Genomic DNA, 288,358 nt, shown 5'->3' on the forward strand with positions numbered 1-288,358 from the left:
TCTGATTCACATCGGATCTCCTCTCATGCACCAAGATTTGCAGTGCTTCGTCTTCGTAGCTTGGGGTGCTCCCTCTTTGTGGCTTGGCCCTCCAGCCAGGTCACTATAGTTTCCCCCTTCCAGGGTATCAAAGTATCACCGGACTATCTGTCTCAAGCAGCTTTCCATTCTACTGCCCAGACTGTGCCACTTCCCCAGTGGCTAGTAGGAGAATGTGGGCCCACCCACTACTCTGGATACCAGCTAAGGGATCCTACAACTAAGGTCTGCTCTGTCCCAAAACTTGCTGCTATTTTCCTGGGCTGCTTCCTACTCTGTCTCTATTAGTTTGCCTTATCCTCCACCCTTCTGGGTAAACCCTTCCCTCAGGGCCAGGCTCCCAGGGCTTCTACTCTTTCCTCCTTTCCCTCCCTAAGCCCACAGAATAACTGCAGTCTTCCACACTGCAGCCCCCTCCTATCCTCACTGCCTGACCCTATACCAGCCCTGCCCGCTCCTGCCCAGCTGGGCTCCATCCTCAGTCAGTGCTTGCCTATCAAGCCTGTCTCTCCTTCAGGGTGTGGCCCATCCTCTTACCTAACTCCTTCTGAGCCACCTTAACCCTTTCTAGGCTAGTGTAAGGCAAATGCCCTGCCACACACCCATATATGTATGTGATACACTCATTGTCTTTGATAATGCTACACTTAACATAAACTGCATTACAGTACATCAGATCCTGCTCACCTTACAGACAGTCAGTCCCATTGGGACTACTTACATTCGCAAAACCGGTAGGATTTGGCCCTGTGTGGACTTTTGTGATGGCCTTACTTGCTGCTGGCATAATACATGCCCACTTAGGACCTAACCCTACGTTCTGTTCACATGCACTTCAAATATACGCTCAAGGCAATGAGAGTCTGAGATGCACAGGGAAGGTAACAGGCTTTAACTTATCAGGTAAAAATGAGATGGATAGCTTAAGAACATTCTCCCATCCTGGAGAAGTCTTATAGAATATAATAGAAAATGATAAACATTTTATAAAATGTTTGGAATATCATGTGGACTTGAATAGAGAGTTCCCTATGATAGAATTCTATAAGATTATTCTCTGTTAAAACCCCCGAGGTTCAGCTCTTCCGCTGGCTTACTCAACAAAGATCCACCCATTTCAGTGTGGGGCTCTGCTGATCTAGATCAATTGAGGATGTGGCCCAGAATTTTTAGTAGAATTTCTATAGATCTGTTAATTTCTATATGAACCAGTGGTCCCCAAACTGTGCGGCATGCTCCCCTCTAGCAGGGCATAGAGGAACATTTTGGGGGCACGCAGTGGGGCCTGACCCAGCCCGCACAGGGGGAAAAGGAAGGAGTGCCCCCTAGCTCAGTTCTAGCCCCAGTCACAGCTCCATTCCACCTCCTGCTCTGTCCCATCCCAGCTCTGCCCAGGTTCCCTCTCTGCCCCCAAGCCAGCTCAGCCTCTAGCCCTGGTTCCGCCCTGAGCTCCATCTTCTGCTCCAGTTCCTCTGCTGAACCAACTGTGCAGTAATGGGGGTGGGGGTGTTGAGATAGATTCCATTACTGATAAGGGGGGGTGACAGGAAAATTTGGGACACCAGTGGTATAACCCCATCAGTTGCATTTCCATTAAATTCCATAAGGCCAAGTTTTTCATAAGTGATGAATGATTTTAGATGCTGTCATTTATGGGTGGCCAACCTGAGACACCTTAAAGAGGCCTGATTTTCAGACAGTGGATACTCAGTGTTTCATGAAAATCATGTGACTTTAAAGTATCTGAAGCTGGGTACCCAAAATTACTAGTCACACTTGAAAATCCTGGCCTGAATCTTTTCCATAAGGGACAGCAATCTGCCTTATAAAACTGCCATATAAGAAACTCCCTAACTATTCAGATCCATAACAAGTGCATTTTGAAATCTTTTTTGACTCACTATCTTATTTTGAATTAAGTTTTCCTGCAGCTACTTGAGTAACAAGAGGACAGAGGTCTAGTCCTATGTGAATTGCTTGTTTACTTTGGAGTGGAGATGACATTGGAGAACTTTCCCAGCAATGACTCTCATATCATGTTTCCCTCAAAAGTGCAAAGAGCACAACTGTCTGAAAGAATTCTGTCTCTTACAGAAATTTGACATACTTAAAGTATGGGATCATCAGCTGTCCCATGAAATAAGCTATCCCTGATTTGTAACTATTACTTTTTTTTTTTCAAGTTTTATAAAGTTCAGAATGAAAGATGACATCTAGATTGTAGTGGCTGTGAATGAAATTCCATTGGGCCAAATTCAGATCCTGGGATAAACAAGTGTAACTCCATTAAAGAGTAGAAATAAATGTAGTATGGAGTATTTGAGCCAGTTAGACTTCGATTAGTAACTGCGAAAACAGCTAAAACCAAAGGGGCACATTCAGCCCTGAAGCCACTGGACTAAAATATCACTTTCAGAAAGGCATCCAGTGTTGATGTGAAGACTCAAAGAGAACAAGAATCCATCACTTCCCTGGATGGGTTGTTCCAATTGTTAATCACCTTGACTGTTAAAAATGTGCATGTTATTTCCAATTTGAATTTGTCCAGCTTCAGCTTCAAGCCATTGGTTCTTAATATATAATGAAGCTAGTGTTTCTAATCCTTGAATTGTAGATGTTTCCCAGCAAATTCAGCTCTGATGATTGCTTAACAGCAAAGTCATTTATTCCTGGAGGTTTACACATGAAATGAGCAATAGCTGCTACCTTGAGCCTGCTGCTCCTAGGCCTGGGTTTCCTGATGGGAAACAAAGGATCATTATGTGCTCAGTAAAGCAGAGGCCAAAAACATGATCACCCTGAAACCATTTAATTATAAAGGTGACATAGAAAGATAAAAAAATGTTTCTGCCTTTTTGTTTGATTTCTTTACCGTATATAAAGACCTGAGTGCTGGGAGAAAGCGTTTAGGGGGAAGGAAGAAATTGCTATTTTATATTAGAAATATTGGGTCTTATCTCTTCTGTTTCAACAGGAGAATTCTGTAGACACCTAGTGGATTTAGAACCTACAAGAAGCTGAAGACCCAACAAATGAGAGGGAAAGGGGAAAAAGAGGGAGGAATGATTTTAGATAGATAGATAGATAGATAGATAGATAGATAGATAGATAGATAGATAGATAGATAGATAGATAGATAGATGCAGGGGAATCATGTATAACAGTACTTGTTGGCCATTATGGCTGCAAATCTGAGGACACCCACAATACTGGTGTGGGCTGGCACCAAGAAGTGAATTTAAAAAAAAAAATTATTGCTAGGACAATTTATATTCTTCTAGCAATAGGAGATACACAGCATTTTTGAAATCAAGAAATAAAAGGACAAACTGAAAGCTGAGTTAACCGTGATTCATGAAATAAATCTGCAGAGCAGCCCAGCATTTCTGATGCAACTAACAATGAAAAATGGTAGTCACAAAATAATTTCGTACACACTTTCCACAAGAGCTGCAAGTTAAAGTGTCCAGAGCTAGAGACAAAATTTTTCATTGTTTCCTAGAGGCTTTGATGTTCACTTAACTCTCAGAACACTCCTTGTTATGGAAGACTCAGACCACCACCAGTCATCAGTAATTTGGGCCAAATTCTTCCCTCAGCCAAGTTTGACTCAGTTTAGTAGATGCAGTGCTGGCAATTCAGCACCAGTTCCTGACTTAAGCGGTGCAGCCCAGATATACAGCAGTCCAGGATCTGGCCCAGAATATCCAGCTCTGCATTTATTGAGTCATTTCCTTTATAAGATAAGGCGCCACAGTGACAGTGATTTTTAAGCACAGTTTCCACCTGACTCCAATGGGGAATTTGGTTAAGTACACAGGAATTGCCATATTATTTATTGCCCTTCACTGGCTCCCCCTTCTGCACTGCATCCAATATAAACGTCTTGGGTGAAATTTAGGACCCACTGAAGTCTTCGGCAAAACTCCCATTGACTTCAGTGATGGCAGAATTTCACCTATTGTCGTCACCATTAGGGCCTTTCACAGTTAGCTCCTCCCTAGTTACCCACATCTGCTCCTCTCCACCAACAGTACCAGTCTCAATAGCCCATTTGTCCACTTCTCCCACGGATGTCTTCGTGCCTTCGCCCTCCCCTGTTTATTTGATAAAGCCATTCTCCTGTCCCTGTTAAGACCCACTTCATAGAGATTTCTGATACCAATTATATTGATGTCTCATTCAGAATTAATTGACTCAAAAACATCTAGCAGTTCCCATAAGGGATTGAGGTAACTATTACATGTTTCACTCATTTTTCCATTTGTTTGTTGTACACCCACTTGTCAAGTCTGTCTTAAATTAGATTGTAAGCTCTTTAGAGCCGTGACTGCCTCATTTATTATGAGAAAGGGTAAACAAGAGTTTAAAATCAATGGCACGCTATGGCCAGAAGCCACTAACTTTTATAACTTTCTGCATGCCACTGTCTGGGTAGTGGGTCACTTTCATAACTTCATGGAGAATCACAGTAATTTTGAGTTAGTCCGGACTTTCAGTAGCAAACTGATTGAGCAAGTGTCACCCCCTCACTGAATCCATCAGACACCACTAAATAAGGCTGTTCCCTGCTTAACTGCTGAAGAAACAAGCAGCCTTGAAAACGGAAAAGCAAAAGAGCTGAAGTTGCATCTAGTAAATGATATGTGGGGCCCAGAATACATTCTCTGTTTAAGGAGGAAATGACAGCCTAAGTGATATGGGAAAGTTTGTAGATCAGCAGCTGGATCTTTCCTCTTTATTCTGGGACAGAAACAATTCATCATAAACAATAACATCCTTCTGGCCAGATGAAAAGCAGGAATCTTAATCTGCATGCAAAAGTAGAATGTGTCTATACTGAACAAAACTGGGAGCCGTCGGTCAGGAACAGGGTAATGCGTGCAGCAGGCAGGACCGCTGTTTCTCACAACTCTGCTCCAACCTATGATGCTTTAACTCAGAGATAAAAACCCTCTTCATTTTCTTTCTAGCCTTCAAGTCATGAGATGATTTTTTTTCATGCTTCTGTTCCCCAGACTCAAGGTCCCTTAATTGTCCTTCATTCTTGGGTCTGGGTTCTCTGGTCCAGTCTAGCTGCGCTCAGTCCAAGACTAGCCCCTGGTTTAAAGTAGAGTAGCCTCAGGGCTGCTGTACTTTATGCCAGCTGCCCGTAGTCCACAGAGACGATTCTGGCAGTCAGGGATCACCAGGCCATAGGAACACCCATTCAGCAGGAGTATAAGGTGGGTGAGCGATACAGATGTTGCTGCAGTGGCTCAACACCACGTGGGGATTCTCTTAGGCGGGGGAATCCTCAAAGGTACAGTTAAGTCAAGTTTACAGCTGTTATGTGCCAGTGGAGCAGTGCAAAATAGCCAGGCTCACATATTAACTGGGTCCATTGTGTTTGGGGAGCAGTCTTTGGTTTATATTGTGTGTTTCTTTTACCTCTGCGTGACTTTGTTTATTATTAACCCTTAGAATACTGACATTTTCCAAGCTAGTTTCACATTACTACATAGGAAACCAAACTTATAAAATGTGTGATGGGTGTGATATAAAAGGCATATTTCAAGAATCTGGAATGGCCACATTCATAGGCACCGACTTCCTCAGGCCTTGTCTACACTACCAAGTTTTGTCGCCAGACTGCTGTTTGTCGATCCAAACAGTCAGTGCATACACACTGTGAGGTGACTTTTGTCTGGGAGAATGCCTGGTTTTGGCAACAAAATACATCCACTTTCATGAGAGATTAATGTCTTTTCCCTCTACGTTTTTGTTGACAAAGTGCAAGTGTAGACACCACGTTTCATTTCATCGCTTTAATTGGCCTCCAGGAGATGTCCCACAATGCCCATCCTGACCGTTCTGATCAGCAGTTTGAACTCCACTGCCCTGCAGCCAGGTAAACAGCCATCCACCCCTCCCTCTTAGAAGCCCTGAGAATTTTTGAAATTCCATTTCCTGTTTGCTCGGTGTGGAGAGTTCTCATTGCATCTTCCCAGGTGACCATGGTGGATTATCTCAGCAAACGCTCTCCCGCTTGGACCACTGCAGAGCTATTGGCTCTGCTCATTAGATGGGGAGAGGACGCTGTGCAGTCCCAGCTGTCCTTGAGCTGCAGGAATTGGGATATCTACAGGTAGATTTTGAAAGGCTTGTGTGAAAAGGGCTATGATCGGGACATGCTGCAGTACAGAGCGAAGATAAAGGAGCTGAGGAAGGTGTACCATAAGGCGAGGGAGGCAAACCGTCGCTCCGGTGCTGCACCTAAGACCTGCCGGTTCTACAAGGAGCTGGATGCTATCCTCAGTGGTGACTCCACATCCATCTCCTAGAGCCCTGGAGGGCATGGAAGGGGCGGAAAGAGGACCAAACCTGGAGGACTAAGTTATTGATGAAGAAGTGGAGTTAGATGGGGAGATGCATCTCCCAGTGGGGTCGCCCCGTGGAGCAGGCAGCCAGGAACTGTTTTTCACTCTGGAGGTGTCTAGCCAGTCTCAGGAGTCGCTCTTTGGTTAGCAAGAAGCAGGAGATGAGACTCCTGGTAAGAGACTGTGGCTTGTATAGTGGGAGGTGGGTTCAGGGCATAGAAATGTGGGAGGCTGGCTTTGTTTCTTTGTGCTGGACTTTTCCCTGTGCAGCTAATCAGTATGGCACTGATGATGCACACTGAGATCTCACGGGAATCCTTCAGAGAGATCTCCAGGAAAGTTTCTGGAGGCATTGAGCAAGCCTCTGCCAAAGGTTCTGTGGCAGAGCAGCTTTGTTCCTTCCCCCATTGTAGGAAACTTTCCCGTGCCATTTAGCAATCACTTGTACAGGGACCAAAGTGCCACACAGGCGAGCAGCATAAGGAGCAGGGCAGAAGCCACAAGCATGGAGTAGATGTACCTTCATTTCCCTGCTTACCCTGAGCAGTGAGATATCTGCTAGAATTAACCCCACCTGTGGAAAAGTGTGGGAGAATATTAGAATTTGTTCCCTAGAATGCTGCTCCACAACCCTTGCAAAGAGTGTGTGCTCTTTTCCTCATGTGGAGCACACACAAACCCCACCAACACTCACAATTCTTTGGATGTTCGCAGAGATGTGTGCCTGGCTACCGTCAGTGAGAAAGTGATGACAATGTTGCAAAAGGTGTATTTAACTGAAATGTTTCTATGCTGAATTTAACAACCCCATTTCTGTGCATTGTCCCCTGTGCTTCACCAGATGTGGCCTTCAGGAACATCTCACGCACCCCACTCGAGCGTCTCCACCAGATAAGAAGGCACCCAAAATGCAGTAAAGAAGACATGTTCTGGAAGGTCTTGCTGTGCTCCAATGCAGAAAAAAGGGAATGAAAGGAGTGCTGGGAAGCTGAACGGCAGGACAGAAAAGAGAACCATGCATTTGCGAAGGATGCTACTGAGCAGATACTAAAAATTATGGAAGAGCAAACTCAGAGGCTGAAAGCCTTAATCATGCCGCAGACTGAGCAGATCAGTGCTCAACCTCCACTGCAGCACCTTCAGAACTCTTTTCCATGCCCCCACTCCCAAAAAAACACTCCACCCGCACATTCCTGTCCACCTTCCGGCACTTCTCAGCTCCCACTCTACTCCACTCCCTCGGACAACTTTCATAATGATAGCTGGACCTACACACAGCTGTGAAAGTCTGCCTTTCCCTGGTTCCTCCTTTCCCACCAAGCATCTGTGTGTTTGCGTGTGCTGGGTTTTGTGCAATAAAAGCAAAGTTTCACAATACTAAATCATCTTTATTTTGTTTCTACAAGGTGAGATGGCAGACACCGCCAATACATGCACAGGCATTGTAATCACTTTATTATAGGAATATAAGGCCCCAAATATCACCATTGCCCCCTAGGAAAACTATATGGCATGTAACATTGAAGCAACTCACACAGAGATATATGTTACTAGTGGTCATTGTCAAAGTGCTGCCTCAAAGCCTCCCTGATTCGAATAGCCCCCCTCTGGGCTCCTCTGACAGCCCTGGTATCTGGCTGCTCAAAATCAGTGGCCAAGGTTGCGCCACCCCTGAGCAAAACTTTCACCCTTAGCTTCACAGAGATTATGCAGTGTACGGCACACAGCTATGACCATAGGAATATTATCCTCAGTGAGGTCCAATCTGCCACAAAAGGCATTGCCAGCGCGCCTTTAATCTGCCAAAGGCACATTTAACTGTCATCTGGCACCTACTGACCCTGGGTTGAACTGCTGTCCAGGTGTCCCATGTGAGGGTTCATGAGCCACGGCTGTAAGGGGTACAGAGGGTCCCCCAGGATCACTATGGGCATTTCAACACCCCCCACTGTAATCTTCTGGCTAGGAAAGTCCCCCCTTGCAGCTTTCTATACAGGCTGGTGTTCCTGAAGATGCATGCATCATGCACCTTCCGAGACCACCCCATGGTGATGTCAGTGAAACGCCCACTGTGATCCACAAGCATCTGCAACATCATGGAGAAGTACCCCTTCCTATTGAAGTACTCCGTCGCAAGATGGTCTGGTGCCAAAATTGGAATATGTGTGCCATCTATCACCCCTCCATAGGTATGGAAACCTATTTCTGCAAAGACATCCACTATTTCATGCACAATGGTTGACTTCCCCACTCCAAATTGATTCGCAGCTGACTGGTAGCATGTCTGGAATTGCCACCTTCCACACAGCAATTGCCACATGCTTCTCCACCAGAGGGCAGCTCTCATTCTGGTGTCCTTGCGCCGCAGGTCTGGGGTGAGCTCCGCGCATAGCTCCAGGAAGGTGGCTTTCTGCATTTAAAAGTTCTGTAGCCACTGCTCATCATCCCACACACGTGCATGACGATACAATCCCACCATTCAGTGCTTGTTTCACGAGCCCAAAAGTGATGATCTACCCTATGCACCTGCTCTGTGAATGCCAAAAGCAATCTAAAGTTGCTCCTATCCATATCATGCGGAATGTTGGGTGCCTACGAGTCTTCTTCAGTTAAGAACTTCACAATTAACTCCACTGCCATCTGCGATGTCTTCATGACAGTTAACAGAGCAAAGGAGAGCAGTGCAGGATCCATCCCTTCTCACAAAGATGTCAGGGTACACAGCAAAAAAGGGCCATTGAAAAAACACCCCAAAAGAAAGCCAGAAGCCTATGGAGCGCTGGGTCAGAAAGCAATGCACCATGGGACATTTGGCACTGTCCCAAGATGTGCCACGATCTACTCCGTCATCCCACAACACCTAGCAAGAGGACTGTGGGACAGTGCTATGTCAACTTTTGGGTATTGACATCACTTTTGTGGACACAGATTGGTAGTGTAAATATGGCCTCAGTTCCAGGGGGGTGCTCAACCCCTGCTCTGCCTCAGGCCCCACGTCACCTCTTCCTGCCCTGTTCCACTCCTTCCCCCATCTCTCCCTGCCCCTTTTTCTCTCCCTCCATCCAGCACCTCCTGCACGCCGCTAAACAGCTAATCTCTGCGGGAGATGCTGGGAGGGAGAGGGGAGGTGCCAATCTGCGGGGTTGCTGGTGAATGTTGAGCATCCCTATTTTTTCCCATGGGTGCTCCAGCCTATGGCCTCATTACTCATGAATGCTTTTGTAAGGGAATGGAGAATGAAACCCAGTAACTTAAAGGAACGATATTATTTTCCTTGTTCTAATCTAATTCCTCGCTCACTGTCAGAAGAAAGTGACTCTTTCTGTGATTTTTTACCATTAGTGCATGACTTCCTCTCCTCTCCCAAGCTACTGGCCCAAAAGCCATTTATTCTGGGTTTCTGAGGGGTTGGATTGGGGGGTGGGTTGGTTCATTCTTTGTAAACAAATGCTTCCTCAACTAAATTTACCTTGTTTGCCTAAGTTTCACATGTGTATTTAATTTTGTCCCAGCAGAGGAACATGGTAATAACTAAAGAATTTTGAAGTTTTGGAAATGAGATGGTGAAAACAAGCGGCTGTCATGATGTAAATTGCTAGACAAACACGTCTAGTACAGAAGAAACACATGAGCTATCAATGTCTAGAAATCCAGCTGGCCAGAACTAAACTGCTGTTTTCTAAACACACAGTTGTTAAACTTTTCACATGCTGCAGTTTAATTTATCCTGAAGCCGTACAGTGCTATTTTGCCCCTGAAGTGAAATGAACGGAGGAAAGATTAATTCCAAAGTGTTTGCCAAATGCTACGTCAGAAGTTGTCTTTTTTTAAATGACAAAGAATGAATCACATGTTTAGTTGTTACAGATTTTTTGAAAAATCTCAGAATCTTACAATAGAGTGGGAAACAATGACCCCATGTGGTACAGTGGTGCAATCTAGCAGTTACACATTCAATCGGTAATTCTAACATTATGTTCTAGCTCCCTTTTTATTTCCAGAAAAAAAACTACCGTTGTAGTCCGACCTCTGATTCACCCTGCTTTGTTGAGCAAGACACTCAACCTCTCTACTTTAGTCTCTCAATCTGGAGTAATAACGTGTATGTACCTCACAAGAGTATTGTGTCTATTATAGGGTGACCAGACAGCAAATGTGAAAAATCGGGACGGAGGTGAGGGATAATAGGAGCCTATACAAGAAAAAGATCAAAAAATCGGGACTGTCTCTATAAAATCAGGACATCTGGTCACCCTAGTCTATTAGATCAGTGGTTCTCACCAGGGATACACGTACTCCTGGGTGTATGCAGATGTCTTCCAGGAGGAACATGAACTCATCTAGATATTTACAAAAGGCTACATAAAAAGCACTAGCGATGTCAATACAAACTAAAATTTCATACAGGCAATGACTTGTTAATACTGTTCTATATCATACACTGAAATGTAAGTACAATATTTATATTCCAATTGATTTATTATTTTATAATTATATGGTAAAAATGAGAAAGCAATTTTTCAATAAGTGTCCTGTGACACTTTTGTACTTTTATGTCTGATTTTTGTAAACAAGTAGTTTTTAAGTGAGGTGAAATTTGAGGTACGCAAGAGAAATCAGACTCCTGAAAGGGGTACAGTAGTCTGAAAAGGCTGAGAGCACTATATTAGATTATAGGCCAGATCTTCAACTGGCATAAATCGGTATGGCTCTATTGAAATTAATGGAGCCACACTAATTTGCATCAGTTGAGGTTCTGGCTCTGTACCTTTACGTCTGCCTCTCTGTGCTAAGTATTATTATGGAAGTCGTTGCTTTTATTTTATTTTTTATTTTTATTTTTTTTGCATTAAATGTGAAACACTCCCCAGGCACAAGACTCAGTTCTCCATGTTATAGGTATGGGTGGTGCACTTGAACAAATTTTACCAGAGAAAAGCAAAGTACTGGGAATATCTAGCCTGCTTCTGCAAGGTGCCTATATCCTCAATTCCCACAGCATTCACTGGCAGTGGAGGGTGCTCAGCTTCTCATAGGACGCTCTCAGTTTCACGCATTGCTATGAATGAAGTTTTGCTTTACTTTCTGATTTGACAAATAAGTCAAAGTTACTTTATGTCAGATGTTTCTAACACAATAGGCAAGTAGAAGTACTTGCCACTTGACCCCCCAGGAGCTCACAGAAAAACCAATCAGATAAGGCCCGGATAGAACATACTGCGTATCAACAATGGAGAATTAGTTTATAGGACATGAATTAATACTTTTAAACAATTAGGAGTCCTTTGCTAGATACAGTGGTAAACATTCTTTTCCTCAGTTATTGGCACCAGTTTTTTCATCACCTTTGTTGGCATTGAACCAAACTGGTGTCTACCCGTACCTCATAAATTAATCCCTTCCATCCTTTGTCATTCAAGATTATTAAGTTCCCAGTGGTTTTTAAAATGTGTTGCTCTTGCCACTGCTCTCTGCTCTGTTGAGTTGACCAGTAATTGTCAGCAATGAATTGCAGCAAGAACGGAGGCAGGGGATATTTATTAAAAGAGAACACTGATAAATTCCCAGTGGTGCACAGCACTGGAGGAAGACTTTTTAAAACCAAATTAGGCAATTTTGTACAGTTGGCATAAAGACACTGCCATCAATTTTCCTGTATCAGGTTTCTATAGGAAAGCTGTGACCTTGACAATCAATCCCTGAAGGCTGGAGGCACAGGCACTGACTTTTGTTTTTGCCAGTGGATGCTCCTGTCTGCCCTCCACCGCTGGGCCTCAGGGAGAAGAAGCTGAGCGGGAGTGGCGCCTCAGGATGGAGCCTGGGGGAAGAGGTGGAATGTAGCCAGGATCTCAAGCAGGCATTTCCCTACACCACCACCACCACCCCTAAGTTCCCCCCCTCCCCAGTTTTGTGAACTAATTACACGCAGTGTTGCCAATTTAGTGATTGTTTGAGAAAAGTATAATAGATTTTAAAAGTATAAACAGAGACTAGCTTCCTTAGACAGCTGTTGTTTTTTATGACAATGTCAATACATTCATTTCAGTGATGTTGGCCAACCTAATAATTTCAAATTATGATTTGTAAGCAAAGTCTAAATGAGCTGTCCCTGAAAGGTAGTGATAAAGCTAGGGGGAAAGGCTTCAGGACCAGATTGTATTTACATTCACACTTAATCTACCTAGGTATCCAGCAAACAGAGCTGTGTTGCCAAGTGATAGATTTTGGCTGGGGTTGGGTTACTAATCATTTGAATGCGAGCGGGAGGGAGGAGGGAGCAATGAAATGTTGTTATTCTTAGTCGATGAGTAAAGGGCAGTAGAATTGTATTTAGCCTGTGCTGATTGAGGGCATCGAGAGAGGGTGGGGACACGTGTTTTGCTTGATCGTCTGCCTGAATCACAAGTACTATTTGACCTGCCCCTCTTCACTGTTTAAAGACAGAGCTGATTAGGCTCCATATATAATCTTTTGTTTTGTTAAGTGACCACTACAGCTGAAATCACCAATAATCAGGTCTAAGTGCTCAGACCTGCTGTGGGACAGCGTTTCTGAGGAAGAGATGGCCCAGCCTGCACTAGCAGTAAGGTTCCCCCACAGACAGCTCAGCTGAAATCACTCAGAGCTGGGTGGAACCTCAAGAGACCAACTAGCAGAGGTCACAGTGGCAGGTGGCAGCAGAAGGTGATGGCACAAGGCCATTGGCAACAGAGCGATGAAGTGAACGGTGGCACAATGAACAATGGTGGCCAGAGCAAACAGTGAGCAGCTGTTAAGAATGCTGGAGACACAACACAGTTCGTGCCAATAAACATGGCTGTGGCATCATAGTTTCTATTTAAGCAAGAGATACCACACACTACAAACTGGAGGCCAATGTTAAGTGCATTGTCACTTGTTCATCTTGAAGTTGAACCCTGATTCCGAACAAGACCAGCAAATGCTCACTATCTTTCTGCAAGAAACTCAACTGACTGGCTAAAACCATATGGTACAACAGTGAAAGACTCAACAGTTGAAAAAGGGAAGAACTTTCTCACTACAGTCAAAAAATTTGCATACATGGCTGATGAATTGTCATAGTATAATTCCCAGTTCTGAACCTTAGCGTCCAAAATATGAGTACTAGCATGAATTCCCCTAAGCTTAATTATCAGCTTAAATCCTGTAGTGCTGCCACCAATCAGGACTTAGAGTAGAGTGCCTGATAAACTCTGGTCTCCCCCAAAACCTTCCCTGGGGACCCCCAAGACCCAAATTCCTTGAGTCTCACAACAAAGGGGAGTAAACCATTTCCCTTCCCCCTCCTTCCTCCCCTCCAGGTGTTCCCTCCCTGGGCTCCTGGAGAGATATATAGATTCAAGCTCCGTGAATCTAAACAAAGGGATTCCCCCTTCTCCTTTCTTCCTCTCAGATCTTTCCCGCCCTGGGTACACTAGGAGATCACCGTGATTCAAACTCCTTGAATCACAACACAGAGAAATCAGGTGGGTTCCCCCCCCTTTGTCTCCCCCTCCCTTCTCCTTCCCTGTTAAGTACAGACTCAATTCCCTTGAGCCTCAACAAGGGGAAAAATCAGACAGGTCTTAAAAATAAAACTTTCAATAAAAGAAAAAAAAGAATAAAGAAAATCACTGTAAATTCAAGATGGAATATTACAGGGTCTGTCAGCTTCTAGAAACTGGAGAAAAAACCTCCTCCAGCAGAAATACAATTTAAAATACTTCCAGCCAAATACACATTAGACCTCTACCAGCCAGATACACATTTGCAAATAAAGAAAAACAAATAAAAAGACTATATCGCCTTTCTGCTTCCTCTGCTGGCGCCTGAAGCCGGCCCTGGGCAGGACAGAGGCGCACTGTCCCTGCCCCGAGCACCAGCTTCACACTCCCATTGGCTGGTGCCTGCAAGTGAGAGCCATGCAGAGCCACTTGTGCTCCTCCACCTAGGAGCCGGACCTGCTGCTGGCTGCTTCTGGGGGGCAGCACAGTCCGCAGTGCCAGGACAGGCAGGAAGCCTGCCTTAGCAACGCTACTGTGCTGCTGACTGGGAGCTGAGCGAGGTAAGCCTGTGCCCCAATCCTCTGCCCAGCCCTGAGCCCCTCCCACACCGCAAACCCCTCATCCCCAGCTCCATTGGGTTGTGGGCATCAACAATTTTCTTCAACTGGGTCGCCAGAAAAAAAGTTTGTAAACCACTGCCATATTGTTTCCATCACATATGTCATCTAATATTAAATTGTGAGATTCTGTCTTGTCTTTTTATTTGTACCGTAAAGTGCCTCATAAACCTGAATACTGGGCAAATCATAATGATCAGATGCAGACACCTCACACCACTTCTCTACAAATAATTTTAAATGTGTTCATAGTTAATCCCAAAATTCATCTCTAGTAGTTTCAAACTCACAGGCAACTGGATAACTCTCTCTTCTACTTAGTATTCATGTACACCTTTCAGAAGTGGTGTGCTGAGTCTCCATTTATTCACTCTAATTTAAGGTTTCGCGTGCCAGTCATACATTTTAACATTTTTAGAAGGTTTTAGGTCTCTTTCTATCAGTCTACAATATATAATCAAACTATTGTTGTATGTAAAGTAAATAAGGATTTTAAAATGTTTAAGAAGCTTCCTTTAAAATTAAATTAAAATGCAGAGCCCCCTGGACTGGTGGCCAGCACCCGGGCACTGTGAGTGCCACTGAAAATCAGCTCACGTGCCACCTTCGGCACGTATGCCATAGGTTGCCTACCCCTGATGTAGAACACATTTTGGCACAGCATTTCCTGTATAAAGCAACAAAGAGTCTTGTGCTCCAATATGTCAGATAGTCTATAAGGTGCCACAGGACTCTGTCGCTTTTTACAGATCAAGACTAACACGGCTACCCCTCTGATACTATTTCAAGTATGTCAGCCTTCCTTTTCAAAGTATTAATGCCATAATACCTTTTTTGCTCACCAGATGGCACCAATGGCATACTGATAAGTACAGGAAAGAGGAGGCGATCTGGTACAGGGTCATTTTTGTCAGCTTTGAGCTGCATTGCATGGGGTCAGATGAGAGGAGCTAATTATCACTCAGACAAGGTAGGTGAGGCAATATATTTTATTAGTTCAACTTCTGTTGATGAGAGAGACAAGCTTTCGACCTTATACAGAGCTCTTCTTCTTCTTAATATCCTGGGGCTCACGCAGCTACAATGCTGCTTCTCACACTGTAAGCACGAATCCATTAGTCCCAACTTTGATTACACCTTTGTAACTACTATTAGACAATGACCCCCTCATTATGTTGCTTTCTATTCATGTGTCCAGCTCAGAGCATAGGGAACATGGCCAGTGGAAGCTCCTCTTGCTGTAGCTCAGCTATAACTCAGCTGCTCTCAGAACCAGTCTCCTCATTAGCAAGGGGAAGCAGACAAGTGAAACAAATCAATTATTCTGTGTACGCCAGGACTGCCTAGAAGTACCAGTCAGGTTCAGAGCCTCATTGTGCTGGATGCTGTACAAACATGCAATAAAATAAAGTCCCTACCCCCAAAACATGTATAATCTAAGCAAAGACAAGACACATAGAGGAGAGTAGGGGGAAGACAAGAAGTGATAGTAAGAGAAACATAAGGTTACATACATACTTAGCTAAGATCCTACTGACCCTGCAAAGATTTATGCATCAGAGTAGTCCCGCTTACTTCAGAAGTTAGGTTAAGGCCCTTGATGAGGCTTAGGGTTCGGGCTGGTTAGTTGATGCTGGGCTAGGCTTAGGGATGCTTCAAATCAATGAGACCATTCACAAAAAGTAAAGTGAGGCACATACATCATTATTTTCCTGATCATCACCTATGTGTGCAGCTTCTGTCAAAAGTTACTGACTGCACAACGTGACATAAGGTTCATGGTCAACTCGTGTTGCATTCCGTGACAACACAACACAATACAATGGTCCTGATGCTGCAGTCCTTACTCTGGTAAAACTCCCAAAACTTAGAGAGAGGTTTGGGGGTTTTTGTCATTTTTTTTTCCTTAAGAAAGGACAGTAGGGTCAAATCCCAAATCTTCGCAATATGATCATCAGAATCTGGATCAAACTCCATTCTGAACGGGGGAGTAGTGTGTAGAGGGGGACTGTTAAATCCATAGGAATGCTGTGAGGAATCTGAATAACTACTTGTCAAGTGAGAACTTTGGGGTTAGCTCCTTTTAAATCAGGTTTGAAACCCTTTTCATTTTAGATACTCTTTACAGTAACATATTGAGTGTGGTTCTTAGCCTTCTATATGTTTTTTATAGCAAGCTGTCTCAGGTGTCTGGGGGATGAGCTGCTGGATATATACAGAAAATATCTGAAGGTCTGAGTCGTGTGCAGTTTTTATTAGGTTTAATTTTGGGATTACCACATTGTTCTCGAGTAGTAAAGTCATGAGTGCGTTATGCAGATCGTCTCAAATTAGGCCTTTAGACCACATCAGCATGGATTTTGCTTAAGATGCATATTTTAAACAAAAAAAGTTATACATTTTCTGTACTTTAAGAGAAAGTCATTGGAGTGTCTAAAAATCAAAAGGGATGCACACAGGAAATGGAAGGAGGGGCATCTCACTTAGGCCTGGTCTACACTAAGTCGTTAGAGCAACATTCCCTGCATTGCGTCGAATTTATAATGTGCTACAGAGCCCATCCCACCAAGGCTTTTAAAATCGACACCTGTACGCCACCTCAACAAGAGGAGTAGTGCTAGATTCAACCTTCCCAGGTCGAATTAGGGGTATTGTAGACACAGCACAGTGTATTTTGACTTGTTTGGGAGGTGTCCCAAAGTGCTCCAGTGTGTCTGCTCTGGACAGCACTTTCAACTCCACTGCACTTCAGCCAGGTAAACAGGAAAAGCCCCGGGAACTTTTGAATTTAATTTCCTGTTTGATCAGCGTGGAGCTCACCATGACAGCTGACCATGGCTGTCCAGGAATGCAAACATGCTCCAGCATGGAGTGTACAGGAGACACCAGATCTGATTGCTATGTTGGGAAAACAGTCTGTGCAGGCAGAGCACTGAACCAGCGGAAGAAATGCTGATATCTATGCCAAAAATCGCACAGGGCATGGGGGAAAAAGGCTACACCAGGGACATACAGCAGTGCCTTGTGAAAATAAAGGAGCTCAGGCAAGTGTACCAAAAGACCAGGGAGGCAAATAATTGCTTTGGTGCTGAGCCACAGACATGCTGCTTCTATGAGCAGCTGCATGCGATTCTAGGTGGGGACCCCACCAGTACCCCCAACACTGTCCATGGATACCTCCCAGGGGATCCAGGTGGCCACGGGCAACAACGAGGAAGACATTGTTGATGAGGAAGAGTAGGAGGAGGATAATGTGCAGCAGGCAAGCAGAGGATCCAGTCTCCCTGACAGCCAGGACTTTTTCCTAACTCTGGAGCCAAACCCCTCCCAGGATCCACTGGTGATGGCGGGAAAGGCACCTCTGGTGAGTGCACACTTGTAATAACACTACAGGGGTTAAATGTAATTGTGGTTACTGTTTAATTTGAGGTAAACAATTGGAATACAGTGGCAGGCAGTGCAGCCATGCAATGGGTGCTCCCCAGAAAAGCCTGTTTATGTGCCAAGAGTTTCCACAGTAAAAAAATTTCCCTGGGTGTGCCCTCATCTTGCCTACTCCTTCGTGTGTGCTTACTATGCCTGCATGCAAACCGAAATCTGCTGCCCAGCACTCTGCCATGTGTTGTACCTTACTGGCAGGCTCTTCTTTTAAAACACAAAATTTGGCTGAGTACCTCAGGGAATGTATTTACTGCTGTGAATTGTTTCATTCATTGCAACAGTTAACCTTTTGTTTTCAACAATGTATGCTTTTTCTTGCAACTGCTTCTCTGGGTGCTTCCTCCACACCAGCACAAGGACTGTCCCAGATTAGAAGGTGAAAAAAAGCAGACAAGGGAAGACGTCTTGTTCTATGATTTGATGCATTCCTTCGAGGCTAACAGGGTCCATGTCCATGCATGGACACTCATACTCTCAGAGAGCATGTGTATCGACCAGGAAGGCAGGAAAGCAAGCAGGGAACAAAAGTGTAACATGCAAGACGAGATGTTGTGGCTTATGAAGGAGCAAAGAGACATATTGAGGCATCTGGCTGAGGGGCAGGAAAGGCAGCTAGACCGTAGAGTCCCGCTGAAGGTACTGAAGGAATTAGCTGAAGAAATCTCAGGGCCACTGGCAATAATATTTACAAACTCATGGATGACAGGAAAGGTTCTTGAAGGATGGAGAAGGGCTAATGTAGTGCCCATCTTTAAAAGGGGGGAAAGGAGGAGCCGGGGAACTATAGACCAGTCAACCAGACTTCAGTACCTGGGAAGCTGTTAGAGCAATGTATTAAACATTCAGTTTGCAAATACCTGGAGGATGAAGGAGTAATCACTAGCAGCCAGCATGGATTTACCAAGAACAAATCATGCCAAAGTAGCTTGATTTCTTTTTTGACGGGGTAACTGATTTGGTGGATAGAGGGAATGTGGTAGACATAATATACCAGAACTTCAGCAAGGTTTTTGACACAGTCCCACATGACATTCTGATGACATTCTGATAAGTAAGCTGGAGAAATGCAGGCTCAGTGGAACTACAGTTAAGTAGATACATAATTGGTTAAACAACCACAAACAAAGAGTAACTATTAATGGAATGATGTCAGATTGGAGGGAGGTTTCAAGTGGGGTTCCACAGGGATCAGTGTTGTTTAACATCTTTATTAATTACTTGGATATAGGAACAGAGAGCATACTGATCAAGCAGTTTTTCAAAGGGACGCTATTAAGGGCCCAAAAGCAAGTTATTCCGATGGTTAGGAAAGATAGAAAATGTGGCAAAAGATCACCTTGGCTTACCCTTGAGATCTTGCGTGACCTACAAAATAAAAAGGCATCATATAAAAAAATGGAAACTAGGTCAGATCACGAAGGATGAATATAGGAAAATAACACAGGAATGCAGAGGCAAGATTAGAAAAGCAAAGGCACAAAATGAACTCAAACTAGCTATGGGAATAAAGGGAAACAAGAAGACTTTTTATCAATACATTAGAAGCAAGAGGAAGACTAAGGACAGGGTAGGCCCACTGCTCAATGAGGAGGGAGTAACAGTAACGGGAGACTTGGAAATGGCAGAGATACTTAATGACTTCCTTGTTTCGGTCTTCACTGAGAAGTCTGAAGGAATGTCTAGTATAGTGAATGCTTACGGGAAGAGGGTAGGTTTAGAAGAGAAAATAAAAAAAGAGCAAGTAAAAAATCACTTAGAAAAGTTAGATGCCTGCAAGTCACCAGGGCCTGATGAAATGCATCCTAGAATACTCAAGGAGTTAATGGAAGAGGTATCTGAGCCTCTAGCTATTATCTTTGGGAAATCATGGGAGACGGGGGAGATTCCAGAAGACTGGAAGGGGGCAAATATAGTGCCCATCTATAAAAAGGGAAATAAAAACAACCCAGGAAACTACAGACCAGTTAGTTTAACTTCTGTGCCAGGGAAGATAATGGAGCAGGTAATTAAAGAAATCATCTGCAAACACTTGGAAGGTGGTAAGGTGATAGGGAATAGCCAGCATGGATTTGTAAAGAACAAATCGTGTCAAACTAATCTGATAGCGTTCTTTGATAGGATAACGAGCCTTGTGGATAAGGGAGAAGCGGTGGATGTGATATACCTAGACTTTAGTAAGGCATTTGATACAGTCTTGCATGATATTCTTATAGATAAGCTAGGAAAGTACAATTTAGATGGGGCTACTATAAGGTGGGTGCATAACTGGCTGGATAACCGTACTCAGAGAGTAGTTGTTAATGGCTCCCAATCCTGCTGGAAATGTATAACAAGTGGGGTTCCGCAGGGGTCTGTTTTGGGACCGGTTCTGTTCAATATCTTCATCAACGATTTAGATGTTGGCATAGAAAGTACGCTTATTAAGTTTGCAGACGATACCAAACTGGGAGGGATTGCAACTGCTTTGGAGGACAGGGTCAAAATTCAAAATGATCTGGACAAGTTGGAGAAATGGTCTGAGGTAAACAGGATGAAGTTCAATAAAGATAAATGCAAAGTGCTCCACTTAGGAAGGAACAATCAGTTTCACACATACAGAATGGGAAGAGACTGTCTAGGAAGGAGTATGGCAGAAAGAGATCTAGGGGTCATAGTGGACCACAAGCTTAATATGAGTCAACACTGTGATACTGTTGCAAAAAAAGCAAACATGATTCTGGGATGCATTAACAGGTGTGTTGTAAACAAGACACGAGAAGTCATTCTTCCGCTTTACTCTGCACTGGTTAGGCCTCAACTGGAGTATTGTGTCCAGTTCTGGGCACCGCATTTCAAGAAAGATGTGGAGAAATTGGAGAGGGTCCAGAGAAGAGCAACAAGAATGATTAAAGGTCTTGAGAACATGACCTATGAAGGAAGGCTGAAGGAATTGGGTTTGTTTAGTTTGGAAAAGAGAAGACTGAGAGGGGACATGATAGCAGTTTTCAGGTATCTAAAAGAGTGTCATCAGGAGGAGGGAGAAAACTTGTTCACCTTGGCCTCCAATGATAGAACAAGAAGCAATGGGCTTAAACTGAAGCAAGGGAGATTTAGGTTGGACATTAGGAAAAAGTTCCTAACTGTCAGGGTAGTTAACACTGGAATAGATTGCCTAGGGAAGTTGTGGAATCTCCATCGCTGGAGATATTTAAGAGTAAGTTAGATAAATGTCTATCAGGGATGGTCTAGACAGTATTTGGTCCTGCCATGAGGGCAGGGGACTGGACTCGATGACCTCTCGAGGTCCCTTCCAGTCCTAGAGTCTATGAGTCTATGAGCTTGAAGATGACACAAAGGTAGGGGGATTGCCAATACTGTGGAGGATAGGGCTAAAATTCAGAAGGATCTTGATAAATTGGAGAACTAGGCTGTAGACAACAAAATGAAATTCAGCAAAGACAAATGTGAAGTGCTACACTTAGAGAAGAAAAATGCATAAATACAGAATGGGGGGAAACTGGCATGGCAGCAGCACTGCTGAGAAGGATCTGGGAGTTGTGGTGGATCACAACCTCAACACGAGTCAGCAATGCGATGTTGTTGCTAAAAAAGCAAATACAATTTTAGGTTGCATTAACAGAGGTATAGTATGCAAGTCACTGGAAGTGTCAGTACCATTCTACTTGGTGCTGGTTAGGCCTCAGCTAGGGTAGGCCTCAGCGTCCAGTTTTGGTCATTAATGTATACAAAAGATGTAGATAAACTGGAAAGGATCCAGAGGCAAGTGACGAAGATGATCAAAGGGATGGAATGCAAGTCATATGAGCAAAGGCTGAAGGAACTGGATATGTTTAATTTGGAAAAGAGGAGATTAAGGGGGGATATGATAGCAGTCTTCAGATACTTGAAAGGCTGCCATGAAAAAGATGGAGAAAAGTTATTCTTTTTTGCCACAGAGGGGAGGACAAGAGGCAGTGTGTTCAAACTACAGGACAATGGAACAGACTGCCTGGGGAGTTCGTGGAAGCTTCTTCACTGGAGTTTTTCAAAAGGAGGCTGGATAGCCACCTGTCTTGGATGGTTTAGACACAACAAATCCTGCATCTGGACAGGGGGTTAAACTGGATGGCCCTTGCTGTGCTGTCCAACCCTATGGTTCTATGACTAACTTAGGCCATGTCTACATCTAAAATTTTGCAGCGCTGGTTGTTACAGCTGTATTAGTACAGCTGTATAGGGCCAGCGCTGCAGAGTGGCCACACTTACAGCAACCAGCGCTGCAAGTGGTGTTAGATGTGGCCACACTGCAGCGCTGTTGGGCGGCTTCAAGGGGGGTTCCGGGACCGAGAGAGCAAACCGGGAAAGGAAACCAACTTCGCCGCGGTTTGCTCTCTCGGTCCCGGAGCCAGCCAGCAAACCGCAGGGAAGGAGACCTGCTTGCTCGGGGTTCCGGGACCGAGAGAGCAAACCGGGAACGCCGCGGTTTGCTCTCTCGGTCCCGGAGCCAGCCAGCAAACCGCAGGGAAGGAGACCTGCTTGCTCGGGGTTCCGGGACCGAGAGAGCAAACCGGGAACGCCGCGGTTTGCTCTCTCGGTCCCGGAGCCAGCCAGCAAACCGCGGGGAAGGAGACCTGCTTGCTCGGGGTTCCGGGACCGAGAGAGCAAACCGGGAACGCCGCGGTTTGCTCTCTCGGTCCCGGAGCCAGCCAGCAAACCGCGGGGAAGGAGACCTGCTTGCTCGGGGTTCCGGGACCGAGAGAGCAAACCGCGGCGTTCCCGGTTTGCTCTCTCGGTCCCGGAACCCCGAGCAAGCAGGTCTCCTTCCCCGCGGTTTGCTGGCTGGCTCCGGGACCGAGAGAGCAAACCGCGGCGTTCCCGGTTTGCTCTCTCGGTCCCGGAACCCCGAGCAAGCAGGTCTCCTTCCCTGCGGTTTGCTGGGTGGCTCCGGGACCGAGAGAGCAAACCGGGAAAGGAAACCAGCTTGATTACCAGAGGCTTCCTCCTTCCACGGAGGTCAAGAAAAGCGCTGGTAACTGTCTACATTGGATTACCAGCGCTGGATCACCAGCACTGGATCCTCTACACCCGAGACAAAACGGGAGTACGGCCAGCACTGCAAACAGGGAGTTGCAGCGCTGGTGGTGCCCTGCAGATGTGTACACCTTCAAAGTTGCAGCGCTGTAACTCCCTCACCAGCGCTGCAACTTTCTGATGTAGACAAGCCCTTAGTATATACACAAGTACACCATTAGAAATTGGCCTCAGAACATTTGTAAAGCTGCACTGAGGAGACCTGATCCCAGTTGCTTTCTTCAGCTTTGTGGTATTGATCACATATTGTGGTTGATGCTTTTCTAGTTTTCATCAGCCTCTTGTATTTTGTCAGTTGATAGTGCCTGTTAAAGACTGTCATTATCTCATTTTTAGGCACAAACTTCTGTTTTTCTTACATTTAACTTTGTAACATGTTTATTAATTGTCCTGTCAAAACTCTCTGTGATATTAAGCTTTTCTCCTTTTTCATCCTATTTTCCTTATTTTAATATCTTAATTTTGAGTTTAATTTTATCTATTGTTGAATGAGTTTTCCCCTCCCTTAGGAAGTTCTCACACTACCGGGTTTGGTGACAGGCTTATTCAGAGGTGCTGAGCATATGCAGCTCCCACTGACTTCTCTTGTAGTTGTGTATGCTCACCACTCCTGAAAATCCGACTTCAGATGTCTCAAATTGGGTAGCCAAAATGACAGAAACACTGTCAGTGGCCATCTTCAACATTTTTGGTTAAATGACTTGCTCCCCATCAAATAGCAAGACTAGGGCCGAGCTCAAGATAAAATCCAGCACTCCCGATTCACAGTTCACTTTCTTAATTACAGGCTTTGTCGTTTGTAGTTTCCTGCATTGTCCATTACAGACGTTCCAACTTCTGCAGCAAATGAGGCCACTTGCAGAGCAAGGAGCTCGACTCACCAACACACAACCCATTTCTGGAGGTCCCAAGTGAAATCTGAACCCTCCAAAACCCAGCAAAATCAGAGGGGGAGAAAAAGTTTTACTCTGATTTTTTTCCAAAATCAGCAGTTTCCAAAAGGAGCAAATTCAGAACTGTTTGTGCTTTAAACCAGTGGCTCTCAACCTTTCCAGACTTCTGTATCCCTTTCAGGAGTCTGCTTTGTCTTGCGTACCCCAAGTTGCACTTCACTTAAAAATGATTTGCTTGCAAAATCAGACATAAAAATACAAGTGTCACAGCACACTATTATTGAAATATTGCCTACTTTATTTTTACCATATAATTATAAAATAAATCAATTAGAATATAAATATTGTACTTCCATTTCAGTGTATAGTATATTGAGCAGTATAAACAAGTCATTGTCTGTATGACATTTTGGTTTGTACTGACTTTGCTGGTGCTTTTTATGTAGCCTGTTGTAAAACTGGGCAAATATCTAGATAAGTTGATGTACTCCTTGGAAGACCTCTCTGTGATCCTGGGCTACGTGTACTCTGGTTGAGAATCACTGCTTTAAATTGATTGCCCTTTGGTATTTAAAATGGGGGAACAATCATAACTGAATTTTATTACTGGACAACTGAAAAACATGGAATAGGAACTGCCATACTGGATCAGACCCAAGGTCCCCATCTAGTCCAGTATCCTGTCTCTGACAGTGCCCAGCACCAGATGCCTTAGAGGAAGGTGTAAGAACCCCATAGCGGGCAGAGGTGGTGCCCTAAAGCATCAATAATTAATCAATCTAAGCCAACTTGGGAAAGATTTGTCATGAGAATCTACAACCCCCCTCTCCCTTTTCTTGTCTTGAATTTGCTGACTGCAGGAGTCACCCTGAGCAGCTGATTCTCAGATGACCTAGGATGGGTCCCGTTGTGCCAGGCTCTGCCCAGAGGGATCAGGCTGGGGATGGGAGGAGCATCTTTTCTACTGAGTGTGAGAGAGCAATTTGTGCCAGGCTAAACAGAGGGGCGAGGGGCCATCTCTCACTCTCTATAAGGGGGAAGGAGCTGCCCGTCCACTATCCTGTACCAGTTACACCCTGTGCCGAGGCCACCGGGGCACCTCTAGCCCCATGACCTACCATGCCAGCTGGGCCTCTCTCCTCTTTCTCCCCTTCCCAGCAGTTCTGCCCCAACCTCTTGCTCCTCAATATTTTCCCCCTAAAGTTATCAAATCTCCTTCCAAATGTAGGTTTTTCTTGCTTTCCTCGTTTTCTCCTGCAATCCTGTTTGAGGTTTTTTTCTTCTTTTCTTTCTTCTTTTTTCCTTCACTCGTCCTCCCTCTTTCCCATTTCCTGGGCGAGCTCTTTCCTTCCCCCAAACCTCCTCTCTTCCTCTAGGGACACCCCACCTCTCCCTTCGCCCTGTCCGCCTTCCCTAGTTTTCTCCTTCCCCCCGTCCTGCTTTCCTTGTCTCACCTGCCTGCCCCCGTGCTGCCCCCATCCCTTCAGTTCCCCAGGCGCCTGATTTATTTAAACCAGGCCTCCCCCTCCTGGGCTCCTCTCCTGCCCCAGCTCTCCGCTCGCTTGCCCCCAGCAGCTCCACATCCCTTGCTCCCCCCGTGCCCCAGCCAGCTCCCTAGGCGGGGGCAGACTCCCCTGCAGGGGGCAGCAGAGGGCAGGCCGCGCATGTTGCCCCCGCGCCTATCGGAGCCCGTGGGCAGGCGCTGGGGAGGGCGGAGCCGCCGGGAGCCCGGTGTGTCCGCACCTGAGCGGCTCCCGCCCCGCACTAAGAGCCGAGGGCGGCCGGAGTCCGGAATGGAGCAGGCGCGCGGGAGCAGGCGCCCCGCTCCGCACTAACTTTGGGCGCCCGGTACCGAGCGCTGGGGGAGCGAGACTCGGCTCAAGCCGCCATGCAGCCAGCGGCTGCCGCCCGCGGGGACTCCGGGCCCGGGCCGGGCGAGCCCAGCGGGCGAGCTCCGTGCGCCTCGGCCGGGCAAGAGCAGCAGGAGCCGCCCCGGCTCCTCCAGGAGCTCGGCGCCTTCGTGGCGCGGGCGCTGTTCTGCCTCGCCCCGGTGTACCTGGCCGGCTCCCTGGGGCTGAGCACCAGCTGGGTGCTGGCGGGCTTGGTGCTGTGGATGTGGTGGCGGTGGAACCGGCGCGGGAAGCGATCCCGGCTCTCGGCGGCGTTCGGGCTGCTCGCGGAGGAGGAGAAGGAGGCGACACACCAGGGCGTCGCTTTCCAGCACCTGCCTGCGTGGGTGAGTGCGGGTCAGGCCGGGAGCGGCTGGGTTGTGCGCTGGCGAGTCGAGCTCCTCGCTCTGCGAACGGCCAGTGTCGCCTTCGCAGGCTGCAGGGGAACCCCGGGGCAGCGCAGCTCCTGCATGTTGGAAATCTGGCTTCAAATGACACACCTCGGCCCCCTCTCTGTAGCTTGAGTGGCATTTCTCTCATGGGGGCTTGGATCTTGTAGTAGGGCCCAGGTTTGGGGAAGAGGGGCGGTATCTCTGTTGGGGAAACTTCTTGGATAATACTTGTCAGTTTTCTCATTCTAAAATACTTGGGGAATCTCTTGGGGCTGGGATAAGTCAGTTCTGCCAGGGAAGTCAGCTGTGAGCCAGATGTGATGGAGCTCCACCAGAAGCAGGGCCATCCTGGCCATCTTATTGTACCTCGGACTTGTAAAACTAAGTCGTGTACCCTGACACAGTTCTCTGCTGCCCATGGTTTTGCCTGACTCTGAAATAGAGACACCATTATCCTGACATACAGTCAGTTGGAGGTACTATATCTGCCCTTAAGCCTTCCTGAGAATTTCTACAGCTTTACAATTCTATTTCTCCCTATTAAAATGTTTTTCTGCTTTGTTGTGGGAAAGACCCACATAAACAGCTGCTTAAGCTAACTATATACAGAGGAAACAGCAAAACTGGCTATGCACATGTACTCTGAAATGTACAACATAAATTTCTTTTCTTTCTCTCAAGTCTTTCAACTTCAGCAATTGTTACTTATAACCATAGTAAGGAAAACACTTTCAGATGTTAGTGTGACTTCAGTTGCTGATGTCCCATTACCCTGAACTACATCTGCCCGATAGAAAGGGCTTCCTAATGCACGATCTGTCCCAAGTAACTTAATTGTTCTCAAATTCCTTTTTATAAAATGAGAAGCTGTTGTAAAACTTGTGGCCTGTAAAGTGTAACTCGTGCAACAGTTTGGGGGATAGCAACGAAAACAATTAGTTCCCACATGAAGGTATTGACAGCGTGTGTCTAGTTCTTTCTCTGGAAAGTACTCCCTGTCATTAGATCATATGGTGGCATATGGCTTTGCCTTTATGCATCTATTCAACTTATTTACATATGGTGGTGTTTGCTACAAAAGGAGTGGTGTAGGTAAATTACATCAGACTTCTTGATAAAGAGTGCTGCTATTTTGAGGCCCTTGTAAATGTCAGGTGTTACCTTTGCTTGCTTGCAACACATGGGAAAATAAGCATTAATGCTGGATCTGTTCATTCAGATACTCTCCTGCTTGCTTAAATAAGCTGGAATATGTACCCGGATATTGAGTTGTGAGAGGTGAAATAAAGGCAACAGTAGCTTCTTAAGCCAGAAAAAAATCTTATTTACATTACTATATAATGTGAATACTAATCTGAAAGCTGTAATTTTAGTGAAAGTCTCTCTCTCTCTCAGATATATGTAACAGGTAGGGGATGATGCCTTTCCCTCTTTCTTCTCTCCACCCCCTCCCCTTGTGAACCCTGTTTCAAATGTACACTTTCGAAATAGCTGGGATGCATTGTGTTAAGTATTTTTCCTCCAGTCTCAGTGATCTATTTCAGAATCTTGCTCATCCAAAAAATAATATATTTCCTATTCTCTGCTACTATTAACCTCCAGTCCCCATAAAGGTAATAACTTCCGCATTTATAACATGTTTAACAAACTGACGCTGTCAAGTTACAACTTAACTAATACAGAAATCTGTTTGTAGTTTACCAATTTCTAAATTATTCAACTTGAAATGCTATAAATCTAAATGTACTCCTAACTGTGTGTGTGTTTGGTGGCTCATTCTCTGTAAGGTCTCTCTTTGGATAATGACAACTGATTAGTCAATTTTTCTTATAGTCAGCATTACTTTCTGACTTAGCCAGATACTGTTATGTTTGCTTACACATGCGGCAGGGGAATGTTTTGTCCTTTAGAAAATAAACTGTTTCCATTTCTATTCAAAAAGAATAAATAAATGGAGGCATTTCCACTGGTAGAAACATGTAGCAAACTGTCATACAAAGGCTACATTTTGGGCTGTAAATTGACCTGGCAATGGCCCAAATCCTGGAAGGCTCTGGTGGCCTTCAATGTGCATTGCCTTTAGTGGGTGAGGAAAGTGCTTAGCACCTCACAGAACTGAGTCCAGTGTTTTTTAAATAAAACTAATGCTTCTGCCCTACAAGGATTCTCTGCCTCTTTTTTAATGCTGGCGCCAGCATTACATTTGTAGGTGGGATTTCTGATTTACTGTGGAGCCTTTGCCAATATGACTACAGTAACTCCTCACTTAAGGTCCTTCCACTTAACTTCGTTTCAAAGTTATATTGCTGCTCAGTTAGGGAACATGCTCATTTATAACATCATTTGTTGCCTGCTCTGTCCACTGCTTGTAAAAATTCTGTGGAAGAGCAGTGACTTTACAAGGGAGCATTGCACAAGTTCCTCTTCTCCACCTCCTTCCCGTCCCTCCCAACTTAGGACTTTCGGAGGGGGGGAAGGGCAGGGATGCAGTGTGCTGTGGAGAGGAGATGGAGTGGGGGTGGGAAGAGGTGGGCCTGGAGTGGAGCAGGGATGGGAAGAGGTGGGCCTGGAGCATTCCCAGCAAAGTTGGTGCCCATTTTTTCTCTGGGGAAGCTGCTGTTGCTGTGAAGGTGCTCCTAGTGTCCCTGCCTGCAGCGGGCTGTGCCTGTGTGGGGTAAGCTAGGGGCACTTCCAAACCACAGTACAGTGCAGTACTGTACAGTGTATAATGCCTTTTGTCTGCCCCCAACAAATTTCCTTGGAACCTAACCCACCACATTTAAATTAAATCTTATGGGAAAATTGGATTTGTTCAACATCGTTTCACTTCAAGTTGTAGTTATGTTCCTAAAAATGCAATGTTAAGTGAGGAGTCACTGTACAACTTGAAAGATTAATCAATGCATTGTTGCCAACTATTGCTACTTGATCATGAGTCTCAGGATGTTTGGTGTGTCTTCAAGTCCCAGCTGATGGAATCAAGAGAGTTGCAATTCCTTGAGAATATCATTTTGTAAGAGGGTTCAGTTTAGATAACTCAGCTCAGTTGGTGTTTATTAATCGGATTAGCATAATACAGAAGGGGTCAGTACTTCACCCAAATGGGGGAAACAGGTTTGCAGCTCTTCTCTATTCCAAAATTATAAACTCACTACTTCTACTCTTTTTTTATGCTCAACTTGTTTACAATACATAGAAAACTCCCCAGATGTTACCTCATTAACACAAACCCTTTAATCCCTTTTCTTACATCATTTCATAACTTGTTTTCAGGGTACCAAGGCATCTGCACCAATTATTCCTAATAATTTCTTTGGGCATAGGTACATATACCAATTATCCTTGCAACCTGTTTATATTTGGTATCATTTCTAAAAGGTTTTGCATACAGAAACAATGGAAGTTGTACAGTTTACCTGCTTTATGCACTGAAACATGGCATAAGTGAAAAGCATGGTGGGAATCTAATTCATAGTTACACAAATTACTGTAAGTGTGGGGAATACTAAACATTCTAAAAATATATGAGATTGGTTAACAGACCTAACAATGTGGTATTCTTTTACATAAGTTTCTAGTTTCCATGGTTGTGGAGAAAAGCCTGAAAATATAAGCAAGTGAGCCCTAAAAGCTCCTCAGCTAGAAGGTAAAGAGAGAACACAAGTTGTTGGGAGGTGGGGGGGGTTGTTGTTCTCTGTGTTATGGTTGTATATGGTGGTTTCTGTGTTTTTTTCCTTTTAAGGCTTAACTCATGATTTTTGAATGGTTGGGATTGACAATTCTGATAGGTTAAAAACAGAACTTCCTTGTCAAATGATGCTAGTTTATTATTGGTTTTTTAATCTTAGTTCCCTGCATCTACTTACATTTCACCTTCCTTTCTCCTGCTGTCTCTGGTCTGTTTCTCTTCCATATATGTGGTTTTTATTCAGCCTTCTAATCTTTGTTCAGTTTTACATTCTAGACTTAGTTTCTAGTTTGCTTTCTAAACTTCAGTTTGCCTCACTTTCCAGCTTTTTCTTTTGTCCATTTTTCTCCTTTTTTTTTCCTGTCCAACTGTTCCCTAGCTATATTTCTCCTCTCCTCTGTGCCACTCATCTTTGCTTAGTTCTCTTTAGATTTGTCTTTCTGGTTATTAGACCATGTTTTCAAAGTTCTTCTTAGACCCTTCCTCCCAAGGTTTTTGAAAGCCTTCAGATAGGAACAGCTCTATTAAGGTGTATCTTTACCATAATCTCCCTCTCTTCCCACATTTGAAAGTGGGAGTGTGAATGAGACTCAAATTGTGAGAAGCTAGGGTTGCAGGAATAATTGAATTACACTTGTCATAGTATCTTTCCCCAATCTGAACCTTAGAGTCCAAAAGTTGGGGTACTAGCATGAATTCCTCTAAGCTTAATTACCTGCTTAGATCTGATAAGCTGCCACCAATCAGGAATTCCAGTGCCTGATACACTCTGGTCCCCTCAAAACCTTCCCTGGGGACCCCAAGACCCAAATTCCTTGAGTCTTACAACACAGGGGAATAAACCATTTCCCTCCCCTTCTCCTCCCCTCCAGATGTTCCCTCCCTGGGCTCCTGGAGAGATATACAGTTTCAAGCTCCGTGAATCTAAAACAAAGGGATTCCGCCTTTCTCCCTCCTTGTTAAGTACAGACTCAATTCCCTTGAGCCTCAACAAGGGGAAAAAAATCAGACAGGTCTTAAAAGCAAAACTTTTAATAAAAGAATAAAGAAAATCACTGTAAATTCAAGATGGAATATTACAGGGTCTGTCAGCTTCTAGAAACTGGAGAAAAAAACCTCCTCCAGCAGAAATATAATTTAAAATACTTCCAGCCAAATACACATTAGACTTCTATCAGCCAGATACACATTTGCAAATAAAGAAAACCAATTGAAAAGACTAAACCGCCTTTCTACGTGCACTTACTACTTGAATAGAAAATTAGAGCCTGTGGTACGTCCAGTCACTCTCAGATCCCAGAGAGAGAACAAAGCCAAACCCAAAAAACACAAACAAAGGCTTCCCTCCACTGAGATTTGAAAGTATCTTGTCTCCTGATTGGTCCCCTGGTCAGGTGTTTGGTTCCCTGTTTGTTAACCCTTTACAGGTAAAAGAGACATTAACCCTTAACTATCTATTTATGACAACATTATTACGGTGTAAATTCTATTCAAGACCTTGAATGTGAAACTGCAGTGCTGGCCTAGGTGTGCTCTGTAATGGGCCTCCCTTGGCTGAGAACAATATTTCATTCTGATAAGCTCGGAAAGATCAGATGAGGAAGCCCTGCTAATTTACAGGGCTAAAGGGAAAGAAAATCATGGCATGTAATTAGTTCCATTAACCAGCAACAATCAGCAGGACACTGGACTAATCAACAATAGAAAAGTATCCTACATTCAGATGTGGCTCACACTTAGCATTGTAAGAGCTCTTGAACCTAAATATGTATCTGCTTTGAGAGCTGACCTATAATGGACCAACCTAAAAGATTCCTAGATTGTAAAAATGGCTCTGAGCTGTGAATTTTGACTCTGGAGTCCATTCACCTGCTTTGACTCTGGGGGTCAGTTCACTCTGGAGTCAGACCTAGGGTTTGAGAGTTTTTGTGGTGTCAGGTTCTGGCTTTAGTCCATCTCTGAGAATACAGTTTGTTTATAAATTGACCTTTGATATAGTAGGAAATGTAGAGTGACTTTAAAGTTACTCTTTAGCCTATAGCCTATCCTTGTGCATGTGCACAAGTTGTTTACAAAGAGTAGTTTTCAGTTGCAAAATTGAAAATGGTCTTTGAAAATAGCCCTTCCCAGCTCTCAATGTACTGAGGCTCAAATTTGGGATGTAGACCCAAAATGCCAGACATAAAAGATAGTATAGTGCAGGAGGCTTCAAACAATTGTTTTGTTTAAAGTGACATCAACTGAAATCTAGTTAATGCTACTCCTGCTGATTTCAATAGTTTACAACCACATATTCCTGTATTTTAAGAGATTTTTATCTCCTTTTCCTCTGTGTGAATGAACACACACATTGTGGGCACTTTTTTTTTTTAATGCAGAGAAAATAGGGAAACTGACTTTGCAAAATGTTTAATTTCACTCTGGTCCCCATGTTGATCAGCTGTCATCATGGCATACAGGCAACAATGTTCAAATACACTCACTAAGTCTCATGCTTATATAAAACTACATATAATCTAACTAGGGGAATTCCTTGCATCGCATTATTGGGTGTACAGTGTAATGCCTTTTTAAAGGCCTATTGGCAACTCCTTATTAAGGCAAAATTGCCCTTAAAATCAAAGTGGTTTTGCCTCCTGTGTATAGTGCTGGTTGTGTACCACTTGCTGAAATCCATATTCCTAGGGAACCCTACAGGCAAACACTTGTGTAATATTTGAACAGATCACTTTATCATTTCAGACATGTCAGAATCTCTGTTTTGTAATCATGGCCACAGGTGTAGCCAGCTGCTGGGGAAGGAGTGGATGTGAAAAAACTGTATATAGTCTTTTCACTTAATAATTAGCACTTGCCAAGTATTTTTTAATCTTTAAAGCTCTTTTCAAACACTTGCTAGTACTTTCAGCATTCCTGATACGTTGGCAAGTGCCATCCCTATTTTATAGATGGGGAAACTGACTTTGACAATTTAAATACTATGTAGGCCATCTAATTCTGGTATGGCACTGAGCTTGTGAGTTCCTGGATGCTAATCGTGGGTTTACACCTCTAAGATTTGGTAAAAGGAATGTCTTGTTATATGCCTCTTTTTCTCCATCTGTGCAATGCATGTGATGCTGTTACACTGTCAGAACCTGCTGCCATTGAAGTCACTTGGAGTTTTGAACTGAGTTAATTAGGGGACAGTATTTAGCCTGGACACTGTACTCTGCTGTGAGAAAATGGGAAAAGACATGTTCTTCTGCTTGCAGCTACTGCAGGATCCAGGTGTAGTTAAGATCTCTGTTCTTTAAATTAGAGATTTTCATGGGATTCAAGTTGTTTTTTAGCCTTCAGTGATATTGGTGGCGTGGGGCAATGGCCTCTTGAAATCTTTGTAAATGTAGTTTTAAACTTTTTCTTGTAAAAGGCTGTGGCTGCAACCCAATGTGATACATGAGCTCAGCTGGGGGGAAGGATGAAAGATTTTTTTTTAATTGTAACTTTGAAAACATGTTTCATATTAAGAAACCTAATAAAACTGCACTTCTGTGTTAACAGGAGAATTCTACCTTCAGCCTTGCCCCACAGTGCATCTGAGGTATGCACCAATAGCCTGCTAATCAGTTTATTTTAGGTATTTGTATGACTTCAATAACATCTGAGCACCTCACACTCTTTAATGCAGGGGTCAGCAACCTTTCAGAAGTGGTGTGAGAGTCTTCATTTATTCACTCTGATTTAAGGTTTCATGTGCCAGTAATACATTTTAATATTTTTTTAGAAGGTCTCTTTCTATAAGTCTGTAATATATAACAAACTATTGTTCTATGTAAAGTAAATAATGTTTTTAAAATGTTTAAGAAGGGTCATTTAAAATTAAATGCAGATCTTGTCAATTTAGTGTGATCCTTGCCCTTGCTTTTCCTTGCTGAGTTTTCCAATGTCTGGCACATATTTGAATACTTTAAGCTGCACACAGGCTTCTGAGTGATCAGTGACCAGCTCCGAGAGAGACAGAGAACAGATTTCATGTGTAAAAATATCTGTTCACACAGGTGTATATGGATCCAAATGCTGAAAGCATTGCAAATGCAATTTTCTTCAAACAGTTAAATTTCACTGGCAGGGACATCCAGCAGGTCAGAATAGAGGCCTCATGATCTTTCTTGGTAGCTTCAAGTGCACTCCGTAGATCTCCGAACTTTGATGCCCACAATTCTGAGGTTGTTAATTGAATAAACTGCATTTCAAAATCTTCAACACCCATTCATTGAAATACAGACAAATCCAAGTTGCTTTCGTTGAACTCTTCAGGCTTAATTAGAAAAGAAAGCATCAGGCCAAATTGCTGGGAATCTTGAAAGTGTGAAATCTGTAGAAAATTCTGATTCCAGTTCCTGCATGTGCATTCTAATCTCAATGTCAAATGCAGTGCACTGTTCCAGGTGGCATGATGGTGATGTAAGCAGCAAGTCAGGACTTAAACATTGTTCCAGTGTCACTGTACTGGGATATTTTTAAGGTGGCGGTGCTGAGCTGCACCCCCTCTTGCAGGACCAACCCCAACTATGTCATCAGAACTTGGTATGTAATTGACAGTGGCTGAATATCCATCCTTGTCCAGGAGATTCAGTTCAAGGTATGCTGCTGGTTTTTGGAAGAACCTGGTTTAATTCTACCCATTGCTTCTACAGATTGATAACTAGACACCTGCCTTCACTAGCAAAATTAACAAAGATTTATTTGTGAGACAGGCCTATCCTGCAACATGGTACAGAAACTCTCAATAGCTTGCACGAGTAGAATTAAAGTAACCTGACCACTACCTTGTACCCAGGGCTTCTGTTCTTCGGGGTTTATTAATTTAATTTTTGGTGGGAGGGGTATTTTCAGCAATTTTTTAGTTATGTAGGTATCAAGGTTTTTCAGGGCCTCCTCTTTCATAGTATAATGAAAAGATTTCACATCCCAACATTCTTATATAACTAGGATTGTCTTTAATTTTTATTATGAGTATAAAAATGAAGTACTTGTTGTTGTTAAGCTCTGTATCCTTGTTAATGAGCCCCTGGTTTAGCATTGAGTGCATTTGTTCCCTAGAGTGCTCCAATGTAATATTGTTTCAAACAGTACATCAAGATCGTAGCCTTGGTATACCTTAGTGCTCATGTGGGGCCTTGCAGGGCAGGCACCTCTTCCCTTTCTTTACCACATCTACTTCTGTTTTGTGTCACGCTCCCTAGAGGGGCTTCAACCTATTCTTCTTCCTTTTGGGTGCTCTACTCCCATTTTCCTCCTTCTCTGCAGGTAGAGTTTTGCAGCATCCCATTTGAGTGGTGAGAGCTGCTGAGGGAGTTGGCCGTGCTTGCTGGGCAGCCACTGGAGCTGCTGTCTTCACTGCAGCAAGTGTTAATTTAAGAGTTGATTGCATGATGATGACATGGTTTGGTTGCAGCTAAAAACTGTCCCACTGCCTGTGTGGAAACAGTCATAAACTTCTTCCCTGGCAATCCCTGGGCTTAGCAGAGTGAGATGCCTGGAAAAGTGATCCCAGTAAAACTAGTTCACTGTTTGCCATGGCTGTGTGCCTCCACTTCACCACAACCTCAGGACTTGTGCTCAGCACTGCATGGCCATACTGAAGAACTAATGCTCATGTTTCATAATACTGTTGTTTAATTCATTCTGTGAGAACAACTGGCATGCTCAGAAAGCAATCAGAAGCAAGGAACATCTCAGGAGAATCTGTAAAGCACAGCGAGAGAATAAGTGCAGTGAGAGTGAATGGCAAAATATGTGTGAAGGCCACTGCTAAAGCTCTGGTGGCAAGGGGTGAGGGGAACCAGACTTCTAGTGCAGAAATATGTTAACTTGCTTTCTTGAATATCTTGCTTATAGCATCTGAAGTCCACTGGCTCTTCTGGGTTCACTTGAAATGTGGGATATTTGTGATGTCCCACAGCAGTGCATTTTGGAGCATCGCTAGTCAATGCAAAGTATCTGCTCTAGAGAGAGCATCACTAGTGAAGGCAGAAGTATTTCAGAGGCTGTAAATGCCTTCCTTTTTGAAAACTGACATAGATTTCTGGCCAAGCCTGTAGTGAGAACACACATTTCTCTGCTCACCCAAGTTTCTCTTTTTGCTGATTTCCTTGGGTTTGGTGAGAGTGGTGTCTTGCCATCCCATATGAATGGCACTCTGTAAATCTTGGGAAGTTCAATGTTCTGTTGTCTGTATGACAGCCTGATATTGGTGGCTGTATGCATTTGAATGGTAATGAGATGACAGACTGCATAATATCTTGTTAGTCTCTTTGGCAAACCACTTTTTGATCATCTTCCCTAAGAGTGAGTGGTTTTTGGTGGCAGTTGGGAGTGGGGGAAGGGGGAGGGTAGAATAGAGACTTGAATTACATATGTGTTAGTATGCTTGTGAGTATTCAGAATGGAAACTAAAATGATGAGAAGCCAACCTAATTGTGTCAAATGAACTACATTTGTCTAAGCCATTCTCTGTTCTCCAATGGGACACGCTCCGCAATGGGGTACTATATGTTCAATTGGCGAGGCATTTCCTTTTCAGGCCGTATGTGTATGGGATATGAGAAGGATTGACACATGGGCTAAAACTCTCTGAGCTGATAAGCTAAAAAAGACCAGACCAGTCTTTTTAGGTTGAGAGGCAAGCCTTGTTCATCTATACTGTAGCTGGTGTTTCCATGCTTTGTAATACTAGCTTTGTGCCTGTCTTGTCCTGTCGACTAGTTGAATTCATTTGTAATTATTACATGTTCTGTGGTTCTTTCACTTTATTTTTTCATGTATTCTATGCAAACAGGTTTTCTTTCTATTAAAGATAACTGTAATTGGCTTTAGAGTGGGATGCTGTCTGTTTCCTGCAGGGAAGAAAATTGCCTCCACCTTTTTAAAGAAGGTGGCAGCAGAAATATGGGAATGGCTTGGCTACTTTGTCAAGGGAAAAATAGGTTTGACATGCTGTCCTCTTCTTCCCCTCCCCCAGTATATCACTGTACCCACCCTGAATGGTGCTGAGGGGAGGCGGTATAAGATGCAGGCCTGAGAGCTGAACACCTGACAGACTTTGTTTAAAAGGAGATTTTAAACTAAGGGTTTCCTGTTTGTCCCTAACCTTCTAACACGGCTTATTCTTGGTGAATTTCCATTAAACTTGACTGTTATAAATGCTGACTTCTGAAGAAGGTTATGAGAGAAAATGCTGCAAGGGAGTTTTTGCATAAATCCAGGCTACTCAATAGACTTCTCATTTGTGGTTTGTTTTTTTTTTACTGCCTGAGTTAGTCAGGTAGCATCTTTAAAGCTCTGAGGCATGGATATTAAAGAGTGTAAAAATGTATGTTTTTGTACTTGTGTGACTGGGATCCCAGGGGCCCACACCAAGACTACTTAATTAGGGCAAACTGCAAAGAGTGGATCAGAAAATCCCCAAAGCTGGTGGTCATTCCAGTACTTAGATCCACCAAGCTAGCCTCAAACAGCATCTATAATACCTTATTGATTACTCAGGAGCCAAAACACAGTTCATTTAAAGTAACCCAGCCTTAGGCCTCCACCCAGACAACCAAGTCAAATATGAGAATTACTGAAAATCTTCACCATAGAAGAAAGTTCTACCAATCCCAAAGGATCAGACACATTACCTCCCAGATACACGCTTACAGCCAATTCTGATTAACTAAACTAAAATTTATTTTAAAAAGATCTCAGAACAGATTTGTAGTAGAGATGGTGAACTCTGTAGTTGCAAAGAGTTCTTTCAGTATTGGTCCATAGTTTATAGTCCAATGTTCATATTCATGGTGATCCAGATGGGACTGGAGATCTCAAGCTTCCCCTGCATAAAGCATTAAGCAGATCTTACATAAAAAGGATCAGAACTCAAGACACCTTTATATAGTTCCAGGCCTTCTCTTGACAGCTCAGAGTCCTTAAGTGAACAATAGGCAATCATGGAGACTTTGAAGTAGACCTATTTCCTAAGCATCACCAGTAATTAGCTACAGGAAGTAACACAAAGCAATTGCTGTTTTCCACCATTCACAGGTGATTTGCTGTACATTTCAAAGAGATTAATACAGTGATTAGCACTATTTTTACTGTTCATTTAAATGTTACGCTCTTCTTTTGATCTCTGAATTAATAGAATGCAGCGTAGACAGGAACCCTTTGGTTACATTGTAACTCTAACAATGTGTGTGGTTTTGTTTTTGTTTTGTTCGGGGGGGGGGAAGGGAGTGTCTACGTCTATAATCTAAAATGTCCCTAGAGGTTGAATTTGGGTCACTTATCCTGCAGGATGCTTAACCCATTCTGGCCATGTGTCACAATTTGCAATTTTTCAAATAGTTTATCGTTCCCACCATGGCAATGGGCTGATTCAGACATTTACTTTGTGGTTTGTGAATGGAACTGAGTTTTCTCTGTCTCTCAATATACTGTGGCCCTGCTCTGATCACAACTAGTTTACACTTTGTGGGATAGCTGAGTGGTTTGAGCATTGGCCTGCTAAATCCTTGAGGAGACCACTTAGGGATCTGGGGCAAAAATCAGTACTTGGTCGTGCTAGTGAAGGCGGGGGGCTGGACTCAATGACCCTTCAAGGTCCCTTCCAGTTCTGGGAGATTGGTATATCTCCAATTATTTATGGGGGGAGAGGGATAGCTGAGTGGTTTATGCATTGGCCTGCTAAACCCAGGGTTGTGAGTTCAATCCTTGAGGGGGCCATTTAGGAAACGGGGGTAAAAATCTGGGGATTGGTCCTGCTTTGAGCAGGGGGTTGGACTAGATGACCTCCTGAGGTCCCTTCCAACCCTATGATTCTATGAGTTCCTCAGTTTCCCATTGCATAATGAAGAGGGGAAAGGGAACTCTTTGCTAATGCTGCTTTATTGTTGGTGCTATGGAATTTTCACATTAATCATGTAAGTGGGCCCAGAGGCTATGTGGTATGTATAAAGAAGCCTAGAAATGTAGGGCTGGAAAAGACCTTGAGAAGTCAAGTCCAACCCCCTGCACCAAGGCAGAACCAGGTAAATCTATTCTAGCCCATCCTCGACAGGTTTCGTCAAACCTGTTTTTAAAAACCACCCAGTTTTTTTCAGGGTGGATTGATTTGTCTGTCATTTAAATCAAGTAGAAAAGCCTTGACTTCAATCTATTTTTAATCAACTTTTCCGTTTGTACTTGTTTTCTCAAGAAGGGTGCATTCTCATTAGTTGTAAATCAACATATTTTAATAGTTATATCAGCCAAATAGAGCTTTTTACATTAGATTTGGTACCCTTTTTTTGGCTATCTAGGAGGGTACACAGGGGTGTGCGTGCGCGCGCGTGTGTGTGTGTGTGTGTGTATATATATGCAATTATGTAGCTTAATATTTTCAGAATTGTATATTTTAGTATGTTAGAAAATGGTGAATGATATATTGCTTATTAGATTTGTATTAACCTTCATTAAATTCCATTTACCATTCTAAACACACAGCATATACAATGTTTTATTAAATCTTAAATGTGTTTGCATAAGCTCTTAACATTTTATATTAAATTGAGATTAAATTTTCCACAGGTTTATTTTTAAAAAGATTTAATTTTTTTAAAAAATTAATTTATTTTCCCAAAATCATGTGGTTTTGTTTGTTTTTAATCCATCCTGGGGTTTTGGTTTGTGTGGTGTTTGTTGTTTTTTGGACCTTGCCTCATGTCACTTTTGTAGCTCTCCTCTTGTGTCCAGTTCTGGACTTACTGGAGTCAATACTCCTGCTAGGCATCACCAGTACCAAGTAGAGCATGACTCTTCTCTCCCATGTTTTACATCTGAAACTCCTGCTAATACACCCCAGAATTAGTCTTTTTTTGCCACTGCACCATGTTGTTGACTTGTATTCAATTTGTGATCCCTATAACCTCAGATTCTTTTCAACAGTACTAATATCTAGCCAGTTAATCCCCATCTTGTATTTGTGCATTTGGGGTTTTTGCTTAAGTGTAGTACTTTGCACTTGTCTTTATTGCATTTCATCTTGTTGATTTCAAACCAATTCTCCAATTTGTCGAAGTTGTTTTGAATTCATGTCACTTCAGAAGCAACAATGTAATAAGACACATGGGACACTGTGGTGATGGACTGCATGCCTCCAAACCTGAGCTCTGTTTCCACATCCCAGCAGCTCTTGCATAAAGCTGCATAGTTATGTGTAATGTGCGATGTAATCACTTTATTTTTCTTTGCCACTAGGTCCACTTCCCTGATGTGGAACGGGTGGAATGGCTGAACAAGGTGAGAGGGTGTTAATGGAGCTGTATCTGAAAATGTTTTTAGTGGCATGCCTCTGCTCTGCTCTGATTCAGTCTGAGTTGAGTGCTTGTCTTCTTAAAAAGGGCTGTGCCTTCTCTCCTGGCAAACATGACTCCAGAATGCTTATTGAATATAAAGAAAACCCTCCTTAAAACTCAGCCTTCCTTTAACCCCTGCACTATGGCTGCTGCTTTAAAATCTAAATACTAGGAACTAACATGCTTGTGTACTAGTAATTCATCTCGTGATCTTCCCTGCCCCTACTGCACACCCGCCCCCACCCCCCCTTACATTGTCACCCTTTATTGTTGTCTCATCAAGTCTGAATTTCCAGCTCTTATGAGAGGAGAACTGTCATGTTTGTTTGTTGCGTTAATAGGAACACATAGAAATAGAACAAGGCTAAAATTTTCAGAAATGGAGTTGTTGGTGGGTGTGTCTGTGGTTGGCTTTTTTTTTTTTTAAGGTGCCCAATATGAGGCACCTCAAAGGGGCCAGATCTTCAGCCTCAGAAGTTTCCAGACACTGATCTTCTGAAGTACCTTGTCAGGTGTCTCATGTTGGGCTCCACCAATCCCTAATCAGGTGTGGAAGCTTTGCTCTGAAACAAAGCTCCTGGTTCAGGAAAATTAACAGGTTCAAGGCAGGACACACATAACTAGGTTAATAGTAAAGAGTCCTTTGGCACCTTATAGACTAACAAATGTATTGGAGCATGACATGCATCTGATGAAGTGAGTATTCACCCACAAAAGCTCATGCTCCAATATGTCAGTCTATAAGGTGCCACAGGACTCTTAGTCTGGATCTGTAAAAGCAGCAAACACGGCTACTCCTCTGATGGGTTAATAGCGTTATAGTTCCTGAGGTAACTGCACCTCTGACCCCTTTGTGGCCTCCTTAAATCTCAGGCCTCTAGCTGTCGTCTTTCTCAGGTCAGAGTCCTACAGTGCCCTCCTTCTAGAGTAGGGATTTAGGTTGTGATTCCTCCTGTAAAGCACAGCAGGTTGGAATTTAACTTGGCATTTGCAGCTCTGGTCTCTCAAGGGAAATGACAGGGTAATCAATGACCAGCTACCCTTTGTAAAGCAAAGTACTATATATTCAGAACAAAAGCATTACAGAGAAAAATGTATCTTACAACAGTGAACAGCTTATATGCAGATCTTAGATCACCAGGGTGTCACCCATCTTCCACATGGATACAGTGCTGAAGGTCACACACACACACACACCCTTGGTCAGTGTGTCACACATGGTCAGAGCCACACATCACTCCTCCCACCCCTATTTCAGGGTAGTCACTATACAGGTTTTCAGTCCTTTGTTTGACAGACTTCTCCAACCAACTAAAATCCATCTCTGTGGTGCGCCCCTGCCTCAGGTGAGGCTTCTCCAGGCTGGTTACCTGTCTAGGGATTTGCATTAATCATCCCCCAGTTCCTGCAGGGAACTCCTGTAAGTCCTCTATAGAGCCAGAATACAATCCCTAGCCCATAAAGATGATAGGATAGTCTCAAGGCTGTCATGTCCATTACATCTGTCACAACCAGGATGTGTTTAAATCTTTTTTTTTAACCCATCTCAGGAATTGGAACAAGTCCTCTTGAAAGTGTGAATAAAAACAAATTTTATTACAAAGTAGAGTGGCTAATAGCCGTATGTGCTGTACAGCATGGTGTTAAATTTTTCTTTGAACTAGATGCATCTTGTATAAAGAATCCTCACCGTGTTTTTGTGCTTTCTGTAGGTCCTTTTGCAGGCCTGGCCGTACTTTGGGACAGTCATGGAAAAAACACTTAAAGAAAAAATTGAACCGAAGATCAGAGCCAAGAATGTGCACCTGAAAACATGTACTTTCACCAAAATCCACTTTGGAGAGAAGGTAGGTGAAGTGACTGGGAAGGTATTACAGACAGATCCTTTTCTGCTTTGCTCCCAAAATGGGGGATAGGTGAATGTTGGGATTCTAGCATACAGTTCTTTCATTTCCATAATACTAGAAATCTAACCACATGGGTCCTAATCCAGTTGCCATCGGCTCTCTATTCTATTGGAGTCATCCTGTTTTCACGTTCCTTTGCTTTTAAATAAGTCCTTATTTAACCAAAAAAGAAGAAGGTGTCCCTCAAAGCCAGATACAACCCCTTCCCAGTGACTGTAACCCTAGCCTGGCATGACGTATGACTGATGCTCAGCAATGAAGGTGAACCTCTTATCAGCATCCCTGTATGTCATCCCTTGGTTACAAGTTTAAAGAGGTGTCTTTGAGCCTTGAAATGTAGCATCACTCATCTGGAACCAGGCTTGTGTCTGAGACAGTCAAGATTGCCCAGCAGGACTTGGACTCCATGTACTGATCTTGCAGAATAGTACAGAGAGCCAGGGGGTACTGCACTGTTGAGGCTGCCATCCTTCTAGGTCTGGCTGGGCAACTCACCCCAGATTTTGGAGAAAATCAAGGGTAAGAAAAGTGCACCAACCCCCGCCCCAAACTTGTTTAGTAAATATTTCACTTCTCAAGTTTGTGCTACATCTGCCTTCTAAACTTTTTTTTTTTAATTGAGCCAATGTTTCCAGATCACTCACTATTTTAAAATATGAACAGCTAACTTTTTCATGGAAGAATGTACCTGGGTTGAATAAAGTAAAAGTCTTCAGTTGCCCCTAATTTAAAAGATGTTAACTGTGCCATATCTTGTATATGTCTCTATTCTTTCAGTGCCCTAAAATCAATGGAGTAAAGACTTATACTAAGGAAGTTGATAGTAGACAAGTGATCCTGGACTTGCAGATAAGGTAATATTGAATTATTCATTTCAAACTCTTGCTGCTCTTCAAGCAGTTACCTAGGAATATAGCAAGTGCTCTAGGAATATAGCAGAGCTCCTGTTTGGAATGAGGTGATTGGTATTCCAGATGAGGTCACTCCATTGGTTTGATTTTGTCTATAGGAAGGCACTGTAACAATATTCTTCATCGCCCATTCCTTATGCAATGCAACATCTTAGTTGCTTTTTTTAACCTCCACATTGAGCAGAGGATCACCCACAGAGCTTTTTTAAAATACAGGGACAACATTTTCTACCGTTCAGTCCTAGAGTGGCTATCTTTAATGAGATCATTTTTGTTTTGTTAGCAGCTCAAACACTTCATACTTAAGCTCCTTCCTCAGTTACGTTGAAGGGGTAGGGTCATACAAGAAAATGTTTTCTTGTGAATGCCTACATTTTTGTAACTTCTGCAGGGTGATAGGCACCTAATGAAAGCTGCTTTCCTGCATGGTAATGCCACAACAGCAGTGTGCAACAAAGAACATATAGTGATGTGGATGGTAGCATCAATCAGACACGAACTGCATCTGCCTTTACATTGTGTGCCTGTGGAAAACCTCACCAAAACTAATAGGAAATGTGCATCTCCCTTAGTAACCTATAAAATGCCATGCTATTTACTCTTATACCAAGACTGGCAATGTTACAACATGCTCTCTGATATAACAATTGTAGAATTCCCTCTGTTACAGTCAGACCATTTTGAGGACATCTAGCAAGTCTGTGTTCATGTGTTTGTCTCTGATGCCTTGCACAACAAGGTCAAGGTTTCCTGCCTGCCTTTAAGGCTTTGCAGGGTATTTCTGCTGCTTACATCACTCCTCCCTCTCCTGCCGCTCTTAAGCCTCCTTCCCCTGCTCTGTCTGAATCCTCCCACTCATGCAGCTGTTTGCTTATTTTTTTTAGATATGCACCTTTATCCTGGAACAGTCTCCCTCTTGTGCCCTAGTTAGCAACCCCTCTCCTTATCCAGGTCCCTCTTTAAGACATGCTTCTTTCATGAAGCCTTTCAGCATTGCTGAACCAGGTCTTACTCCGTCATATTGACCAAAACATAAGTGAAATGAGCTGTCATGGGATCACCCAGCAAAGCTTGTCTATTCAGGCTTGTCTTGTGTGTCCTGGACAGTGCAGTGCACCCAACTGCTCTAAAAATAAGTAATGTATTGGCTTTTGTTTCTGCAAAAAAGCTGTGCATCAGATGCACTGGACAATTGCTTTAGGAAGTAATGCACATGGTGGTGATGAAAGGCAGCACAGTAACCAATGTTGGTTTTTGCCCCTTGGCTGTGTTGCCCCGGGATGCATGAGGAAAGCTAAGAAAATGGGTATTGTTTGGATATTGCTGAGAGGTAGACGTCTATTGTAAATAGGGTGTTCTCTGCTAGGATGGAATGTGCAATCATCCTTGTGTCTCACTGAAGTTATTTGTGAGTTCATCTATTAAAGTAAGAAAAAAATCTTGCTGGTGAAGAAGGGTGGATTCAGGTGGATAGAAAAGCCAGCCTATCCAGTTATGCACCCCAAAGAATGCTGGTGATTGAATGCTTCCATTGTTACCTATGAATTCAGACTAGCTTGCTAATTTCCCTGCACTGTCAGAGCTGGTAATAAAAAGGAGAGACTTCTCCATTATATTCCAATGTTGAAAAATTGCAGACGCATAGGTCTGAATCTGATCGACTAACTCTAAACGCAAAATTGATTAATCTTAGCATGGTTGCATGTGGGATTTCTCATCTGTGTTCGTAAGAAGGGCAGTGACTGGTGGTCAGACAGGAGTTTGGTTCAGTGTCTCTCCAAGGTTCAGCATAGGTGCTCTAAGATGGAGTTGTGTGCTAGTTAATCAATGAGGGCCTACCTTTTAACTGAGTTCAGACTTGGGAACAGACCCCAGTGAAAATAAACAGGAACCACATGTAATATTTATTGGCAAAACACACAACTATTGAGTCTGTTAGAGATTTAAGATTTAACCATCAACTGTGCTTGTAAGCCAACAAATTCTGTTTGCTTGGAGAAAGTGGTCAGAGCTGTCTCTGTCCTTCAGCGATAGCTTCTGCCCTCTCACATATGCCTCTCCTCTGAACTATAGTAGCATCAGTAACCCCTGAGCTTCCCATCTCTGGTGGGGAGATGTTAATCAGTTGGTCCTTGTAGTGACAGATCCCTGGCCATATCCCTCCCTGTACCCAAGCTAGTGCCATGGAGAGACTGCCATAGAACACCATTTCAACATGCGGTGGAGTAGTTTGCTTTGGCTGGCCGTTTCATAGCTGGGAACCCCTCATTCAATAAAACTGCACCAGTTCCTCTGCCTTTGCTTGCAGACTCTGACCCCCTCTCAGAACTAGAAAATAATCCAAATGTTGGATGTTTCTAGCTTCGGTCTTGCATGACGCCAAAGAAGAGAGAGCGTTCTAGTCAGAACATGTGCATGTCATGGTGAAATGTGTTGGTGTCTAGTTTTTTCCTGTTCACATATGTCAAAAAACTGAACCAGTGTCACTCAAACTTACTTCCAACTCGAGATCGTGTGTGGGGCGAATTCTTCCTCAAAGAAATTCTATCCCAGATAGAAATAAAGACTGAGAGGGAGATGGAACTTGGCCTTAACTCTAGCACTCCTTGTTGTTGTGGAGGCAAGATGTCTGTGCACATGATACTGTGTCCGTAGCAGAGGAAGTGCCCTTCAGATTGAAACATGCGTAAAGCTCATGTACTTAATATTCAGAATTGAATTTATATTCAGCTAGCCATTGCTCGGTAGTGGTAGTTCCCTATGGCTGCGTTTTCTCCAGTTAAATTACCTTCCTCTCTCATTGTTTCCTTTTGGTCAATGACAGTTGATGCATATATGACACAGTTTATTTTAAACAATTCTATCACAATAATAGAAGATTAAGCCGTCAGCAGTCCGAAGAGGTTACTAATAAGGATAGCATGTTTTATTTTTTTGAATGGCTATCAGTCTGTAGGTAAAGCTATGGTAGTCTGATATCCTTCCCCCTTCAGTTCTGGGTTCAAAGTCCATCCACAAGTGACTGATCAGAAATTATACATTTTGCTGTCAATCTATTTGCTCTTTAGACTTCAAACCCAGGTCCTTGAAAAGGGTAAGTGTGTGGACCCTTACGCCCATGCAAAGTTCAGTCAAGTCATTGGGACTCTGCACGGGCATAAGGCTTTGGGAACTCCTTTCCGGTCACAGGACTGGACAACTATCAGTCATTTGCCCTAATAGCAGGGTTACTAATGGGATAGTAAGTATTTAAAGAATGAGTGACTCCGAGTCCAAATTTAAAAATAAACATGACTCCTTTATCTTGTCACTTTGGATAATGGTTTCCTGCAGTTAAGTTAGCATGACCTCATTCCTTTTCTCTTAATTATTGCTCAGGCCCTGCCATCGGTTATGTAAGATGCCTTGTGTCTAGGTAGCATCCAACGATTTTGAAGCATCCTATAAACGCTAATGAATTTTGGCTGTGCAGCATCCCTGTGAAGTAGGATTATTATCCCAATTTTACACATAGGGCAGCTAGGGTACAGAGACTGCCTTGGCCAGTGTCCCTCAACGATCACTGGCAGTAGAAGCAGTTTCCTGACTCCTAGCCTGGGTGGGGAAGGATTTCTTGTCTTAGCTGTTGTTTCCACCTCTTATTAAACTTTACAATAAGAATTGCTTTTTGGTGGTTTACCTTTAAGAAAGAAAACTCTCAGTGACTTGTGTCTGCTCAGCAGAGGACAAGTGTGACCCATAACTAAATTTCTGGTCTCCATATTACTCATAATTACCAAAGGAAACAACAAATGCTCGAGAAATGTTGTTCAAATTGTCTGTTAATAATAGCTTGCATTTACATAGCATCAGAGTATCACAAAGCATTTGATAAGAAATAATGAATTAGTGTCATGTTCTTGAGACATAATACAACCCTTTTACCAGATGGGGAAACAAAGTCAAGAACTTGTGACTTGCCCACAAGTCATGCATGAAATCTGTGGCAGAGCCAGGAGTGGAACCCAAAGGTCCTCTTTCCCAATACCCTGCTCTTCCCATCAAACCACTCTTCCTAAATGTTCAGATTAAAATGTCAAAGCTAATCTTAAAATACTTTAAGGTGTGGTCAATCTTAGAACAGCTCAAGCAATGAAGAAACAACATTAGGTAAAAACTGCTTGCTCTCAGCTCTTTGAGTTACATACAAAGTGGTGGTGAGGGTTTTTTTTGTTTTGTTTGGGGTGGGGTTCCATCATTTAGCCAATTCAAAGGTCAGATGTATGGATCCTATTTGTTGATTGCAAAATAAAACTTTCAAACTACATTTAGGGAGGAGTCTGGTTTCTGCAGGTGGTCAAAAGATGCAACTTCTTCTAGGGAGCACCTGACAATGGCCACGTGCAGACTACCCGCCGTATCGGCGGGTTAAAATCGATTGCTCGGGGATCGATATATCGCGTCTAATCTAGACGCGATATATCGATTCCCGAGCGCGCTTATATCGATTCCGGAACTCCATCAACCCCAACGGAGTTCCGGAATCGACAGGGAGAGCCGCGAACATCGATCCCGCATGGTGTGGATGGGTGAGTAATCCGATCTTAGATATTCGACTTCAGCTACGTTATTCGCGTAGCTGAAGTTGCGTATCTAAGATCGATTTCCCCCCCGTAGTGTGGACCAGCCCCTTGTCAAATAACTGAGGGGGGGAACCCTCCTTGGCTCCCAAAACACTGAGTTAAATTTTTATCTTCTATTGGTCCACTGTGTGTGGCAGTTAACTGGCATAAACAAAAGACCAAATTAAAGCATCTTTCAATTTCAGAGAGGTTACTGGTTCCATCAGTATTCTCCAAACTGATTAAAATCTTTCAAAACAAAAGGAATTTTTCAAGTGCAGCCACTTTACATCCTGCAGCTGCTTTGCTTCAGGATAATCCTTCAGTTGTTTTAAGATGCTGCAAAACTGTAACTATTGACTGTACCCATGAGAAACAGTGTTTTAGACATTGATGTTTCCCTTCAGGAGTAATGTCATAGAATTTTATTGCTTTCTCTGCTAATCTAGTTTGATGCTAGAGTAATATCTTTCCAGTGAAACTTCCTGGATTGTTTTTGGTTTTTTTGTTTTTGCTATTTCCCTATTTTATAGCTGTTTCCTCTATAAAACCCTCTCACATGTGTCATAGCTCAGTTTAGAGGAAAAATTTAATGTGTATCCTAGTTGCTACAGTACACCTGGCTACTTCATCTCTTTACAAAAAGAATACAGTCTTCCAGAATACTAACCAGTCTTTGTTATCTCAATAGCAGGGTTATCAAAAGCCTTCTTTAAAAGTGTTTGTTGCTTTGCTGGAGTATGGTGTGTGTTAACCCTGTGTGGGTAATATACTGAGTGATGTCATGGCACTACTTAAACTAAATTCTTCTTTTAGAAGCTTGCCCAAGGGTATGTCTACACAGGAGCGGGTCTGAGGCCAGGTCAATTAACGTCGGGTAAAAGATGTTTGGGCTTGGGCTCAAGCCCAGACTTTCAAATCCAATGAGGAGGGGAAGGTCTCTGAGACTGGGTTCCAGCCAGCACACAAACATCTACACTGCTGTTTTTAGCCCCGTGGTGCAGGCTTCCATCAGTTGACCTGGCATCTGAAACTTGCTGCCATGGATGTGTGTTTGAAGTGTAGACACAAACTTTCTGCTCAAGGCCATTTAGGATATGCTCACCCAAGGGAGCCTCACGTATCATTAGAGCAGTGGTCTGGGGTCCACTGGAGGGCCACGAGCAAGTTTCAGGGGGGCTGCCAAGCAGGTTTGGCATTAGACTTGCTGGGGCCCAGGACAGAAAGCTAAACCCCTCACTGCATGGGGCTGAAGCACAGGGCCTGATGCCCTGCCACCCAGTGCTGAAGCCTAAGCAACTTATCTTCATGGGGCGCCTGTGGCATTGGGCCTGGGCAACTGCCCTGCTTGCTACCTTCTGATGCTAGCCCTGGCTTTTATATGCAGAAAAATAGTTGTTGCACGGTCCAATGGGCTGTGGAATTTTTATAGCATGTTGGGGGCAGAAGGGGGGGGCTCAGAAAAAAGAAAAAGGATGAGAACCCCCTGGGTTAGAGCATGGTAGTAGAAGCCAGTCTGGCTACCATTTCAGACTCTTCATGAGTTTTTGGTCAAATAGTGTTGCCTCTCTGCCAGTTTCTCCGGTGTCAAATATATTAATACAAGCTCACTCACCTGCCATCTAAATTGAAAGATGTAAATAGTGTTTGTAAAGCACTTACAATTCTCAATGACAGGTGTTTATTGGATTGCGAAGTCCTTCTCTGAAAGGAAGGATATTTACATGGAAAGAATGTTGAAGGTCTTGTAATCTTCTAGCAAAGGATGCGTAGAGTCCTTGGTTGCATTAAACCTTTCTTTGATGTAATCAGAAAGCAAATTTATTCTATGGGTTCTCGTTCATAAACCTGCTTGTGAGTCAGTCTTCTGCAGCCACTGGGTTGTAGGTGTATGATAAATACAAGAAGTGCAGTGAACCTATCTGATTGCTGGAAGAGAGGAGTGTTGTCTGCTGGTTTGTGGTTTGTTTGTGTCTATTGATGGGTACTGTAGGAAAACAATGTTCACGCAAGAATTTAAAAGGAAATCGAGAAAGCATTTTATTTTTTGCAGCACAGCATGGATAAACAGCTACCCTGAAGAGCTTCCAGTCTTGCTTCTCACACGATAGGTCAAGCAAAAGAGTAGACAAGGCTTGGGAGAGGCAGGATGGGGATCACAGTAGTAAGAGCACGTGGCTGTTCAGCTAATGCCTATAGCCACACCATAGCGAGCAAACGCGTTTATCTGTTAACTGAACAAACCAGTTTTGACACCACGCAAGATATGACATAGACTCAACTCCTCCAAAAGACAGGAAGAGATGCACATGTCTGCAGACAGGAAATACACCATCTAAACTATAGAGCAACACTGCCAAACTGTAGTTCCAGTGAGTGACAAACTAATAGTGAGAGGTGAAGTTCAGGTACAATAAATGAATCCTCTTTAGAGTTGGCATGGGCTGCTGCTTCATTTCTAAGCATTTCAACTGAGGGATTGTAGGGAATAGAGCTGATAGAAAATGCAGATTTTTATGAAAAATATATATCGAAATTTTTATGGTGAAATGTAGACTTCTTGAAAGACTTCACTCAATCTAGGAGCTAGTTTAAAGACTTCCTTGCAAAAGATTTGGTAATTCACAATTTTTTGACAAACTCTACTAAGGAGGATATGCTTTCACCTGTACACCCAATGGTGTTAATTCTTTATCTCCTGAAGTGAAAAGCCCATAGGTAGACTATCTTAAAACTAGCCTGTTCCTTTTCAGGGCAGCTGCTCGGTTCAACAAGGGTACCCAGTCTTAGGATTCCAGATCCCCAACTGTAGCCTCTCTTGGATGGAGACACATCTCATTGCCTTCTGACGACAATATGTCCAGACTGCACAGTTCCTTGCCTTCACTGTGTATCTCCCAGCAAAGACAGCCTGTCTACACAAACCTTGCTTATAGACTTGAAGGCCAGAAAGGACCATTATGATCATCTAGTCTGATTACCTGCTGACTGCAAGCCACAGAACCTTCCCCGCCCCCTAACATCTGGCTGAGTTACTGAAGTCCTCAAACCATGATTTAAAGACTTCAAGTTACAGAGAATCTACCTTCTTGTTTCACTTCAGGGACTGGTAATGGAGTGATTCCTACAGCTATAAGTTTCTACACTGTTCTTTCAAAGCAAGCCTACTTTTTATTCTTAAGGTAAAAAGCCTTACAGAGAAGACTTATTAAAACAATAAAGATCCTACACATGTACTAATAAGGTCACCAAGCATCTCCCCACCAGAGGAGTTTCTTTGCAGTTACAAGTTCGAGCTTCAGCTCAGAAGCAGCACCCACTCTTATGAGGCCTCATCCTTCCCTAAGGATTGGGGCCCTTCATGGACCTGACTGTTTGCTGGATCAGAAGGTCCTGAGCCAGTTTAAACTTAGACTATTTAACCAAAAGTCTTTTCTTTGTCTATTGCTCTTTTGGAGACTCCAGTTTGAACTAATATATGTGAATCTCTCTGGGGGTGATGGCTTTAAAGATCGGTAAGGAGGAAGTTCATTAGCATCTATCCTCCCTACTAGAGAAAATGCATACAGTGCCACAACACAACATACACAATTCCATTTTTAATACCATGTACCCTGAAGGTATTAAACCCTAACTCAGTAAGGTTTAATTTACACTTTTAAGGTAATTCAGTGAGGTATGTTCAAGATATTGTCAGTCTGTCATGCATCCCTTTTAGTTTCCCAGTGTGATGCTACCATCATTCATAGCCTGTGAATAACAGTAGTATCCCAATAAAGGCCGTACAATTTATCCTTGTGCTGTCCTAGTCAATAGGCAGAGAATTGTTCTTGAACAACACCTAATTAACCCATGGCCCTCATTACCCCCAAGCTATTAGACATTCATATGGATAAGATTAAAAATAGGGTTTTTTGGAGGGCTGTCAACCCTCCTGCTTCAGGGTATAAACCAACTTTTGAGGGAGATTAGGAAGAAACTCCCTATTTGGGCAAGACATGCCTTAGCACTCTATATTGTAGTTTGTTGCACTGTCCTCTGAAGCATATGGTACTGGCCATTGTCCGAGACAGGGCAGTGGATGAGGTGGACCTCTGTTCTGACTTGGTGTGGCAGTTCCCATGTAATTCTGATTTAGAACAGCCTAAACAATGATTAAAATCTGGTGGTAGAGATTGCGCTGAATATTTCACCCTAGAACTTTTGTCAGACAAATCTCTTTCAGGAAAGAATATTCTGAGAGAACATTAAACAGTTCTGCAGCTAAGGGGTTGCTAGAAATAAAAGGCATTAATGACTGTTTGGAAGAGTTTCTGATTCTGCAGAAAGACAAGAGATTTTTATATACCAAAGCAGTGTCATCTGCATCACATACTACTGACAGCTGCCTTTAAGTTCCTAGTTTGTTTATTGCAGACTCAGAGGCCCGCTTTAGGCCTTCCTCTGGGCTCTTTAGTTAGACATCTTCTTGTGAAGTCAGTGGGAGCTCTGCCTGAGTAAGGATTGCAAAATAGAGCCCCAAGATTGATATTTGTAGAAATGCATCACTTTAACCAGTATTAAGATTGAGTGATAGTCACATTACTAGAAAACTTTCAGTATACCTTGTAAGGTGATGCACACAATTGCAATGCCACAACATTCGAGCTTTCAATTTTTATAGTAGAAACTTCTTAGTCAGGTAAATGTTTCTCTCTTCTTCCCCCTCCCCTCCACCCCATCCTCCTTCCCCCAGATAAATACATTGCATGGAATTTTCTTTGGTTCACTTTTCAGATTTCATCAGGATTTAAACTGGCTGTGTGCTTTTGTCTTGTGGGTGTATAAATCCAAAAAATATTTATCTAGAGCCTGTAGTATCTTGTGAATTTGCTGAAGGGACTTTACTCCTCTGGGGAGGGTGGGAGGGATTTTTGTGTGTGTGTTTTTTTTTGTTTTTTTTTTTTTAATATATATTAATAAAATCTGAATAAATGGAATCTTGGTAGTGTACTTGAAAACCACTCTGCGCCAGGCAGCCATGAGTTAAAAATCAAGAAGTTGTAGTGTTACAGTGAACAGTGTTTAAAAAAATAGTTTTATTTTCAGTTTATTCTCAACTTCCAAAATTGTTGTACTCCAAATTAATTTTATGCTGGATCTGATACTCTCCATGGTAACTGCCCCATAATTGACCTATCATCTGTCTTATGGATCAGCCTCAAGACCACTGGGTTATTTTTAAGTTTTTGGGTTTTTTTTGGTCCCTGCATTTGGCATCTCTGGCCCAGCCTTCTGTGATGACGTGAAAGGTGCGATATGAGCCAAAAAAGGTGAAATAGTGTATTAGGCTGTGATTGTGACTTCAGTGGGACTCTGCATCGGCACGGGAGTGTGTTCTCATGTCGTCTGGTGCAGGATCAGATTCTGAGTAGTGGTTGTGAGAGAGCACCGTGCTATTTCTTTATTCCCTTGGACCCTCATAACGCTCATCCAGTTCTGCAATATCATGTTAGGGTTGATATGCTCGTTTTCCTTATTCTTTACAGCTCCATTTTGTTCGAGTGGTTATTGCAAGCACTGGAATAATGTGAAAACTTTCTCTCAGTTATGTAGGGGACTGTGAGATTCACATGGAAGTATCAAAGTTTAAAGGAGGAGTGAAAGGAATACAGGTGGGTATAATGCAAATGTTCATGTGATGCTGTCTTTTATATTAAGGCAGCGTGGCCATGTGGGTAGGGCCTGAGACTGGGGGTCAGGAGACCTGGGTTTTATTTCTGTTGCTGCTGCTGCTGGGTGAGCTTGGACAAGTCGCTTCACTGCCTTGTGGCTCTGTTTCCCCATGTATAAAATGCCTCCTTTGGAAAGCACTTTTGAGATTTGCAGACAAAAACACTATCAAATAGTGAGATGATATTAAACCTCTTGGAATGTCACAGTGACTGTGGCGAGAGAAGATTGAACCTTCCAGTCCCTAAGCATAGACCCTGTGCTACGAGAGTTACACCAAGGCTGGGCTTTTCAAAGAAGCCTAGGAACTCCCTTCGATCTGTTTCAAAAATCTCTGCTTTTGCCATTAGCAGTGTGTGATCTCAGACACGCAGGGGAGAAGTGCTGATTCTGTCCAGTAAAGGGCAGTGGTGCCCACGTATAGTTAATCCCAGTATTACTGGGGTAGATTTAAATCCATTTAGGCTCCAAATTTCAACTCTGTGGAAACAAGATTCTATAAAATTTAAGGGGCAAAATTCTCAAAAGCACCAAAGCCCCATTTTCAGAAGTGACTTAAACACTTGGGAGCCTGAGTTTCAATCACTTCTGAAAATGGGGATTGGGGTCCAAAGTCGCTTGGATACACTTTTCAAAAGCACCTAAGAGTCAGAAATGTTTTGATGTTTATTTTTTAAATGCCAGTGAAAAGCATTTCACTTTGGATTGCCTCTTAACATAACTCGTTACAAACTAAGTAGATGTTGTTCCAGCCCAAGCTTACCATGGAAGTTAGAGAAGAGAAATGCTCTCTGAATTCATTGCTCGGATGAGCGGGTGGGGGGACCTGGCGATAGAGAATGGGTTTTGAGAAGACGTGTGTCCTATGACATGGAGTCTTGATGTTAGGGCCAGAACTCTGGAGTTCTGTGTCCCATTTGTGTGCTTTGACCCTGCATCTCTGTAAATGAGGCAGCAGTTCAGGTTCATCCTGACTGTTACCTTCAAACTGAAGTTTCCCTCCTCTGTTCTCTTCACAGTTACATGGAACGTTACGGGTGATACTGGAACCTCTTATCACAGATGTGCCTTTCTTTGGAGCCATGACAATGTTTTTTATTCAAAAACCGGTAAGTCTCTAGTGAATTCCATTTTGCAGCCTGATTGACCCTTGATCTTTGCTCATATGACAGCGAGGGCCAATCTGCCTTTTAAATATCCATCTGTAATAGCTTGGTTACTTCCCTGCCTACTATGTAATACACCACTACCCTGCTATAATGCAACCCCGATATAACACGGATTCACATATAGCGGGGTAGCAGCGGGGCTCCGGCTGCTGTGGGGAGCCCAGGGCCCTTTAAATCACCGCTGTATCCCTGCCACTGCTACCCCGATATAACGGTGTTTCACTTATAACACGGTAGGGATTTTTGGCTCCCCACGACTGCGTTATATCGGGATAGCTGTGTACTTAAAATAGAAACGTTACTCTTTTTAGAGATCTAGATAATGAAGGATGTTCTTGTGCATTTTGTTCTCCAACAGTGTTGCATGCCAAGTTAGTCTTTGGCTTCTGTGAATGCACAGACTCCTAGTGACTGTGGTAGATGGTCTTGCAATAAAAGTCATATGGACGGACTATTGACAGATTATTAATACAGTTAATAAATGCAGCCATCTTAGGTGCCAGTCTGTTAGCCTTGCATTGAAGGCCTAATTGTGTAACCTTGTGAATGCCACCTGCTGTGAATTAAATCCCATCTTTCTCTTTCCAGTGACAGCTTATAGCATGATGTGCTTTTTTAATGCATTTCTGGATTTTATATTTTTATTTTTAGAGACCAAACGCACACAATATGTGGGTTAGACTTATAAATCCTTCCATGAAGCATTGCCCTTTGGTTGGCATTAGCTATAATGAAGATACTTCAAGTTCCCAGTGACAGTAGCACAGTATAAGACTAGACAAAATACTCCTGCTACCCCCACACAACACGCAACCATTCAGCACACTGAATTCAGTGAACAGCGGAATTTTGATCACTATGTATCTTTGGATTATAAGGATTCATGGTGCATACCATGGGATTATCCAGTGGTCTCTGGTATAGGGTAAGAAGAACATAGTTGTGGGGAGATGGCTAGATGTGGAGCTGATTATTGGCATCTGGGGAGTGGATTTGAAGAAATTTTTGCTGCTGTGCCTCTGGTGTAGTCACAAACTAAAGCGGATACTATGCTAAATCCATAGGTGACTGTATAGGTTGTCCATGTTGCTGGAGAGGATATACCAAGACACCAATATATTTTACCAACATTAAAATATTTCAGGCAATACAACTAATATGGTACATAACTAAGAAATGATTAGCCCCAGCAATCTACTACTTGCATGAGATGGCAGCTGGTCCTGGGCTCTGAGTAATTTTAGCCACGGTTCAGTAAGACAAAAATGGTGCTGGATGTATTGCCAATGGCAAGACTGAAAGCAAAACACAAAATCCAATGAGAGGCATAAGTGGTGCATAGCCAGGAGGGAAATTCCATTGAGCAGTAGTGTGAAGCAAAAATGAAATCCACTCTTCTGCTGAAAAGCCCTGTATTACTAATGATCCTTGCATTAATCAGCTGGATTAGTGCATAGATGAGGTCATTGCCTCAAAGAACTTAGTTTTCAGGGCAAAAGCCTCAGCTAGTGTAAACTGAAGTTAGTGGAGCTACACAGTTTACATGAGCTGAGGATCGATCTTACCCTTGGAGTAGAGGCTTAATAGAGGAAACCTCCATAGACTAATAAAATGCAAACTTAAAGTTAGAAATGGAGTGTTCTGGCTCGGGAGGTTTTGTTTCAAGCAAAGGAAAGGTGCAAAGGAAGGTGGTAGAGGAGGAGTGTGTTAGAACAAAGCAGTGGGAAGGTAAATTGGACTACATAACATGTAGGCAGGGCTAGACTTTAACATTTTAAATAGATTCCAAACTGTATCAGAAAAGTTAGCTGTATCAGTAGCTGTACCGCAGAGGGACATGATAAATGTCACATTTATGATCCGAGAAGGTAGCAGCAGTTATTGAGGATGAACTGCAAACATTCAATTCAAATACCTGTAAATCTTTTTTGCTGTATTCCATATAAGGGAGAAGAACTTAGTCACATCTCAAACAAAACCAGCTGCTCTGGTCTAGTCTGAGCTTGTATGAGGATCCATGAAACTCCATGGACTCACTGTAAAACCTGTTTTCTAAGGCCTTTCCAGAGAGGTGGTTCCAGAAAGTTATCGCACTAAGCAATCGGTCTTGCTTCTCTGGATTGAGTGTTTGGGTTCCTTTTATAACTTCAGCTCATATTTGATATCGCTGGGTCACTCTAGCCACCCAGGAATGTGCTTTCTGAACACATCTCTTGTTCAAGCTGACTTAAATGGCATGGCGCAGTTGGAGAATGGCCTCAAACTGAGGTGTTCTAAGGTGTTCTCCAGGGTGTGTGTGCGTGGGGGAGACATTTGATTCCTTAGTAAGCATCTAGCAAAGGAAATGTGCAAAGTCCATGATAGACCCCTTCAGAAGGATATGAGCAAAGACACGAGCCAGTTGAGGATGCCTGCCTGACGGTTGATGGCTGTGATGCCTAGTTAATCTGTGGGGATGGAATCCGTGATGGTGGTGGGGTGTAGTAGTGTGGCTTTATCAGGATGAGTTTCAGATGGTCACGTGATTCTCACTATGGCTTCACCACTTATAAGTAATCAGTGCTCATTTGGGATGACTTGCATAAAACATTTATACCACACTGCCCAATTGCAGGTTCTGTAGCTGCCGCATATATATTTAAGGCACTGCTAAAATAATTTCTGAGCATCTTTAAAAACATTGGGCCATATTTCCAATGTCACTCAGTTAGCTTGCCTGTTAGGGCCGTCCTCTTTAAATCCCTCTGCATGTAAAGCCCATTGCATTAGTTGGATCTGGTCCCACTAAAACAGTTCTTCCTAGCTATCCTAGTAGGAAAGGAATTCTACATTTCTGACTCCGCAGAGCCATGAATTAGTGGATTTTAAAGCTGTGACTTTTTTATGTATAGAAAAACTGTTACTGTCGCAAGGCAGAATAACTTTGGGGCACAGAAAGAGGAAACAATACTCTGACATCTTGAGGGTGGTTTTTTTAATGATGGCTCTCTGAAGTTGCTGGAGTATCTGGATTGTTGGAACATGTCCTTTGGGAAGTCAGCAGGTGATCAGAGCCATGTGATACATTAATTGTAGCAAACTCCTCCGTGTGTGATTAGACATGTAAACACCACACGTTTGGATGGACTATACACCCTTGTGCTTCAGTGCATGAGGTAATTAGGAAGGCACTTCCCGATGGGTGGATTACCCCACAGTTTTCCAGGATTGCTTGCATCTTTGTGTGAAGCATTTGGTAATGGCTCCTCTCAGATGGAACACTGGACTGACCAGTCTGCTGCTCCGATACAAGATGGCAATTCCTATGTTCCTAAGTCTTTGGAGGATAAGACTCAAAGAAACCCTGACGCCAGGTCTTGGTAGCTCAAATAAAGGAGGAAATGTCTCATTCTCAGCCATTGGTTTTAGGTGTAAACATTATCCAGTTTGTTTTCTTTAGCTGGATACGTCTTGTGTTTTTAGGCTCGTTAATCATTTGTTGCAAATTCATTAATATGGTTTAGTTTGGGTTTTTTCTTTTCCTGCTTACTGTAGCTCTTGGAAGTCAACTGGGCAGGCCTGACCAACCTCCTAGATGCCCCAGGCATTAGGTGAGTGTTCAGTTCTCTTCTTTTTTATTTTATTTTTTACTTTTTTAAGAAAGAGTTGGGGTGGGAGGGGAAGTCGTATAGAAATGAATCCCTTTCTTTAGAAACTGAGCCAAAGATTTTCAAGAACTATGTATCTTAGGGCTTTATACTGTTGTCCATAACAATAGTATCTAAACAGTCTTGAAACTCTGAACTCAAAGCTCTATTGCAAGCATCAGAATTGCTTTTCTACCATTTCCTCATGTGTGAGGCTCATGATAGAAGTATTATGGCTAGCCAAATCTCCTGTGAAAAGTCAGAAAAGACAGAGGCCATAACGAGCTACAGTTACAAAGCTAGCCTTCCTTTCTACACCTGCAAGAATTATTTTGCATTGATAGTTTATAATGAGATCGCCAGAGTTAAGGGATTTGCGTACTGTACTTATTTTGAGGTGCACAAATATAAGCCACCTATGCGGGGCACTGTGTACTCTATTGTTGAGTTAAAAATAGATTCCATGATTAATAAAACTACAACAAAATCCAAAATGGCAGAAATCCCCCTGCTTTTCCCACAACGGGTTATAGACTCCTCAGATTCCCAAAAGAAACACACACAGTTGTCCCAGCCCTTCCCAAAGGCATATTGGGTTGATTGTTTATATTTAAGTTTCACAGTGAATGTGCATCTCTCTGTATTGGTTTCACTACTCTGGATTTTTGAAGCTGTTCATCAGGAACAAAGATGAATTTCCTGCTTCTGAGGTTTTGTTTTTTTCCTCCTCCAGCTTAAGCAGAAAACTGTTCAAGTCACATGGAAAGGAAAAGTAACTTACCAATTTGGTTACTTGCAAGTCATTTTTAAACTAAAAATTATTTTTAGGGGCTGCTTTTCTATCTCCTCCCACTGCTGCTGAAAAAGGCTTAGGATCAGATGCAGACACTCTTGTGCATGTTGAATAGCTGCTTACTCCGCTGAATCACATGGGACTGTGCTGCTACTCAACATGAGCAAAGGTATCCAAGCCTTGCGATGTACGGTGGCCGAGAGCTCCCTTTGAGGCCAGAGCAGCTGTATGCCCTGGGAGGAGACTTCCTTTTTAACTTGGGAACTAATCTTTTTCCTTTCCGATGCAAATTCTCTTAACCCTTGCAGGAAAGGGCTGTACATACTGCACACTTACAAGCAACAGTTCATTTGGCTAACTGCAAAATGCTGGAGCCTGACTGCTTCATTCCTTCCTACTTCCCTTATAGTGGCTTAAATATAGAAAAAAACTCTGATCATGAAAGCCTTATGAACAAACACACCTGGATGTGAAACACGCTGAAAGACTGGTTGAACCAGAACTCTTCCTTCAAATGACTCTGATTTATGGGGAAGAGTAAAGAATTATGAAATCCTACCTAGTCATTTATTTGTTAAAAGCTACACTTAGTTGGATTCAGGTCCATGCCAAAATTCACATGATTTCATAACCTTTCTGTTGATGGGCGTTTGGGCAGGAAATCACTGTCCTGTCATCAGACCATCTGTGAGCTCTGCATTTGTACTGGGCAGGGCATGGGATTTCAGCTTTCTGTTCTGGTCAGACTGTGCACTGTGACCAGATCATGGAACAGCCTTATCCAGCATATTCCTGTTATTGCTAGCACTTTACTTAGCAATGGGATGAGGTGGGGAGGGAGTGATGGTGTGTGTGTGTCTGTGTGTGTGTGTGTGTGTGTTTTCCCTGTTAATGGTATCCTGCCCTGTAGATACAGACTTGCTCATGTCAAATAGCTGTTCACTGAGAACACTTCATTCACCATTTGTAAGTGGAGAACACTAAAATGTGTGTTTCCTACACACTTCTGGCTATGTGGGGGTAGGTCAAATGCCTGTTCTGCAAATATAGCAATAGAGGGCCAAGTATGAGGCTAGAACTGAAAGATCCAAAAAAAGCATTGATTTGACTGCATTTCACAGATTCCATGGGGTTTAAGGCCAGATCATTCCAGTCTAACCTGTATATCATAGGCTATTAAACTTCACCCAGGTACCCCTATACTGAACCCAATAACTGTGGCTAAAGCATATCTTCCCAGAAAGGCATCCAGTCTTGATGTGAAGATCTCACAACATAGAGACTCCACCATTTCTCTTGATAGTTTTGTTCCAATGGGTTATCACCCTCACTGTTAAAAATGTGGGCCTTATTTCCCATTTCAGTTTTTCTGGCTTCTGTTTCCAGACATTGGCTCTTAGTCTATTAAAGAAACCCAGCAAATTCAGCTCGGATGATTGATTAGGAATAAATGACTTTGCTGTAGAGATGTACACATGAAATGAACAATTGCTGCTCCTTGAGTCTGTGGCTTCTGTGACTTAATGGGATGCAAAGGATCTTTGTGCTCAATAAAGATCACATGATCTCCCTGAAACCATTTATTTTAAAAAGTGACATAGAAGGGAGGGGGAGTTTGTGCCTTTTTGTTCTAATATAATGTATAAAGACCAGAGTGCTTGGAGGGGACATTGTAGATTGGTCCATTGGTTAATCACCTCCTGGTTTTTTTAACTTGTCTGGCTTCAGCATCCTATTTACAATAGTGTTTACTTTTTTTTTTTTTAATTGCTCTTCAATAAATAAGGCTTGAGGGAAGTACTGGAGTCAAGACTCCAATAATTTGCCTGCATTACAAAAAACAACCTCACAACCGGTTCCCTTTCTTGGCAGTCTTAGTAGAGAAGCTAAGGGGTGAATGGAAGCTGAATTGCCCAAAGGTGGCTATTCCAAGAGGGTATAGATTAAGGCAAGCTGGTGGAGAAAGGTGGGAGTAGTTCATATTATTACTGTACATGCAGTGCTTATTCTGGGAATATAAAGGGGGCTTCAGTCTCCAGGACTGTCAATTCAACATAAGGATAAGATGGGATCAAATTATATAAACAGAGGCTCTAACTAAAAAGCACAGGAGTACTTGTGGCACCTTAGAGACTAACAAATTCATTTCAGCATAAGTTTTCGTGGGCTACAGCTCACTTCTTCAGATGCATACTCTAACTAAAGTCACCCATGGCCTCATGTATGGATTCAAGGTCAGAAATTGTCATTTCATGCTGATGTGAAGTTGTCACCCCTTTTTTAGTTCTCCAAACTCCAAAGTTGTGAAAACACTATGAACATGTGTATTCCTGAGGTGGTGCAAAAGAGACCCCAGATTTGAACCCTCTTGTTCCCCCATCCATCTCATCCTGCCTAATCTTTTGTATCCTTGTATCTTTAGTCTTCTAAGGTCAAATTTCCAGACAGCTTTTGTAACTGAAAGATTTGGATGCGCCACACTGCAGTTGTACGTGCAAATAGCCACTTGTATGCACAGTTCTGGATTTGCACATCCAACTCAGTTATGCATGTGCAAATATAAATTTTTTGCCCTTGCATGTGCACAGATGGATGAGCAAGATCACAGATTAGGACTGAAATCTTGGTTCTTTCCTCCTTTAAGAGTTGAAGGCATTCTCTTTCAAGGCATGGAGAAGGCAGAATAACAACATTTGCAATGTCTTTTGTTGTAATTGAAATCGTGACTTATTTGTTGTTTTGTTTTAAATTTTCCCTTCAGTTTAATGTCAGACACGATAATCCAAGACCTGATTGCTGCCCGGCTGGTGTTACCAAACAGAATCACAATTCCACTGAAAAAGAACATGAAAATTTCCCACCTACGATTCCCTATGCCATATGTGAGTGTTTTCTGAGCTTGATGATGTAATATATTGACACACAATCAGCTGAATACCCTGTACGGTAAGATGTGGGGGGAGGGGGGAAAATGCATTAACCTGCTGTACACACAACTCATCAACCTCTAAACTGTGGGAACTAGGATTGTTGACGTGATCCCAGTTGATATTGTCCACCTATCAAAACTGGCTGAAGCATGATAGTGGGTATCTGTTCAGATTGAAAATATAAGTTACTGCAATACTGAACTGTGGTGCAGTGCCCCAACTTTAGGAGAATGCCTGCTCATACCGTGTATAATACCAGCCAATCTCTCTCTCCCAATTATGTCTATTTAAAACTGAATGAAGTCAGCTCAAATGTGTGTAGGAGAAATCTGAGCAAATTATGCTAAAGATGCTGGATACTGAATGCTGTGACAGTAGTAATTGATAGAGGTATTTGCCTATCTTGAGTATTTCTAGTGCACCCATCGCAATGGTGGCTAGGTACTCTTAATCTCTGACCCCACACTGAGTTTATATTGCAGCAATATCTTCTACATTGGGGGTAGTCAATAGGTGAACTGTGGGCCAAATCTGGGCTGCCAGATGCTTTTGAACAGATCCTGAAATCTTTTTATTTACAGTACTTATCGTTATTGTTGGGGTTCTTTTATTATTATTTTTCTCTGGAGGATGGACCTTGACTATACCTTTTTGACCAAGAAATTTGGACCTTGACAAAAAATAACTATCCATGTTCGACATAGCCTTGTTCTGCTCTTCACAGAGTATCCCCAATAGTTTTAACGTACAATAGCAGATATTGGCCAGAAGTTCCTCTTGGTCTTTGTATATCCTGTGTATACAGTACATAAGGCGTGTTTAAGAGATTAATCAGTGATCTCCCTTACCAAGTGAAAGCTTTGGGTTAATGAAGGAATATGATGAATCTTCAGTTTGTGCTTGATTTGTACGCTAGTCCAGCAATTCCTTATTTAATAATGAAAGAGCTTAAACAACAGGTAGGAAGGCATAAAATCAAATCTTTTTACTAAATAAAATATCTTACAAAAATTCATCCAAAACATTGTCAAATGCAAACCTCTCTTAAATATACTATAAATATTCTAGATATTGGGAAAGTGAGGGGAAAAATGGATAGGTGGCTGTTTTCCACCTATGTTTAATCACCAAATGGCAGTTGAATGGCCACCTCTGCAACAACTAATCAAAAATATCATACCATCACGCCTTTCTGGTGGATGCTATTTTTTGTCCTTTCAGGCTCTGGCCCTGTGGGAGAAAAGCCCTTCCTAAGAGGTCTGAGCATGCTCGGTTCCCTATGAAGCCAGTGGGAACACAGGAGCTCAGCTCCTTGCACGATCAGGTCCTTACTTACAATTGTGTAGTGTAGTGTCAGCCGGAGACATTTCCTGCCCAACTATAACCATATGCAGATAGCCTACATTAGATTGTGCCTCAGTAAAATCTGCTGTCTTCTAAGTAAATGAAATTACACATTAAAGATGTTTCCTGTTTTACATCTCAGTTATGTAGAATGTTCTGCATCAAAATACCATAGCCTTGCTTCAATGATAATTGAAATCAATACTTGAAATAGCTATTTTAAGAGGAATTGTATTGAAATTATCAAGAGGCCTGTGTTTTCATGTTGATCTATGGTGCCTTATTTGTTCAGGGAGTAGTCAGAGTTCATCTGCTAGAAGCTGAAAACCTTGTCCAGAAAGACCACTTCAGGGGGAAGTCTGACCCTTATGCTATTCTTCGAGTTGGCTTGGTGCATTTCCGAAGCAAGACTATTCAACGAAATCTTAATCCCATCTGGAATGAAATGTCTGAGGTATAGAATCTAGTGATCTTTCTAACCATATAAAGTTGTAATGTTTGTCTGTATATGTGGATAATACTTGGGTTGGGCACTTTTTCTTCTGTCCTTCAATAAGTGCGTGGAAGATATTGGGGGAGGGGGGGTCACTTTTTTTTTTTTTCTTCTTTTTTAGAAGTAAAGTAAGCAAGGGGACAGCCATTTTAGCCTTGATTCTGACCAACAGGGAGGAATGGAAAGCAAATCTAAAGATGGAAGGCAATTTTGGTGAGCGTAATGATGAAGTGATTTCATAATCCTGAGGCAAGGAAGGAGTGAGGGGAGCAAAATAAGGACACTGGACTTCATAAAAATCAGACTTTAACAGACTCAGAAAATGGGTAGGTAAGGTCCTCTGGGAAGAAAATCTAAGGGGAAAAGATGTTCAGGAGAGCTGGCAGTTTCTCAAGGAACAGAATTAAAGGCACAACTGCAGACTGTCCTGATGTGAAGAAAAGACCGCAAGAATAGTAAGACGCCAATATATGGCTCCATCAGGAGCTCTTTAATGACATGAAAATTGAAAAGGAATCCTACAAAAAATTGGAAACATGGACAAATTGCTAAGTCTGAGTACAGAGAGTAGCACAAATAGGCAGGGACAAAATGAGAGAGGCTAAGGCACAAAATGGGTTACAGTTAGCCTGGGCCACAGAAGGCAGTAAGAGATTTTATTAGTATGTTAGGAGCAAGAGAGACAACAGGAAGTGTAGGTCCTCTATTCAGCGGGGAAGGAGAGCTAATAACCGGTGACCTCAAGAATGCTGAGGTGTTTAATGCCCATTTTGTTTCTCTTCACTAAAAAGGTTAGTGGTGACCACATACTCATACAATTAATAGTATCAATGAGAGAGGTGGAATGCAAGCCAAAATAGGGAAAAAACATGGTAGACTATCTTGAAAAAATAGATGTATTCAAGTGGGCCGGGCTTGATGACATTCATCCTAGGGTACTTAACGAACTAGCTGAAGCAATCTGGGAACCAGTCTCAATTATCTTTATGAATTCATGGAGGACTGGAGAAGGGCAAACATATGATAGGTACTAAAGAGGATCCAGGGTATTTTATAGGCCAGTCAGCCTAACTTTGATACCTGGAAAGATACAGGAACAAATTATTAGACAATCAGTTTCTAAGAACCTAGATGATGGTAGTGTTGTAAGGAATAGCCAGTATGGATTTGTCAAGAACAAACCATGTCAAACTAAGTTTTCTTCTTTCCCCTTTTGGCCTATTGGATAAGGGGAAGCAGTAAATGTGATATATCTTGATTTTTAGAAAGGCTTTTGACACAGTCCCATATGACATTTTTCTAAGCAAACTAGGGAAATGTGGTCTAGATTAAATTACTACAAAGTGGGTGCACAACTGGTTAAAAAATGGTACTCAGACTAGTTATCAATGGCGTGCTCTCATACTGGGAGGGCATATCTAGTGGGGTCCTGGAAGGGTCAGTCCTGGGTCTGGTACTAACCAATATTTTCATTAATCACTTGGATAATGGAGTGGAGAGTGTTTGTTTTATAAAATCCCCAGATGACACCAAGCTGGGAAGGGTTGTGAGCACTTTAGAGGAGAGGATCAGAATACAAAATAAACTTGACAAATTGGAGAATTGGTCTGTAATCAACACGATGAAATTCAATAAACAAGTGCAAAGTACTTCCCCTTGGAAAGGAAAAATCAAATGCACAACTACAAAATGGGGAATAACTGGTTTGACAACAGTCCTGTAGAAAAGGATCTAGGGATTATAGTAAACTTCAAATTGAATAAGTCCATGTGCTAGTTGTGAAACCTAATATTCTGGAATTTTTTAACAAGAGTGTTGTATCTAAGACATGAGAGGTAATTATCCTGCTCTACTTAGCACTGGTGAGGCCTCAGCTATAGTACTGTGTCCAAATCTGGGCACCATGCTTTAAAAAAAAAAGGGGTGGACAAATTGGAGAGAGTCATAGGACAGCAATGTAAATAATAAAAGGTTTAGAAAACCTGACCTATGAGGAAAGGTTAAAAAAAATTGGGCATGTTACGTCTTCAGAAAAGATGATGAGGGGTGGAGGGAATCCTGATAATCATCTTCAAATATGTTAAGGTCTGTTACAAAGAGGATGAGGATCAGTTGTTCTTGTTCACTGAAGGTAGGATAAGAAACAATGGGTTTAATCTGCAGGGAGATTTTAGAAAGGGGAAAACTTTCTAACTATAGGGGTAGTTGAGCTCTGTAATAAGTTTCAAAGGGAGGTTGTGGAATCCAAGTTGCTGGAGATATTAAAGAATATATTAGGCAAACACCTGTCAGGGATGCTTTAGATTTACTTGGTCCTGCCTCAGGGCATGGGGTTGGTCATGCTGATTTCTCAAGTTCCTTTCCAGCCCTACATTTCTATGATTCTGTGATTTTCCCCCTTGCCTAATAGTCTTATCAGTTCCAATACAATTTTTTTTGTTACCAACTGAACTGACAAGTTAACTTGTACACCTCTACCGTGATATAACGCTGTTCTCGGGAGCCAAAAATTCTTACTGTTATAGGTGAACTTGCTTTGATCCACCAGAGTGCCCAGCCCCACCCCCCTAAAGCACTGCTTTACCATGTTATATCTGAATTCCTCTTATATTGGGTTGCGTTATACCGAGGTAGAGGTGTATCTTCAGAACATGTTAATCAAATGAGTAGATGTTTGCCCTGCAAACTTGACCCTGGCACCTGAACTGAAGTATCAGTTTTCAAGCTGATCTATGTATGAGGATTTTAGACAAGATGCAAACACATCATGCTTATGCTGACCCTGCATTAGCATATATATATTTCCTCAATGTACCCTGGGAAGTACTGCATTCTTGTCACTAACCTGAGGCTTTTAATGTGGCCTGTGAATATTTGTCTGTCTATAAATCCTATGACGTTCTCTCTTCCTCTTCTCCTTTTTCCTCTCCACTCTTCTCTTCTCCCCCCCAACAGTTTGTTGTTCATGAAGTGCCTGGTCAGGACTTAGAAGTGGACTTGTATGATGAAGATCCAGATAAAGATGACTTTCTGGGCAGGTGATGCACATAATTTCCTATTTTTAATCTTTTCAATAGTATGTGTGATTTTAGGAAAAAGAGCAAGTTAATTGACATGGGCTGGATCCCATTTCCTAGAAGGCAGAACAAGGGTCACGCATGCACACATATACAAGGTGTACAAAAAGAAGATACCTCTTTGTATCTGGTGTTGACTTTCTCACTGCTGGAGAAATCCTTTTATTAGCCCTCTGAGACCTTGCAAACATGCATCAGACTGTTTAGGATCTTGCCGTCAGCTGGCTTTCTGGTCACAGGTTTACAGCAGTGTTGCAAAATACAGTCGTGGCCAGCTAAACCAGACTGTCCTGAGACAGAAAGAAAAAGGAGTGAGATAAGAGAAGAAATAAGGTGGAGAAGGAACAGAACAGGGGTGTTGCTGTCCGACAGAAAGACAGCCTCAGGTGGTAGTTGGTATTTAGCCAGAGCCAGCGGAGGTGGCAATGTCATCTGGGCTCCTCTCTCTGGTACAGTCTGTGTCAGCACATCTCTTCAGATCCGGACAAGGGCTCAACTGCATTATGGAAAATCCCGGGGTCCCAGGAGAAACTAGGGGTGGCAGCTCTGATGGTAGAGTTCGCTGCATAGGTTGCTGGCAAGAGTTTCTTGCTCTGCTTAGAATTTCTGATGTTGCAACCCTATCTAAGGCATCAAATATGGTAAAAAGACAACAATGGATGTATTTAGGACATGCTTTAAGGATGCCACAAACACTACTTCCACTGCAAATGATATGGAAATCACTTAGAAAGAGGGTAACCTAGAGAAACATATGCAGAACGAGAGAGAGAGAAGCCAAATCCATCAACCTAACATTCAAAAGCCGGAACAGTCCAGCAAAAGACCAAAATACATCGTGGAAACTGGTGAACACTATATACACCTGAGGGTGCTGGACGTAGGCACCGACTTCCACTCTGCCCTATGAAGGAACTGGAAGTGCTTGACTCCTCCCCAGGCCCCACTCCTGCACTACCCTCGCTCTGCTCTAATTCCACTCCTCCCCAAAGTCCCCACCCTGCCTTTTCCCGCCCTGCCCCCATTCCATCCCCTTCCCCCAAGCCCTGCCCCTACCCCACCTCTTCTCCACCTCCTCCCTTGAGCATGCTGCTTCCCTGTTCCTCCCTTCTGTAAAGTCCTAAGTGCTGCAAAACAGCTGTTAGGCAGGCAGGAAGCACTGGGAGGGAGGGGGAAGTAGTGGGAATGTGGTGCACTCGGGAGTGGGAGGGAGGCAGGAGGTGGGGCAGGGGGAGCTTGTCCACCTGTGGGTGCGGATCACCCGTTAACTTTTTCCCCATGGGTCCTCCAGCCCCGCAGCACCCCTGCGGTCAGCACCTATGGTGATGGAGGAGAAAGAAAAAGACGGTGACTTCCAGTTCCACACTTTTCTTGTTTACCAGGCATGATCGTAAGAGTCCTTGAATTCTATAAATAGACCTTTGTTTGTAATAATTCAGTCTGTTTCCCATTTTCCCATCAACATTTGTTCTAGTGTGACATTTTATCAACTTTCACTTACAGTTGAGCTCACAATTAGAGTATATTTGTAGGCCCAATTATTTACTACAGAGGGATGCACAAATGTGTTCATGCAGGAAACTTAACATTGAGGGATTAATTTCCTTAGTCCAAATAATTGTCTCTAAACTTTTTTTTTTTTTTAAATGTGGTTGGTGGTTTATTGTGATGCAAATAACTCTGAGCACTAAGTGATTCCTAAAATGAGGGACACTTGAGTGGTATGTTTCAAAGGTCCCTTCAGATGTGTGTTTATAAGCATTTCCACAAGGGGAAGACTCATAAAAGCCAAACATGTTCAGTTACACATGCTGAGGGTAACGTGTAGCTTTTGTTCTATACATGGATTCAATATAGATCTGTTTGGTGAAATATTCATCTCTTGTCCATTAATTATAATATGCTGTTCGTCAAAACATGCAATGAATTTTGTGACATGTTCATTTTTTTGTCTTGCAGCTTACTTATAAGCCTTGCTGATGTAATGAATGATGGAATTGTTGATGAGGTAAAAGTTTATGGTCTGCTTCCAAATGTTACAACATGGACCTTGCGCATTCCCTGATGTTTCTGCACACTTGCTGCTTGTTAGTTACTGTAACAATTTTATTACAGGAAAGTGACAGCTGGTTACTGTTGTTCATAAAACTTTAAATACCCGAAGGAATGGCTTTTCAGTTAAACTGGCAGCTTCTACCAGCACAGTACAAACTCAAGTGCTATTTTGCACTTGTGTTGCAAATGCATAGTGTATCCTGAGTGTTTGTACAAGTCTCTAAATAAATCTTAGTTAAAAATTTCTTCCTAGGCAAAGAAACAAATTATACTATGACGCTTTTGTTCTGCAATCAAGCACAATGCAGAGATTGCTGCCTCCCGTTTCCAGTACTTACTCTTATTAGTATAGTTAGTACCCTATGATTTAGTATCTTATTTAATATGTTAATGTTTCAAGTCTTTGTTTCTAAATATGGTTAATTAGGTCCGTTTATGCATAAAAATTTCAAGCTCAAAGTGCAATTTAAATTGGTTCTTGTACATAATTCACAGTATGATTGTGACACAGAATGCGTTATTCTGCAAACAGTTCTCAGGTTGGTTTTTTTTTTCTCTTCACTTAGTGGTTTCCCTTAAGTAAGACTGCAAGTGGACACTTGCATTTAAAGCTTGAGTGGCTTTCATTAGTAACTGACCAAGAAAAACTACATGAGGTGAGATGTTGTGTGTGTTTTGTTTTTTTAAATTTGTTTGAGGTATTTCAACATCAGTCTGATAGGCTCCTTTACAGAGTAATATGACCCAACTATGAACCAGAAGTAATCTACCTGGAGCTTATATTTGTTTGACGGTGCTTAGATATGAACTTTCCCCAAGACTGAATTTGTTTGTATGAGAGCTCATCTAATTCCTGATTAGCTGAAAATAAGGAAAATGATGCAACCCTTCTTTCAAGAGTAGTAGCATTTGACAGCAGTGGCCCAATAATCTCTCTCTCCTCATCACTTCCTTCTACCATCCCCAAATCACCACCATATCTGAGTCCCTGCACATAGCATAAACCAACTTCCAATAGTGAAACTAGTTCAGGGCTGTGGCTATAGAACGCTGTAGTGGTACTCTTTCAGTGGGCTAGTTTGTGTCGCTCTCATTTTTAAGTGTTCCCTCTTGCCACAATTCAACTAAAGCACTTAACCACATGCTTAAGTTCCAGTGAAGTCAATGGAACTTTATAACTGGGCATGTCGCTCTGTGTTTTTAAAAAAAAGTATAAAGTTAAACACATGCTTATGTGCCCCTCTGAATGAGGGGAATCAGTTCTCCAGTAAAGGCATTGCGTAGCACTGAGGTCATGACATTGAAGACTTAAACCCTAATCGGCCACACTTACTCTGTGTTTTTTGAGAAGCTGAGTCACTTTGAACCTTTCAACTTCATTTTAAATTGTGTTATAATTGTAATTAGAGAAATGCTACACATCTTAAAACTTCCATCATCACTGACTGGATTGACTATCACTAATGTGTATATTTTGTGCTTAATGTATTTAAATGTGCATGTCACATCTGACAAAGCCATCTAGATAATGTGGACTGCAAATTGATAGGTGTGCAAACATGGAGAACAGAACCTCACTGGCCCTGGAGCCATATAATGTTCTTACGTTAATCTAAACCTTGATGACATGGCAATGATACAAGTCACTTCTGTTGTATTTGACTGTTGGAAACATCCAATTTCTCTCTAGTCACTTATTGCATCAGTCTATAGTCATCTAACCTGAACAACACTTGTCTTGAAACAAACATGTTCTGGAACATAATTTGTGCACCCAGATTGATAATGCCTCACCTCCACTCTGCTTTTGGGGTGCTGATCTAACTGTGTGAAACCATCTTGCTCCTATTGACTTCAGTGACAAAACACACACTGATTTGAATGGGAGCAGGACTGGAGTGTAGAGTGCTGTGGTTTCCGCTTGTGTGACTTCAATAATTTTTGAACAGTTAGATGTTGAGTTGCATGCCCCTAAATGCCAGGTTTTAGGAGCAAGTTGAAAAGCTGTTTGAGACACGAGTTGCTAGACTGAAACAGGTACCCCATGCATTTGTGCTCTTGTGTGGTTTTGTCCCTGATGATTTCTGTTTTTGTTGCTTCACAGGATAAGAATGGTCTAGCCACAGCATTGTTAATAGTCTATTTGGACAGTGCTTGCAACCTTCCCGTAAGTACAGAAGTAACAAGCAGCCTATACTTCTAATTTTTTTTTTTAAAAAGCAGCACTAACTTTTGTAAAATATATTTTCCACTGATACAGAAAAATCACTTTGAATACTCAAATGGTGAATATGGTGCACAGAAGTTCAAAAACCAGAAATACCTCAAGGTAAATACATATATTTTCTCAATACCCCATAAGAACACTTGCTGTATTACACAATATTTAACAGTTCGGGCTGGTGTCCACTAAAGGAAAACATTTCAACCATGTCAGGGATTGAAATCTTAATAACCATTGTTCTCTAAATCAGTGGGCCAGAACCATCTCTGGTATAACTCCATTAGCTCCATCAACGGATACAGTGTGCTGCCTTTCTGTGATTTTAATTTTGATGCTGTGTAAGTGAGGGAACGTGAAACGATACAATACTCACCTACATTCTTAACCAAACAAACCCATCATCCTTACACAATAAGAGAATCCAGCCATTGGACTAATTCAGGGGAAGGTAACCTATGGCACGTGTGCTGAAGGCGGCACGCGAGTTGATTTTTTTTTTTTCAGTGGCACTCTCACTGCCCGGGTCCTGGTCACCAGTCTGGGGAGATCTGCATTTTAATTCATTTTTTAAATGAAGCTTCTTAAACATTTTAAAAACCTTTATTTACTTCACATACAACAGTAGCTTAGTTATATATTACAGACTTCTAGAAAGAGACCTTCCAAAAACATTAAAATGTATGACTGGCACGCGAAACCTTAAATTAGAGTGAATAAATGAAGACTCGGCCCACCACTTCTGAAAGGTTGCCAACCCCTAGACTAATTCCTACTCTCGTCTCCACTGCTGTAAGGCTTTCTACTCTTATGGTGTCCTTTCAGTTCAATCTCTGTAAACTTCCATCCTTCCAAAATGGGCTAAGAGAACCTTCTTTTGTCAGAAATGGTCACTGGCTTCCTGTCTCCTTTAGAATCTAGCACAATCCCTTTCTCTTAGTATTTAGAGGAGTTTCCAAAGCTACCCTACCATATTGAGCTCCTCCTTTTCCCTTCCAGTTATTCCCTGTACTCCTCAAATATTGTGTGTCTGTAAAGAACGTACCTCTCTTGGCTTTCTGTAATCCGACCAGGACACATCTCTTCAACTACACCTGCTTACTCTTCTTTCAAACCAACTATACATCCATTCCACAAAATCTTGAGTTAATCCCGTTTGACTGGCTGACCTCAGGTGTTCTGGATTACACAACACAGACTGTAAGATTTCTACATTACTGTGCCCGTTGGATTCAATCCTGTTTCCCTTCAGGGTCACTCCCATGCTATTTTTGTTGTCATTGTCCTACACTTAGATGGGGAAAGGAGAATTGAGTCTTATCTTCACCCAGACACCTTATTTTGGTCATTCCACAGTGGGCTGTAGATTCCCTTTTTCTATGCTTATTGCCTATACCAGAGTTTCTCAACAACCAGTCTGTGGACACGGAAGGCAGCAAGCTGGTGCCTGATAACACAAAGGTTCAGAAACACTGACCTATACTACAATAAATGGGGGACTATTGCACAGCCTTCCAATGAGAGTCCAAACAGGATCATATTGGTTCTGCTCAGCATCAGGGAGAGGGTGCTGACATGAGGGATATATTGTTTCCTTAAGAGGTATCATTGTAGGCTTTTGGGGTGGGAAACAATAGCCCATGGGGGCCTGTGTGTTTTTTCCTCTTTGCTGGGGTCTCGGTGTTATCCATCCTGGGAAGGAACTAGACTCCATTGGGAAAGTGCATCTTGTCATGAAGCTTCAAGGGCTGGCACTCTAGCTGCATACACGATGAATCCAAATTCTAGGAAAATCCCCTCCTGGGGCCTGAGCCTCAGTGAATCGTATGGGTGGCTGTATGAATGTGGGAATCTTTGCGGAGGGGGAAGAATCTTCGTGGCTTTGTTTTTTTTCTCCCCACTTGTCTTCCCTCCCAAAAAACTCCTACATTAATAGCTGCCACCTATTTATATCCAGAATGCACAACAGTTTGGCTTCAATCTGAAACTCGGATGGCAGGAGATCTAACTACGGTGTTTAAATTGTAGCAGCAGCTCAGCAGCAAGGCATGCAAATCCAAAACTTAAGTTACTTAAGAATGGTCCAGAATGTACCTTACATTTGTTCAAGCTAGCACATGATTTGGCTGATGCCGTCGTACCATTTTTTCATTCCTTGCTGCATATGCTGCCTTCCCCTGCAAACAGTTGCTCAGCTCGTGCTGAACTGACACGTTGGATAAGATGGTGCAAAAATATCTGAGCAATATCTGGTGCAAGGAGGTGGCCAGGCTACTTGCTGGTAACCATCCTCTTTAGGGTGGAAAACCCTAAAATAGTGCTGAGATTTCCGTTAAATATTTAGAGTGGGATTTAGGAGATCTGGCTGCTTAATTCCTATTAATTTTTAATGGAAATAGGTTGCCCAAATCTCAGCCTGAAAGTTTAAAGTTAGGGTTGCTTTTTTTCCCCCCAGCTAAATATTGCAGATTACATAAAGCAGAAATGATTGCTGGCTGAAAATGGCTAATAACTGGTCTCCTCTCCTTCTTTTAAAAACAGAAGATGGACCGGGACCCTTCCTCCTACGTCCAGCTCACAGTGGGTAACAAAATTCAGAAAAGCAAGGTGAGCTGTTGAATCCTTCCATTTGTCTTAAAACATTACTTTTTACATGAAGCTATTTTTGATGCTTAGCTGGCATAAAAAAAGTAACTCGTGAAAGTGACCCAGCAGAGTTCTAGACATGAACACAGCTGTATGGCATATAGATCACATATGGAAGGACTGCACTACTTCAAGCATGGCTTTTGGTTTGTATTTCAAGTAAAGCTTGAATTTAGAGAGAGCAATTTTTTATTTTTTATTTTTTAGCATCTGCTGTACAGACACATTTTATGTTTGTGATTAACAGGTCACATGAGCCAATACAAGTGTGTTACCAGAACACAATGGCGTACCAAAGTTTTTCATTGCATGGCTTGCGACTATGTAGTGTGGTCATCGCATGGACCACATCCCTTCCCACTGGTGTCAGGCTGGTATCTGTCCCTGTCATCAGAATAAATTTTCCTCTCTATTATATTTGAAACCAATTCCCATCACAGTCTCTTTCCTTCACCCTCAGCCAAATTAAAATGAATCTCTTCTCACTCCCCTTCTGGATCGTTTTCCTCTTTACAATAAAAATCCACTTGTACCGAGTTTCTTCTCCTCAGTTAATCGTTCTCACCTTGACAAACATAATAAATACCTGCTCAAGTCAGTCCTTCCCTCCCATTAACTCCCTTTGACTTCCTGCCCTGCAGTCACTTTTATCACAAGCACATTTCTCTCTCCTCCAGACAAACTGGAGTGAATCCTATTCCCTGTGCACACAAGCTCAGTTTGCTTGCACTGAAACTCAAATATTCTCCTGTTACGTCAGTTCCAGCCACATGTGCCTTCCACCCCCAACAAAATTTGGTTTTACCCTAATCCTTGCCCCTTCAGATACCTGCAGCCCCTTTCCAGGTTCTCACTTCAGTCATCTTCCTCCTCTCTCCCCCAAACCAATTATCTCTTCTCAGGAACATCAAAGGACTCCCCTCCCCCATCCCCAGCCAGTGGGCCCTTCTGGCAGTGCCCTTGGGGTCGGCAGAGGCAGTCCGTTTTATGGAATAGCCTCAGCAAAGGCCCTACTGGCAGTCCCAGCTCTCTTTGCTTCTGAAGTAGTCACACACAAGGGGTTAGAACCTGCAACATCACATACAGACCACTGGGTGGGCTTCTGTGCATTCCAGCCTGAGAATCTCTGCTTCAGCCTCTGTATCCTTCGTTTCTTTCCTTCCTTCGTACCCAGTGGAATTCAGTGCTGGTGACCATGGAAGCCACTTCCTGTTATCTGGGAGGTTCCATTTGGAAGCAACTAGTTTTTGCTTTTTATTTTGAAAGGATGAGAAGAATCCTGACTATGCAGGTTATAGGAACGCTAGTAGAGCCAATTATAACCCGACTGACCTGTCTTGGCACTCGCTTGTTCTGGCTTTGCCAGCCAGAGCCCGTGTTTCTGTGCACTTGTCTTACCTGGGAATTGCACTGTCTTTATGGCTTGGATGTAGCATCATTTGGCTAAAAGAACTGCAACAGAGAGAGTTCCAATCCTACATCATTGTCCTATGTCTGTGCATAAGTTCTAATAAACACTTGGACAAGAACAAAAAGCTAAAATACCATAATTCTCTTCTTTCTACAGACCTGCAAGTTCAGTAAAGATCCTGTGTGGGGCCAGGCTTTCACGTTCTTCGTCCACAGTGCTCAGTCCCAGTCGCTTCATTTGGAGGTGAAAACGAGTGGTTTTTTCTTTGCCTTCTCTGAATTCATAGTCTTTGCCTGTTTATAGTGGATGTGATGCAGCCTTGATTCAGCTTTATCCTCTACATGCCTGCTGGGATTTGTGTTTGAGCTGGAACAGTCTTTGGACTGTGTACTCCTTTTAGGGGGAGGAGGACTGAAGGATTAATGAATTCTCCAGCCCCTGCAAAAATCTCTGCCAGTTCTACTGCTATGGGGGTCTCCCCAGTCACAGAGAGATGCGTGGGATTTTCCCTTAAAATACATCAATTGGTTGTGCTTTCTGGAATGTTGGCATGGCCTGTCTGAATGTATCCATATTCAATAGTAGGCCCTACAATAGACAAACGCCTTCTTTCCACACTTTGGTCTGTTAAGTTATTCCAAACATCTAGCTTTGCTGTATACATAATACATACCATCTTGCCTTCTAACAGATAAAAGATAAGGAGCGAGAGAATGCGCTGGGAACCTTGGTTGTATCTCTCTCCCACTTGCTAAAGGATTCTGAGATGACTCTTGATCAGAAATTTCAGCTGGATCATTCTGGTTTAGACAGTTTTATCAAGATGAAACTTGTGTTGCGGGTATGTTGTTCCTCTTTCATATACTTTTGTTTTGTTTTTGTTTTTTTTACTTTGATTCCCCAGAAGAAGCCTGATTGTCCCTGAAATCTCTACTCCAGGGACTGTCTAGATAAATTTTTTAAAATCTGTACATCCCAACAAATAATGCAACATAACTGGTAGCAGTTATGAAACTGTATGCTCAGATTTAACTGGAACTCAACAGAAACTACACGAATCTGTCCTGAAAGATAACACTCAAACTAAACGGATGGTATTTCCTAACTTAGTCATTGCAAACACATACAAGAACTACATCAGATTCAACCCATGTACTGTATGTGCCCTACACAATAGAACAGGATTTTTATTTTAGCAAACTGTTGCTGAGTGTTTTCTTAAATATACACACTGCTTATTTTACCATTTAGCTGCAAGACTAGGGTGCAAAATGATGTGGCAGTGGTAGCTACCCTACAGTTAAGATTTGAAGCTAGCTTCTCATTGTAAGCCTGATTTCTCCCCCTTACCTCCCCTAAAAGAAACTAGGCCCTCTGAAACTTGGTATGCTGCATTTCATCCCAGTTAGTATGTGTGTGTGGTGTCTTCTTCTCACCATTTCCCCACCACCACCATCCCGGGAAGATTTGGTAAAAGTCAAGAGATTTTGTTTTTAAAAAAACAAATATCTTCAACCTACAGTTAAGCTGTTAAAATGAATATTTAAACACCTAAATAAGTGACCTGATTTCAAAAGTGCTGAACACCCAGGAGCCCCGGTGGCAGTTCAGGCCTTTTATATAAGTGGCCTAAATGTGCCTTCAGTAACCTAACCCTAAACGCGTCCTCTCTCTGCCCCAATATTGGCCATGGTGTTTTGAACATTTTTTCCTAACCTTTGTTAGGAAAGGTGACCAGCAGGAATCAGCTGCTATAATGCTAGGTAGGTACACACACATGCACAGCAAGTGATTCGTCCCTACCCCAGTGTCAAGGTATTTTTCCCACTTTGAACTTTAGCATCCAAAAAGTGGGGACCTGCATGTACCCTTCTAAGCTTAATTCCTAGCTTAGATCTGATAGTGCTGCCACCAACCAGAAATTCCAGTATCTCCCTGTCCTCCCAGAATCTTCCCTGGGGGACCCAGGACCCAAACCCCTTGGGTCTTAAAACAAGGAGAAATAAACCACTTCCCCTCCTTCCTCCTCCCAGACTTTTCCCTCCCTGGATTACCCTGAAAGGCTACACTGATCCAAACTTCTTGGATCTTAAAACAGAGAGGAATTAACCTTTCCCCCACATCCTTTCCCCCCACCAATCCCCTGGTGAGTTTAGACCCAATCCCCTTGGGTCTTAAACAAGAAAAAAAATGAATCGGGTTCTAAAGAAAGAAAGAACAAGTAAAAATTCTCTGTAAAACCAGGATGGAAAATGTTTACAGGGTCTTCAGCTTATATAAACTAGAGGGACTCCCTCTCCTTTTGCCTAAGATACAAGTTACAGCAAACAGAGGTAAAAATTCTTCCAGCAAAGTACACATTCACAAGTTAAGAAAATAACCATAAGACTAATCCGCCTTTTCTAGCTAGTACTTACTATTTTGAACATGAGAGACTGTTTCAGAAAGATTGGAGAAAGACCTGGTTGCATGTCTGGCCCCTCTTAGCCCCAAGAGCGAACAACGAATACCACAAACAGCACAAACAAAGACTTCCCTCCACCGAGATTTGAAAGTATCTTGTCCCCCGATTGGTCCTCTGGTCAGGTGTCAGACAGGTTTACTAAGCTTCTTAACCCTTTACAGGTAAAAGGGACATTAACCCTTAACCATCTGTTTATGACACCCAGAGAGCTTCCAATTTCAATAGAGAAAATTGGAAGTAGATTCCCATTTTCCAGATGGGGGAACAGAGTCACAAAAACATTGGAATAGTCAATGTCTCATAGGGAGTCTGGATAGCAGAGCTGGGAGTAGAACCCAGTTTTAGTTGCGGTTCAGCACCTTTAGTACAAAATCATCCCTTTACTTGCATAGGGAGAGAAGGGATGAAATTGGGAAGTGGTGAGGGGGTGTAATCTAATGAGAGCAACTTCCTAGAGTTTGGCAAGTGTTCCAAGGGCAGCAGTGAAAGCCCCATTACTAGGCGTTCTCAGATATAATATGTTCTATGAAACATAATCATGTGCTGGCAGAAGATGGTCTAGGACGGGGTCAGCAACCTATGGCACGCGAGCCAATTTTTAACGGCACGCTGGAAGCCTGCCGGGACTCCAGCATGCCATTAAAAAATCCTGCCCAGCCTGGCCTGCTGTCCTCTGCTCCCCCCGCAGGGGCAGGGAGCAGAAGCATAGCTGTGCGTACGGGGTGGCAAATGGCCCCACTCTCTCCCGTCACGGCAAGCCGTGGGGTCTGCGCTTCTGGTCCGGAGCGCTGGGCCAAGCGCAGCAAGCTGCCGGCCACTCCCCTCCCCTGGAGCCCTGCCGCCGTGTGCAGCACGCCATGCGCATGCTCCTGTGGGGCAGCGTTTGGCTCCATGGGGAGGCAGACACGCTTCCCGCTCAACTGGAGTTCTGCTGCCACTGCACGCAGCGCTCTGCGGAGCAGGGCTGTGTGCTCCCACAGAGCAGCGTGTCTAGCTCTCTGTGGAGCCTCATGGTAAGGGGTCCAGTGCTGGGGGGGTTAGATAAGGGGTGGTGGCAGTCAGGGGACAGGGTGGGTTGGGTGGGTGGTTAGGGGCAGGGGTCTCTGGAGGGGGCACTCAGGGAGCAGAGGGGGTTGGATGGGGCATGGGAGTCCCAGGGTCTGTCAGGGGGTGGATAGGGTTTAGGGCAGTCAGTGGACTGGAAGCAAGGAGGGTCCGGGGGGGGGGCAGTTAGGATGGGGGGGTCTCTGGAGGGGGCAGTCAGGAGACAAGGAGTTGGGGGGGGGTGGAGGAGTTGGGAGTTCTGGGGGTCCTGTCAGGGAGCGGTTGGATGCAGCATGGGAGTCCTGGGGGTCTGGCTGGGGTTGGGGGTGTGGATAAGGGTCAGGGCAGTCAGGGGATAGGTAGGGCATAGGGTCCAGTCCAAGGACAAGGAACAGGGAGACTTAATTAGGGGGTGGTGTCCTGGAGGGCAGTTGAGGGCAGGGGTTCCAGGAGAGGGTAGTCACGAGATAAGGAGCAGGGGGGTTGAGAATTCTTAGAGGGACAGTCACCCAGCCCTCTCCCCTGACCCCCACACACACCCCAGACCCCTGCCCTGAGCCCTGTACCTCCCTCATACACACCCAGCCCTCTGCTTGACTCCATTTCTCCCCACCCCTCAACAAGTCTAGCCCTGACTCTGGCACCCCCACACATACCTAGTTCCCCTCTGCCCTGACCCCTCCACCCCCCCACATACCCAGCTCCTGGCCCTGACTCCAGTCCTCTGACCCCAGCCCTCTGGGTCCCAGCCGCTGGCCCCACACGGCCTGCTGCTGGTCTGGGGTTCTGGCTGCCAGACCCTTTCCAGCCAGGGTCCCGGCCGCAGGCCTCGCTCAGCCCGCTGCCAGCCTAGGTAAACAGAACCCCAGACCAGCAGTGGGCTGAGCGGGCCGGCAGCATAAGATCAATATTTTAATTTCATTTTAAAGGAAGCTTCTTAAACATTTTGAAAACCTTGTTTATTTTACAATACAACACTAGTTTAGTTATATAGACTGAGGCCTTCTAAAAAACATTAAAATGTATTACCAGCCCGCGAAACCTTAAATTAGAGTGAATAAATGAAGACTCAGCACAGCACTTCTGAAAGGTTGCTGACCCCTGGCCTAGGATAATCTTAACAGGAAATCAAGACTGTGCGCTTCAGAATGAGCATGCACTTTAATATTGACATTAATCACTAGCTGATTTTCTATCTCGCTTGGTTTTAGGTCTTGTGCATCAAGGAACCTGATCCACAAAGCACCTATACTGGTAATGCCTTAAAGCAAGATCCTGTACCTGCAGCAGAGAAGGGTGGAAACCAGTGCAAAAATCCCCTACCATCAAAAGCAGAACCCTCCAAAATGCCCCATGTGAGCAAAGACTCTGGAGTGCCTGAATCCAAAGAAGCTAAGGAGAGCAATGCAGATCTTACTGGCTCTGAGAACCCAGCAGGCCCTGCAGTAAATGAGACTATTGCTGAGCTTAATGCACCTGCAGAGGCACACAATCTGGAACCCCAACCATTGGTGACTCTACCCACAAGAACCCTGGACCACAATGCTGCCTCCAGTGTTGCTTCATTGGACACTCTCGCCTCTTCATGCTTTGAATTAGATCACAGCAATCTGAACATTCTTAAGTATGTATCTTCTAACGCCTGAATTTTGCTTTACCTGGACACCCTTCTTTTTATAGGCTTCTACTATGTACAAAGAAATGTTTGAGGTCTCAGCCCACAGCACTGACTCGAACTCCAAGGATTTAGCAGGGAACTCTTGTAAACATTTCAGTCAAAATCAGATCTGTGTAAGCAGATGCAGCTCTCTTTGCCTTGGTTTTCAAGGGAATTGCATCTCCTTACACGAAGGCTGAATTTAGCTTTATGCATTTAAGGCACGCCACAGGGTTCACGTAGTAAGTCCCACATCCCAGCATTGAAAAATACACTTGACTCAGGTACAATAAGCATATTTGGCATTAAAGGTAAGGCTAGAGCTCCAAGTGTAATACACATTAAAGTGAAACCTTTGCGAAGTGATGCAAACAGATTAAAAATCAAGTAGGTTTGGCTGACGTTTTCCCAGCCACTTTTGAAAATGGAATAACTTTGAACAGTTTTCACAATCCGTGCACGGATGGTTTCATTAGGAGGCCGGAAAAGTGTATGAGAGCCAGTACTGCCATCAGCTAAGGTCTGGCCTATAGGAGTCTGTGGCTTTGTATAATTAATTCCCTTTTGAGACATTTTAGCCACTTTGTGAGCTGAAAGAAGCACAGAAGTTTCTGTCAGTCAAGTAGAAGCATCAAACCAATTTCAGCTGTTTTAACCTTTTAAAGTCAATACTTCCATATACTGGAAGTCCTATTAATTTAAAATAGGAATTTGTTATGAATCTTTAACATTCCAGGTGATATACGGAGACATGACCCCCAAACCCATTCACTAAGCAGAAGATTACACACACATACTGTATTTATTAAAGAGCACTTGTAATAATCATATATTTAAATTATGGAAGCATGTGCTGTCATTCCTATGCTATGCTGATACCGATATAATAAACACTATGACCATTCTTGGCATTACAATGAGTATTTCTGGTAGAGGCCTTGTAGATCACTCCTTCTATAGGAACAAATGGAGCATACCAAGAACAGGTAAGTGCTGTGCTTGGAAAACTGGGTTTACATTTTTCAAGGTGAGATGTATTGTATGTTTTGGTGAGTGACTGATTTAATGATACACTGGATTTCAATGCATTTTTAATGTAGTTTTTCCCCATTGTTGTGACTTGTTCAACTGAAAATGGACCTCAACCCGTCATAGCACGCACCTCGTGTACTGATCTTATGTATGCATCTTGATGCCAAACTGAAAATCCTGACCATGTAACAACTGTCTTACAGTGGAACTAATCTAACTGCAGTGCTCCTGGGAGAGATCCAGCTCACTGTGCGATATGCCTCTTTGCGACAGAGTCTCACTGTGATGGTAAATAGTTGCAGGTAACACTTACTTACTGCTGTTTGTATTTACCTATAATCTAAATGAACATATAGGATTTTTTTGTAAATATTAATGCTTCACTTCAATGTATCTTTCACCTGCAGTGTACACAACACAGCAGTGCTAACATTGCTTTAGGAAACATTTGCTGACTCAAACTGTGCAACTTTGCTAGGCACAGAAACACAAATCACATTTCATCAACCTAGTATTCTGTCTCTGATGGCTGGTACAACAGGTTCAGTGGAAAATGTCCACTATAGGATGTTAAAATTATGGAATAACCTGCCCATACAGTAACTTTCTTACTACCCCCTGGAACACAGGAGTATTGGCCTTGATTTTCAAGAATAGATGCCTATAGTTAAATTACTACATCCCTACTCATTTCTCAAAAGCAGTGTATCCAACAGCTCCCATTCAACTCAATGAGTCTGGAAAATTTTATATAACTGAATTTGAAACACCTAAAATCATTCCTTGCTTACACACCAGCCACCAAGACTATTACTTTTATCCTCTAGCCTAAGTTTGGCCTGACTTTTTTTTTTTTTAGTTCAGAATGCACATAGTAAAGAGGTTCCCTACTGTATCAACACACTTATGTTCTTTTAAAAGAAACTTGATGCCAGCTTCTAATCGTGGAGTGGATCCATATGTTCGTGTCTACCTGCTTCCAGATAAAAGACGGGCAAGCAGAAAGAAAACTACTGTTAAGAAAAAAACACTGAACCCCCATTATGACGAGAAGTAAGTAGGAAACTTCATCTAATCACTGCTGAACTATTAACAGAAAAGATTTAACTGATTATTATAAAGCTCTTTAGCAGGCACTTACTCTACCTAATGAAACAGTTTGCATAGCTGTATGCATCTGTTGTACATTAAGTCTTTGCACCATATACCCTTTCCGCTTTTCTACAAAACTTACTGTTAGGGGCTGAAATTTGCCTGTAATTAAAGTATTTAAGCAGAACCAAACACCAGTCTTCCCTGTATTTCTAGGGACATCCCTCCCTCCTGCCTTTCCAAAGTTGAGTGAATGCTGCTGCTTGTCTCTTAATGTGGCTTGTTCCTGTTGTATCCCTTCTTCTTGCATGTAACTCTTGCCTGTTAGTCTTTCCTTTTGGTGCACCAAACCCTTCCTTTGAAGCCCACTGATTCCTTCCACACTTCCAAAGACTTTTTAAAAAAAGTCACCTTTTTGAGACTGGGCCTGTTGGTTTGTTATATATCTAAATTACATGATCTAGTTTAGGTTGTAAACCATATTTTCTGTCCATTTGTATAGGGCCACACTTACACTAGTGCTTAAAACATCAATACAAATAAGCAAAACCTGCTACTCAACTGTTCAGCCAACATTTTTGAAAAAGTGACTTTGGGTGCCTCAATTTTTGGAGCCCCACTTAACACTTCAGAGGTGTTCAGCACTTTCTGGAGATGGAGAGACCCTTTGTCTCAAGGTGGGCCATGCAAAATCATTAACTATCAAACTCAACCTATGACTTATTAAAACTGTGGAATTGCTGTTTCTTACTCCCTGGATGACTGCTGTGTATTTGCCTCTCTGCTCCTTTGAAGACTCACCACTGCTGTCAGGAACGCTTCCTCTTCTCTCCCATCCCTCTTTTTAATATCTCATAAGTCCTATACTACTTGTAGTGCAGTTCAGGAAATACATAGTATTCACTATCTCAAAATTCTCCACCTTACAAACCTGACATTTTTGGAAAAACTTTAGCCATGCTGAAACTCACTCTTCCCTACATAGCACCTCACAGACCTAATTTTGTCTTCAGTTTGGATGACTGGTATAGCATGTGCCAGAATTGTGACTAAGAGCTCTATTACCCCACTTCTTTTTTTGTCTTGCCTTAATGACACAGGGTTAGTTTATTTCAGGATCATCTCTCCCCACCCACTCTCAAACCCCCCCCCCCCCCCCCACCACCACACACAAGGGTTTGATTGTGGGCTGCTTCCATTAGATGATGGATTTTGTCCTGTAGACATTCAAATTCTGCATATGGGAGAAGATGGCCATAAATAGCAGTTCATCCCAAACATGTGTCTTTTGTATTGCCCATGTTCTCTTGCAGTGGTGGGAAGTGCTAATCAACCCTCAAATGATGTATTCTGTCATTGATCTAGAAGGGATTTGTGTGCAACATCTAATAAGGTTAATAGGCGTTAACTATGGAAATACTACTACCAAAGACAAGTAGGGATCTACTCTCCACTGAACAGGTAGAGTTTGAGCTTTCCAGACTGGTGCAAGTTGCTCTGATCAAATATAAAACTCCTGTTTTGGACACTAATGTTGTCAAGGTTTGTATCCAAATAGAAGGTGAAGTTCTCAACCTGTGTCTAGGACTCAGTATACCTTATCCTGTAAAGCACAGCCATACTGTCTCTCTGCAATACTAGTTTGTTCTGACCACTGACACTTGTGTCTAGCTTTTGGCTTTTAATAGTACTGTTCGACTTCATTGATTCTGGTCTCTTTATTAGCATGCACTTTTTGAAAAAATTTTTTAGATTTGAATTTTTTGAAGCTTTGGAAGAAGTTAAGAAAAGAACACTAGACGTTGCAGTGAAAAATAGCAGGCCGTTTATTTCACGTGAGAGAAGAGAATTGGGAAAAGTAAGTTTTAAACCATGAAGTACTATTCAATATTAAACATTTATTCTAAAAGTCTTTACCATGGATGCTGACTGTACATCTGTTCATACTCTTAACTTTTGTACAAGACTTACACTTAAACTGTCTTCTGGCCCTCAGTATCACAAGTGATACAGCTTTCTGCCACTAAATTATAGTTCCAGCAGGTAGGACTGGCCAGGAAACAATCCTTGGAAATCTTTGTGTGCCAAAATAAGATGAAAAGCCTGAAACTCAATTTTTTGTGGAACTGGAATTCTGCAATAGTTTAGTAAAGAGAAAAATTATGCTCCCTGGCTGCCAAGGAACCAGGGCTCCCCTGCAATTTGCCTGATAGGCGGCTGAGGCATGAGAATAATTTTCTGACAGAAAATTCACTGGCAAAACTAAAATTTCCTTTCAGTCACTCCAATGGAAAATTCCTGAGCAGCTGTGCTCAGTGCTGAGGGTGGTAACAATGTTTAAAGCTCAGCTCCTTGGAACTGGAGTGATAGCTTTAGAACTCCGATTGGAAGAGAGGTTAACAGTTTACAAATTTTGTTAGCCAAGTTTAAATGTATATGCTGGCGATAAAATATGGCTTATTTTTTTAAAAGGTGCTGATTGACCTGTCAAAGGAAGATTTAATCAAAGGCTTTTCACAATGGTAAGTTTCTTTATAGCTTCAAAGCTTGCTAATCACTGCATCTTAAGTGAAACACCTTGATTACAAATATGCTACTTTATCTTAATTATGGGCCATATGTTTTGTAATTTGAGTGAATAGTCCATTATCAATTGCAAATGTAAAACTAACTAGAATTAGCTTGGATACAGAACCAAATTTAAATGGTTTACTTGTTTACTAGTACAAGACCTACTGCTTGAAATGTATTCTGAGAGGATTAATAAACTAAGGATATTTTGTAGATTAATGTGGAATAGTTACATTAAACTCCGGGTGAAAACAAAAGTAGCACATTAATAGGGCCTTGTTTGCTACAAGGCACTTGATTTTTCATAACTTGGAGATAAATATCTTAAACAGCAATACTGATTCTGAAGCTTTTTTCCCCTCAGTATTACTGTATAGGAATTATTAAACATTAAGGTGTTCAAGATCATGCCTGTCCAGTTTCACATTTGAAAACTTTGGTGATCATGGTTGAGGCTACAGTAGCAACAAGAAAACACTGCAGTATTAGATACTTAAGAGTACCTGCTCCAAATTTAAGATAACCTGTGTGTGCAGTTTTTCAGTTTGAAATCAGCTAGAGATGTCTAGCCACCAGACATGCACCTAGTTTTGGTTACAAACTTAGTTAAGGTTCAGACAAGTCAAAAAGGCCTCAACCTAGCTTCTAAATTATTTCTATTGCAAGTTTACACTGCATTGTTTTAGAGTTTTTAATGACTGCTGGAATTAATAGCTTCAGCTCTTTTCTCCTCCCCCACCTACACCCCAATTCCATCCATGTTACACAAAGAAAAGCAGAAGAGCTGTGTAGCTGTTTCCCACGCCCACAGAAATGAATGTTACACTACGACGGGGTTGGCAACCTTTCAGAAGTGGTGTGCCAAGTCTTCATTTATTCATTCTAATTTAAGGTTTTGCATGCCAATAATACATTTTAATGTATTTAGAAGGCCTCTTTCTATAAGTCTCTACATACAATAGTTTAGTTATATATTAAAGTAAATAAGGGTTTTTTTACATCGACTTGTGTGCCACTTTCAGCGCATGTGTCATAGGTTGCCTACCCCTGCACTAAGAGAAGAGTTTGAAAAACATGAAGCTGAACTCAGCTTGTCTCTTTCACCAACAGAAGTTAGTCTAATAAAAGCTCTCACCCATCTTGTGTCTCTCACACATACAAGTCAAACTCCTAGAGGGCACTTGTTAAAACAAAACTATACTAGGCTTGTTTTCTTATAGGTGCCTCTTTCAAAATTAGTTTTTAAAGACAGCAAATTATGTCTCTTGCAGGTATGAGCTGACAGCAAAGAGACAGAGCAGAAGATGATGTCCTGTATCATGTGCCTTTTATACAATAACAATTTACTCTTTATATTGATGTATATATGTATATTCTGTAACTAATCTATTTTAAAACTTCAGAATATTGTACACAAAGCATGTTGTGAGGTGAAATGTTTATCGTTTACCTTTTTCAATGATTGGCTATCATTTTAGAAAAGGTAAGAATACAAGAAATTTTAAATCTTCAGATTTAGACTGGCTCTAAATGTGTTATTAGGTACTCAAGCATTTGTTCTTGGATTAGTCCTACAAGGTATATCTTCCAAGAAACTTTGGTTTCCATACTTGATCATTTAAACAAGAATATCTTTAGTCCCAAGAGTACAGCAGGTCTGACTTTTTTTGCATCTTAACTATGGCAGGTGCAGAACAGACTTTCAAAACACTCCATTACAAGATAATGGTTCAAAAATAAGCTATTATAATCTGAGTCTAGATACTATTTAACTGTCCAGGAGCTTTTTATAAAGCTGATTATAGGTGCTATCTGGAAAGATATATATGTAATGAGCCACCAAAACAGGGTGAATAACTGTGCCAAATTATCAACAGGGTTTTAATCGGATGCCTTAATGTTGAAAATTTTATTACTGTACTTTGTCTTGTTAACCTTGCTAATAATGCACAGTCCACTTATAAAATTGTAGTTATCTTTAACAGGTTTTTATTTAAACATGGGTCAGGTATGTACCAAAATACTTAAAGGAATTCAGTATATTTTTTAAAGTTTCAAAATGTATAATAAATTGTTTAAAAATGATTTTAGTCTTGCTTGTGAAATGTGAGCCAAGGTCTGGCTCTCAGTAGCATAGCTGGCTCAAAAGACCAGAACAGGCTTTCTACTCTGCATTTGAAAGCTAGTAAGTTTCAAATATCTGTTTTCTAATGTAAGATATTACCGATTTACCACAGTCTGGCTGAATCACAGAACATCTGCTCCCAGAACCATGACTGTCATCCCAAAAAGCCTTTACAGCAGCCAGCTATGAGTCCAATAGTGGGGTAAGCATCAGATAAATAGGTCACTAATTCATACAACAAGAACTGGATCTTATGCTTGAATTCTAATACAGTATTTTCTGCAGTGATTTAAGTGAAGGGGTTAGTTCTACTTTTGAGTAGAAGTTAAGGGCTTTAAACATCTGCAGCATAGTTCTACACTCACTAAAGTTTACAACAGGAACTATTAATCCTTTTTGCTTCTAGATCTACCAAATCCACCCAGGGATGGTGTAGAGAAAGGTGGACTGAAGCTAAGTTTCCTGTTCCTTCTTCTTTCCGACTATATTTATTTATGCTTTCAGGACCGTGATCTCTTCCCTAACCTGGTCATGGACTAAGAGTGCAGCAGTAAAGTTTTTACTCAACTTTTATTTTAGTCAAAACATTATAAAACTGTTCATCAAGATCAAATGGGCTGCAGGTAGCTGTAAATGTATTAATAGTTAGTCCTACTTACAGCTGAGTTTTACACTTAATCTTCACTGAGCTAGCAACTTCAGACTGTGCACGGCAGGTACAATGTCATCCAGATTACTGATCTCTGAAAACAAGTTAAAAGCACAGGAATGACACTTGTAGGCCATATCACTATTGTTTCTGTATACAAGTTGAAGTTTTCGCTTCAGTTAGAAATGTTAGAGAAAATAAACCCTTTATGGTTTTAATCTAAAACTTAAAGTCTTTGACTTGACAGCCCATCACCAGAGAGAACATAATCTGTTCGTGCAAACCCATCCCATCTACTCCTGAAGTTGAGGAACAAATCAGTCGTGCCCACTTTTTCCATGCTTGTTGCCCAATCAGTTTCAGCAGTGCTACTGTTACTACTAGTAAATTTCCTGCTGCAAGGCCTGGGGAAGGGTGTGTACCCTCAAACTAGCAAGAATCTAGACATTTTCATCAAAACTCTTCAACCAGAAATCAGGCAAACAGTCCCACACATGTGAAGCATTAACTGCAGAGGGGTGAAGAATTTAGCTAAGTAACAAACTGATCTCTTCTGCATGACTAACTATATACTTTAACAGCAGTTCTCACCCAGGAACACATGATCCAAGATGGGTTGGGAAGGGTCACCCACAGTCAGTGACATAGGTGAGCAAGTGCAGTACCAGTGAGGACAGTTGTCATGACTTAAGGCCATGTCCCCTGGTTCTTTGAGTCCACAGGTCCCCCCCTCATGTGCCTATCAGCATGTGAGCAGCTTAGTCCTTCCTCACTGCAGCATGGGTAGGTTAGCAGCCCACAGCTTCAGATAAACCAGCTAGCATGGACTGAAAGCACCTCTAAACTTGGGCCAGCTAGGTGGTGTGAGGCTGTTATTCGCTTAGCTCCCATGTTAACTCTGGCTGTGTGCACAGCCCATCTTCACTGCAAACCTCATACTTAAAATCCAGTATCAATTTGTTCTACCCCACCTGCTCTGAAGCTCACCTGCTTCCCCATCCCAGTGCCCTGCAACAAGCAATACCTGGCATGCTAGTAACAAGGGGAGATGGGAGGGAAGAGAAGTGCAGGTAGATGTTCAGTCACCAGCCCTACTCCCTGACTTTGGAATTAAGGCCTACGAGCACCATGACTGTGTACACATACAACACATTGATGTTTCCACTGAAGGTGGAAATTTTCTGGCTGAACCGTTTTGTAAAAAACTGACTTACCTAAAACACACAGTAAATCTTGAATAAGTGCTTGAAATACTGGAAAGAAGTCTTCATGTTCTTCCAGTTTGTTGATAATACTGAAATGAGTCAATTGTAATTTTTTAGTTATGGTTCTGCACAAATGACTTATACAAAGGAACTGTGCAAACTTATTATGTTTTGCCATAACCAAGGCAGAAGTTTCTGTAAGTGACATGGCTTTGTTCTTTACAACGGGGTAGGGAATGCTGCTTCATTTCATCCAGTCTGCAGCAAGTCTCCGCACTCCCCTCCGGGGTTGGAGCTGCAAGTACTGGCTCACCTGGCTGCAAGGAAAGACACGCACACGCAGAGCTCTGTGGGTCAGTGGCCCCTGATAGGAAATTTTTTTTCCCACCTCTGCTTTACAAGATTGGATTGGAGCACTGGTCTGTATATACAATCTACTATATTGTCTGATAGGGGCTAGTACCAGCTATTTCAGAGGAAGGTGCAAAGAAATCTTGCAGTAGGGGACCGCTACTGACTCTAGCTGTTCTTGTTATCTCTATAAATGTCCTGTTTAAACGCCCTTCTCCAATTATATCTTGAGCCAGTGAGTTTCACAGGCTGCTTGTACCCTGAGTGAAAGGATCCCTTTAATTTTCACTGGATGTCCTGGGGGTGAAGAGAAAGGCCTAATGTACTATTATCTACCTGCAGCTGCCTCCCATCACGTTCTTTCCTGCTGGGGGTTCAAACACCTAGACAAGCCCTAAAGCTATGCACATTTTTCACAAGTGAAAACATTCTGAATCAAACACAATTTTTAAAAGTATTTACAGGAAGCCCAAGGCCTGATCAATTCAATGAAATCAACCAACCAGTTTCCCCATGAGTATCCTATCCCATTAAGATGTTTCAGCTGTAATAGTAGTTCTTCCTACCACACACATGCCATATTTGTTTTTTTGTGTCTTGTAAAATTCACAACTTTAATAGGATAGTGGGTTTAAACTGACTATATTCAAGTAAAATATAGAAACTTTAGATTTTTGGCCTTAATTTTTAGATTTTTTTTTCCCTCCCACTGCAACTTGGAAACATTTTCCTGAGGCAAGTTCATCAGTTCATTTGTGTAAGAGTTAAAAATGGTGATGCTGAAAATTATAAAGTAATCCTAACCAGTTCTCATAACTCAATCATGTGTTATTACACCTGTTATAGAAGCCAAAATACCTTTGGATGTCTTGGGTCCCCAGCAGCTGCTCTACCTGTCCAGTCACATTTTCATTAATTACCGTACATAGCTTTCCAACAGTGTTCACCAGTACAGCGGGTGGGGCTGAATGATCTGGGAAGAACAAACATGTCAGCTTCCAAAATAGCAACAACATGGGAGAATTCCATGCACAAAGCATTTCTAGTATCCCTGCTTTCACTAACCTTTTCACACCTCTAAATACATCACATTTCAATATTCACAGCATACAGCAGCTGTAGAACTTGTAACTCTTCACATTATTAGCTGAAAACATGATCAGTATGGCTGTTTTAGAGTGAGGAATCTCTTAACAGCTCAAAAATCACTTCTGCTGCAATGATTTCAAATTCAGTTGAAACCACATGGGTCTAAAGTGTGCTGAACTATTAAGTCTAACTCCAGCAAGGATCCAACAGAAGAGAGCTCCATTTTTCCCAGTAACATTAATTCCTTCAGTCACTCAAGGTCCTCCCTTCCTATATATTTATTATGAAAGAATGCAACCTCCAAGGCTACCCAGAATTGCTAGCGGCAATGACCACAACCATCCATTTTGCCTCTAAAAAACAGGCTACACAACTGCCCTTCATTCCCCAATATAATGGCTGATCAGTATTTTACTGACTGATTTACATATGCACCGTCAAAGCAGCCAAAAAGCTAGTCCATACAGATAAGTCAAACAGGAAGTGTGGTGGGAAAGAGTCTTGCAGTAGCTCGTCCATGATCACACAAAAACCAGTAGGCAAGGTAGTTATTTGCTTCTGGGAGTAACTGAGTAGGTTCTCTTGAGTTGTACAGATCCATTTTTGACATTAATTTTTTGTAAAAAAAATAGTACAAGGGAGGAAAAAAGTTAAGTAAGAAAGCTATGGAAAAAAGACTGAAAATTGGGCATGGAAAAGCAAAGTCACTGAGGAGAGTCATAAAAGATATCTACAACAGCATGAGAATGGCTGTTAAGAGGAGAGATTCAGTTATTTAAGTTGTAGTAACACAATATATGCTAGAAGATCTCCAAAGACAAACGAAAATTGACTTTTTTAAAACTCTCAGCCTTCAGGTAGATAGAGCATAATGTACAAGTAAAACAATCAGAGGGTCAATAGATAGATGTAATAAGATGTTAGTGTTTTTAATTAAATATTTTGAAAAAACTAGAAGCTTCCTCGCTTTGCTTCCTTTCATTATTCAATCACCACCTCTTCCTAGTCACAGAATGCTGCAAGTCAAACAATCATCACACAGATGACGGTGTGACAAAGTGGGAATTCTCTGTAAGTTTTTCAAATCCTATGTGTGCCTCAGTTTCCTTCTATACTTTGCTTTGCTCTCTAGTGGGGGTTAACATTGCTCCAGCACAGGTGTGTGGTGTCATCTCAACTGCCGGGTGGAATGAAAAGTCATTAGGAAGTGGTTGAAATCGACCCAGATCAACATGGGATTGAGAGAGACAATGCAAGCGCCACTGACTTGTGAACTGACACACTTGGCAGAGAAACCGAGAAGAGACTTCAGCTCGAGAACAAAGGATTGGGATGTGACCAGCAAAGAGTAAGTGCAGACTTCTGGTTCTGGAAGAGGCTGGCTGCTCTCTCCCAGCGCTAACTAAAGAGGTCAGAGAGAGACAGGGCCTAAGATGGAATCTGCTACAACTTAACTGTTGATTTGCTCTGGCTTGACCAGAATTGACTATGCTTTAATCTTTGTTAACCTAATGACTTTCCATGCTGGTTCCAGTTGACTAATAAATCCTACTGTTTTGAAAAGTTGCTTGGGTATCACTGTAAATACTTGCTGAGGTGCATTAGTCTCTGCAAGTCTATACAAGGAGCCTATTTCAATTGGTCTTGCTGGGCAGAGCTCATGGTGAGCTCAAGCCCAGAGCCTTGAGTCTAGGAGGCAGTGGTGCTTACCCCGAAGGAAGAATGGGACTTCTTGGGGGTTTGGCACACTGAAGGGTTCCTCCAAGAGACTGTTGTTAAGCTGTGGCATAGCACCAATCCTGTCCATCCATAACAGATGAGCTTCCCCTCTTCAAACTAAAGCGTGGTGACCCTGCCATGTTCTTTTATTTTTCTTCTCATAAACCCTTGTGACTGACTGACTACTCATTTCACAACACAGCTAGCTAGTGCATCCTCTTCTCTGTGTCAAGTCTAACTTCTTCTCAACCAACTATTAGTTACTTGTAAAGTGACAAGTGAAAGGCAGTAAGTCCTTACCTAGTTCTAAGAGCTCCTGGAGGTTTCTCATAGCATTGGTCATTTCTCCAAGCTTTGTGTAAACTTCATTCATTCGCGGATAAACTCCATTCAGAGAAGTCACGTCAAACAACTTTTGGAAGTGAGACACAATTGCGTACAATGTTTGTAATGAAGGCATCTGGCCGTTCTGTAACAAGCACAAAAAGTAACTTGTTAGAAAAAGTTAGCAATACCCTTTAAGCCATGGAACATATTTAAACTAGGCTCTAAAGAAAAATAGACTTCTCTTATTAAAAGAATATTAGGAATGAATTTATTCAGACGAAAGACATACTTTAAAAGTTCTTAGCCAGAAGTGTCCACCAATGTTGTTTTCATACAAGGGTAACCTCACTTTAATAGTTTGGGGAATATATTTAAGGATTCTTTTTGCTGATTTAGAAATAGACAAAATAAGATAAGAGCTGAAATTATGATTACACATTTTAAGCCAAATCCATCCCTCGTCTGACTCCTTTGATTTAAACAGAGTCACACCTGGGATGAAACTATATTAATAGTTTTTGCCATAATATTTATTTTCATGCATCTTGCTCTGAAACCTTGTATAGGCTTTCAGATGCACAACTCTAATCAATATACAAGGAATACAAACAAGAATTTCAGAGTAGCTTTTGATATGGACAACATTAAACTTCCAAAAACTTACCTTTTCCTTATTTTCTACTTCTTCCAAGATTGTATCTACTATGAACTGTAGGTCTTCAACTCGAACGCATTCAGTGATGTTAGGTGTGTCTACAGTGTGCCAGGGCACCAACTCCACTGATAGCTTTCTCAGGGATCCATGCAAGTCCTTTAATAACAAATAATGTAACTGTTAAATAAGACACAACTCTTAATAAAGTAGAATACCAGGCAATTAATAATTTTATAAAATAAGAATTAGGCAAACTGAGTTAGTGCAAGATGCATAATCTAGATTTAGTTTCCATGAAACCAGTAAACAGAAGCTCTTTGTTTATTCTCAGGCCCAAGTAGAACATCACTATTCTGTGTGCATGTGTGATTTTTTTTTTAAGTGCAGTTAGTATAATTTTGTTAACAGATCCTAGTAATTTGTTACAGTGGGACTGGCTTAAAACATAAAATTTTTATTTATGCCAAAAAGCCAAAGATAGAACATTAGAACATAAAATACACAGAATATAAATTCTATGATTTTTTTCAGGGACTCTTAAGAGTAATCCAAATGTGTTGTATGATGCAACATTTGAGTGGAGGGAGATATTTAATCTTTTTCCATTCCACAGGACCTATCCAGGATTATAGCTTGGTAAATAACTGATTTTTCAATTCATTGACAACTTCAGAAAGTTTTTAAAAAATAGTTTCAGGTAAAATGAAAATCTGTTTCAATTTTGACCATTTTTACACAAATGATTTTTTAAAAAATAAAATTACAGGAAACTTTAGAACAAAAAGTTGTTACAAACTGAAGAATTGAAACACTGTTTTGAAATTAAACAAAACATTTTGATTTTAAGTTGTTTTGGGAAAAGGGATTTTCCATGAACCATCTGGCAAAAGACATGAATTTCCAAAGTGGTTCAGTGTCACCAAATTGCCATTTTTTCAACAAAAGTCACTTAGCTGTATCCAGGATACTAACATTTATAAGGGTACATGAATGAAGTGACTGGAATAAAAACGTAAGAATTTTTTTAAAAATTAAATTAAGCCATAATAGATTTGGTAGCTACATATGCTAACGTAGAACATGAAAAGAAAGAGATGGTCACCAGTTAAGGAATGCAAAGCTGAGTACAATAATTGATTACCTTTAGGGACATTAGCTGGTCTGCCCACATTTCCACTGTAGGAGGAAGGTGTTCAAAACCACATTCTTGTCCATTCTCTTTCATGTAATTTTGGACTGGACCTTTACTCCGTTTATATATTACCAGAGGAGCTCTTGGACTACTTATAACAGAATCAATCTTGGACAGCACCTTTAACACCAAAGAAATGTTTTTATTGCTCAAATAATTAACACAATGCTGTTATTTAGCCTAGGAAATTATATCGTTTTAATAGTTACTACTGTCCAGTGTGAATGTGTATCTGTATATTTCAACACTAATCTATGTAACTGATTCAAAGACAAAGATCTAGTCAGTCACATCACCATTTACAAGTCACTTACTAAAATGTTTACTAACTAAAAAAGTGCACACTTCACAAGAGGACTAGAGAAAATCTTACAAGACTAGCTTCAAAAAGTTATTTTGCAAGCCCTCAAAACAGGTGTACACAAAAGGACAGAGTCTCACTCAGAGGTTTGTTATGCATTACAACACATCTCAACATCTGCTGCTATACAGACCTAAATTCAACCAATGAAATGTACAAATTTTGGCCAGAATTTTTACATGCAATTCCATGCAAGAAAACCACTTGTTTCCTTTAGAAATTGTTTTCATGGCACTTACATGCAGCATTTTATGTTTGTTCAAATGAACAGAAGAACCTCGCTAATCCACACAAATGAGGGAGGAGGTAAAGACAGGTACCTGGTACAGAATAGCAAGATTTATCGAGTAATGATTGCCAAGCAGGCGTGAGAAAGAAAAAGGGAGCAGTAATAGCAGTGTTACCAGCTAATGGCAAACACATTCGCTCTAGAGCATTACTGCTTGCCTTGGGCATGACCAGGTGATGGCATGCTACATAAGAATGGCCATACTGGGTCAGATCAATGGTCCATCTACCCCAGTATCTTATCTTCCAACAGTGGTTGGTGCCAGATGCTTCAGAGGGAATGAACAGAACAGGGCAATTATCAGGTGATCCATCCCATTGTCCCAACAGTTTCTGGCAGTTGGTGGTTCAGGGGGACACAGAGCATGGGGCTGCATCCCTGACCATCATGGGTAACAGCCATTGATGGACCTATCCTCCATGAATTTATCTAATAGGTTTTTTTTAACCCAGTTATACTTTTCGCCTTTACAACATCCACTGGCAAAAGTTCCATAAGTTGACTGTGTGTCAACCTTGCAACTCTTCACAGTCAGCTTTGGACTTAACTATCTGAGTAATTTCGTATTGTCTGCAAACTTTGCCACCTCACTTTTTATGCCCTTTTCCAGACCATGTATGAATATTTTGAACAGCACTGGTCCCAGTACAGATCCTTGGGGGACCCCATTATTTACCTCTTTCTACTGTGAAAACTGACTCTTTAGTCCTATCCTTTGTTTCCTATATTTTAACCAGTTATTGATCTATGAGGACCTTCCCTCTTATCCCATGACTGCTTACTTTGCTTAAGAGCCTTTGGGGTGGGACCTTGTCAAAAGCTTTCTGAAAGTCCAAGTATACTATCTCAGCTGGATCACCCTTATCCAAATGCTCATTGACCCCTCAAAGATTTATAATAGCTTGGTGAGGAATGATTTTCCTTAAAAAAAAAAAAAATGATGTCTGTCATAGTATAATTCCCAAATCTGAACCTTAGCGTCCAAAATATGGGTACTAGCATGAATTCCCCTAAGCTTAATTACCAGCTTAGATCCTGTACTGCTGCCACCAATCAGGACTTAGAGTAGAGCGCCTGATAGACTCTGGTCTCCCCCAAAACCTTCCCTGGGGGCCCCAAGACCCAAATTCCTTGAGTCTCACAACAAAGGGGAATGAACCATTTCCCTTCCCCCTCCTTTTCTTCCTCCCAGCTCTTTCCCGCCCTGGGTACATTAAGAGACCACTGTGATTCAACTCCTTGAATCACCCCTTCCCCCTCCCTTCTTCCCCGGAGAGAGATACAGAGATAAACGCAGAGAGCAGGTTTTTCTTCCCTCCTCCCTTTCCTTTCTCCCACCAATTCCCTGGTGAGTGCAGACTCCCTTCCCTGGAGTCTTACAAAAGATAACCAAAAAAAATCAATTAGATTCTAGAAAAAAAAGAGGAAAATTTTAATAAAGAAGGAAAAAACAAAAATTGTCTCTGTAATCAAGATGGTCGATATACAGGGTTTTTTAGCTTATAGACAATAGAAAGAAGCTTTCTCCAGCAGAAACACAATTTAAGCTACTTCCAGCAAGTAAACATCTGCAAATAAGAAAAACAAGTTTAAAAGACTATAACTGCCTTTTTTACTTACTAACTATTCTGAATAGATAAGAGACTGTAGCAGGGAGATTCACAGAAACCTGGTTGCACCTCTAGTCCCGTCCAGGACCCCGAGAGAACAACGCACAAACCCAAAACCCACAAACAAAGGCTTCCCTCCACCTAGATTTGAAAGTATCTTGTTTCCTGATTGGTCCTCTGGTCAGGCGTTTCAAGTCACTGTTTGTTAACCCTTTACAAGTGAAAGAGACATTAACCCTTAGCTATCTGTTTATGACAGTCTCTTCCCCAACATACCACGTTCATCTATGTGTCTGATAATTCCATTCTTTACAGTAGCTACACAATCACTATTTGAGTTATTCAGAAACATTTGCAGCATTTGATTGACAGCCACCGGATAAGTGGTTGTGTAGATGGTATGAAGTGTACTTCTCTGGAAGTTACAGAAGCCATAGATGGTGATATGATCTTAGACCTTTCACAATTTTCTATCAGAGCGATTTTCATGCGTTCAAATGGAACTTCACCGGTAAACGGCTTGAAAAATCTGAAAAAACTGCTTACGATGCTTCTTTTTGTCTCCTACTTGTGCCAAGCAGCAGGCGCTAAACCTGTGAAAGGAGCACGGTGTTGGCACTTCCCTGTCAGGATGGGGAGAGGGGAAAAAGTCAGAATGCTTACTTAGATTATAAATTCTTTGGGGCAGGAACCATTTATTTGTTCTGTTTCCACAGTGCCTAGTGCAATGGTGGCCCATCAGGATAATCTGCTGGTGGGCCATGGGACAGTGTTTACATGGACCGTCCACAGGCATGACCACCTGCAGCTCCCGGTGGCCATGGTTCACCGTTCCCAGCCACTTGGAGCTGCGGGAAGCGGTGGCCAGCACGTCCCTGAAGCCCGTGCTGCTTCCCACAGCTCCCATTGGCCGGGAACAGCAAACTGTGATTACTGGAAGCTGCGGCCTGTCAACATAAACACTGTCTTGCAGCTCGCCAGCAGATTACTCTGACGGGCCATAGGTTGCCCACCACTGCCCTAGCGCAATGGGTCCATGACTCGGGATCCAAGACACTACCATAATACAAATAATAAATACAAAAATGTAAACATACCTCACCTTGCATGTCACAGTAACACTTGTCCCTCATGACTCTGTTACCTTTGAGTTCACATTTAGCTAACTCACTATATTTTTTGCAGGGAGAAGTTTCCCCACAGTACAGAGGAATGACTTCAGTCCCTCCACACCTCTTAAGCCGTTAACAGGGAGCATAAGTATTGCAAAGGGCATTGAGCAGGCCTTCTGTCCTGGAAAGCGTTTCAGGAACTGTCACTTCTGTTCTTTATCAATCCATTCTCTCTGCATTCTTGCAATCTGATGTGGTAACATACACCATAATATGTTCATGCCAAATGGCCCTATCCTTAGTCCAAAATGCTGACTATTAGACACTATGAGGCATGAGACTACATATGAAAACTCTGAATCACAACTCCACATGCTTAAGTTTAAATAGTTATATGAGATTAGTTTTTTATGTTTTGTTATAGAACAGTTAGCTATAATTGAAAACAATTCATTTGAAATGTGTATCTATACCTGTAAGTATCTCCTGCAACCTGCTTGTAGCTGATCTTCTCCTGTCATACTCTCAGATTCATTGTTTGCTTTTACCTTTTCTCCCCTAATAATCCCATATGATCTACATGCAAAACAAATACAGCATTTCACACAAGGTCTCTCAATAGCAGCATTTAGTTTCAACCTGAGTAGAGGAAAAATACACTGGCACTTACAACTAAAATCGTCATCTTTTTTAGTCTTATTATATTTACAAAGACAGCTTTGTGTGTGCACTTTTTTCATTTACATCATATTACTGAAATCAGATCTTAAACAGAAAGCTTTTAAATTAAAAGTTGTGCCCTAAACACTAAACATATGAAAATTCAAAGGTAAAAGCTGACACTGAACTCACTAACACGCTATTCCCCAGTTGTGATTAGATGGTGCAAGATCAGTGTGCGCAGTATTATACAACATAAAAGACTACCCAAGAATGAAACTGTCCTAGCAACCACCAAATTTAAACTATGTTTAGCATGGATTAACAAGGGCTAGACTGTGTTACACTCATTTTGTTGAGCAGTATCTGACTATACAATAAATCCCACTGACGTCAACTATTTGAGGAGTAAAACGCTACTCGAGTATCATAATCTAGCCTCAGAAGTTTTTGCTCTTAACCTTCAAGGTACTACACAATTCTATTCCAGTCTACATTTCCATTGTCATCCCTTTTTAAACTCATATGCATACCTGCTCTTTGCAAGCTGTCCCCACCTTTAATGGAAAAATTCTTGCAATTTTACAGTGGTCAATGAATTGAAATTAATGAGACTTTTACTTATGTAAGGACCACAGAATTTGGTCTTCAGTTTTTATAGGCATTTGAACATTTTTATGGCACTCTTTGACATAGTATTAGAGTGCCTTCCTTACATTCTGCCTCTTGAACACCCTCCTTATCTTACTGTGTGAGGCAAACAAGCTCTCCTCGAGATGCACTTATTCTGAGAAGCCTATCAGTATAAATCCACCACCCACATTATATATTAAAATTAACAGATGAGAAAATGTTGCATATCTCTGGAAGTTCACATCCTGAAGTTTTGTGTAAAAGCTGTGTGTCTTCCAAGTTCTGTATAACTAGGCACGCAGATGGCATTTCAAATATACACAGATGCGTGCGTGCAAAAACAGGGTTATTTTTTGAGAAAACATCTAGTCAAACGATGCTTCAGATAAACACCTCTTCCAGCTATGCTAGGTTTCTAACTTTTAAAACTCTTGCTTAACAAGGCTGCAACAAAACTGTATTTAATAGCTTATTCAACCAGTGTGGATGTGACCAGCTGGGTTAGAAATAGTACTCTAGCCTAGATGGCTGGAACAGTTTGTAAACTTCCCAAACACACCAGAATGGTTTGCCCCCTTTCTCATGTTGTCTGAAACTGTGTTCAAAACCAATTGAAACAACATTGTTTTAAACCTAGGGTAGATGGGGCCCAGAGCTGAATTGTCGGCTCTCTTCTTTGGATGTCATCCCATCATTTCAGAGATGCACCAGCTTTCCCCATATGTACAGCAAAATATTGGTCATAAACCACAGCCTCATGAATGACACCATGGAACAGGTTCATGAGCCAACATATAAATTGTAGAACACCTTCACTTTTAAAACACCTGAGATAGTAGTGAAAGTTTACACTATGTTGAAAAGTTAAATATACCTACTTGATATTTTTCTTTAGCATTTTCTCCAATTTCTTCACTTGCTGCTTGCAAAGTTTGAATTCCTGTGCAGTTGGTCTGTTGGAAAGAAAATACTTTATTATACATCATACTTTATTGGTAGTAAACTGTAAGCCTGGGCTACACTGGAAACGCTTGCTAGTATAGCAATACCTATTGGGAGTACGAATCATTTTGCAGTATTTCTGTATCCGCAAGAAGACTGTTCAGATAGGGTTTTGGGGGATTTGCTGGTATAAAAGCATTTTGGCTGGTATTAGCTACACCAGCAAACCTCTTCTAGTGCAGAGTAGTCGCCTTAGCAGTAACAATGCTATTAGTGTAGAGATCCTATTCTTACAAACTGCTTCTGGCAGTCAGCTCATCAAGGGGCTCTCAGGCTCCCACATGTGTGAATGGCTGCACTTCCTCTGCCTGACCACTAAGTGAAGGGCAAGTACCTAACAGGGGAGGACAAGATGCTAACTGATAGTTCTCCTTAAAGCAAATTATTTCTGCAGCATCTTAGATAATTCTGTGCATTGTTTTTAACAGCAGGTTTCTTGATGCATTTGTACAATTTCTGGTGCATCATGATGGTGTCTGTTTCTTTTCTTGTAAAGCTATAAAGTTTGTCGAAATGTCTTTACCAAAGACAAATTTTCACTTCTCACCTTATTTCCAAATCTTTCTTGAGATCTGTATTTTCACACATAAGTTGTTCATTCCTGGCTTTTGCCTCAATGAGCTGATTCTGGAAAGACTACAACACAGACTGCATTATATCTCTTATTTTTTCAAATCAATACTTAATCAAAGTCATCTAATTAGGTTGTGAACTTTTACATCTATAAAACTGTAAACTCAAGACATTCATATAAATGTATATTACAATAGCACCTGAGATCCTAGTTAAGACAGAGAACTCATTGTGCTAGATTATATGTGAATAAACAGCTAAAACAATAACAAACCTACCTCTTAGGAGCATACAATCCCAGACAACAAGAGTGGGAGTAGAGAATAAAATCAAATAAATACAAAACAAGTACTTATTTTTTCCCCATGTGTAACCATTGGTTTTAGATCTGCATTTATTAATATCTAGCAGTTCCATACCGTAAGCAATGCTCTATAGTTAGGTGTGGCATCTAGATTTAAGAATTCTTCTTTGCCTTTTCCTTCTCCTTGTACATGATCTGTATCTTTTTTATATCTGCTTTGGGTGGAGAAGGGGAAAAATAAACAAACACTTACTTACTGAATAAATTGCTTAACGAAAAGAAGTTACACTAAATGATGTGACCACAAATGAAAAATGAAAAGCAGAGCAGCATTCCGTTCTCAGACCACACACTCCTCTTAATTTCTCTCAGGCTGCACTTCTTTTACTGAATGAAATGCCCTGGACTAACTAGATGGAAGCCCAATGCAAGCAGATTACGCTGCTCAATTTCCAAGCAGATTATCGGGTCAGTTACATGCTGGCTGCTTTGCACTACCAGATAGAACTGCTATGCCAGGGGTGTTCTATCTCCTGGATCCTAGCAGAGGAGCAATGGCTGGGGCATGTATATGCTCTGCACATCCTGACTGCAGAACGGCCTCCTGACTGTGGGCAGCCAGATACAAAAGCTGGAGCAATCTTTGGGCCACTCTAGTTTATACCATGAGCAAAGCTGGTGGTGTACCTTTCACTCTTCCTCCACCTTGGATGCCGATCAGCATCAGGGCATAGTATTTAAACCTGAAGGCAATTATAGTCTCCTGCTGCTTCTAACATGCTAGTGATTTCTGGAATACATAATATGTATCATTTAACCACTTTAATTTTCAATTAGGGGCAAACCCTGAAAGGTGCTCAGTGCCTCTCAGGAGGTGCCGAGCTCCCTCAACGCCTATGATTTTAGCAGTAGCTAAGGATGCTGAGACCCTTAGAGCCTTCCCACTGAAGTCCAGGGCAAAATTCCTACTGACTTCAACCAGAAAAGTATGTAATGTAACTTTAAATTCAACAGAGTTACTAATGAACGGATTAATCTTACCTTAGCTCCCTTTTCATTTGATTAATCTGAGATTCATAATAATCAATTAGACTAAGAAACCTGAAGGAGGAAAGAAATGTATTTTAAAAACTTCAAAAATATTCCACAAGCAATTTTCTATGTAACTTTAAAATACAATAATCAAATATTGTGACCAAAAATTGCTTGATGCAATTGCTTATATCCCAAAGTTCCTATCTGTGCCATTTCTTCCTTATATCAGTTCAATGAACGCAGCACAAAATAGCCGTAACTTTCTAGGCTATGCAAACAATAAGTGCTAACTCTGTATCGGGCTGAAATTGGCAGCCATTCAAATAACATTGGCTCATTGTGCAGGGTTAAAAGCCAAATCTGTGGCAGTAAGGAGCACCTCACATGCCTATCAGATTGCAAATAGATCTTCACCAGGGCTAACAACCTAACAAAGTCCTCAAGTCCTAGGACTGGAGTACCCTAATAGGAGGGATGCTGATCACACAAGTGCCAGATAGCCTATGGACACTCGTTTAAAAAGAAACTAGACAAAGTGGAGATGAGAGGCTGTCTTATCTACTAAAAGAAATACCAAGGCCAATTACTGAACAATTCTCCCAACAAACAGTCAGCCTGAGGAACTGCCTCGCCTCTGCTCACCCAACATTAACAAGAAATCTAGGGGGTACAAAGCTTGCCAATTGAATTCCTATGGCATTCACGTAAGCCTCTGTGAAGGCAACAGTCTATGTGACCTTATAATTTATCAGCAATATACAGATGCTACTGTACGTTGGGGGAGAGGGATGGAAACCCCTACATCAATCTTGGAATATGGAGCAGCCTCCACACACTGCCTCGGATGCTTATGGATAGGCTGCAGAAGCTGCTTTCTTTAATAATATTAAAAAGAGCTTAATTTTTAGAAGTACAGAATGGGATCAACCTATATAGTGGTATAGGTTACACATGTCTCCATTTAGAATTCTATTCATTATGGAAAGTGTGTCACTTTCTTCCCTTTGCTTCCACCTAGCGTACAAAGGATGTCATTCTTGTTCTTCTCTATGAAATTACTTTCCCAACTCAGTTTTATTATACAAAAATTATTATACAGATATGTAAAAAGGACCTGTAATTCCTAAATTCGCACTTCTAAAATGTCCATGCTTTGGGCTCTCACTTATGAACATGGTGGTAAAGAGTTACTTACTGTTGATCCAAGAGAGACTTTGGGGCTTGCTTGCAAAACTGGCAGAATATTTTGTTCTGCGTGGCAACACGCTGCTGCTCTTCCATCCCAACCTTATGGAGCTCCTTCTGCAAACGTGCAATAGTCTCTTCCTGTTCATGCAACTTTTCATTTTGGTGATGGTACTTTGTCTGCAAATAGGTGACAGGAAAATTCTAAAAGGAGTATGGCACATTGTGTGTAAAATCAGACACAGAATTGGTAAACTACAATGGTTTCATAAAAATCTAAGTTCTTACTGTCTACATGTAGTGAATCGGTGGGAGAAGTGGGGGAAGGGGTAATTTTATTTTTTATTATAACCCTACTCTTCAAAGAACTGTGTAGGGGTTCAAAATCAGAAATACAAACAGTATAAACAATTTACAGTTACTGTTGAGTTTACTGCAAGGGTGCTGGGAAGCACTGGTGGCCTGTGATATACAAGAGGTCAGACTAGATGATCTGGTGGTCCCTTCTAGCCTGAAACTCCATAACACTCTCACATCTGTTATTTTGATCACTGAAAATATTTCAAAAGCCCTTCAGATCAGTCAAAAGCATTTGTGGTTTGAGTTCCCAAAGAGTTACTGATAGAAGCACCTGTGAAGCTTGCTGATCTTTCTGAAGTTCTTTCACTTGATTCTGTTGCTGGCAAACTTTAGCTATACACTCATCTTCCAGCTGACAAATTTTGGATTTGATGTTCTCCACAACATTTTCCAACTCTTTGGCTCGTTGTTCCTGTCGACATGCCCGACCTCTCTCCTGGCGTATATCATCCCTAATTTAAAAATATTATATATATGGAGCCCTGCCTTCATTTATAATAAACTCATTTCAGTAAGGTAGTGAAATGCTGGTACTTTTGAAGGATAGGCCCCAAAGACATGGCACAAGGGGACTCTCAGTAGCAGCCCCTGGAAGTAGGGTAGTGAGGCAGGCCAGCTCCATTGGCCAGAACCCCGAGTAAGGGGAATACAGAAGCAGCTGCTGTAATGGCAAAGCAACTGACCAGGTACCCCCGTGACCCATAAATCCCACATCCCGTGCAAAAGAACTCAGGATGTGGACTTAAGTGAGGATAAAAACTCCAACACTCAGAAAATGGAAAGTTTAACTAATGGTTTGGTAATTTTTAAGAAAGTGTTCCTCTTGCATAAATCTAGAACATGTTTTCACATTTGTGAAAAACTCCTTTGCACGGACAATAAGTCTTACCTAAGCTGGCGATTAGCCTCTATAAGGCCATGTATCATTTTCTGTTGACGTTCAGTGTCATCCACCAGTGTTTTCAATGCAAGTCTTATCCCCAGTGAAGACTGCTTGTCTAAAACAATCGTATCTGTAGACATTTAAGATAGACAAGACAGTGATAAAAGAAGCAGCAATTTCCACCTCCATAAACATTTGGAAGCAGAGAAAGTTATATCAAAAGAGGATTTATGAACTTAAGTTTAATATTTTTAAATAATAAGAGTTGCTAGAGAACAGCACTTCATTACCTGACAGATTTCTGCTGTTTCTTGGTTTAGCAAGACACACAGGTTTTAAGCCATGTCGCACTAATAATTTGTTTATGTTTTCCCATTCTGCTTGCTCCTGCTACAGATGGGAGGAGAGGTGGAAGAGATAAGACCTTGAATTCAGAGAGTTATCTAATCATATTCAATAATTCTACTATTCCCTCTAGTTGTGTGCGCAATGGAATGCTGCTTCTAATGCCAACCAACAAAATACAATAACATGTCACAGTTACAAAAGGAACTTGGAACTTAAGCTCTTTCCTGGCAGTTTAAAAGGCTTTCAGTTCAACTTTAGTGATGATCTGCAAGAAGCAAAGAAAAATACACCGAACTGTATACTAAATACTGCATGCTAACTCCACAAACAATCTATATCCACATTTCAAAGGGTGAAAAAGCTTTGCAAATTTACACATTCTACTGTTTTTAAAAAAAGAGCTTACCTGACACCATGATTCAGTGGACTTTTGTGCTGGCGTCACCTGCATAGAGCCTGCTGGGACATTACTTGACAATGCACAACTTTGTGGGACCTGAACACAAAGAAAGTAAAAGTTGTATGCTGAATGCCTTCTAATCCTTTCTATACGGTCAAGCCCTTTGTTTTCAGTTTTTACCAAAAATGGCCAGGATTTTACAAAAGCCTATGTGTTTTTTACCAATATTCATCTGAATTTTGGACCCCTCGAGTACACAAAAATACTAATTATGTTAAGAAAATACATTATATTAAGTAGATGCATTTACGTGAACAATAAACAAGTCTAAGTGTAAATGTAAGGCTGTCTATTAAAGAAAGGCAATCGTACAAAAAATATACGAGTACTTGTGGGAGTAGTGATCAGCACTCCAGTCCTAAAAAAATAGTAGTGCCAGAACTCCCTGGACCCAGTTCCCCACTCTGGAAAGATACGGTGGCTCAGTAACCTAGGCAGCCCTGGTAACCAAGCCACCATCTCTTCTTCTAAAATGGGCCCAGAAGCAGAAGAGGTGGAAGAGGCAGCATGAGATGGTGGCTCCTTCACCTCTTCCACTTTTCTCTATCTGATGGTTTTTTTCCCCACCCTCCCGTCCCCTGATATTAACTATAATATTTACCCAGCAAGCTGTGATGTAAATTTTTGCACCAATATTCACCCATTTTTTAATTTTTATTATAAATACTAATACATTCCAGGGAAAACTAAAATAAATTAAAAATAAAAACCAACAGGCCTTGTATATGGCAAACACAAAGCACTGCAAGAACCAAACACAGACCTAGGCAGAAATGCTCCAAAGATGTAATAATGGTTCTACAACGGACAGACAGTGACCTTTTTCCATTTAGGAAATCTGTGAAAATACTAGGTTAGACAGACTTTCTGCATGTGTAAAAAATGAATTATATTCACCTTACCCCACAGAAACGTTGCAAGTGCATGTCTGTCAATTGGCCCAATCCGCCAGTCTTTCCGAATGTAAAGGTCTAAATTTTCCAAGACTAGTTAGTGATCTGGAGCACCTCAGTTTTGGGGCAACAGCTTAGAAGGGCTCTGATTGTCAAAAAGGGCTGAGTACCCTACCTCAGAAAATCAGGCTTTTAGGGAAAACTGAGGTACCCAAAATAATTACTCACTTTTGAAAACTTAGGCCAAAATACCTATCGACATCAAAATAGACTGCAGGATGAGGCCGCTGTTTTTATAAACTTCTCACACTGAGGACTAAACACTATAATTTTGAAGCAGGCATATTTTTCTTAATTCACTTTACAGATAACTGTTAATGAGAGGCCAAGAACTTTAAAATCTGAAATCAGTGGGGGATGCTGGTTGCTCAGCACTTCTGAAAATTAGGCCACTTATTTGGGTAATTCAATACGGCTTTAGGAGTCTAACTTTAGGCACCTACACCCAGATCCTCAAAGATATTTAGGCTCCTAACTTCCATTGATTTCAGTGGAAGTTCAGATCCTCAAAGGTATTTAGATATTGATTTCAATGGAAGTTAGGAGCTTAAATGCCTTTGAAGAGCTGGACTCCATTCTTGAAAATCTTTGCCAGAATCATCCATTCAAAACACATTTTAGTGTAATTCTTTTAATTTAAAAGGAAGAACAGCAATTACGAGCAATCCTACAAATAGTGTGGGCCAGGGGCATTTCTATAAACTCACTGCTTTCTCTCTTCCTTCCTATCTATAGTGATAATTGCCTACATTTTCCTTTGGTAACTAGAGACTGCAACAAAATACCATTGTGGCTGTATTTATACAGACAGAGCCTGATTTCAGAACTGAAGTGAATGGCAGTTGTGTTTTTTTCTACCCTCCTGCAAGTCACCCAGGGCTTGTCTACACCATGCAGCTTTTAGCGACAAGACCTGTGTAAACGCTCTTTGTCTGTACTTTTGCCGACAAAATACTTTCAGCCCCGCAAACGGCGTTAGCTTTGTTAGCAGGAAAGCACTCCTGCTGACAAAGATGCGTTCACACTGCCACTTGCGTTGGCAAAACTTTTGTCTTTCGTGTAGGGGGGCTTTTTTAAGCACGTGAAAGACAAAAGTTCTGTTGACAACTTCGCAGTGTACAGATACCCCGAGAAGGATTGTAATGAACTACCATACCACGTGGATGTGTATGCACATGCAGCAGTTCATACTGGAAAGTTATTAGTCTTTTCAGTTTATCATGTGCTGTGTTTGCAATATACTTAAACTTTTTGTTTAGGGTGAAAGGCTAGGGTTATTTTTTGCCAAATTATAACAGTACTGCAGGTTCAATTGTAGGCCTACCATCTTTGATAGTACTGTCCATTATAGCCTGCCAATTTGCTAATTCCAGAAATTTTAACACAAAGAAGCATCCAACGGGTAATCTTTAATACATACATTATATGGCGCAATATACAGTTTAGATTAATTAGTACTATACCTCAGTCATAAGTTACTCCTGTGTTGTGGTTTTCACTGTCAGATTGTTAAAATATCAAACTGATCTCTGATCTGAAGCTGTTCAAGTACCAGAGAGAAGAAAACATGTCAGAAAACAACACTGAGCTGTGCCCTGCAATACATATTTTGTACAATCCTCTCATTGCCAAACAATGGCATTTATAGGTATTATGCAGAAGAGGTTTGGCCCCAGACATCATGATTTTGCATCACAAAAGATACCAAAGCATTTTAACTGTAGACAGATACCACTATATGTAATTCAGGACAGTATACAGACCAATGCACATATAACAGCAGCCTCTAGAGCATCAAGACAGACAGCTGGCATACAGCACAACAGTGAACTGGGTATTTTGGCCAAGAACAGCTAGTTCAGGGCCTGCTTCAGTGTTACCAGGCCAGATGGTTAAAAATCCCTATTCCTTTACCAAACAAAAACTGTCAAACTACTAGGCTGTAGCTCAAGCTTGGCCATACATACTACCTCCTCTCCTCTGGTCTCTGCCTAGCACCCACACGCTCCAGTCCTTTTTACCAAGTGCCTGGCACCTGCGGGCGCTCTACAAGGGACGACACCAGCGAGATAAGGCCGAGGAGGTACTGCCTTGGCTGGGTCAGCTTCTCTCGGTGGAAGAGACAGAAGTGGGTCCAGGACGAGAAGATATTGCCTCCCCCAGCCGGTCTCACTCAGGTGCTGGGCCCAACACCGCAAGCAACGCGGGCGGCAGGGAGGGGTCGGGCCGGGCGCCGCTGCACAAGGCCTAGCGAGGATGGAAAATAGCCCCGCGGGGCGGGCTGGGGCGGTACCTGTACCGGCGGGGTGGGGCGGGGGGGGGGGGAGGGAATCTCCCTGTACGGTCACAGCTCCCCCGACACATTCCCTCCCCCCCCCGGCCGCCAGCCCCGCCTCGCCGCACCGCGTACCCTCCCCACCTGGGCTCGCTCCGCGGCCGTTACTCAGGCGGGGCAGTGCGAGGGTGGAGGCGGGCCGCGATTGGCCCCTGCCCGGGAGCAGAGCGCGGGGGCCGGCATGCGGGAACCGCCCCCCACCGCCCGTAGGGCAGCGAGCAGCCGCGGCGCTGGGTGGGGCCGCACGCTCCCGGCCGCCCCGCCCGAGGGCGCGCACACCCCGGCGGTAGCGGCGCTGCCGCTGGATGCGCCGGGCGGGCGGGCGCTCTGATCGATGCGCTCCGCGTCGCTTCCCTGCCCCCTAGCGCCATTTTGGCCGCGGGGGCCGGAGGGAGCGAGGCGGCTGCGGGGAGTGGTGCGGAGCGAGAGCCGCCCAGGTACGAGAAGCCCCGGGCGGCCCTCCGGGGCGCTGCAACCTCAGCGCAGCTCAGAGCCCCGCCGCGGCCTGTGAGCCCCTCCGAGTCCCTGCGGTGCCTGGCCCGCAGCGCCCTCCCGCTCGGGGAAGCCTGGCCGCTGCGCTCTCCTGCCCCCAGCCACCTGCAGCGGCAGGGCCCGACCCCGTCCGGCTGGGCAGGCCCAGCGCCCGGGCGGGACTAAGCCCCTGCTCCGCGGTAAATGTCCCGAGCCACCGGGCTGCCCCGCCCGGGCGAGCCCCTGAGCCGCTTTCTCGGAGGCCCTCTGCCCCGCCACCCTAATGTGATCTCGTAGGAGCGGCCCTGTCCCTTCTAAAAGTGGCCCCTGTTTGGCGGCTCCCATGGAGAGACAGGGCAGCGGAGCACGCACGGGTAGTTAACATAACGCGTGTGTCTGATCAGTGTAGGGCCTCGGCTGGCTGCTCGGGTCAAACTGTTCACATCGCTGTGAGAAGCCCCGCAGTGTCTAGTAAGAGTAGTCTGGCTAAATACCGTAACCACACAGCGCTGGTCTCTGGCCAGGTGCTCTTATTTACAGGTAGGAGGTAAGGCAACGGCCATCGCTTCTTTCAGTTCCAGAAGAGTAGGGGAGTACTATTGGGGAGGGCGTGTCCTTGATTTGGGCAGGGCCTCTTCTCCCTTCAGCCCCCCTCCAACAGAAATATTCTGCTTAATCTCGTGATATTTCACTGTCATTAAGATCAGTATCCTGTGTTGTAATAAGCTTGGTAGCAGTGGTGTGTGCTCTCCCTAAACCAACAAAATAAAATAAATAGTATTTGCATGAATCTTGCTCCATTGGTAGAAGTTTTCTGGACTTCTAAAGCTGGCAAAGAGAAGGAGGGGCAGCAGAAGAGGCATACTGAGTGCTTTTTTTTTAACCTAGTCTTTGTGTAAAATATAAACATAACAGAACTTATATACATATATGTACAAGATGGAAATATGATTTAAATAACAATATTAAACCTTCATTATTTGGAAAGCCTGGAATTAAAACACACACACACACAAAACCCTGAACTTGTAGAGGTCATTCAGGGCATCCATTATTAAAGTGACTAAACAGATAAATAAATGACCACATATCCTATGAGTACTGGGGACTAATATATACTAAACTGCAAAAGTATGCAGTAGTTTTGTGTGTGATCAAATATCATTATAGTTTTTCCAAGTGTTTCTGTTAGACAGTCATTTTTTCAATTAATGCCTTAATAAAGAGGTCACTAAGCCAGACCGCCTAAATGCAGACTTCCATTTTCTCAGAATAACTCTTTTGGCCACTAAAATAGTTCCTGCAATCTATTTCTTGATGGATTACCATTTCAAGTATAATCAACTCATCCAGTACCCCAAGAACACACAAGCTTGGAAAAGGAAAAATAGTGACACAGTTTTAGAGAGAGCACTGTGTATGGTGTTCCAGAACACCTGCATTTTTGACAGGTGTAGAGGATGTGTGAAAGGTTGGCATGTGGCTATTGCATCTCCAACAGTTGTGAGTTGCCAATCTAGCCTTAAATAAATGTTCTAGAGTTCAGTTGTACCTGTTTAATATCTTATTCTGGAAGTATCACAGGGATAAAAAACTTGAAGTATCTTTCACATTAAACCACATATCCTCCCAGGTTTCTGTTGTGATAGTAAAGTTCCTTTTCTCATTTTTCTTTGAGACTGACTTATCTAAAATTTCTGTGTATTTGTGTAAATTCTGGTTTTTAGTATGGATGTCCTATGAATTTTCACTACAATTACATATTCAGCTCCAAAATCTCAAAGTGAGATATACTTGAGACACAATTTTGATCTAGCATGAAACTCTTCCAAAACAAACGAATCTTAACCTTTTGACCTGAAGTTAGTCAAAAGGTCTTCCATCAAATAAGGGCTGAGTCACTATGTACCCTTAACCTATGTGTATAAACTGAATTTATATTTACAAGGAAATATTCAGCTCAGGTATTGATTTATATCCCAGTGTTGTGTCTAACAAGTCAGAACTGTATTACATTACATTTCATATGTTAGGATGTGTGAAAGCTCCCAATGTTTTTGTGGAAAATATCCATGGACATTAAATGGAAAGTACTAAGAAGGGATTACTTTTAATTAAGATGGAACTGCAGTACTCAACATTTTCTTTGCTGCCATTCTGCTTTTCTCTTTCCTTGCTGCTAATTGGATTTAAGGCTACTATGGCATCCCGTGAAGAGATTACTCTTTATGAAGATGAAGTAAGGTAAAAAAAAAAAAAAAAACCCAAAACACTGGTCTGGAAAAATGTCTACAATTTGAAATTTAATGGTCATTTGTGATCAGATCTATGAATGTGAAGATTATTCTCTTTAAACAAATAGTGCATCATAATACGTGCATGCACACACATATCAGTTATTACCTACGCCAGTGGTTTTCAGCCTTTTTTCATTTGAAGACCCTTAAATTTCAAAGGGAGGCGTGGACCCCTTTGGAAATCTTAGACATAGTCTGCAGCCCTCTAGGGGTCCACAGACCACAGGCTGAAAATCACTGACCTAATTGTAGGCTTTTTAACTTAAGTTACACTTTGTTTGTTATATTTATTAAACAGACTTATGGTGGAGTTTAATAGACTAGAAAAGATTTACAGTATTACCACAGATGGTTATATAAATTCTCTGAAATGTAAAAACCTAAGATGATTTGTAATGGGTCAGTCAATTTTTACTGTTTAGAAGATGCCAACAAACAAGATAATTTACTGATGAGCATGAGGATTTAGGTAGTTTTGTAACTAGTATTCTTCTGTAGTTAGAAGTTTTAGCACTTACATGGATGTATATAGTATTTGTCAAAGTAAAGCTATATGTTTGCCTATTTTTATTCTAATTTTTGTGGCCAACATAAATTCATTGTGTGCTTCTTAATTTGTTTCAATTTTAAACTTTTTTGCTATATTTGATTGTGAGTGAGAAAGTAAATAAATAAATGCTAAACCAATCTTTCCTACAGCTAAGTCAGCTCTTGATCAGGATTATTTTTAATTAGTTAAAAACTGACATAACCTGAAGTAATAAAACTTTGAACAAAATATACCGCACATTAATAAAAGAATAAGTATTTAAAATTGTTATTCCCTCAGGTCTCGCTACGGCTACCTGGAGAAGATGACAGATCTGGTGGCTGTATGGGAGGTTGCTTTAAGTGATGGTGTTCACAAGATTGAATTTGAACATGGAACTACATCAGGAAAACGTGTTGTATATGTAGATGGAAAGGTAAAATGAACATGTGCAAAACACTCAATACCTATGTAAATACATCTTTGTGTGGAAAGCACTATGACTAGTTAACACAATAATAAATAGAACACAGGCTTTTTACCCTTGTAACAAAGTTAACTGAGTAATACTTAAAAGGAAATAATATATTTCAGGCTGCAATATTGTATCCCGGGTTTGCAATCCTCATCTCCCAGATATTATCCCTTTGGCACAGCATGGCTGATAACTTGCTGCCTTATTGAGAAATAATAGTTCTACTTGCATTACACGTGAGAATCGTTGGTATGGCTTCTGGCATCTAGTGTTCAGTACTAACATTAGACTCTACCAATATCTGATGTCATTCCGTGGGAGTGCTTCTCCGGTTTCTTATTGATCTGTTCACAGTATAAGAAGGGCACGGCACCATCCACTTGGCTGTCCTTTCTCTGTCTGTCTGTCTCTCTCTCTCTCTCTCTCTTGTTTGTCTTGCAGCAGTGGTAATTAATAGGCAGACTATGGGCCAAATCCGAACTGCCAGATGCTTTTGAACAGACCCTGACGTCTTTTTATTTACTTATCTATCTTTATTATTTTCTCTGGAATCTAGACCTTGACCAAGAAATGTAGACCTTGACAAAAAATAGACTACCCCCCGTCTTACAGTATGAGTTTGTAGAAATACTAACAGGGATTGATGTCTGATACCTGCCATGCACTCTCACATGCTACAGCTCAGAGCCACACAAATGCATCCTTGTGTTTACAGAGAACCCCACTGACACTAATGAGACTATGCATATCTCACTACAGGTCCTGGATCTGATACCGTGACAATAGTTTGCACCAGTTCCTCCATTTGCTACTTGGCTTGATATTTTCCATAATGAGACTAAAATATTTGACTTTTTAACAACACCCATTTTCCTCTTTTTAATTATGTTATTCTTCAGGAAGAAATAAGAAAAGAGTGGATGTTTAAACTAGTGGGTAAAGAAACATTTACAGTTGGAGCAGCCAAAACAAAGGCTACCATTAACATCGATGCAGTCAGTGGTTTTGCATATGAGTATACCTTGGAGATCAATGGGAAAAGCCTCAAGAAGTACATGGAGAACCGGTCAAAAACAACAAATACTTGGGTATTAAGCTTGGATGGTGTGGATTGTAGAGTTGTGTTAGGTGAGTTAATATTGAGTCAGTTCTCATCACTGTGCTTTTTATAAACCTTATATGCCTTTTTTAGGACTTAGGAACTCTGGGTTCAAGTCCCTGCTTCACCACAAACTTTCTATGTGACTTCTGTCGAGTCACTTGGGGAAAATTTTCAGAAGTATTTAGAACCTACTTTTGCATCTGGATCTTTATCTTGATGCCTACTCCCAATGGGGAATAACTCTTAACTGAAGGTAGTAACCATGTTACCCTAAGTTTGTCTTGTTTAATGTGACCATTTAAACAGGTAGCTTATTTCTAAAATGGCTTTTTTAGAAGCATTACCTCTTCCTATGGTTGAATTGTGCCTTTTAACTTATTTTAATTAACATGGGAAGTGTTTTGGATCAAAGATGTATATTTATATTTGCATTTTAGCTTGATATTTACATAAATAAATAACCTTTCCCCCCCCATTTTAGTGCCAGGTAGAGGGCTCACATTAGGGACTCGATCCGTATACTCATTGAAATCAGTGGCAAAGCTCTCAATTGATTAATGATGCAGGGTCAGGACTAGGAGAGGAGAGGCCTGGAGACATGTTTTCTTCTAGAGGCTCAAGGATAGAATGACTGATAGTACCAAAAGCTGTACTAAGATTAAGTAGTATGAAAAGAGAGGGGGATCCATGAGTAGGAGCCAAATCCTGCTCTTTTGATCAATTTAAATGGCATGAGATAGGCAAGCAGGATTTTGTCCTATGATACTAACCACTCTCAGACAAAGGCAGTTTCAGAAATATGAAATTTAGAGTGAACATACTCCAGGAGGTTTTGTTGGGTAATGTAATCAAAGGAGTGCTTTACAACAAACAAAAATTAATAATTGTTTAATGGCAGCCTATTTTCTTCTAATAAGGAAGGTGCGTGAGGTTTCAAAAAGATTTAAGAACGTGAAAAGTTTGAAGGGTAATTAAGCTGTGTTGAGTTAGGACTCCCCCCCCCAAAAAAAAAAAAAGTTAAGTAAAATAATTTTAAATCATGGTAATTTATTACTATTCCATAACTCAAAAATCATTTGTTTTTATTTTTTTAAAAACTTTGCAGAAACAACATTTTTTGGTTTCAGAAAATCCTGACATTGATTTAAACCATTTTTGGAGGCAAAAATGAGGCTCTCTAATAGAAGCTGGTTGCAACCTTATGAGAGAGCCTCTCCTTATGAAGACAAACTTTGTAATTCAGGATATTACTATTGATCTGGAACACATTTATGGAGTTATAGCTAAAATTTCATGTCAAACATTTGGAATTTCTGTATCTTTTTGGTCTATAAAGAGGCATGCAACTTTTGTTCTGTTTTCTCATTTTTATAGAGAAGGACACTATGGATGTCTGGTGCAATGGTAAAAAAATGGAAACAGCGGTATGTGATCATTTACAAAGGATTTTGTTTAATATACTTATTCTGATTTAACAACTGAAATAAAACACACCACTTAGAACACTAATATTGACATTATGTTTCAGTGAAATTATTCAGATGCTGTGGGGAAATAGCTGTGGGCCTTTTAAGTAAAGTATTTTGTGGAGGAGGAATAGGGAGCCGACTGAATTGCCTGTGGATTATAGAGCCAGCCAATTCAAATCTACCCAGGTCACTAGTAACTGAATGTTAAACATTTAAGGCCTGATGTTCAGAGTAGCATAAAAATCAGATTACTTTTTCATGCCTCTAAATGGTCCCTCCAGTTTAGCGTTTAGGCATCTTGACAGAACAGTGTAGGGAAGTTTGCCATGTTGTACCTATTCCTGTGAATAAGAAGAAATCCTCAGTCTGTCATTTTGGTAATCTTACTTTTACTGAAAATTAGAGTAAAAAGGAATATATATATATTCTGCAGCTTTCCCTATGCAGAGGACTGAAAAACCTATTTCCTCACCAGACATTTGATCCTGCATCTGTTACTGCCACGAGTAGTCCTACTGTATTAAATTAGAAAGAGTAGATAAATGAAGTCTTAATTTTGCTATACTTTGAAACTATTTTTCACCACGTTCCCAAGCATTCTTCTTCCACAAACTGCTAACAGTACAACCTTCTGACTCCCTTGGAGCACAAATTCTGATTTAGTACTCCAAGCATTCTCAATCTTTTCCATACTGTCATTCCCTATTATAACAGAAAAAACATTTGGGATTCCCCTCCCATCTAACTGTCCACAAAGGAAGCGGCGGAGAGTGGTTGAGTCCCCCTGAAACCTGTTTGCAACCTCTTAGATTGAGAGAACCCATGCACTATTCTTAGCACATGGGTTCTTATTAACTCCTGCAGGTAGTGTGCCTGCATGATTGCCTGCCAAACTGTGCTTATATGTTAGGACAGCATTCTGGTATCTCATTCTATCAGAAGATAGACTTAAACTCAGTTTGGCCGGATGGCATAATCGAAAATAGGAGGTGTAACACCTGGAATTCTTTAAGCATCTGGAGTACAAATATACTCCAGAGTTATCATTGTTAATTCAGGCGCACACGAAGCCCTTTGAACAACTTAAGTTCCATTTAAACCTTATAGACACTGTTAGCCTTGTGATAAAGATCTTATTCAAGTCCTTTGAATTAATTTATGGCCAAATTCAGCTATGGTGGAAACCAGTACAAGTCAATTGATTTCAAGTAGAATTACAACAGAACTGAGTTTGGTCTGTTTTAATTAACTTTATCAGTCACAGTGCTAGCTGAATTTTTTCAAATGTCACAAAACCCAGTATTTTACAGAACTTTTGTCTTTTTTTGACCAGGAAACAGCCTGATTGTAACATACGTAAATCAAAACTGCTGCATAATCAAATGCGGTGACCAAACAAGGCATATTAGGGAATTTTCAGCTTTACATTTTCCACCTTGTCCCATATTTTTCAGGTCTCTTCTAATTACTGGAGCTGCAGGTGCAGCGCACCTCTGAAAATCAGATCATAGATGTCTTAAGAACACTGCAGTATTTTGTTAGTCAACCATATTGTTCCTTTTCATGATATTTTGTCTCCCCACCATAGGGTGAATTTGTAGAAGATGGAACAGAAACTCACTTCAGTGTTGGTGATCATGACTGTTGCATTAAGGCTGTCAGTAGTGGAAAACGAAGGGAAGGAATCATTCATACTCTTATTGTAGATGACAGAGAAATCCCAGAGGTTTTGGAGTAGCCTGGAGTTAATCTGTTATAGAAATAAAGATCAGGGATTTGCAATTACTGTGGTAATTAATGATGTTAATATGTACTTCCAGGTACATTTAGTTTGTGCTTTTTATTTTCTGGTTACTGTATATGAAATTACAATAATCTTTTTGAGGACCAGATGAATATATCCAATTATGTACAGCCTCAGATATTACCAGTTCTTTTGTAAACTATATAAATATATAACACTAAGTATAAGGAGGGGAAGGTGGACTTAAGCAGGAATTGTTTACAAGGAAATCTTTGTTACAATAATAAAATGCAAAATAAATAAGCAGTGTAATATTGAATTTTGAGAAGTTTTTTAACTTGATGTGGTTTTCTTTTCATGTTCTGCATTCAGCTGCTCTGCACAATTTTTACAATAGTACACCCAACCCTGAGCTGTTGTTTTTTATTGATAAATGTTTCTTGTAACATGCTAATGTCACTTTAAAATTCCTGTGGTTGCAGTTAAGACAATAAATATGTAATTGCTAAAGTTAATAAAACAAAATATTGAAAATTCAGATATTCCATACTTACAGCAACTATACTAATATATACAACTCATATTAAGACTAAGTGGGGAGAGAAATTACAAAAAAAGGGAATGGACAATCTCACTAGTTTGTCTAACATCTGTACATTAAAACTGTTGTAATGATTAAATAGTTACTTGGAATGCAGAAGCTATTTACTTTTAAAAATTCACTGTGGTGCGAGACACTTTTTAAATGAAATATTTTGATGAAAACTGACAGTAATATGAAAGCACCTACCAATCCAGCATTTAGCTAAACAAAACTTAAACGTACATCGCAGTGTGAACAAGGGAATACATGAAAAATCAATGGAAATGAAAGGGGGGATCTGTTGGCCAAGTGGAAAAGCTAAATCAGGAGTGGAATGTTCATGTTTTCAAGCTTATAGGATGGTATTAACTGTTAATTTTAACAAAATATGAAGAGAAATTATTTGAAAGTGCGCCTAGAGTACATTAAAGATGTGCTAACTCACATAGTATGTACTGGAGTCCTTTTGTGAGACACAATAGCTTTATAAAGCATTGACATCTTTATGTTTTAGGTTTCAGACTAGTGTGTCTAATGCATTGCTGTAGTTATGATTGGGATGCCTTTTGTTCCATACCCCGTTTTGTTGTATTAAACTGTAACAAAAATTAAAATCCTTTGTCTGTAAATACTTGTTTCTTTTCAGTCCAGAAGCAGACATATTATATACTATATGCTTATGTTATATACTTATTATAATGAACTATAATCCCTCTAACTGTTGCTGAACTATAACAGCATCACAAGCTGTTTTAAAAAGTTGATTTTTTCTGGCCAGCAGGTATATAAACCAATTTTAAATTAAAACTTCCTAGTAAAGATGTATGTAGTTCTTGGTGGTCATAACTGGTCAGGCAGTAGAGATTGGGCCAAGTCCTACTCTTAACTTCTAGTATCAGAGGGGTAGGCGTGTTAGTCTGGATCTGTAAAAGCAACAAAGAGTCTTGTGGCACCTTATAGACTAACAGACGTATTGGAGCATGAGCTTTCGTGGGTGAATACCCACTTCGTCGGATGCATGTCGTGGAAATTTCCAGGGGCAGGTATATATATGTGCAAGCAGGATGCAGGCTAGAGATAATGAGGATAGTTCAGTCAGGGAAGATGAGGCCCTCTTCTAGCAGTTGAGGTGTGAAAACCAAGAGAGGAGAAACTGGTTTTGTAGTTGGCAAGCCATTCACAGTCTTTGTTTAATCCTGAGCTGATGGTGTCAAATTTGCAGATGAACTGAAGCTCAGCAGTTTCTCTTTGAAGTGTGGTCCTGAAGTTTTTTTGTTGCAGGATGGCTACCTTTAGATCTGCTATTGTGTGTCCAGGGAGATTGAAATGTTCTCCTACAGGTTTTTGTATATTGCCATTCCTAATATCTGATTTGGGTCCATTTATCCTTTTCCGTAGGGACCGTCCAGTTTGGCCAATGTACATAGCAGAGGGGCATTGCTGCCATATAATGGCATATATTACATTGGTGGACATGCAGGTGAATTAACCGGTGATGGTGTGGCTGATCTGGTTAGGTCCTGTGATGGTGTCGCTGGTGTAGATATGTGTGCAGAGTTAGCATTGAGGTTTGTTGTATGGATTGGTTCCTGAATTAGAGTTACTATCGTGCGCTGTGCAGTTACTGGTGAGAATATGCTTCAGGTTGTCTGTGGGCGAGGACTGGCCTGCCACCCAAGGCCTGTGAAAGTGAGGGATCATTGTCCAGGATGGGTTATAGATCACTGATGATGCGTTGGAGGGGTTTTAGCTGGGGACTGTATGTGATGGCCAGTGGAGTCCTGTTGGTTTCTTTCTTGGGTTTGTCTTGCAGTAGGAGGCTTCTGGGTACACGTCTGGCTCTGGTGATCTGTTTCTTTATTTCCTCGTGCCGGTATTGTAGTTTTGAGAATGTTTGGTGGAGATTTTGTAGGTGTTGGTCTCTGTCTGAGGAGTTGGAGCAGATGCGGTTGTACCTCAGTGCTTGGCTGTAGATAATGGAACGTGTGGTGTGCCCGAGATGGAAGCTGGAGGCAGGAAGGTAAGCATAGCGGTCGGTAGGTTTTCGGTATAGGGTGGTGTTAATGTGACCATCACTTATTTGCATCGTGGTGTCTAGGAAGTGGACCTCCCATGTAGATTGGTCCAGGCTGAGTTTGATAGTGGGGTGGAAGCTGTTGAAATCGTGGTGGATTTTTTCCAGAGTCTCCTTCCCATGGATCCAGATGATGAAGATAGCTGGGAGTGCCGGTGGCATAGGGTCTGAGTAGAGGGTCCACATATCCAGACAGTCCTTCAGCTTGCCAACTACAAAAGCAGTTTCTCCTCCCTTGGTTTTCACACCTCAACTGCTAGAAGAGGGCCTCATCCTCCCTGATTGAACTAACCTCATTATCTCTAGCCTGCTTCTCGCTTGCACATATATATACCTGCCCCTGGAAATTTCCACTACATGCAGCCGACGAAGTGGGTATTTACCCATGAAAACTCATGCTCCAATACGTCTGTTAGTCTATAAGGTGCCACAGGACTCTTTGCTGCTCTTAACTTCTGTGCACTGATAAAAGTAAGGGGTTGCCCGGATGTAACTAACAGCAGAATCTGGGGATGTTATAAATGTTGCAGACTACAGAGTCTTTGTTTTAAAGAAAAACATGAATGCAAACCAGTGCTTGAGATTTGACTTAACTAGTAGTCTTTTCCTTTGGGCCCTCAGTTCAAGTCCCGTTCCGGCAATTGGCCTTACACCCAGGGCTTATACTTCTAGCTCAATTAAAATGACCTGGAGGGGTTTGAGCCTTTACTAAAACAATTTTGCAAGTATCTGAGGATATGGCTACGCTGATTTTTTTTTTTTTTGATTTTTTTTTTAATCATTTCATAGCCTTTTCCATACCATGACTGCAAAGTACAATGAAAAAGTTTCAGGCCACAAGCCCCTCTCCCAGCTAGCCATAAAGCAAGATCATAATTCCCCTGAAACCTGAATGTGCCCCCCTGATGATTACTAGTCTCAGGTTCAGAACTCATGCTTTATCTCATAAAATCTTTCATAAAAGGCCATGCTAAATACATCATGATAGCTAACTGAAGGTTGACTGTTGTCAAAGCCAGGAGCCTTAATGTCCTGTTAAGAGGAGGAGAAAAATCAGAACACATCAACAGATTGATATATTTTTGGTCATGTAATTTTTTTTATTTCTCTTAAACATGTTACCTACAGTGGTTGGCATCTCGTACAGCTAATGAAAATGATAGCAACACGATTATTGCTACTGACAGGGCAAATAAATTCATTTTTTATAAGCATGTAAACTTATTTATAAAATAACACTTCCAAAGATGACAAAGCTGTTATTGAAACACAAGGTAGATGGTTAGCTAAACAAATAAAAGCAAAATGAAAAATAAAATAAATGAACAGCCTAAATACATGTTTTAATCTTACTGGATTAATTTGGACTAGATGGTTTTTGCTAATGTGTGATTATTAAGTTTATAAAATATTGTTTCAAGCTTTTATAAAACAGACATTTCTGTGGCTAAATATATATTTAATCATCTCTGGTGCCTTAGTAAAATAAAATGCATACTGTGACTGTTTATAGAAAAATAAAACTGCATATTTTTGAAGCTATATATTTTCACCACCACAAGAATGGTGAACTGAATTCTGTATCTCATCTCTCTTTCTGATATAAAATTATATATAGTTTTAACTTCCTTATGTTATACTGGTTACGCTGTTGTATATACCAACAGGGATATGTCAAGATTGTTAGGTAAGGCACCATCACTACACTACTGCAGTAGTGTCAGATATGCTACTATTTGGGTTTTAACAGGATGCTCTCTATACTTTGTTCTGTGGAATGCCTAAGTCCCATGGTTCTGATGAAGTCTCATCTACTGGGCCCCTGGCAGCCTAGTAAGGCAGTGACCCCTCAGCCCAAATTTGGGAACATGTCAATATATAGTGTGGAACAGCCTGATTACTGTTAAAAATGACAAACGTTTCAGGCTTGTGAACATCATCTACTACACTGTCATATACATTCATGCCATCTGCATCAACTGCTGGTGGCACAATATAAGACTGTTTGCCCTCAGTGTATAAGCCTGTTACTACCTCAGCCTCAAACACACAAATTAGATGGTCCATTTCACACTTTTCCTTGGTATCCTCCATTAGATTTCTGGGGTTCCTGACAAAGTAGATGCCAGCTCCATATTTTTGTTCTGGAAATAAAAACACAAAAAATGAAAATGGTAGACTCCGAAGAATGAGTTTTATTAGGATTTGCAGTGTTGTAGCCATGTCACTCTCATGATATTTGAAACATGGTGGGTGAAGCAACATATTTCATTGGACCAACTTCTGTTCCTGAAAGAGACAAGCTTTCTAGCCACACTTAGCTCTTCTTCAGCTTCTCTCTTTCGCCAACAGAAGTTGGTCCAATAAAAGATACTACCTCACGCCCTTTGTCTCTCTCTTACTAGAGTGACATTTTTTTCTCATGGCTCTAGCCCTAAATATTAGAGATGCCTCTTGATTCTGGATTGCATTTCCTATTACCTTTCACAAGGCTACTTCTATGTTGGTAACAAAAAAAAAAAATGAAGAAAGAAACATCTGATACTTTTCTCTGTTCTAAATGCTGATGTCCATATTCTGCCCTCAGATACCTGCATACAAGCCCACTGACTTCAGGGAAAAAAGGATTACTAAACCGTTCCATAACTGTTATTCTTCTACTTGTGATGCACTTGTCCATTCCATTCTTGGAGTGTGAATGTCCTGTGCACTATTGTCAGAAACTTTTTCCCTCCGTAGTACCCGTTACAGCAGCTTGAACTCCATCTGCCGCTACATATCCTTGTGACCAGTCACAAAGAGCCGAGCCACCCCAACCCCTCTGTTAACTTCGTGCCAGAAACTCCAATGCAGAGTGGTAGGAAGGTGAGTCATGGAATTGACATGAGCAACACTTCTCTAATAACAACAGTTATGGAACAGGTTAAAAACTGTTTTTTCTTCTTCAAGTGATTGCACATGTGCATTCCACCTGGGGTATGTCTATGCTGCAATAGAACATCTGGTGCTGGCAGGTGTCAGCTGCCTCTGGCTCGCAGGGCTCAGGCTGTGGAACTATAAAATTGCAGTGTAGACATATGGGCTTGGTTTGGGACTGGGTTCTGGGACCCGCAAGATATGCTGGAATGAAGCGTGTATCAGCAAGACTCCAGATTGTCTGGACCAGATAATCATTTCCACTTCACCAAGTAAACAGAGCTAGTAGATGGCTTCCTACTATTTAATAGCACATCCTGAACCTCTTTTGAACAAGACTCTTCCCAACGATCTATCCATGAAATTTCTAAGCTGTTAAATGAAGTGCCTGCAAGTCTGGGTGGAGTAGGTGACCATGGGCTCGAGAAATCACATTTGAGTCCAACAGAAGCAATATCAGAGCTTTTACCAAAAGGGACAGGAGTGTGGGGAACCAGTGCTCCTGAGGCCAACCTGGGATTACAAATATGATTTGAGCATGTTCCTGCCTGATTTTTAGCAGAACTCTGTGAAGGAGTGGGATTGGTGGGAAAGCATACTGGAGTTTGCCTGGCCAGGAAAGTGTCCATTAGGGAACTCTGACTGTGACCTTGAAGGAAGCAAAATTGCCAGCATGTCCTGTTGGTTCTTGTTGCAAAAAGGTCTACCTAGGGAGTCCTCTGCAGCTGGAAAACGCACCTGGCTACATTCAGACATAGAGGCCCTCGGAGGTGATGCAAACAATCTGCTTTGGTTGCATGCAAACTCATTCTGCACCCTTGGAAGGTAAGAGGCTGTGAGGTTGATCAAACTGGCAACACAAAAATCCCAGAGGAGAACTGCCTTGTGGCAGAGCTGGAATGAGCAGACCCCTCCCTGCCTGTTGAAGCAGGACATTGCCATTGTGCTGTCTGTTAGAATACGTGCAGGATTTTTACCTGCGATATGGAATAAGAAAACCTGACATGATAGTCAGACAGCTCTCAACTCCTTGACATTTGTGTGTAGAGACAAGTCCTTTGTGGACCATAATCCCTGCATCTGAAGGGAACCTAGATGAGCCCCCCAACCCAGAGCAGACACATCTGTCACTATCAGCAGCAAAGGTTGAGGCAGAACAAAGGAACATCTACACATACGTTTACAGGATTTGTCCTCCAGTCCAGAGAAGCTAAAACCTGAAAGAGTAAGCTAACCACAAGCCTTATAAGGTAACAGCTCAGAGATACCATAGAGGCCAGCCAAGTCTGTAGTTCCCTGAGGTGCAATCTGGCATGTCAGACTGCATATGTGCAAGAGGCTGCATGCCCCAGAACCCTCATGCAATTCCATGCTGTCACAGTTGGGTGAGCCTTGACATCTAAAACAACTGATTAAGTTGTCTGCAATCTTGACCATAGAAGGAAAGCTCTGGCCTGAGTCAAGTCCAGGAGTGCCCCAATGAATTTGAACCTCTGAAAAGGGGAGAGGCTAGATGTCTCCATGTTGACTGACAGTCTCGGAGCTTTGAACGTTGACCGGATAAGAGAGATGCTGGATAGTACCTGAACTCTGGATTGGCCTCTCACCAGTCAATCATCCAAGTAGAGATACACTTGAACACCCAATAGCCTCAGAAACACAGCTACCAGTGCCTTGCATTTTGTAAAAACTCTGGAAACTGAACACAGGCCAAAGAGTATCACTTAACTGGAAGTGAGAATGGTTTACCAGGTACTTTAAATACTTCCTGGGGCCCTTGATAGATCGCCATATGGAAGTACACCTCCTTTAAATCAAAAGCAGCATACTAGTCTCTGGGTGCCAGGGAGGGGATAATGGAAGCAAGCAAGACCATAGAAAACTTTTATCTTTTTCTGTTGAGTTTATGCAGGCCTAAAATTGGTCTAGACCTCCCTTTGCTTTCAGGATAAGGAAATGGAGGGAACAAAACCTCTCTATGACACTGAGGTACTTTTTCTGTGGCTCCCACCCAAAGCAGAGATTGCAACTCCTAGAAAAGGAGCTTCTTGTGAGCGTAGTCCCTGAAGGAGGATATAGGGAAGGGTTGGAAGGAGTGGTAGAAATAAACTGAAGGGTGTATCCCACTTCCACAGAGTGTAAGACCCATTAGTCTGAAATGACTGAGGACCAAGCACCCAGAAAGTGGGATAGATGGTTTGCAAACACGGGGAAAGGAGAGACTGGAATTTTGGAGACTGGTATGGTGTCCTCCATCAACCCATCAAAACATTTGTTTAATGCCCCTAGGGTGCCTAGATGAACTAGCCGCCATTGAAGTAGAAAGAGATGGTCTGCATCTATAACCCCTATTATTTTTTTTGTCGATGTGCAAGAACAGCATATAAGCAGGTCTGATGCAGACAAAAATGCTTTCTTTTCAAGGCAGGTTTACGTATGCCCTGCAACTTTAGAGTTGCCTTGGAATCTTTTACACCATTAAGTTTGTCATCTGTCTACCCTGAAAATAGAGGTGACCCTTCAAATGGCAGGACCTGAACTATCTGCTAGACTTCCTGGGAAGCCCCAAAGACTGCAGCAATGAGCACATGCAGCCAAGTCCAAACCGGCTTGGAGTGATGTTCTAGCCACCAGCTTTCCTTCATCTACCAGTGAAACTTGTTTTGCATCCTCTGGTAACTTCTCCTTAAACTTTAATATTGAGGCCCAGATACTAAGTCATAACACCCTAACAAAGCCTGTTGGACAGCGGTTTTAAATTGTAGCCCAGCCATAGAATACATTTTCCTACCAAAATGAGTCAAGTTTTTTGGTTTAGGGATGCAGTTCTCAATCTGTGGGTCAGGCCTTCAAATGGGGTCACCAGAGCTGGCTTAGACTTTGTGGGGCCCAGGGCTGAAGCCCAAGCATCACCGCCTAAGGCCAAAGCCTGAGGGCTTCAGCTCTGGGTGGGGGACTCAGGTTATAGCCCCCCTGCCTGAGGTTGAAGCCCTTGGACTTCAGCTTTGGCCTGCGCACCTGGAGCGGTGGGGCTTGGGCTCCTTTCCCCAGGGCAGTGGGTTTGAGGCGGGCTCAGGCTTCTGTCCCTTCCTCTTGGGGTGGTGTAGTAATTTTTGTTGTCAGAAGAGGGTTGCAGTGCAATGATAGCAATTGGATATGAGAGATTCACTCAGGCACTTTAAACAACTGAAGTGTGGGTCACTCACAGGCACCTTTAGTTGGGAATTGGTCCTGCTTTGAGCAGGGGGCTGGACTAGATGACCTCCTGAGGTCCCTTCCAACCCTGATATTCTATGATTCTGTGATCTGCTTGGAACAAGAAAAATAAGGCTTGATCCCCCTTGACCGAGGCACTCCTTGGTGCCGAAGAAAGAACTCGAAGCAGGGGAACTGAAAAATAACATTTAAACAAAAAACTTATTCTACCCAAAAAAAAGGCATACTGAAAGAACTTGCTAAGGCAAGACCAAGAGATCCAGCAACCATCATAGGCGGTAAGAAGGAACTGAGGGGGATTAGGGACATCTTTGCTCTTTAGACCTGCTTGAAAGGGTGCACAGAGGCAGAGGACGCTTCAGCCACTCCATGGAGGACTGCTGACGGGAAAAGCTTCCAACACGCACATACCAAGAGTGGAAGGGACATGTACAGTCACTTGAAGAAGAAATTGTGGATGTTGGTATCCAAGTGAAGAATTTCTCCCATAATATTTAACTATGATTCCAGTGTGTAATGTGACAAGCAACAGTTTGTTATAGTAGACAGAGACAAATTTGAGAATGTTCTGTATCTAAACACATTCTTTCCCAATCTTATTTTGCTTTGAGATAAAATTAGGCTTAAATGTTGTCTTATTTTGTCATTTATTATTTTGAGCATCCAAAAGCATATTAGGTATTCCCAGAAATGTGGAAAGGCATGGCTCCTGCTTTCTGAAGATCTTACAATCTAAGACCTGATTCTGCAATTGATAGCGCACAGGAAGATGGCTGCATACTATCACTTGTAGGACTGGGGCCTAAACTCTTATTCTTTTCATCTGTAAAAATTCCTAGAACAGAAGCTATGTGGATTGTTATGTGTACAATAATAAACACCTTTAGGAAGAAAGTAAAAGAAACACCACCAAAGTCCTGCACTGTGCTTTGTGACAAATCCACCTTCTACATCACTTGACTGAAAGGCACAGTCTGTCTATTTAGACTGTAAACTCCTTAGTCCAGAGACTATATCCTCTTCTACAGCACATTTTGTAAAGCTTCAAGCTTATTGCAGAGGCTTCTTAAATGATATTCCAAGAACATTGGATGGATCCTTGAATGTATGTAAAATTGCTTAATATCATATTTGTTCACTTTTCAAGTAAAAACATTCTGGATCTGATTCTCCACTATCTTAAGCAGTCTTCTACCACTGGAACACCATCAACTTCAGTAGATTTAAACTAGTGTAAAACCAATATAATGGAATAGAGAATCAGATATGGCTTTTTTTTTTCCTGTCAGTGCCACACTCAAGCTGGGATCTGTAAGTAAAGCTGGGTTCTTTCTAACTCATACATCGTCATCAGTAATAAAGATTCTGCAGTTAGATCTGTGATAACAATTCTGTTGATGATGCACAAACCGGAATGGAAAGCAGCTCCTTCTCCCAGTGCTGCCTGGGCTCTGCTGTACGAACAGCAGTGAAAAGTGTAAAGTAAAATCTTATTGTTCTGAAGGTAAGCAGATATGACTGAACACATATAAAAAATAGATCTCTTGTGTAAGAAGGTGCCATTTTTCTAACCTAAGCTGAACTTTAATAATCAACCACTGTTTGTTTTGCTTAAAGAAGCAAAATATTCCTATCACCAAGTGCACATTCCAAGTGAAAACGCTCAACATTCAAATATCCAGTCCAGTGGTTCTCAACCAATTTACCATTGTGGACCGCATATGCAGCTCTCTCTGTGTTATGTGGTCCACATCCATACAATATACATACTACCTGTATGTCCTTGAGGATATCACATGGGTCACAGCTGTGTACTGATTGGGCTGCAAGAGGCCTGCAGGTTGAGAACTGCTGGTCCAGTCCATACTGTTTTGTATGAAGCAATACTAGCAAACTGACACCTGGGTAGAATGGCTACATTATTGTTTGGAGCAGAATTATATAAACACTATTAATGGCATGTTTCTGCAATTTTTCAACAGCATTGTAAAAAAGAAAAGCAGTAAACTACCTGGTGGAGGGGAGTATGTTCTCTGAAATCCAGCTCTGCATACCAAGCTACAGAACTGAGCAGGAACACGCTGGTACAATCTATGGCATATCTGCTTTCCAATAGTTTTTCCTTCTACACATTTTTTAATCCGTTGAAAGGCAGCTGATAAAACAGGATTATGTATTTTTTCTATCTGTAATATAAACAACAATACTGTAGTATAAACAAATAGTTATAGATCCATACCATTGAAAGCATACACTGTCACTCGTTTAATTTATGGTCTTCAATCTAACAAGCATTTTTTTTTTCCATTTTGAGCTAATCAGTGGTACAGTGTGCATATATCTAAAGTGTGCAACTGCTCAGGAGAAAAAGTACCATGACCCCAGTGCTTCTCATTAAAGTCAACAGGAGCACCATTGTGCCCTGTTCCAGTGATTTCTACTGGGCAAGTTGTGTGATACAGATGTAAGTAACAACCATAAACGTTAATGAGAGTTGCGTATGTGGTTAGGACCTGATCCAGCCAGGGGCTGAGAGATTCATGTGAGAGTCCTGACTTCAGTAAGAGTTAAAGTTACTCAAATTCTCACAAGATAAAGTCCACACTGAGAAAAGTCTTTGGACTGAATTGTGCCTTTCAGGCACAGTTCTGCATCACAGAGGATGTAGGAGGCATTGTGCCTCAGGTAGGCACCAAACTTTGGGGGAGAATGGCTACTGCAACACCTTTGAAAAGGTTGTACAGGAACATATGAGATACCATATTGGATGGATCAGTGGTCCATCCAAACCAGGATCCTGACTATGACAACAGCCCACACCAGATGCCTCAGGGTAAGGTGTAAGAACCCCAGTTACGGAATAACCTGTCCATAGAAGGAGTTTCTTTCTGACCTACTCAGTTAGAGATTAGCATATGCCCTGAAGCATGCGGGTTTATGTCCCTTCGTTTCTGTTTTTTTGTTTAAGTAATCTTCTCTATTGGAACAGTGAATGATTTCATATCCATAGAACTGTACAATCCTGATCTGAACCCCATTGAGCTCTTGTGGCAATTAATTCCACAGGCCAACTGTACAATGTGTAAAATAGCATTTCCTTTTATCAGATTTATACTAGCTACCTTTCAATTTAATCAAATATCCATTGTTCTTGTATTATGAGATGGTAAACAGAAGTGTCCGATCTACCTTCTGTACACCATTCATTATTCTGTATACCTTTATCATGTGTCCTCTGTATCATCTCCCCTCTACATGAAATAGTCCCTGTTGCTTCAATCTTTCTTCCAATAAGACACAGAGATGTCAATGCACTTGACTAAGGTCATACAGTGAGCCAGTGATAGAACTAGAAACAGAAACTAAAAGTCCTGGCTTCTAGTTACCTGCTATATCCATTAGATAATGCTCCCTCCTCCCCACAGAGGATACATCTACTACAGAGACTTATATTTCTCTATGTATGTGTTGTACATCTTCACGTTCCCTTCATGCATTAAAGTACAGCCTGGAATCTACTACTGACTACATCAGGAGCGGAATCAGCTCCTTGATCCCTGAGAATTTGCTATAACTGAGGACTTGAGGTTGAAAAATATAAAATAAACATACAGTACCTTCTGAAATAGTAAATGAGGATTTAACTTCATTTTTGTGAGTGATCAGCTGTAACGTTTTTTAAACAGTCATCTTAATTGAGCAATAAATCTAGATTTCATTCACAATTTCACTAAAGTTCATTCAAGTATTATAAGGAGCCAACTGATTTTGATCTAATTCTTTTTTTTAAATGTATCCTTCTTAATTCCATCCAGGTTCTTGTAAATGTCTGATGCTTTAAGATTCATTTTACCAAGAACACTCTCTTTACCTTGAGAACACGAAGCCCAGCTTTTTCAAATTGTTTTTCTCGGTCCTTGAATTCCTGGCAGTATGATTCTACTGGGGAGATCTGGTAACGCATTTTGGTACCCCTGGTCTTCTCTCGGAGTCTTTCTGGAGGATAATCAGTTTCCAGATGGCCTGGATACAAGTAGCAGGATATTTAATAATAATTTAAGACTTTCAGCTTGTTAAACTCACCCTCAATGCAACAAAGTCAGTGGAGGAGGAAGTTAATAGTTTATTTTGGTTGCTTAGGTAAGAAGAGTGTTACATATTCTCTGAAGCAAGCTGTTTGTGTCATCTGCATCAAGGCTCCTCCTTTACAGAGACCTTTGATGAGGGCAGTGATGACTTAGGAGTTCTGTTGAGTGAGGGTGGGATACTCTGTATTCTTTTGTGCTATAAGGGTCAAGTGGTTATTGCCAGTAAGTCGTGAGTTTACTGCTAAATTAGTTTTAATTTAAAGATTTGTTTTAAAAAATATCAAGGACACAGGGCTTGATCCAGAGCTCGCTGATGTCAGTGAAAAAGCTTCTACTGAGTTCAATGAACTTTGGCTATGGACTCTACGGCACCTTTTTACACTCTTGCACATTTAAATAAGATAACTATCTGTCCAGATCCAGAAATTCTTTAACTGAGTCAACTTTGCTAAGGATGTTACAGCTTACATTTAAATTTGCGGAATATATTATGCTTGTTAAATCAAGGTCTACTAAAGGAACCAATGAAAAATCAGAAACAGAAGAGACACAGGATGTATCATCTCCATTATATATCTCTGCATTTGTGTATCTATCTTTTATACAGGGGGACCCATCTTAAAATGACCAGGAAAAATGGTTGTCTAATAGGGCTGGCTTTTAACTAGAGGCCAAATAAAACTGACCTGGAAAAACGGGATATTTCAAAGACAGGAAGTTGCCCATTGAGGTGGTATTTGGTATAGGTTTCAAATTCATTCTTCCTGTAACTTCACTGAAATCAATTAATTGACTTAATTGACTTCAGTAATTTCTACACTGAAGTCAAAGGGCCTGATTCACTCCCACCTGAGCAACTTTATCTCTAGGAAGCTGCTAGCACTAGGGCCATGGCTACACTGGCGCTTTACAGCGCTGCAACTTTCTCGCTCAGGGGTGTGAAAAAAACACTCCCCTGAGCACTGCAAGTTACAGCGCTGTAAAGCGTCAGTGTAAACAGTGTTGCAGCGCTGGGAGCGCTCCCAGCGCTGCAAGTTAAACTCCATGAGGATGTGGAGTACGTGCAGCGCTGGGAGAGCTCTCTCCCAGTGCTGGCGCAGCGACTACACTCACACTTCAAAGCGCTGCCGTGGCAGCGCTCCTGTGGTAGCGCTCCCGTGGCAGCGCTTTGAAGTTTGGAGTGTAGCTATACCCTAGGTCTGCTGCCAGGAGGGGAGTGGCAGCAAGCAACATACAAAGTATGCAGGACCAATTCAACAAGGGTATGCACTGATTCAATACGTCTCCCAGGGAGCCTCAGCTGGCTAGGCATTTAGGCTGCCTTTCCTAGTGGAACTCCCAGGGTGAGGACTGGCAGCAGTCATGTCCGCCTCCAACAGCAACAGCCAAGTGGGATAAAGTGCAACCCAAGGAATCCTGCCCAGTAAATCAACTGAAGTCAACAAACTAACACATGGTCTTTCAAGGCTTTGCATAGTGCCTATTACCATAGTACCTAAGCACACAGACTAATCTGACCCTACTGTATATTCATCATACATACAAACTGAAATACAAGCTCATCTAAATATTGGTAACACACATACATATTCTCTGCTTGATGTTTGTTTTTATTCACTTAACCATACTGACCCTCTGACAACAGCAGTTCCTCTTGTTTGGCTCTATTATTCTCTTGCACATCACACAGTAAATTTTCGATCACGAACACCGCATCAATTACAGCACCAAGAGGACCTTGAATCTCTAATCTTGCCTTTCCACCAACCACTTCTTCTGATATTGATACACCGAAATGCTGCAGACGAGATAGTTCTGCATGATCTTTTTTGCTAAGGTTAAAAATGTGATTGTTTTCGATAACAATAAGGTGACTTTCCTGGATTTGCATTATGTTTTTGATCCATATTTTCGCTGCTTCCAGTGTTTCACAACGGTTTCCAATAAGTTCAATGGCTGGTCCAGTTTTTTTATTCTCTGTTTCAGCTTGTCTGTCAGAGCGTGACCCTGAAAGAAATACTGTTTATACAAGTGCAATTGGTAGACTGAAAAGTACTGCAGCCTAAGACTTTGCAGCACAAGGAAAGCTTACTGCCCCTATAGTACATTCAGAATGGGGATATTACGATAGACACAAAGGGGTAGATTTTTAAAGATATAAATGACAGCTGGGCATGTAACTCCCATTAAATTTCAATTTTGCCTTTGAAAATATCCCTGTAAGGGCCTAATTCCACTCCTATTAAAGTCAATGGCAAATCGTTCATTGATTTAAGTGGGACCAGGATTTGGCCCTATTAATAATTAATAAATACAGTTTCATCCCAGGTGTATAACATCATTACATTTTGAAGTCAAATTAAATGGTAGTTCCTTTTCTGTGAGCCATTTAGAAACTTGTTCTTAATTTTCATGTTCTTCCATATTCCTCTAACGTGTGGTTTAAGCAGACGCTGCTATTCCAGGAGAAACTGGAGATGATGAAATTAAATATTTACAGACTGAAAACATAAATCTTGCTTTTAAGTCTCTAGTTAGGGCTGTTTTTGTGTTAAGAGACTACATTGTAGCTCTACAGGGAAGTGAAGGAAAGGATACTGTCCTACTCACAAAGGAGCCCTTTTAAATCCCTTCTGGAATCTGGCTCTGAATAAATGAAGTACCTTTTGCATTTTAACTACATCTGTGTTCTCTCTGGATTTTTTTTTTAAGTAGGATGTAAATCAGTGCTAAAATCAATGTGTTTTACTCATATTCACTTTGCATTGACTAGCTAGAATACGTTTCAAATGACAACATTCTCAGCTTATAATAAAAAGTCCATTGATGGAAATGGTAATAGGCTGGAGTGCTGCTTGCAATCATTTGAACATAGGAGGCACAACGCAAATACCACTCGCCTGCCTACAAGGAGGGAAGGAACGCCAACCCATGATGCCATCCTCACATCTCTTGAACTGAAATTTTACCCTTTGGCATCAGGACTCAATCACATGAAGTACGTTGTGCCATCAGTGCAATCCCACTGATTGCAGTTGGTACTGACGGTGCTCAACATCTCACATGACCAGGCCAAAAGCTGAACAAAACTGTACCGGAAACTTTAAAGTGGTAACTAAAGACATGGCACTGCCTATTGCAGGTACAGGTTTTACCGTTAATTAAACATATACAATAAACTCTGGAACTTTATAGTAACTAAAATGCACTCAGCCTTTCTGTGAAGCATCAAGCTACCCAAACACTGCCAGAGGCAGCAAGGATCTGAGTCTATATGACAAACCCTACATTCTACAGGATAGTGCTGACCATGTTCTGTATCAGTTTGCATGAGCTGGAATGAAGGTGCCAAAGCAGAGTAGCTAGAACTTTCTGTGTCAACAATTAACCATACCCATTGGCTCCTGAAATGGAAGGAATTGGGATGAAGATGACTGATTAGAGAGAATAATTGATAACTATCAAAGCTCAGCTTCCTCTAGTTTGTATTCACATTTAAGAAATCCTGCTTTTGAACTAGCAAACCCAAAGATCAGTACTCAGCCCTAACTCCTGATAACATCAATGTCAATGACATGGGTTCTTCAAGGGGCAAAAGACTGCAAAGCATCTGAAGAACTGAATAGTTAATGCAACAGTTACATTTTTGTTTACATGAATGAGAATCCGATAAGTCAAAAGGAGTCTAATGAAATATCATAATACTAAAACTAATTTTGCAAAACACAATTTTAGAAGAGGTAACACATGTTCCCCAATATACCAAAACCAGTATTGTCGTCTTCACCTCTTTATCACCCAGTCTGACAACGAAACAAGAGTCAAAAATTAAACACAGAGCTCTTATGTGATGGTTTCCCCCAGATAACAGGTATTTATTAGGAGAGTATAATTTTCAGAACCTTACTCATCCCTTGTGCTCCTTACTTACCCAAATCACCACTTCTGTTGCATTCCGCATATTCTCCCAGTTTGCTTTTTGCTGAATCAAACTTGGTTCGGAAAGCCTTGACAAAGAAAGATTTAGAATCAGTTTACAACCAGCTATGTGTCAAACCAGTAACAAATGAACAGAGGCTGTCTCTCCAGATTTCTGTTAGGAAAACAATTTTAGTCAGTCTCCTTTCACACAGGCCCTGATGCTGGTCTCCTGTGCCAAACCTGGTTCCAGGGCTTTGTACAGGGACATGGATGGCATGCATGGGTGGCATTCTCCCCAGTTTCATCTGGAGGTAATATGTGGGGAACCCATGTAGCCAGGCTGTTACAGTTTATGGGCCAGAGCAGAAGCAATTTCTTCTACTTACAGTTTTATGCTGATGAATCCATGCTGTGCATTGTGATGCACTGACTATCCCCATATCTAAGTCACAAAGCTCCTCTCCATAGTCTCATGTGGAAAGCTACTGAGCACGGCTCTGAGAAGTGGGTTTGTGCTTCCTGCAGACTGTCATCCCTGGCAGTGAAAATACACTATTCATGTTGTTTTTTTTAGCCTTCAAGGCCTGTGGCAAAGACAGGACAGCCTTTGGCACTTCAGTGAAATAACTGGCTGTGTGAGCATGTGGTCCAAGGAAACACAGAGACAAATGATAATCAAACATAATTTGTCAGAGTTCTGACTTATAGAAAAAAAATGATAAAAATCATCTACAAATACCATGAAAAGTACATTGCAAATTAATACTACATTAGAAAATAAGATTTTAAATGAATTATACTGACAAAAAAAATGAAGAAATTATACTGCAGATCTAAAGCATAAATGAGCAAAAGTCATTGTAATTAAACTTGAAAATTTTTATTGTAAATACTTCTAAAACTGAGGGGCAACATCAGAGTTTACATGCAAGGTGGTATAAGTTACATGTCAATGAGTGGGTATAATTCGGGTTATCTGACTCTAGGAGTCAAACTTGATGTAATCTACACATCAATGGCATGGAAGAATAACTAGAAGGACCACAGAGGTAGGATTGGCTACCCCTTTTTCCAGATCTTCAATATGTAAATTATGTTCGGACTCCCTTACACTCAGTTACTGATACCACATTACACTTCACATCTGAATTTGGTCCTGAGTATGATTCAATTGTCCATGACAGCCTTTCAGAGCAGAAGCAAGAGCATAATATAACCTTTTTGCCAGCCCACACTCTATTGTACCGTTTATTACTTTTGCTACAGTATATAGGCTCACTTCTCACCTACTGAAATCAGTGGGAGTTTTGGGTTCAACGAGAACAGCATCAATTTATAATTATATTTTTATGTATATAGATACCTAAAACAGCCATGTATAAATCATCTGGGCCAAATTCTGTGCTGGCATAAACTAGGACAGTTCCACTGAAATCACCAGCAGACAATTTGGCCTCAGGTGTCTACAGCCTAGTCTACCATAGAAGGCAAAGTCCTTTGTAACAATACATTGCTACAGGAGATGTATTGACTGAATTTGCTAAACGCATTTCCCATGGCATAACTTCAGCAGAAGTACTTTAGGAAGTCCCCAGTAAGTTGGAAGCAACACCTTCACTGTATACTGTATGCCCCAAGAACTTCAGGAGGCCTAGGTGACAGCCATGGCATTGGGGCTACAGATAGGAAGGCAACTAAGTAAGCTCCCCAGGGGACTGGGGGATTTCCAATCAGAGCCTGTCTGAAGTTCCTGCCAACTGAACCAGCAGACACACCCCATCTGCACATTTTCCCTTCCGCAGAGCCATGCAGCAGGGAGAAAGTGGGCAACTGGGCAAAAGAGGGAAAGCACTCTGCAACGCTAGACTAGAATTCATATTCCCTGAGGATTTGTTTCTTACATAGGCTGATTGCCGTCCCCTGCTAGGATGCCATTTATTGTCTCTTTCAGGGAAAGATGTCAATCAAACTCCCAGTCCAACCTTGCCAAGTTTGATCTTCCCCCAAGTTTATTCACAAGACACACCAGAGGCTTGCTATCTATTGTTAGAAATGATATATAGAATATAGTTTGGTATGTAAAGTACTTGTAGAAATTCAAGGAAACTTTCTTCACGGTTATTGTGGGTTCTTCTACTTACAGTTAATGCTAAATACCTTACCTTGTAGACAAAACTGTTATTTGGATGGATCACAAAATACACATCTAACTTCCTCCCAGGATATTCCTTTGCAAAGCTTAAAACTTGGTCAATCATAATATCTGCCACTTCATCCTTTACCAAATGTAATACTTCAGATCCAATTACTGGGAAAGAAATTGAAGGAAATGGATGCTCCTGAATCTTAAGCAAACATTTTGACATTGCAGTTTTTAGAACCTGCAGAAAAAAAGGAGAGTTTTAGACTTTATTTTACTTTTTGATATGAAAAAGAGGAGTGAAAATCCTCTCTAACAGAACATCACCTTGCGTGAATCACTGCTGCTTTGTGATGACCATACTACATGGAGCACAGACTTGCAGGCCAGATTGTATCCTTTTGTCAATATGAATTTCTCACAAGATGGAGGAAGTTTTTGAGACTCACACAGAAATTCCTGCTGAAGAGATGAGCCTGCTTTTTTCAGAATTGCACTTGAAATGTTTCCTCTTGACAGATCATTCATGACCACAGAATTAACAATAATTGCAGTCTGGAAGAAAATAACATAACCTCTCACTATATTTCACTTCAGGTAAATGCATATTCTACCCGCACTGCAGTCTGATCCCCACTTCAAATGTACCTGTGCAGCTGGTGGAGCTTTTTCTTATAAAAACTCCATCCATCCAGGAACTTCACCTTTTAAGGGACATCTACACTACATACTTCTTTCAATGTTGGGTAGAATACATAACAGCTGCTGCCCTCACCACACATTAAATAACAGTGTAGCCAGTGAGGTAAGGCTTAGGCAGGTAAAGACACAGTTGAAGAGTGTGCTTATGTATACAAGTACATCCCCTACACTCATTCTACTCACCCACGCTGTGCCTCACCATCTACACTGCTTTTTTTTAGTATTGTAGTGTCACTGCCTCCCTGCCGCTGGAGCATTTTCCCAGTGCAAGGAAAGACTCCAGCCATCAGGCAGGGGAGATGGGGAAGGAAGCAGCAGAGAAAGGGTCCACTAGCTCCCCACTGTTGGAGCCATTCCTAGAGCCTTTCCACTGCAGTGAAAGGCTCCGGCAGCAAGAAACTGCTCAAATTTTCCCTGTCTCCCTCTGCCAGAGCCTTTCACAGACATGAAAACCTACACACTGCAGAAAGCGGAGGATGCAGCAGGCTTTTCACTGTGGCATGTAACTACATGTAGCCTACACAACACCGACAGTGGTATGTATTGTAAATGTAGTCTTAAAGTAGTAAGCACTGCTGGCCATGCAAATAGTCCTCACAATCTTGTATACTCAGGAGGAATTGCAAAATTATGGCTGCCTTCTGTGCAGGAGCACTATGAGAGGATGGAAATCCCTAAGCTTTCTCCTTCTGCCCATCACATACTCCCTAGGGCTGCTGTAATTTGGAACTAAATTTGTGAAATGCAAAATTTTTGCTTATGGTATTTTGACCGCAGGAATAATGAGTCTAACCTTAGCTTGATTGTTTAAGAGTAACTAAAAATATAAGGCTTTGGGCTACACCCATTCAATTGCTCAGAAGAAATATAACTTTCCATAGTCAGCTGACAGAATTTCTCCGCCATCAACCAAAGGTCTCAATTGGTGTCTTTTATTTCCACATCTATAAAAACAAACTTCTTAAGGAGTCCAAATGTTTCTTTAACAAACAAGGTATGGAAAATTCTGTGCAATACGGTCTGTTTCAAACAAATGCTAGCAGGTGATGCAGCTTCTGATCTAATCACCCTTTCTGGTTTGCCCATAACTAGGATTGCCATGGTTTTTACCATGCTATAATAAATTAAATAGGTTTGTTTAAATCAAATACCAGTTAAAGATGATGTGTACACTGGTTTTAGAAAATATCTTCAGCTGTTGTAGTATATACTAAATGCACCAATAGTGAGACTGAGGGCTGGTCTACACTAATGCTATACGTCAATCTAAATTACACTAGTTCAGTTACTCAAGTTATGTAACTGAAATCAACTTAACTTATGTCAACTTACAGTGGTATCTACACCCCACTATGTCAATGGAAGACGCTTTCCCGTCAACTTAGCATGCCTTCACCAGACACGCCTAATCAACACTGCTGCATCAATCACAGCAATGCCGATTTAGCCAGTAGCGTAGACATCTTCAGAGGAGCATTCATCCCATTCCAGGAAAAAAAAAAGAAGGCAGGACATGATGGGATCTAGGAGAGTAAGCTTCTTGGGACTACATTAAAAAATGTTATTAAAATATTACATTAAAAAAAAAGTAAATATTAACGTAGAGTCAGGACAGCCAATAACTTTATTCTATCTGGTGTTGTCTTCTATCCTCTCATAGCAGGGCTCACTCACAAAGAAAACTTTTCAAATTCAATAGCTATATAATAAGAAGACACCTGGGTATATATTGTATTGGTTCACTGATTCTAATGTTTGGTGGCTAAAGACAAGAGGGCAAGATGCATATTTACTTGAACAATACAACATGCCCTCTAATCTCTTAGGATCCAATCCTGCAAGGTGCTGAGATGCAACTCCACACTCAGTACTTTACAAGATCAGGGTCCCCAGGGTCCACTGTGAAGACTTACATGCTGATCTTCAATTTGTCCTCTTATGATATGTAGGTGAAGACCATTAATTGTGATGGAATCTGGAAGCTGGTTTGCTGAAGGTGGCACAGTCTCCTGAAGTGAGTTGATGTCACTCCTCCCCAGCAACTTTTCACAGGCCCTTTTCATTGCCGCAACTGTGGGCTCATCAACGTTCACCAAGTGGATTTCTTTGACCCAGCCAAATAATGGAGCTAGTTCAACAAAATTCTTTATAGTCTGTACAATCACTTGAGCACATAAATCTAGTGGGAAGCCAAAAATTCCTGAGCTCACTGCAGGGATAGCCACAGATTTTATATTATTCTCTGGAGCATTAACATACTGCAGGATATTTATAATGGCTACCTCAAGGGTTTGACAACATCTCTCACTTTCATATACAGACCATCTTGGACCTACTGTGTGGATAATTTTCTTACACGAAAGCCTGCCTCCACCTGTTACCGCTATTTGACCAGTGGTGAGTGTTCCATGGCGCTCAATATAACGTTTACTCTCTTGTTTAATTTCTGGCCCACCAGCTTTCGCCAGGGCAAGAGCAAGGCCTCCAATATGGTGCAGATGTTCATTGGCTGCATTCACCAAAGCATCAGCATTATGTCTTGTCATATCATCCATCCAAACAGATATCTCAATTCCTTCCTTCAGGGTTTTCCTGTATACTTCAAGAGGACATCTTATACTCTTAAGAAGAGCTATACAACCAAACTTCTTCTCAATGAGGTCACGTAGACAGCTCTCTTGTCTTGTAAGGATTTCATAAACATCTTTACTGATGGGAATTATTAAGCTTTCCTCCTCTGTATCCATGCTGGACACTAGAAAATAAAACAATTAAGAGAAATGCAGTGATCCAATGTCAAATATTTTTAATGCACAGCATATTTTAAAGCTTTCAATCATTATTTTTTAAATTTACTTGGGATGATAAGGGAAAATTACTTACTGATCATTTCTTTTGTCATAGTCTTCACTTCTCCCATTCTACCTCAGAGACACAGTAAGGACACACAGTTTTTGGCTCTCTTTACCAATAAAGCAAGGAAGCAAAGGCCTTATATAAGCCCCAGTCTGGCCCTATTCTTGCTCATTCACTTGTCAGCTGCCATAACTTTAACTCTTCTCCTACACCAGCCAGGCGAATTCTGTGTTTCCTAAATCAATGTGCAGCCTGTAAGGACTCTGTCCTATGGACCAGGTTATATTTACACCCTCAACTTTGTTCTAATCAAGTGCCTTTCCCCAACTTCCCAGAAGGAACTCTTCTTCCTTCACCTATCCATGTGGACTTCTCTGTCTGGGTCGTCCCATCATCCCATCCTTCTTCCAGGCCTTCTCACCTTTCTTCCAATCCTCTATGGACCACCACTAATGTCAATTTCAGGAGCGTGGGGAGTCCATTTTGATTTTGAGGAACAGAAGAGGCTCCACATCAATATTCTGGAGCTGCCAGATATCCACCTCATCCTACAAACCTGTGAACACTTGGTTTTCCAGTCCTATGTTCTCACCCAATGAGCTCACTCTTTAGTTCTGCAGCTCTTCACAGGCCCTCCCTTTGAACCCACAGAAGGCACATTCTCCCTGCAAGTCTGAACTTTAAGCAGCACTGTAGAAAAAGAAAATAGGCTACTATCTTGTTTCACGTAAATCGTCAAACACCTGTCAGATCAAATTTTTTTTATCATAACCCCTCAGATAGAACTATCAGCGAAGAGCTGCAAAGGTCTTTATACCATTACCAATCCCCGGAGATATATACTCTTCTATGTTGGTAGATTTCTATAGAACTACATACAGTAGGTATCTCATTAACTTGTTTGTGTAAATTCTTACAATTTGCATGAGTTTACCACACTTTTCAGCTGAGCTACAGTACCTATTCTCTGCACAGAGTCTAAAAATACACTGTTCTGCATCTCATTGTTAGTAAGTTGCACTGAATTTCAACGGCTTTCAACAAAACATCTTTCCTTTAGCACACCTGTACTGTACTTTTAAAGGTGTGACGAAACCACATAAAACTAACGAAACATAAAACTGACATCCTTGTCCAAGTTGTACATTTTGGTTTGCTTTCAACTAAACCATTTGCATGCTTACAAGCTTACTTATTTTAGTGGTAGTGAAATTTCAGTTCAAAGAAGAAGGGTATTAATTCATAAATTCTAATCTGCTCCATAATGTGAAAAGAAAGAAGTTTACCTAAATCGTAATCCTCCTCAGGAGTCTCTGGATTGGATGTCTGTGAAATAATGCAAAAAGAGGAAAAAATTAACATATTATATTACACACACATATATAAATATACTCTAGTGAGCATGTGCAAACTAAGATTTTTCAAAGGTTTATAATTTAGCCAAATGTGGATAGATTGTCACAAGGATGGCAAAAGGATAAAAGGCCACTTTCCTGCCAAATTTCAATTCCCTGCTGCAAAGCCTGGGAGAGCTACAGCTGCTAACAGGGAGTTTCGCAAGGGAGTTCTCCGGGTGAAAGAGGAGCAAATACTGCATCTGTGGGGTAAGTGACTGTCTGTAATGTGTGTGTGTGCGTGTGTGTGTGTTTGGGAGTTACTTGCTGTGTGCTGAGCTTGTGTTTGTCAGTCTGTTTGGTTGGCTGGTTGGTTGGTTGAAGGACTGTATGCTGTGGCTGGCAGTTGGAGGCCATGAGCTTCAAAGGAAGGTTTGAAAGCTCGAAGCCTCTGGTTATTGGCTGAGTCTTAATCAGTGGGTGGGGCATTCACTCAGGCCAGGGCTTTATAAAGCCACGCACAAGCGACCAGGGAGCTTGCGACCAGGGGCTGCTAACAGAGAGTTTCACAAGGGAGTTGGGGTCCCTTGTCGGTCCTACCTGTTCCCCGTAGTCCCCTTAAAACCTATAATCCAAACCACATTTCAAAACCCCTTTCTTTAAACCACCCTTTCGTTAACTAGGAGACAATGCAGGCAGAAGCCCAGCAGCAGAGTGGGGTCTATCCAGTTTATTGCACTGAGTGTAGCATGTATGATTACCTGCCCTGTGGGCGGGTGGCGTATGTGTGCAGTCGGTGCAAGGAGCTCCTGGCCCTCAGAGACCACGTACAGACTTTGGAGGCCAGGGTGGCGGAACTGGAGGAGCTAAGGGAGGCAGAGAGGTATGCTGACGAGGCTTTCTGGGACACTGTAGAATTGTCCCACCTCCGCTCAGACAGCCTCTGTGCTGCTGAGGAGGAAGAAAGGCCCAGGGAAGCAGAGCAGTCAATGGGAGCAGAGGGAAACCTTCCCATAGTTGCGACCATCCTTCCAGATGGTGCTGGGGTTGCCTCTCGCATTGAGGTTACCTCTCTGGGTTGCTAGGAAAAGGCAGGTGTTAGTAATGGGAGATTCGATCATTAGAAACATAGATAGCTGGGTTTATGATGACTGGGAGAACCGTATGGTGACTTGCCCGCCTGGTGCGAAGGTTGCGGATCTCTCGAGGCATCTAGACAGACTTATGTGTAGTGCTGGGGAAGAGCCGGTGGTCGCGGTACATGTAGGTACCAATGACATAGAGAAGGGTAGGAGAGATGTCCTGGAACCCAAATTTAGGCTGCTAGGGAAGGGACTGAAATCCAGGACCTCTACGGTGGCATTCTCAGAAATGCTCCCAGTTCCACGCAACGGGCCAGGTAGGCAGGCAGAGCTTCAGAGTCTCAATGCGTGGATGAGACAATGGTGTAGAGAAGAGGGGTTTACGTTAATTAGGAACTGGGGAAACTTTGGGGATAGCGGGAGCATATACAAGAGAAATGGGCTCCACCTAAACCAAAGTGGAACCAGACTGCTGGCACTAAACATTAAAAAGGTTGTAGAGCAATTTTTAAACTAGGAGATGGGGGAAAGCCAACTGCTGCAGAGGAGCATGTGGATCGGACACAGACTTCTCTTAGGGGAGAGTCTGATGATAGGGAATCTCCAGGTTATAGTCAGGAACAGAGGACGGAAGAGGATAATGTAAGGGCCGGATCAGACGATAAACAGTCACATAAAAAAGAATCTGGCACATCAGAAAAGGGCAGACAAATAAACAAGGACAAGTTTTTAAAGTGCTTGTACACAAATGCTAGAAGTCTAAATAATAAGATGGGTGAACTAGAGTGCCTTGTGATAAAGGAGGATATTGATATAATAGGCATCACAGAAACCTGGTGGACTGAGAGCAATCAATGGGACACAATCATTCCAGGTACGAAATATATCGGAAGGACAGAACAGGTCGTGCAGGGGGAGGAGTTGCACTATATGTGAAAGAAAATGTAGATTCAAATGAAGTAAAAATCTTAAGAGAATCCACATGTTCCATAGAATCGCTATAGATAGTAATAGTAATGATGAAATGCTAAGGGAAATTAGAGAGGCTATCAAAATTAAGAACCCAATAATAGTGGGGGATTTCAATTATCCCCATATTGACTGGGAACATTTCACTTCAGGACGAAATGCAGAGATAAAATTTCTCAATACTTTAAATGACTGCTTCATGGAGCAGCTGGTACGGGAACCCACAAGAGGAGAGGTAACTCTAGATTTAATCCTGAGTGGAGGGCAGGAGCTGGTCCAAGAGGTAACTATAGCAGGACCGCTCGGAAATAGTGACCATAATACAATAGCATTCAACATCCCTGTGGTGGGAAGAACACCTCAACAGCCCAACACTGTGGCATTTAATTTCAAAAGGGGGAACTATACAAAAATGAGGGGGTTAGTTAAACAAAAGTTAAAAGGTACAGTGACTAAAGTGAAATCCCTGCAAGTTGCATGGGCCCTTTTTAAAGACACCATAATAGAGGCCCAACTTCAATGTATACCCCAAATTAAGAAACACAGTAGAAGAACTAAAAAAGAGCCACCGTGGCTTAACAACCATGTAAAAGAAGCAGTGAAAGAGAAAAAGACTTCCTTTAAAAAGTGGAAGTCAAATCCTAGTGAGGCAAATAGAAAGGAGCACAGACACTGCCAGCTTAAGTGCAAGAGCGTAATAAGAAAAGCCAAAGAGGAGTTTGAAGAACGGCTAGCCAAAAACTCCAAAGGTAATAACAAAATGTTTTTTAAGTACATCAGAAGCAGGAAGCCTGCCAAACAACCAGTGGGGCCCCTTGACAATCGAAATACAAAAGGAACGCTTAAAAGACGATAAAGTCATTGCAGAGAAACTAAATGTATTCTTTGCTTCAGTCTTCACGACTGAGGATGTTAGGGAGATTCCCAAACCTGAGCCGGCTTTTGTAGGTGACAAATCTGAGGAACTGTCACAGATTGAAGTGTCACTAGAGGAGGTTTTGGAATTAATTGATAAACTCAACATTAACAAGTCGCCAGGACCAGATGGCATTCACCCAAGAGTTCTGAAAGAACTCAAATGTGAAGTTGCAGAACTATTAACTAAGGTTTGTAAGATATCCTTTAAATCTGCTTCGGTACACAATGACTGGAAGTTAGCTAATGTAACCCCAATATTTAAAAAGGGCTCTAGAGGTGATCCCGGCAATTACAGACCAGTAAGTCTAATGTCAGTACCGGGCAAATTAGTCAAAATAATAGTTAAGAATAAAATTGTCAGACACATAGAAAAACAAACTGTTGAGCAATAGTCAACATGGTTTCTATAAAGGGAAATCGTATCTTACTAATCTATTAGAGTTCTTTGAAGGTGTCAACAAACATGTGGACAAGGGGGATCCAGTGAACATAGTGTACTTAGATTTCCAGAAAGCCTTTGACAAGGTCCCTCACCAAAGGCTCTTACGTAAATTAAGCTGTCATGGGATAAAAGGGAAGGTCCTTCCATGGATTGAGAACCAGTTAAAAGACAGGGAACAAAGGGTAGGAATAAATGGTAAATTCTCAGAATGGAGAGGTGTAACTAGTGGTGTTTCCCAAGGGTCAGTCCTAGAACCAATCCTATTCAATTTATTTATAAATGATCTGGAGAAAGGGGTAAACAGTGAGGTGGCAAAGTTTGCACATGATACTAAACTACTCAAGATAGTTAAGACCAAAGCAGATTGTGAAGAACTTCAAAAAGATCTCACAAAACTAAGTGATTGGGCAACAAAATGGCAAATGAAATTTAATATGGATAAATGTAAATGCACATTGGAAAAAATAACCCTAACTATACACACAATATGATGGGGGCTAATTTAGCTACAACGAGTCAGGAAAAAGATCTTGGCGTCATCGTGGATAGTTCTCTGAAGATGTCCACGCAGTGTGCAGAGGCTCTCAAAAAAGCAAACAGGATGTTAGGAATCATTAAAAAGGGGATAGAGAATAAGACTGAGAATATATTATTGCCCTTATATAAATCCATGGTACGCCCACATCTCGAATACTGTGTATGGATGTGGTCTCCTCACCTCAGAAAAGATATTCTAGCACTAGAAAAGGTTCAGAAAAGGGCAACTAAAATGATCAGAGGTTTGGAGAGGGTTCCATACGAGGAAAGATTAAAGAGGCTAGGCCTCTTCAGCTTGGAAAAGAGGAGACTAAGGGGGGATATGATAGAGGTATATAAAATCATGAGTGATGTTGAGAAAGTGGATAAGGAAAAGTTATTTACCTATTCCCATAATACAAGAACTAGGGGCCACCAAATGAAATTAATAGGTAGCAGGTTTAAAACAAATAAAAGGAAGTTCTTCTTCACACAGCGCACAGTCAACTTGTGGAACTCCTTACCTGAGGAGGTTGTGAAGGCTGGGACTATAATAATGTTTAAAATGGAACTGGATAAATTCACGGTGGCTAAGTCCATAAATGACTATTAGACAGGAAGTGTAAAGAATGGTGTCCTTAGCCTCTGTTCATCAGAGGATGGAGACGGATAGCAGGAGAGAGATCACTTGATCATTGCCTGTTAGCTTCACTCCCTCTGGGGCACCTGGCATTGGTCACTGTCGGTAGACAGATACTGAGCTAAATGGACCTTTGGTCTGACCCGGTACAGCCTTTCTTATGTTCTTATGTTCTTGGCTTTGCAAAGAAAAGGTCACTTGAATTTTCTTAACATTATAACAATAATCTTCTTAACATTCAATACACTAAAAGGCAATGTATTTTTCACTAGCCTTCTTGGCAATGGCTCAACATTTTGACTGACAAGACAGAAAGAAGAAATTGCACTGGGGTGAATTTGGCCCTGCAAGATTCATCCCAGCACATTCCCTGGCCATGCTGGTTGTTTTTCCCACATGGGGTATGTTTCAGTTTGGGATAGATAACAGCTTCCTGATGTGGATAACATAACCAAGATAAAGTTAATTTGATGTTCTGATTATTTCTTTATGTTTTCTCCCTGCCTCGCCTCAGGAGATAGTAAGGGGCCTCCAAAGGCCATTCTCCAATATATTAGGAGTGCAGAGCACTTGTGTGAGATGGAGGGAAGCTTTCAGGGTGGGGTGGGGATGGGGCAGTAGGGAAAGAGAAGAGGGACACTCCTCAGTCTTTCTCCCTAGCGACCACATAGCTGCATCAGGAGCTGTGCTGACCAGAAAACCCTGCTTGGGCCTGGCTTGAAATTTCTTCAACGATTTGAGCAGGGAAATCTCTGTGGGTTATTCCTTGGAAAAGGGCCAAAACAGTGGAGCAGTTCCAAACGAAGGGGCTTCCGCACAACTCTGGACCTGAGTGTGTGCGGAGAGGGGTATGAGGCAAATTTTACAGCTCTCCCCCTGCCTGTATGTACAGGCCACTTTTGGCTGACAAATCTCCTCCCTTCTGCAGACACCTGGTTTATTTCCCTGACTGTCAAGCCAGGTTACACACTAAGACAGCACCACCAATTGGCTACAATTCTGCTTGTTTCTTTCAGTCTAAAGCAGTAATCCCTCCAATATCCTTATACCCTTAAATACCCTGACTCTGGCACTCTGCGCCCCACCCCCGAATACTTCTTTGATTCTCTTTTCTTCCTGGTCACTTACCAGCATCTTCATCATGTTCCCCATCTTCAAGCCCCTTCTCCTCCCCACCCCCACTGAGCCCTCTCCTCCCCTCCAGCTCCAGCACCCACCGATCTAACTGCCTTTCCCCAACAGACTTTTCCTAACTCCCCTGGAATCCTCCAGGCAGGTTGCCATGGTGCTCCCAGATGACTGTCTAACAGGAGTCTCAGCCTGCAGGCCCAGCATCTTGTTTTGCACATTAACCCTTACTCCCTCTGGGAGGTGGTAAATACTATCCTAAGAGGGAGGGGATATTACCCCTGTTCTGCAGCTAGGACAACGCAGACTAGATAGATTCAAACCAAAATTTTCAAACTCAGGGGCCTCAGCAGGCTCCCAGATACCATGGAACTGGGCACAATATAAGAAGATGGATAGATAAGGATTATAAATTGCCTGGTTAACCAGAGGGACTCGTGGGTGCTCAGTACCTCTGGTAATCAAGCCACTTGTGTTGGTACCTCACTTTAGGCACTCAGTTTTGAAAATGTTGACCTCAGTCATTTGTCTAAGAGTAAAGAGAGAGTCAGCAGCTGATTCTGACTCAAGAGTTTCTGCCTCTCAAACCTGTGCCCAGACTCAGGGGTGACATATGTTGGGGGGAGAGGAGGCAGGGTCACGCCTCCCCCATTTCTGCCAAGGTTTATATTTTTATTTTTATTTTTTTGCAGGGAGTAGGTTCAAAATATACCCCCCCACACACACACACACACACTTTCAACAGTTATGCATTGTCTCTGCCTGGACCACTAAATACTTTGCTTCTGCATATGACATACATGTTATAGTAGACATCTGTAAGCAATCAAGGAACCAATTGACATAAATGCTATAGAACTCTTTGCATTCATGTCCAGGTGAGATTTTAGTACTTCTGCTACATGAAGAGTTCAGCAAGTCAAAGGCCATCATGTGGCACAGACTCTATGAGTCTATGTGCAGCTTTCAAAACTCCTTATCCTACAAAGCATATTCAGCAGGGAATCAGCACCACAGGACAGTAAGGTGTTAAATTAGCACACCCATTACGAATATCTGTGCCAGTTAAAAGTCTGAGGCTTGATCCTTATCTTCTTATCAAGTCCTTGTTTCTCCTGACAATTTACAGAGTAACATAAAGCTGGGTTTACCCAGCTGCTGTCATCACAATGACATTGCCCATTTGGAGTCTTAGGACTCAGTGGCCGTTGTAATGCAGTGAGTAAGACAGTATGTGTGGGGAAGGAGGAAGGACAGGTGATATGTTGCCCTCTACTAGCTAGGATGCTACCAGCAGTTTCACAAGTTCTCATTTAACTCAAGTGCTAGAGGGCAGTGGTTTTGGAGCTGAAGTCTATCTTTAGCAATATCAATAATTTACGCCAACTGTTCATTTTCTGAAGACCAAATGTCTTCATCTAGATGAGCCACAATTTGGAGGGATTCTGATCCAAATCCAGATGTTACTCCAGGCCCTAATTTCTTTCTTTAGAAAAAAACCCATTATTTATTTAAGAAGTTTTAACAAGTTTACTAAGTCTTGCCATGTAAACATCAGCAACAAAACAACCCTTACAACAGTTAGCTGTTGTTTAAAGAGACATACAGCAATATACAAACATCAAATATTTCTATTTAACAGGGTGTTACCATATTACACAGTGAGCATCATTGCAATACATCTGTCATTCCTAATTATTTTATTAAATTGAATTAAATTTCTATATGCACATATTTAATGGACCAGGTATGTCTATCAAATGCTAATATTAAAACAAAATGGACAGGTGGGCTGAGATTTTTTGCAAGTGAATGTACTTTGTCTGAGTACTGAATAAAAGGTGACCAAATATCTAAGTATCTATCTATCTATCTATCCATCCTCTGTGTATTTTGTTGGGTACATAATTGGTGTGTTAATTTTTCCATAAAAACAATCTCTCATATTTTTGAACCATTCCTCAATGGTTGGGATATTTTATTTTTTTTCCAGTGAGGGGCTACTAATAGCCAAGCAGCTACTAGTAGATGAGAGATTAATTCTTCATTTACTTTTGTGTGACCATTTCCAATAGGAAGCCCCAAGAGGATTACCAAAGGATCATTTGGTAATAAGTATCCAATAATTTGTGATATTTGATTGTGAACTGCAGCCCAATACTCTCTAATGACTGGACATGTCCACCATATATGCATAAAATCTCCTCTTTCACCACAATTTCTCCAACATTCATCCCTATTCAGTCTATACAGATGCTCCCTGACTTACACAAACCTGCACTTACGGGAAAAGTTCCGTAAGTTGCGTAAGCCTTTTTTTTTTTTTTTTTTTTTTTTGCATAGTTGTCAGTTATACATCTCCGACTTACGCAAAATTTGACTTACATAAGGCGTTCCGGAATGGAATGCTTGCGTGAGTTGGGGACCATCTGTATGCGTATTTTTAACCTGACTGGTGTAAGGTAATATTGTAACACTGAGGATGCTAGTTCTCTTTTCCAGATCAAATCTGATTCCTCCGGGGTAACTTGTCTATCCAGAGCCTTTTCTCAGAGTGCTTCATATGGACAATTTTCTGTTAGGAAAACTGTCTGCAAAGATTGATATAATTAGTTATTTTTTTTTGTTTCCTAATTGACCAGATGTCATCACTTCAATTAAAGTTAGCTTTTTGTATAAAACACATTTTCTAGAAAGATGAGAAACATAGTACCTGACTTGAAAGTATTGGTACCAGGGAAAAGCAGACCAATTAAAATTAGTTTTGATCTCTAAATAAAGTTAGAAAAGTTTCTGTACTGAATAGTTTATTCCTTATCATCTGTGCAAAAGGCTCCACAGCCAGTACAAAAAGTAAAGGAGACAATGGACATCCCTGACTAATCCCTTAGCGTAATTCAAAAAGGGAGATTTAACTCCATTAACCGGCACCACTGCTTTTGGGCTGGTGTAAAGAGCAGTTATGCATTTAAGGAATTGGTTGCCAAAGTCCATATGTGCATACCTCAAGGCTTATTCAATGGGATTTGTCATCAAAATATTCAATTTCCTGCTAATATTAGTTAATTGTTGATACTTTTTTTCTGAACCTGTATTTTTATGAATATCTTGTAACCATTTTAGCTTCTGTTCTAGTTCTGTTTTTTCTTGAGCTCTTTCATTCTTCAGTTGAGAGACTCTGCTAATCAACCAACCTCTAAATACTGCTTTAACTGCCTCCAGGAGTCCGTTTCATTTAATTGGAAATGTAGAACAATCCCATCTTTGTCCTTTTGGAAATGCAAAGCATGCAGGGGGGTGACATGGACAGAACTAATATAGAGTCAAAATTCTGCTAAATGGAAACTGCAATTTGGTCTCCAAAGCTGCATTAAGGCTATGTTATTCTGTTCCCCTACTGGTTTCCTCCAGGCCCTAATTTCTGTACTAGACAAAATCAAAACCCCAACTCCAAATGCTTCTAAATCTTGGGAAACATTATTTCCAAAGGCAAAACAAAATGCTGTAGCTCATTAACAACAAAAGCACAATCAGCTACCATCACTGATGTAAGGCACAATGCCAAATCTCCTCTCATTTAAATCAGTTGTGAATCACTGGAGTTGTGTATTAGTGGAGTGACTCCTGATTTTCACAGGTGTAAGAAGAGAATCAGCTCCTCAGATCATGGAGATCATCAAAGAATGCCTCAGGGTCAGGTTCATAGAAGCCCTTGAGGTGATATTAAATACAGGCAGTGTTGCTGATGTGCTGGCACACCAGGAGCAGTTATACAACCGTACATAGTAGCATAGGAGCATTTGCACAGTGAGATACATGCAGTCATATCTACCCAAATGATTTCAAGGATGTTCAGAAAAATGCATCTACATACATCCAAGGTCCTGATCCCACAATGAGTTCTTCATGAGCACAACCCTGCACCACTGACTTCACTGGGGATCCACACAAGTGCAAAAGTCTGCCCCCACAAAGTTCACTGCAGAATCTGGGCCCGAAACTAGGGTTGTCCACCCTCCAGGATTGGCCTGGAGGCTTCAAGAATCATAGAATGCCAGGCTATGTCTAGACTATCCGCCATATCGGCGGGTTAAAATTGATTGCTCGGGGATCGATATATCGCGTCTCATCTAGACACGATATATCGATCCCTGAGCGCGCTTATATCAATTCCGGAACTCCACCAACCCCAACGGAGTTGTGGAATCGACAGGGGAAGCCACGGACATTGATCCCGTGCGGTGAGGACGGGTGAGTAATCCGATTTTAGATATTCAACTTCAGCTACGTTATTCACGTAGCTGAAGTTGCGTATCTAAGATCGATTTCCCCCCATAGTGTAGATCAGCCCCCAGGGTTGGAAGACCCTGGAGGAGGTCATCTAGTCCAACCCCCTGCTCAAAGCAGGGCTAATCCCCAGACAGATGTTTGTCCCCAGCTCCCTAAATGGCCCCCTCAAGGACTGAACTCACAACCCTGGGTTTAAGCAGGCCAATGCTCAAACCACTTAGCTATCTCTCCTGCATAATTAAAGATTATGTCATGTGATGAGACCTCCAGGAATACATTCAACCAAAATTGGCAACTCTAGCCCAAACATGCAAAATATACCAACAGAAAAATATTGGGAACGTCATACTTTACAAGCTCAGATGCATTGGTGAGATATTAATTTATCTTAAAATAGCAAACCAATTCAATGCAAAATAATACTTGAATGGGTGAGAATTTAAATAGATACAGTTCAGGAAAGTGTCATGTGGTTCCCAGGTCAACCATAATTCAGCCTCAGTGCAAGCACTTAACAACTAAGCCAGACAACGTGAAAATCAGGCGAACTGTGCACGCCGCAAGGGAGCACCACCTACTGGCTTGTAAGAACCCCACCCGGGGCCCCATTCTCTCTCAGTGTAATGGAGTCACTCTGATTTACATGGCGCGTTCTCCAGATCAAAATCTGGCGCCACCAACCCAGACTTATGTGCTATTCAGCGCCTGGGGCCAAACTCTGCTCCCTCCCTTGTAGTCAGGACTACACCGGATTTGGCCCTCCCTGCACCCCCAAGGCTTTGCTAGCAGGGGTTAGTTCGCTGCCCGGAAGGAAGCACCGTCCGGGCGCTAACAATGCACCCGAGCCGAGCCCAGGGCACCTGGGGCCATACCCAGCCCCGGGGCGAACTCTGCTGCCCCACGCCTCAGCAGCGGCCAAAAGGGGCCCCAGCGCGCCCGGCCCGCCCCAGCCCGACTCCGCCACATGTTCCGCTTGGCGGGGTGGCCCCGGTACCTGGCAGGCGGGCGGGAGCGGCGCGGGCTGAGCGCGGACCGGCGGGACGCGGGGCGGGGAGTTTCTGTTGTTTGCAACCGACGCCCCGGACGCTGGGAATCGAAAGCGAAAGTTAGGCCGCGCGCGCTATGGCCGCCCTCCCAGCCCCGCTCCTGGTGCGGGTCTCTCCCGCGCCCCGGACCGGGCCCGGCGACAAGCTGCAGCTCAAGCTGGAGAGCTACTTCCAGTCCTACAGGCGCTCCGGGGGAGGCGAGTGCGAGGTGGAGCCGGGCCCCGAGCCGGGCACCTACCTGGTGCGCTTCTGCTCGGAGAAAGGTGAGGGGGTGGGGGGCCCGGCCCGGGTGCTGGCTGGCTGGCGCCTCGCTGAGGGGAGGGCATGGCCCCCTCCACTCTAGCTTCTCGAGGGGGTGCCAGCCGTGTGACCTGGGGGCGGGGGGGCGCAGCCGTACAGCTCAACAGGATGGCAGTGCATGCCAGCCCCAGAGGGAGCCGTAGGGTGTGTGCCAGCCATGCCCTGGGGGTGAGGGGGCTCGCAGGATGTGCCAGCCGGACCCTGTGTGTTTGTATGACAGCTGTGCCCCAGGAGTGTGGGGGGTGCAGCCCGGGAGTGCTGGCCATGCCCTGGAGGTGGGGGAACACAGGGTGTGCCATCCGTGCCCCCAGAGATGTAAGGTGCCAGCCATGTCACTCAGCTGCATGGCAGCAGCACAGCAGTTGTGCCCCAGGGATATAGTGTGCCCCCTGCACAATGTGATGGCATGCCAGCAGCATGTCACAGGTCAGCATGTCAACTGTGTCACTCAGCATGGCAGCAGCGTGTGCCACTCAAAGCATTTTGCCAGCTGCTACTCAGCAGGGGCGATGGATGGCATATCAGCTATGATGTTTGGCAGGGTGGTGATGTGCCAGCAGTAGCCACCTGTGGATGAGAAGGTGGTATAACTGCTATGCCCCTATGCAGTACCCCAGCTGTGAACCTCTCTGTGTCGGTATGCGAGCTGTGCCACATGCCAGCTGTGATACTCTGTGTAGAGCAAACTTTGGGTGATCCTATGTCACCCACATCTTGGTCCTTAGTGTAGGGGCATGGTCAGGGAGACGGGAACATGGATGGGAACCTTGGTGGCCACTGACAACCAGCATAGATCTCTTTGAGATGCACCAATGAAAAGTGCTATATAACAGTTAGGTGGTGAGCCCTAATTTGTGCTGTGGACTGGGCCAGCATGTAATGTCCCCTGGGACAGTACGCTCTGGGACAGTACAAAAGAGGTTTGAACACATCTCGTTTCAAACCTTAAAATTCACAGTATATATGTTGGGTTGTTTTACTCTTCCCTTCCCCCTTGTGTAATCATGAATAGGTGTGCAAAATAGGTGTAAAACCATACCAGATCAGAATGTTAGCCTTTTACACTCATTTTGCACATGTGAAAATGACTACACAAGGGGCAAAGCAATGGAGAATCTGCAGGGCCGGTGCAACCTTTTAGGCAACCTAGGCGGTCGCCTAGGGTGCTAGGATATGGGGGGCGCCATTTTCTTCGGCAGCGACTGCGGCGGCTGGATCTTCGGCCACCCCGGTCGGCACCAGCATTTAGGCAGAGGGAGCTGGGGCAGGGGAGCGCGGGGAGGGCTGCCTGCAGCAAGTAAGGGGGGAGGGGCGGCATGCAGAGGAACTCCTTGCCCCAGCTCACCCCTGCCCCGCCTCCTCCCCAAGCATGCCATGGCCACTTCTCTTCTCCTGCCTCCCAGCCTAGTGGTGCCTAAGTTGATTGGCGTCGCAAGCCTGGGAGGCGGGAGAAGTGAAGCAGCCACAGCATGCTCGGGAAGGAGGCGAGGCAGGGATGAGCTGCTTCACTTCTCCTGCCTCCCAGGCTTGCGGCGCCAATCAGCTTAGGCGCCACAAGCCTGGGAGGCGGGAGAAATGAAGCAGCGACGGCATGCTCTGAGTGCTCGTGCGTGGAGCAGAGGTGAGCTGGAGCAGGCGGGTACCTCAGAGTGGAGGGTGGGGGGTAGGGAGCTGCCGCAAAGGGGGTGCCTCAGGGCGGAGGAGGGGAGTTGCCGTGGGGGGGGGCGCCTCAGGGCGGGGGCGCGGGGGGGGAGGGTGCAAGGTGGAAGTTTCGCCTAGGGCACAAAACATCTTTGCAATGGCCCTGAGAATCTGACTGTTTAGTGTTCATTGATACACCAGAATAAACAGAAGTTCCCTCTTCCTCTCCCAATTTTTTTCCACCTCACTATAGATAAGAACAGTGTGAAATCACATGAAGACCATGCCCTAGAAATTGATGGCAAAAGTCTGAAAATATTTATCCAGGCAGATTCAGAAGTAGAGGATCCTGGAGAAAGCCAGCCTACAACACAATCCTCAGGCCGATCTAGCACTTCAGGCTTTTCACAACTTCAGAAGAAATCTGATAAGAAGCAGCTTGGTGAAAAATATGATGCCAGTTCATCTTCTAGAGCATTTACTGAAAAGGTATATTTAATATGAAATAGAAAAAATAATTCACCAGGCTCTAAAGATCTCGTGACTTACACCTGTACACCTCTGCTTCCATATACCAATTGGACAGAAAGAGCTCTCATTTCACCTTCTAACCAGAATAGAAGAGTTGGAAATTGTTAATATGCATTAGATTTATAAACTTCCTGGTCAGCAAGCACTGCGGCCATGGCTACACTGGCGCTTTACCACGCTGCAACTTTCGCGCTCAGGAGTGTGAAAAAAAAAACCCTGAGTGCTGCAAGATACAGCGCTGTAAAGCCTCAGTGTAAACAGTGCCGCTCCCAGCGCTGCACTGCGACCACACTCAAAACTTCAAAGCGCTGCCGTACAAGTGGAGCCATACCCTGAGACATGTCCATACCCCTAATTAACATATTGACACAGAGTATGGCATGGTGACTTGTAATGCAGTAGTAGGGATTTGCAGTCATAATTCTGTTTGTGGCATGTGCGTGTCCTTTGAAATCTGGGGACAGTTATATTTTTCAGAACCAGTTTGTACGCGTGGGTTGCTACTGAGGCATATATAGGAACCCTTTCAAAGGAACTAATAAGTACAATCAGATATTCTATTCCATATATGTTCTTATACTGCTCTTGTCGTCATAGAATCTGAGCATGTTCCAGTACTACAGTAAGTGTCGGGCACATCTATGACAAGTGGTTCATTCTCTCATCCCCTCCAGAGGATAATTGTACATCTAATGTAGTGCTTTGTTTTGGTGGGGTTTTGGTTTTGGGTTGTTTGTTTGTTTTTGAATAATATACATACTGCTCTGTGCTTTTGATAGGGAAGGCAGGTCAAAGAAGTGTGCCTTGCACTTGAAGTCATGAGGTTTGTGATGGTCCTTAGTTCCTGTGGCATAATGAATAATACTAGCAAAGTACTGGGTCTCAATTTAAGAGAGAACTGTGGATGGCCTCTGCATTCCCCGACTGCAGCTCACGTTAAAAGATGGGAGTTTTTTCACAGATTTCATTGGGAGCAGGATTGGTTCTTATGCATGTGTACATAGGGATACTAATGGCAGTATATCAGTATACATGAGTTCAAAGAAGACTATATGCAAGAGTGTTTGTTTATATACAGTAAAAACAAAATAATCTTGGCAAGCTGAAAACTAGTGTAGACAGATTTTTTTAATTAAATATTTGAAAGAACAAGCTGAGAATTTTAGGAAAGCTGCTAATGATCTCTGTTTGTTCTTTCATTTTCAGATTTTTCTCCATGTGTCTGCAACCTTGAATACCGACCTGTTCACTAAACAGCAAAGACAACAAGTGAGCACTCTGTGCCCAAACTTAAAAATAGAAAAAAATTCTAGTGAGCGCGGCATCGAGAAAGTGACAGGAGACTATGCAGATATTGAAAAAGTGTATCACTATTTTGATGAGCTCCGTATAAAAAATGACCAACACACTGATTTTTCACACTCTGAAAGAAAGAATGATTTGGAAGATGTGAATGAGAATGGTTTGGATGAAGTGAACAATATTGAAGTTCCATCAGCTCTCTATGAATACTTTAACCATGTCTATGAAGAACAAATTAAAGAATTACAGCAACGTTTCAACGTAAAGATAAAAAGCAAAGAGCATGAGAAGGAACTCACTTCAGTAAGCTTCATATCTGTTGGGAGTTCTGGATTAGTAAAGAGAGCTCAGCAGTCTTTCATCACTAATTTTCAGAAAGGAATAGCAGATTTAAAACAAGAAAAAGTTTCTTTGACAAACTTTTCCCAGTTAAATGAAACACTACTGAAATTAAGTACCAGGTTTAGGAGTCTTCTTGCCAAAAGTGAAGGAAATACAGTAATACTGCGTGGTCCAGCAAATGAGATTTTGGCTGCAAAAAAATTTCTTGAAGAAAAAGACATGAACAGCCCACTTGAAAAACCTATGAAAATAACATCTGAAGCTTACACATATAGGAATGGAATTGAAGTTGATTCTGTTGGGTTTAAACTCTTGGAAACAATATTAAGTAAAGAAATTGAAGTGATAAATCAAACATTTGATACCATAATGGAAAACAAGTTCTCTCCACGGAGCCAGAGAGCATGCATCATATTTAAACCTAAGAACAAAGATTCAGATATGTCTGCACATGCTTATGAAAGCTTCATTAATGCATTTCAGAAGGCCTCAGCAATGATAACTGAAAAAGACCTCTGCTTGAAACTTTCAGGTGATCAGAAAAAACGGCTGAATAAATACTTTAATAAACTACAAGTGGAAAACCCAGGTATAATACTTAAGAACAAGGAGGAGAAACTCAGTTTAAAAGGTTTACCAGATCTTCTGCATGCTGCAGAAAAGCACATCAGGAGCTTTCTTTACATTGAAGGCCCTGTAAAGATTAAAGAAGGGACCTCTCTCACGTATGGTACCAGCTGTAGAGGTGCTACAGGAACTTCCGTGGATGCAGTTGATGATGGGAAAATGAATAGGGTTCCTCCCAAAGAACAACCTAGTCCAAAGGTAGCAGGAGCAGAGGAAGCCAAAGATGAGTGTGCCATTTGCATGGATAAAATCCATCAAAAAGAAGTACTGCAAAAGTGCAAACATGAATTTTGCAAAGCATGCATCCAACAGGCAATGAAATATAAGCCTGCCTGTCCTGTCTGTAATACAGTCTATGGACTCATACAAGGAAATCAACCAGAGGGAGCAATGTCTGTCTCAAAGTTTTCTTCTCCAATCCCTGGCTATCCTCATTGTGGGACTATTAAGATTGACTATTATATGCAAGGTGGGATTCAAACTGTAAGTATATTTGAAAGTGTGTGAAAGCTGTTCGGTTAACAAAACTGAACTCAAATATAGAATCCAATATTTTTCCATTTTTATATCCTAAAGAGAATTTTTTAATCCAGCAGATATTTATTCCAATATATTTTGTTAGGCTCTGGTACTCTGATTATACATTACAAATCTCAGTTTTCCTAATAGGTTCTCATATCGCATCACAATATATTATATTTCTTTACAGAGTGCCATTAATACGCAGCACTAACACGCAATGCTGGGTCAGAGCTACAAGGGAAACACAAAAATATCAAATATTAATTAATACAAATGAAAGCTAAAACCAAATGGCAGCCCTCACTGTTATACACAATGAGCCTGATTCTCCTGTCATGTAGATGTAAATCTGGAGTTACTCCATTAAAATCAGTGGAGTGATGCTGGTGTAAAACTGCTGTGAGAGGAGAATCAGGCCCAGCATTTGGCTACAGAAGTGTGTAGTGCACCGGGGGGAGGAAATGATTTTAAGGGCTTTGGATTATTTTATGTGTTTATACAGCACCTAGCACAATAAGACCCTGATCAAGACGCTTAGGTACTACTGCAGACCAAACAACACTTGCAGTGACCTCGGTGAGGAAAGTGAAGGGAGAGGAGGGAGAGAGAATTCCAGAGAGCTAGGAAAGCAAGAACATGATATTTAGGAACAACAATGAATGAATGAATTGTGACAAGAAAATGTGAGAAACTGAATGAAGGGGATGGGCAGGGAGGAAAGGAGAGATGAGATGCTGTAACAAAGAACAGTTCTGGTGAGGCTATTGAAAATGAGGGTGAATTTCAGTGACACCTCAGATACACGGGAAACCAGTGAAGAGGTGAAAGAGAGGATGTGTAAATAGAAAGGCAAAGTCAAAATTAGGCATGCGGTGTGATTTTGAACAGACTGAAGGAGTTGGAGAATGGATTTGGGGAGATGGGAATATATAGCATTGCAGAAAATGAGGCGGCAGATTCACTTTCACACATTTTTCATATATCTTCGGTATACATAAGGCCCTTTATTTTGAGTATTGACTGATTTTCTCTGAAAAAATCTGGGGTTTTGAAAAAGTCAGTTTTCAGGCTTTACCAATTTTTCACCCAAACTTTGGCTTTTTTGGGACCCAGGAATTGTTCAAAGATGGGCAGGGAGCTGAGTCCCATCACCTGAGACTACCCAACTACAGCAATAGGCTTACAGGGTGCTGAATGCTGCACCCTATGAGTACTGGCCCCTCTATCGGACTAGGGTGAGCAGATGTCCTGATTTTACAGTGACAGTCCCTATATTTGGGGCTTTTTTTAATATCGGCTCCTATTACCGCCTACCCCGTGTCTCAGTTTTTCACACTTGCTATCTGGTCACCCTATATCAGACAGACACCCTCCTGACCCCAGTCCTTCAGCATGGTCCCTTCCACTTTCTCTAAAGGGTCGGGAGGGAGCTCTGTCTGACAGGGGAGCCAGTACTCACAGGGCACAGCCTTCTGCTCCCCTCCTGGCCATGGCTCTTCAGCATGGTTCCCTCTGGTCAGTGGGAGAGCAGACTTGGGAAGGGACCTGCGGTCCTGGCAGCTGAAGCCACCAGACCACTGCAGTGACAGGCCCACAGGGTGTAGAAAGCTTCCTCTACTGCTACATCACGAGGTCCCCTGCTGCACCCTGTAAGTACTGGGAACTGCTCCCCACTTGCTCGCTACATCCTAGTACTGGGTATCCTTCCACCCCTGTGAGTACCAAGCATCACTCTCCTACCTGCTGCCCTTTGCTTTTGATTTTGACTGATTTCCCCTCCTGCTGCCCTTCTCCCCATTTTTTTTAAATTGTAATAAACACTGGTACATTCTCAAGAACTTTTTTTTTTTAAAGAGACAAACATTAAGGGCCTTGGGTATACAAACCATTTTCGTTGTATTCTTTACAAAACAGAAAAACCATCCAAACCCAGGCAAACACTACTCTGGAACAAGTCGAACAGCATACTTACCTGACAACAAGGAAGGAAGAGAAATTTCGCAGCTGCTTAAAAGGGCCTTTGACCAAAGATTGATCTTCACAGTGGGGCAGTCACGTACTTCTGGTGCAAATGATGTTATCACCTGGAATGATATTCATCATAAAACAAGCATGTATGGGGGACCTGAAATGTGAGTATTTTTAAGTGGTTTTAGTGCTTGCCAAAGATGCTAGATTGATGGGCCTGAGCCTTCTCTGTACTAAAGCATTTTGGCATTGCTAGCTTGCAAGTTACTGGCATTTGCGTAAAACATCTTGGGTCACACTTTCCACTGCCTTGTGTTGTCATTTATGCCTGTGCAAAGTGGGTTGCTGTAAGAATCCTGATTTGATACATTTTACACTCGGTTTGCACGGGTGTAAATAACTACACAAGGTGGAAGGCAGTGGAGAAACAGGCCCCTTGTATTCATGCAAAAACTTCTTTCAGTAATGCACAGGCATTAACAACACCATTGCAGTTGCACCTACTGTAGGCAAGGTTAAGCACCATTACATACTCCGCTTAGTCACTCTTGTTGCAGAGCCAGTGTGGTCAGGGAATGCAAGCACTGTAGATACAGCAATGCAGTTATTCCTCCAAATACAATTCTACATTGAACCTTTTGTGACACAGTTAATGGCTCTGTCACCTGGTTCTGTCACCTGTCAAGCCTAGCTCTATATATGGCAGAAGGCACCCAAGTAGCTATTCAGCTGATCTCTGCTCCCTGTAAAGAACCCTCCTTTCTTCAGAACAAAGCAGGTCTGAGAGTATATGTGGTGGTACTCCCCCGTTTCAGCTTTACCTATCTCCCAAGAACCAACACCCCAACTCCCACTTCAGCACATGTCCCAGATACAGAATGAAAAATGCCATATTAACATTCTGTACAAACATGCACATTTTGTACAAAATTCATTTTTAAATTATTTATTTGTCCTATGAGGCTCCACCAAGGGCATAAATAAATATCTACATACATACCAAAACAGAATATTCAGTCAAAAAGAGTCAAATTACCAAATAATTGAATATGTAAATGAACCCAATCTTCTCACCTCCTAGATCAGTGGTTTTCAAACTGCAGGTTGCGACCCAGTACTGGGTCGCAGAGTGTAAGTCACTGGGTCACAGCGGCTCTGGTCAGCACCGCTGACCGGCCCATTAAAAGTCCCATCAGAAGTGCTGCTAGGCTAAGGCAGGCTAGTCCCTATGTGTTCTGACATCGCGCTGCACCTTGGAAGCAGCCAGCAGCAGGTCTGGCTCCTTGGCAGGGAGGCCATGAGGCTCCATGCACTCCCCCTGCCCCGAGCACTGGCTCTGCACTCCCATTGGCCAGGAGCTGAGGGGGCCGCGTGTCTCCGCCTAGGAGCCAGACCTGCTGCTGGCCTCTTCCGGGGCACAGCATGACCCACAGTGCCAGGACAGGCAGGAAGCTGCGTCGCTGACCGGGAGCTACCCTGCACCCCATCCTCTGCCCCAGCCCTGAGCCCCCCTAAATCCAGAGCTCCTTCCTGCACCCCAAACCCTTCATCCTCAGCCCCACCCCAGAGCTTGCACCCCCAGCCCAGAGCCCTGACCCCCTCCTGCACCTCAATCCCCTGCCTCAGCCTAGAGCCCCCTCCCACATCCTGAACCCCTCATTCCCAGCCCCACCACACAGCCTTCACCCCTGTACCCCAACTCTCTGCCCCAGCCCTGAGTCCCTCCCACAACCCAAACCCCTCATCCCCAGCTCCATTGGGTTGCGGGCATCAACAATTTTCTTCAACTGGGTCGCCAGAAAAAAAGTTTGAAAACCACTGTCCTAGATGATCATTGCAACATTGTGTGGATCTCCAGGCCCAGAGTCAGTCTAGCAGCACCTTGAGAGATCCTCTCCACCACTGTATCTGCAGGGGTGAGGGAGTAACAGAGTATAGGCTCTTCCTCTCATAGTGCATGTGTGGGTCTTTGGACAGGCCAGAACTATTAGAAGCATCCATTGGCGCAAACCCAAAATGTGAACAGGTGGCCATATACACTGTAGACCACAGACATTAATGCACCTGCTCTATGAAGCTATGCTCGGAGCTGGGGGGTAGGTGCAACAATCCCTGTATCCTGCACTACTTGCAGGGAGTGCTGCTTGTGGATGCAGAGCACTGTGTGCACTCAAAACAGGAAGGCTGGGGTAGATGCTGTGCTCAGTTGCAGCTTGTATGAGAGAAGTCACTCTGTTGCAAGTTGCAGCAGTTCACTTCTCCCGTGTGGACAGAGCTTTGAAGACTGTTTCTATCCATAGACAATGGTACAACATAGATGGGATGTGCAAACTTCTCCTCACCCGCCTTCAAATGTATCCCACCTCTGATGAAAAGGTAGTATTTCCTGAGGGTCTTCAGTCTTCGTGTCCTTGGCCTCTTTTCTGAGGTTGCCAACAATAGTTTCAGTTGTCACTAACAGTTTTGGTTGTAGGAGTGCTTGTCTACTATGGGTAGACCGACACTGCTAATGCATTTTAGATGGTAATGATTCATGATCCCTACGGACCTGACCTGAGCCATAGTGATACCAGTGACATATCAATGAAAAGATCTTTTATTGTTTTATGAGTCCTTTAAACCATCCAGTCTTCAAGTTTTTAGTTTTATTCTGAAATATAAAACAGCAGCCCATGGAAGGAATTTTTTTCAGAGTGAGAGATCCTTCACTACAAAATGTGCATATCAGGCATTTTTTTTTAAATTACAGCTTCAGAGTTTTGTGCGTTGTTTAACAAGAAAACAAGTTACTGGAGCTCAGAAATTGTATGTACTATATACTGGGTTTAGTGCAAGTATTTGTGTAACCCATAGTATTACAATGGTTAGCACTATATTAATAAACTTCTCTATACTATCAGGAGAAAATGGTAAACTATATTACTGTATAACTATCAAGGAGAAAAGATGTTCTTGTGATAAGGGATAAGACTAAAAGAAAGATGTGGAGCCAAACCTGGCTTCCAGTTTGGCCCTTTTGCACCAATTTGCTGTCACAGGCCATAAAGCAGCCCTGCTGGCGCAAAGGAAGATTCCCCCTGCTTTGAGGAATCCCTAGATACTGTAGAAGCCGGGTAATTGGCTGTACGCCACTGCCCTTTGCAACCCCAGTCATATAAGGGCCATGTCAGTCTGAGAGCAGTGCCAGACAAACTCACTAAAAATGAATGAAAGTAATAGTATATCCCTGGCACAGGAAATCAGTACAACAGAAATACTGCAATAATTGAAATGCTTTGATATGGACACAGTGATATTGTCCTTAGGGAAGCAACAGATAGTCAAGAAGGGTATACATAGCGGACAGTAACTGAAATACATCCTCCTTTATATGAGAGTATAGACCCTACAAGGGAATGGACACTAAAGTGTTAAAAAGGAAGCCGTCATGTCCCCAGCTTCAGCCAATGGGAAGGCGAACAACAGCAAGAGTAAAATGCTGCAATCCAGAGAAACAGCCACGGTGAAGGAGCTCCACAGGATCAGACCAGAGCAAGCTGCCCAGAGAAACCATTTTACTGCCTGAACAGAGCAGAAAAGATTACCAGGCAGGAGGTACCTGCAAGACCCTGAGTTAAGAAGCAACTCAGAGAAGCAGCAGGAGATTTAAACAAAACAAGTTTCTGACTGGTTTCAGAGTAGCAGCCATGTTAGTCTGTATCCACAAAAAGCACAGGAGTACTTGTGGCACCTTAGAGACTAGCAAATTTATTTCAGCATGAGCTTTCGTGGGCTACAGCTCACTTCTTCGGATTCATAGAATGGAACATACAGACAGGAGATATTTATGCATAAATTTATACATAATTTATACATAAATATCTCCTGTCTGTGTGTGCCTTTCTATGCATCCGAAGAAGTGAGCTGTAGCCCACGAAAGCTCATGCTGAAATAAATTTGCTAGTCTCTAAGGTGCCACAAGTACTCCTGTACTTTTTTTGAAGTTTCTGACTGTATCTCTCAAGGTCCCTGGGCTGGGGCCCATAGGAGAGGGTAGGTCTGGGTCCCTTACCCTACAGTGATGGATTTAGACTGCCAAGACCTTTGACCAGAAGTAGAAACAATAACAGGAATATTGGACTTTCACTTTGTGTTCTTGCTCTAACTTACTTTACTTTTGCCCTGTTGAAGAAGGAAGGGAAGAAACTTGTAAAGGGGGTTAGAAGAGGCCTTGAGAGGAAGGCCAAACTCCTGGGATGATTGAGCGAAAGCCCACTAAGGTGACCAGTAGAACTTTGGGTGGGGCCAGACTCCTTTTAGTCCTGGAAGGGCAGAGACACAAGTAACCCAGCCAGAGGTCAGGAGTTATAGATGAAGACTGACATATATAGGTTCAATTCCCTGAACCAACTCAGGGAAATTGAGGCAGGGACAACCGCAGTTCCGTGTATTACAGGGCTGAGGTCACTGAACGCCTCCTGCTTTCCCATAGCTTCTATCACCTGAGTTCCTTCTCCCCTCCCCAGAAAACATTCAGCTTCCCAGTAAAGGTTTCAAAAAGTTTAATATGAATGGTTAAATATACACACATCAAGTTATGGTTCTGTTTTAAATCATTTGAAAAAAAGGTCAAAGGAATGATATAACTGTACTGTTAGTATACAACATGCTGTCAAATATTGGTAGTTTTGTAATAAGGTATGTACTTATATGTCAAGATCCTGTAATTGAAATGTTTTATTGTAAACCGTCTGAAATATTCATAAGGCAGATGGGGCATGTCCCCACCAGTTAGCATAAAAGCCCCACTCAGGACCAGCTTCAGCCTTTTTGCCACCCCAAACAGCGAAGCGGGGAAAGAAAAAGAAGATGATAAAGCCGGTCGGTGGCTCAGCGGCAGCTCAATTGCACCACTTCATTCTTCTGCAGCAATTCGGCGGCGGGTCCTTCACTCCCCCTCTTCGTCTTCAGAGGCACTTCGGCAGCTCAAAGAGGAAGAGAGGTACTAAGGGACTCGCCACCGAATTGCCGCCGAAGACCCAAACGTGCCATCCCTTTACATTGGCCACCCCAAGCAGCTGCTTCCTTTGCTGGTGCCTGGTGCCTGGTCCTACTGCATCACTTAGAGCACCCCTAAGGATGCTCTAATTTGTACCAGGATTCACAGTGGTTCCTGGATGACCTGAGAGCAAAAGAGAGGAAAGACACCACTTTTGCAGCCTCATCTCATGCCACCCCCTGGTCTGCCTGAGCACTATGCCTATTTTGAGACAAATAGGGCTTTATTTTCAGAGTTGCTAAGCACCCACAGTTCCCATAGACTACAAATGGAATTGTAAGTACACAACAGGTCTGAAAATCTAGCTCAAGGTTCAGATTGGCACCCAAAATGAATGGCTGCTTTTGAAAATTTTAGCTTTAACCATTCTGTGCCTCACTTTTCTCATCTGTAAATTAGGGCCTGTTTGTTTCACAAGACTAATGTTTGTAAAAGTGCTTTAAGAGATTTTAATGGAAGGAGCTGTAGAATTGGGAAATATTGTTTCATTATGTAAGTGTTCCAAACAAGTCTTCTCTCTTTCCCTTAGGTTTGGTTATCCTGATCCTAATTATCTGAAACGTGTTCGAGAAGAACTGAAAACAAAAGGAATTGAATAAAGACATGTCAGCCAACTGCTTTTAAGCTGAATTCACTATAAGATATAAGTGTTTACTTAAGTTTATCAGTTGATTACAGATGCGTAAAGTTTAGAGGACTTCTTCCAGGAATAGCACAATATTGCTGTATTGTCCAAAACTCCCAATGAATCCAGAGGCCTGGCACCTCTGAAAATCAGGACATGGTTCTAAGTCTTTGATTGCATATACAACAAGCCTATAGGCATTGCATTTTCAGTTGCTTTTAACTTTTTATTTTATTTCGCTGGTAATCATAATGTATCTTCCAGTATGTGGATGAAGTACTCTCTGCTGATATGATTTGATTATTGTAGACATTTTACTTTACTGATGATATTTTACATTAACAAAATAATTGTTTTTTAAATTTACAGTTATAAAACATGTCTCTGATTTAGTGCACTTGATTATTATTAGCTAAGTAGTTTTCACAAAGTAAAAATGTGGTCTCTTTCAGTTGTCTCGTGTTGTCTCAAATTCCATGCAGTCTTCTACTGCACATACAGATAATGTTTTAAAAAAAAAGATATTTTACCATTTTTACAGTGGCATAGGTGTGCATTGTGCTATCCAGAAATACAGGAAGAGAAGAGAGTTCCTGCCCCCAGGATTTTACAATCTATGGGGCAGGCAATAGTCAGTGAAATCAATGGGGCTATTCACATGGGGATCAGACCCACCTTTTGATGAACATAGTAAGTTATGACAACATACAAAGGATGGAAGGAATGGGCGAGTGTTACAACAAAATGAGGTTTTGACATAACTGTCCACCCTGCCAAAAAACCAAAAGAAGGTAGCAGAGATCCTAGAAGATTCTGCAACCTAGATGTCATTATAAATTAATCAAATGCAATGGCTCACCTCCAAGCAAGTATTTTAGAGTTAATTTATATTGCTGATAAATAAACTCATTTGGGAAGGGAGGTGCATTTTCAATATATAAAAAAAATTAATTGGAGATATACCTATTTCTAGAACTGGAAGGGACCCTGAAAGGTCATCAAGTCCAGCTCCCTGCCTTCACTAGCAGGGCCCACTGCTGGTTTTTGCCCCAGATCCTGAAGTGGCCCCCCTCAAGGATTGAACTCACAACCCTGGGTTTAGCTGGCTAATGCTCAAACCACTGAGCTATCCCTATTGTATTTTTTATACAATACTTGCTGAGAGGCCACTGGGGAAAAATGAGAATTGGCAAACTTGCTTATTTTCACACTGAATCATTGTCAGGGTTCCTTCCCCAATCTGAACTCTAAGGTACAGATGTGAGGACCCGCCTGAAAGCCCCCTAAGTTGATTTCTACCAGCTTAGGTTAAAACCTGGTATGCTGCCACCACCAAGTGATTTAACAAGAAACGGAAAGGACCACTTGGAGTTCCTTTTCCCCTAAAAGATCCCCCCAAGCCCTTACACTCCCTTTCCTGGGGAGGCTTGAGAATAATATCCTAACCAACTGGTTACAAAGTAATCAAAGACCCAAACCCCTGCATCTTTGGACAATGGAAAAATCAGTCAGGTTCTTAAAAGAAGGGTTTTATTAAAAAGCAAAAGTAAAAATCATCTCTGCAAAATCAGGATGGAAAATAACTTTACAGGGTAATCAGATTCAAAGAGCACAGAAGAACCCCCTCTAGCCTTAGTTTCAAAGTTGCAACAAAACGGATAAACCTCCCTCTAGCAAAGGGAAAATTTACAAATTGAGAAAAACTAATACACCTTGGCTGCTTGTTACTTACAAGTTTGAAATACAAGAGACTTGTTCAGAAAGATTTGGAGAACATGGATTGATGTCCGGTCCCTCTTAGTCCCAAGAGTGAACACTACCAAAACAAAGAGCACAAACAAAGCCTCCCGCCCAAGATTTGAAAGTATCTTGTCCTCTTATTGGTCCTTTGGGTCAGGTGCCAGCCAGGTTACCTGAGCTTCTTAACCCTTTACTGGTCAAAGGATTTTGGTGCCTCTGGCCAGGATGGATTTTATAGTATTGTATACAGGAGGGTTGTTACCCTTCCCTTTATAGTTATGACATGCCCCCCAAATCACAGATAGTGTTGGACAGCCGGTTTCGCACTGGCTATGATTTCTACCTGGAGCTCTAGGAGAAAACAAAGTTAATAAGACACATGTACTTTTAGATATACTAATGACTATATAAGAACTAACAATATTTTTTACATTTTAAGGACTCTTTTAACCAGTTGATTCTGGGAAACTTTTATGGGAGAGTGAATCAGCCAGTTTGTTAGAAGCTTTCGAAATGTGTTGTATTTTTTAAATTAAAATTTTGGAGAACTAAACTCCACTGAAGAAGTTTTTTTGTTATTTCCCTTGGCGGTATGAAGCCACTTTAGCGCAGTATGGTTGGTTTGTAGTTGGAAACGCCGTCCCCAAACATATGGGCGTAGCTTTTCCAGCGCATACACAATGGCTTAGCATTCCTTTTTGCTGATTGACCAGTGGTTTTCCCTCTCAGACAGTTTCTTGCTGAGAAACACGGCAGTATGGACTTTTTGATCCGGTCCTTCCTGCATTAAAACTGCTCCCACACCATGCTCGGACACATCTGTGGTTACCAGGAATGGTTTTTCAAAGTCTGGGGCCCTTAGCACAGGGTCAGACATGAGTGTCGCTTTAAGCTGGTTAAAGGCCTTCTGACACTCTTCAGTCCACTGAACTGCATTTGGTGTCTTTTTGGTTAGGTCTGTCAGTGGGGCGGCAATTTGGCTGTAGAGCAGTACAAATCGCCTGTAATATCCGGCCAAGCCTAAGGATTGGACCTGTTTCTTTGACTTTGGGACAGGCCACTTTTGGATAGCATCCACTTTGGCCTGTAGGGGGTTGACAGTTTCTTGACCCACCTGGTGTCCAACGTAAGTCACTCTGTTTAGGCCTATTTGACACTTTTTAGCCTTAACAGTTAGTCCTGCATCCCTTATGCGCTCGAAGCCTTTTTACAGGTGATCCAGATGTTCTGCCCATGAATCAGAAAAGAAGGACACATCATCAAGGTAGGCAATGGCAGATTCTCCCAATCTCGCTAGGAGACCATCCACAAGTGTTTGGAACGTGACAGGTGCATTTTGCAGCCCAAAAGGGAGCACATTAAATTCATACAGCCCAACATGGGTGATGAAGGCTGACCTTTCCTTGGTGGGTTCATCTAGCGGTACTTGCCAGTACCCCTTGGTTAAGTCTAAAGTAGAGATGAACTGGGCACGTCCTAGTTTCTCCAAAAGTTCATCTGTGTGTGGCATTGGATAGTTGTCTGGGTGAGTTACAGCATTTAGCTTACAGTAGTCCACACAAAAATGTATCTCCCCATCTGGTTTGGGAACTACAACCACTGGAAATGCCCATGCACTGTCAGAGGGACAGATTACACCCATCTGTAGCATATCCTGGATCTCCCGTTCTATAGCAGTTTTAGCTTGAGGAGACACCCAGTAAGGTTGGGCTCTAATTGGGTGAGCATTACCGTGTCAATGGAATGGTATTCCCGTTCAGTCCGATCTGGGGTGGCTGAGAACATCGCCGTGAAGCTAGCGCACAGCTCCTTGATCTACTGTCGCTGCATACAGCTAAGGGTCGTGGAGAGGTTCATCTCTTCCGTGCCACCGTCACTTTTTCCTTTATAGTATACACCTGCAGGCCATTTAGCATTATCCCCTCCCTGGGCTGTAAACTGACAAACCTTTAATTCTCTGGAATAAAAGGGCTTTAGAGAATTAACACTGTACACTTCAAGCTTTAGGTTTGGGGTGAGGGATGCTATGAGATCGGTAACAGCTCCCAGGCGCTCTTGGATTTTGAATGGCCCTTCACTTGACGCTTCCATCTTATAGGCCTGGAGCACCTTCAAGACCATAACTTGGTCCTCTACTTTGAAGGAACGCTCCCTGGCATGTTTATCATACCAGGCTTTTTGCTTTTCCTGAGCCTCCTTGTGTAGGTTTATCTGCTGCTGCTGCCAGTGCAGGCTTGGTGGTGCCCTCTGGTGTTGAAGTTGTAGATGGGTTTGCAAGTGCTGGACTCAGTGCTGGCAATGGTTCTGGTGCTGGTTGCTTTGCCAGTTCTGGTTCTGGGACGGGCTTTGGCTGGGTCTCTGGGATTTGATCTACTATGGCTGTTGCAGTCGTTGGCAGGGGATCCGGTTCCACCACCTCTGTCTGGGTCTCTGGTAACACAGACAGGGCCCTGTGGAAAACTCAGGAACAGGGATAGGTGTGAAAGCTTCCTTAGTCTGGCTGCGGGTGGCCATTCCCACCCTCTTGGCTAGCTTCACGTGGTTGGCCAAATCTTCCCCCAGCAGCATGGGAATGGGATAATCATCATAGACTGCAAAAGTCCACATTCCTGACCAGACCTTGTACTGGACAGGCAACTCAGCTGTAGGCAAGTTTAAAGATTTTGACATGAATGGTTGAATTGTCACTTGGGCCTCTGGGTTGATGAATTTGGGATCCACTAAGGATTGGTGGATAGCTGACACCTGTGCTCCAGTGTCCCTCCACGCTGTAACATTCTTCCCGCCCACACACCCAGTTTCCCTTCATTCTGAGGATACCTGGGAGGCATCTGGGCCTGAGGACCTTGGGTGTGACTCCGGCATAATGAACTGCAGTCTGTTGGGGTTCTTGGGGCAGTTGGCCTTCACATGGCCCAGCTCATTACATTTAAAACATGGCCTAGCCAACTGATCACTGGGGCGAGGTGGGTTACTGGAGACGGGCGTGGTGGGACAATAAGGTGTCTGGGGTTTTCCTTGGGATGTAGATGGGGCCTTGCGTTGCCCCCGGTGATAGGGTTTTGTTTTGGGTTGTCCCTTTTGATATTCACTCCAACTGCTACTAGTGTGGGGGGGAGGGGGTTTCTGCTACCTCCAACCATTTGGCTCCAATTTCCCCCACCTCGATTACAGTTTTGGGCTTTCTATCTAGGATGTACCTTTCTATTTCCTCAGGAACACCCTCTAAGAACTGCTCCATTTGCATTAGGAAGGGCAACTCTTCTGGAGATTTAACACTTGCTCCTAATGTCCAGGCATCCCAATTTTTCACAATGTGGTAGGCATGTCGGGTAAATGACACATCTGGTTTCCACCTTAGGGCTCTGAACTGCTGATGGGCATGCTCGGGTTTTAGCCCCATTCTGATTCTGGCCTTGTTTTTAAAGAGTTCATAACTGTTCATGTGTTCCTTAGGCATTTCAGCTGCCACCTCTGCTAAGGGTCCACTGAGCTGCAGTCTCAGCTCTAGCATGTACTGGTGTGTAAAGATGCTGTACCCAAGGCAGGCCCTTTCAAAGTTTTCTAAAAATGCCTCGGTATCATCACCTGCCTTGTAGGTGGGGAACTTTCTGGAATGGGAAGCGGTACCTGGGGAAGGATTGCTAGGGTTGTCTGGTGTATTTCGCTTAGCCCTCACTAACTCCAGTTCATCCTCTGGGCCTCCCTAGCTCTCTTGTGGGCAGCCATTTTGGCTTCCTCTTCTCTTTCAGCAGCTTCCTTCTTGAGTTGTTTTAATTAAATCAGTTTCTTTTCTTTTCTTTCTCTTGTGCTTGCAGTCTGGCTAAATCCAGTTTTTTCTGGACATCACTGTCTGTCATCCTAGCCTTTCTATGTTTAACCTAGCTATAACTGTGTGAAAGTAGAATGAATTATATTGTAAAAATAAGAATGGATTAAAGAAATGTTGTATGTACCTTTAAGCAGAAATAAAAAATGTTGAAATACAGGTCCCTGGAAAAGAAACATCAGGCATAAACAATGGTGCTAATGGCAAAACATAAACAGAAGATCAGTAATAGTTAGTAAGGAAATAAGATATGCATGCCTAGCCCAGGTAAACTTATCAGATTCTGCTTCCTTTGTTATCTTGTTAAGTTCTGCCCTTTTATCTGTATAAATAAGATAGTTTGTGTCTTGCATGGTGCTCACATTATCTGGGTGTTATTAGCAGAGCGCTGTGCTAATAAAACAGAGTGGTCTGACAAACTGTGAGTCCTGAGTCTAACTTTGACAATTTGGAGATCCCACCAAGATGGCAACCATCTTCACTGGGGCTGTATGATTCCTGACCGTTTTTGTAGGATGACCGTGGCAGCCGCCACCTGGGCATTTGGCCTGAGCGGTCCTCCACCAGAACGGAAGGCGCATGACCACAGTGAAGTCTCCGCCATCGAGCCTGTTGATTCCCACTCTGTTCTGGTAGGGATCCCGGGATCTGACATCAGGAATCTGGTCAGGTAATTATTTCTGTGTTTTGTCCAGACTGAGGACTGTCCTGTCTCTGTGTCTATCCGTCCTCCTGTGGAGTGTTTGAGTCTGGGTGCCGTCTTCATCTGGGGATCAGCCGACCAAGGGGTTTCTGTCCCCGCGGTCCAAGTGAGTGGAATCTGTACAATCGCAGCCGCACCGCACTTTGGGTAAAACCCTTGGTGTGAAAGCAAGGGGGATTGAGGCAGTACCCTGTGGGCTCCTTTTGTGTGTTGCATCGGGCATCGCTCTGACGAACCTGAATTTCTTTCTTGTGCGATTAGTGTGTGAAGTCCTCCTGTATGGGTAACCAGACGTCTAAGTCGGGACAGTTTCCTAAACGAACGCCGGCTCATTTTATGTATTTAGGATGGGTTCGGACTCCTGTAAGAAGGGTCCAGACTCCTGTAAATTTCTGGAAAAATGGTCTAGGCTAACTCAGGGGGATCCCAAAACTCAGTGGCCACTGTTAAAATCTTGGAACAAAGACCGAGTGAACGTCTTACAGGACAAACTCGGCCAACCTAAAACTAAATTGGCTAAAGGAGAGGTTAAGTGTTTCATGCAGCGATGGGAAGAGGCAAATCATCCTCTTGTCGCCAGGAGGGCTTTGGCTTCCTCGACCACAGGATGCTATTTGAGGAAGGACTACTAGGAACAGATGGCGTTCACCTTTCGAAGCGGGGAAAGGCCTTATTTGCGCATAGACTGGCTAACCTAGTAAGGAGGGCTTTAAACTAGGTTCGACGGGGACAGGTGAGCAAAGCCCACAGGTAAGTGGGGAACAAGACCTGGGAGATGGGTTGGAAACAGGAGGGAGCACGGGCTATAATGGCAGAGAGGAAGGAGGGTCAGGGCAAAGCTGGGAGGCGAGATCAAACCAGTATCTTAGATGCCTTTATACAAATGCAAGAAGTATGGGTAATAAGCAGGAAGAACTGGAAGTGCTAATAAATAAATACAACTATGACATTATTGGCATTACTGAAACTTGGTGGGATAATACACACGACTGGAATGTTGGTGTGGATGGGTATAGTTTGCTCAGGAAGGATAGACAGGGGAAAAAGGGAGGAGGTGTTGCCTTATATATTAAAAATGTACACACTTGGTCTGAGGTGGAGATGGACATAGGAGACAGAAGGGTGGAGAGTCTCTGGGTTAGGCTAAAAGGGGTAAAAAACACAGGTGATGTCATGCTGGGAGTCTACTACAGGCCACCTAATCAGGCGGAAGAGGTGGATGAGGCTTTTTTCAAACAATTAACAAAATCATCCAAAGCCCAAGATTTGGTGGTGATGGGGGACTTCAGCTACCCAGATATATGTTGGGAAAATAACACCGCGGGGCACAGACTATCCAATAAGTTCCTGGACTGCATTGCAGACAACTTTTTATTTCAGAAAGTTGAAAAAGCTACTAGGGGGGAAGCTGTTCTAGACTTGATCTTAACTAATAGGGAGGAACTTGTTGAGAATTTGAAAGTAGAAGGAAGCTTGGGTGAAAGTGATCATGAACTCATAGAATTTGCAATTCTAAGGAAAGGTAGAAGGGAGTACAGCAGAATAGAGACCATGGATTTCAGGAAGGCGGATTTTGGTAAGCTCAGAGAGCTGATAGGCAAGGTCCCATGGGAATTAAGACTGAGGGGAAAAACAACTGAGAAAAGTTGGCAGTTTTTCAAAGGGACGCTATTAAGGGCCCAAAAGCAAGTTATTCCGATGGTTAGGAAAGATAGAAAATGTGGCAAAAGACCACCTTGGCTTACCCTTGAGATCTTGCGTGACCTACAAAATAAAAAGGCGTCATATAAAAAATGGAAACTAGGTCAGATCACGAAGGATGAATATAGGCAAATAACACAGGAATGCAGAGGCAAGATTAGACAAGCAAAGGCACAAAATGAGCTCAAACTAGCTATGGGAATAAAGGGAAACAAGAAGACTTTTTATCAATACATTAGAAGCAAGAGGAAGACTAAGGACAGGGTAGGCCCACTGCTCAATGAGGAGGGGGGAACAGTAACGGGAGACTTGGAAATGGCAGAGATGCTTAATGACTTCTTTGTTTCGGTCTTCACTGTGAAGTCTGAAGGAATGTCTAGTATAGTGAATGCTTACGAGAAGAGGGTAGGTTTAGAAGAGAAAATAACGAAAGAGCAAGTAAAAAATCACTTAGAAAAGTTAGATGCCTGCAAGTCATCAGGGCCTGATGAAATGCATCCTAGAATACTCAAGGAGTTAATAGAAGAGGTATCTGAGCCTCTAGCTATTATCTTTGGGAAATCATGGGAGACGGGGGAGATTCCAGAAGACTGGAAGGGGGCAAATATAGTGCCCATCTATAAAAAGGGAAATAAAAACAACCCAGGAAACTACAGACCTGTTAGTTTAACTTCTGTGCCAGGGAAGATAATGGAGCAGGTAATCAAAGGCATCATCTGCAAACACTTGGAAGGTGGTAAGGTAATAGGGAATAGCCAGCATGGATTTGTAAAGAACAAATCGTGTCAAACCAATCTGATAGCGTTCTTTGATAGGATAACGAGCCTTGTGGATAAGGGAGAAGCAGTGGATGTGATATACCTAGACTTTAGTAAGGCATTTGATACGGTCTCGCATGATATTCTTATAGATAAGCTAGGAAGGTACAATTTAGATGGGGCTACTATAAGGTGGGTGCATAACTGGCTGGATAACCGTACTCAGAGAGTAGTTGTTAATGGCTCCCAATCCTGCTGGAAAGGTATAACAAGTGGGGTTCCGCAGGGGTCTGTTTTGGGGCCGGTTCTGTTCAATATCTTCATCAACGATTTAGATGTTGGCATAGAAAGTACGCTTATTAAGTTTGCGGATGATACCAAACTGGGAGGGATTGCAACTGCTTTGGAGGACAGGGTCAAAATTCAAAATGATCTGGACAAATTGGAGAAATGGTCTGAGGTAAACAGGATGAAGTTCAATAAAGATAAATGCAAAGTGCTCCACTTAGGAAGGAACAATCAGTTTCACACATACAGAATGGGAAGAGACTGTCTAGGAAGAAGTATGGCAGAAAGAGATCTAGGGGTCATAGTGGACCACAAGCTTAATATGAGTCAACAGTGTGATACTGTTGCAAAAAAAGCAAACGTGATTCTGGGATGCATAAACAGGTGTGTTGTAAACAAGACACGAGAAGTCATTCTTCCGCTTTACTCTGCGCTGGTTAGGCCTCAACTGGAGTATTGTGTCCAGTTCTGGGCACCGCATTTCAAGAAAGATGTGGAGAAATTGGAGAGGGTCCAGAGAAGAGCAACAAGAATGATTAAAGGTCTTGAGAACATGACCTATGAAGGAAGGCTGAAGGAATTGGGTTTGTTTAGTTTGGAAAAGAGAAGACTGAGAGGGGACCTGATAGCAGTTTTCAGGTATCTAAAAGGGTGTCATCAGGAGGAGGGAGAAAACTTGTTCACCTTAGCCTCTAATGATAGAACAAGAAACAATGGGCTTAAACTGCAGCAAGGGAGATTTAGGTTGGACATTAGGAAAAAGTTCCTAACTGTCAGGGTAGTTAAACACTGGAATACATTGCCTAGGGAAGTTGTGGAATCTCCATCGCTGGAGATATTTAAGAGTAGGTTAGATAAATGTCTATCAGGGATGGTCTAGACAGTATTTGGTCCTGCCATGAGGGCAGGGGACTGGACTCGATGACCTCTCGAGGTCCCTTCCAGTCCTAGAGTCTATGAGTCTATGAGTCTATGAGTCTATCATAGGTGGACAAAATCAAAACTCGCCTCTCTCAAATATTGAAATAATAAGTTAAAAGCTTTATTAAAAGCCTCCTCTCCCACCCCTAGACCGAGCGCTCCCCTTTACCTCATTCTCCAAACCCCGGATCGATCCAACGCCTTTAATACTCCCATCTCATTGTAAAAAGGACAAAAAGCCCCTTGTTCTGTTCCCCTTTGTTGTCTGCCTCAAAAACTGATTCTTTAGTGTTCCGTTACCAATTCAGCAAGGAGCGGGGGCTCCTCAACTAGCCCTCACCCTTCCTGGTCCCTTTCCTTAAACATTTCTTTCAAAATTGTGAAATGACCACAATATCACTCAGGCCATGTCTACATCTAAAATTTTGCAGCGCTGGTTGTTACAGCTGTATTAGTACAGCTGTATAGGGCCAGCGCTGCAGAGTGGCCACACTTACAGCAACCAGCGCTGCAAGTGGTGTTAGATGTGGCCACACTGCAGCGCTGTTGGGCGGCTTCAAGGGGGGTTCCGGGAGGAGAGAGCAAACCGGGAAAGGAAACCAGCTTCGCCGCGGTTTGCTCTCTCGGTCCCGGAGCCACCCAGCAAACCGCAGGGAAGGAGACCTGCTTGCTCGGGGTTCCGGGACCGAGAGAGCAAACCGGGAACGCCGCGGTTTGCTATATCGGTCCCGGAGCCAGCCAGCAAACCGCAGGGAAGGAGACCTGCTTGCTCGGGGTTCCGGGACCGAGAGAGCAAACCGGGAACGCCGCGGTTTGCTCTCTCGGTTCCGGAGCCACCCAGCAAACCGCAGGGAAGGAGACCTGCTTGCTCGGGGTTCCGGGACCGAGAGAGCAAACCGGGAACGCCGCGGTTTGCTCTCTCGGTCCCGGAGCCAGCCAGCAAACCGCAGGGAAGGAGACCTGCTTGCTCGGGGTTCCGGGACCGAGAGAGCAAACCGGGAACGCCGCGGTTTGCTCTCTCGGTCCCGGAGCCAGCCAGCAAACCGCAGGGAAGGAGACCTGCTTGCTCGGGGTTCCGGGACCGAGAGAGCAAACCGGGAACGCCGCGGTTTGCTCTCTCGGTCCCGGAGCCAGCCAGCAAACCGCAGGGAAGGAGACCTGCTTGCTCGGGGTTCCGGGACCGAGAGAGCAAACCGCGGCGAAGCTGGTTTCCTTTCCCGGTTTGCTCTCTCGGTCCCGGAACCCCGAGCAAGCAGGTCTCCTTCCCTGCGGTTTGCTGGGTGGCTCCGGGACCGAGAGAGCAAACCGCGGCGTTCCCGGTTTGCTCTCTCGGTCCCGGAACCCCGAGCAAGCAGGTCTCCTTCCCTGCGGTTTGCTGGGTGGCTCCGGGACCGAGAGAGCAAACCGGGAAAGGAAACCAGCTTGATTACCAGAGGCTTCCTCCTTCCACGGAGGTCAAGAAAAGCGCTGGTAACTGTCTACATTGGATTACCAGCGCTGGATCACCAGCGCTGGATCCTCTACACCCGAGACAAAACGGGAGTACGGCCAGCGCTGCAAACAGGGAGTTGCAGCGCTGGTGGTGCCCTGCAGATGTGTACACCTTCAAAGTTGCAGCGCTGTAACTCCCTCACCAGCGCTGCAACTTTCTGATGTAGACAAGCCCTCACAAACAGTTCATTGGAAAAAGCAGGATCGGGCCCAGGCAAGCAACAGATAAAGAAACTGAAAAACAGGTTGAAAGCCCTAAGGGCATAGTGTCAGGAGTAAGAAAAGCAGAAAGTGCAGGCATGAACCCCTGGAACAATACTTAAAATGGTGAAATCTGAGTTGATAAAGGTGTCATTTTGGGAGATAAACAAGTGATTTAAGAAAAGAGAGTGAAAAGTTAACTCTACAGAGGCTGGAGAGAATTAAGCAATTAAACTTTGTGAAAATGTTAAAAAGGACCATGATAAAGAGAGAGAATTCTTGGTTTCTTTGCAGCCATTCTGAAGGGAAATGGGCCCTTTTCCAAAAGAATGCATCCGAAGAAGTGAGCTGTAGCTCATGAAAGCTCATGCTGAAATAAATTTGTTAGTCTCTAAGGTGCCACAAGTACTCCTGTTCTTTTTGTAAATAATCCAAATACATGTACAGCTATGTAAAAACAAAGCAGTGTAAAGGAATGTTAAGGAAAAGAAAATGAGTATGTATCTATTTGTCTGTGAAAATATGTAAAGTTCTAAGAACCTAAACCAGCACACCTGGTTTGTAAAACTCCTGTTTTGTAGGCGTGAGATACATTGGTTTTGTTTTTATTTTTAATGCCACTAGAAATTCATTTGACTCTTTAATTCAAAGTTGCAAAACTGATAAACTCTTTTGCAAAACACAAGTAAGCAGTGTTGTTTGGCTTTGGGATTTAGCATTTAACCCTTAAGGGGTAACTTGATTCTTTATAAAATTTAAAATGTTTTTAAATAAAAACCAAGTCATGGCTGCAATAGGGGACTCAAAATCAGGAGAATAGGGAGAGATTCTGGGTCTTTTTGTTTGGTTGGTTGTTTTTTTGTAACAATAGCAGATAAGACCTGTAGTGAAAGAATAAAAAATTAACAGTGCCCCTCTGAAGCAACAGCAGAGGTGAGGTGCACAAAACAAAAAGAAGCAATGTTAAAAACACTGAGCCTTAAAATGGCTCTGTGTAATCAGACTGTCACTTTGATAAGGGTACATAAAAACTCTGTAAGAACAAAACAAAGTTACACCTTATGTAAAAATTGATATGGCTATTTTTTTAAAGTTATAGTATAAAAGGAATGTGCATTTTCCCTAGGACATGTGCAGTGTATATTGTAAAAAGGGGTAAAAGAAATGCAAATGAAACATGTTGCTGAATTAAAATTCTATTAGGGCTCCAAAAAGAACCGCAATAGGCTGTATTTTCTTTTTCAGATCTCTATTTGTTAAGACAGAGTCTCTGAGCTCTGCTGATGGCTTTGAATTCAAAAAGTCAAGCCTGTGTTGATGCAACTTACCTAACTGATAAAGAAAGGTGAGAACTGCCAGCACAAAAGAAGCTGCAAATAAGAAACATACCTGATGCTTCTCAGCTATTATTACCTGTGCATAAACTTAAAGCTTAACACAGCAGGAAAAACATTACAAACTTGGTCTGCTATATAAGAGGAAAAACTAAGGTACACCACCTCATGAATTTAATGACTAAACAGTGGGATAATTTCCTGCTCTTAAAAAGTAGAAGCCATTAAAACCTAGCCTGCCTATAGAACAAAAAACACAGGAAAATATGAGGGTAATTCCTATGTTTTGCCTGCAATCAGCAAGGCTATATGTAAAAGAACAGAATCTTTAAGCAATAATCAATGCCACCCCAAAAGTAGAAAAATGTTATTTTTGTCTTGCAGAAAAAGCTAATACCAGCTACAGAACAACCTATTACAAAAACAAATGAAGGTAAAAAACAAAAAAACAAAAACCATACTGAGATAGCTATGGAATGTACTGAAATGCAGATATTTAGAACATAAGATGTTTTGGGTAATATCAGAGAATATTAAGGTTTTGATGCATCTGTTAAAGCAAAGAAAAAGGTAACACTGGTCTACAATTTTTGAGAAGTCGTCTGCTTCAGAGATAAAATGTTATATTTATTATGTATTTTGATGTGCTGAATTCAAATATGACAATTAAAACAACTGATTGGCTACTGTTTCTAAGATATTTAAGTTTTTACATTTTATGTCTATGTATATTGTGTAGATAATAGAGTTTTAATCATAAATTGTAAACCTAGGTCTTTTCATGTGATTATGATTGCTTTACATGATAATATTTCACCTGTCCTGTTTATGTAACACTTTAAAAATCAGCAAAAGAGTTATATAAATAACATTTATTATGAAACAAAAGGCAAAAAACTATTATGTACATAGTTTAGTCCTATTCAATGTCTACTCGGTGCTTCTTGGCTTGTCTCTTGTATTCATTAAATGGAGCATCTCTTGTCACTGTCCAGCAATAGTCTGCAAGCATTGATGGGCTCCATTTGCCCTGATAGCCTGCCAGGAGATTCCACTGCTGTAGTCTGGAGCCCAGCAGCTCTGCCTTACTCTTGAGTAGTTCCAAATCCCTGACAAGGTCATTCAGTTCACCTTGTGTTATGAGTTGTGGTTCAGAGGAGGAGGATGGGAGAAAATGTGGGTCCTGTGACATTGATGGTTCAGGACCAGAAGTTTCATCCTCTTCCTCTTCCTCGTCCGACTCAAGTGAGAATGATTCTGGTGCATCAGGAACCGGCAGTCCTTCTCCGTGGGGGACTGGGCGTATAGCTGATGGAATGTTTGGATAATGCACAGTCCACTTTTTCTTCTTTGACACACCTTTCCCAACTGGAGGCACCATGCAGAAGTAACAATTGCTGGTATGATCTGTTGGCTCTCTCCAAATCATTGGCACTGCAAAAGGCATAGATTTCCTTTTCCTGTTCAACCACTGGTGAAGATTTGTTTCACAAGTGTTGCAGCATATGTGTAGGGTCCACCTCTTGTCCTGATCTCCAATTTTGCAGCCAAAATAAAGGTGATAGACTTTCTTAACCATAGTGGTTATACTGTGCTTTTGTGATGCAAAAGTCACTTCACCACAAACATAGCAGAAGTTATATGCACTGTTCACACAAGTACAAGGCATCTCTGCTCACTTTGGCTAAACAGAAATGTGTCCCTTTGCAAAATCAAACACTGACAAATAAGAGAGCATGACTCTGTATGATTTCTAGAGCTGATATAGGGCAATTTGTTCAGCAGAGTGATGTCAGCTTTGTTATGATTGCATCATCCATGACTTCTAGGAATAACAGGATGCAATTCATATCATGTATGACGCAATACCAGCTTCAGATTGCATCATTCATTGTTTTGCCTAAAAAGCAAGTACTGTCCAAACGCAGTCATAGATTTATTCATAGAGCCAGTCAAAGATGTATTTTAGTCATTTCTGGTTTAAATTGAGATCCCTTCCCTTTATAACTCACTTATCCTCCGCCATTCCCAAGTCAAGGGTCGTATATACTGACCCAACAGCATATCTTGAAAACTAGAGCCAATCAACAATTTTAAGCATCATTTTCATTCTCAGTGACCCAGAGTTAGTAAAGTTTGACTACATTTATTTCAGAAGCATTTTGGCTGTAGAGGAGTGTAATTGTTTAGTACCTATCAATATAAATGGATGCAGTATGTCTCCAGTATGGTGAGACAAAATTTGTTAAGTGAAGAAATTGTTGTTAAAATTGCACACCAACAGGCTCTGGAAGCAAAGATATGGAAAGTTAGCCCACTCCCCAGATTGCACCTGGGATCCTTCTGGCTACCCCAGACCTCAAGCCAGTGGGCTAGGGAGGAAGGGAAACTATTGGACACTAGAGGTTGTACCAAGTGGACTCCTCAAAAGTGAGTATGCTTATCCATGCCTGTTGGTCCAAAGCCCTGTAGTAAAGACATTTCACTAGAATCCTGTATGTGGGATAAAATGAATTATGAGACCAAAGTACTGTACAATGGGCTATGTGTGTGTGTTAATTCTTGGGGAAAAGTGTTTTAAAAGGATAAAAGTGTTAGCAACCCACCAGAAGACAAATGTAAATGTAACATATTTTCTGAATAGTCTCTCACAACTACTGGCATACTAATGATACTACCCCAATTGGTCTGGTTTTAAATTGTATGTGTTTCATTGAAATGTTTGAAATGTGCTGTTGGATAAAACAAATGTATGCAAAGCTAGAGCTACAGGCCCAAATCACCTCCCAGTATTTTCTATTATGCGGACTAAATAAGAAGTGACACTGGCTATTAATTAATAATCTTAGTGTCAAAAAGGGGATATGTAGGAGCTGGATTTTATAATGTACTATGAGAATTAATGTATGATTTGATTTTATCTTGTTAGAATAGCAGAAAGGAATGACAGACCAGAACAATCCTTATAAGTGATTATGGCCACCCTTTTGTTTTAGCATGTGTTATAATGTCTACTATGGTTTCCTATATGTATTACAAATTAGGCACTCTAGTTAAATATACATTTCTTTGTTTTAAGATTTAGTTAGTAAGAGACAGGATTCTCTACTGTGTCTATGTTAAGTAAATTAAAGAAACGTTGAAAGTCTGGGTCTCAATGTAAATTGTCTTGGTTATTAATTGTAAAACTTAGCAAGGTTTAATTTGCAATGTCTTTTTGCTCGATATAAAATACTACTGTTTGTATTCTCAATCTGTGTGAATCAGAAATGTATGCATCAGGAAAAGATAAGGTGTGAAGGCCATTGTTATAGCTAGAGTCAAGGAAAGAAGCAAAGAGACTTAAAAAAAAACACCAAAGAATCACCAGGTACTGCTTACTAGTCAGACGGCTGTTCAACTGTCTGGCATTGCACCAGAGTGAATACATGCTTCACAGTGTAAGAATGCACCACCCCCAGCGAACCAATCATCACCTCAGGACCACGCAGAGTCAATTTTGACTCCAAAAGAAGACGTAGAGGAACAGCCTGCAATACCTTACAATCTACGCTCTCGTAAGGGTTGCCAGATGCCGACGACGACCTAAAGCAAGGCCCAAGAAGCAGCAGTAGTGAGCCTAGCACCTGCTGCCTGGTGGATGTAAAACCGTGACTGCGGTTCCCTCAGTTGAGGTTGTCAGAACCACAAGGGCCCTGCCTGCAACAGGCGCCTCTGGTGGCGCCTGTTCCTCAGCTGCTGGTGTCTTAAGGTCTGGGGAATCCACAATGACAATTCTTTTATCCAGCAGCAAGTGTGGATAGCTCAGACCCCTAATATTTCTAAATGCTGGGTCTGCAGCCACATCCCAGCCCATTCTCAAGCTGGTGTTCCTGTCCTGGTTATCCCACTTAATTCCTCAGACCTCACTGGAGGATCTCGTCCTTTTAACACAACATGGCACAGCAATGACACCTGGGAAGAGACTATTGGCAGTTCCTTTATCCCACTTAGGGGAGTAATACACCATGCAAAAAGGCTCCTGAGGTTACAAGCAGTAGTTAAAATAATGGCAAATAAAATTGGAGAAAGTTTAGAAGCCCTGGCCAAAGAAACAGGGGCAATCTGACAGATGGCCCTCCAAAACCATCAGGCATTGAACGTAGTGCTGGCGGCCATAGGAGGGTACTGTGCTGTCATTGGAAAACACCACCAATGAGGTAACAGATCGCGCTAGCCACTTAGAACAAATCGCATATCTTCCCCATAAAGAGCCAAGTTCTTTATGGAAGTGGCTAATTAACCTGTTCAATTTCTCTGGCATAAGAAACTGGTTGTTTCAGGGAGCCCTGACTATCCTGTTTGGAATCCTAATAATTTTTGTATGTTTTCAGTCAGTCTCCTGTTGTACCCCAAATTGTGTAAGGCATGCCATGCAGGTGACTGCCCCAGAACAGAGTTGCTAATATGATGATTTTGAATATCGCTGATGAACAAAGAGATAAAGAATGGTTAATATATGGAACCCAGTAAAATGTTGGTCATGGCAAAAGCTTGACCAAAAGGAGGGATTGTGAAAGTAGAATGAGTTATATTGTAAAAATAAGAATGGATTAAAGAAATGTTCTATGTACCTTTAAGCAGAAATAAGAAATGTTGAAATACAAGTGTCAGGAAAAGAACCCTTAGGCATAAACAATGGTGCTAATGGCGAAACATTAACAGAAGATCGGTAATAGTTAGTAAGGAAATAAGATATGCATGCCTAGCCCAGGTAAACTTATCAGATTCTGCTTCCTTTGTTATCTTGTTAAGTTCTACCCTTTTATCTGTATAAATAAGATAGTTTGTGTCTTGCATGGTGCTCACATTATCTGGGTGTTATTAGCAGAGCGCTGTGCTAATAAAACAGAGTGGTCTGACAAACTGTGAGTCCTGAGTCTAACTTTGACAACCGAGAGCTAGAAAGAAAAAAACAAACAAACCCCAGCTTGTGAATTCCTTTGTACTGTAACTTGACCCCTCTGCTTTCAGGCAGAGAAAAAGAACTCGAACAAGAAAAAGTCGTCCTTTTAAAATCCTGCTGTGCTTTTGGTTCAAAAATGATCCCACCACTGTCACAATGTCAGGGTTCCTTCCCTAGTCTGAACTGGGGGGAGTGGGGGAGAGCAGTGACATCCTAAAAGGCAAAGAGAAAAAATTCCCTGGGAGTTGTAGCATGAGATGAGCTGAGAAACTATTTTTGTTGTTTTGGCTTAAGTTTGGAAAATAAAACTGTCTAAAAGAGACTCTGGGTGGGGCAGTGGGTTCCTTGGGCTTTATGTGCATTATACAAGAAGATATACAATCACTTAGTCCTGGGGAAATACAGTGCCAAAAAATTCTGCACACTTTTAAAATTCTGCATATTTTATTTGTCAAAATAACAGGGTATAATCACGGCATGGTAATTTATTTCAAAGTACCTGTCAGCAAGTATGTCTCTAACAATACAGGCAACAAAAAAGATTCCTCCAGGAGTAGAGTTAAAGAAACCCCTATGACAAGCCAATTCCTGTTTCTTTGTCGTGTTTTTGTTGGGCATCTCAGTCTGTGTGTGTCATATGTGCCATCTGGGCACATCTTAGGGAAAAATGCTGCCCCTCTGGTCTTTTAGTTGATTCTCATTTTTTCATCTTGTCCCCATCCTGATACTGCTGGGGGGAGAGAGGTACAACTGGGAGGTGCTGGAGGGATTTATGTTTACAGGGAGAGGTTATTTGGAGGGGGCTGCATGTGGCCCCCTGGCTCAGACAATCCTGACCCCCAGAGCCGAGCAGCAGGGCCAGGTACTGCACCCCCTCCCCCAAAAAGCCCAGCTACAGGATGTCCCCCAACCTAGACACCCACTACCCACCCCTGAGCCCAGTCTCAGACCAGAAACCCACACTTTCTTCCCCCAGAGCCCAGGGATCCAGAGGGAGAAACAGCCTGATGCTGGTCAAACTCCGCTTGTGTGAAGTTTCCTGCATGCTGCGTGCATGCATCCTTCCTTCAGGGTGTGCCAGGAACAGCAGCTGCTGAGAACTGTTTGGGACCCCGGTGCTCCAATAATGGCAAGGTTCATTGTCTGACCACGAGAGTGACAGGCAACATCAGCAAAGTCTGAACAAAAGCTCTTTATTGAAGAGTGCACACGACAACAAAGAGCAAGCTCCTCTATGTAGAGAACCAGCTTGCACCTTTACAACTAACATAAGGTTTTATAGACAGTTCCATCACGTCACAAATTATGCATTTAAACAACCCACCCCCTTCTACTAATCACTAGAAACCAAAACTTCTATTCTATGTTTATTTTCTTGTTAAGACTAATTGATCTATGTGAGTAATACTGCCTTAACAATCACTAACAAGCAAGAATGTAGGGGAGTTAGGAATAGACATAGACCAGAAACAGGGAGTAATTCACAGGAGTCTGGGAGTCTGGACATCTGGCTCCTCATCAGTTCTTCAAACAAACTGTTTTCAGAACAACACGAGGAGTACCAAGCCAGGAATCCCATTATTTCTTATCTTATCATTTCCCAACTTTGTAAGCAACATACTGCTTCTTCAGTACTTTTCCACTCAAAGATTACACAGAGACCTCTGCTAGCCATCAAGCTGGCATAACTGGCTTTATGCTATATTTCCAGTTAGGCCTAACAGAACCCTCCAGCTCCCAGTCCCTCTCCTGCTTCTCTCCTCCCTGCAGCAGTATCCTCTATTTGGGGGCTGGGGAGCCAGGCACTGTGTGGTCCAGTGGCCCCTAGTGGTAGCTAACAGCTCTGCAATGTCAGTTCTGTGAGGAAAAATGAAGTTCTGCACAGAACTTCCTTTGACCACTTTCCCTCTGAGAATAACTTTGCCTCAGCTGCGGATTTGAGCCCAGTATTTTTATTTCCATATATTTGTTTTCTTCCTAGATTGGTTTTTGATTTTGTGTACGGGAGAGGAAATAAAAAATTACAACAAAAAAGTAAAAAATATTAACTGTTGTAATACAGATGGAGGTGGTGTGGCTAAAGGGAAGGGCAAGAGCCGATAGCTGCAATTCTCAGTTATGCCAATTTTGTAGGCTCCATATTCTCAGGCTGTCCAGGGACTGGACCTTCACACTGCCACTTTCACACCTTACTGTATCTCTGGGTATGGCTACACTTGAAATTTTGAAGCGCTGCCGTGGCAGCGCTTTGAAGTGTGAGTGTAGTCGGAGCGCCAGCGCTGGGAGAGAGCTCTCCCAGCGCTGCACGTAAACCACATCCCTTACGGGTGTAGCTTGCAGCGCTGATTACACTGAGGCTTTACAGCGCTGTATCTTGCAGCGCTCAGGGGTGTGTTTTTTCACACCCCGCGCGCGAAAGTTGCAGCGCTGTAAAGTGCCAGTGTAGCCATGGCCTCTCTAATATCCTGGGATCAACACAGCTACAACACTGCATTCTTTCACACATGACACACAGTCCCCACAACATAGCTGCTCCCAGCAGGAGGCTCAGAAGTGCCAGCTGTAATTAAAAACTTTCAGCAAATCTAACCTTTTCCCATTTTATTCATAGGGTGAAGTGCTAGGATTTACCAGACTGTATAGTAGAAATTCCCCTTCTTAGAGATCCTTGCCCTGCAGAAGGATTTAGAAGGCTATAAAAGACTAGGCCAGTGAAAATTCCAGCTGTCATAGGGGTGTAATTCAGAAAATGTAAAAAAGTTGACAATGGCTAAGAAGTTGAAAAATTGGACAGTAACAGATTATGAATCCCCATGATGATCTAACCTGGTGACAATCTCAACAAAAAGAGCTCTCCAGCATGCCTGTAGCTGTTTCCATTCCTTTCCACTAACTCAACCAACCTTCAAGGGTTTACAACGACATAGGAGACAATCCTGACATCTCATTACATAGATGACTGTATTTGTAGCAGATTGTTACACAACCACTGAGGTCCTTGATTTCTTTCAGTTTACAACCCTTTAAAAGGTGCGAGGGGGGAGGGTGTCCCCACTGGTGCTGTGTGATGTTACTGACATAACTTATGACCGTATAGATCATTGTTGCAACTACTGTTATATATTTGCATCAAATATTATACAAAGGTTGTAGTGTAAGGTGTAAGGTGTCTATGGAAAAGTTATAATTTGCTGGTTATGATTATGCTGTCTATATGTGTGTATTATTTTTATAGTTAAAGGTATGAATATTGGCTATGTATTTGTATCTCAATGTGTTTTGATTCTAAGAAGCCTCCGTGAAGCATTTGGTCAGCTTCTTAAGAAAGGATTATTCTCAGTAACTGCTCAATCAAGTAACACTTGGCTAACATTGAACTTTGGGAGATGCCAATCCACATCTACGCTTTCCTGGGAATATTCAAACTAACATATAAACAATGGCATTGGCCTGTGAAGAACTGAGTCATGCAGGGAGATGTGGCTTGCCTACGTGACTCCAGGCTCCATTTTGCTGTTGTGATCTTCCACAGGGCAGAGGATATAATTAAAAGGTCCTGAAAACTCCTCCATTTGGTCTTCAATCCTGCTGCTTGCCTCTGGAGGAACTTTGCTACAAACTGAAGCTCTGAACAAAGGGCTGAATGACCCATCCCAGCCGTGGATGTAGTCCAGAGACTTGATTTAAACATGCAGCTTACTCCATCACTGCTACAAGCCTGAACCAAGAACTTTGCCATTGTTAGGTAATAAAGCAAGTCCTCACTCACCTCTCCAACACCCGAGGTTGTGCGGAGTTGGAATATGGGCCCACAATTCTGTCAGAGACCAGACACAAATGCGTTGATCAACGGGCACACACTACCCCAAAAGCTTTAGAATAAGTGTGGCCCCTTTATTAGGGGTGGGCATCAATATTTATACACAGAAGTAAACAAAGTGATTAACAAAAGATAATGGTCATGCATAATCAATCAAGATTTTACAGGAAGAGCAAGTTTAAGAAGTAAATGCATAGAGATAAAAGGCTAATGGCTACTTGAGGAAGGGGGTGTCATGAGTAGTTTGCAGGTTAGTGCTTTGTTTAAAAAAAGGTTTAGAAAGGATTATGCAGAGACGGCCAGTCTGGGTGTTTTTTGGCTCCAAAGTTCACCAAAAGTTTAGACCCAACATTCCTCCATTTGTAGCTTTGAGATAACTATTAATCAAAAAGCTACACCCTATTTCAAGATCTCAAGGGCCGCTTGGCAATTTCAGCCTGGGCCAATTCGAAGAGAGTAAGGCTTTTAGCTGAAGTGGGAAAAGAATAAACTGACTTACATGAGTTTATGAGGGAGGGGACACACTGAATACAGCAACACAGTATTATAAGGACTACCATGGCCCCAACAACACCCACCAAGAGGTTTTTAACCCACCCAAATCCGGGCAGCCAATTCCATAAGGCTCCCCACCAATCATAAGGTGGCTGGCCAGAGGAGTAGTTTTTAGCCATTTCCCTTAGGTGTTTGGTACGTTGAAAAGTGTCAGAGTAGGTGTCATTTACAAAAACACAGCATTCTTCATTTATGAGGGCGCAAGTTCCTCCCTGGGCTGCTAACATCATATCTAAAGCCATTCTGTTTTGCAAAGCCAACTGGCGCAGCTGGGACATTTCCCCGGCCTGGTTTTCAAATAGGGTTGCAGTTTCATTGGTCAAAGATTCTAATAGTCCCTGTAGACGGATGATAGCACCCTTCAAGCTAGTGTGACCAGCCCACCGCTGCCAGGACAAACCATCACGGAGATTAATATCTCTGTCAGTTTCACGGATGTTACGAACGTGGGGAAAATGAGGGGGGGTGAGGGAGATCCGAGAAGGCGGTGCTAGCCATGCCAAATAACATGACCCTGCCCAATCAGGGGAGAGGAAATAATAAGCCTTGGGCCCGCACACCCAGTATGTTCCATATAATGCGTTTTGGGTATTCCATTTCTCAAAGTAGGAGGTAACCCACCGCCCGTTGTACCACTGTTCCCCTGGTAACGCAGAGGGGTCGTTGTGTGAACTGCAGAGGCACAATTTGGTAGTGTTGTCCTCAAAGGGCAGTGTAGTACTGCTTGAGCAGTTGTAGAAGGCAATTGTGTATCCTTTAACAATTAGTTGGACACCCTCGAGCTTTGAGCAGGGCTTTTTAAAAACTGACTCTGAAAACCTGCCCCTCCATGAAAAAGTTGAAAAGGTTGGATCGGGGTGAGGGATTCACATATGGGATAAGTGGGATGCGCAAGGCTTGAAGCCAAGATTTTTACTAAAGGCGGTGCCATTAAAATATATGTTGCATTTACTTGTTCCCACAAAAGTTGACCCTTTTTCTTTAACAAAACACAGTGATCCTGTTTGATTGGTTACCCTGAGATATTTGTTAATTGGCACTTCTGTTTTGTCCCATGTAAGATTGGGTTGGACTGGATCTTTTATTCTAGTCGGTGGCATCCAAGTCATATTAGCAGTGGTTAGGGGAATGGGTGTGAAGGGGAGTCCCTGTGCTGCATTTACTGGAAATTGAGTACATACCCAGCAATCACTTCTATTTCCTAAAATACGAGTTTTAACCTCATGGGAATATCTAATAAAAGCATTATCTTCATAAGCAGAAAATAAACTGAAAAAGCATAAAAAACATACAGTTGTCAGAATAAAGGGTCCTCTCATTTTTTTCGAGTTAATTTAAGTCTAATGTTTGAGAGAGGTAAGCTGGTCCACTGGTCGAAGGCAGTGTCCTCAGTGGTGACAAGAGCTGCTGGTCCGTCACTGTGGTCCACTACGGCTGGCTTGACGTGGGAGTGGTGGATCCAAGATTTGCGTCCTTCCAGGAACACTGCAGTCTGGGTTGTCAAAAGAACCTGGTGGGGTCCAGTAAACCTTGGCTGGAGGGTGTCGTCACGAACGAACTTTTTGGCCCAGACGAAGTCCCCTGGTTGGAACGGGTGGATTTGTTCCTCCAGCGGCACGGTCTGGGAAAACTGCGAGGCTTTCCAAAGGGTACGGAGGTGAGCCTGTAGGGAGAGAAACTGACACGCAGTCATATGATCCCCTCCCAATAGTGAAACATCAGCACGTGGTAGCGCCCCGCCTTTGAAAGGGGGGTGTCCATAGAGCAGTTCAAAGGGGGATAATCCCAATGCGCGGGTTGGGCGAGTACGAAGGTGAAACAGGACCAAGGGAAGTACCTGAGGCCACTTTAATCCTGTTTCCTGACAGTATTTAGCCAATGTAAACTTAAGTTCCCTATTCATACGCTCAACTTTTCCGCTAGACTGGGGGTGGTAGGGTGTATGAAAGGAGTGTGAAATGCCCAGTCCTTGTTCTAAATGGCCAAGGACATGACCAGTAAAGTGAGGTCCGCGATCTGAGTCGAGCACAAGAGGGATGCCAAAACGGGGTACAATATCTCTAAGGAGAATCTTTGCCACTGTGGCAGCAGTACAATTAGCAGTAGGAAAAGCTTTGACCCAGGAAGTCAGAGGGCAAACCAAAACAAGGAGGTGCTTTTTTCCAAAAGCCTTTGGCATATTTGCAAAATCAATTTGAAGATGTTGAAATGGAGCAGCAGGCGGAGGTCTTCCACCCTTAATTTTGTTAAGAGGTGGAGCAGGTCCATTACGCTGACATGTGCTGCATGCTTTCACTATTGATAGGCAATAGGGTTGAATGCCTGGAGCATACCAAAAGCGAGCGATAGTGTCCACGAGGGCGTGCGTGCCGTAGTGACCCCCTTTATCATGGTGCCAGCGAACTGCCACAGGGTATGTGGAGCGAGGGAGGCAGGCTCGGCCATCTGGCATAAGCCAGGTCCCTTTGACCAGAGTGGCCCCGAGGCTTTCCCATGATTTTAGTTCAGCAGCGGGTACTGGTACGGGGTGCGGTGGAGTAAAGGAGGAGGTTGCAATAGCCAATGTGGGCATGGCTAAAGGTAAGGTGGCAGCCTTCTTGGCGGAGGCGTCAGCCAGGGCATTCCCACGGGTAACGGGGCTGCTATCTTTAGTATGGGCCCGGCAGTGAACTACAGCCAGGACGGAGGGTTTTTGGAGGGCGTCCAAAAGCTTGTGGATGAGGGGGAGGTGCTGAATGGGTTTACCGGCAGCTGTCTGGAAACCTCGAAACTTCCAGAGGTGGATATGACAATGCACAACTCCAAAAGCATATTTGCTATCAGTAAAAATGGTAACGGTCTTACCAGCGGCCAACTGGCAAGCTCGGGCCAGGGCATAGAGTTCAGCGGCTTGGGCTCCCCAGTTGCCTGGCAGTGAGGCGGCCTCTTGAATGTCCCATTCAGAGGTGACAGCATAACCAGTGAAACGCTTGCCATCAACATAGAAGGAGCTTCCGTCCGAGAAGAGGATGCAATCGGGGTTGTCCAGTGGCACGTGAAATAGGTTGTCTCTTATCTGTAAGATGCTGGAAACTACTTCCACACAGTCGTGCTGGTGCTGGGGGACTGGCAGGTCAGGAAGCAAGGTAGCTGGATTAAGGGGTCCACACCTTTCAAAAATTAGGTTAGTGTCTTCTAAGAGTTCGGCCTCTAGCTGTTGCTGACGATGGGCCGAAAAGACTTGGGTTGTGCCCCTACGCAGAAGGGCTGACAAGGCATGAGAGGTCCAAACCGTGGTAAAATGACCCAGGGTTAGGCTCTTTGCCTTTGTGATCAGCAGGGCAGCTGCTGCCAGAGTCCGGGTGCAGGATGGGGTTCCCTGAGCGACAGGGTCGATTTGCTGAGAGTAAAAAGCAAGCGGGAAATGGTGGGGCCCGCTCAGCTGGGTAAGGACACCACTAGCAATTCCGCCCCTCTCGTGGACAAAAAGGTGAAAGGGTTTGCTGTAATTGGGGGGGCGGAGAGACATGGAGGAGGCCACACTGTCCTTGAGTAACTGAAAGGCTTGAATAGTGTCCGGGGACCACTGCAAAGGGTCAGGAGCAAGGTTAGCAGTGAGTCGGTGGAGCGGTTTGCTTAACTCCCCGCAGGACGGCAACCAGGGGCGACAGAAGCCAATTAATCCTAAGAAACCTCGAAGTTGTTTCTTGGTGTTCGGTAGAGGGCAGTTTTGAATAGTCTTTATGCGGGCTGGGTCCATCTGTCTTCCTTCTGGGGTTAACAGGAAGCCCAGATATCGGACCTTCTGTGAGACCCACTGAATCTTTTTAGGGTCTACCTTGTGGCCTCTGGTGTGTAGGTATCCCATCGATGCGGAGGGCAGCTTCTTCGCGATTACCTAATAGGATGTCATGTACGTATAGGACCAATGTGGATCCCTGCGGACTGGTGAAACCTTCCAAGTCGTGGCGGAGGCACTGGCTGAAAATCGTGGGGCTGTCTCTGTAGCCTTGAGGAAGTCGTTGCCAGACATAACTTTGTTCCTCCCAGGTGAAACCAAAGAGATACTGAGAGTCTGGGTGCACAGGAATGCTGAAAAAAGCTGATTTTAAGTCAATAACAGTGAACCACTCAGCATCCCAGGGGATTTGGCTGATGATAGTAGCTGGGTCAGGAACTACTGCATGAAGAGGGACCACATACTGATTAACAACTCGTAGATCCTGTACAAAGCGCCAACGAACAGGGTCTCCGTCCTTTTTAGGAGGCTTTTTGACAGGCAGTATAGGGGTGTTACAGGGAGTGCGCTGAGGGCGGACTAGCTTCGGGCCCCCTCCAATAGCCTCGACCAGAACTTTCTGGGCGGCTCATCAGATTCCTGCCGAATCTGCATGAACTTAGCCTGATTAGGCGAGCGGCGAGCCATTTTCTTGAGTCTCTTTAACAATCGCTCTCTATTTGTTCGCAGCTGAGTCAGCCTTAGCTGAGTCCAGTCTAGGGGATTCCAGCCAGCGGCCAGATCCCGCCTATCCATCCAAGTAACATTAGCTGCATTGCTATCTCCCCATGTCCTTTCTGCCATCCACAATCTACTACGTTCTTCTCCAGTTAAAACTCTACTTAACAACTGATCCACATCCGTATAAGTAGGATTATAACTTAAAAACAATTTTTCTAGAAGTTCTATGATCTTTCGGGGATTTTCCCCAAAAGACCCTGACAACTGTCCCCACTCTTTCAAATCCCATTCTAGCCATCCTTTATATTCCACAATACTAGCATGTTGCAATCGTCCATCATTGCTCATATAAGGTTGATCGTGCACCTGTAAAGGCATTTTTATAACCATACTTTTATTATTCGCAAGAGATTTGACAGAGACATCCTCTAGGCTATCCTCAGGGGGGGGGCATGCACCCTGCTGTACCTGCTTGGACCTAAGCCTAGTAACTACTCCTTCCGAGGTTGGCCCCTCCAATTCCTCCTCATCCTTCTGCACAAATTCCAATTTGGGATCCTGCAGATTTCCCTCTGCTACAAGGAGAGAGTTCCCCTGCGGAGGAATAGGGGCAGGTGCAGAGGGGACCAGCTGACGAGTCAAAACACGCCGTGGTCTACACCCTTCATCGAAATAACCTGGAGGGGGTTCACTCTCGGGAGAGTACCTGACTGCCATAATTTTTAAAGATTTCCACAGCTCTGCTGCTGTGTCCCAACAAAACCAGTAACATAACTGTCCCGGATGGTCTTTTTCGATCTGGCTCTTTACTCCTCTTAAGGCAGCCTGCTCGAAAGAGCCATACGAAGGCCACCTCATCTTCGAGTCGGCCAATACCGCGGTATACCCAGTCCAATTCCTTACACATAGTGTGTACAACTTCTTCCTAGACATTCCTGTCTGTACTGGGAGTTTCCCTTCATTCCATAACTTATTTACAATCCCCAACGGACTCTCAAGAGGCACGCTAGTCCCTTGACCCATGGTGTCTGACAGGAGCCCTCCAACTGGCGTTTACCCTGCTGTCCAATACACGACCCCTCAATATTGAATTGGCTAGGAGAAATCTCCTGTGGCGCCTTGCCAATTCATATATGAGTGGTCTGACCACTGGACAGAGGTACCGCACCAGAAGGAATCCCGGACGAGCCCCCAAATTGTTAGGTAATAAAGCAAGTCCTCACTCACCTCTCCAACACCCGAGGTTGTGCGGAGTTGGAATATGGGCCCACAATTCTGTCAGAGACCAGACACAAATGCGTTGATCAACGGGCACACACTACCCCAAAAGCTTTAGAATAAGTGTGGCCCCTTTATTAGGGGTGGGCATCAATATTTATACACAGAAGTAAACAAAGTGATTAACAAAAGATAATGGTCATGCATAATCAATCAAGATTTTACAGGAAGAGCAAGTTTAAGAAGTAAATGCATAGAGATAAAAGGCTAATGGCTACTTGAGGAAGGGGGTGTCATGAGTAGTTTGCAGGTTAGTGCTTTGTTTAAAAAAAGGTTTAGAAAGGATTATGCAGAGACGGCCAGTCTGGGTGTTTTTTGGCTCCAAAGTTCACCAAAAGTTTAGACCCAACACCATTACTGTATGTAATTGATTCCATTTAACCAATTCTATCTCTAATCTATATCTTTTTCCTTTTGTGAATAAACCTTTAGATTCGAAAGGATTGGCAACAGTGATTTGTGGGTAAGACCTGATTTGTATATTGACCTAGGTCTGGGGCTTGGTTCTTTGGGATTTGGAGAACCTTTCTTCTTCTTTTACTGGGGCATTGGCTTTCATAACCATTCGTCCCCATAACGAGTGGCACTGGTGGTGCTACTGGGAAACTGGAGTGTCTCAGGGAATTGCTTGTGGGACGTATGGTTAGCCAGTGGGGTAAAACCAAAGTCCTCTCTGTCTGGCCGGTTTGGTTTGCCTCTGTGTACAAAGGAACCCCAGCCTTGGGCTGTAACTCCCCTGCTCTCAGCAATTTGTCCTGAATTGCTACTCTTAGCTGGGTCCCACCGAAGCCAGCATCGTTACATGCTGTTTTACCTTTGTTGTGCTTTTTTGGTACATCTGCAGGTAGGGCTGCGCTGGCAGAAGAGGGGGTGCCCGGGGATGAGGTTGGAGGCTTGCAGGGTGCCCTAGATGGGCTCCCTGCAAGGGAGGCGGGCCGGGAGGTGCTTCACGTGCAAAGCGAATGCCTGCCCCTGCCCCCAATCTCCTGGAAGCTCAGAGGCAGCCCTGGATCACGTTACAGAAAAGAAACCCTGGGAGGCGCTTTCTAGGAAACGAAAGTGAAAGCAGCTCAGCAAGGGGGGAGTTTTTCTTGCAGTGCGGCGGCAGAGTCCTCCTGTGGCCAGTTTGCCGCTGAGAACTAGCTGGTCATGGCCGGGGAGACGAAGTGCCCCTTCCCGCTGCTGCTGGAGGGGGACTGGGGGGGCTCGGGGCTCCCCAAGCCCCTGAAGAAGAAACTCCTCTGCTACTTCCAGAGCGGGAAGAAATCCGGAGGGGGGGAGTGCGAGATCCGGGAGCGGCCCGGCCAGGTCCTGGTTTGCTTCGCCCAGGAGGACGGTAAGGGGGGTGGGGACCCTGACCCCTCTCTTAATGTTCATTATTTGCAGTTTGCGTGTAAGGCGGGACGGCGCCGGCCCCTGGCCGTGGGGCGGGGGTGAGCTGAGATAGGCTGGACAGAAAATGGCGCGGGGGGCAGGGTGGGAATGACAGAGCTTGTGGACACACCCCGGGGGGCACTGAGGCTCCCTGGCCCCTCGCTGCCTGTCTTGGCGGGAAGGGTCCCCGAGCCCTCGGACAGCCTGGCCTCTTACAGCAGCAGTGTCCCCTGCCTCCCAGCTTGGCCGCGGGCCCCGTCTCTGTGCCACCCCTGGGTGCAGTGCCCAGGTGCCCGCTCTGTAGGGTGACTAGACAGCAAGTGTGAAAAATCAGGATGGGGGTGGTGGGTAATGGGCGACTATATGAGCTAAAGCCCCAAATATTGGGACTGTCCCTATAAGATCGGGACATCTGGTCACCCTGGCCTGTCTGCCAGTCCCCCCACAATCGGTAAATATGCCCAGTGGTCTGTGGTGGGATGTTAGATGGGGTGGAGTCTGAGTTACTACAGAGAAGTCTTTCCTGGGTGTCTGGCTGGTGGGTCTTGTCCACCTGCTCAGGGTTTAGTTAATCACCATATTTGGGGTCAGGAAGGATTAGCAGAGGCCCTGGGGCAGGGGGTTGCCTTCCTCTGCAGCATGGGGCATGGGTCACTTGCTGGGGGATTCTCTGCACCTTGAAGTCTTTAAACCACAAGTTGAGGACTTCAGTAGCTCAGACATAGGTGAGGGGTTTGTTACAGGAGTGGGTGGGTGAGATTCTTTGGTCTGTGATATGCAGGAGGTCGGACTAGATGATCATAATGGTCCCTTCTGACCTTAAAGTCTATGGTGCCTGCACATCCGTGGCTCCTCTCCAACCCACACTCCCTCTGTTCGGAGCTGTGCGCTCCCCCCATTCCCCATAGCATGTCCCCTCTCCCTGCTGTGATTCTCTCTTATCTGTGCATCCTCCCCCACTAGTTCCCCTTCCTCTATGCATCCTCCCCTTTCCCTGTCCATCCTCCCCTATGCCTGTCCCCCTTCCCCTGTTCTGTGACCTCCTTTCCTAACCAAGCCCCACCTCCCTCCGCCTGTGAACCCCCCCTCTTATGCACACTCCTTCCCATCTCTCTCCCTGGATGCTTCCTCTCCACCTTTGTTATTTCCATGTGCTCACCTTCCCTGTTCTCATATGGCCCCCTTCTTTGCTGCTACTGGCAGCGCTGCCTTCAGAGCTGGGTGGCAGGAGTGCAGCGGCTGCTGCCTTGGCACCCAACTCGAGGATAGCACCGCCACCACAGCCGCACAGAATTGCAGAAGTAAGGGTGACCTTTTGTCATAACCTTAGTCCCAGATTGGGACCTTAGCGTCCAAAATATGGGGGTTAGCATGAAAACCTCCAAGCTTAGTTACCAGCTTGGACCTGGTACTTGCTGCCACCACCCAAAAAATTAGAGTGTTTTGGGGCACTCTGGTCCCCCTGAAAAACCTTCCCTGGGGACCCCAAGACCCAAATCCCTTGAGTCTCACAACAAAGGGAAATAATCCTTTTTCCCTTCCCCCCTCCAGATGCTCCTGGAGAGATACACAGACACAAGCTCTGTGAATCCAAACAGAGTAACTTGCCCTCTCCGTTTCCAATCCTGGAAACAAAAAGTACTTCCCTATTTCCCCAGAGGGAATGCAAAATCAGGCTAGCCAATACAACCCACACACAGCTCTACCCCCTGATTTCTTCCTCCCACCAATTCCCTGGTGAGTACAGACTTAATTTCCCTGAAGTAAAGAAAACTCCAACAGGTTTTAAAAGAAAGCTTTATATAAAAAAGAAAGAAAAATACATACAAATGTTCTCTCTGTATAAGATGATACAACACAGGGCTAATTGCTTAAAAGAATATTGAATAAACAGCCTTATTCAAAAAGAATACAAATCAAAGCACTCCAGCACTTATATTCATGCAAATACCAAAGAAAAGAAACCATATAACTTACTATCTGATCTCTTTGTCCTTACACTTAGAAACAGAAGATTAGAAAATAGAACTACTTCTCCAAAGCTCAGAGGAAGCAGGCAGACAGACAAAAGACTCAGGGCTTGTCTACATCTGAAAGTTGCAGCGCTGGTGAGGGAGTTACAGCGCTGCAACTTTGAGGGTGTACACATCTGCAGGTGATCACCAGCGCTGCAACTCCCTGTTTGCAGCGCTGGCCGTACTCCCGTTTTGTCTCGGGTGTAGAGGATCCAGCGCTGGTGATCCAGCGCTGGTAATGCAATGTAGACACTCACCAGCGCTTTTCTTGACCTCCGTGGAATAAGCAGGTATCCCAGCATACCTGAGGATACCTCTCTGGTAATCAAGAAAACTCCTCTGCCCTGTGCTCACCTGACCCCTCCTTTAAATACCCTGGGAAATTTAAAAAATCACCTTCCTGTTTGCTCAGTCAGGCGTGGAGTGCAATTAATCAATCAATCATTCAGCGACCATGCCTCCATGCAGCAAACGAGCCCCAGCATGGACCAATGCAGAGCTGCAGGATCTAATTAGTGTGTGGGGAGATGAGGCTGTTCAAGCACAGCTGCGCTCCAGAAGGAGAAACTACGATACCTATGGTCAGATATCGCAGTCCATGATGAGAAGGGGCTACGAACGGGACGCCTTGCAATGCAGAGTAAAAATTAAGGAGTTGAGGAGTGCATACTGCAAAGCCCGTGAGGGAAACCGACGCTCAGGAGCAGCCCCCACAACCTGCAGGTTTTACAAGGAGCTGGATGCCATTCTTGGGTGTGACCCCACCGTGAATCCTAGAAGCACGATGGAGAGTTCAGAGCAGGGAGAAGTGGGGGACGGTGTAGAGGATGAATACAGTGATACTACTGGCGTTGAGGGGGACACCCCGGAGTCTCAGGACACAGGCAGTCAGGAGCTCTTCTCTAGCCCTGAGGAGACTAGCCAGTCCCAGCAGCTGGAAGCGGACGTTGATGAGGAAGCTGAGGGTCGTGCTCGTGGTAAGTAGACTGCAATGCTTTGTGATAGCAGGATTCTCGTTATGGCTGACTGCCAGCATGCCTAAACGTGGAATAGCCCATTGATTTGATCTATGACATCTGTGTAATCTGCCTGAGTAATCTCTTGAAAAGTTGCAGCTAGATCTTGGGCAATGTGCTTTAACAAGTTTATAGGTAGAGCCACCGTGGTCCCTGTCCCGTTCAGGCTAACTCGTCCGATCCACTGTGCAGCGAGGGGTGGGGGAACCATGGCCGCACACAGGCGAGCTGCATAGGGGCCAGGGCGGTATCCACATTCCTGTAGAAGACCCTCCCGCTCTTCCTTGGTAACACGCAGCAGTGATATGTCTGGCATTATGAAAGCCTGTGGATAGTTTAGGGATAATTGAGGGCAGGTAGCTAGAAGCACGGCTCCCCAGCGCAAGGCGGTCTGTTTCCTCTGCCCCAATCCACCCCCCCCACACCCTTCCCAGCACGTAGGCATCCAGGCGGGGTGCTTCTTCCTCACCTGCTCTGCGGTGTGCTCGTCCCCCACCCCCCCTTCCAAACGTGAAACCGGCTTTGCGGTGTGTTCGTCCCCCACCCCCCCTTCCAAACGTGAAACCGGCTTTGCGGTGTGTTCGTCCCCCACCCCCCCTTCCAAACGTGAAACCTGCTCTGCGGTGTGCTCGTCCCCCAACCCCGCTTCCAAACGTGAAACCTGCTCTGCGGTGTGCTCGTCCCCACCCCCCCTTCCAAACGTGAAACCTGCTCTGCGGTGTGCTCGTCCCCCACCCCCCCTTCCAAACGTGAAACCTGCTCTGCGGTGTGCTCGTCCCCCACCCCCCCTTCCAAACGTGAAACCTGCTCTGCGGTGTGCTCGTCCCCCACCCCCCCTTCCAAACGTGAAACCTGCTCTGCGGTGTGTTCGTCCCCCACCCCCCCTTCCAAACGTGAAACCTGCTCTGCGGTGTGTTCGTCCCCCAACCCCCCTTCCAAACGTGAAACCTGCTCTGCGGTGTGTTCGTCCCCCAACCCCCCTTCCAAACGTGAAACCGGCTTTGCGGTGTGTTCGTCCCCCACCCCCCCTTCCAAACGTGAAACCGGCTTTGCGGTGTGTTCGTCCCCCACCCCCCCTTCCAAACGTGAAACCTGCTCTGCGGTGTGCTCGTCCCCCAACCCCGCTTCCAAACGTGAAACCTGCTCTGCGGTGTGCTCGTCCCCCAACCCCCCTTCCAAACGTGAAACCGGCTTTGCGGTGTGTTCGTCCCCCACCCCCCCTTCCAAACGTGAAACCGGCTTTGCGGTGTGTTCGTCCCCCACCCCCCCTTCCAAACGTGAAACCTGCTCTGCGGTGTGCTCGTCCCCCAACCCCGCTTCCAAACGTGAAACCTGCTCTGCGGTGTGCTCGTCCCCCACCCCCCCTTCCAAACGTGAAACCTGCTCTGCGGTGTGCTCGTCCCCCACCCCCCCCCTTCCAAACGTGAAACCTGCTCTGCGGTGTGCTCGTCCCCCACCCCCCCTTCCAAACGTGAAACCTGCTCTGCGGTGTGCTCGTCCCCCACCCCCCCTTCCAAACGTGAAACCTGCTCTGCGGTGTGCTCGTCCCCCACCCCCCCTTCCAAACGTGAAACCTGCTCTGCGGTGTGCTCGTCCCCCACCCCCCCTTCCAAACGTGAAACCTGCTCTGCGGTGTGTTCGTCCCCCACCCCCCCTTCCAAACGTGAAACCTGCTCTGCGGTGTGTTCGTCCCCCACCCCCACTTCCAAACGTGAAACCTGCTCTGCGGTGTGTTCGTCCCCCAACCCCCCTTCCAAACGTGAAACCTGCTCTGCGGTGTGTTCGTCCCCCAACCCCCCTTCCAAACGTGAAACCTGCTCTGCGGTGTGTTCGTCCCCCAACCCCCCTTCCAAACGTGAAACCTGCTCTGCGGTGTGTTCGTCCCCCAACCCCCCTTCCAAACGTGAAACCTGCTCTGCGGTGTGCTCTGTCCGTCCCCCACCCCCCTTCCAAGCGGGAACCGTGTCCTACGGGGTGCTTTTCACCCGGCCCCCCTTCCAAGCAGGAACCAAGGCATCCCACTAACAGGGGAGAATTTTAAGCAAAAGTACTCACCGCACAGCTAGACATGTCTTAGCTTTCTTGAGCTCTACAGTGTTATGTGAGGTATGTGAGAGGGATGCTACCTACAGTTTCCAGTGTCCTTCAAAAGTTGATAATAAACAATGATGCCCCTGTGTTTTACATGTCTCTATCTCTATTTTTTCTAGACAACTCGAGAAATGCAGCTGTGTCACCAGCCTCACGTAGATTGCAGAATTTGAGGCGCAATCCTAGAAAATCAAAAGAGGAGCTGATAAAGACCGTTCTGAACCACTACGACAGGGAAAGTAGGAAGACTGAGGCGTGGAGAAAAAGTTTACAGGAATGGAGGCTGACTGAAAGCAGGAGACAGGAATTGTCTGCCAAAAGAATAGCCAGGCAGATGATGAGACTCCTGTTTCGCCAAACCAAGTCTTTTGAGTCTCTTGTAGCCATGCAGACAAATATAAACCGTGATATCCCACAGCCTTCCCAAAGCACTGTTCCTTGTCCCCCTGTGTATCCTCAAAATACCTTTATGCAGCACCCAGTTCCTTTTTATCCTCAGCTGCCCCCAACACCTATAAGATCACCTAGTAACCAAGATTTGTTTAATTCTTACCCAGTGCACTCCACCCCAATCATTCTGCAGCAAAGTAATGGTGAGTTGCATCAGGCGGTTACAATTGAGTAAAAGAGGAAATAGAAAAACCTGTTAATGTACTGTGAACCAACCATACCCCCTTTCCTGTTTTTTACTGTATGACAAATAAAAGGATTTGGTTTGTATTTCTTTCCCTATGTTTTATTGGTGATAGAAATGGTTACTTATACACAGCAAGGTAAAGCAAAGCACTACACATGCACCAAACATTACTGCTGGCTCTCAGCATCAAATTGCTCACTTATAGCATCCCTAATCCTTGAAGCCCTTTCCTGGGCCTCCCTATTAGCCCTGCTCTCTGGCTGAGCAAACTCATTCTCCAAACGTCTAACCTCGGAGGTCCATTCCTCACTGAACCTTTCACCCTTCCCTTCACAAATATTATGGAGGGTGCAGCACGCGGATATAACAGCGGTAATGCTGCTTTCCATCAAATCTAGCTTCCCGAAAAGACTGCGCCAGCGGGCTTTCAAACGGCCAAAAGCACGCTCCACAGTCATTCTACAGCGGCTCAACCTGTAGTTGAACAGTTCCTTGCTCCTGTCAAGCTTCCCCGTATATGGTTTCATGAGCCATGGCATTAATGGGTAAGCGGGGTCTCCCAGGATCACGATGGGCATTTCCACTTCCCCTACTGTTATCTTGTGATCTGGGAAAAAGGTCCCGGCCCTAAGCCTCCTGAACAGGGCACTGTTCCTAAATATGCGTGCATCGTGCACCTTTCCAGGCCATCCAGAGTAAATGTCAGTGAAATGCCCACGGTGATCCACAAGCGCTTGCAGAACCACAGAGAAGTACCCCTTGCGATTAATATACTCCGATGCCAGGTGGGGTGGAGAGATAATAGGAATATGCGTCCCATCTACTGCCCCTCCACAGTTAGGGAAGCCCATTTCTGCAAAGCCATCTAAAATGTCCTGCACGTTCCCAAGAGTCACGGTTCTTCTTGTCAGTGTTCGATTAATGGCCCTGCAAACTTGCATCAGCACCATTCCAACGGTGGACTTTCCCACTCCGAACTGGTTCGCCACCGATCGGAAACAGTCTGGAGTTGCCAGCTTCCAGATTGCAATAGCCACCCGCTTCTCCACAGAAAGGGCATCTCTAAATCTCGTGTTCATGCGCCGCAGGTTGGGGGCGAGATCATCACAAAGTCCCATGAAAGTGGCTTTCCTCATACGAAAGTTCTGCAGCCACTGCTCGTCATCCCATGACTGCAGGACGATGTGATCCCACCACTCAGTGCTGGTTTCCCGAGCCCAAACGCGCCGGTTCACGGAGCAGAGCACGTCTGTTATTGCCACTAGCATTGTACTGTCTGCATATTGATGCGATTCAGTACCATCGTCCCTCTCCTCAATGTCAGTCACACGCATATTTAGCAGCCTAAGGATTAGATCAACAGTACGGAGAGATGTGCTGGCAATAGTCATTACTAAGGCATTCAGTACCTGAGGATCCATTCTTGAAAGAAAATGCAGAAAAACCGCTTTAGAGTCACAATGCTGCCACAGGGCTCCGCATGTGTACCAAAGCAACGCTGGCCGTTGGAACAGGAACAGGAAGCAGAAGGACAATCATACTTCCTTCCCCTTCCCACAAGCCCCAGCGCCGCTTTGGGACGAGGTGCCCTGTGGGATAGCTGCCCACAATGCATCACTCCCAACAGCGCTGCAGTGTGGCCACATCTAGCAGCGCTTGCAGCGCTGCTAGCGGTAAGTGTGGACACTCTGCAGCGCTGGCCCTATACAGCTGTACTAATACAGCTATAACAACCAGCGCTGTAAAGTTTTAGATGTAGACATGGCCTTAGACACACAATTCCCTCCACCCAAAGTTGAAAAAATCCGGTTTCCTGATTGGTTCTCTGGTCAGGTGTTTCAGGTGAAAGAGACATTAACCCTTAGCTATCTGTTTATGACACCTTTGTGCTGGGAGGGGTTGCTATGGATGGGGGTGAGGCAAATTTTAGGATGGCTACAGCCCCTGCAAGTCACCCTCCATGCTGTCTCTGGAAATAAGTGTATTCTAAGAGAGGGTGGGTCAGAAGGTCCTGCTTCAATTGAGGAGGCTATTATTCTCTTCCTATAGTTAAAAAGATACCATCATTGTGAACTCTAGTCACTTTTGAAAAGCCAGTTACAAGTCCTTTCGGTATTCTGCCTGCCCTTAAGTCCCCCTGCCAATTTTTGTGCCACTGGAATAAAAAAATGTTATTTTTTTCAAATATTTTTCTCTCTCTTGTTCTGGTGTGAGAGACCACCTTGAACAAGGGAAACTGACTGCCTGTGCAGAGGAAACTGTGAAAATGATTCTACACAATGTTGCAGCAGTTGAGCAAAGGGGGGAAAGAGAATGATTTCCCCCCAAATCTTTTGTTCTTGTAACTGGGGGGCGGGAGGGAGGAGTTCAGACAGAAATATGATTTTGAAGTCAGTGGGATCTTTGCAACTCTTGTGTCATGTGGCTGTGTGCTGTTAAACAGTTCCTGTGTATCACCCCTGAGGTGGCTGCATTTCAGTCTCTGGTGAAATGTTTCTTGTTCTTGCATATATACAAGGGGTAGATGGAGCCTTTCCTGCTGCCCTGAGTAAGGGGGCAGTGTGTAAGCACATTGCCCCATGAGGAGTCTTGGGAAGAAATTATGATCTGGAGGATAAGGGAAGTTACTGCAGCCTTTTACATGGCAGAACTTACTTCTCTCTTGTCAGCTCAGCTCTGCGTGACAAAGCTTTGGGGTGGGGGTTGGAGCCACAGTTTTGCTCCCATCTGTACCTGTCTCCACCCTTCTACACCTAGTTGCTGACAAGCAGGAGGTTGTATTGGCCTCCACATGCATGGCTTGGGAACAGGACAGGTTGCATACTAGTGTGGGGTAAACCTTATAACTCCCACACTCCCTCGCATAACCATGTTTGGGCCAGACTGTCTCTGCCACTAACTCTGTAAAGCACTTGGGAGGAAAGTGCAATGTTAATGTCCAGTAATATGTTATTATTTATTACAGACTTTTTCTCTACAGAATTTATACCTGCTAATGTTGGGCCATAACTCCTGAATGGAGAGAGAGTATCATCTATATGCATATTCCTTTCCTATGCACATCAGATTGAGTAGATCTGAGACTTTGATGCTCATTTCTTGTGTCCTTTTTTAATTTTTGGACGTCACCCCTGAAGGCTGTGCATATTTGTGTGTTTTCTTGATTAAGACCTTTCATTTGTCTCTATCACAATCCTGCCACATATATATCTTTTACTTGGAAACATCTTAAAAAAAAAAAAGAGGGTGGGGGGAAATAGCAATTGCTAGATGGAGCCAGTTGTGCAAAACCACTGTACTAGAAAGTAAATGAGTTCTGGTTTCATAGCACACTCTGTATCCAATATCAAGGATGGATTAACCCTCTAATGTGCTCTGAATGATACCATGATACTTACGTTGGTATGCACAGTGGAAATTCTCTGTGATGGGTTTCCCTCGTAATGCATTGACCAGATCCACCTAATGCCCCAAACCTGAAAATATGTATGCTCATGCTTAATTTTACACATATGAGTAGTCCTATTAGTAATACAAAACCGTGCCGACACACCAGTCACATTGGGGCCCAGTTACACTGAATGATTTACGAACACATAGTAAGCGACAGTCCTTGCACTGAAGAAATTACAGCCATTGGCCCTGATAGTGCAGATTCTTATTCATGTGAGTAGATAATTTGCTGTGGTGTTGGTGAATCACTCTGAGGGTATGTCTACATCTAAAATTTTGCAGCGCTGGTTGTTACAGCTGTATTAGTACAGCTGTATAGGGCCAGTGCTGCAGAGTGGCCACACTTACAGCAACCAGCGCTGCAAGTGGTGTTAGATGTGGCCATACTGCAGCGCTGTTGGGCGGCTTCAAGGGGGGTTCGGGGAACGCGAGAGCAAACCGGGGAAGGAGACCAGCTTCGCCGCGGTTTGCTCTCGCGTTCCCCGAACCACTCTGCAAACCGCAGGGAAGGAGACCTGCTTGTTCGGGGAACGCGAGAGCAAACCAGGGAAGGAGACCAGCTTCGCCGTGGTTTGCTCTTGCGTTCCCCGAACCACTCTGCAAACCGCAGGGAAGGAGACCTGCTTGTTCGGGGAACGCGAGAGCAAACCAGGGAAGGAGACCAGCTTCGCTGCGGTTTGCTCTCGCGTTCCCCGAACCACCCTGCAAACCGCAGGGAAGGAGACCTGCTTGCTCGGGGTTCGGGGAACGTGAGAGCAAACCGGGGAAGGAGACCAGCTTGATTACCAGAGGCTTCCTCAGGTATGCTGGGATACCTGCTTATTCCACGGAGGTCAAGAAAAGCGCTGGTAAGTGTCTACACTTGATTACCAGCGCTGGATCACCAGCGCTGGATCCTCTACACCCGAGACAAAACGGGAGTACGGCCAGCGCTGCAAACAGGGAGTTGCAGCGCTGGTGATGCCCTGCAGATGTGTACACCTCCTAAGTTGCAGCGCTGTAACCCCCTCACCAGCGCTGCAACTTTGTGATGTAGACAAGCCCTGATTTAACTGTGTCTCTGGTGCTACTGTAATACAAATAACAGGCTTATATATTTCCTTCTTCTCTGCCCTCTTCCAAATAAAACACTTTTCTGATACTTTATGCTTCCTCATTCCCTACTTCCTGCAGCCCCATAAGATTGGAAATCCACTACAGGAAACAGTGAAAATGATTCCACACAGTGTTGCAGAAGTTGAGCAAACAGGAGAAAGAGGATGATTTCCCCCCAGATCTTTTGTTCTTGTAACTATGGGGCAGGGGGAGAAGTTACTGCTGGTTAAGATGACTAACTCCCCATATATATTTATTCAGCGCCCCTCCAACGGAGGGCTCTGGAGCATCACCCAGTGGGGACAATGCTGCCATGGGAGAAGGGATAACTCAGGGACAAGTGTAGAAGCCCCACGTCCCTGTAGATTTCTCAAGATCCTCACAAATCTATGGGTTTAGGGGACTGAACACCCTCCCAGTTCCATGCCTTTACTGACCCCACTCTTACTAATGGAACAATTGGGAGGAAATTGTGAGGAAACTAATGTAGGGTATGTATTATTATTTATTTAGTCTCTTATTTATATAGCACCAACAATGTGCTAGGCGCTTTAGAGACTGGTGTGACAAGGTCCCTTGCCCAAACTGCCTGCAACCTAAGGGCATGATCTTCCTTGCCCTGAAGTCAATGGGCGCAGAATTAGCCTTAACTAGGCAACATGAAAACAAGGGGAAAGACATGGGAGGTAATGAAGAGCAGTTTTTTTGAATGAAGTTTAGCCCATCATTCTAGTGCTATGATTTTTTAAATGTTCTTATTTAATTGTTGGAGTTTGTTGTATTATTTGTTAACAGTGCTCAGCAGGGAGGAGTATGTTAACAATAATGGTGCATAGACCTATAGACTATCCCTTCTACCAAGATTATAATAGTTTTGTTTATTTGTGCTTTAGTGAGACAGCGAGTTCTTAACAAAAAGACCCATGAGCTTGACAGGGCAGCGGAAGGAAAATTAAAGCTGGTTGTCATGCAGCTTGAAACAACAGGTGCAACCAAAAAAGACGTGTCCAGGGAAGTGCCGGGAACTAAAGAGGTAAATAAATATGAAACAGAATCCTAACCTGCAGTATTCAGAGTTTTGAAGTAATAGCAAGAATGTCACATGCTATTTTTAATTGGCTTACTGTCCTTTTTGTTTTAGGAGTCCAAGACACCAAGCAAACCCCAAGAACCAGGTACGGTTTTGTTCAAAACAAAAAACAAAATGTTTATAAAAACTAGAAAATTATTTGTGAGAAATGAAGCTTTTTCTTCTGTGTTGAGGAATGATGTATGGAAGATAAAAACTACTTTTAAGAGAGAGAGAACGCTTTCCACAATGACTCCTAACTCTTGGCCCAATGTAGAACCCATTGAAGTAAATGAAAAAATCAGAAAAGCTGAACTGCTTCCCCTGTAGAGATTTATTCAGCAGAAATTCTAATATGTGATTTTTCTGCCTGGATTTGGGTTCAGCCTGGCTGAATATAATTATTCAGAAAGGCGGTTAATTTAGGGTATGTGTACACAACAGCTGGAAAGTGATCAAACTAGTGTACTAAAACCAGAAGTATAGCCACTCGTGGTAGGAGGGGCTAGCCATCCTGAGTATGACCCCATCCAAAACCATAACCATCTACCTGAGGTGGCTATGCCACCATGGATACACTTCTATTTTTAGTGTGCTAGCTCGATCACAGTTAGTATGTGTATGTCCCTTCAAGCTGGAATTTACATTTTTGAGTTCCAGTGCAGACAAACCCTTGGAAGGGAGTAGTGTTTTGGATATAATCAGTAAATTCTGTTATCTCTTGCTGTAGGCTCTTCTAACGCTCTGTTGTCATGTCCCAGTCCAGCAAAGTACTTAAGTACATGGTTAACTTTTAGCACTGTGAGTAACATCACTGACTTCAAAGGGATTATTCATGTTCTTAAAGTTTGTCATAAGCTTAATTGCTTTGCTGGATCAGCACGTATAATGCTTTGCTCCTCCTCTCTAATTCCTGCAGAAAGTTTTAAATTTGTTACTCTTGTGAAAGCTATTTTTCTCCTCCAGTTTTTCATTAGTCTAGCTGTGAACTACAGCAGCCATAGCATATTTCCTTAACTGGTTGACTGCAGCTGAGAAACCAGGTGAGTGTGGTAATATCTTTTATTGGACCAACTTCTGTTGGTGAGAGAGACTAGCTTTCAAACCACACTGACAGGTTTCAGAGTAATAACAGCCGTGTTAATCTGTATCTGCAAAAAGAACAGGAGTACTTGTGGCACCTTAGAGACTAACAAATTTATTTGAGCATAAGCTCTTCTTCCTGAAGCTTCGTGCCGCTCAAAAGCTTGTCTCTCTCACCAGCAGAAGTTGGTCAAATAAAAGATATTACCTCACCCACCTTGTGTCTTTAATATCCTGGGACCAACATGGCTACAACTACGGGTATGGCTACATTTGGAATTTCAAAGCGCTGCCCCGGCAGCGCTGCGGGAGCGCTGCCGCAGCAGCGTTTTGAAGTGTGAGTGTAGTCAGAGCGGCAGCCTGGGAGAGAGCTCTCCCAGCGCTGCATGTAAACCACATCCCTTATGGGTGTAGCGTGCAGCGCTGGGAGCCGCGCTCCCAGCGCTGCTGCCCTGATTACACTGACGCTTTACAGCGCTGTATCTTGCAGCGCTCAGGGGGGTGTTTTTTCATACCCCAGTTGCAGCGCTCTAAAGTGTGAGTGTAGCCAAGGCCTACACGACATACAGGGATTGCAGCTGAACATTCCAGGTGCCCTCAGGCCCCAGCTGTGCTACTCAATGTGATTAACACTCAATCCTCATCTGTGAAACATCAGTGGAACATTGGCAGCACAACAGTTGCCCTGGAGGAACAGTATCAAAAGTGTGAATGCAGTTCAAAAGTTAAATTTATTTTTATAGAGGCTTGATGTAAACAGTAGCACTTTCAAGGGACACTGTCAACATTGTTTAGCCATAAAATTAACATGAAACTCTCATGCTAAACTCTGGTATCTGTGTTCCATGGTCTATTTTTAAAACTGATGTTTGCTTTATCAGTTCCACCCATCAACACCTGAATTCTCTGTGAGTCACAGGGTAAACAAATGTATGCATAAAGGATCCCTTGTCTAATGAAAGAATTGCTCATTGAAAATCCATGTGCCTAGGCTCTCAGGGCTTGGCTCCACTGGCGCTTTACAGCGCTGCAACTTTCGTGCTCAGGGGTGTGAAAACCCGCCTCCCCAAGTGCTGCAGGATACAGCGCTGTAAAGCCTCAGTGTAATCAGTGCTCCCAGCGCTGCAAGCTACACCCGTAGGCCATGGCTACACTTACAGTTCTGCAGCGCTGGTAGTTACAGCTGTGTTCGTACAGCTGTGTAGGGCCAGCGCTGCAGTGTGGCCACATTTGCAGCATTTGCAGCGCTGTTGGGAGTGGTGCATTGTGGGCAGCTATCCCAGCATTCAAGTGGCTGCAACGTGCTTTTCAAAAGAGGGGGGTGGGGTGGAATGTGACAGGGAGCGTGGAGGAGACAGAGAGAATGGATTTTTGGAGTTGACACTGTTCTCAGCTCCCTGCCTTGCAAGTTCTAAGGACTGGAAGACACACAGTGCCTACCTTCAATCATTTTAAAAGTTCTGACCCCCTTCCCCCACCCCTCTCTCATTCACTAAATGCAAATTATGTACTCCTAAATAGCCGTCAGACCAGATAAGCATCTGCTCAACATGGACTTCCCCCTCCCCCTCTGCCGTGTGAGCGTGCTGTTTCTCTCTTCAAGCAAACAGCTATGAACATTCCAAAGTAATTCCCCTGCCTGCCTCCACTCGCTCAGCAAACAGGAGCTGTGTTTGTTTTTTAAATAAGCAGTTTGGCTGAACTCCGAGCTCCCCCTTTCTTCTGGTTTGTTGTGGACAGGAATTCTGGGATACCTCCTTATACCCCGGAGGTCAATAAAAGCGCTGGTGGGGTCCACACTTGCTGACCAGCGCTGGATCACCAGCACTAGAATCGCTACACCCGAGGCTCGACCGGGTGTACAGCCAGCGCTGCAAGTGTGGCCACATCCTAAGTTGCAGCGCTGTAATCCCCTCACCAGCGCTGCAACTCTCTAGTGTAGCCATGGCCGTAGAGGATGTGGTTTACGTGCAGTGCTGGGAGAGCTCTCTCCCAGCGCTGGCGCTGCGACCACACTCACACTGCTTTGAAGTTTCAAGTGTATCCATACCCTCAGTGTGAAGTCATACATATGAAACTCCCCTCAGCCCTTTGTGAGCCGTTGGTGGCTCCTACATGTCACCACAGCAACGTTTCTGGGCCAGACTGTGGGGTGGGATCACTCTTAAAGGCTTGTATAGTCATCCGAAATATTTGTTTAAACCTTTGGTTTTAGGATTCTTTCAGCCCTGTGCATATCTGCATTTTTCTTGGCCTAATTAGAAAGGTAATTCCACAGCAACTTTCTTTAATCCACATTGAGGTCTTTAAAAATAACCCTCCCATTTGATAAAACAAAGCTCCTTCACTAATCTCCAGTGAGTGAATGAAAATTAAAGAGCCCCTTATGCTACAGGATTGGAGAACTCATCTGGTATGCAGTTTTTGTTGCAAGATTTTTAGCTAAGAGAAGGGTAAGACTCTCCCTTCCTATTAGTCAGCCTCCTGCATACCCCTGCATGATAAATGCTTATTTGAGTAATCTTTACTTACACATGTGAGAAAGAGACCAAAGTTTCAGGCCATAAATGTAGTTTGGCAGCTTTTGTCATTTACCTTCCCCCTTCTGTGTTACTATTATTTATTTGTATTGCGGTAGTGCCTGGGGCCCTTCGTAATGCTTCTCACAACAAAAAGATTGGTTTCAGAGTAGCCGCTGTGATAGTCTGTATCCGCAAAAAGAACAGGAGTACTTGTGGCACCTTAGAGACTAACACATTTATTTGAGCATAAGCTTTCGTGGGCTATAGCCCACTTCATTGGTTGCATAGAGTGGAACATACAGTAAGGAGATATATATACACATACAGAGAACATGAAAAGGTGGGAGTTGTCCTACCAACTCTAAGACGCTAATTAATTAAGAGAAAAAACTTTTGTAGTGATCATCAAGATAGCCCATTACAGACAGTTTGACAAGAGGTATGAGAATACTTAACATGGGGAAATAGATTCAATGTGTGTAATGGCTCAAATCTCTTGTTCAGCATCCATTTCGCAAGAGCCAGAGTTTACCTTAAAGTCCTGTAACAGATTGCAAAGGCTCTTAGCCATGTTTATGACAAAGTGGATGGATACAGTCTAATAAGCTTTCTGTGCACTAGTTTGTTTTTATTATGATGCATCATAATTTTTGAGGTTGTGTGTTATTTTTGAGTAACATAATGCTTGGTTTGAAATAAAAAGGTATATCACAAAGTGTAATTCTAACGTAACTGCTGTCAAAGGAGACAACAAACTAGATTCATTCGGAGCTCTAAAAACTGTGACAGTCTTCCTTCAACTGCAATAAGCACCAAGCAATCACATTTATTTAGCCTTATGGGATTTTTTTTTCCAGTTAATGAATGCCATGTATCTTTTCCAGTCTGCTCTGATGATGGGAATTCTGGGTCTGTAGAGCAGGAAAAGAGGACAGTTATGTATGCAATTTGTTAAATAGGACAATCACAAATTCTACTCTTGCATTAATTGATGGTTTTCATGGACATTTAAACTATAAAGCTTCATGGAAAATTAAATGGCTTGTGGTGTTTGTTTAATGCAAAGTAGACATAATTACATGCGTGTAAAAAATACAGACTGTCTTTTGTAAGTTGCCAATGTTCTTGGGGAGCCTGCCCATTCTCTTTCTTTTCGGGGTCTCTCTGACTGTACCCCACAGGTGTCAAGCATTGAGCCTTCACTTCTCCTATGGTGGAATTGAACAGTTTGCCCACTCTCAGACCAGGGCCCAGGTTACAGCCCCCTGGTATCAACCATGACTAATGTAAGGGGCCCAACTGGGAGCCTGCAAGGCTTTGTCTTTGGGAGCCTGTGACAGCATACATTTGCAGAGAGACAGAAATCACTTCTTCAGAACAAAGTCTGATTTATTTTTGACCGGAGGTACACAGCACTTTAAAAAGTGGATTTAAAAGCAACAAGGACTACTGCATGCATATTCACTTATGTTAGATTAACCTCTCTTTCCACAGCTGAGGCAGGTCTGGTTTATTCCCTATCCCTGAGTTGGGAGAACCAGCCTATGCTGCTTGCAGCCTGCCTCAGGGCTTAATTTTGTAGTGTAGTCAAGTCCACTTAAGTTAAGTCAACATACAGCCACCGCAGTAAATAAAGCGATGGTTCACATCCACACTTGCTCTTTCTGTCAGTGGTGCCCATCCTCACCAGTAGTGCTTCCACCGACTGAAATGGGGCATTGTGGGACACTGACAGCTGGAGCCTGGCAGCCCTGCATGGGGCTGACAGCTGCTCTCCCTGTCCCACTGCTGGCAGCCGCTCCAGGGCTGGCAGCCAAGCATGGGCTCACAGTTGGGCCCCTGGCACTGACAGCATGAGTTGTCAACCACGTGCTGGGTGAGCCCTGCATCCAGATGACAGCTCAGGCGGTCAGCGCCTAGGGGCAAGAGGCCAGCTGTGTACCAGTGCCCTGCTGACAGCTCGGGTTGTCAGTGGGGGGAAGTGTGGAGCTCCAGCTGTCAGCCATCAGCCACACTCAGGGCTGACAGTCAACAGATGACATAAGCACGCAGTAAACAAACACTGTATCGTCCTAACTACATCAACATAAGTACTGTCCCTTTTGTGAAGGTGGAATTATGTTGGTATAGCAGGGGACTTACTTCAGCAGAAGCAGCATTTTAATGTAGACACTGACGTAATTAGGTCAGCGTAAGCCACCTTGCATTGACCTAAGTCTGCAGTGTATCGCATGCCTCAGTCAGCCTGTCAGCCTTTTCACTGACACATCCCGCTAACCTCTCTGACCACCTCCCATATCACTTTCTGCAAGGGGCTTTGAGGGGATTGGTCTCCTTTGTTTCCAGTCTTAGCCTGTAGGGAATCAGGTGAGCTCACTTACCAATTGGTGGCCCCGCCAATCTTAATTCCTTTGAAGATCCTTAAATGAGTCTGACTTCTCTATATCATTGTTTTACCTTTCTTGGGTTCCTTAACAAAATACATCAAAGGAGACTGTAAAATAACTCTATGCATTCAGTCAGGCAGCAATATAAAATTGAAAAGGGAAACCAAGTTATACAAAATATTGCTAAAAAATAATCCAGAGAGATAACGTGGGTGAGGTAATATCTTTTACTGGACCAACTTCTGTTGGTGAGAGAGACACGTTTTCAAGTCACACAGAGGTCTTCAGGTCTGGGAAAGGAACTCTCAGCATTACAGCTTGTCTCTCTTATCTACAGAATTTGGTCCAATAAAAGATACTATCTCACCCATCTTGGCGCTATATTATCCTGGGACCAATATGGCTACAACTAACACTGCATGCAAGAAATAATCCAGACATTTTCCCAGTTTGCCACGTAAGTATCAAGAGCCCAGAACCACTAGCCTCACTGGAAATCTCAGAAGAGGCCTAGTATTAAATGAACCCGAATACTGACTTCTTCTCTCACTGTTGGCTGTGTCTACACAAATTTCTTATTGTTTCCACTGGCAGTGCATCTCCACTGTCAACAGTGGTGCAAACATTGTTATCCTACACTGCTCTAAACGGGTGTAGACATCATGATGGTTTAAAACACCAGTATCCTGTTTATGTTAGAGGTCCCATCATTGCTGGCACTGGTAGTGACAACAGTGGGAAATGTAAGAGGAAAATGTCTGTGTAATCAAAGTGTTACAAGTGGTCCTCTTTGTCATGGATGAGCCAAACTGGGCATTGTGGAGAAGTTTGCACAGCCATTCCTCTGCTGTTCTGGTTTTGTGGAGGAGACATTGTCTCTAGGACTGTGGATCCACAACCTTTCACTATCATACATTCAGTTTATTTGGCTTTTTAAAGAATTTTATGAAACAAATTTAAGTAAAGTCATTTTAGAAATAGCTCTCTATTTCCCTTTCTGCTATCATTATTTTTGTGCTGAGAAGCTTGATATTATTGCTTAGAAAGATAAAAAGATCATTTTTCCTTTCTAATTTTGTTCAGTCGATCAGATTTCTGTTCTGTGATTTCATCCTCTTCAGGGAATTTTGGAAAAGAGATGACATCCTCTGAGCAATCCACTATAGTAATCATCACTGCCCCAGGGGAGGAAATTGGTGATGACCTTGTGAGCACGTACTTTGAAAATAAAATGTGGTCAGGTGGGGGACCCATCAAATCCTGCGTCAGAGATAATCAACAAATAATCATCACTTTTGAAAATGCTGAAGGTATGATAGACGTTCTCAAAAATATGCCCTCTTTGGTAATAGGTCTTTGAAATTCCATGTTGTAGTAGGAAGAGAGCCTGAGACATAAGTCCTTGTATCAGAAGCATGAGGCCTGAACTAAAGTAATGGTCAAAACTGGCTAATATAAAGAAAAGTTAAGTTGTGAGCAAGAGGCAGGCCCTGCTTACAGAATCTGGCAAGAATAGGGCTGATATTGCAGAAGCACACATTCCTAAGTAGTGCTAGACTTAAGAATATACACACAAACACATTCCAGAAAGGAGGTACCAGAACACCTTGATACCAGCACATTCCCCAAATGTAACAGAAACACACTGACTCATCCTAAAAATAAGGTGAGGATGACAGCATGATGGATAGAGATGTTTTGATCGAACCATTATGTACAAGGTAATGAGTGGTGGTTAGTCACATCAGAGGCTGGCATCTAACTATGTCAGAGGGGTGATATGTAATTTGTTGGTATCTGTGTATAAAGATGTATCTCGGAGTGTCTTTGGTCAGCCTAGGGTGCAGTGGAAAGTCCCACCACTGACTGAGCTGTATTCATTGTCACGGGTATACATGTCTTAGTATCCTCGTAGAGTCTGCCAGGTGCTATTACAGTGCTTCATTGACAATAAATCTGGCCGGGCGCCTTCACACCTTAACAGATTTTGTGGTCATTGGTCAATTCGCTCAGGATCTGCTGTTGCTAGCTATCTGAGCAGAGCTGACAGCACACAGGGAGAACACATATGCAGCCGAACATCTGATGACACGTTATTCCTGGATGGATGACTGAGTGTGAATAAAATAGCAGTACTTGTACCCAGTGTGCACTGGAGATGTGGATGTCATGCCAGCTATGAATACATTAGTACAGGGAAACAATGCTGGGATAGGTCTAGGGAGAAATCACTGGATCCGTGTAGATCTCATATATGGAAACCACTGTGTAAGGTGCATGGCAGGGCAGCCTGTTCAGGGGCTAAAATAGCAAGTGGGGAACTGACCTACATACTGACTGCAGACAGGCGGTAAATTCTCTCACTGGCCTTTTGCCCCACGCAAGTCCCATTTTGTTTAGGTTTTGGAAGTTGGGAAAAGAAGGCAGTAAGTTTCATGCCACTGTGAAAACCAGAGAAATACTACTGCTGTTTGTCAAAATTCTTCATACTATACTCAGTCTGCCATGGCACCATGTGCCGGGGAAAATTTACCAGTTGGCTGAGGAGTTGCTGGAAATTCTGGACACAAGGTACAGGGCAGCAGCTAAGATAGGGATCAGGAAAATGAAGGGGGTTATAGTCATAACTAAGATTCAGATGGCTTTTCTGTAGGTTAGGTTAGCTTTGTACTGATGTGGTAGCTAGTTATTCACATGATAATATGGAATCTCAACGGAATTAAAAAGGAAGTAAAGAAAAAGAGTTTTGGAACCAAGTTACCATCCTAGGCAAGTAAATTACGTCCTCACCTGCAATTAGCAAATAAATTACCTCCTTGTCTGTTTCTCCTCTTCTGCAATTAGGCACCCATTCTGAAAGGTCTTTATTTAGCTTCCTAACCTGGGGGCCTCGAACCTGAAAACCAAAAACATCTATACCATGTAGCTTCCAAGAAAAATTAGAATCTCCTAACTCCTTTTTTGACTCCTGATTAGGACAAGTTGCTGCATAGGGCAGAAAGACTGATTAAGATAAAGTACATAAATCGCCATGGCTAGCATCTGTGTGCCTCCTTGAAATTGTTTTTCTGCAGAATTGCTGAACTGGGTGCAAAAGCCAAGGTCTGTTGAAACTCACAGGTCTTTTGTGGAAAACAGACTCCTAGCATATCTCAGGTTTCTCACCTACAACTTTAAAATTGAAGATCTACTTTTCCCTTACTACAATATCAGTATTCAGGGGAACTTTTCAGATTTTTTCCCCTAGAATCTTAGTCAAATAGAGACATGCGGTGCATCGTTCCTCTGTCTTCCTTTTGGACCACACTTTAGCTGCTTGTTGCCTGACAGTGGCCCTCCCAGGCTGAGCCAGCTCACACATTCACCTCTTTTGAGGCTCCATACAGCCTCAAACAGGCCCACAGACAGCAATTCTGTGCCCCCCTAGAAAGGTATGGCTGAGGTTTACGATATGACAGCCCTTCTTATTTTTTTCAAGTTTGGCGTCTTTGTCTTGTTTTCCTCTGTTTCTGAGCTCCGGACTTAGGTTTTTGCTCCATAATGAACAGTAAGGACTGATTCGAAATAGCACATTCCACATTTCGTCACACGTTTACTCAGGGTATGTCTACATCTACAATTTTGCAGCGCTGGTTGTTACAGCTGTATTAGTACAGCTGTATAGGGCCAGCGCTGCAGAGTGGTCACACTTACAGCAACCAGCGCTGCAAGTGGTGTTAGATGTGGCCACACTGCAGCGCTGTTGGGCGGCTTCAAGGGGGGTTAGGGGAACGCGAGAGCAAACCGCGGGAAGCAGATCTCCTTCCCCGTGGTGTGCTGTCGCGTTCCCCGAACCCCCGTGCAAGCAGGTCTCCTTCCCAGCGGTTTGCTCCGGTGTTCCCCGAACCCCCCTGCAAGCAGGTCTCCTTCCCAGCGGTGTGCTGCCGCGTTCCCCAAACCCCCGTGCAAGCAGGTCTCCTTCCCAGCGGTTTGCTCCGGTGTTCCCCGAAGCCCCCTGCAAGCAGGTCTCCTTCCCAGCGGTGTGCTGTCGCGTTCCCCGAACCCCCATGCAACCAGGTCTCCTTCCCAGCGGTGTGCTGTCGCGTTCCCCGAACCCCCCTGCAAGCAGGTCTCCTTCCCAGCGGTGTGCTGTCGCGTTCCCCGAACCCCCGTGCAAGCAGGTCTCCTTCCCAGCGGTTTGCTCCAGTGTTCCCCGAAGCCCCCTGCAAGCAGGTCTCCTTCCCAGCGGTGTGCTGTCGCGTTCCCCGAACCCCGTGCAAGCAGGTCTCCTTCCCAGCGGTTTGCTCCGGTGTTCCCCGAACCCCCCTGCAAGCAGGTCTCCTTCCCAGCGGTGTGCTGTCGCGTTCCCCGAACCCCCGTGCAAGCAGGTCTCCTTCCCAGCGGTTTGCTCCGGTGTTTTTTGAACCCCAGTGCAAGCAGATCTCCTTCCCCGCGGTGTGCTGTCGCGTTCCCCGAACCCCCCTGCAAACCGCGGGGAAGGAGATGTGCTTGCACGGGGGTTAGGGGAACGCGAGAGCAAACAGCGGGGAAGGAGACCTGCTTCCCCGCGGTTTGCTCTCGCGTTCCCCGAACCCCCCTGCAAACCGCGGGGAAGGAGACCTGCTTGATTACCAGAGAGGCTTCCTCTGGTATGCTGGGATACCTGTTTATTCCACGGAGGTCAAGAAAAACGCTGGTGAGTGTTTACACCTGATGACCAGCGCTGGATCACCAGCGCTGGTCCTCTACACCCGAGTTTCAACGGGTGTACGGCCAGCGCTGCAAACAGGGAGTTGCAGCGCTGGAGATGCCCTGCAGATGTGTACACCTCCTAAGTTGCAGCGCTATAACTCCCTCACCAGCGCTGCAACTTTGTGGTGTAGACAAGGCCTCAGGCTGCTGTTGCTGATGCTCTGCCAGACCAGCAGGGTGTAGCAGCCCTCTGGCAAACTGTTACTGTCACAATGAAGGATGGCACTCAGTACAGAGCAGCAGCAGGAAACCGGATTTCTTTCCCCCCATCCCCCATCAGCAGGCCTGGCCTCATGTACTGCCCACCATTCATCCCACACGATTTACCATTAGATGGTAATTAGTGAAGCAACAGAGAAATAAATACTTATACTTAAACCAAGAGACAAGAAGAGAACTGACCAAGTAGAGATAAGAGAGTGCTATAAGAGGCCCTGTAGCTGGCAGGTCAGGAATGTGTGGGTGTGTGTATAGTAATGCTTCAGTGAGTGAAGCCTTATGTGGCATAGTTCTACAGCCATGAAGAACAATTGTATTAGATAATATTGCTTGACTACATAGCTCAGTGGCAGGTTAATAGGGCACTATCTAACTAATTTCAAAAAATGAATTTAAAATAGCCTCAGGTTTTAGACTTGCCCCCCAATTTCCCCTGACCTTTTCCATGGTTTTACCATCACATTTCCATATGTTCTAAAATGCTTTTCTCTGCTTGTTGCTGTGTAAGGGATCCAAATGAACAGGAGAAACTGGCTGCTATGCAGGGGAAATGGCAAAACTGATATACACAAAGTGCTGTCAAATAAACAAACTGAAAAAATAGAAAAATATGTTTTCTCTAGTCTTACTAATAGTCATTTTAGGTGTTGTGAAAATAATGGTGAAGAACATTACAGACACAAGTGTGATATTTAAGTGTGGCACTGTCAACTTCAAGTCCAGATCTAGCAAAGCACTTCAAGTATTCTCAAGGGAGCCTAGGGAAATTAGGGACATATTTCCCATTAAAACTCCAAAGGGATTTGGGCACCTAACTCCATTTGAAAATCCCAGCTGAATAACTTGATTAACTTTAATTGTGCCTGTGGTAACTTTGCTCCATAGGGTCCTAAATACATATATTGTAAATAAATTAATATATTTCAGGAATAAATTAATCCGCTTCATTAGCCCTCACTGAATGTTGTCATTTCAAATCTAATCTAGAGAACAATATTTGGCACTTAAGGACTAATTGGCACTAGTAACATTTAGTACTAGGGGTAACTGCATTTTTTAAAAGGAGACTGAGATACTCTGGATGTCCCTTTATAGGGCGGTAGAATAACTTTTAACTTGATCATAACTTTGACCACATGACTTGTTTTAATCTTTTCCATAACAAGAGAAAGTAAGACTCCAACTGAGAGAAGATTTTAAAATATATCAGAACTTAATATAGAACTTAACATATTGATCTATTCTGAGTAACTACAGGTATATAACAGAGATCTCCATTTATTTGTGTTTCTGTGGAACTAGATGCCCAAGAAGTCTTAAAGAAAAAGGATCATGTAGTAAAGAAAATTGCACTCCATGTGAAACCATGGCAAGTGGAGACTGTCCAAGAACTCCCACAAATGACTTCATCCCTAATTGTGCTTGAAAATATACAAGAGACTACAAAACAATGCATGTTAACTATGCTGGTGGAGAACATCAGTGGCTTATCAGAAGATGACAGTGACTTCAATATGGAAATGATACCTGAAATAAATGCGGCTGTAGTTACATTTATCAAAGATATTGGTAAGATGGAATGTGTGTGTACAATATGTTGTTTTCACTTGATGCTTTAGAAGGGGCCATTCAGCTAACACTTCAGCTGAGCTGAAAAACAGAGGAACATATTCTGCCATAGGGTTGAGACAAAATCGAATCTCACTTACATCATTGTAAATCAGGAGTAACTCCACTAAAGTAAATGGAGTTGCACAACAGTAAAGATCAGTGTGAGACGAGAACTAGATCTAGTGTGTCTGGTAACTTAAAGGGGAACCACAGTCATTTGTAAATTACAATCCTGTGTACAGAAGTGCTGGACAACTAGCAGAGTGTAAAAAGAACTATTGGAAATTATATAAAATAGTATTTTGTGCCTTGTGAATTATAATTATGGGCCATATGGTGCCATCAGTTTATCAGCAAAACTGTTAATGGAACGGTGCATGTTTATTAAGACAGAAGCCATCATCAAATATTCATTAAGGGCCAAAACCTTGTTCCATTAAAGTCACCGCAATAGTTTTACCATTGACCACAATAGGAAAATTATTTGATCGTACGTAATGAATGGTCATTAAAGGAGGATTTTTTTTCAAACCAATACAGATCTATTCTATGTGTGTGTCAACTACGCATATATAACAGTCATATTATAGTGTACTCTCTTGAGTGATACTTTAGCCTATTTTATATAATATGTTCTTATTTACATCAGTGTCTCTGATCAGTGTGTATGATAGGGAACATTATGATTACAACCATTCCAGAAGATAGGCATTCCCTTGTATTATATAGCAGTGAGAAGTGTATGTGAATTTGTCCTGAACAAAAATTGCAGTTGATCTGATTAACAAATCAGATCTGATGGTATGGAGATCTATAGCCACTATGCATAAGACCAAATTCAGGTATGGTTTAAGCAGGCACAACTGTTGTTGCAGTAAAGAGTAGCACCTGCTTATCAGTAGGGTTGAATTGGGCTGACAGTTTTAAACTAATTGCAGCATCCATAGTCCCTGGTATACATGAGTTCTTTTAGGACAACATAATTCCAGTATCACCACTATACAGCATTTCAACATGTTTTTGACTTTAAAAAGAGTAGTACCCAGTAGTAGAAAACAACTATTATTTTTTTAGAGGATAGAACTTGAGCAATTTAAAGTGGTACAGCTATCTTATTTTTAAATTAGGTTGAATAAGACAGTTGGGTTATTGATGATACCAATGGATTCCAACTGCAAGACATACTAACTGCAAAAAGATGTGTCTGATATAATTAACCCACTGTGTAAAATAAACATCTCTGGGGAAGTATGGTCTATGGGAATTAGCATCCAGTTGGAAGTCAGGAATGTCTGAATTCTCTAATCCTGGCTTTGCTACAGATTCCCTCTGTAGCCTTGGGGAAATCATTTTACATTTGTAAAACTACTGTTTAAAAGATCAGGCACAAAATCTACACATCCGCCCTCTGCCATGATGGCTGATGATAGTGAAAAAATTAATAATATTTTGCTTCCCTGTTTAAAAAAAATAAAATCACTCAGGCATGTGGGAAAGTAGACTTTAGCAAAGCTGGTTAGTCAGGATTAAGTATATATAACTGAACATTTTGATCCCTACACCTATTGCTTATTTTCTTCTGTTTTTCTAAAGCCATAATAGTAAAAATCAGTTAAATGTTTTTCTTTTCTGTTTATAGATATAAGGGAATTTGTTGAAAAGTTCAACCAAAACCATAGAGCAAAGCAACAAAATATAACAGCACGGCATCTTGAGGTGACAAAAAGCATTAAGGCTGAAAATGTACCACGTAACGTATCTAATGACTATATAACTGTCTACTTTGAAAGTAAAAGAAATGGAAGTGCACAAGTGTCAGATGTTCAACAGTTACCGGAAGAGAATGCAGCTATCATTACTTTTCATGATCAGAAAGGTAACATATAAATATGTATCATTTATTTAATCTTGCTGTTAAAAGATCAACATGAAAATGAATGTACTCTTTTAAGAAATGGCTAACTTACCCTTAGAAAAAAGTTTACTGGTTTGATGGTTTGGCAGGTTGTTACTCTGTTAAATTAGAAACCTAGATTTGGGACTGGATATAATATGACTAATATGAGGCACTTAATTTCCAGTGGACATGTATTACATTGTTAGGATCTCTGCAATGTCTTTGAGTCTACACAAGGATTCTGTTCTTTCTGTTTCTTAAATTAGGGACTCCAAAGCCAACAAAAATGCCACATATGTTGAAGGTGAATTTTCATCAGGCATTCTTAGGAGCCTGGATAGCTTTTTCTGTCTTTCTACCTAGATTTTTAGTCTACCTTCCTCACCATGGTATCCAAATTTCTTTCAGGAGCTTGGTCCTTGTGGGCTCTTGGGCTGAGTTCAGTACATCTGAGGGGTGTCTGGATGGGCAGATATGGTGTTATTACCACATTTCTGCCCTCAGCACTCCTGGGGCCAGAGGGGGGTGAGTTCAGCTCCCAGCTTCATTACAGCAGCCCTGAACCTTATGCTCCATTAGTCCTGAGGTTACTCGAATTTACATCAGCTGCAGTGGCTCTCTGTGGATTGGTTGGAGCTCTGTGCGGAATGGGGAATGTTGTGCAGAAACCTGTATATTAGCTCTGCACCAGCCGAGAACTCCTCGGGTGACTCCAAGAATGCAATGAAGAATCTGGCCCCAAATTTTTATAGATTAGGCACTAGTGCTGAGCGCTCACATCTTTTATATAATTGCCTAAATACGGATTTAGGTGCCTAACCTTAGTTAGAGTATGGATTGTGTTGTAGATTACTGGCACTGTGTGAAAGTAGTTGAGGACTTTTAAATCTGTTTGGCTAGACATCACAGTAGTATTTGAATGAATTCTGATGCAGTATTAATTTTGGCTATAATTAGGCCAGATCCTTTAAAATATATATTTGCCCAGTTACATTTTAACCAGTCTCCTAAAATGGGAAGTGTTGCTCTGTTTTGTAGTGATAAATAAACAGCTATGGGAGAAGAAGTTCCAGTAGCTTCAATGTAGAACCGGATCCTCAGCTGGTATAAATCAAAATATCTCCATTTATTTACTCCAGCTAAGGAGCCGGCCTTAATTTGTATAGGTAGGTTTGGCTTTCTCACTCACCAGCCAGGATCAAGGGAACTGTACCTTTCAAGGAGCTGTTCAGCAGCAGGGTAGCCTCCTCCTCCTCCTCCTTACAGTGTTGGCAGGGGCGGGAGTCTCTGCTCTGCTGGACCAGGACAACCACACCCTCCAATTCACTTGTGTCTGGGGATCGGGTGTCAGCAGCCCTGTGGGAGTGCGTGCAGCTCTGCTGTCATGGAGCCGCTTAAGAGTGAATCAGCTTACTTAAAGAGGCAGTGTGCATCTGTCTCTCTCTCTCTCACACACAAGGTGTGTATCTGTCTCTGTCTGCTATGCTGTCTCCTTTCCCTCATGTTTTGTGCTGCCTTGTGTGAGAGGTTACATTAAAAACAGTGTGTTAATCCTTGAAGGCTCAGCCGAGTGCTAGTTCATCATTTAGCAGTAAGGCATTCCCTGGGAAATATCCCTCCCTCTTCTACCCTCTAACTTCACACCTCAACCAAGCTTCGCAATCATCATAGCTGTGAACAATATTAAATTGTTTGTTTAAAACGTATACTGTGTGTATATCTATATAATATATAGTTTTTTTGTCTGGTTGAAAAAAATTTCCCTGGAACCAAACCCCCCATTTACATTAATTTTTATGGGGAAATTGGATTCACTTAACATGGTTTCACTTAAAGTCACATTTTTCAGGAAGATAACTACAACGTTAAGCGAGGAGTTACTGTACTTAGAAAAATGTCACTTGTCAGTAACTTGGAAATTCTTATTCAATTAAAAAAAAAATATTCAACCTAAAAAGCACTCCTATCAGAATAAAAAGAAATGCAGTAACTCATGAATTGCAACTTCTAAGCTAATTATCTTCAGATGTTTTAAAAAGTGTTAGAGTTAATTGATTTGACTTGGGTAATTTTTATTTTATTTTATATTTAGATGTAACCACTGTCTTGGCAAAGCAGCATTCACTCGACAAAGTACCAATTTCTGTGTATCCATACTACAGCTCATTGGGTACAGCGCTATATGGAAAGGAGAGGCCACAAATAAAGATGCCAGAACCAATTACAATGTCCCTGGATCCTTACATCTTGCAGTTTTTACACACTGATAATAGGCTAATCCAGGGAATAAATCATGAAATGGCAGATTGCAAATGTGAACTAAAGTGGCCTCAACCCAACTGTGCAAATCCAGAAATAACATTGTGTCCCTCAAATGCCTTATCTAAACAGAGATCAATGATCAGGTTGATCAAGACCTGGAATGAAGATGTTTCTAAAAAATTCTCATGTAGCATGTCAAAGTACAAGGCCATTACATGTGAAGTAAATTCAGTGGTGTGGGAAGCCATAAGAAACAGCTTGGTAAAGGATGGTGTTTTGGTCATACCTGACATTCCCAAGAACCTAGTTGTCTTAGTAGGTAACGCAGAGATTATGAAGGGGGCAGAGCAAGAACTGAAGGAGCTAATAGAAAATGCCAGGAAAAAAATTGAAAGAGAAAAGCAGAGCATAGAACAAACTATGTCAGTTGACCCAGGAAAGTATGCAATTTTACACCTTGCTGGGCTAGAGGAGAATGTTTACAAGGAGTACCCATCTCTGAAGATACGTTATGATGCATCATCAAAGAGTATTAGTCTGTGTGGAGTGGCTGCAGAAGTATTTAAAGTCAAAAGTGAAATACTAGAAAAAGTGCACAGCATGGCACAGAAATCGATCAATGTCCATCCTTACATTTTCCAGTTCCTACAACACGTAGATAATGAAACTCTGTCACAGCGCTTATTTATGTCAAATCAAATCAATGCCTTTTATGAGCTTGGCACTGATAACATAATGCTGATAGCAGATTCTCCTGGAGTTCTTCTAGAAGCAGAAGAAGAAATGAAGAAGGTTTTGACTTACAAATGCATTGACCTGGAGGACAACTCAGTCCCCAAAAAGAGAGAATGGAGGGAGCTCATCAACCATTTGTACAAGGCACATAACTGTTCCAAGGAAACTATAATAATTGTTGAGTTGGAGGATCAAATAGTCATTGCTGGTTATTTCAGAGCAGTAGCAGAAGCATATCAGCAACTTTCTGATTTTGTAGATAAACACACTCACGTACAAAAAGTCATCATAGCTAAGTCTGTGGCAGTTGTAATGTTTGTGGAGAAGGAAAAGTCCAATATTTGGCTTGAATTAAAAAAGAAAGGTGTGAAAATTGACTTTGGCACACCGAATAAACGTAACGGTATTTCCCTGAGTGGACCAAGAGGGGAAGTGTTCCAGGCGGTCACCAAAATTGAACAAATTCTGTCTCCGCTACATTCGGAAAATGTGGTAATTGATAAACCAGGGGTCAAGGTGTTTTTCAAAGAACAAGAACCCTTGTATGTGACTGGCGTGAAACAACAATTTAACTGTCTGATCAGGCTGCAAGAAGGAGAAGAACAAAGAGAAGATGGTGAAGTTAATAATGTGTATACGAAGCAAGGCCAGCCCATCTGTGAAAAGATCCTGCAAGATGGAGTTGTAATAGCAGTTTATAAGGGAGACTTGTGCACTCATCCAGCTGACATTGTGGTGAATGCATCAAATGAGGACTTAAAGCATATTGGTGGCCTTGCTGAGGCACTTTTAAAAGCTGCAGGGCCAGAACTACAAACAGAATGTGACTGTATTGTGCGGAAACGAGGCCCTTTGCCGCCGGGCTGTGCTGTTATTACAGATGCAGGGAACCTCCCATGTAAACAGGTGATTCATGCTGTTGGGCCCAGGTGGAGGGATCATGAACTAGAAGAGTGTGTGCGCCTGTTAAAAAGAGCAGTTAAGGAAAGCCTACACCTGGCTGAAACGTACAATCATTATTCCATAGCCATCCCTGCTATCAGCTCTGGGATATTTGGAGTCCCATTAAAATTGTGTGCACATTCAATTGTAACATCTATCAAGGAAACCTTGGAAGATTCTCCAGGGGAAAGCTGCTTGAAAGAGATTCATCTTGTGGACTCTTCAGAGAAAACAGTTCAGGCTTTCACTGATGCCTTCAAAGACGTGTTTAGAGATAAATCACCCCAACACAATTCGTCACCTCCGTCTGAAGCAACCTTCAAGCCCAGAAAAAGTAGAAATACTCAAAGCAGAAAGGGTCTCCAGACGGTAACAACAGATGAAGGATTAAGCATCATACTGGAGAAAGGCAGCATTGAAGATGCTACAGTAGGTATTTTAAATTATTAGATGCTATCCAACTTTAGGTAAAGTTGGTTTTCAGTTATAAAATATATGAGAAGATACTTAGATTTTCAGTTTTAATAAACAATTAAACATATACAATATGTTAATTTAAGTCATAATTGATTATTTTAACCAGGGGCGGCTCTAGACATTTTGCCGCCCAGGGCGCTCTGCTGGTTGCCGGTCCCGCAGCTTCGGTGGACCTCCCGCAGGCGTGCCTGCAGAGGGTCCGCTGGTCCCGTGGCTTCGGTGGACATCCTGCAGGCATGCCTGCGGAGGGTCCGCTGGTCCTGCAACTCCACCGAAGCTGCAGGACCAGCAGACTCTCTGCAGGCACGCCTGCAGGAGGTCCACCGGAGCCCTGCCTGCCGCCCTCCTGGCAACTGGCAGAGCACCCCCCGTGGCATGCCGCCCCAAGCATGTGCTTGCCATGCTGGGGCCTGGAGCCACCCCTGTTTTTAACACAATTGTATAGGTTAGACAAGTTTAGTTTTTCATGCTGTCTATACATATATAGAGATGAGCAAACATATTTTAGACTGACTGTATTTTGTTATTTGAACTGTATTCATTGTCACATTAAGCTGTTGCAACCACGTGTTTCTCTTCCATCATTTCGTTATGGTTTTGTCTGTGTTTATAGTTCACACTGTGATATGAGCTGAAACCAACGGTGAAACGTGCTTTCAGGATGACCTTTGCACTCTTGTGCTCGCACGAGCTGTGTGAGAATACCTACTTCTTAGTCTATAGGGCAGAAGTGGGCAAACTATGGCCCATAGGCCACATCCGGCCTGCGGGACCGTTCTGCCCGGTTCCTCAGCTCCTGGCCCAGGAGGCTAGCCCCCAACCCCTCCCCCGCTGTTCCCCTCCCCCGCAGCCTCAGCTTGTTCGCTCTGCCACCGGCACAACGCTCTGGGCGGCGGGGCTGTGAGCTCCTGGGGCAGCGCAGCTGCAGAGCCTGGCCTGACCCGGTCTCTGTGCTGTGTGGTGGTGGCGGCATGGCCCGGCTCCAGTCGGGCGGCGCGGCTGTAGCACCGCCAGCTGCCGGTGCTCCAGGCAGTGCAGTCAGGGGGCAGGGAGCAGGGGGCGGGGTGGATAGAGGGCAGGGGAGTTCGAAGTGGTGGTCAGGGGACAGGGGTATGGATAGGGGGCGGGGTAGTTAGGGGGGAACAGGGCATTGAATGGGGGCAGGGGTCCGGGAGGGGCAGTCAGGAAGGATGGGGTGGTGGGGGCCAGTCAGGGGCAGGGGTTCAGGGGGGGGCCCGTCAGGAATGAGAGGGGGGGTTGGATAGGGTGGCGGTCTGGGAGCGGTCGGGGATGGGGGTAGGGTTTGAATGGAGCAGGAGTCCTGGGGGGAGGGGGCACGACCCCCTCCCCTAACCGGCCCGCCATACAATTTACAAAATCCAAAGCAGCCCTCAGGCCAAAAGGTTTTCCCACCCCTGCTATGGGGGAGTGGGTAGGAACTGCCTATAGTCTCTATGAGGGGAAGTGGCAGAACTTCAAATGTTTAAACAGGTAAAAATTAAATTGCTGATCCTGAACACCCTTAAATGCCATTGAAACTTGGCCCTGTTGGCATATGAGCCTGTAATAGTGAGTTATCTTCTATCTGTAAACGTACATGGCCCCATTGTTGCAGTATCTCAGCGTCTTAGTGGTGCTTTGGATCACATCTCTCAAAGATTCTTTACCGAGGAAGGATTAACTATCTCTGGTACCTGTAGTGAATCGATCTTGCATATTCCGTGCAATGTTAACTGCCTACCAATTTTTATATTCTGCCAGCATTGAATTCTTTTAACCATTAATTGGACCAACAGCCAAAACTCCCAATTAAATAACTCACTTATTTCCTTCTCAGTTTTCTAACTCTCTCTTCTTTTTCCTTAACGTCTTTGTCTTTTCCCTCTGGCTTTCAGGTTGATGCATTTCTCTTCCATCTCCACCACTTTATTTCTATCCAGTCGTTATCTCCTTGTTCTTTACATCTGTCCCTCTCACTCTTTTTGATTCAGCAATCTCTTCCTTTTTTGTCTGAGGCAGAGAGCATCTTCTGGAGCCTTACTTTTTACCCCTTTTAGTGCCACTCAGAGGATCCACATGATAACCTGCTGTCCATCCTAAGAGTGCTGGCTATGGCTGCCACAGCCTGTAAACGTAACATCCTCTTTTAGTCAGAGCAGTTTACTAGAGCATGATGTACCACACTCCTCTCTGGGACTGACTGTGCTGTTTGCACATCATTCATAACCCATGTTGACCTACAGAGTGAGAGAATTAACTCTTTCCCTCTCCTCTTTCTCTCCTTCAGTTTATTCCTTCTCTTTTTTTCCTCTTTCTCTTCTGTAACTCCTCCATCACTTCCCTTTCCACATAACTGCACCCATGTGGTTGCTCCTACCAGTCATACCAGTTTACCCTGTGGTGGTAACAGGAGCAGAAAGGCATCTGGAATTCAGTAATAGCATCATGCAATATGGGCAGGACCATTACAAGTATGTGATCCCCCTGCAGGAGAATCACATATGGGGTTTTTTCAAATGGACATAGAGACAGTAGAGTAAGAACACAGGATTCTGACATTTCCATGGAAAATAACTGCTGCATAAGGGACAAATTTCGCTCTATTATACTCAAGGTACCCCGCAAAAGTCAGTGGGATGATGTAGGTATAACTGAGCATAATTTGGCCCATTTTGTTCAAAAGATTTGTTTTATTCCAGATTGCTACTTTTTAAATTTGCTTTATTTCTTAAATCTGCAGGTGCTATTATAGTCACTTCGCCTTAAATGTTTCAAGTTTAATCTTATAACCATTATTTGATTTTGTTTAAGACGGATGTCATCGTAAACAGTGTTGCCCGAGATCTACAGCTTGATAAAGGTCCACTCTCTAAAGCCTTGCTGAGCAAGGCGGGTCCGATGCTCCAAGCACAATTATCTGAAGAAGGCCTTGAAAAAGTAGCTAGTGAAGGGTCTGTGTTCAAAACAGATGGATGTAATCTGGGCTGCCATTTTGTGCTTCATGCCATTGTTCCTGGATGGAAAAATGGGCAAGAATCTGTACAGAAGGTAGAAGGCTATTTTCCTAATTCTCATTTGATTGAATGGGTTTCTCAGTTGGCAGTAATGTAGATTTAATGTGTATTCTCCACTGAAATCAGTGGAGCATTTCCTAGGGGTCAGCTCTGTTAATTTGGATATAACTAAGCTCATTTTGAATTAATCCATGTTTAATTATGATATTTTAATATAAAATACACTATTAAAATATTTAACTGCATGTACTAACGTGAACTTCGTTGTGATTCACAGCTCCTAAGAGACATCATCACGGAATGTCTTCAGACTGCTGAGCAACTGTCTTTAAAGTCAATCACATTCCCAGCAATTGGAACAGGGAATTTAGGGTTTCCTAAGCCTGTTGTTGCTAAATTAATGTTTAACCAGGTGTTCAAATTCAGTCGTAAAAAAAAAATTCGGTCTCTTGAGGAAGTTCACTTTCTGTTGCATCCAAATGATACAGATAATATTCAGGTAAACTTGTATCCTATTACTGTGCTTTCTGTTACACATGGGTTAAGGAAATGATGTGAGGCCCAGAATTAGATTACACCATTTTTGTCAGTAGTTTTCTAAAGTCTCATCCTTCTCTCCCTCCTGCCTTTACACCGGGAATGGTCAGCCCTCCTTGCACTGTTGGTTTAGCACCGGTGCAGCTCCACTACTGGTAGCAATGGTTGACGTGTTAGTGTAAACCAGTCACAGGCATGTTTACCACTAAAAGTTAAATAATAGAGTGGTAGAAACACTTGTTGCCAGCCTACTCTGTGCATCCACCATTGCTAGCACTGGTAGAGCTTCACTGGTTCTAGAGCAGTGTTAGGAAAAGCACTGTTGGAAACAAAGACAGTGTGTCTCATGTCATCCTCCAGTGTCAGATTCCCCTTTGGTCTGGAGGCCATTAAATTATGCTTCTTCTGATGTGGGCAGGTGTCAACGTGCTCATTATCATACTAGCCAAGAAAGTATCCTTGGATTTCCATCTTGATGATAATATTCAGGCACTGTCCTATGAGGCGATCTCTGCTCCTGCTCTGATAGAATTGCCATTGGACTCCTCCTAGAATGTAAAACTTCCCTTTGATTCTTCCATACACAGTCACCTGGCTTTCCTGCACAATTTTTTTCTCATTTGCTGGAGCTGGCACAAGTTAACACTGAAATATACCTTAGTCCATGGAGTCATGTGAATCTTTCATGCATAGCCTCAGGTAGCATTCTCTTTCCCCCTCCTCTCTCTGGCTCTGTCTTCACTGAATAATTAACTCAAGTTATCTACGCTTGAGTTTAACTCCTCTTGAGTTCACTTAGCTTGAATGAGAGCAGCAAGCTGTGCTGCTGCAAGCAGCATACAGTGATTGTGTTAGCAGCTGACGAGTTGTGCTAGCTTGAGCTGCCACCTATACTCCCTGATGGGCCATCCAGCTTGAGTTAAAAGCACCACCAAACTTGAGTTTTAAGGGTTTTTGTGTGTGGACAGGAATTGAGTTAGAGGTATCACTCATGTTAGGAATAAGCCCTCTGTCGATGCACCCTATTACATGCTAATTAGACTTTGACTGTACTGCCTGAAGGTGTTAAACCTGAAGCAATTTGCCAGTTTCTCTCCCTTGCTCATAATTTTCAGGGAATCGTGGTTCCTTTATGATTCCAATTTATCAATACTGCCATTCAGTGTTTAATAAGATTGCTCGGTGGACAGCATCTAGTCCATCACCGTTAGTTTTTTCTAAACATTTTTAAATTTAATTTTTACTTTTCAAATCTATATTACTACTGAGAAAACTCTAAAGAAGTGATGTCTACAACTGATGACCATGGTTTTCTTTCTAGGCATTTTCAGATGAACTGCAAAATAGAGCAAGTGGAAATATTACCAATGTCAAAATGCACAATACTATGCGAGAGAATGCCCAGCAAAGACAAGGTAAGTTTTTTTCTTTTGTTAATGTTTTATAAGTTTTATAAATATTCTAGTGATAAGTGAAAATTTAAATTTTTTTTTCCAAATATATATTTTTTGATATTGGTTTGGTGAACATGTCTGTCCCAGTGTTCAAAGTAAGGCAGTGATAATCCTATTAGTAAAAACCAGTAAAAGCAGAAAATTATATCTCGCCAGCAATAGGTTTGTGTATACTAGTAAAAATCATGCCTATAATTCACCACCAGTCATAACAGTAGTAGAAGCTGTAGTGTAGACAGGGCACAGGTATTTTTAGCAGCGTACCAACTGACAAAGATTCTGAGCAGGTATACAGTTTTACTACCACCTGTGATGCCTGCTGAATTACTGGATCATACATCCCATGGGGCCAGGCTTGCTCCTATTAAAATCAGTGGACATTCTGCAAGAAAGTAAGACTGAGGAGAAACAAATGTGAAACTAAATAGTTTTTTTCATTGTCCAACCTGACAGGATTACAAAGAACAGGATAAATATTGCAAACGTAATTAGATTTTTTAAAAAAGAATATAATATTCAGATCCTGGAATAGAGAACCTGCCCAAAGGCTACTGAAAAAAAGTGAGAATCCACAGGCTTGCTTATTTTCATACTAAATCACATTTCCACTCGTATATCCTGCAGTGGGCCCATATGGTATGAGTGTACAATCATACAGGGATCACCTCCGCTCCATGTTCACTGTAAAAGTGTTTTCTGTGCCACCCCAGATTGGAGGGCAGTGATGGGAACAGGTAAAGACAGAGACCAGGGACTTTCCATTTACAATGAGGCAGTGGCTACAACACATTAGCATTGCGGGGCTATGGCTGCTATTTGAGCCTACATATTAGAGCAGCAGCTATAACAGGCTAGGTTGTTTTGAAGTTGTGTGCCCTAGACCCAGGTTGGGGGTGGCTCTCATCTCCCCGGCTCAACTTTCTCCTACACAGTTACCTGGGCTTTGTGTGGGTGAACATGATTTAACTTTTTATTGTAAACTGGGTGTTTCTGTAATCTCCATGGGAATGTGCCAGACAAAAAATCAAACTTTTTGTGAGCTCTCTACTAAATGCACATAGAGGCAGGTGAGTCCCTCACTCTAGGGAATAGAACCTTTGCTGAGATACACTTTTATCCATTTTAATTTCTTTATTTTCCCTTGCAGTTTTCTTTGGGCCCATTACAACCCCAGTACAGGGAGTGCATGAAATGCAGATTGGTTCCATTACATTCCAAATAGCAAGCGGAGACATTACCACGGAAAAGACTGATGTCATTGTAAACATATCAAATCAAACGTTTAACCTCAAAGCAGGTACTTTAGCCTAGTGATTGCGATTAATGAGAAATACATTGTGAGTGGTTTGAGTGCATGCGAAAGGGGATGAGGGAAGAATTTTCAATGTATATAAGTCTTTTTTTATACATTGTGCCTTGACATTTTCAAACTGGGAAAGCTGTACTAGGAAGTGTCTGTATTTTGATATAATTTGTAACACCAGAAAATAATACTGTTCGCCCCGGTATATAGAAAAATCCTATTGAATTTAATAGAGAATGAGAATCTGTCTCTAGAATGTTTAAACCTCCCTATAGAATTCTAAGGTGGGGAATCGTTGTCTGTGATGTTCTGTGTAATGGGATCAGCTGCCTCCCATATACGCCTCATGGCCAGGGGTGCCTCTGCAGTACCTACTAACAATTTCTCCCTCAAAAGGCTTTTTAAACAAACTCCACACGGGCATTTCTGATCCATTCGCCACCCCTTCTCAGGGGTCCAAGTTTATTCACCTAAATAAAGCTCCAAAATAAAACCCAAGAGTTCCAAAACGCAGTCCATCTGTTTTACTCTCTTGTCAGGTCACTCCTAAACTTCTCTGCCTGTAGTCTCAATAGGGAAACCTTACGTCCCAAGGTTTTCTGCTGCAGCCTGATCATTCCCAGCAGTCTCCAATTCATCCTACAGGGGCCTTTCCCACTTCGGCAGACCACTCCCAGGCCCCATCTAGCTGGAGCCTCAGGGTTGTGGCTCTTGCTTCCAAACCCTCCTGGGATTAGGTTCTTCCTTGCAGAACCCTCTTTTACTTTCTGCAGTTTCCTGAACTTCCCCCTGCACTCCAGCCACTTGCTGCCTTTTATTGGGAATTACCTGATCCAATCCAGGTGTGCATCTTTAGTAGTAAGTGTTCACTACCCCTAAGCCCTCCAGCCCTCAAGAGGCAAGCCATCCTGACCCTGTTACAGTCTGTATGAAGTTTAAACATTACATAGGAAGTAAATATTTCTTTTAAATATTATAAGCTTTATAATATTTATAAATCAAGTTATTGATTTCATCCCTATTACATTTTATAGGACTTATCTATAAGGAAGTAACAGTTTTATTTGACCTCATTGGAAACTGTTAGATATTCAGCACTTCTGAAGATCAGGCAAATGCCTTGACAGGCATCTGATGTAGGCTTCTATTTTTTAAAAATCTTGGCCTATACTATTATCAGATGTGAGAGATATTGTGTACTTGGTCTCATTGACCTAGGTGAGACTTTAAGACTACTCTTCATTTATTTGATTTGTCAAACTAATACTGCTTTTCTTATTTTAGGTGTCTCTAAGGCAATTCTGGCAGGTGCTGGATCACAGGTTGAAGCAGAATGTGCTCAGCTAGGTATAAATACAGCATTTGTGATCTGCTTTCTAGAGGTACTGAGCACCCACTGTTTCCACTGAAGGCCGTGGGAGCGGTGGCTGCATACCACTGCTGAAAATTAACCCACTACTGTACTTGTGTTTATCCATGATCTCACAACGCCTTAATTAATTAATATGATGCTTGTAAAACATCTTAAGAGATGTTAAAATAAAGTACAAAGCAAAAGAAAAATCCTAAAGAGATGTCAGCATCATGCTAAATTAAAAGAACCTGCTCTGCTATATGACTCATCCTCTTGTGTCAGTAAAACCCTTCAAAACAGGGCAAAATACAAAGGGTTAGATGGTGCCTTTGGTCATAGCCTGAGCACTAGATGGTACATATTTATATGTAATGAAATAAGCTGCACCACCCAGGGGAAGCCTCAGAGGACATTGTGCTTCTGATACAACCCATTTTTCTGAAGTTAGGAAATAGCAATGTGCTGCTGGCCTATACCAGCAACCCACCGCATCCTCTGCATGGCTCAGAGACAAGTCAAAAAGGAAAGTTCCTACCTTAGCAGAACTTATATCTAATTTTAGACATAATCTATGGAAGAATGATAAATACAACCAATGGAAGATAAAGATCCAACAGGAAACAATAACGAGTTCCGTGTTTGTTAAGTACACATAACTGGAGGGAAGATGGTCAGGGAAGAGGTAAATGTGTAGGTTAGCACTGAAAGGCAATTGCAGGAATTGGGTCTGATGGGAGAGCTGAAAGAGGACTGAGGCTGTGTAGTCCACAGAACCACAGAGGAGAGTCTGAATACCAGTGGAGCACCAAGTTGCACCAAGCTGTCTGAGTGCACAGAGCAAGCAAAGGAGTAAGGCCCGATAAGATGTGGACAGAAGCTGAGCTGTGGCCTTGAAAGCAGGGATGAGGGGTTTGAATCTGGTGCAGAAGGAGATTGGAAGCCAATGCAGGGTCTTAAGGAAAGGGTAGTACAGGCAGGTGAAGATGATGATTTAGAAATGTTTGTATTATGGATAATTAAAGAATTTATCACTTTCTGTCACGCCTTATGTATTTTCTTTCATCTTTCAGCCTCACAACCTCACAATAACTTTATAACCACACAAGCAGGAAACCTGATGTGCAAAAAAATAATTCATCTTGTTGCCCAGAATGATACCAAATCTTTAGTCTCCAAAGTGCTCCAGGAGTGTGAACTGAAGAAGTACACGTCGGTTGCCTTCCCAGCTATTGGAACAGGTTTATGTTTTTGTTGGAAAATAAAACTAAAACCAATCAGCCTTCTTGAGACCAAATTCATCCTGTGTGATTCCATTGACATCAGTGCTCCAGGGATTTGATATACCTGAAAAGTTGATTCTCCTATATTAAGAAAATTGTTGTGGCATTGGGGCACTCAAATAATGTCTAGTGAAGGTCAGAGCAAGGATTTTGAAATGATAAGGAAGCTGGAGATCACTCTTGTTAACTTAAATATGAAAACCATATCAAGTGATTTAAGACTGTCATGTTTTAATGTTAGAAACTTGAGAATATCCATATGATATTACTATCTAGAGAACCATGAATGCTTGTCTCAGCTGATGTTCATGGATATCCCACTGGAAGGTGTCTGTGTGCCTATTCCTGCTGCTACTGAAGTCAATGGAAGTTTCCACTCTGACTTCTGTAGGAGCAGGAACAGGCCTTGGATAGGATATGACCCTATCTCTTTAGGCCTGATTCTTCCTTAGCCCTGCTTCTGCGTTCCTGGATCAACCAAAATATCCATTCAAATCAGTGAAAATCACTGGAATCAAAGAATGCAGGATTGGGCACTATGTTTAAGATCTAGTTTTGTATGGGTCCATTGCTTGAATAAAAGTATATCTGTATTAAATGTCTTTCAACACATTGTAATATATGTATTTTTTTGTATTGTTACATTTGTTACAGGTCAGGCAGGCCTTGATCCAGCAGTAGTAGCTAATAACATGATGGATGCTGTAGTTGATTTTGCAAGTGATAAATCTGTTCAAATTGTGAAAAACATTAAAATTATCATCTTCCAGCCACAACTACTAAGTGTGTTCCTTGCATGCATGCAGAAAAGAGAAGGTACTGCTAATGTACCTGATATGCCTGCATCAGAGTCCTTCTTGTCAAAATGTGCTTGTAAGTAGATGTCTGGTTGTTCATTTTTAAGTTGAGGCATAAATAACCCTTATTTAATTTTAGCAACTGAGTAACTGCAAGTATTTATACTTAATTACAGCATTCTTCGGCTTTGGAAAACAGAAACAGTATTCTTCGGCTACAGAAAAAAAGCCTGCAATGGTTTTGCAAAAGAAAATTGAGAGAACTGTTTTTCAGATTTGTGGTGAAAACCAAAAAAATGTGGAAGATGCTGTATCCTGGATTAAAAACTTGATTTTAAAGGAACAGCATGAAAGCACTATCTCAGATGAATGGATTTTAAGCTTTGATGACCAGGAATATAAGGAACTAGCAGACCTCCAGAAGAAACTGTACATCATTATTCAGCTGGAATGCAAGGATCCTGTGCCCTTTATTCGAGTATCTGGTGTTACCAAAGACGTCCTACGTGCTTGCTTGGAAATTCAACACATGATCAAAAGAGTTAGAGCAGTTCAAGAAGAACAGTCTAAGGCAGAACTTCTCAGCAACCTAGTTGAGTGGCAATATCTAGAAAAGGATCGGTACCTGCCTTTTGACAGGCTAACAAATCTGCGCTTAGAGGATGCTGCAGCATTAAACCAAAAAGAGATTAACATCACCATTTGGAATAAAAACTATAAAGTGGATCTGGAAGCCAAACGTGCCATAGATGACATAGGGAAAAGTATGGTCATTCTAAGAGTCTCAAAAGATGAAGGTGAATGAAAGCTGTTTGGTGTTACTTAGGGCCACGTTGTGTCTAGCTTAGCATGAGTGAGTTGTAGGGAGAATATACAAGGGACAAACAAAGTAGCAATTTGTGTACATATCTGGAATACTAACAGTTCTGAGCAGCCATATACTGGAGAATTGAGAAAGGTGCTAGATTTGGAAACAAAGATGATAAAAGAACAGGAATTACTTGTGGCATCTTAGAGACTAACAAATTTATTTGAGCATAAGCTTTTGTGGGCTACAGCCCACACACACAGAGAGAACATGAAACGATGGGTGTTACCATACACATGATAAGGAGAGTGATCAGTTAAGGTTAGCTATTATCAGCAGGAGAGAAAAAGAACTATTTGTAGTAGTAATGAAAATAGTCCATTTCCAGAAATTGACAAGATGTGAGGAACTGTAGAGGTGGGGGGAATAAGCATGGGGAAATATTTTTACGTTGTGTAATGGCCCATCCACACCCAGTCTTTATTCAAGCCTAATTTAATGGAGTCCAATTTGCAAATTAATTCTAATTCAGCAGTCTCTTGTTGGAATCCGTTTTTGAAGTTTTTTTTTTATTGTAATATTTTGATTTTTAGGTCTGTAATCGAGTGGCCAGGGAGATTGAAGTGTTTTCCAACTGGTTTTTAAATGTTATAATTCTTGACGTCTGATTTGTGTCCATTTATTCTTTTACGTAGAGACCGTCCAGTTTGGCCAATATACATGGCAGAGGGGCAATGATGGCATATATCACATTGGTAGATGAGCAGGTGAACTAGCCTCTGATGGTGTGGCTGATGTAATTAGGTTCTATGATGGTATCCCCTGAATAGATGTGTGGACAGAGTTGGCAACGGGCTTTGTTGCAAGGATAGGTTCCTGGGTTAGTGTTTTTGTTGTGTGGTGTGTGGTTGCTGGTGAGTATTTGCTTCAGGTTTGGGGGCTGTGTGTAAGCAAGGACTGGCCTGTCTCCCAGGATCTGTGAGAGTGATGGATCGTCCTTCAGGATAGGTTGTAGAGCCTTGATGATGTCCTGGAGAGGTTTAAGCTGGGGGCTGAAGGTGATGGCTAGTGGCATTCTGGTACTTTCTTTGTTGGGCCTGTCCTGTAGTAGGTGACTTCTGGGTACTCTTCTGGCTCTGTCAGGCTGTTTCTTCACTTCAGCAGGTGGGTGTTGTAGTTGAAAGAACACTTGATAGAGATGTTGTAGGTTTGTCTCTGTCACATTTGCTCCAACCCCTCAGATAGAGACAAATTTGTTGGTGAAGAGTCAGCATGGTTTTTGTAAAGGGAAATCATGCCTTGCCAATCTACTAGAATTCTCTGAGGGGGTCAACAAGCATGTGGACAAGGGGGATCCACTGGATATAGTGTATTTAGATTTTCAAAAAGCCTTTGACAAGGTCTCTCACCAAAGGCTCTTGAGCAGAGTAAGCAGTGATGGGATAAAAGGGATGGTCTCTCATGGATTGGTAACTGGTTAAAAGATAGGAAACATAGGGTAGGAATAAACAGTCAGTTTTCAGAATGGAGAGAGGTAAATAGTGGTGTCTCCCAGGGGTCTGTACTGGGCCTAGTCCTATTCAACATATTCATAAATGACCTGGAAAAAGGGGTAAATAGTGAGGTGGCAAAATTAGCAGATGATACAAAACTAATCAAGATAGGTAAGTCACAGGCAGACTGCAAAACGCTACAAAAGGATCTCTCAAAACTGAGTGACTGGGCAACAAAATGGCAGATGAAATTAAACATTGTTAAATGCAAAGTAATGCACATTGGAAAACATAATCCCAACTATACATATAAAATGATGGGGTCTAAATTAGCTGTTACCACTCAAGAAAGAGATCTTGGAGTCATGGTGGATAGTTCTCTGAAAACATCCACTCAATGTGCAGCGGCAGTCAAAAAAGTAAACAGAATATTGGGAATCATTAAGAAATGGATCGATAATAAGGCAGAAAATATCATATTGCCTCTATATCAATTCATGGTACATCCACATCTTGAATACTGCATGCAGATGTGGTTGCCCCATCTCAAAAAAGATTTATTGAAATTGGAAAAGGTTCAGAAAAGAGCAACAAAAATTATTAGCAGTGTGGAACAGCTGCCGTATGAGGCGAGATTAATAAAACTGGGACTTTTCAGCTTGGAAAAAAGACAACTAAGGTGGGATATGATAGAGGTCTATAAAATTATGACTGGTGTGGAGAAAGTAAATACGGAAGTGTTATTTACTCCTCATAACACAAGAAGTAGGGGTCACCAAATGAAATTAATAGGCAGCAAGTTTAAAACAAACAAAAGGAAGTATTTTTTCACACAATGCCCAGTCTGTGGAACTCCTTGCCAGAGGATGTTGTGAAAGCCAGGACTATAGCAGGGTTCAAAAAAGAACCAGATCAATTCATGGAGGATAGGTCCATCAATGGCTATTAACCAAGATGAGCAGGGATGGTGTCCCTAGCATCTGTTTGCCAGAAGCTGGGAATGGGCGACAAGGAATGGATCACTTGATGATTACCTGTTCTGTTAATTCCCTCTGGGGCACCTGGCATTGGCCACTGTTGGAAAACAGGATACTAGGCTAGATGGACCTTTGGTCTGACAGCCTTCGTTTGTTTTTACCTGTGAATCTTCGGATGTCTCGCTAAGATAGGTTTATGGCTGCTTTGAACTGCCAGAAGGGTGGAAAGCAGCCTGGGTGCATCTGTAAATCTGACCCAGAAGCCATGGATTATGCATTCTCTTGACAAAGAATGGCATTAATTAGAGATTGGATAATAAATGGGTGTTCTACTTTCAGAAAGGATTTGTAATAAGGCATATGGCTGCATAACCAGAGGAATGTAGTGTAAATAATATTAACAGAATGTTTACTTTTCAGGTAAACAGTTAATAACTCTCCCTGAAGAGTGGTGTGATATGAAACAAGAACGTGTCAAAGTGGTGGAGATACATCCAGAAATGAAAGAATATCAAGATGTTCAGATGAAGTTTCAACAGACGTGTTCAGCATTCAAAATTGATAAGGTAAAATGCTGGCCTGGTTTCTGAGCCTAGATATCTTGGTGACTGGCACTAGATTAGATAACGAAGAGTGGATGAAGAGTTGATTTAGATTTCTAAAATTTGGACAGTTCCTTGATAGGAGAGGAATGATTAATAGATTTGTACATTCCAAGATCCGAAAGGATCATTCTGAGCATCTAGTCTGACCACCTGTGTAAAACAGGCCATAGAACTTCCTCAAAATAATTCATTTTGAACAAGTGCAGATCTTTTTAAAAAACATCCAATCTTGATTTTAAAGTTGTGAGTGATAGAGACTCCACCAGGACAAGTGGTAAATTGTTCCATTTGTTAATTACCCTTGCCATTAAAAATATATGCCTTCTTTCCAGTCTGAATTCGTCTAGCTTCACCTTCCAACCATGAGCAGACATAGTGAAGAACATCCTTTCCTAGTCTGTTTGTATTTATTATAGAGAGAGAGAGATCCTATTATTGCTTTGGAGAAGGAAGCTCAAAAAAGAAGCTAAGCTATGACAGATATAGCACCAGCTTTCGGAAGTCTAGCAAAGTCAGTCTGCCCAACCTTACAGTGAAACTGCTTCTCAGAACAAATCTTCTCAAGACAGTGCTGAGAATGGAGGCTGGTGATGGAAAGACATCAGCACTATCTTTCTTCCACCCTACATCTCGGACCAGAACCTCTTCTGGTGTAAATCAGCTTCATTTCATTGAAGCCAATGAAATGATGCTGGTTTATATCAGCTGAATATCTGGGTCCTGATCTCCTGTGACAGGTCTTCTTGGGAGGGAAGCTCATCAGTCTGCTAGCATCTATCAAAAGAATTTAGGAGATCATCTCTCCTCTCTAGAATCTTTATGAGTTGGTTGATGGCCCCTCCCCTATTCCCTTTTAGAGAGTGGCCAGCATTCCCCTTTCAGAAACTTGAGATGCTTCGTGGAGATTTCCCCTGGAACCTCCAGATTCCTTCTGAGAGCTTTCTAGGTGTAACTAGTCAAGAAAAGCAAGACCCAATAGCTCCTCTAATTGGTTCCACTGCTGTGCTTCTTTAAGAGCTAACTGCACACTAGAGATTACTACACACAGGAAATTCCTTACAAAAAATATAATAAAAAGGGACTTGACCATGAAGACGGTTGCTACCATTATATCTACACTAGCTTTTTTCCTAAAATGTCTCCCTACTGCATTACGTGCAGCTCTGCCAGTGGGAGCATACTATAGACGGTTGCTGGGGTTATAATCACCATGTAGTCTAACCCTGCTGAGAGCAAGTCTAGGCAACATGGGGTCAGATTTTTAAAGGTACATCTCTACCCAGATATAACGCGACCTGATATAACATGAATTCGGATATAATGCGGTAAAGCAGTGGGGAGCCCTGGGCCCTTTAAATCCCCGCCCGAGCCCAGCTGCCGGAGCCCCAGGGCTCCGGCAGCCAGGCTCGGGTGCGGATTTTAAGGGCCAGAGGCTCCAGCTGCTGCGGGTAGCCCCGAGCCGTTTAAAGTGCTGCCCAAGCCCCACTGCCAGTGGTGATTTAAAGGGCCCAGGGCTCCCCGCAGCAGCTGGAGCCTCTGGATATATATACCTCTGGATATAACGCGGTAAGATTTTTTGGCTCCCACGGACCGCGTTATATCGAGGGAGAAGTGTATTTAGGTGCCTAAAAATTCAGATAGGCCCCTAGTGGTTGAAATCAATGGGAGTTAGACACCTAAGTACCTTTTAAAATCCCACTCGGCTCCTGTCTACATCTTTATGAGCCTAAATGTCTTTAAAAATCTGGCCCATGGTGTTTAAAACACTGGCTGCCAGCACCTTGTCTGCTCTAGCACTTCCACTGTTATTGCCAGCAATGCAATTGCACCAGTGGTACTACAAAGATGGGAGACTTCAGGAAAATTGCTAGTGTAGATAAAGCCAACATCTTACCTACTGGTGTGTGCAAACAACCTGCTAGCTTGATGATTTGGGAGAATATTAAGGATCTACAAAAAGAATCTTAATGAACAATAGGAGAAGGTACCTTTCCACTTCCTCTCCTATAAAAGATGTTCTGCCCACTGGCCGTCTCCTTCTCTTTTCCAGACCAAATGCTGCCAGTTTCTTCTCCACTTGCTGAGGAGAAAAGACAGATAAACAATACATAATCATTTAATTTTATGCAAAATCCCTCTTTTGAAATACCTTAAATCTTCTAACATGTCCCGAAGCAGGACTTTAGACCTACCAGTTATAATAATTGTTACATCGGTACAGATGCGCCATCCTGCTCAAGTCTAAATGATGGCGATAGATTGGGATGTTCTGCTACACAGATTACCACATTGCTAATACACACATGCATACACTTATTTAGCTGGCTATAGGCCTGGTGGGACACTGTTTCCTTTCAGATACACTTCATGGCTGGTCTCTACTCTTTTCCTTTTGTTGCATGCTGATCATCACAAGAAGCTACCACATCATCATATAATAGCAAGACAGTAACAACATGCACTAAAACTGGTGATCTCCCCATCATATTTTGATATATTTTAACTACAGCAACATGCCATTTGAAAGCTAGCACCTCACTGAAGATGTATAAAAGATATGGGACAGCAGTGAAATGATACAGAGAGAATCTAACTAATTAACCTTTTCCTAAATGGATATGTTATTTTTGTAACTACTACTTCTCTTACTGCACATTCTAAATATTTTGTATTCCTGTTAACCAACTATAAAAATGATATATCAGTCACAGAATGAGGCTCTGAAAGCAAAATATTTTGTATCACCTTGTGGGCCAGGTGTTGCTCTCAAGTGATGCCAATATCAATCTGGTTTAATTGCAGATATTGGTCATTATCAATATCGTGTCTCATTTTTTAACTTTGTAGATTGAGAGCATACAACATCCTTACTACTGGCAGGCCTACCTAGTAAAGAAGCAGGAGATGGATACCAAAAATGGCAGCACAAACAATGAGAAGCTTCTATTTCATGGAATACCTAGTGCTGCCTCTGTCATAACTAATCACAATGACACAATCAATGCCAGTCACACAATCAGTTAAACCCATGTCAATTTGGAGAAAGTACATTGTTTAATGGAGTTACTCAAGAGAAATATCAGTGTAAATGGGGCTAGAAAATGCCCCTTTGTAATTAATCATGTTTTTCTGATTTGATGCCAAGGGTTTTGGTCATTATCAATCATATTTCATTTTCCTAACGTTGTAGATTGAAAGGATACAAAATCCATTCTACTGGCAGACCTACCAGATAAAAAAGCAGGAGATGGATTCCAAAAATGGCAATACAAATAATGAGAGGCGTCTATTTCATGGAACAACAAGTGGCTCATTAACCATTATTAATAATAAAGGATTTAATCGCAGTTACGCCGGAATGAATGGTAATATGAAATTTAAAGCATGTTGCTTTCTTACGCAGGGGATAAAATAGGATGACAAGGTGTAACAGTATCATGCCGTCTATATACACATGCCTCAGATGCACAGTGATTCCTTATTGGCCCTGGAGACTATTCCTTTCTGTACATAAGTTGTATTCTGTATTTGCCTCAGCTGTGCTCCACTGCAGTCATGACTCAGCTTTAGAAGTAATAATACAATAATGATTCTTAACACTTCTGCACTTCCTTTCATCAGAAGATCTCAGAGCACTTGACAAACATTAATGCATTTAGGCTCCTGTACCACCCATGTAAAGCAAGGAAGTATTATCCTCGTTTTATAGATGGGGAAACCATGACATAAAGAGGTTAAGCATCTTGCCAAGGGACCGATAACTGAACTGAAAATAGACCTCGGGAGTTTCAACTACCAGCCCTCTTTTTGTATATGCCAAATAGTGCATCAAAGATACATGTGTGCATCCAACATAAAATAAAATTCAAATGTGATCAACTGATTAAGTTCTCTTGTGAGCCTAGAATCAGCAAGGTGCTTTTATGAGACAGTGTTACTTTAAAAGTTAAACTAGTTGTTTTGCTGACAGCCCCATCACAGTCTGGTTAGTGGATGCATTCATCTTCTATTTATATCAGTCTGGATTGTCTCCCTTCACAGGTAGATCTCACACCTGCCACATTCAAGAAGGATAAACCTCCTTTGCAGAATGGAAAGGGGTGGAGAATGGCAGATCAGAAAGATTTGTGAATTGGCTGGGAGCGTATAAGTAATTTGTCCATTTGGTCCTGTAAAGGTTAATCAGAAAAGATAATACAGCATAGTGCTAAATGTTCTTTTTGGTATGGGGACAACTGTGATCAGACTGAGTCCCTGGTGAAGCAGTTCTAATGGATCTGTGCTGCCAGGGAGCTGGGGGAGGACCTGACCTGGATTGGCCAAAAATGGAAATGAGCCCCACAGTCTGTTCTGTAGGGGTGAACCCCACTCCTCAAAACAAAATGATAGAGGAGGAATTCTGCAGGGAGATTCTCTAGATGTCTTGTTCCAGAGTCTTCTCACTGGCCCCCAGTTTTATAAAGTACTGAGAGACAATACTATTACTTCTGTATAACTGACAATATTGTGTCAGATCATCCATCTTTCTGTCTCTGCTTCCCTTATAAGCTCCAGTGTCCCTCCAGAAACTCCTTGTTCGTTTCCCATTTTCAAAACCCCCCATCTCTGCCTTCTTCCAGGAAATACCCCTCATTTTCCATATTGATTGGTGCACTAGTTACACCTAAGATAGAGATACAGAGATAACCATTAAAAGATAACATTTGCCAACCTACCATACATCTGATTTATTTTCTGTTCAAGGTGTCAGAATAAAGTGGTATCTCAGGTACTGCTGTCTGGAAAATGCTGTTGGCAAATACTGGGGTTTTTTTTGTTTTTTTTTTTAAATAATGTTCACTGTGGACAAATAGAGCATCTCACATGGCTATGACATGTAGCTCTAATATTTGCCTGTTGTTTTCAGTATGATGTACTGATAATATCTAACCCTTACAATCCTACCCAATTTCCCGGTAGATGACACTTGGAAGCTGAGTACCTCGTGGGGGCTGGAAGTAGTTCTTGCCTGTGTATTTATCTAGGATTTGCAGGACTGTGTTGAGAGTGGGATGGGTGGGTCTTTGTGGTTTATTTTTCTGGTGTGGAGAGATTATAGGAGGAGAGTTTAGGCAGCTGATAGTTGCTATGTGTTTGGGGTGAGTGTGTATGTAGTAGGAGGTTTCAAAAGCTGGGATTGGACTCAGATTCCTTATGGGTGAGGGTAAAGGGAGAATTAGGCTGCTTTGCCCGTCTGTGAATGAATATAGTTGTCTGCAGAAGCTCAGTGTAGTTTAATATGCTCATCTTCAGTGTTCTGCTGTGCCTGTTTTAGCTAATGACTCACTGCTCCAATGGAAGCTCTAGGAGGCATTGTGTTTGAAACAGAAAGTGTCTCTCAAAGGTCTGGGGAATGTGGCTGATGCATTAGCCTTGGAGAGTATGCAGCATCTGCTCTCCTCTCCACCTAGACAATTCTTCTCAGGTCTACTTTTATCTTTGACAGTGTGTCTCAGATCAGGACACAGTTGTTTGTAACCAATCAACATGTTTTTATTAATTCACCCAGAACCCCATAGATATATAATCAACAGTTGTCAGGTCTTCAGTATTTCTAATACATTTCTCAATCTTCAGGTCATTCTGCAAGATGTAAAAATGCACTTTGTCTAGGGTTTGATTTAAATGGGCTAGTTTAACACATCAAAACACTTGTTTAAAAGTTTGCTTTGACCTTCTATTAGTCTAGTTTGCTTGAACTTACAAGGAGAAACATTTTTATAGAATCACTTAGTTAAAATACTCAAATTTCCTTGAAATCTGACTAGAAAGTGTGCAGACCCAACCAATTTCTTATTCCTAGTGGAAGAGAGCTTCCAATTTCAATTTATCTGTGATTCCTTAGACATGCCTCAGACATTTAAGATGAGGATTGTTGATCTTCTATTGTGAGCAAGCAGAGGTGGGGTGGACAAAGGTACATTTTGTAACCTCGGCTTGTAACAATGAAACAGCTGCCATATGAGGAGAGATTAATAAGACTGGGACTTTTCAGCTTGGAAAAGAGCTGACTAAGGGGAGATATGATTGAGGTCTATAAAATCATGACGAGTGTGGAGACAGTAAATAAGGAAGTGTTATTTACTTCTCATAACACAAGAAGTGGTGGTCACCAAATGAAATTAATAGGCAGTAAGTTTAAAACAAACAAAAGGAAGTATTTTTTCACGCAACGCACAATCAACCTGTAGAACACCTTGCCAGAGGGTGTTGTGAAGGCCAAGACTGTAACAGCGTTCAAAAAAGAACTAGATAAGTTAATGGTGGATAGATCCATCAATGGCTATTAGCCAAGATGGGCAGCGATGGTGTCCCTAGCCTGTTTGCAAGAAGCTGGGAATGGGTGACCGGATGGATCACTTGATGATTACCTGTTAATTCCCTCTGGGGCACCTGGCATTGGCCACTGTTAGAAGACAGGATCCTGGGCTAGATGGACCTTTGGTCTGACCCAATATGGCCATTCTTATGTTCTAACCTTGTTTGTATACTCAATGGAGAGATCACTTTCCTGATTTAAGGGCTGGAAGGTGTATCGTTATTAACAATATATTCAAGGCATATTTGATATCTGTGCACTTCATGCCCATTCTGCTTATGAAATACTATTTGTTTTAGCAATTTTCTCCAGATATCAGTAAGAAGGAATGGGCCCCAGTGCAAGAAACATGGTGCCACTGCAGTCATGACATCTGTAACACCAATCTATTAAATTGTAGTGTGAAAGAGATTCCACAGAGGATAAACAGAGAGAGTGTGTGTAATGTCCTGCAGCAGCTCCACAGTGAGAAAAGAACCTGGAGCTAAGTGATAAACTGCCAGCTCGATATTATCACACTTGACATTGATAAAAGGCTCCCTGCCAAATAAGTCTGAAATTAGAGCTACAGCACCATTCCAATCCCAGATGTCATTTTTTTTTTTTTATTCATGGCAAGGTTTGGTGAAGGTTGTAGGCATCTTGGATATAGAAAAGTGAAAGACAAATGATGGTTGCTCATGAAAATTTCTAAAATCTTTCTCTTTCTGATCACAGCTGCATACTATGGGAATGGAACCTACTTTGCTGTCAGTGCCAGTTATTCTGCCCATGATACCTACTCAAAACCAGATGCAAATGGGAAAAAATACATGTACCTGGCCCGAGTCCTCGTTGGAGAATATTGTGCTGGACAAAAAGGAATAATTGCACCACCATCAAAAAGCAACACTGATCCTACAGATCTGTTCGATAGTGTGACTGACAATAAGACAAATCCATCGATGTTTGTCATATTTAATGACATTCAAGCTTACCCGGAATATCTTATTACTTTCACTAAATAAGCATTCTTGGTTACATGCAAGAGACTTTTAATCTTTATTTTGTAAGATTACCTCAAAGACCATAAATTAGTGAGAAAACATTTGTGATGAAGGATGGTAAAACATACTTCACTATGTTAGCTTTTTAAAGTTTGATTGCTATGCATATGCCCAGTTGCTTAAATACAGTTTTGTAATAGTCAAAAAACAAGACAGCCTATTTTAAAAAAATATTTGCAGCTACTAGAACGGGTGGGCAAACTACGACCTGGGGACCACATCCGGCCCTTCAGACATTTTAATCCGGCCCTCGAGCTCCTACTGGGGAGTGGGGTCCGGGGCTTGCCCAACTCTGGCGCTCTAGCTGGGGGGGTGAGGTTGGGGGTTTGCCTGGCTCCCAGAAGCAACGGAATGTCTCCCCGCCCCGGCTCCTATGCGTAGGGGCAGCCAGGGGGCTCACACGTTGCCCTTGCCCCAAGTGCGGCACCCGCAGCACCCATTGGCTGGGAACCGCAGTCAGTGGGAGCTGCAGGGGTGGCACCTGTGGATGGGGCAGCGCACAGAGCCGCCTGGCCATGCCTCAGCATAGGAGCCAGAGGAGGGACATGCCGCTGCTTCCAGGAGCTGCTTGAGGTAAGTGCTGCCCAGAATCTGCATCCCTGACCCCCTGAGCCAGCCCTGATCCCCCTCCCGCCCGCCAAACCCCTCAGTCCCAGCTTGGAGCACCTTCCTGCACTGCCAACCTCTCATCTCCAGCTCTACCTCAGAGCCCAGGCACCCAGCCAGAGCCCTCACCCCCACCCTGCACCCCAACCCTCTGTCCCAGCCCAGAACCCCCTACCATACCCTGAACTCATTTCTGGCCCCATCCCAGAATCCGCACCCCCAGCCAGAGTCCTCACCCCTCCCACACCCCAACCCCCAATTTCGTGAGCTTTCATGGCCTGCTATACAATTTCCATACCCAGTTGTGGCCCTCAGGCCAAAAAGTTTGCCCACCACTGTATTAGAACATGGAAACAGTTTACACTGCATGAATTTTCCAGTTCAGTTTTCAAAAATAAAAACTGCTCAATTACATTACATATCAACCAAATGAAAAATATTCTTGCATTGTATCCAAACACATTTTAATAATTAGTATCTTATTCAGAATTATGACTGAGCACAATTAATAATTCTACAAGCCAGTTATTCAGTTCTGGAGTTTGTATATTTTACAGCAGAGTAATGTAAATCAAGGAACAAAAACTTAAAATAGTATCAATTAATAAATGAATATCCTAAGCCTTATGATGCTAATATACTGAACAATTGTACTTCAGACAGTTAGCTTCTTACTCTGTCTGTATCTTTATGCAAGATGTCATCATGTTACATTTATAGTATCTGCAATAAAGCTGAATTAGTTATAGTAAATGGTTATTGCATGTTGTGTTATACTGATAGTATTTGCTCTGAGGTAGTTTGTATTTCTGTTAAATCTCTTACTGTGTTTTCATAATTCATCTATGAAAATATGGACTGCAAATTTTCTAATCAGGTTTCGCTTTTTTAGAAAAACTTCACACTCAGGATTTTTCTATATGACTAGACCATAACTTAAAATGACATTTAAAAGCTGTACATAACAGCAATATCACATTCCATAATCTTTCATTCGGCAGCAGCACATATTATGTTTGTTCCTCCAATGACCCCCAGATCCTTCCAGCTTTGGGAGGAACCATTTATTCTTGTCTTCTGGACTCTGGGGTTGCCCTCTCCACTGTTACTGTCAAGCCGAAGAAGGGAAGCCTCATGAATAAAAGTATTCCGGTAACGGGTATAGGCGGAAAGTCATTTGACTGTTCTGTGTTGCAGGAGGCTACTGTGGAAATCTCTGGTGTCTCCGCCTCCCATGCCTTTTTGCTAGCTCCGGATTCCCCAGTTAGCCTCTTGGGCAGACACCTGTTGTGTAAATTGCATGCTCAGATCTTTTTTTCAGATGACAAGATCATTCTCCGGTTACCTCAAAATCAACTTCCCCAGCTGTGTGCTGTTCTGACTCAGGCTTCAGAGGACTCGATCCTGCCTGCAGACCCGATCCTACCCGAGCGACTCAGACAGGAGGTAAAAGCCTCCCTATGGAGCACTTTAAAAACAGACTTGGGCACTCTCCGGACAGAACCAGTGCATATAATCTTGAAGCCAGGCATTGTAATTCCTCGAATTCGTCAGTACCCCATCCCCCAAGAAGCTCTGCTAGGCCTCGAGAACCTTATCAACACATTCCTGGGTTGGGAGTGCTAGTTCACACCAAGTTTCCTTTCAATACCCCCATTCTGCCAGTCAGAAAACCTGACATGGATCCAGAGGGAAAACCAGTATACCGATTTGTCCAGGACTTGCGTGCAGTGAATAAAGTCGTTCAGGCTAGACACAACGTGGTACCTATCCTCACACTATCCTGACTGCCATTCCAGCAGGTACTGCTTGCTATTCAGTAATAGACTTGTGTAATACCTTTTTCAGTATTCCCCTAGATCGAGACAGCTGGGATATCTTTGCATTTACATGGACGGATCCAGAGCCCGGGAGGGCAGAACAACTGACCTAGACTCAGCTACCACAAGGATATGTTGAATCACCAACCATTTTCTCCTCTATCCTGACACGCGATTTAGCTGATATTAAGCTACCTGGTGGGTCCACTTATCTCTTGAATGTGGATGACGTCCTGGTTTGTTCTCCTGATCAGGTAACATGCGAAACAGACAATATTTACTTGCTAAATTGCTTGGTAGATAAGGGACATAAAGTGTCCCCTTCTAAGCTTCAGTTTGCCAAGGACCAGGTAACCTACCTCGGCCATGTACTGACCCCAGGACATTGAGCTCTATCTAGTGCCCGTATCCAGTCAATCCTTAACATCCCACGGCCAGAGACTAAAAGTGAAATGCGGGGATTTTTAGGCCTTGCAGGATTTTGCCGTTCTTGGATTCAAGGTTTTGGAGAAATGGCAAAGCCCCTTTATGAGCAGATAACCCATGATGCCGAGGAGCCCCTGCACTGGAATTCTGGAGCTATCAAAGCCTTTCAGGAGGTTAAAACAGCCTTGGCCTCAGCCCCAGCCCTTGGGCTCCCCGATTATCGGAAGCCCTTCATCTTCTGTGTGCATGAGCGACTAGGGGTGGCCTCGGGTGTCCTGTTCCTTGGGACTTTTGGGCCCAAGGAACGACTTGTGGCCTACTATTCACAATAATTGGATCCGGTGGCACAAGGCTTTCCTAGTTGCCTTCGGGCGATGGCTGCTGCTGGCCTTCTGGTACCCCAAGCAGAGAAAGTTACTTTAGGCCATCCGATGGTCCTACAGACCCCACATGTGGTCCAACTACTGCTAGTCCAAAAGGGCACTCAACATTTAACCTCTCAGAGACTGACCTATTTGGAAGTTTCTTTATTGTCCAGAACCAATTTGAAGATTGAGCAATGCCATACCTTGAACCCTGTGACCCTTTTACCTTTTTCGGACAACGATCATAAGCCTTCACATGATTGTCTTCAAGTAGTGCATTACCAGGAAAAACCTCAACCAGATCTTTCAGATGTGCCCATTCCAAATGCTGACCTGGAACTGTATACAGATGGCTCAGCACGGGTCGTGGAGGGCCAACGAATATCTGGATTTGCAGTATCTACCCAGATTGAGGTATTACAGTCTGCACTCCTGGGACCCTCCACCTCAGCCCAGGCAGCAGAATTGGTAGACCTCACCCAAACATGTGAGCTGGCAGCAGGTCAGTCTGTAAACATCTATACTGATTCGAAATATGCTTTTGGCATTTGCCATGCCACGGGCCAACTCTGGCACTCTCTCCATTGGCACTAAAACAGCACATGGGCCCTTAATTCTTTTTATTCTATTAAAGGCCGTGCACCTGCTATCCGAGATTGCCATTATTCATGTTCATGCCCACCAGAAGGGAAATGATCCCACCATCCGTGGGAACCGATTGGCTGATGCAGCATCAAAAGCGGCCTCCCTACAACCTTATATTACCAACCAAATGGTGCTCGCACCCTCTCCCCCATCAACACCGGTCCCATTTGTCCCTGAACCATCAGAGGTTAGTCACTGGGAAGATGTAGGGGCCACTAAGACACCAAGGGGGGAGTGGCAGCTACCTGATGGGAGAAGAGCCTTGCCCTGGGCTGCTCTGCGGCCTGCCCTATTTAAACTACACCAAGAAACACATGGCGGAGCAGAGGCCATGGCAGCTATTGTGAACAGACTTTGGTATGCCCCTAGGGTATTCCAGGAAGCTAAAAGAGTCCTTTTCACTTGTGACATTTGTGCAAAATTCAATCCAAGGGGGGATCCAAAAGGCCTCCTGGAGCAAGGTTATGGGCATATACGCCCTTTGAACGGCTCCAAATTGATTACTCAGAGATGCCCAAGTGCCCAGGCTACAAGTATCTTCTTGTAATTGTATGCCAATTGACTGGCTGGACCGAAGCATTCCCGACTAGACGAGCAACTGCCTTGGAAATGGGGAAAACCTTATTGAACCATATTATTCCTAGGTTTGGTCCTCCTAGGTCTATTGACTCTGATCAAGGGACTCATTTCACTGCCCAGGTTATTCAATAGATTGCAAAGGCCCTAGGTATCACCTGGCTTCTACATACTCCTTGGAGACCACCATCTTCTAGGCAAGTGGAAAGAATGAACCAAACTTTAAAGCTTAAGCTCTCCAAAATATGTGCACAGACTGGGTTAAAATGGCTTCAGGCTCTGCCTTTGGCCCTCTTGGCAGTTCAAACTGCCGCTAGAGGTCGGCTTGGTCTCTCACCTTTTGAACTTTTATTTGGCAGGCCATACACCAGGTTTGCTGATCTAGGACCTTTGACTGATTTAGCCACCTGGGGGGAAGAGGAGTTGACCAGATACTGTTTCCCTCCAAAATACTCTCATGTCTCTTCACAGGTATGCAGCCCAATTTCAGTCCTTACCTGCTGATGTACCTGCTCATTGGATCCAGCCAGGGGATTGGGTCTATGTACAAGAGTGGAAAATTGAGCCTCTCCAACCCCGGTGGGCTGGCCCTTTTCAAGTCCTTCTTACCTCCCACACTGCAATTCAAGTAAGGGAACGGGATACCTGGATCCACCACACCCTAATCAAGCTAGCCCCTAGGCTGAGGCCAGAAGCAGACGACATCGGACTTCGAGGGAGTACCGCCAGCTCTTCCCACCGCGACCTGGAAGAGCCAGAAGCAGACAATACCTGGAAAACTGAACTTCTCGAGGGACTAAAGCTTTTGTTCTGACGAACAAAATCATGAGACTTTGTGACTATGGGTTCTCAGTCGGTGCTGCGGTGGCTATTATTTCTGAGCCTGCCCCTTGTACAAGCTAACCCGCAACCAGTGGCTAAACCTCTTCAGCGACTGGTCATGTTGGGACACTTGTCTGACTGTTGGTTGTGTCACTGAACTCATTCTGAGGAAGGAGTAGGACTGTGGGCTACACCTTTAAACCTCTCTGAAACTCTTTCCCTACAAGTGGTGCGGAAAGCTGAGTGGTGGTGGAAAGGAGAATACCAGTCTGATAAGTATGGGAAAATGTCTGAGGTTTGGTATCATAGTTGGGAGGCCCAAGGGGTCCCTCTCTTCGATATCCTTGGGTTTGGGTATAAGTTGGCCCTATGTTTTGAGGCTGTTGATGGGACCAGGAAGGACCTGGGTTACATCCCCTTACAAGCCTGTGATCAAACCCTTAGGTTTAGTGTTAGAAATGGAACCTTTTATCCCTTAAATTTGGTGTAGTCACCCAGAGACTTCCCTGCCAGTTTCAAAAGGCCTATATTGTGAAATTGACAGGCGAACGTTATCAAGGGGAGTGGTTTCCTTCATTTCTTCCCTTGGGTCCCATAAATGAGACCCATGCATATTATATGGATGTCTCCTCTGGCATTTTATCACCTCACTCATGCCTTGTAAAAATCTCTGAATGCCGGGGGGCGCTAGTAAGCTTTACATAACATTTGTTTGCTGTTACGTACTGTGGGGCTATCTTAAACAACACCCACAACATGGGACATTTGAATGCATCCCATTGGCGGTGCCGGGGCAGGGTATTTGGCAACTCCAAACATCGAGATGTTAGTATAGATTGGCGCCACCAAGTAGCAGGAAGCTCCCTCACCCTTTATTTACAGAGCCCCGGTCTATATTTTATTTGTGGCCATAATGCTTATAAAGCTCTCCCGCCGGGTTGGCATGGCCGGTGTGGTGTGGCCAGAGTATTACCAGACGTTCAAGTAAACACCACACTGGACTCATGCCAAATCCTCAACCTGGGGACTTACTCTCACAAGCTCTTCACACCCTTGAAAGTGGCTCGGGTTAAACGTGCCGACAACCCCCTAGTAATCAGGCAAATGGGATTTCATTCCTTTATACGTGGACTTATTCCTGGACTGGGGGTGGCGGAGCTGGAAAGGGCAGTGGTAAACATTTCTGCAGAACTTGAAAAAGCAGCTAATGCCTCCTTGGATGCTTTCCAAAAGTTATGAGAAATTGATGACATAGCAGAAGTAACACGGCAAAATAGGCATGTGCTAGATGCCATGAATGCTGAAGTGGGGGAGGGCCTGTGCTCGCATTGGGGAAAAATGCTGTTTTTATATTAATCGCTCTGGTTTAATTGAGGAGGATTTGCAGGCCATCAAAGATGCAGCTGTTGTTTTCCACACCGTATCTCTTGATCATACCCTTAATTTTGAGGACCTCCTCCCAGACCTTGGGTCATGGTTTACTGGCCTTTTCCGTAAAATTATCAAATGGGTTATTTTCTTTATTTTCTTTCTATGTGTTGTTTGGGTAATGTTGCAATGTGCAAAATGTTTGTGAAGTACTGTTACTAAGGGCTCTACTGTCCGTAGGAGAACACAATATCTCTCTCTCCAGCTTGATCGCAAATTGCGTAAGGGGCCTGACAATTTGGATTATCAGGCCCAAAGGGGGGACTGTGACAGTCAGCAGTGACCCCCTAACAGCTAGTAGCCTTAAAATAGCTGGCAACCATTAGGGGAAATTGGATATCTCACGGACACAGTAGCCTGAACTTTTGAACTGTCTTTCCTTATCAGTCTTGAGGCAGTTGAAGCTGGTCCTAAACTGGTGTTTGCTGAGCAGATTGCAGAAGTGCAGGGTTTGCTAACCACCAGTCAAATACTAACACGACCAAAGCCTGTGTGTGTGTGTGTGTATAAAAGATTCTTGGTTTTTGTATGGAGTAGAGTTTTTTGTACCAAGGTACAGAACTCTCCTTTCTTCTGCAGAATACAGCAACCTTTCTTTATTCCTGTCTGGCTGTCATTGGCTCTCAGCTAGGCGGACCCGACATTTCGGTAACAACGACATGGTTCTTTGTACTCCTTGGTATTTTCTGAGCAAGGTCAGTTCTTCTTTCCACGCATCTCAAAAAACAATCCGATCATCCAGAGCACAAACAGGAAAAGTCGTGGCAGCACAAAGAACTGGTGTAGCTGACAGAAAATGTTTCTAAGCACCAGCTTGAGTTGCTCCCCAATAATCCTTTGCAGAGCAGAAAAAACCCCAGTAGTGCAGACTAGCGGAGACGATACTGAAAGAAAATAATCAGGAAAAACATTTGCCATACCCTCCCTGCCCTTCGTTCCTCCAGTCTCTGTCCCCTCCCCTTTTCACTGCTTTTGCCCCTTCTCCTTTTCCCCGTTTTCTTTCTGTTCAACTTCCCTTTCTCCCTCCCAGCCTATATTCTTCTTTATTCCATCCCTTTCTACCATCCCTGAGGAAACCCCGTTCCATAAAATCCCTCTTCCTTATATCTGCCTCACCTCCTAGGATCTCCCTTAGTTGGGATTTCAGCCCAATACTTTTATTCCTCTTAATATATCTAGTTTAGTTATTTCTAGATTTAGCCATTATATATGAAAAATATTACATTCTATTTACATATTTAAAAATATATATTAGCTTGTACTGGAGGGAGGAGTGTGATTAGAGGTTAGGGTGACCCTTATTCTGAACTGAGGCCAAGCTGAGCAGGGCATAGTTTAGATCAGTGATTCTCAACCTTTCCAGACTACTGTATTCTTTTCAGGAGTCTGATTTGTCTTGTGTATCCCAAGTTCCACGACATTTAAAAATTACTTGCTTACAAAATCAGACATAAAAATACAAAAATGTCACAGCACATTAATACTGAAAAGCTGCTTACTTTCTCATTTTGACCATATATTTTTAAAATATATCAATTGGAATATAAATATTGTACTTACATTTCAGTGCATAGTATATGGAGCAGTATAAATAAGTAATTGTCTGTATGAAATGTTAGTTTGTGCGGATTTTGCTAGTGCTTTTTATATAGCTTGTTGTAAAACTAGGTAATTGTCTAGATGGGTTGATATACCCCCTGGAAGACCTCTGCCTACCGGCAGGGGTACACATACCCCTGGTTGAGAACCACTGGTTTAGGTCAGAGGATGAAGCAAGGTGGCTTTATATGACCTCTGTGTCCTCTCAAATTCTTGGCTGGGCTCCCACACTTCTAGTAGTTTCATACCTCACATTAGGGTGACCAGACAGCAAGTGTGAAAAATCGGGATGGGGTGGGGGGTAATAGGTGCCTATATAAGAAAAAAAACCAAATTGGGATTGTCCCTATAAAATCGGGACATCAGGTCACCCTAACCCTACCTCACATGCATTTTCCACCAGAGGGCTGCTCTGAGCAAGATGCCTAGAAGTGCCAACTGTAAATAACAGCTTCATAAAGACAAACATCTCTTCTCTATTATGAGAAGGAAGTGATGCAACTTTCTAGGGTGTGTATTGGAAATTCCCCTGTCCAGGGACCAGGCCTTGCACTGCAGAAGAATATAAAAGATGGACATGATCTACATCACTGCAGATTATTGAGTAACCAGCTGTGTGTGTGGTATACTTATTCACTTTGCACTTTGTACAGTATTCCTCCTTGATTGGGCTGTTTTGTGTAAATAAGGCTACAAAAACAGTGGCAGGTAGGACTGCTCTGGCAAAGGGACACAACATGGGGAGACAGCTTTCCCTGTGCCCAGTAAGAAGCTGTATATCTTTTCCACAATAAAGTTATATACACCAGCACCTCACTCTCTTTTGGCTTCACCATACTCTGAAGGTTATTTTGCTGCTTACACTGCACAATCCAAGCAGGTCTCCTCTGCTAAATAACACATTTTACTAGGACACCTGGGTGGGTGTGGGTGGGGGGGTGTCTGGTGGCTGGGGAAGGGAATGAGGGGTGCAGGGGAAAGGACTGCAGGAAGAAAAGGGATAAGGCCAGGCAGGGTCCAGGGAACATGTGTTTACCCTGGGGCAGGAGCTTTAGGTGGCACAGGGGAGGGTTATTGCCTGCAGAGGGACGGGTGAGGGCGGGAGCAGAGGGAGATTTGGCTTCCCTGGAGTGGGGGCTGCTGCTGTGTCAGCGCGAAGCAGGTTCGGTCACCTGCTCCGCCGTCCCCCATCCCAGCAGCCAGAGAAAAAGAAACTTAGGCAGCAGGAAGGGGACGTGCGGAGAAATGAAAGTGAAACTGGCCCTGCAAGGTGGAGAGCCGCCCAGGCTCCTCGGAAACGGCTGGTCATGGCCGGGGAGACGAAGTGCCCCTTCCCGCTGCTGGTGGAGGGGGACTGGGGGGGCTCGGGGCTCCCCAAGCCCCTGAAGAAGAAACTCCTCTGCTACTTCCAGAGCGGGAAGAAATCCGGAGGGGGGGAGTGCGAGATCCAGGAGCGGCCCGGCCAGGTCCTGGTTTGCTTCGCCCAGGAGGACGGTAAGGGCGGGAGGGGGACGTCGTTTTGCTTTGCATGTAGTGTGGGCAAGAAATGTCTGATCGGAACGTGTGTGTGTGTCAGCATCCTGCAGGGTCCAGGTGAGTGGGGGCTCGCGGGGCACAGGGCGAAAGAGTGTGTGTCAGTCAGGTCCGTTCCCTCGCCCCAGGAAATGTCTCCCAAATTTGGCCCCTTCCACGTTTGATCTGGCCAAATTGTGCTCTAGATAGGCAGGGGCACCATTTCAACTGGGGGCAAATTTCCGCTGCGGCCTTAGGCCCTTGCAAGGTCTTGGTTTTTTTGTTTTTTTTTTTTAATGATAAAATGTAAAAATCAGTCTATTTTGGGAGCATGTGCTGTGAGGATTTCCTGCGTTTTTAAATAACAATTTACACAGGATTCTTCAGGAAAAGCTGTAACAACTTTCCAGTACTGGAAATGTTTCAAGTTCTAGCTCTGTACTTTGTCAATTTCTCTAGTGAAATTTACCAATGCACAGAAAGCTACTGTCCTGTGTAGTGGCCTCATATAATCATCCTCACAGTGTAGTTTATATCTGCCAATCCCTCATGGACATGCCTATAATTTCATCAGTTCATAGAGGCCTTGATTCAGCAAAATCTTCAACTTGTAAGCATGTGCTTGAGGTCTGTTGACTTCATTGGGGTTTGTTTAAGTACATGCTTAAGCTCCCATCCTAAATGGGCAAGTAATATCCAGGCCTGTACATGTTCTTTCAAACTGTGGGTAATGGTATGTCTACACTGCACTTAAATATGCTTGGCTGGCCTGTGTCTGCTGACTCAGGCTTGTGGGGAGCAGGCTGCAGGGCTATAAAACTGCAGTGTACAGATCCAGGCATCTGTGTCACATTAATCTTCTCTTGACATTTCACTGAGAGATGAGAATCTGTGCCACTTAAACCTCTATGCTGTTCACATCACATCTGGTAGTGTTAGATCTTACAAGCTGGGTGGCACTGGGTATTTGGATGAAAGACCTCCATCTTGGAAAGCCGTGTGACTTGGGAAGCAGTGCTGGTAATTCAGGTGGCAATGTTCTTCCTCGATAAGTGGTGTTCAGAGGTTGTTATATGCTGGTATTTCTGCATTGTAGCTAGGGGTCCAGTGCTGTTAGAGATGCTGGGTATGGCCTTGCACTCTGTGCAGTCACATATGCCTGTGCAAAATGGGTGTATGATGTTGCCGCTTTGTACTGATTTTGCACAGTAGCACACAAAATGAAAGTCAGTAGAGAACCAGCCCTGCTGTCCTTCGGATGGGATATAAAAATGAGGTGATGAATTCTTGAGACTGTTAAAGATTCATTAGCATTTTTGCTAGAATTAGGGGAGTGTTGCATTAATAGCAACACCAGCCCTCTGGTCCCTGACAAATGCCTCAGTGTAATTGCCTTCTCTTTAACTTAAATTTGCCTTGTTGATTAATTAAATAGGATAGTCTCCTCCTCTGTCCTTAAAGGGATATGATCAGCTCAAAATCTAGTGATTTAAAAAAAAATACAACAGGTTACAAGTAGTTTCAGGTATTACATGTACTTTTGAGTCCCCCTGCCAATTTTTGGCTTTTGCAATTTTTTATATTTTAAAAGTATTTTCTCCTATTGATGAAATAGCCACAAGAATTGGGGAAACAGAGAAAATTACTATATACAAGGTGCTGCCAAATACACAATTTAAGTAAATTTATAAAAAGAGAACTCTTTTCTTTTTGTAATCTTAAGTGTTGTAAAAATAAGTTCAGATGGAGGCATTATTTTGTCAGCACACTGTTGTTTAGTGTTGCTCTGTGCTGTTAAACAGTTTCTGCATGCCACCCAGAAGTGGCTGCATTTCTGGACTGGGTGAAATACTTCTTCCATATATACAATACTTTACCAAGAGCCAGATGGAGCCTTTGCTCCTGCCCTGAATAAGGGGCAGTATCTAAGTGCTTTGCCCCAGAAGGAACCTTGGGAAGGATTTGTGACTCGGAGAATAGAGTACTTAAATTATTGCAGCCTTTTACAGGATGCAGCTTATTTCCTGCTTGTGTCAGCCCAGCTCTGTTGGTCATTATATCATGGGGTGGGGCCTTGAAGCTGATTCAGTCCCCGCTCCCTGCCTTTCTCTACCATTCTCTGTGCACATGCTCATGTTTGAGGGCTGGGGGAGGGAGTATTGGTCCCTCAGAGCCAGCTCTCCCAGCACCGATCTCACGATGATCTGACCAGGCTGCATAGAGGTGTGGAAATAAACCTTACTCCCCTGAGTGGCCTTGTTAGGGGCACTGACAGCCTTCCCCAAGCTCTGTAAAGCACTAAGTATGAAAGTGCTATATTGGTGTAATATCTTATTATTTATTACAAGCTTCTTCTCTTTAGAACATATTCCTGTAAACGATTGACTCATAGCTCCTGAATGGAAAAGCGGGTGTCATCTATATGTCTATTTTCCCCATCCCACACACGTTAGATTCAGTAGATCTCAGCCCTCCTGATACAAGTAATGCTTTTTTTCTTTTTGTAATTTTTTTGTTGATTAAGGCCGTTCATTTCTCCATATCACAAACATGCCAAATATGTATCTTTGATGCTGAGCAAGCCTTAAAATCAAAGACCAACAAAAAAACAAAAAATCCACTAGATGGAGCCAGTGGTTCAAAAATGGTGTACCAGAAAGTAAACAGATTCAGGTTTCATGGCACAATCAGTATCTGGTATCCAGGATAGATTAATCCTCTGGTACGTCTGGATTGACATCATGACATTTATGTTGGTATGCACAATGGAAAGTCTCTGTGACAGGTTCTCCTTCATAACGCAGGGACTAGGTCCACCTGATACTCTAATCTTGCAAATATTTATACTCATGCTAACTTTCTGCATACAAGTAGTCAGGGGTGCTGGGACAATTTGTACAATGGAGGTGCTGAGAGCCATTGAACCAAACTGTAAACCCTGTGTCTGAGGGAAACCACTTCAAACCAGCACTCCTAGTTAGGGTGACCAGATGAGGGGAAGAAAATATCGGGACACATGGTCGGGGGTGTGTGTGCCCGCAGAGCCAAAAAAAAAGCCAGGTCCTGGCCCGGCTGAGAAAAAAACCCACAGTGCTTCTGGCGGATACTGGGACAAAACGAGAAGACGAGACGCGATACCCCGAGAATTAGATATAAGAGTGCCGCATAGACCTACAGGTCATCTTTTCTACCAAGGTTAGAAGTTTTCTTTATTTGTATTTTAGTGAGGCAACGAGTTCTTGACAAAAAGACTCATGCACTCGATTTGCCAGAGAAAGGAGGATTAAAACTGGTTGTCACCTGGCCTGAAACAACAGGTGCAACGGAAGAGGCTGTGTTTCAAGAAGAGCTGGGTCCTGAACAGGTAAATAAATACAAACCAAACCCGCAGCATCCAGAACTTTGAAGCAATAGCAGGAGCATCAGGTCGTTCATTTATATTCTACTGTCTTTTTTTTTGTAGGCTTCAGAGACAGCAGGCAAAGCTCAGGAGCAAGGTAAAGTGTTCTTCATAATATAGTATATAGAAGAACAATTTGGTTCTTGATAAAATGAAAATGTTCTTGCTAGAGGTAAAACTTTTTCACCATTGACCTGTACTTCTGTAGGGAGTTGTTCAGAACCATCTCTCTCTGGGTTTGGCTTCAAAAGCTGGTCAGAAAGACTGGCTGTGAAACAGGAATATCTGGGACGGGATCAGCAAGTGCCTATACCACAATTCTACTAAGAGTGCTCAAACTCTGAGACTTTATTATGATACTTTTCTCCTCCCTGTGCAGAAAAGACAACATCAGTCAAACTAAAGATGCTCTTGAAACTCATAATTTTCCACTCCTTTTTATGAACCTGTCTCCTTCAAGGTTTAAATAGCCGTGGTGTGTCCCTTAAATACCTTGGCTGTCACTGAAAATTCTAGGCATTACTAGGGAAAACACAACACCTGTCTGGTCAATGTACCAGATTATCGTACATCCAAAACTATCTTTCATATTCCATTGGTTTCAATGGGATGCCAATGGAAGAACAATAGCTGTGGAGGACAAGCATTGAAAGAGTTAAGCTTAGGTGAGGGATCTTTGTATACCTCTAGTTTAAAGATTCATGTACAGAACTGTGGTGCTTGCAAGTATTTTCTGGTTCTATGACATAGTCGCAGCTGCGGAAATTGTCGGAAGCCTGCATCTCAAGAAAGGGGAAAAAAACCATGGGCAGGAGTTGTAGGCCAAGCTGGATAAGCAAGCAACTCAGAGAGGGGATTAGGAGAAAGCAGAAAGCTTACAGGGAGTGGAAGAAAGGCGGGATTAGCAAGGGAAGCTACCTTGGTGAGGTCAGAACATGTAGGGATAAAGTGAGGAAGGCTAAAAGCCACATTGAACTGGACCTTGCAAAGGGAATCAAAACCAATAGTAAAAGGTTCTACAGCCACATAAATAAGAAGAAAACAAAGAAAGAAGAAGTGGGGCCGCTATACACTGAGGATGGAATGGAGGTTAAGGACAACCTAGGCATGGCCCAATATCTAAATAAGTACTTTGCCTCAGTTTTTAATAAGACTAGTGAGGAGTTTAGCGATGATGGAGGGATGATAAGTGGGAATGTGGATATGGAGGTGGATATTACCGCAACTGAGGTAGAGGCCAAACTTGAACAGCTTGATGGGACAAAATCGGAGGGCCCGGACAATCTCCATCCGAGGATACTAAAGGAACTGGCGCGTGAAATTGCGAGCCCGTTAGCGAGAATTTTTAAGCAATCGATAAACTCGGGGGTTGTGCCGTACGACTGGAGGATTGCTAACGTAGTCCCTATTTTTAAGAAAGGGAATAAAAGTGATCTGGGTAATTATAGGCCTGTTAGCTTGACGTCTGTAGTATGTAAGGTCTTGGAAAAAGTTTTAAGGGAGAAATTAGTCAAGGACATAGAGGTCAATGGTAATTGGGACGAATTGCAACATGGATTTACTAAAGGTAGATCGTGCCAAACCAATCTGATCTCCTTGTTTGAGAAGGTGATGGATTACTTAGATAAAGGAAATGCGGTAGATCTAATTTACCTCGATTTCAGTAAGGCGTTTGACACGGTTCCACATGGGGAACTGTTAGTTAAATTGGAAAAGATGGGGATGAATATGAAATTTGTAAGGTGGATAAGGAAGTGGTTAAAGGGGAGACTCCAGCGGGTCGTATTGAAGGGTGAACTGTCAGGCTGGAAGGAGGTTACTAGTGGAGTCCCTCAAGGATCGGTTTTGGGACCGATCTTATTTAACCTTTTTATTACTGACCTTGGCACAGAGAGCGGGAATGTGCTAATAAAGTTTGCGGATGACACAAAGTTGGGGGGTATTGCTAACACGGAGAAGGACAGGGATACTATTCAGGAAGATCTGGACCACCTTGTAAACTGGAGTAAGAGTAATAGGATGAAATACAATAGTGAAAAGTGCAAGGTCATGCACTTAGGGATTAATAATAAGAATTTTAGATATACGTTGGGGACACATCAGTTGGAAGCGACGGAGGAGGAGAAGGACCTTGGGGTACTAGTCGATAGCAGGATGACTATTAGCCGCCAATGTGATATGGCTGTTAAAAAAGCAAATGCGATTTTAGGATGCATTAGGCAAGGTATTTCCAGCAGGGATAAGGAGGTGTTAGTACCGATATATAAGGCGCTGGTGAGACCCCATTTGGAATATTGTGTGCAGTTCTGGTGTCCCATGTTCAAGAAGGATGAATTCAAACTGGAACAGGTCCAGAGACGGGCTACTAGGATGATCCGAGGAATGGAAAACCTGCCTTATGAAAGGAGACTCAAGGAGCTTGGCTTGTTTAGCCTGGCCAAAAGAAGGCTGCGGGGGGATATGCTTGCTCTATATAAATATATCAGGGGCGTTAACGTTAGGGAGGGAGAGGAATTATTTAAGTTTAGTTCTAATGTAGGCACGAGGACGAATGGGTGCAAACTGGATATTAGGAAGTTTAGACTTGAAATTAGACGAAGGTTTCTAACCATTAGAGGAGTGAAGTTTTGGAACAGCCTTCCGAGGGAAGTAGTGGGGGCAAAAGACTTATCTGGCTTCAAGACTAAGCTTGATAAGTACATGGAGGGGATGTTATGATAGGATAGTTTAATTTGGGCAATTGATCTTGGATTATCACCAGATAAGTCTGCTCAATGGTCTGCGGGGAGATGTTGGATGGGATGGGAACTGAGTTACTGCAAAGATTTCCTTCTTGGGTGCTGGCTGGTGAGTCTTGCCCACATGCTCAGGGTTTAGCTGATTGCCATATTTGGGGTCGGGAAGGAATTTTCCTCCAGGGCGGATTGGCAGGGGCCCTGGAGGTTTTTCGCCTTCCTCTGCGGCGTGGGGCATGGGTCGCTTGCTGGTGGATTCTCTGCAGTTTGAGGTCTTCAAACCAGTTTTGAGGATTTCAATAACTCAGTCCTGGATTAGGGGTTGTATAAAAGTGGATGGGTAGGGTTCTGTGGCCTGCCTTGTGCAGGAGGTCAGACTAGATGATCATATTGGTCCCTTCTGACCTATGAGTCTATGAGTTACATTGATGCCCATGTATTCGGGTCAGGTTATGTAGTCACATGTTGTGATACTAACTTGAAAAGACACAGTGGGCAGAATGCAGAACTACAAAGGGATAACTTCAAATGTTGTTATGAAAAATGATACATCTCATTAATACGTTAATGAGTTTACTTGGACCCCCTTCCCAGCAGTACTCTGGTAAACTTTCTCATTCAAAGTGTGGTCTAGAGCAGGGCTGGGCAAACTTTTTGGCCTGAGGGCCGCATCGGGCTTTGGAAATTGTATGGAGGACTGGTTAGGGGAGCGGGCCTGGCCTGGCCCCCACCCCCTATCCGACCCCACTTCTCGCCCTCTGATGGCCCACCCCCAGGACTCCTGTCCCATCCAACCCCCCTTGTTCCCTCACAGCCCCCTGGGACCCGTGCCCCATCTACCTCACTTTCTCCCTGTCCCTGACCACCCCCAGAACCCCCCCCGACTGTCCCCCACCACCCCATCCAATCCACCCTCCTTCTTGACTGCCCCCCTGGACTCCTGCCCCCATTCAACCCTCCTGTTCTCCACCCTCTGACCACCCTGACCCCTATCCACACCCCCACCCCCTGACCACCACCCTGAACTCCCTTGCCCTTTATCCAACCCTCTCTGCCCCCTTACCACGCTGCCTGGAGCACTGGTGGCTGCTGATGCTACAGCCACGCATCGTGCAGCACAGAGCACTGGGTCAGGCCGGGCTCTGCAGCAGCACTGCCCCAGGAGCTTGCAGCCCCACTGCCCAGAGCATTGCACTGGTGGAGGGGCGGGCTAAGGCTGCAGGGGGAGGGGAACAGCAGGGGAGGGGCTGGGGGCTAACCTCCTGGAGCAGAAGCTCAAGGGACGGGCAGGAGGGTCCCATGGGCTGGATGTGGCCCATGGGCTGTAGTTTGCCCACCTCTGGTCTAGAGAATAGTATCGCAGACAGCAAAACTAATCATCACCAGTGAAAAAGTAATGTTCCATCTTCATGTTAAGGAAATTAGGTTAACCAGGAAATTCTTTTGTTGTTACAATTACTTTTATAGACATTTCTGATTTCTCAAAGTTTAACATCAATCCTATTTTAGACATTACAATAAACTATAGCAGTAAATAGCTGCCCCTATCTGAATGCTTCTTTTCTTAGCTCTTCCCTGCTTCTAACAATGGGTTCTTAAATTCAGCATCTATATTGTATTAGTTCATGCTAGATGTGGGCCCCCCAAATAACCCCAAATATTAAAAACCTCCAAACTTTGGATCTGCAGCCATGTTTTGTATCTTAAGCCCATCTTCAGTTTATGCTTACGTGTGCTTACTCCTGGGGGAATTCCGAGCCACTGCGCATCTGCAGAATTTATTTCTTTGCTATCCTGCAGAAAAATGACTTTCTGACAGGGAAGCCGCAAGAGCGGTCATGCAACACTCTCCAGCAGAATGTTTCAGGTGCCCAGGACAGCCAACAGAGAGGTAAATCACAGTAGGGCAGGAGGCAGGACTGGGGAAGACCCAGCTTTTGGCTCCTACCTTGTGCCAGCCTCAATTGCTAGTCACAGCTGGGCTGGGAGGACAGGACTTCCTCTTCCCCTGAACGGCATCCGGGTCCGGGTTGACTCACCCCTAGATTTCTCCCCCTGCTGCAGGAAGTTCTGTAAACTCCCCCCATGCCCCTCCCCATCGCTCCTCAGCTGCAGGGAGAAGGATCCCTGTACAGGGAGCTGCTCCCCCATCCGCCCAACCCCGTCCATCCAGACCCCCTCATACCCCGACCCTCCTGCTGAGCCTCACCCCCCGCACTCAGAACTCCCCCAGTGAGCTCCACTCCGCCTTCAGCTGGACCACCCCGATGAGCCACGTGCATCTGGATCCCCACCCCCTACCGAGCCCCAACCAGCTGCACCTGGATCCCCACCCCACTGAGCCCCATGCAACAGTCCCATTACTGTTGCACCCAGAACCCACAACAAGCCCCTGTGCATCCAGATCCCTCCTACATGCGGATTTCCCACTGAACTGCCCACACCCAGATTGCCCCACACAGATTCCTCTCAACCCATACCTGGATCGCCTCACATTAAGTTCCTCCACAGTTGGATCCTGCCTTGCCGAGCCTGCCTGCCCACACAAAGGGGCAGGGTCCTGAGGTGATTCTGGGGCAGGTTAGATCCTTGCACTGTGTCAGAGGTGGGTGCAGCCTCACCGCTGAGCCTGTGTCCTGGGGGAGAGTTGCACAGAGATCTCCCATCTCTGTGCAGCCAGTGGCCTGTGCTCCACAATGCCATGCTAAAGCCTCCACATTTATTTGACAAATAAAATTTGCAGAATTTTAAAATATTGTGCACAGAATTTTATTTTTTTTGGTGCAGAGTGCTCTCGGGAGTAGTATGCTTTGGACATTTTATCAGATGTGGTGGATGAGGCTCTATTCCTGTAGATAATTTTCCTGTAGATAGATCTGACAACCCTTTGATGTTTTACAGTATCCAGTAACTTAAGCGAAGCTTTTGTCCCCATAATCATTTACTTTTTCCAGAAGAGAAAGCAGGAGCCCTTTTAAGAGGAAGAGATGAAAGTTTTAAAAAATTAAAAACATTAGACAGTAAAATAATATTGAGTTTGCCCTAATATATTTACCCCATGAAATGTATTGAGTGTGTAAAGCTGTGTAACCCAGTGACATCCTTTTATTTATACTTCTGTCAAACTAGATGTACAGCACGTCTTGCGAAGAGTGGATCTTTCAGTGCAGAATAGTGCACCCTGTGTGGAGAATATTCAAGAACACCCCCAAACGACTTCATCTCTACTTGTGCTTGAAAATATAGAGGAGTCTGTCACAGAATGCATGTTAATTATGCTGTTGGAGACTATCAGTGGCTTATCGGGAGACAACGACTTCAGCATGGAAATGATACCTGAAATAAATGCTGCTGTAGTTACCTTAATCAAAAGTATAGGTAAGACAGAATCTATACTGCCTGTAATTTTTATGTGTAGTTTTAAAAGGTGGCTACCACCTAATACATTAAGAATGGCCATAAAAGAAATGTGAATAGTAAATTGGGATCTAAATTGACTACAATCACTCATGAAAAAGACCTGGGTACCATTGTGGACATATCCCAGAAAACATCTTCTCCGTGTGCACCTATTATCAAAAAGGCAACCAGAGTGTGAAGATGTAGAAAGATTTTGAGAGAAAATAATATTGAAAATATTATCATGCCAACTTCATAAATTGATGGGGCAGACACATTTGGAGTGCTGTGTTTCATTCTGGTCATTTCATCTCGGAACAGATATAACAGAAATAAGAGTGGATGGAGTCCAGAGATGGGCTGAAAATATGAGCAGTATGGAAACACTTCCATATAACAAGAGATTAAAAAGATTAGAACTACTTATCTTGCAGAAGAGATTAATAGGAGACATGTCAGAGAAATGCAATAATGAATAGTATTGAGAAAGTAAATTGCGTGTTCCTATTTTACCTTTATGATAACACAAGAACAAAAGGACAGCCAATGACATTGGAAAACAATTGCTTTAAAACTAATGACTAGAAATAATAATTAAAAAATAAATAAATACCTTATTACACAATTGGCCTTTGGAATTCATTGTCACAAACACCATGGTATTTACACGAGGAAACTTGCCCAGTGCTGAAAATGGTTTCATTCCAGGTGTAAACAGAACCAAACCACACTCAGCATCATTGCAGAAATCATAGCTGAGCCCTAAGAATGATACAATAAAGAATGTTTCACGAATGCCTTTTTTCTGATTGCAGACATCATGGAATTTTTGGACCTATGTGCCCAAAACAACAGAATGAAAAACTTAAAAATTACTGCCAGGCTTCTTGAATTGACCCAAAGCATCAAGGCTGAAAATATACCATCTGATGTTCCTAAAGATTATATAACCATCTACTTTGAAAGTCCAAAGAATGGAGGTGGCCCAGTATTAAATGTTAAACATTTCCGTGAGGAGAAGTCAGCTATCGTTACTTTTTGTGATCACAAAGGTAATACTGTTTCACTTTCAGTACGTCTTTTCGTTAGAAAATGAACATGATATTCTTAGGAAATGGTTAACCAGCTTGGTGTCTGAAAGTAAATGGCTACACTACTAATAAGAGACCCAGGTCGGGTTTGGTGTCATAAAAGTAAAATGCTTAGGCCCTGTTCCGAGGTTCTGAGTTCTTTCCAGAAGGTGTTGTGCAACGTCTACTCAACATTGGCCTCAATGTGACTTGCAGGTTTTCAGCATCTCAGAACTTGACACAACGAAAGTTCATATCTAAATAAGAATTAAGTAGAATCTCATGGTTTGATTCACTAGAAATACCCATGTGTATTTGTTGCCTGTTCAGGGTTCCAGAACCTGTGTTATCTTTATATAACCTTTAATATCTCTGTTATGCATGGATTGATGACTCTTGGATGTTATTTTTTAATATAAACACATCTATGGTTTTTCACTGTAGTTTTATTATATGTGACGATAGGGAAAGCAGGTTCTTTAAACCACTTTGAGCTGTGATCTGTTTGGATTTCATAAGCTAAGCAGGGACAAATTTCTTCTGCATCTGGACAGGATATGTCTAAGTGGTGATGATTCAGTAGGTTGCAATGTTTCCTTTGAATCGGCATGAAACCAATGCCCTATCCTAGTGTTAGGGTCACCTCCAATAAATAACTCCCTGTAGTCAGAGTCCCAAGGTTTCCAGAATAATTTTGTTTGACTTTTAATTGAAGACCTCTGGTAAGTGACTTATTTATGTCTATCATGCTAAACGATTGCTTAAGAAGTTTCAGTATGTTAGATTTTGATGTATAACCTGGCTCATGGTAATGACATTTTTTGTACTCTCATCAATCACATTTTCCTTTGTATTGCCTATATCCCATTTAAAATTGCAGGAAAGTGCCCCAAAATTGACGTAACTTTCTGGTTGAGCAGTGGACCAAGAATTCTTTTGATAAAGTTTAGAATAAGAAATATTTGCTTCTCCTTTTGATATGGCACCCTTCCATGCCCATCTCTCAATAAGGCCTCATAGTAAAGCATAACTGTGAAGTTAAACGATGCCCAGGTGTACTGAATGAAACAAACAGAAAACAGAACCCTGAAAATAGTGTTTTGGAAGCCAAAAAACACAGAAATAGACACATGAGACAAATTATTATTTTATTTAATAGTGTTTCAGGCTGATTTTTTAAATTTTATTGAAGTTCTTTGTATATTTTAATTTTTAGATCTGAACACTGTCTTGGGAAAGCAGCATTCCCTTGATCAAACACCAATTTCTGTACATCCGTACTACAGTTCTTTGGGTACAGCTCTTTATGGAAAGAAGAGACCACTAATAAAGATGCCAGAACCAATAAGAATCCCAGTGGATCCTTACATCTTGCAGTTTTTACAGAGCCATGATAGACTAATCCAAGAAATAAACCTGGAAATGGAAAATTGCCATTGTGAGCTAAAATGGCCCCAAGCCAAATGTACATGCCCGGAAATTACATTGTGTCCTTCAGCAACTTTGTCTAAACAGAGAAGGTCAATGATTAAGTTGATTAGGACTTGGAAAGAGGATGTTTCCACTGAGTTCTCTTGTGTCATGTCAAAGTACAAGGCTAGTAAGTGTAAAGTAAATGCAGTGGTTTGGGAAGCCATACAAAACAGAATTGAGAAGGACCGTGTTTTGACTATACCTGACATTTCTAAGGAAATAGTTATCGTAGCAGGTGACATGTTGGCTGTGGAGGACATGGAGAAAGAACTGAAAGAACATATGGAAAATTCTGTGAGAGAAACAGAAAGAGAAAAGCAAAATATAGAAATAACTATGTCAGTTCCCCCAGGAAAGTATGCAATTTTGCACAATGCTGGGCCAGAGGAGAATATTTTCAAGGAGTATCCATGCTTGAAGATCTCTTATGATGCTGCAAAGAAGACAATTGGTCTATGTGGAGTAGCTGCAGACGTTTATAAAGTCAAAAGTGACATACTGGAAAAGGTGCAGAACATGGCACAGAAGTCAATTACTATTCAGCCTCAGATTTTCCAGTTCCTACAGCACATTGATAATGAAACTCTGTCACAGAGCTTATTTGTGACAAATCAAGTCAATGCCTTTTATCAGCTTGAGAATGATACTGTACTGCTGGTAGGAGACTCTCCTAAAGTTCTCTTAGAAGCAGAAGAACTAATGAAGACAGAGTTAGACTATAAATGCATTCCTCTTGAAGACCGAGAAGTCATCAAAAAGAGAGAATGGAGGGAACTCACTAGCAGCTTGTACAAGACATATAATGCATCCCAGGAAATGCTAATAATGGATGACCTACTCCCTCTTGAAAGAGATCAGAAAGTAGTTATTGCTGGTTATTCTAGAGCTGTATCAGAAGCTTATCAAAAGCTTTCTGAGTTTGTAGACAGAAACACACAGGTGCAAAAATTAATCCCAGTTCAGTCTGTGGCAGTTGTACAGTTCATAGAGAAGGAAAAATCCCACATTTGTCATGAATTGAGAAAGAAAGATGTGACAATTAATTTTGGCACACAGACTTCACGTAAAAGTATTTCCCTGAGTGGACCAAAGGTAGAAGTGTTGAAGGGCATCCACCTGATTGAACAAATTCTGTCTTCACTATATTCTACAAATGTGTTAATTGATAAACCGGGAGCCAAAGCATTTTTCAGAGACAAAGAACGCTCGTATGTTAGTGAGGTAAAGCATCAATTTAACTGTCTGATCAGGCTACAAGAAGATGGAGAAGAACAAAGAGAAGGTGGTGAAACTGGTAGTGATACGACAAAACAGCTCCGCTATAAAATGATCCTGCAAGATGGAGTTGTAGTAGCAGTTTATAAAGGGAATTTATGCACTCATCCAGCAGACGTTGTGGTGAATGCATCAAATGAGGACTTAAAGCATATTGGTGGCCTTGCTGAGGCTCTTTTAAAAGCTGCAGGGCCTGAACTACAAACAGAATGTGATCGTATTGTGCGGAAACGAGGCGCTTTGCAGCCCGGCCGTGCTGTTATTACAGATGCAGGGAACCTCCCATGTAAACAGGTGATTCATGCTGTTGGGCCCAGGTGGAGGGATCACGAACCAGAAAAGTGCGTGCGCCTGTTAAAAAGAGCAATAAAAGAAAGCCTACACCTGGCTGAAACATACAATCATCATTCCATAGCCATCCCTGCTATCAGCTCTGGGATATTTGGATTCCCGTTAAAACTGTGTGCACAGTCAATTGCAAAATCCATCAAAGAAACCTTGGAAGATATTCCAGGGGAAAGCTGCCTGAAGGAGATTCATCTTGTGGACTTTGCAGAAAAAACAGTTCAGGTTCTCACTGATGCCTTGAAAGAAGTGTTCACAGAGAAATCACCCCAACACAGTTTATTGCCTCAGTCCAAAACGGGCCACCAGCCCAGAGAAAGTCGAGGTGCTCAGAACAGAAAGGGTCTCCAGATGGTAATAACGGATGAAGGTCTGAGTGTCATACTGGAGAAAAGAGACATTCAGGAGGCTACAGTAGGTGTTTTAATTTATCAGATATTACCCAGTTTCATATAAAGATTTTTCTCAAAGTTAACTGGGAAATGAGAAGATACTAAGTTAACTTGATTTCTAAAATGAGTAGTCTGTAATGAAACACACATGGTGTGTTAATTACATCAATAAATGGGAGAGGGACCCAAGCCACAAAGTTTACATCTAGGTCTGAATTTCAAACATTCAGAAGTTCGAGGGTTTTTGGCACTGTGGTTTTGGTTCAGCTAACTAAAACCAATTGCAAACTGCCCCATCTAGGGGTTCCAAACCCCAGTTTTCCCCCAACTACCACAAAGTGTGATTTGGGGTCCACCTCTAGAGTCAACATACAAAATAATTGGCTTTTTCAACAAACTGTATTGAAGTTAAATGGGTTAATATTGTTATTCATAGTGCTCCAAGCTGATAGAAGGGAATCCAGGCCATGAGGTGCCATCCTCTCTGGTCTTGCTACTGTACAAGGGGTGTCCTGAGAGTTTCCTTCCCTTCTGCCTCCACTGGGGAAGGCCATGGTGCTGAGTCTGAGTTGTACAACTTGCAGGAGTATTGAAAGAGCAAGACCAGAAGCGGCTGCTTAATTTGCTTTTGCTGAAGGCTGGATCAGTAGGTTGGAAACCTGAACTAACTGCACTTTGGTTTTCACACTCTCTGCTTATCCACAGCTCAGCTGATGCATTTCAGACTGGTTTATCTGGACTGTCTTTGTGTAGCCCAGTGTGACTCCTTATTATACCCTTAGTGTTTGTTTGTTTGTTTTTTTATATTAGTGGCTCCAAGTGCAGCTCAGTAGTCTATACATCTTAACAGCCCCTGATTTTTCTTTTTAAGTAAACATCCCCTCTCTGACTCACCGCAGCCAGTTGTGGGGCTCCTTCATAAAGTGTGGTCCTATTGCACTGGCTATTGGCTGCTCTCTTTGAAAGCTTTATATCTGTAAGTTTTATTGCAGTGGCAGCCCTATCTAACCCAATAACTCCATTAAAAATTCCTCCGTATTTAATGTTAAAGGGGAACTACAAAACAAAAAATTGTGGGTTTTGCTCTTTACTGTCTTTATGATGCAAACAGACTGCCTCAGTTTCTACCACCCAGGTTTTATATCTGGGATATTGCTTTTCTGAGAAGTAACATCCTGTCCCATCTCAGTTGTGGGGAGGGAGAAGAGCCCCAAGGTTACAGCTGTATGTGACATCAGAGTCCTAACTCATGGGTAAGGCTGTGGTTTGGTCATGGAGATCGTGGAAGCCATGGAATCTGTGACTTCTGCAGTCCTCCAGGACTTCAGCCATCCACCACAGGAGCTCCTCAGCTGCCATGGACAGGTCTCCGCTGGTGCAGGGGACCCCTGCAGCTTCCCTGCCTGGAGGGGGGAATCCCCCAGAGCTCCCCAGTCCCCAGGATTCCCCGCAGCTCCCCAGCCACCACAGGCATGGGTCCCTCCTGCCTCCCAGCCACTGGGCAAGAGCAGGGGCCGCAGCTCCCAGCCACAGCAGGGCAGGGTGCTGGACTCTCCTCCCTCCCCATTTTGTCATGGACATTTGTAGTAAAAGTCCGGGACAGGTCATGGCTTCCATGGATTTTTGTTTATTGCCCATGACCGCTCCGTGCCTTTTACTAAAGATGTCCATGACAAAATCGCAGCCTTACTCATGAGTGTTAAGTTACTCAAGGGCATAAGTGTTTTGGCCTAAATTTGCTTCAGTTTCGTTTTGGTGCAGCTGTTTCTTCTGTTGGTGCTGCTGGGAAACTGCCCTGGGAAGGAGAAGCTGCACAACAGAAACTCTTCCAGAGGAATTTAGAAAATGCTGCAGGGAATGTCAAGCAGCAAAATGCAGGATTCCTGTACTCCCATGATGGATTGACACCTCTATATACCTAGTATGCAGAGCTTTTGCTGAGAACCTCATATCTGTGTTAACACATTACCTCTTGCCACATGTGTGACGTACACAGTCTAATGGTGCTGGTAAACACTTCCATTTAAGATCCTGTTTGAAATATTTTTGTTTTGTTTTTCTTTCAGACAGACGTGATCGTAAGCAGCGTTGGCATGGATCTGCGGCTTGGTGTAGGTCCACTTTCTCAAAGTTTGCTGCAGAAGGCTGGACCAACACTCCAGCTAGAGTTCAATGAAGAAAGCCAAAGACAAGTTCCTGCTCAAGGGTCTGTGTTCCAAACAAGTGGATGTAATCTGGCCTGCAGCTTTCTGTTCCATGCCATTGTTCCTGTATGGGATCAAGGAAGAGGCACTGCCATGACGGTAACAGTCTTTATAAATTTTCTTCAGGTCATTAATTTTGTTTGAAGATGCTGCTCATTTAACATGAAAATGGATTTAATGGGGATCCTGTATTGAAGTTACATAGTAGTGAGCAGGGAGTATCAGCTCCATTTATTTCAGTTTGAATGACCTCAAGGTGTGTGATGCATGTTGAATAATGAGGGGTGAGTTTTTTAGGACCAGCAGACACTGTTTGGGATTAAAGAATAAAGGCCATGTTGACAGACACAAATGTTGCTGTTTCTTTTATACAGAACCTAGAAGGCATAATCAAAGAATGTCTGAAGAAAACCGAAGAGCTGTCTCTACGTTCAATCACGTTCCCAGCAATTGGGACTGGCGGGTTTGGGTTTCCTAAACCCGTTGTTGCTAAATTAATGTTTGATGAAGTGTTCAAATTCAGTAGTAATCACAACTTGAAGTCTCTTCAGGAAGTTCATTTTCTGTTGCATCCAAGAGATACAGATAATATTCAGGTGATTTTTTTCATGTTAATGTTTTTCCTATTACACACTCTTTTAGTTATTTATTATCAACGTGATTTAGTTATAATGTTTTTAAAGGCCTGATATATTATATTCATTATAAATTATTTTAGTGACAGGTTAAGACAGCTGTCTCAGTGGGCCTGATCTTGTGACCCTTACATGGGACATCCATGTTCATGAGAGAGGTGCTGTTGATCTCAATATTTTGGATTCTGAAATCGTTACTCAGGCAAACACCTGTTCAGTTGAATGGGAGTTTGCCCTAGTGAAGACTTAGTGAAAAGTGAGTGAGGACCTCAGGATTTGGCCCACTAAGAGATGATTGCAGGATTGGGCTCTGAGAGATCAGCTGCTTCCTCACAGAAATCTGAAAACATGCTGAGTGTAATCATGGTGCCACTGCAGTCAAAGGAAATTTTACCCATTGACTTCATTGGGACTAGCATTTCACGCTCTTGAGAAACCTTTCTTCTGTATACCACTTGTTTTCTGTTTTTGTTGGTTGTTTTCCTTTGCTCATTATTAATAGAGATATTTGCATGATAATAGATTATTTGTTTAATCAGATCCTTCTGCTTATTCCTCAAGTAGTCATTATCTTCTGCAGGTGACAGTATAATTGTTTCCACAGCAATCTATTGTGATGTCACAAACAGATGACTTTTGACTTAAAGTGGGGTATAACCTCCATAACCTTCCCCTAAACCAAAAAATAAAAAAATCCTGGTTTCTTTCATATGTAGCCAGTAATAACACTCTGGGGAAGAGGAATTCAGAAAACCTGTATGTGTGTATCTTTACTCTGCAGACGCATGAATATAATGTGCATATATTCAACATTGTTTCCAAACTGAGGTCCTGATTTTCAGACCTCATTCCCCACTCAGACTTCTTAAGCACCAGTGCTTCTGCATGCAAGTGACAGGTGCTGCACTAGATGACATTAGACGGTGCCAAAAAGCAGCTAACCAATTCAGAACAAAGTAACTGCTTAGCAGTGTAAAGTTTCATTAGCTCAGGATTTTAAGGTTCAGTCTGCATTAGGCTCCCAAAATGTTTCTCATCTTTGCTATTACCGGGTCAGCTCCACTGCTGGTAGAAATGTTGTATTAATTTGGATCAGATTCCCAGGGTGGTAGGCATTTTAAATGCTGTATTTTCTAACCCTGCTCAGAGCAGTTCTGGATGACACAGTAGTAAAAATACCTGCAACTACCAGCACCTTGTATCAGAGGGGTAGCCGTGTTAGTCTGGATCTGTAAAAGCAGCAAAGAATCCTGTGGCACCTTATAGACTAACAGACGTTTTGGAGCATGAGCTTTCGTGGGTGAATACCCACTTCTTCAGATGCATCTGAAGAAGTGGGTATTCACCCACAAAAGCTCATGCTCCAAAATGTCTGTTAGTCTATAAGGTGCCACAGGATTCTTTGCTGCTTTTACCAGCACCTTGTTTCCACAAAATTTCCCATTACTACTACCACTGACACTTAGACTCTGCTGTAAGGTGAACATTATGTGCGTGCAGATACATAGCTGTTAATTTTACTTATGAGACTAGCAAGTTTGAATCTATCTCTGTTGGGCAAATCTCTGAAACCTTGCCTGCAGTATCTTTGATTCTATTTCTAGGCATTTACAGATGAACTAGAATCTAGGACCAATGGGAATTTCCAGGCTGCATCATCAAGTCCAAGTAAGGTTGTTTATTTGGATTGGGTTTTATAAATACACAGCTGGCAGGAGAATGTCACCAGGAAGTAACATAGTCTAATGAACTCACATTCCTAAACCCGGGAGGTGAAAAACTCAGAGGAGAAAATATTTTGTTATGGTGACATTCTTGCTCTTCAGGGATGCTGCCAGCCTTACTACATGAAGGAGAATCCACTAGTACTGTACTGATAGATTGCAGTGGTTGCTGGGATCATAAAGATGCAGTCACCATGCCAAGCGAACCACAGATAACATGCTACAAGGGCAACCAACCAAAGGCTCTCAGCAGCATCGTTTCCCTTTGTGCTCTTTTAGGCCGTCTGTGAAGATTACCCCCTTACCTCTGTAACTTGAATGGTCCACACAAAGGTATCCAGCAGATGTAGTTCCTTTCCATTTATTAATTTGCAGGAGGGAAATGCTGACAGCGCAGTATATGAGTGAACAGCACGCAACACCAGAAATTCGTTCAGGAGAATGTAGAACCTATTCCTTCTTCCATTGAAGTTCATAGAAAAATTGCATCAGCGTCAATGGGAGTATCATTTAATGGATCCACGGTATTTAAACTGAATGAGTTCTCTGTCTCCTGGGTCCTATGCACTGAATAATGGAAAGCAGCAGTAAAAAATCTGGGTTAGAGAATATTGGAGTCAAAGAGGATACTTTATGTCTGGGGATCCCAATCTGTGAACTCTGTACTGGACTTACAAAGCATACATAAGCTCAAGGGAATAGCACTTTTATTAGGACAGACCACTCTTAATGTATTTTTATTTTCCTTGCAGTTTCCTTTGGGCATGTTTCAACCCCGGTATTGGGAGTTCATGAAATGCAGCTTGGTTCCATTACATTCCAGGTAGCAACTGGAGATATCACCAAGGAAAATACAGATGTGATTGTAAACATATCAAATTCATCATTTAATGCCAAATCAGGTACTTTATTGAATATACATGAATTTAATGATAAATTCACTGCCACGTATTGGAAATGGAGGGAGCATTTTCAATATGCAAAGCTTTTATAAAGTTTTTTTTCATGCTGGAAAAGTGGGGTGGCAAATGTCTGCACTTTGTGTTAATTTGTTACGTTAAAGGCCCATCGGTCTTGTCCTTTCATTTCGGGGCTGTGGTTCTCCAAAATTAGTGCTATTCCCAATGATAATTTTCCATTGTGAAATATATCACTTAGACCAGTGGTACCCAGCTTTGCAGCATTTGAGAGCCTCTTCGTCTAATAGAATTTCAGAGATCTAATAAATAATGGCTGAGTGCTGTCCTGACGTTGCGTTGGGATGTTTCAAGATAGAAGCGCAACACATAGCAATACACATAGCGAACACATAGTGATACAACCTCATGACACATAGCAATACAACCTCATGACACAAAATAATATCAGGGTATCCCAGCACAGTTATTTTGTGATTTCTTTTGACACATTGTCAGTTTCTGCTTGTGAGCTCGCAGTGTAAAGCAGAGTGGAGTGGCAAAGGTGGCATCAAGCCATCTTTGCACTTCTCTGAGCCTGGGTGATCTATATGCTGGGCTGGTACCCAGGCACAAGTCAGAGCCGCCTGAAGAGACAACCCTCTTGTTCTCTTGCTCTCTATCCTATGCTGTAATGTTGATTTCCCCCACAAAAATTCTAAATGTATTGGTAGGTACTTATTCTGGAAGCCTGGCCCATTAGCTAATATATGCAATGGGCCAGGTCATAGAAAGGACTGGCCATAAGTAAATTAACATTCACCACGCCCTGCCAACCCTTAGTCCACCCCCCTCCTCAGGAGCCCAAGAAATAAGATGGGCCTTGCCCCTTGCCTAGAAGGTTAACAAACTTAGGCTCTGGCATTCTGTGGAGGTGAGTCAGTTCCAAAGTCAAGGACCCCACACAGAAAACACCCTGCCAGCAGCCCTCACTTATTTGTATCAAGGGGGAATCAACTTGAACATCTCTGCTGATTCAAGCAGTAGCAGCATGACACAGAGAAAGAGGCAATCTGTCAGGTAACGTAGCCTGGTGACTGACGTACTGTCCACCAAGAGAGCTGTGAAATAAAGTTAATTCATAAATGGAGTATATTCTTTGCAGGCAATATGAGATGTTATGCAGATTACTGAACACAATGGGAATTGGTGGGGCTCAGCATCTTGTAGGATGTGGCCCCATGGGAGTTTTGGCTATTCAAGGAATGCAGAATTTGGCTGTTAGTAAATGAAACGATAGCTCACTGGTTTGAGCATTGGTCTGCTAAACCCAGGGTTTGTGAGTTCAATCCTTGAGGGGGCTATTTAGGGATCTTGGGCCAAAAAAAAAGTTGGGTATTGGTCCTGCTTGGAGCAGGGGGGTTGGACTAGATGCCTCCTGAGGTCCCTTCCAACCCTGATATTCTAAGATTTATGAGAGTTTTCATACAGGTGTGATGTGATTTTTGGGTAACAACAGTTAAACTGCCTTAGTGAACTGACATGCTTTCTCATTTATTTCAGGTGTCTTCAAAGCAGTGATGGAAGCTGCCGGACCCCAGGTTGAACTAGAATGTGCTATGCTTGGTATGATGCAACATATATTCCATTTGATTCCATTATTAGTATCCCTGCTCTTTCCACAATTTAAATGGCTGCTTATGCGTATTCATGATGTTACAATCCCCGAGTTGGATCATATAATTATAATAGGTCAGCACATTACATTAAATGAAATTGTGCTGACTTTATTGATTTTTTGAAAACCCTGCTCTCATGGCACCCACATTATTTCTGCAAAAGGAAGATCATTTGGAAGCGAAAGGCTGTTTGCTCCTAAGGAGTACATGGGAAGCCATGCAACCGTAGGCTCCTATTCATGAAGGTACTTAAGCACATGCTTAACTTTCAGAACTTGAAGAGGCCCATTGGCTTCAGTCACTTTAAGCTCACGTAATTTAAACTTACCTACTTAAAGTTAGGCACGTGCTTGACGTACCTTCTTGAATTGAGGCAATAGCAATTTGGGACTGATCCCGCTCCTGGATGAGACAATGGCAGCTTTGCCACGAACTACAATGCTTGTGGGCTCAGTCTCTGAGATACTGTCAGTGTCTCTCCTTTTGTATTCAAAAGTGCACAGTTGTTAATTGAAATTCTGTAACCCAGTAGGTCCTGTGTCTGTGAGCTCTTCTACAGTCTTTGGGTTCTGCCAAACCAGTGCCAAAATTAAACCATTGCCAACTGTGGTTGGCACCCATTAGTGCAAGAAAAACCCCTAGTCCACATCCCAAATCACAAAATGAACTAGCGACCCCATGGTTCTGGCAGTTCAGTTCCAATAATGCACCTTTTGCTTCACATTTTTTCACTTTTGGCAAATCTGTGGATTCTTCCCCTTTATGAGCCTGATCCTGCAAGGTGCTGAGTGCCTCCCGCATGGTGCCAAGTGCCCTCAACTCCCAAGCCAATGGGAGTTGAATGCATTCTGCACTTAGTAGGATGAGCACATAATCTCGCAATCAGTTTCGTGCCTTTGTGCCTAATAGTGCTATTTGTACCATTGCGCTCATGAGTCCATCCGTTTTTTGCAGCATAAGCCCTTTTTGATGTGTTTACAACTCACTTTAAATGACTTAGCACTTTTAAAGGATTTTATTACATGTGCCTTAGCTTCCTTGAAATAGCCCTAAAGTCACTTGGGCCCTTTTTTAGTCTCTCAGCTTATCTATAAAATGATAATTGGAGATTTCTGGAGGTAAATGGCATAAATAAAGATAAGGGGTTTCTCATGCAGAGGTATTGTGTATCAGTAGAATGTGCACATTTTAAGAAATGCTGATAATGCAAATAAAATTATTTAAATGTCATATACATTAAAAGGTAGTTTGTGTTAAATTGTAAACTATTATTTGATAAGCACCCAGATTTCAGTCATAATTAAAACAGGAAATTCTGAGCACATACAAAGTTCACCCCCAATTTGAGATATCAGCTTAAAAAAATTTTAAAAGCAGAATGTTAGCAGCGAAAACGTTAACCAGATAAAGCTGATGGAATGTCAAGATCCTGAATGGATAAAACATTCCAGATAGATTTGCTTTCCACTTTCCTGTTTGCAAATACCAGGGAGATTTATATCCAGAAGCTATATTCTCATCTGGTGTAGATCAGCATGGCTCCATTAAAGACACTGGAACTGCTCCATTGTACACGACTTCACTTGAGGGTCTGGTCCTTTGTTCTTATAAAGTGTTGATCTCTTTATTTTGTGTGTCATATTTTTTTCTTCTATCTTCCAGCCTTGCAGCCTCACAGTGGCTTTATAACCACACAAGGTGGAAAACTGATGTGCGGTAAAATTATTCACCTCGTTCATCAGAAAAATGTTAAAGCTCAGGTCTCTAAAGTGCTCCAGGAGTGTGAACTGAGGAAGTACACATCTGTCGCCTTCCCAGCAATTGGAACAGGTTTGTTTTTTCTTAGTAGATTTGAAAGGAAAATCAAGATCACTGCAGTAAGTTTACACACAAAGTCATACCAACTGACAGTGTGGTTTAAAACTGTCATGTAAAAATTACAGATTTGTATAGCAAGTATCTATATGGTATTAGCCTCTAAAGGCCGGACACTACTTGATTTCAGCAGATGCATATTCTGGTCCAAAAGTAGCCTAACTGCTTGGTTCAGCTGGCTTGCTATAGACCAGGGGTAGGCAACCTATGGTATGGGTGCCAAAGGCAGCACGCAAGCTGATTTTCAGTGGCTCTCACACTGCCCAGGTCCTGGCCACTGGTCTGGGGGGCTCTGAATTTTAATTTAATTTTAAATGAAGCTTCTTAAACATTTTAAAACCTTATTTACTTTACATACAACAATTGTTTAGTTATATATTATAGACTTATAGAAAGAGACCTTCTAAAAATGTTAAAAAGTATTACCGGCACGCGAAACCTTAAATTAGAGTGAATAAATGAAGACTCAGCACAGCACTTCTGAAAGGTTGCCGACCCCTGCTATAGACAATCCGTGTGTCACAACATTGGCAGGTAACTGTATGGCTGAGGGACTGCATTCAGTGGAGAGATGTTGAAAAAGCATGCAGTAATGTACAGTGACCTGGCTAAGGGAGGTGCCAGCTAATGGCTTTCAGTTTAGAGAACAGACATTCTTTGATCTTTTTGCTCAGACTGTTCACAAGGTCTTCAGAGAGTACAAGTGGAGAGCAGAGAGGTTCTTTGTTATAGAGACCATCTCAGTTCACATACTGTTCACCAGCAAATATGTATTTTTTATTTATTTGTTACAGGTCAGGCAGGGCAGAATCCAGCTCAGGTAGCTGAGGACATGATGGATGCTATAGTTGACTTTGCAAGTACAAAAGCAGTCCAGCATGTGAAAAAAATTAAAATAGTTATCTTCCAGCCACAGATGCAAAATGTATTTTATGCAAGTATGCAGAAAAGAGAAGGAGATACAATTTTACCAGCATCAGAATCATGGCTTTCTAAGTTAACATGTGAGTAGTGAGTGTTTTTTAAATGGGTACATAAAATTAAATATTTTCTAAAATAAAAGTTAAGTAATTACAGCCCTTATACTTCATTACAGCACTTCTAATAGGCAAAAAACGTCATGCTAGAAAGAAATGTGGATTTGTTCTGGAGAAGAAAATTGAGTTAGCCACGTTTCAGATTTGTGGTGAAAGCCAAAAAAATGTGGAAGCCACTGAATCCTGGATAAAAAAGCTGATTTTAAAAGAACAGTTTGAAAACATTATTCCAGATGAATTAATTGACTGTTTTGGTGAAGCAGAAGCTAAGAAACTGAGTGAACTCCAGAAGAGCCTACATATTACCATTCAGGTGGAAACCAAGGAAAATCCTCCTTTTGTTAGAGTTTCTGGTATCACTAGAGATGTCTATAAAGCTTCCATCAAAATTCAAAACATGATCAAAAGCATTAAAGATAACCAAGAAGAACAATCAAAGGCAAAACTTGTTAGCAATTTAGTACAGTGGAAGTATTCCATAAACAATATGCCTTTCACAGACTTTGACCCTCTGACAAATATGCACTTAGAGGATGCTAAAGCTGCTAAAAAACCTCACATTAATATCCAGTTCCTCATGAAGGACTACAAGGTAGACATGAAAAATCTACATGCTACAGATAAACAAGGAGGAGTTGTAATCATTCAGCGCGAGCCAAAGGATGAAGGTAAATTAAAGCTTTCTTGAGCTGTTCTTCATAGCTTTATTATTAATTATTATTATTTTGTTTATTATTGCATGACGGGTCTGACAAAGGACACACACTTTCATTCATATATTTTAAAATTCTGAATAAAGCTAGTCTATTTTCTTAGAAACTATTAATGATTCTGAACATATTTTTAAACGTATTGAGCTTGATTCTCCTCTCACTTACGCTAATATAAAACTAGTGTAACAACATTGACTTCAGTAAAGTTACCCCTGATTTATATCACTGTGACTTAGGCCACGTCCAGACTAGGTATTAAAATCGATTTTAGATACGCAACTTCAGCTACGGGAATAACGTAGCTGAAGTCGAATTTCTAAAATCGAGGTACTCACCCGTCTGGACGGCGCGGCATCGATGTCCGCGGCTCTCCGTGTCGATTCCGGAACTCCGTTCGGATTGATGGAGTTCTGGAATCGATGTAAGCGCGCTCGGGGATCGATACATCGCGTCCAGACTAGACGCGATATATCGATCCCCGAGCTATCGATTTTAACCCGCCGATGCCGCGGGTTAGTCTGGACGAGGGCAGAGTAAAAAGAATTCAGAATTGAAGAGGACATAGGATATCTCCCAAGAGGGACTGATCAAAATTCTTAAGATATACCAAAAAGGCTTTCTCAAACATCCAGCAGCAGTGCTTCTAGATGAAGATTCATGCCCAGAAATAAACATATCTCATGCCATAAATTTTCAGTTGCTAGGCATTACCTACCACTGGCAGTGATTCCACTCAGCAATTTTAGTTTGAAATGTAACAGCAGCTGTGTCAGAAAGCCAGCACATAATTTTAAACTGAGTTTCTTAGAATCATAGGACTGGAAGGGACCTCGAGAGGTCATCTAATCCAGTCCCCTGCACTCAAGACAGGACTAAGTATTATCTAGACCATCCCTGACAGGTGTTTTTCTAACCTGGCTCTTAAAAATCTCCAGTGATGGAGATTCCACAGCCTCCCTAGGCAATTTATTCCATTGCTTAACCACCCTGACAGTTAGGAAGTTTTTCCTAATGTCCAACCTAAACCTCCCTTGCTGCAATTTAAGCCCATTGCTTCTTGTCTTACCCTCAGAGGTTAAGGAGAACAGTTTTTCTTCCCTCCTCTTTGTAACAACCTTTTATGCACTTGAAAACTGTTACCGTGTCTCGTCTCAGCCTTCTCTTGTCCAGACTAAACAAATCCAGTTGTTTCAATCTTTCCTCATAGGTAGGGCCCTACCAAAATCAGGGTCGATTTTGGTCAATTTCACTGTCATAGGATTTAAAAAATAATAAATTTCAGTTTCAGATACTTAACTCTGAAATTTCACGGTGCTGTAACCGTGGGGGTCCCAACCCAAAAGGGAGTCATGGGGGGGGGAGGGGGAGTCACAAGGCTATAGTAGAGGGGTTGCGGTATTGCCACGCTTACATCTGCACTGTTGCTAGTGTCAGTGATGCCTTTAGAGCTGGGCAGCTGGAGAGCAGCAGCCGCTGGCCAGGTGCCCAGCTCTGAAGCCAGTACCACTGCTAGCAGCAATACAGAAGTAAGGGTGGCATGGTAGGGGGGAGTCCTCACTTTCGGGGGAGGGGTACGGCCAGCCTTATGGGTGGGTGACGTGGATGACCGCCCAGGGCACTGTGGTTGGCGGGGGTTTCCCGTGGTCACTCTCTCATACACACACAGCCAGCCTCAGGCCCGTTTAACCCCCGAATGCTGGGGCATGGCCCATAGCTGGGGAGGGGCAGGGCTCAGGGAGCCCTGACCGAGAGCTCCTTCAATATGCCAGACTCCAGCTGCTGGTCCTGGCTGGGCTGCTCAGGGACAGGACTTCCTCTTCCCCTGCAGGGGCCTCTCCCAGGGCTGGGTCAGACCCACCTCCAGGATTCTCCCCTGGCTGCAGGAAGCTCTGCAGCTGCTGGCTGGGAGCCCAGCTCTGAAGGCAGCACCACTGCCAGCAGTAGTGCAAAAATAAGGGTATCATGGTATGGCATTTCCACCTTGACTTCTGCATTGCTCTGGCTGTCGCGCTGCATTCAGAGCTGGGTGGCCAGCCAGCATCCACTGCTCTCCACCTGCCCAGCTCTGAAGGTAGCACAGAAGTAAAGGTGGCAACATGCATCCGACGAAGTGGGTATTCACCCACGAAAGCTCATGCTCCAATATGTCTGTTAGTCTATAAGGTGCCACAGGACTCTTTGCTGCTTTTACAGATCCAGACTAACACAGCTACCCCTCTGATAGGTGGCAATATCGCGACTCCCCTACAATAGCCTTGCAACTCCCCCCCAACTCCTTTTGAGTTGGGACCACCAGTTTGAGAAATGCTGGTCTCCCCCGTGAAATCTGTATAGTATAGGGTAAAAATACACAAAAGATCAGATTTCATGCGGAAGACCAGCTTTCATGGTCTGTGACGTGTTTTTCACAGCCGTGAATTTGGTAGGACCCTACTCATAGGTCATGTTTTCTAGACCTTTGATCATTTTTTATGCTTTTCTTTGGACTTTCTCCAGTTTGTCCACATCTTTCCTGAAATATGGTGCCCAGAACTGGACACAATACTCCAGCTGAGGCCTAATCAGCATGGAGTAGAGCGGAAGAATTGCTTCTCATGTCTTGCTTACAGCACTTCTGCTAATACATCCCAGAATGATATTCCCTTTTTTTTTTCAGCAATGTTACACTGTTGACTCATATTTAGCTTGTGGTCCACTATGACCCCCAGCTCCCTTTCCGCAGTACTCCTTCCTAACCAGTCATTTCCTATTTTGTATGTGTGCAACGGATTGTTCCTTCCTAAGTGGAGTACTTTGTATTTGTCCTTATTGAATTTCATCCTATTTACTTCAGATCATTTTTCGAGTTTGTCCAGATCATTTTGAATTTTAATCCTGTCCTCCAAAGCACTTGCAGTCCATCCCCGCTTGGTTTCGTCCACAAACTGTATAAGTGCACTCTCAATGCCATTATCTAAATCATTGATGAAGCTATTGAACAAAATCAGACCCAGAACTGATCCCTGTGGGACCCCACTTGATATGCCCTTCCAGCTTGACTGTGAACCACTGATAACTACTCTCTGGGAATGGTTTTCCAATCACTTATGCACCCACCCTCCATTTAGATGTATTTCCCTAGTTTGTTTATGACATCATGTGAGATAGTGTCAAAACCCTTACTAAAGTCAAGATATACCACATCTACCACTTCCCCCCTATCCACAAGGTTTGTTACCCTGTAAAAAAAGCTATCAGGTTGGTTTGACACAGTTTGTTCTTGACAAATCCATGCTGACTGTTACTTATCACCTTACTATCTTCTAGGTGTTTGCAAATTGATTGCTTAATTATTTGCTCCATTATTTTTCTAGGTAATGAAGTTAAGTTGACTGGTCTGTAATTCCCTAGGTTGTCCTTATTTCCATTTTTATAGATTGGCACCATATTTGGCCTTTTCCAGTCCTCTGGAATCTTTCCCATCTTCCATAACTTTTCGAAGATAATCACTCATGGCTCAGATAGCCCTCAGTCAGCTCCTTGCATATTCTAGGATATATTTCATCAGGCCCTGGTGACTTGAAGACATCTAAGTTGTCTAAGTAAATTTTAACTTATTCTTTCCCTAATTTAACCTCTGATCCCACCTCATTTTCACTGGCATTCACTATGTTAGACGTCCAGTCACCACCAACCTTTAAGGTGAAAACTGAAACAAAAAAGTAATTTAGTCATTTCCACATTTTCTGTTATTGTTTCTCCTCCCTTCCCCTCCCCCATTGAGTAATGGGCCTATCCTGTCTTTGGTCTTCCTCTTTCCTCGAATGTATTTGTAGAATGTTTTCTTGTTATCTTTTATGTCTCTAGCTAATTCAATCTCATTTTGTCCCTTGGCCTTTCTAATTTTGTCCCTACATACTTGTGTTATTTGTTTATATACGTCCTTTGTAATTTGACCTAGTTTCCACTTATATAGGACTCTTTTTTGAGTTTCAGATAATTGAAGATCTGCTGGTCTATAATAGGGTTAAAAAAAGAACTAGATAAGTTCATGAGGATAGGTCCATCAATGGCAGTTAGCCAGGATGGACAGAGATGGTGTCAGGGCTGGCTTCAACTTTTATGCCGCCGCAAGTGGTGAAGAAAGAAAAAAAGATAAAGCCGCGATCGGCAGCACTTCGGTGGCAGCTCTACCGCGCCACTTAATTCTTCAGCAGCAATTCAGCGGTTGGTCCTTCCCTCCGAGAGGGACTTAGGAACCCGCCGCCGAATTGCCACCGAAGACCCGGACATGCTGGCCCGTTCCATTGGCCGCCCTAAGCACCTGCTTCCTGTGCTGGTACCTGGAGCCGGCCCTGGATGGTGTCCCTAGCCTCTGTTTGCCAGAAGCTGGGAATGGGCGACAGTTCTGTTCATTCTCTCTGGGGTACTTGACATTGCCCACTGTCAGAAGACAGGATACGGGGCTAGATGGACCTTTGGTCTGACCCAATATGGCCGTTCTTATGTCTCTGGTTAAGCCAGGGTGGTTGGTCTCTTGCCATACTTCCTATCTTTCCTACGCAGTGGGATAGTTTGCACTTGTGCCCTTAATACTGTCTCTTTGAAAAACTGCCAACTCTCTTGAACTGTTTTCCCCTTAGACTTGCTTCCCATGGAATCTTAACTACTAACTCCCTGAGTTTGCTAAAGTCTGCCTTCTTGTATACTTGCTGCCATTTTCCAGTATACCAAAAACAACTTGCCCTTTTAAACAAATTTACCTTCACTTGTTTAACCATGGATTGCACCACAAGGTTTGAGCTTAATCATCCACTGCATCTTGGAGTCCATCAGCACACAGATAGGCTACAATGATGTGTGCTATAGGAAAACTAAGATAGATCTTCCAGCACATTTGATCTACCAGGCACTTCCATAGATTTATCAAATAGAGAAATAGTCAAAGGAAGTTGGCATGATTATGGCGTGATTATGGGGAGAAGTTTTTAGTTCAGGAAATGTGAAAGTGTTTAAGATTTCAGGCTGTTTTACTTCCTCTGATTCCACTTCAAAAGATGGAGATGGTGAAGATATATTTAAAGAACTATTTTAAAATGGTAACATTATTAACTAGAATATATTGAATTGTAAATGTTTCCAAGTTCTTTTCCATGTTGCATTGTGGATTACGTTTTCCAAAACTATTTACAGTAATTCCAGTAGAAGAGTATTCAGACCCCAGACACAGCAAAAGTACATGTTTATGTGCTTTGCTGGATTAGGATCTCAATAAACAAATATCTCCTACTGTCAGAAGAGTGAATTTGCTGTAGCCGTGTTCTTTTTCAGCTTAATCACTTTGCTAATAAATCACTTGATTTACTGATATAACAAAAGCCAGAAGCAAATACCATTCCATATAAAAAGGATAAATGTTCCAGTCTTGCCACTCACTTGAATTGTCCTTAGTCATGCGACTTGTCCTACTGACTACCGTTTGTACCCTTGGGTCCAAAATGTTGAGTGGTCCAGAAGTAAGGAGTAAAATTTCCCATTTCTAAACTTTACTTTAGTTAACTGTTTTTGTATGGTAAAGGAGAGCTCAGATTGGTAGCAAAATAGAAAATCTAATCTGTGCTCGAGAAGCCAAGGGGTATTCATGGCAAAGAATAGGCTTGCCAAAGAATTTGTGGAAGAAGAGAATGGATAATAGGTGTTCTTTTCAGTTTTTAACAAGGCACAAGCCCATATAAGTAGAGTCAGTTCTATCTGTATTAACAGAATGTTTACTTTGCAGGTAAACAGTTAGTAGCATTCCCTAAAGAGTGGTGTGATATGAAACAAGAACGTGTCAAAGTGGTTATGATAAAGGCAGCAGAGCAAGAATATCAAGAAGTTCAGAAGAAGTTTCTAAAAACCTGCTCCACATTCAAAATAGAGAAGGTGAAGTAACATGAAGAGAGTGAAGTTTTTTGTTTAAAAATCAAACAGAAACTTTCATCTTTTATTTTGTATTAAGTATTTATTTGTAGTCACCATTTCCAATTCTGTATTTCCCCAACACTACACACTGAGGTCATTGACAAAATCCAAAACTTTATTGCAAATCTAAGGACATTTTCCATTCGAATAGCATATGACCGTGACTGTCAACTCTTAGATCTGTGATCCCCGAACTGGGGGGCCTGTAGGGGGCATGGAAGAACATTTGGGAAGGTGTGGTGGGTCCTGGGCCAGCGTCAGAGGGGACAGGGAGGGAGCGCCACCCAGCCCTGCTCTGCCCACAGCTTGGCATTCAAGCAGTCTGTGATCAGTATCCCCAAATTAGAAGATGAGATATTGACGGTATTTTATATATGAAATATAGGCTCACACACATACACCGTCGGAAATCAAATGAAAATCTGTCTGCTGCAAATGTTCTAGTAAACAATCTCTTAGAAACAATCAGATTCATCTCCACCAAGTAAATGATTGACTCTTGAAGTCCTTACTTATGCAAACCTCTCATTGGGCCAAATCCTGCTGCTTCATCTAGAGTGCATTTTCATTGCTGAAAGGAGTCAGGATTAAGGAACCCTGTGCAGGAGATCTGCACATACCTCTGCATTGTGGGACTCTGACCTGTAGAAAACGGAGCTCCCAACAGCCCATTGTACGTGGTGGCAGGCAGGCAAGGGGAACACTGGATCCAGGAGAATGGCACCTACTCTACACAGATCCTTCTGCAGGTGGAGAGCTGCTTGGCCACACACACTTCTGTAGCCATGAGGCTACAGTAGCAGTCACAGAGCAATTACCTTGTTAATCCACAGCTTGGGGGACAGATTCCTTCCCTGTGAGTCCCACAGGGAGAGATCCCCTTCAAGCTATGTGCTGGTTACAGGATACGGGCCACTGACTTCAGTAAGTTTTTGTCTGAGTGTAAATTGTAAAGCACTTTACAAAGGTGTCAGCACCAAGGACAAAGTGGAATTAGTTAACATGAAAAGAGAATATAACTAGGAGAAATCGGATGAAATTAAGAATAAGGAAGTATTCTGAATATCCCAGGACACTTGCCAATGGTGAGATCCTTTATCCTAGAGGGATAATGTTCTGAGAGAATAGAGAAATGCCATAGCACTTGGCACTTTTAAAAAAATAATATGGAGCAAAACGCTAGTTAGCATACAGTGGGAACAGTTATGCAATGGCATGACCTAAGCAAGCTTCTCCAGCTCTAGATCCTATTAATGTTAATTTGCCAATTGGAAGCTTTTATAGCAGTGCTCTTTGGGCCAGCTCTAACAGGAGTGTTTCCAATTGACATCAGTGGGAGATGGATCAGAGCTTTGTGCCAATATACCAGGTTGTGCCCTGGAACCATATCCTGTTTACCTTATAAACAGATTGCTTTCATGAGTAGGCCAGCAAAATTTGCTCCCTGGAAGTGTATTCTTAAATGGCAATTTTCAGCAGGCTAAGTTACTGAGGACATAATTTTAAGCCCCAAGTTGGGATCTAGAAAAGAAGCTTGTTCTTGTAAAAGCATAATGGTATCTCTACAGTTCTCCCCTTTAATGGGAGAATTATCAGTGAAGAGTTCAGCTGTTCAGAGTGCATCTTACTCAAAAGCCCCTTTTGCTGCTGGCCATAGTACAATAGCAGAATACAACAGCATACCTCTAAAAAACTTCATCACTTTGCTGAGAACATGCAGGTGTTTGCCCCACATACTTGGCACGTTAGGCAAAGCTCAAATGATTAAAAGGAAATAGCCTAGAAAAATTCTTTTGTTTGACTATCATATTCTGGTTACTTATTGGTTCACATTCTATAATGTTTGGATTTCCAGTGTCCCAACTCTAAATAGACACCACAGGGGCAGAGTGATCTGAAAACCAATCAATTTATATTTGTTATTTTTTGAATGCTCTGCTGTCATCCTAGATATTGGGCATTGTCAATAATGTATTTTATTTTCTAACTTTGCAGATTGAAAGGGTACAAAATCCTTACCTGTGGCAGACCTACCAAATCAAAAAACAGTCGCTGGACAAAAAGAATGGCAACTCAAATAATGAGAAGCTCCTATTCCACGGAACACCTAGTTCCTCATTGAGCACAATTAATTACAATGGATTTAATCGTGGTTTTGCTGGAGTAAATGGTAAATTATTATTCAAAGCAAGTTAATTTCCTAAACAGGGAATGGATGAGTAAGACATGGTGTGAGATAATGGTGTCATATGCACAGCGCACAGTGAAGAATGAGGTCAGAGAAAGAGACAAAGAATTAGTAAATGTAGGGAATAATTCTGTACAGAGAGAAGGAAATATTAGATGACCTGTTAGACTCTTCTATGCATACCTTGAGCATATGAGAGTTCATATGTTACCATCTGTCCAGGCTCTGAAGTGCACTATCGTATTCAGTAGTTATTGAAATGTCTAGCTAGTGAGTTCCGATATACCTGTGCGGATATCTTAATTACGCAGCTGTTTATTCTTATCAGACAGATCATTCCTTAAGCCAAAGGGTTTTCTTATGTTTTGGAAGGTTTTGAAATCTAGCCAGATAACATGCTTTCATTATTAGTTAATTTACTGCCTTTTATTTTCAGTTTATTTGTACTGTTTATTGTCTAAAAATTGTAAATTGTGAATAAGATCTGAGGAGTTTATCAGTGTCAAGTGGTTAATCCCTTGGCCCATGCACAGTATCATCTGCAGCCTAGCACAGAGGGATCATCGTACTTCACAAATCTAAAATCATTTAAAACTTTGCTGGCCTTTGTGAAGTGAATGGACATAGAGATTCAACTAATTATCTTTTATGCCTAGAAAATGGTGC

The 288,358-nt window shown here is 43.0% G+C and overlaps 7 protein-coding genes across 24 annotated transcripts in view; 5 read left to right on the forward strand and 2 right to left on the reverse strand.

The window, feature by feature from the left end:
• Positions 1 to 25,812: 25,812 nt before the first annotated feature.
• ESYT3 (extended synaptotagmin 3) lies at positions 25,813 to 87,590 on the forward strand. Its single transcript, XM_030579407.1, has 23 exons — positions 25,813 to 26,160; positions 40,154 to 40,195; positions 41,964 to 42,098; positions 42,936 to 43,012; positions 53,258 to 53,324; positions 54,402 to 54,491; positions 58,086 to 58,141; positions 61,732 to 61,852; positions 63,537 to 63,698; positions 66,693 to 66,775; positions 68,774 to 68,822; positions 69,436 to 69,525; positions 70,974 to 71,036; positions 71,130 to 71,198; positions 73,632 to 73,697; positions 75,304 to 75,390; positions 75,839 to 75,988; positions 79,867 to 80,279; positions 81,548 to 81,646; positions 82,266 to 82,397; positions 84,189 to 84,294; positions 84,909 to 84,958; positions 86,279 to 87,590. The coding sequence occupies exons 1-23, from the start codon at positions 25,813 to 25,815 to the stop codon at positions 86,313 to 86,315; spliced, it is 2,592 nt and encodes an 863-aa protein (XP_030435267.1). The 3' UTR covers positions 86,316 to 87,590.
• Positions 55,450 to 111,081, reverse strand: CEP70 (centrosomal protein 70). 12 transcript variants are annotated; one of them, XR_004002533.1, is made up of 20 exons: positions 108,507 to 108,623; positions 107,551 to 107,627; positions 105,081 to 105,170; positions 104,617 to 104,716; positions 104,333 to 104,456; positions 103,715 to 103,895; positions 103,094 to 103,263; positions 101,905 to 101,964; positions 100,979 to 101,078; positions 100,534 to 100,622; positions 99,863 to 99,937; positions 98,165 to 98,267; positions 94,269 to 94,439; positions 93,137 to 93,283; positions 92,446 to 92,614; positions 90,196 to 90,310; positions 88,996 to 89,075; positions 87,792 to 87,875; positions 66,932 to 67,104; positions 55,450 to 55,846 (listed from the first exon to the last, which is right to left on the reverse strand). XR_004002533.1 is itself a non-coding variant. In XM_030579417.1 (19 exons), exons 2-18 carry the CDS (start codon positions 107,557 to 107,559, stop codon positions 87,814 to 87,816), a joined length of 1,845 nt encoding a protein of 614 aa, XP_030435277.1. In that variant the 5' UTR covers positions 107,560 to 107,627; positions 108,507 to 108,623; the 3' UTR covers positions 66,797 to 67,104; positions 87,792 to 87,813. The 12 variants fall into 12 exon arrangements, 11 of the variants coding, with proteins under 11 accessions (XP_030435277.1, XP_030435271.1, XP_030435273.1 ...); XM_030579417.1 differs by lacking the exon at positions 55,450 to 55,846 and having other exon boundaries at positions 66,797 to 67,104; XM_030579415.1 differs by lacking the exons at positions 55,450 to 55,846; positions 66,932 to 67,104 and adding an exon at positions 80,814 to 80,902.
• Positions 108,184 to 117,706, forward strand: FAIM (Fas apoptotic inhibitory molecule). Of its 2 annotated transcripts, XM_030579421.1 has the most exons (6): positions 108,785 to 108,859; positions 111,088 to 111,137; positions 112,020 to 112,155; positions 113,094 to 113,322; positions 114,671 to 114,720; positions 116,354 to 117,706. In XM_030579421.1, the coding sequence occupies exons 2-6, from the start codon at positions 111,094 to 111,096 to the stop codon at positions 116,501 to 116,503; spliced, it is 609 nt and encodes a 202-aa protein (XP_030435281.1). In that variant the 5' UTR covers positions 108,785 to 108,859; positions 111,088 to 111,093; the 3' UTR covers positions 116,504 to 117,706. The 2 variants fall into 2 exon arrangements, with proteins under 2 accessions (XP_030435282.1, XP_030435281.1); XM_030579422.1 differs by lacking the exons at positions 108,785 to 108,859; positions 111,088 to 111,137 and adding an exon at positions 108,184 to 108,264.
• Positions 117,707 to 120,243: 2,537 nt separating this feature from the next.
• PARP9 (poly(ADP-ribose) polymerase family member 9) lies at positions 120,244 to 151,401 on the reverse strand. 3 transcript variants are annotated; one of them, XM_030579689.1, is made up of 11 exons: positions 151,319 to 151,382; positions 140,292 to 140,331; positions 139,598 to 139,695; positions 138,063 to 138,904; positions 135,775 to 136,002; positions 135,470 to 135,688; positions 133,318 to 133,393; positions 131,019 to 131,405; positions 129,170 to 129,321; positions 127,310 to 127,484; positions 120,244 to 121,310 (listed from the first exon to the last, which is right to left on the reverse strand). In XM_030579689.1, the coding sequence occupies exons 4-11, from the start codon at positions 138,894 to 138,896 to the stop codon at positions 120,997 to 120,999; spliced, it is 2,385 nt and encodes a 794-aa protein (XP_030435549.1). In that variant the 5' UTR covers positions 138,897 to 138,904; positions 139,598 to 139,695; positions 140,292 to 140,331; positions 151,319 to 151,382; the 3' UTR covers positions 120,244 to 120,996. The 3 variants fall into 3 exon arrangements, with proteins under 3 accessions (XP_030435549.1, XP_030435550.1, XP_030435548.1); XM_030579690.1 differs by lacking the exon at positions 139,598 to 139,695 and having other exon boundaries at positions 131,019 to 131,393; positions 151,319 to 151,401; XM_030579688.1 differs by lacking the exon at positions 139,598 to 139,695 and having other exon boundaries at positions 151,319 to 151,401.
• A 7-nt stretch (positions 151,402 to 151,408) lies between these two features.
• Positions 151,409 to 164,717, forward strand: DTX3L (deltex E3 ubiquitin ligase 3L). The gene is made up of 5 exons (XM_030579692.1): positions 151,409 to 151,633; positions 153,565 to 153,800; positions 155,049 to 156,596; positions 158,550 to 158,767; positions 164,171 to 164,717. Exons 1-5 carry the CDS (start codon positions 151,447 to 151,449, stop codon positions 164,238 to 164,240), a joined length of 2,259 nt encoding a protein of 752 aa, XP_030435552.1. The 5' UTR covers positions 151,409 to 151,446; the 3' UTR covers positions 164,241 to 164,717.
• Positions 164,718 to 193,330: 28,613 nt separating this feature from the next.
• On the forward strand, positions 193,331 to 245,402 carry PARP14 (poly(ADP-ribose) polymerase family member 14). 3 transcript variants are annotated; one of them, XM_030580722.1, is made up of 18 exons: positions 193,331 to 193,604; positions 204,843 to 204,982; positions 205,091 to 205,124; positions 209,508 to 209,558; positions 217,263 to 217,529; positions 219,211 to 219,447; positions 221,561 to 223,836; positions 226,696 to 226,932; positions 227,176 to 227,397; positions 228,757 to 228,850; positions 230,037 to 230,186; positions 231,477 to 231,539; positions 232,617 to 232,784; positions 233,481 to 233,699; positions 233,800 to 234,420; positions 237,322 to 237,467; positions 240,697 to 240,871; positions 244,582 to 245,402. In XM_030580722.1, exons 1-18 carry the CDS (start codon positions 193,418 to 193,420, stop codon positions 244,869 to 244,871), a joined length of 5,577 nt encoding a protein of 1,858 aa, XP_030436582.1. In that variant the 5' UTR covers positions 193,331 to 193,417; the 3' UTR covers positions 244,872 to 245,402. The 3 variants fall into 3 exon arrangements, with proteins under 3 accessions (XP_030436582.1, XP_030436581.1, XP_030436583.1); XM_030580721.1 differs by lacking the exon at positions 209,508 to 209,558 and adding an exon at positions 212,132 to 212,320; XM_030580723.1 differs by lacking the exon at positions 209,508 to 209,558.
• An 8,945-nt stretch (positions 245,403 to 254,347) lies between these two features.
• The window catches only part of LOC115659923 (protein mono-ADP-ribosyltransferase PARP14-like), a 35,992-nt gene continuing 1,981 nt past the window's right edge, over positions 254,348 to 288,358 (forward strand). The window contains exons 1-16 of one of the 2 annotated variants that reach the window (XM_030580724.1): positions 254,349 to 254,691; positions 257,934 to 258,073; positions 258,173 to 258,206; positions 263,974 to 264,222; positions 265,059 to 265,295; positions 266,530 to 268,820; positions 270,865 to 271,101; positions 271,377 to 271,598; positions 273,242 to 273,305; positions 274,114 to 274,263; positions 275,821 to 275,883; positions 277,599 to 277,766; positions 278,606 to 278,815; positions 278,908 to 279,516; positions 285,320 to 285,465; positions 287,500 to 287,674. In XM_030580724.1, the coding sequence (XP_030436584.1) occupies positions 254,505 to 254,691; positions 257,934 to 258,073; positions 258,173 to 258,206; positions 263,974 to 264,222; positions 265,059 to 265,295; positions 266,530 to 268,820; positions 270,865 to 271,101; positions 271,377 to 271,598; positions 273,242 to 273,305; positions 274,114 to 274,263; positions 275,821 to 275,883; positions 277,599 to 277,766; positions 278,606 to 278,815; positions 278,908 to 279,516; positions 285,320 to 285,465; positions 287,500 to 287,674 (5,182 nt within the window). In that variant the 5' untranslated portion in view covers positions 254,349 to 254,504. Of the gene's footprint in view, positions 254,692 to 257,933; positions 258,074 to 258,172; positions 258,207 to 263,973; positions 264,223 to 265,058; positions 265,296 to 266,529; positions 268,821 to 270,864; positions 271,102 to 271,376; positions 271,599 to 273,241; positions 273,306 to 274,113; positions 274,264 to 275,820; positions 275,884 to 277,598; positions 277,767 to 278,605; positions 278,816 to 278,907; positions 279,517 to 285,319; positions 285,466 to 287,499; positions 287,675 to 288,358 lie in introns of both variants that reach the window. The other variant, XM_030580725.1, reaches the window with a different exon arrangement.

Source organism: Gopherus evgoodei, chromosome 11 (assembly GCF_007399415.2).
Source record: "Gopherus evgoodei ecotype Sinaloan lineage chromosome 11, rGopEvg1_v1.p, whole genome shotgun sequence".
Lineage (NCBI taxonomy): Eukaryota > Metazoa > Chordata > Testudines > Testudinidae > Gopherus > Gopherus evgoodei.

Excerpts from the sequence above, each read along its gene's own strand:
- ESYT3 (XM_030579407.1), top strand. The coding sequence starts at position 25,813 with ATGCAGCCAGCGGCTGCCGCCCGCGGGGACTCCGGGCCCGGGCCGGGC. Across the intron at positions 61,853-63,536 it reads TACGATTCCCTATGCCATAT|GGAGTAGTCAGAGTTCATCT; the intron begins GTGAGTGTTTTC and ends TTATTTGTTCAG. Across the intron at positions 71,037-71,129 it reads ACAGTGCTTGCAACCTTCCC|AAAAATCACTTTGAATACTC; the intron begins GTAAGTACAGAA and ends CCACTGATACAG.
- PARP9 (XM_030579688.1), bottom strand. The coding sequence starts at position 138,896 with ATGGATACAGAGGAGGAAAGCTTAATAATTCCCATCAGTAAAGATGTT. Across the intron at positions 135,689-135,774 it reads GCAGCAGTGATTCACGCAAG|GTTCTAAAAACTGCAATGTC; the intron begins GTGATGTTCTGT and ends TTTTTTCTGCAG. Across the intron at positions 127,485-129,169 it reads CTGGGCTTCGTGTTCTCAAG|ATAGAAAAAATACATAATCC; the intron begins GTAAAGAGAGTG and ends TTTATATTACAG.
- CEP70 (XM_030579411.1), bottom strand. Across the intron at positions 103,264-103,714 it reads AAGATCAGCAAGCTTCACAG|ACAAAGTACCATCACCAAAA; the intron begins GTGCTTCTATCA and ends ACCTATTTGCAG. Across the intron at positions 93,284-94,268 it reads ACCAGCTAATGTCCCTAAAG|GACTTGCATGGATCCCTGAG; the intron begins GTAATCAATTAT and ends TTGTTATTAAAG.
- FAIM (XM_030579421.1), top strand. The coding sequence starts at position 111,094 with ATGGCATCCCGTGAAGAGATTACTCTTTATGAAGATGAAGTAAG. Across the intron at positions 112,156-113,093 it reads TTGTATATGTAGATGGAAAG|GAAGAAATAAGAAAAGAGTG; the intron begins GTAAAATGAACA and ends GTTATTCTTCAG. Across the intron at positions 113,323-114,670 it reads GGATTGTAGAGTTGTGTTAG|AGAAGGACACTATGGATGTC; the intron begins GTGAGTTAATAT and ends TCATTTTTATAG.
- PARP14 (XM_030580721.1), top strand. The coding sequence starts at position 193,418 with ATGGCCGGGGAGACGAAGTGCCCCTTCCCGCTGCTGCTGGAGGGGGAC. Across the intron at positions 212,321-217,262 it reads CACTTTTGAAAATGCTGAAG|ATGCCCAAGAAGTCTTAAAG; the intron begins GTATGATAGACG and ends CTGTGGAACTAG. Across the intron at positions 231,540-232,616 it reads AGCAGAATGTGCTCAGCTAG|CCTCACAACCTCACAATAAC; the intron begins GTATAAATACAG and ends TTCATCTTTCAG.
- DTX3L (XM_030579692.1), top strand. The coding sequence starts at position 151,447 with ATGGCCGCCCTCCCAGCCCCGCTCCTGGTGCGGGTCTCTCCCGCGCCC. Across the intron at positions 156,597-158,549 it reads TGCAAGGTGGGATTCAAACT|AAAAACCATCCAAACCCAGG; the intron begins GTAAGTATATTT and ends TTTACAAAACAG. Across the intron at positions 158,768-164,170 it reads ATGTATGGGGGACCTGAAAT|GTTTGGTTATCCTGATCCTA; the intron begins GTGAGTATTTTT and ends TCTTTCCCTTAG.